Source organism: Scyliorhinus canicula, chromosome 13 (genome assembly GCF_902713615.1).
Source record: "Scyliorhinus canicula chromosome 13, sScyCan1.1, whole genome shotgun sequence".
Lineage (NCBI taxonomy): Eukaryota > Metazoa > Chordata > Chondrichthyes > Carcharhiniformes > Scyliorhinidae > Scyliorhinus > Scyliorhinus canicula.
In genome coordinates, this window is record NC_052158.1 from 94,019,155 (window position 1) to 94,307,512 (window position 288,358).

Genomic DNA, 288,358 nt, shown 5'->3' on the forward strand with positions numbered 1-288,358 from the left:
TTATGAAATGACGGAAAGGAAAATATCTTCTTACCTTACTTTGTAGTGGCTTTGCTGTGTTCTGTTGCTGCTACACATTATACCAAGTGTACATAAATTTGACTAAACAGACTTCGCTTATGTGCATCGATCTGTTCTTTGAAAGTGATCCGAAAATGTGGTGAGAATTTCATGTTGTTCCCAGTGAGAAATTTTTCACAATTTATAAAATAGGGCTCAGTAAACCAACTGTGGAACAAATAAGAACACGGAATTTGGTTCACGTGGAATTCTGTCTGTTGATAGAAACTCCTATCTAGCAGTGAATAAAACAGAAAGCATTATGCGAAAGAGTGCACTTGTCTATACGTAGTGATTTTGACACCCTCGTACATTCCAAGGGGCTGCAGAGTGAAAGATTTTGGAACTGTTGGTTATGTATGCAAAAAAGGAGAAACTGTTGCACAGGAATTCAAATTGTGGCAACGGAATGGTGGAAATGAAAGCTACAAGAAAGTGATCTAGTATTTTTTATGTGAGGTCAGACACTTTCAGAAATGGCACATTGATCATTTAACTTATTCATTGTGACAGCATCTTCCATGAATAATACAGAGCTATTCTGAAAAATCTCACCTGCATACTATCAATGGAAGCTTTATTCAACACAATTGTAAAATATTAACCCCCACCATTCATTCATTTTCCACTTTAGTTCATAAAACATATGAAGTACAGGAGCAAAATTGGCACATTTGGCCCATTAAGTCTGCTCCGCCATTCGATCATGGCTGATCTCATCCTGGCCTTAACTGCACTGTCCTGCCCGTTCTCCATAACCCTTCAACCCATTACCAATTAAAACTCTGCTAAACTCCTTAAATTTAAAGTTTAAAAGGTTTTCCTTTTTTTCTATTATCCTGTGCTATTTCATCAATCGTAATTTCAATCTTGCAGGACAAGTGGGCAAGGAGTAATTTATCTTATGTCCATCATCCTCCAGGTCTGGGGCGGCACACAGGTCTTGGTCTTAGCTCGCAACAAATTATCTTCTTCAATAGATTAAAGAAGGCAACAACTAAGCAATGCAATCCAGGCCATTATATGAATCTGTTTCATTTGTAGTTTTAAGCTAAAAGGAAATATAGTAATAAATATAATTAGTGTTTTGCTAATATAATTTGTGGTCTAACCAATATTTAAACATGCTGATGTGGTGCATGAATAAGATACAGGGCGGGATTCTTCGGAACCCAGCGGGGCGGGCAACTCATGCGTAAAGGAGTGGCGTGAACCACACCGCACCTTCAGAGGCTAGGCTGGCACCGGAGTGATTTGTGCCACGCCGGCCGGCGCGGATTGGGGTTTAGCGCCACGCCAACCGGCGCCGAAGGGCCTTCGCCGGCCGGCGCGAGTTGACGCATGCGCGGGAGCGCTAGTGTGTGCTGGCATCATCCCAGCGCATGCGCAGGCGGGGGTTCATCTCTGCGCTGGCCATCACATACCGGTACACCAGCCGGCATGGAGGAATAGAGTTCCCCCACGGCACAGGCCTGCCCGCATCGGGCTCCGGTCACGGTCCAGGCCACCATGGGGGCAACCCCCCCCCCCCCCCCCCCCCCGGGGCCAGATCCCCCCCTGCACCCCCCCCCCCCACCCCCACCCCGAGGACCCTGGAGGCCGCCCGCGGAGCCACGTCCTGCCGGTAAGTACCCGTCGTAACATACGCCGGCCGGTCCTGCCGAAAACGGGCATCCACTCGGCCCATCGTGGGCTGGAGAATCGCTGGGAGGGGCCGCTGTCAGCGGCCGCCAACCAGCGCGGCGCGATTCCCGCCCCCACCAAATCCCCAGCGCCGGTGGGGGGTCGGAGAATCACGCCCATAATATCCATCACTAACCATTTCCTGAAGCCATAATGGAGTAAAACATCCCAAGGTGCTTCACAGCAGCAAGAAAATTAACACTGAATCACAAAAGCAAATAGTGGCCCATAATTTCTGATCGTTCAGGGAGGAGCAGGATACTGTACCTGGGAGGCACCCAGGAGTAACGCTGGGGAACCACCCACCCTGGAAATACCCACACAAAGACTGCATAGGAGCTGCCCAGGAAGCCCAAACCTCCGGCGGGTAATCCCTCTGCTCAGCTGGCAACGTTTGATTTAAATCAGGAATCTTGGCTAGTTCCAACTCTCTTAGTGCAATAGCTGCCCTGGAAAAATTTGAAGAATTAAGTCCTTCAAACGGATTGGCACTTCTAATTCCTGAGTGACTATAGTACCGACCCACCCGGAATCCCCAGAGGGCCATCTGAATACATCCCACCTCGTCAAAATCCTCCCAACTCCCAATTATGAGATCACCTCCCGACAACCCTCTCAACCCCCAAATACCCCAACTACCCCTCACGCCGGCTAACCTCCTGGTCCCATGGCTGTCTTACTGATCCTTGACTACCCTCTTAACTCCCTCAACTACCCTCGACTCCCCCCCACCCTAACTACCTTCCTGCCCCCCCCCCCCTCCACATTAATCCCCCGACTATCCCCAAACACCAACTGCCCTCCCAACCCTTTGTCTACCTCCAAGCCCCTAATTATCTCACACCCCTCTGGCTACCACCTGAGCCCCAACTGATCATCTGACTCCCACCAATTGATCAAGCCCCATCGACCTTACACACTGCCTTCTCCCTGACTTCTCAAAGTGGCTGGGACTCTGCTTTCTGGCAGCTGGGGCCCTATAAAGAGGTTGTGGTTTCCTTTCCTCCTATTCAGCTTGCTTGTACTGAAGGCCTCGGGAACCCGCTGCACTGCAATTTTCTCAGCTGGCCCGAGTGTGAATGTTGGGCAAGGAAGGTGCATCTCCCGACAAAGGCAGAAAAAAGGAGCAGAGGTGGAATCTGACTGTGATTGTCAAAAACTTAGTCAAAAGTGGTAGATTTTAAGGAGGGTCTTCCAAGGAGGAAAGATAGGGAGGCAGAGAGGTTTAGAGAGGGAATCTAAGAGCTACGAGCCTCAGCAACTGAAATGAAATGCGCTTATTGTCACGAGTAGGCTTCAAATGAAGTTACTGTGAAAAGCCCCTAGTCGCCACATTCCGGCACCTATTCGGGGAGGCTGTTACGGGAATCGAACCGTGCTGCTGGCCTGCTTGGTCTGCTTTCAAAGCTAGCGAATTAGCCCTGTGCTAAACAGCCCCTGAAGGTACAGTTAAAGCCAAGATCCACAGGAGCCTAGATTTTGAGAAGCACATCCATTTGTGAAGAGTCATTTTTGCGGGTTACAGGAGGTAAGATGGTGTTCGACCATAGATGCACATGAAAACAAGAGACAGTACATGGGGATGCAGGTTGCTCGAGATTGGGGGGGTGTTCCATAGGTACAACGTTTTTGGTTTGAAGGGATGATTACCTCGTTCATATGGGGAGGCAAGGTGGCCAGAATTAAAAAGGTGCTACTACAGAGAGGAAGGCAGACAGGTGTTTTGGGTCTTCCGAACCTGATGTATTATTACTGGGCAGCGAATGTGGAGAAGGTGCGGAGCTGGGTCAGAGGGATTGACTCCCATTGGGTCAGAATGGAGGAGAGTTTGGGTAGGGAGTCAGGATTGAAGGCGCTAGTGACAGCGCCGCTCCCGACGGTCCTGGGGAGATACTCAGGGAGTCCGGTAATAATAGCTTTGTTGAGGCAGTTTCGACAGCACTTTGGTTTGGGGGCAGGGTCCAGGGAAATACCGATTTGGGGGAACCATAGATTTGAGCCAGGGAAGTGGGATAGAAATTTTCGGAGGTGGGAGGAGAAAGGAATTAGGACACGAAAAGATTTATTTTTTGGGGGTCGGTTTGCAGGACTGAAGGAGCTGGGAGCTAAGTATGGGCTGGAGCAGGGGTAAATGTTTAGATACATGCAGGTTCGAGACTTTGCCAGAAAGGAGATACAGAGCTTCCCAGTAGAGCCGGCTTCCACATTGCTGGAGGAGGTGCTGACGACAGGGGGACTGGAAAAAGGGATAGTGTCGGCGGTTTACGAGGCTATTTTGGAGGAGGAGAAGGCGCCGCTGGAAGGGATCAAGGCGAAGTGGGGGGAAGAGTTAGGAGAGGGTATGGAGGAGGGGTTCTGGTGTGAGGTGCTCCGGAGAGTGAATGCCTTCACCTCGTGTGCGAGGTTGGGGCTGATACAGCTGAAGGTGGTGTATAGAGCGCACCTTACAAGGGCGAGGATGAGCCGGCTCTTTGAGGGGATAGAAGATGTGTGTGAACGTTACGGGGAGGGCCCCGCAAAACACATTCATATGTTTTGGTCCTGTCCAAAGCTGGAGCATTACTGGAAGGAGGTGTTTAAGGTAATCTCTAAAGTGGTGCACATGAAACTGGACCCGGGCCCTCGGGAGGCCATATTCAGGGTTTCGGACCAGCCGGAGTTGGAAACGGGCGAGGAGGCAGATGTTGTAGCCTTCACCTTGTTGATCGCTTGAAGACGGATCCTGTTAGGGTGGAGAGCAACCTCTCCACCCTGTGCCCTGGCGTGGCGGGGGGACCTGCTGGAATTCTTAACGCTTGAAAAGGTCAAATTTGAACTGAGGGGAAGGATGGAGGGGTTCTACAATTCATGGGCATTATTCATTATGCACTTTCAAAAATTGGATCACATTGAACATTAGGGGGTTTGAGGGCTGGGAGCGTTGGGGGGGGGAGGGGGCGGTGTGTGTTGATGGTGACTATGGGTGATCCCTGATTCCTCTTTGTCATTTGTTTATGTAAACATGCAGGCTAATGTCTGGGGTTTGGTGGGCGGATGGGATCGTTGTTATTGACATGGGGATTGACATTGCATTCGTTACTGATTATTGTTTATTATTGGGTGTAAATTTGGGAGAAAATGTGAAAAAGGAGGAGAATAAAAAACATTTAAAAAAAAGAAAACAAGAGAGAGAACTTTAAAATCTGACGTCAGTGAGGATAGGCGTAATGGCTGAATGGGCTTGTTGGTTTTGAATTAACTCATGTTTATGGAGAGTGTAAGCTGGGAGGTCATGCAGGAGCCAAGGCATGACAAAGGCATGAATGATGGTTTCAGCAGCAAATACGATGAGACAGGGCAGAGGCAGATTATGGCAGAGATATTAAATGGATATGGGGGTCATAAATTCAACTCAGGATCGTACAGAATGGCAAAGTTGCCAAATGTCTGGATCAGCTTCAGGCAGTTGTCAGGGAGAGGAAGGGGGTCAGTTGGTTAAGAATGGAGTTTGTAGTGGGAACCAAAGACAACGGGCATGATCTAATGGCCGCATTGTGCTCAGTGCACAACCGCACACGTCGGTTAGGTTGCGGGAGAGGCCAAATTTGGGATCGGCGGCGGGAGACAAACGGTTCGCGATCTAACTAGCCCACTCCCATTGGCAGGTTCTGGATCCTGCCTGGACATGGCAAGACACCAATTGTCGCCAATTAAGGGCAACCTTCATCTGATTAACGAGATGGACCCCCTATCTTACGCCCTCCTGGGATCTAACTGGATCCCCAGCAAAAGGCCACAGGGGCGCATTTAGGTCTCCTATTTAAAAATGGGAACCTAATGTAGGGATGCTAAGGGGATCAGAGAAGCTGAGTAGCCATCTTTGCTTTCGAGCATGCAGCCAAGAGCACTGCAGCTGCTGCCCCAGTGCTTTCGGGGTGGGGGAGATCCCAGAGACGGACAGAAGCTGGGTGCTAAAGGTTGGGGGTCAGGCCTGGGCTGGGGGGTGAGGGGCTCAGCGTCTGCGGGTCCTGCAGGACATCCCCCAAATTGCGTTTCCCCATAACACGGGCACCTACAGCTGCTGCCTGTCTGCCCACCAAATACTTCCAGGACAGAGCCCTGTTTGTGATTACATGGTGAGGTCACTTTAACTTCCACTGGGGCAGCACGGTGGCACAGTGGTTAGCATTGCTGCCTACGGCGCTGAGGACCCGGGTTCGAATCCCGGCCCTGGGTCACTGTCCGTGTGGAGTTTGCACATTCTCCCCGTGTTTGCGTGGGTTTCACCCCCACAACCCAAAAAGATGTGCAGGATAGGTGGATTGGCCATGCTAAATTGCCCCTTAATTGGAAAAAAAATTGGGCACTCTAAATTTAATTTAAAAAAAATAAAAAAAACTTTAACTTCCACTGACTGTGAGCAGCCTCTGCCTGCACAGCTGAAGACTATTACTAGTAAGGAATTGGCATTGTTTGTTAAATGAGTTCTTCACAGAGCTCATGTGGAAGGGTCTGCCACAAATCAAGCAGACCTGGCCCCCATCAGTCCAGGGAGAGACCCAGAGGGGGAGGCCAGCAATGGCCCAAGGTGTACCGGCATCTTTGGTCATTCGAGGACATGACAGACAGCACGTGCCACAGGATGCTCCATCTCAGCAAGGAGGTGGTGCGTTACATGTGCCATGTCCTTGCAGACTTGGCACCTTGTGGAGGAGGAGGTCACCAACTCCTGGTAGCTGTGAAGGTCACTTTAGCCCTGAGTTTTTATGCCATCGGTTCATTCCTAGGCTCGAGTAGGGACTTGTGCGGCTTATCACAAGCTACAGTCCACAAGTGCATCCGTGAAGTTACAGATGCCCTTTATGCCCGGGCATCTGAATATATAAACGTCAAGCTGGACCCTGCCCATTAAGATGCACACGCAGCAGGATTTTCATCACTGGGATGCTCCAGGACCAGGGGGTAATTTATGGCACGCATATCGCCTTATGCCCACCGGGCAACAGTGACTGCCCTTCATTAACAGGAAGCGGTTCCACGCCCTGAATGGTCAACTTGTGTGTGCCCACCATCACCAGATCATGCACGTGTGTGCATGCTTACCAGGAAGCGTGCATTGCAGCTACATCCTGGGACACTGAGATCCCCTGCATCTTCGAGGATGACCCCAAGATGACAGGTTGGCTCTTGGGGAACAAGGAGTACCCGCTGAGGTCCTGGCTGATGACGCCTATGTGGAGGCCAGAGACTGATGCGAAGACCCGATATAATGAGGCCTGTGCTGTCATTGAGCTGTGCATTGGACTGCTCAAAATGCGGTGCACTGCAGTACACCCCTCAGAGGGTCTCCCACTTTGCGGTGGTCTGCTGTGACCGTCACAACCTGGCTCAGCAGTGGGACATGCAGCCTCATCTGAGGAGGGTGAGGAGGGGCCGGATGAGGAGGGGCTGTAGGACGAACTCTGGGAGGATACGAGGTCGCAGCCTGAGGTAGGAGGCCAGGCAGTGGCGAGGTTCCGACATTCCCGGAGGGCCAGGGAGGCCCTCATCCTTGTTCACCTCATAGGGGTTTCATCCATCATCACACCCCTTCTCCCTCCCCAAACCCCTCCTTCACCCCAGTGTCCCTTCCCCCAGTCCTCCCTTCTCCCCAGTCCCTCCTTCTTTCAGTCTCTCCTTTCCCCTCCCCAACTCCCCCTGATCACCCTCTCCCCCACTGACCACCCCCACCACCCACCCTCCCACCTATTTCCCCCCCGTTCCACGGACCTCCCTTACAGCACCCCTCTCCGGCCACACTGTTCCACCCTCCTACGGTCTGTGCAACATCATTCCAGGATGATGGGCCTGTGTCGGCACTGCCATAGGGTCATTACACAAAGCAGTCGAATGATGATATACCCCTGTGAGGTAAGCTCTGGTGCTCCTCAGTCTATGCCATAGGGAGGAAGAGGGTGGTGCAAGCCATCAGCTGTGAGAAATGGCTCCATGTGTATCAGGTATAACATGTTTTAATTGAAACCCTAAATGTCACTAACTACTGCCCCTTGCGCCCCTCCCTACCAGCGCCCAATCCGTGATCCTCAATAAACTACCGCGACGTCTAAATGTGTCCCCGGGATGCACATCAGAGGTGAAGGCATGCTTTCTGTGCCTTGTGGATTATGATGCCCCTGACTCCCAGGTCTTCCGACACTCCAAACATCACCACTCTGGATTCGGCACCACCCTTGTTTTTAGTACCGTGGACATGATATCCGCAAATCTCTGCCAGAATCCCCTGAGCTTCGGACATGCCTAAAACATGTGGACATGATTTGCGGGCCCTCCTGCACACCTCACACGCCTGCCCTCCACCCCAAAAAGCCTGATTATCCGGGCCATCGTCATGTGTGCCGGGTGGACCACCTTGAATTGTATCAGGCTGAGCTTGGCACATGCTCGGAGCATCCTCCCACTGACCCGCCTCTAACCCCTTACCCAGCTCACCTTAATTTAAGTAGAAGGGATACCTTCCACTCCATGAGTTCTTTATAAATTTACAATACCTTCCCCTCCCCCACTCCCGTTCCAGAAACTACCTTGTCCTGTGTCCCCTGCGGCGGTAGAAGCGGAAAGGTCAAAACCTGCCTTTGCACAAAATCCCTTTAAAGCGGAGAATCTTAATGGAAGTTTAGGTTGGTGTAAGGAGCAAAGGGACCTGGGAGTATATGTACACAAATTGTTGAAGGTGATGGGAAAGTTGAGAAAACACTTAATAAAGCAATTTGGGTCCTGGGCTTTTTAAAAAAGACACACTGTACAAAAGCAGGAGAGTTATGGTGAACTTTTATGTAAAATTGCAGATCGGCCTCAGCTGGAGGGTTGTGTTCAATTCTAGACATCAAACCAAAGCAGGACTGTGAAGGACTGGAGAAGGTGCAGAAGAAATTCACAAAATTGATTCCAGGGATGAGAGACTTCAGTTATGTCCATAGACTGAAGAGGTTGGGGCTCGTCCTGTTAGAGAAAAAAGGTTGAGAGGAAATCACAAGGGATCTGGACGTAATAGTTAGGGAGAAGCTGTTCGCATTGGTGGAAGGCTCTGGAACTAGAGTTCACTGATTTAAAGTGATTGGCAAAAGAACCCCCACAAAAAAGGCAAGCGTAATCACTGGGCGGAATTCTCCATCGGCTGACGCTGGAATCAGGAAACGCAATCGGTTCTGACACACTCTGAAACCAAAATCAGGGCAGGTGCTGATTTGACGCCAAATCGCAATTCTCCATTGCTTCAACAGCGGCGTCAATATGTTCCAGAATGTAAATATAGTGATGCACTATCAATTACGAGAAGACGAGAGTAAACGTAACCAAACCTTTATTACACTGAGATGTGCGGCCTCCTGCAGCAACTGACGAAATGGCTGCTGTACGGGGAGCACACATATTTATACTCCGCCTACTGGGTGGAGCCAGCAGGCAGGGATCTACCCCCGTACCTGTAGTACAGGGGCCTTACCGTAAAACACATATATATACAATATGTATATCAGTGGTGACTACCACATATAGTAAACACCGTTGGTGTATCATTAGTCGGCCCAAACCCAGTATTCTCTGGGGCCTCCACGATTTTCCGCCTCCAGTGAGCCAAATTCCTGACATCAAGGTTCACTTATGCTTTTACAAATCGTGAAACCGGTGTCCTGGATGGTGAGGGAGAGAGAGGAGAGGTGAGACTGTGGGGTCCCAGGCTGGACATGGGCCGAGCTGGCTGGGGTGAAGATTGGGGGGTTGCGGGGGTAAGGTGCCATGTGGCCAGTGTGCCCCCCCCCCATGGGGCTGGGGCAGTGTCCAGCCATCTTGCTGCGTACCCTACTGACCACCCACCTTGGCTTGGTTCTGCACCCATACGTGCCATATGTGCACACACCCCAACCTTCACCCTCCACCATACCACCCACCCCCTCCCCCCCTCAGGCCACCACCAGCCGGTGGTGCATCACCCGGCCCACCCAAGGTCAACACCCACAGTAGCCCCTACTAGTGCTGGACAGGGGCTACGGAGCCGACCGCTGGCATGGGCAGTGCCATCCTACTGTACCCCGGGCAACAGGGACAGCTGCTAGGGCCAGTGGGCCCTCGTTTCTGGCCGCCGTTGGGGTTTGGGGTTGGGGTTTGGGGTTGAGAGAAGGAGGGATATGTGGGGCAGAGCCCATAGTGCCAACCGGGGGCACCATGTATTCTGTTGGACTTGACTGGGCGCGGTGTAAACACCATGCCTTTCACCTCCTGCAGACAATGAATATTGGAATTCAACCAGCAATGGTGGCCTTCCTCCTAGTCGCCGCATCGCTTGGGGATGCCCTGAGGCTGTACGAACTGGAGTTCCCCGAGGAGGAGAAAGCCACAGCAGTGGAGCCTACCACAGAGGAACAGGAAAAAGCCACCCAGGATAGAGAGCTGGCTGCCCAACAGGCTGAGGATGGGGAGGTGCTTGAGGCCTTGTTTGTACCGGCAGCGCCTGTCGTTCAAGAATCTACCGGATCGGGCATGTCGTCGAAGACTCCAGCTGAGCAGGGAGACAGTGTGACATATCAGCCAGATCATGGCACCACGGGGGGAATGGGGGATGACACCTGCTCCTTGTAGCCGCCAAGGTGATGATCGTCCTGAACCTTTACACCACGGAGTCCTTCCAGCCACCCAGTGGGGTCTTGTCAGGGATCTCACAGAGCTCGGTGCACAGGTAGATCTGCGCCATCATGGCGGCCCTATATTCCCAGGCGGCACAATACATCCATTTCAATGCAGGCCGAGCCCACCAGGATGCCCGGGCAGTGGGGTTCGTTGCATCACCAACGTGCCCTGGGTCCAGGGGGTGATTGATGGGATGTATATCCCTCCAAGGACACCTGCAGATGACAGGCCGCTTCACACAAACCAAAAGGGTTTCACTCGATGAACGTGCAGCTCATATATGAGCATAAAATGCGCACCATGCACGTCTGCACCCGATACCTGGGCAGTGTACACATTCCTGCCACATTCAACGATTCCTGACATGTTCGAATCGCCTCCCCGGCTGGGGGGTTGGCTCTTGGGTGGCAGGGTTATCCAATGTGGTTGTGGCTGATCAGGCCACAGATTGACGCTGAGACTCGCTACAACGACGCTCATACAGGGACCAGAGGTTTGATGGATTGGTGCTTCGGCCTCCTGACGATGCGGTTCAGGTGCCTCGACCACTCTGAAGGGTCACTCCAGTATGACGCTGAGAGGGTCTCCCGCATCATGGCGGCCTGCTGCATCCACCACAACATCGCAGAGCAGAGGGGTGATGTGAAGGAGGAAGAGGATGATGAAGGCCAGGCCTCGTTCAATGAGAAGGATACGATGGAGGGTGAGGATGGACAGGACATGGGGCCCAGACAGGCATGGGAAGCCACCATCCACCAAGATGATCCCTGCAAGCGAGCTGGCTATTCCAACGCATAGTCCCATGGATCTACTGGTGTGACAGAAGTGGGGACGGTCAAGGGGGAACCCAGCCCACCCACAACGTCCGCACATCACCCTCCACCCACACCCCCTCTCTGAGGCAAGTTGTAGCAGTGTCATTCTGCAGAACCAACGGCCAAGGTAGGTGGTCAGTGGGCTGCGCAGCAAGATGGCTGCCTTATAGGCCGCAGCAATGACGGACCGTACCTCGACACCGCCCCAATCCCGCGGGGGTGTCAACCCCCCTCCCCCCCAGCCCTGGCATTCCCCCCCCCCCAATCCCGGCTAGTGGTCCAGCAGCCCATAATAGTGGCTCTCTGCGCCTACCTCTCCCTCGTCAGCCACGATGTTGGTTTCAAGATTTTTAAAAGCACAAATGAACCACGCCATTGGAAACTCGGCCCATCAGAGGCGGAGAATCGCGGAGACCCCGGAGAATACCGGGTCAGGCCCACTAATGATATGCAAACGGTGTTTACTGTAGGAGTGTCAAATCAGTGCCCGCCGCCATTTTAGCTCGGAACCTTTCTCCGCCCAATCGTGTTTCCCAATTTCGGTGTCAGCAAACAGAGAATCCCGCACATGACATTTTTAAATTCCAAACCCTGCTTAGTAATTATGTATTGCTCAAGACAAAAAACATTAATAGACACTGCAGTTTGTCTCAATACTGAAACAGGTAGTAATCACTGTGCAGTTTCAGTATCTAATTTTGAGATTTTGTTTTATTAAGCTACACTATAGGAAGGATGTGGTTTCACGAGAAAGGGTGAGGAGAAGATTCACCACGATGTTGCCTGATGTGTTGGGCAGGCTGGGTCGATGTGGACTGCACTTGATGCAGTGTAGCGAGAGACAGACTTCCAACACTCGATAAGATGCAACACGATTTTATTTAACGTTTAAACTATTTTACATGTTCAACTGTGGGTTGACACTATGCTGACTTGACTGGAGACCTGAGGCTAGCCTGACCAGACTAACTGACTACCACATGGTGTTTGCACTGGCTATGCTCACGAACTCTGACTGTCTCAGAGGCTGGGTCCCGAGGGAGCAGGAAAACCGGTGCCCTCTGGCTTTATAGTTGTCGTGTCCTGCCTGGTGATTGGCTGCTCTGTTCTGTGTGCTTACTGGTCAAACACTGCCTGTCTGCACTCCATTATATACATAGATGTATATTGTGACATCTCCCCCCTTTTTTTTGTTTGTGTTTAGATAATAAATATTAAGGTGCATGTGCGTATGGATGTGTATATGTGCGTGACTATATACAGAATGTGCTAAAATGTACTTATATACATAGGAAGGTGTCACTAGTGCAGATATAGGGCAGATGAAACAGTAAATACAATATTTACAGAGGTCAAAACGATGAGGTAACAAAATTGTGCAAAAGTTCAGTCTATAAATGTAGTCTTTGTGGCGGGCGACGAAATCTGGTTGACCACATCAAGGGTGGATCAGGGGCCGCCTGCACTTGGATGGGCAGGACTGCCGCCAATGTGACGGTCGCAGAGGTCGGCAGGATTGCTGGTAGATCGGTGGCCTCATTGTCGGGCAAGTCCGGAGGAAGCATTGGGTGAGGCGGGACATCGTGGTTAGGTGGCGGGCGTGGAACTCTGCGCAGCGCCCGTCTGTTGCGTCGTAGGAAAGAGCCATCAGCCATGCGGACGAGGAACGATCTCAGGGCCACTTGCTTGACCACCACAGCTGTGGCGGACCAGCCGCCGTCAGGCAGCTGTACACAAACTCGATCAGTTGGGACCAGCTCGGGGAGATCCGTGGGGTGAGCGTCGTACACTGATTTCTGTTGGGCCCGAGACTGCTGCATCTTTTATATGACCCGTGAGGTGGTCAAGGTCTGGAACATGGATGGCTGGAACCGTGGTCCTCAGAGTGCAATTCATGAGCATCTGCGCTGGAGACAACCCAGTGGACAGCGGGGTTGCCCTGTATGCCAGCAGCGCCAAGTTGAAGTCGGAGCCTGAGTCTGCAGCCTTCCATAGTAATCTCTTGACGATATGGACCCCTTTTTCGGCCTTTCCATTTGACTGCGGGTAGTGGGGGCTGGAGGTTACGTGACAGAAGTTGTATAGCCGGGCAAAATCAGGCCATTCCTGGCTGTAAAAACAGGGATCGATGTCACTCATCACCGTGAGCGGTATCCCATGTCTGGCAAATGTTTCTTTGCATGCTTTAATCACCGCCTTCGATGTGAGGTCGGACAGTTTCACCACTCCTGGGTAATGAAGAGGTAGTCGATCAGGAGGACATAGTCTCGTCCCTTGGCGTGGAAAAGGTCGACACTGACTTTGGACCATGGGGAGGTCACTATCTCATGTTGCTGCAGAGTTTCTTTAGGTTGAGCTGGCTGAAATTTCTGACATGTGGGGCAGCTGAGGACCGTGTTGGCAACGCCCTGGCTGATGCCCGGCCAGAAGACTGCCTCCCGGGCACTGTGTCGACATTTCCCGACCCCCAGGTGGCCCCCGTGGAGTTGGCCAAGCACTATAGCTGGCATGCTCTGCGGGATCACGATTCTGTCAAGCTTCAGGAGGATGCCGTCCACCACCGTCAGGTCGTCCTTGACATCGTAAAACTGGGGGCACTGTGCCTTCTGCCAGCCATTTGTAAGGTGCTGCATCACTCGCTGTAGCAGAGGTCCTTGGCCGTTTCCTCGCGAATTTGGATGATCCTCTCATCAGAGGCCGGAAGGTTGGAGGCACACAATTGCACCCGCGCGTCGATTTGGCAGACAAAGTCAGTTTGTTCACACAGTGCGGTGATAGACCTGGAAAGGGCGTCTGCAACAATGAGTTATTTGCCTGGCGTGTAGACAAGTTCAAAATCGTAGCGGCGTAGCTTGAGAAGGATTCGTTGTAACCAAGGCATCATGCCATTTAAATCCTTCTGGATTATGTGGACAAATGGCCTGTGGTCTGTCTCAACCGTGAATTTTGGGAGGCCATACACATAGTCGTGAAACTTGTCGATTCCCATTAGGAGGCCAAGGCATTCCTTCTCAATCTGAGCGTACCGTTGCTCAGTGGGCGTCATGGCTCTGGAGGCATACGCAACTGGGGCCTAGGAGGAGGAGTCATCCCGTTGGAGGAGCACTGCCCCAATGCCTACCTGGCTCGCGTCAGTGGATACTTTGGTCTCCTTGGTAGGGTCAAAGAAAGCCAGAACCGGGGCTGTGGTGGGTTTTGCCCTCAGCTTCACGCCATTCTTTCTCATGAGCGGGCAGCCACTGGAATTCCGTCAACTTTTTGGCGAGATGGCGGAGGGCTGTGGTGTGGGACGCCATGTTGGGAATGAACTTCTTGAGGAAGTTGACCATCCCTAGAAAGGGGGAGGACCGCCTTCTTGTCCTCTGGGGTCTTCATGGCATTGATCGCCCAAACCTTGTCAGGATCTGGCCGCACGCCTTGCTGCAAGATGTGGTCACCAAGGAATCTGATTTCTGATTGACCGAACGAGCACTTGGGCCTGTTGAGTTGGAGACCATGCTCATGGATTCTGTGGAATACCTGCTTGAGGCGATCGATGTGTTCTTGAGGAGTTGTAGACCAGATTATGACATCGTCGACGTACACTCGCACCCCCTCGATGCCCTCCATCATCTGTTACTTGATGCGGTGAAATACCTCTGAGGCAGGGATGATGCCAAAAGGCATCCGGTTGTAGCAGTAGCGACCGAACGGGGTATTGAATGTGCACAGCTTGCAACTGGATGCGTCCAGCTGTATTTGCCAGAACCCCTTGGAGGCGTCCAGCTTCATAAAGAATTTGGCATGAGCCATCTCGTACCTGTGTCAAATCAGTGCCCGCCGCCATTTTAGCTCGGAACCTATTCTCCGCCCAATCGCGTTTCCCAATTTCGGTGCCAGCAAACAGAGAATCTCGCACATGACATTTTAAAATTCCAAACCCTGCTTAGTAATTATGTATTGCTCAAGACAAAAAACATTAATTGACACTGCAGTTTGTCTCAATACTGAAACAGGTAGTAATCACTGTGCAGTTTCAGTATCTAATTTTGAGATTTTGTTTTATTAAGCTACACTATAGGAAGGATGTGGTTTCACGAGAAAGGGTGAGGAGAAGATTCACCACGATGTTGCCTGAGGGGTTGGGCAGGCTGGGTCAATGTGGACTGCACTTGATGCAGTGTAGCGAGAGACAGACTTCAAACACTCGACAAGATGCAACACGATTTTATTTAACGTCTAAACTATTATACATGTTCAACTGTGGGTTGACACTATGCTGACTTGACTGGAGACCTGAGGCTAACCTGACCAGACTAACTGACTACCACATGGTGTTTGTACTAGCTGCTGCTCACGAACTCTGACTGTCTCAGAGGCTGGGTCCCGAGAGAGCAGGAAAACTGGTGCCTCTCTGGCTTTATAGTAGTAGTGTCCTGTCTGGCGATTGGCTGCTCTGTTCTGTGTGCTTACTGGTCATCCTGTGTGTCAATCACTGCCTGTGTGCACTCCATTATATACATAGTTGTATATTATGACATTGCCTGAGTTGGAATGTTTCAACTACGAAGAAAGTCTGGTTAGGCAGGGTTTTTTTTCTTGGTGCACAGAGAGGGTTGAGGAGGGACCTGATTGAGGTGTACTAAATTATAAGGGACATAGATGGGTAGATAGGAAGAAATCATTCCCCTTAGAGGGGTCAGTAACCAGGGGGCTCAGATTTAAGCTAAGGATCAGGAAATCAGAGAGGATTTGAGGAAAAATATTTAAACACAGAGGTTGTTGGCAATCTGGAGCTCACTGCTGAAAAGGATGGTAGAGGAAGGAACCCTCACAACATTTAAGAAGCATTTAGATAAGTACTTGGAATGCCATAGCATACAAAGCTATGGACAAAGTGCTGGAAAATGGAATTAGGATAGATAAGCATTTGATGGCCGGTGCAGACATGATGAGCCTGTCATAATATACACCAGTATTTCATGGTGTAGACAGGATCGGTGTCAGGTGGCCAATGCCATACACCTGTGCGCCGTGGAGATCTTGTGGTGATGGGTAGCGGTCGTCCTGGTGACGCCCTCCGAGCTGGCGGCTCTACCACTGCCTCCCAGGCAGCCCTTGCTGACCTGTGGCTGACCCTCCGACCCCCTTGGGGGAACAGGATATTCCTCCTGGACTCAACCACGTCCATGAGCCTGGCCAGGTTGACATCACTAATTGCGGCGCTGGTCTCCGCTCTGCGGGATCGGTTTAAGTGCTGCTCCACCTCGTTTGCCGGGAGCTGCCAGGCCCGGTCCCAGTGAATAAGCTGTCAGGTCAGTCATTTGCGGCATTAACCGGTGGGGCATCATTAAGTGGCTTAGTTAACATTAGAAGCGGTGACCGCCTTGCCGGCTCGGCCATCAGGAAACACCCGGCGATCCCCGCTTGCTACCACACTTAAAACAAATTTGGTTACATCGCGCCCCCTATTTTATATTGGTGTGGAAAGCTAGCAAATTATGTCCCAATATTAGCTAAATGAAATACAAAAGCGATGGAGTGATCCATAGAAAGTGCCAGTGAAGTAAAAATGAGAATACAAGTACAAATTGTCCTGTGATAAGTCTGATTTTGTATGGTTATAATCCTGAGCATCATTCCAAGCCACATTCCATGGTTACTATTCAGTATAACATTTTACTTAATGCAGTTATACTCCACCTAGGAGAGAAAAGCATAGCTGTTGATTACAGAGATGTCGAAGGCCTGCTCTATCCACCCGTAGGTCTCACACATGCAAGTAGTGGGCTTGGGAAAAAGCAGCAAAAAACATGATAAAAGTATGTTTTACATTAAAGGGTATGCGTATAATGGATGGTTATAATCCTGAGCATCTTCAAAGAACTGGACAGGTTTCTGGGGCACATTCTGATAAGTACCTCACATTTGCTGATGCAGGTGGAGGCAGGAACATCCAGGGGAGACAGCAGTCGCAGGTATGCTGCATCCCAGGGCACAACTGGGTCTCAGTCAGATGCTGAGCCTCTGGACCAGCCTTTCCTGGAGCTCATGCATGTGATATGGCGCATCCGCGAGATTCAGAAGGGGATGTCAGTAACACTCTGGCAGGCCCATAGCTGATTGGAGGAGTTCCAGAGGCTAAGAGCGCAGGAGACGGCACCGACAATGCGTGGCACAGAGGCCAACACTGCCAGGGTGGTGACTTAAGTGGAGAGCTGAGAACACAGTGTCAGCACCCTGAGTGGTGATGTCCAAGATGTTGCCCAGTCAGTGACAGCCAGGGCCGAGGCCCATGACAGCATGTCCCAGATGCTGGGGAATGTGTCCTTGACACAGGTGGGCCTTTCCGAGGTGCCAATCTCAGGTGGTCATTGCGAGGTGTTGTGGAGCATGTCCCAGTCTCGGTGGGCATTGCTGAGGCGGTCCAGAGCATGTCTCAATACAGCTGCCCCTCCATCCCAAGGTGACCCCAGGGCCCTACAGGCATTAATCTGGAGGATGGAGCACTGGAGGCTGACCCGGAGCCTCCACAGAGGGTGACAGTGGTGGTCACCAGCTTTCCTGCATGCGCCCCCCCCCCCAACACCCCCGCCCCCCCTGCCGCCGCCGCCGCCACCACCACCCCAACAACGGCCGGTCTCGGGGTCAGAGGGCGAACAGGGTAGCAAGGCCAGGCATATGCCACTGCCAAGTTGGCAGGGACTCTCCAGCCCCAGGCCCTCCAGGGAAGCGCCGCCAGGGGGCATCAAAGGTCAAGGGAGGCTGTCCCCTCTGATGTGTATCCTGAGGACACACCTGGACGTGGTGGTAGAGCACAGCGGGCTAAGCACTTTGAAGATCACAATCCCCTTAAACCTCTACGCCCTTTCTTTTCCTTTCAATTAAACATGCTTTGGATTGGGTTGGATTTTTTTATTGTCACATGTACCGAGGTACAGTGAAAAGTATTTTTCTGTGAGCAGCTCAACAGATCATTAAGTACATGGGAAGAAAAGGGAATAAACAAAAACACATAATAGGGCTGTGGTGATATGCATCACTGTAAATACACAAGGGGTTAATGTAAATACACTACAACTAAGTAAACACTAGAGGGAGCACTGGAGATGTCATGACATGCAGACGTACAGCTAATGAACACATAGAATAGGACACGACCAATTGGCAGACAAGACACCCAGAGGTGACACAACCACAAGGGGGCATTATACAACCCTTATAAAAGGACAGGGCACACATGCTCTGTCTCTTTCCACAGGCGACACTTAGAGAGTAGGACAGGGACAGATCAGAAGCATCACACCCACCACGTGGCTCAAGAGTAGACTGGTTAGTTAGACTGAGTTACTATAGCAATATTAGCAGGAGGGTCGAACTCATAGAGAACTGTGCTAATGGTTCAATAAATCACATTGAACTTACTTTAAAGTCTGGAGTATTTTTTGGTCAAAGCTGTATCGAGTTGCAGCCAGTGTTATCCCAGAGTACATAACACAACAAGGGCAACACAAGGTATAAAATGTAACTACATAAGCACCGTGTTAATGAGGTCAGTCCAGAAGAGGGTCATTTAGGAGTCTGGTAACAGCGGGGAAGAAGATGTTTTTGAGTCTGTTCGTGCGTGTTCTCAGACTTCTGTATCTCCTGTCCGATGGAAGAAGTTGGAAGAGTAAGTAAGCCGGGTGGGAGGGGTCTTTGATTATGCTGCCCAATTTCCAGGCAGCGGGAGGTGTAGATGGAGTCAATGGATGGGAGGCAGGTTCATGTGATAGACTGGACGGTGTTCACGACTCTCTGAAGTTTCTTGAGGTCCTGGGCCAAGCAGTTGCCATACCAGGCTGTGATGCAGCCAGATAGGATACTTTCTATGGTGCATCTGTAAAGTTGGTAAGGGTTAATGTGGACATGCCGATTTTCCTTAGTTCCCTGAGGAAGTATAGGCGCTGTTGTGCTTTCTTGGTGGTAGCGTTGACGTGAGTGGACCAGGACAGATTTTTGGAGGTGTGTACCCCTAGGAATTTGAAACTGCTAACCATCTCGACCTTGGCCCCGTTGATGCTGACAGGGGTGTGTACAGTACTTTGCTTCCTGAAGTCGATGACCAGCTCTTTAGTTTTGCTGGCATTGAGGGAGAGATTGTTGTCGCTGCACCACTCCACTAGGTTCTCAATCTCCCTCCTGTATTCTGACTCGTCGTTATTCGAGATGCGGCCCACTATGGTCGTATCGTCAGCAAACTTGCAGATGGAGTTGAAACCAAATTTTGCCACACTGTCGTGTGTGTACAGGGAGTAGAGTAGGGGGCTAAGTACGCAGCCTTGCGGGGCACCGGTATTGAGGACTATTGTGGAGGAGGTGTTGTTGTTCAGTCTTACTGATTGTGGTCTGTTGGTTAGACAATCGAGGATCCAGTTACAGAGTGGGGAGCCAAGTCCTAGGTTTTGGAGCTTTGCTATGAGCTTGGCTGGGATTATGGTGTTGAAGGCAGATCTGTAGTCAATAAATAGGAGTCTGATGTAGGAGTCTGATTGTTGTCGAGATGCTCTCAGGATGAGTGTAGGGCCAGGGAAATGGCGTCTGCTGTGGACTGATTGCGACGGTATGCGCATTGCAGAGGATCTAGACGTTCTGGGAGTATGGAGGTGATGCACTTCATGTTCAATCTCTCAAAGCACTTCATTACGACTGAAGTCAGGGCCACCGGACGATACTCATTGAGGCACGTTGCTTGGTTCTTCTTTGGCACCGGTATGATGGTGGTCTTCTTGAAGCAGGTGGGGACCTCGGAGTGGAGTAGGGACAGGTTAAAGATGTCCACGAACACCTCTGCCAGCTGGTCCGCGCAGGCTCTGAGTGCATGACCAGGGATCCCGTCTGGGCCCGTCGCCTTCCGAGGGTTCACTTTCAGGAAGGCCGATCTGACTTCGGAAGCTGTGATGGTGGGTATGGGTGAGTTATGGGCTGCTGGGTCACACAACAGCGGATTGTTGGTTACCTGCACGAACCAAGCATAGAAGGCATTGAGTTCATCGGGGAGGAGTGCGCTGCTGCCAGAGATACTCGGCTTCGCTTTGTAGCCCGTTATGTTGTTTAGTCTTTGCCACAATCTGTCTGTGACTCTAGCTTGGTTTGATATTCTCACTTGGCATCTCGGATGGCTTTGCGGCGGTCGTACCTGGATTTCTTGTATAGGTCAGGGTCGTCTGACTTGAACGCCTCAGATCTGTTCTTCAGTAGGCAGTCAATCTCGTGACTGAGCTATGGTTTCCGGTTGGGGAGCGTACGTACTGCTTTCTTTGGCATGCAGTTGTCCACACATCTGCTGATGAAGTCTGACGGTGGTGGCATACTCATTTAAGTTGGTCGCTGAATTCTTAAATATGGACCAGTCCACTGTCACCAAGCAGTCAAGTAGGAGCTCTTCTGTTTCCTCGGACCAGCACTGCACGACCTTCTTAGCTGGATTCTCCCGCTTGAGTTTCTGCTTGTATGTCAGGAGAAGGAGCACAGTCTTATGGTCTGATTTCCTAAAGTGCGGTCGGGGGATGGAACGGTCGGTGCCTTTCATTTTTGAGTAGCAGTGGTCAAGAGTGTTGTCGCCCCGGGTGGTACAGGAGATGTGCTGCTGGAATTTTGGCAGTACACTCTTGAGGTTGGCCTTGTTGAAGTTCCCGGCCACATTGAACTAGGCCTCCGGGTGTCTGTTTCGTAGTTGTTTATAACTGTGTACAGTTCATCCAGCGCCTTCCTCACTTCTGCCTGGGGTGGGATGTAGACCGCTGTGTTAATGGCTGAAGTGAACACATGTAGAAATCAGTATGGACGGCACTTCACAGTCAGGTATTCCAGGTCCAGGGAGCAGGAGGTTTTCAGGGTCACCACATCCAAGCACCAGGAGGAGTTGATGAGGAGGCAAACCCCTCCACCCTTCGCTTTGCCTGATGACGCGGTGCAGTCTGCCCGATGAATTGAGAAGCCTTCAGGTTGTATGGCACAGTCCGGTGAGGCGGGGGTGGCCATGTCTCTGTGAAATAGAGCACACAGCAGTCTCTTTCTTCCCTCTGAGACGTAAATCTAGCGTTAAGTTCATCCAGCTAGTTTTCGATTACTTGGACATTTGCCAGGATTATGCTGGGGAGAGGAGTCTTGAAACTGAGTTGCTAGTCTCATCTGCAGACCGCCACGTTTCCCTCGCTACCTCGGTCGGCGGCTGCAGCTGGATGGTTCCCAGGATCGATGGGAGATATCTGACCTTGTGGAAGGCAGGTGGTTGCGTCTGGAGGGGGTCAGGGCGCTGGCAGGGACCAGCGCGCTGGTTAAGTTTCTGGGGTCACGTCTGGCAGAGTCCCGGGCGCTAGTTGAGGTAATGGGGTTGCTGGGGGAGTCATGTTTGCGATCTGGACGGGTCCTGGCGTTCTGCGGGCACGTGAATACCTGGCAATGCGTTCAAGCCCTCGTGCGGGCTTTCAGTCATTTCGGGGGTCCTGGGTCGTGGCCAGGGGCTTCCTGAAGCAGGTTAGGCGGGGTCCTGTGGTCTGTTTCTTCCCTGGGCGCTCCTGGGGTCAGGTCTTGAAGTAGGCCTGGTCGGGTCTCCACGTGGATTTTTCTTTCTTCCATCTCCAGGTAGGTTGGGTTACTGGGCGGGCCTCTCCGGGTCAGGTCGCTGGGCGGGTGTGGTAGTCACCACTGTTGTATATATATCGCATGAGGTATATTACGGTAGGCTCCTATACTACAGATACGGGGTAGATCCTCGCCTGCTGACTCCGCCCAGTAGGCGGAGTATAAATGTGTGGGCTCTCCGAGCTGCAGCCATTTCGGCAGCAGCTGTGGGAGGCTACACATCTCTGCATAATAAAGCCTCGATTAGTCTCTATTCTCATCTCGTCGTAATTGATAGTGCATCAGTGGGTCTCTCGGTGTCGAGATGGGCTGGGTCTCGTCGTTGGGGGTCGGGTCGGGAGTTCCGGGGACTGGGCTGGGCGATCCAGGGACTGGTGGCAGTTGTTAGGCCAGATTGGGAGCTCCGAGGTCTGGGTCGGCACCAAATCGAGGTCTGGGCTTCACTTTTGGTTTGGGCCTGATCCATTTCCAGGTCGTGGAGGTCAGGTCGGGTTGGGTCAAAAGGTCTCCACGGGCCTCAGAGGATGTTCAAGCCTGCACGATAAAGATAAGATAAGATAAAGATAATGCTTAAAACCTTCTCTCCAGCAAAGTTATCCCTGACTTCTCCAAGGTCCCCCCAGTGGCTTAACATTCATTCTAAAGACAAGAGTGATGTTTTTGTTCTCTTTCCCAGTCAATTATTTTTCTTCCCATATTTTCTCTTTCTCTCCTGGCCACTTTCTTTCTTTTCCATTCTTCATTTTTCCTACCTTTTGAATTTTCCCTCCCTTTCTCTCCTTTTTTTCCTATTCACTCTTCCTTTTTCATTTCCTGCCTATCAACAGAATCCATTGAATTCCTACAATGCAGAAAGAGACCATTCGGCCCATTGCGTCTGGACCAACCCTCTGAAAGATCCCCCACCGTATCCTCATAACCCCTCATAAGCTGCACATTTTTGGGCAGTAAGGGGCAATTTAGCATGGCTAATCCACCTAACCTGGACCATGGGAGGAAACCGGAGCACTCGGAGGAAACCTACGCAGACACAGGGAGAACGTGCAAACTCGTCACAGTCTCCCAAGGCTGGTATTGAACCCGGGTCCCCAGCGCTGTGAGGCAGCAGTGCTAACCACTGCACCACCGCACCACCCTGTTTTCTCATCTTTCTTTCTCTCTGCCCCTTCTCTCTTTCCTTCCCCATCTCTTTCCTCTCTCTCCCCATTACATTTTGTTCTCCCTTCTATTCCCTTTCCATTCTCTCTCCCCCTTTTTTTTTTACCTCCGCCATCCTCTCCATCTCTTATTTCTATTGTCATTTTCGTTCTTCTCCTTCCCATTCACCTTGTCCGACCCTTCCTCCTTTGTTTTCACTGTCTGACTCTTTTGCGTTTCATTTTCCCTTCTCTGTGTCATGTCATTTCTCTTTACCTTCTCACTCTCGCGTACAGAAAATAAAATTGCTATCATTAAATTTATTTCCTGTCATCACTAATTATCTCTCTGACATCATGCCACTCAGATGGAATCTCTTCCCCTGGACGCTACACTGATATTGGCTGCGCACAATTATTCTCAGCATTTACTGGGAGCTGAGTTGCGTGTGGAATTCTAGTTCAAACCAGAGATTGTCATTAGTGAGAGAATAATGGTGTCAATAAAAGAATGACACCTCATTTCCGATGCCTCCAGATTTAGATTTCCCTTATCAAGAGAGGGTGGAGGAATTAACTTCAACAAGCAACATGTAAACGCTGGCTGAGATTTTTCAAAACCTGTTCAGTCCAGGATTAGGTAGATTGGAATGTAGGAACAGAAGTCAACTATTCTTCCTCATGTCTGCTCTGCTATTTAATGAGCTCATGATTGGTCAGTTTTTTTAATTTCATCTACTCACCATTATTTTATAATCCTTAAACACTTACTAAACAAAAGTTCAACGGAAATTTCCTGTTAACCCCCAGCTTTAACAGTTGTTTGTGGGAGACAGTTCAATATTTCTACCATCCCACTGGAATGAGAGAGGGTTGGGAACCTAAGCAGAGTGACAAGGCTAAGAGAAAAAAGGAGAGTAATAAAAGAAAGAACAGTAAAATTCAAAAAAGGGTAGACAGGGTTATCAAGGGCGAGAGGTAAATAAGTCCACATGACCAAGAAAAGTTAGGATGATTAAAAATGGCAAAAAGGCAAGCCTAAAGGCTTTGTATCTTGATACATGAAGCATTTGGAATAAAGTGAGTCCCAAAGGTTGGCAAAAGTGACTTCCGGGAAAAATAGTTTGCAAAGCACAGGGCAGGATTTTCCATCGGCCAACGCCGAAATCCGGAAAGGTGATTGGGTGGAGAATCGGTTTTGACACCAAAATCGTGATGGGTGCCAGGTTCACAACAAATCGCAATTCTCCGGTGCCTCGGCAACAGCGCCAATGCGTTGCACTCCGCATGTACAGTAAACGCCGTTGACATATCATCAGCAGACCTGACCCAGTATTCTCTGCGGCCTCCGTGATTCTCTGGCTCTACTGGGGGGAATTCCTGATGGCGAGGTCTACTTGTGCTTTCAAATATCGTGAAACAGGTGCCGTGGCTGCTGAGGGAGAGAGAGGGGATACGGAAAGTATCCAACATTGACATAGTGTGCTGACAGTTGTGGCGCTGGCTGGGAGTGGGGGGGGGGGGGGGGGGGGGGGGGGCTTCTGCCAGTGCCCGGAGGAGTAGCGGGGAGTGGGCAGGAGGTGGGCACGGAACACCATTGCCACAGCCTGCAAGATAACCTTGCAGCTGCACACGTCGCTGGCTGCCTATTGTAAATCTAGTACCACAGGTCGTATGGGTCCCACCACAGGCCCCCCCTAGGTGTCCTCTGGCCACAGCTGACCCATCAACGGGATGGGTGTGCTCCAGCTCAACCAGTGCCATTTTGGTGGCTGGAATGAGTGTGTGTGGGGAGTGAACTGAGTGTATGCAGCAGCTGCCTGTCAGTCTCCTAAGTGTCAATCACAGACCCAGCGAATCAGTCATTGTTTTTAATTGGAATCGATTGTGTTACACGTGACGCTGGTGCTAGCCCCTCAACGGTTGCTGAATCGGTCCAGGTGTGTCGCCAGTTTTGCTGTCGGAGAAGTCCACGAATCTTGCCCCGGCGTCAACACTCAGTCTCAGGAATGGAGAATCCCACCCACTGCCTAAATATTAAGACGACTATACTGTCTGTGCGGAGTCTGCACGTTCTTCCTGTGTCTGTGTGGGTTTCCTCCGGTGCTCCAGTTTCCTCCCATATGTCCCAAAATAAGTGCTTGTTAGGTGAATTGGACATTCTGAATTCTCCCTCAGTGTACCCGAACAGGCGCCGGAGTGTAGCGACCAGGGGCTTTTCACAGTAACTTCATTACAGTATTAATGTAAGCCTACTTGTGACAATAATAAAGATTATTAGATTATGAGATCATTATTACACACAATTTTTCATGAAACTATCCCTATGTTTACCTGAACTCTGAGACACCCCTTTTCCCAAACAACGTCCAATTTTAAGTAACTTTATGAGCTAAATCCAGCAACCAACTGCCACAACCAGGTTAATGCGGCCACGCTTGGGTTCAGCGAAGGCAGAAAATGGCTGCTATTCTATGGAGACTAAATCTGCAGCTTGCTGCAGTTCTGGGGCAAAATTCTCCGACCCCCCGCAGGGTCGGAGAATCGCCCGGGGCCGGCGTAAATCCTGTCCCCGCCGTGGGCGTAATTCTCCGCCACCCGGGAATTGGCGGGGCCGGAATCGCGCCGCGTCGATTGGCGTGCCCCCTGCGGCGATTCTCCGGCCCGCGATGGGCCGAATTCCTGCGGCTGAGAGGCCAATTCCGCCGACATTGTTTCAACCACCTCTGGTGGCGGCGGGATTGGCGGCGCGAGCGGGTACCCGAGGTCCTGGGGGGGGGGCGCGGGGCGATTGGACCCACCGTGACCTGGTGCGCGATCGGGGCCCACCGATCGGCGGGCGGTGCATATGCACCCTGTGCACCACCTTAAACTTTATCGGGCTCATCCTTGCACAAGGCGAGGTCCCGTTTACCCTTTGCAGTGCCTCACTTCATACTCCCCAATTGATCTCCATTCCCAACTCCGCTTCCCATTTCCCATTTCTCCTTGATCTTCACCACCCGCTCCACCTGTGGGCAGAACCGCGCAACGGCTCACAGATGGAGCCCACAGGGACACAGTAATGTACAGTGTGAATTTATAGTGGTTACACATTCACCACACTCACTACCCCTCGGCAGCTCTACCCTCTCCCTGAGCTCCTCCAGACTGGTGAACCCTTCCTCCATATACAAATCCCTCACCTTGACGAGACCCACTTCCCTCCACCTCCTGTATACACTATCCATCCCCTCGGCTCAAACCCATGATTCCCGCACAGCGGCGTTAGCACCAACATCCCTTTCATCCTAAAATGTCTCCTCAGCTGATTCCATATCTTCACCATGGACTGTAACACTGGGCTCCCTGAATACTACTTGGAGCCATTGGCAATGCTGCTGTCACCATAGACCTCAAACTAGATCCCTTACAAGATTCCTCCTCCATCCTAACCCACTCTACCCCTTCTCCTTCCCACCACCGCAGCACCTTGTCCACATTCGCCGCCAATAATAATGAAGCAAGTTCAGAAACGCCAACCCCCCCCCCCCCCCCCCCCGGCTAGGGTGGCTGCTGTTGAATCACATTTGTAAACGGTTGAACCTGCCATTGCTGTTTAACACCAAATCCTAGATCCAGATCCCAGCAATACACCAGAGTGGACTCCCAGCATTTCCAGGCAAGCACTTTAAAATCTATTAGTTGCAATGTCATAGGACCTGCTGTTATTAAGACAGTTTTCACGTATCAGGAGGTTCCAAAATACCTCAAGATAAATTAAATACTTCCTAAGCATAGTCACTGCTGTTCTGTATGGAAAACATGACAGCCTATTTAGATTCACCATGCTCCTACAAACAGCATACATGAATAATGAATCATTCTATTCATAGTGGCATTGGTTCAGGTATGGATGTTAGCCAGGAATTTGGAATAATGCCAGCTCTTTTTTGAGGAAGTATCTCGGATCTGTTTACATCTACCCATGCAGTCAGATGGAGCCTCAGTTTAACATGTCATCTTTCCAACAATGCTGTTCCCCTTCGGTGCTGTATTGAAGTATCAACCCTAGATTATTAGAAGTGTCCCAGAATAATGCTTAAATGCACATAGTTCTGACTCAGGCACATATACTACCAACTAAATTAAATGGATGCGGAAGGCAATCGCCGGGATTCTGCATTCCTGAGACTAACTGGTGTTGACGCTGGGGCAGGATTCTTGGACTTCCACGACAGTAAAACTGGCGCCACACCTGGACTGATTCAGCAACCATGGAGGGGCCAGTACAGGTACCACATGGAACACAATGAGAAAAGGTACGGGATTCGCCGGGTCCGTGGTTGACACTCTGGAGGTTGAGAAGCTGCAGCCAAACATACACACTTCACTCCCCACACGCACTCATCCCAGCAAACAAAATGGCACTGGTTGTGCAGATGTGCACCCATCCTGCTGATGGGCTGGCTGGGGCCAGACAGCACAGCATCTAAGGGTGTCCCCTGGGGGGGGGGGGGGGGGGGGGGGGGGGGGGACCCATATGACCGAGGTGCTAAGTTCACAGTGGGCAGTAAAGGTATGGGCAGCTGCATGGCTGCCTTGCAGGCGGCGGCAATGGTGTTCTATGCCCATCCACCCTGACCCCACAGTCCACTTCCTGGCCACCCCCCACTACTCACCACGGCCCTAGTAGAAGCCCTCCGAGCAGTGGCACAACTGTCAGCAAACCATGGCGATGTTAGACGTATTCTGGACCCTCTCTCTCCCCCTCAGCAGCCACGGCGCCTGTTTCACGATTTTTGAAAGCACAAGTGAACCTCACCTTCAGGAATTCGCCCCAGTGGAGGCGGAGAATTGTGGAGATCCAGGAGAATACTGGGTCAGGTCTGCTATTGATGTGCCAACAACATTTACTGTACATACGCTGTGGATCACATTGACGCTGCTGTCGGCGCACCGGAGAATTGCGATTTGGCGTGAAACCGGCACCCACCAAAATTTCGGAGTCCAAACCGATTCTCCGCCCAATCGCGTTTCCCGATTCTGGCGTCAGCGACGGAGAGGCCTGCCCATTAACTTTAAGAAAATCCCACGGTGTTAAAAACAAGGGTGGCACTGAGTTCAGAGGTGGCAATTTTCGGGGTGTCGGAAGACCCGGGAATCCAGGAGGAGAAAGAGGCAGACATTCTAGCCTTTGCATCCCTGGTATCCCGGAGACGGATACTATTAGCTTGGAGGGACTCAAAGTCCCCGAAGTCGGAGACCTGGCTATCGGACATGGCTAGCTTTCTCTGTTTGGAGAAAATCAAATTCATCTTGAGAGAGTCACTGTTACGGTTCGCCCGGAGGTGGCAACCGTTCATTGACTTCTTCATGGAAAATTAACTGTCAGCAGAAGGGGCGGGGGGGGGGGCTTAGTTTAGCTGAGAGTAGGGGGTTAATAAAGGTGGGACTTGTAAGGAAGGGAGACGGCTTTTGCTCTATGTTTATAGTTTCATGTACATTGTTTATTTTGTTGTTACAATACCAAAAGTACCTCAATAAAATGTAAATGACAGCAATTTTAGGAACACAAACTGAGTTATTAAGGGACAATTTTAAAATTGTTAAAAGTGAACAGGAACTAGACAAAACAACAACAACTTGTGTTTGTATAGTGTTATTAACACAATAAAGCATTCCAAAGTTCCTCACTTGGGCATTATTAAACAAAACACCAAGCTACATCAGGACATATTAGAGCAGGTCATCAACAGGAGGTAAATTTTAAGGAGTATGTTATAGGAGATGTGAAGCAAAGTTATTCAAGAAGGGAATTCCAGAGATCAGTCTAGTCGCCTGAAGTCACAGCCCCCAACATTGGAGCAATTAATATCAAGATGCTCAAGGGGTCAGTATTATAGCAGTGAAAATATTTTAACGGGGTTATGAGGTAGCAAAGCTTTGAATGACCTCATGTGTGCGCAGGACAGAAAGTGGGGGGCCAGCTGGGAGTGCATTAGAATGTTAATGTATACAGACGTTTTAGCCTTTGTCTCGTTGATTGCTCTCAGGCAGGTCTTGTTGGGGTGGAGGTCAGCTTCTCAACCCAGTGCCTTGGTGTGGCTGGGGGACCTGTTGGAGTTTCTGTCCTTAGAAAAGGTGAAATTTTCTCTGAGATGGGGTGGATGAGGGGTTATTCGTTCATTTTACATTTTGGAGGCCTGTTGAAGGGTAGGGCGGGGTGCAATAGGGAGTGGGCTGGTGATGGGGGAGGGCGTTGGGTACTGTTGGTGTAGGAATGTTAAAATGTTGAATAAAAAAATATTTTAAAAGAGCATTGTCAAGTTTAGATTAACAAAGCACTGATGAGGGTCTCATCAGTAGCTGGGCAGAGGCTGGGACGAAGCTGGATAATGTTATTGATATGGAAATAGTCTTATAGTCTTAGCGATGACTTGGCCATGTGGTTGGAATCGCACTTCGGGGGTCAAATATGAATATAGTTGCGACTGTCTGGTTCGACCTTAGTCAGTTTCCAGGAACAGGAATGGAGTCAGAGGCTGGCTTAGTTTAGGACAGTGTTCTTCAAACTTTTTTCCAGGGACCCATTTTTACCAACCGGCCAACCGTCAGGACCCAACCCAGCCGATCTTCGCGACTCACGCCGGCCGACCTGCTCGACCCACCATTTTCTCTTACCTTGTTTGCTGCTGACAAAAATAGAGGAAATGGTTTTGGGTCCCTTTGGCCCTCGTACACGCTCCTCCAATGCAACCTGTTGGATGAAGGTGAAGCTTTCCGGTGTTGGAAAGTATGGAGTCTCCATCTGTCCAAAGTTCTGCATTTTTTCCTGTAAAATTTTAACAAATAACCCCCCCCCGAACTTGTAAAACAAAATAAAATGAATAAAATAAATGAGAAAAATGAATAAATGCCCCCCCGAACTTGTAAAAAAAATAAAATGAATAAAATAAATGAACGAAAAAAAAATTAAATGAATAAAATAAATGAATAAAAACCACTACAGAACTTGTAAAACAAAAAGCTGCAACCGTTTAAAAATTTTTTTTTTAACATGTTCGTGGAATGCGCCTGCACGCACGATGATCAGCGCGCATGCGCATTCCGCAAACATGTTAAAACAAATTTGGCTGCATGCGCGCACGATGATTGGCGCACGATGATTGGCGCGCGTGCACAATGCGGCCAAATTTTTTTTTGACATGTTCGTGGCCACTTGCAGCCAGCGTGTGAAAAGCCGGCTGCTGCGCGGGGATTTGCGCGTTCGGGAGTGCCGCGGGCAATGGCTCCGCCACCCTCCCGGCACCCGCCCACGACCCACCTGCGGGTCGTGCCCCCGGCTTTGAAGAACACTGGTTTAGGATACCGATTGGTAACGGTAGCAGGACAGGTCAACAAGATGGTTAAGATAGTATATGGCATGTTTTCCTTCATTAGTCAAGGCTAGAATATAAGAACAGTAAGGTTATTCTAGAACTATATACAGCACTAGCTAGAGCAGGCATTGTCAAACTCGGGGGCGAGACCTGTGGGTGGGTCACGGGCGGGTGTTGGGAGAGTCACGAAGCCATCCGTCGCGGCGCACCAAATCGCGCAAATCCGCATGCAACACCCGCAGCAGCCAGCTTTAATAATTCCTGAAGCGAACGGCCTTCAAAATGGCCAGGAACAGATTTTTTTTTAAATTGGCCGCACGGTTCATGCGTGCCCGAAGATCGGGCACACATGCGCAGTATGGCCACATTTTTAAAATAAGGTTGCAGCCTTTTTATTTCCAATTTCAGGGGGCCAGTGAGACCAAAGGGACCCAAAACTATTTCCTCCATTTTTTGTCAGCAACAAACAAGGTAAGAGAAAATGGTGGGTCGCGCAGGTTGGCCAGTGTGGGTCGCGAAGGTTGGCCGGGTTGGGTCCCGAAGGTTGGCCGGTTGGTAAAAATGGATCCCCGGAAAAAAAGTTTGAAAAACACTGAGCAAGAGCACAACTTGAATACGATGCACAGTTCTGCTCACCATATTAGAGGAATAATGCGATTGCACTGGAGTGTTTGCAGGGGAGATTGACTAGGATGTTGCAGGACTGGAAATTTTTAGCTATGAGAAACAATTAAATTGAAAGTGGTTGTTTTCCTTGGCACAGAGGAGGCTAAGTGGTGGCACAATTGACCCACATAAAATTATGAAGGGACTAGATAGAATAAATAGGGATGAGCTATTCACCTTAGCAGAGGGATCAAAAACCAGGGCACATTGATTTAAGGTAGTTGGTAGAACAATTAAAGGGAAGATGATTAATTCAGTCAGAGAGTGGCAGGGAACTGGAAGCATAAAAGAGGCAGAAATTCTCACCAGGTTTAAAAATACTTAGATGGCTACTTGAAAATCGATAACCTGCGAGGCTACAAACCTAATGTGTGAGGGATTATATGGGGGATTATGCTGAGTAAATCTTGGATGGCCTGTGGGGTGAATGTATTCACCATAATGCATGCATGATACCGTAACCTGAGCCCTATGACCTGGAAGTGGTGATATGAACTGCTTCCAGATACCGCACTGTAACCCCGGTATGGCTCCACCTCTGGCTCCGCCCTCACCGGGGCCATATATAGGCCGGCCGCCTGTGGGCAGCATTCATCTGTACTGCTGACTCTGGCTAGGCAAGTTCATGACTAATAAAGCCTACTATTCACTCGCTCTCTCTGCCTCACTGTGAATTGAAGGTATATCAGCCTGCATGAACGTGATGAACTGAATGGCCTCCTCCATAAATGTTCTATGATTTCTATCAAGTGGAGTTTGTGGTAGAGACCAATGACCATGGCTTTAGTCTGCCCAATATTTAATTGGTGGAGATTTCTGCTCATCCAGGAATGTCTAAGGCAATTTAATTCATTCAATATCAAATTAGAAACATTCAGCAGAAATTGCTGAAAGGAAAATAGAAAATGTGAATCAGGCAGAATCTACCAATGGTATAAGTTGGTGCTTTTGGTTTTGAACTTTTCCTCAGAGGAAATGTCCCACAGCCAAAATGTCAACTTGTCTTCTCTCAACCAAAGCTGCCTGATTACTTAGTACTTGTCAAAATGATTGCTTTGGTGTCAGGTTTCAAGCATCGTAAGGACAATATTATGTCAGGAATGTGGGAAATTAACGAGATTGATAGTAAACTGGAGATGAAAATAAAACAACAGAAAAGTAACAATATTAGCAAAAGTCTAGAGACATTTGAGGTACGAATGGCCATATCAGAAACATTGTTCACCAGAGATCAGTGGGGCTAACTTCCAAAGGCAAGGATTTTGAGTGAGGTAGACAGCAGAATCCACAAGGGGAACATCAAAGAGATTGAATAATATAAGTGCTAGCATCCCCATTGGGAAAGGAGGCTAGATCGCCATCCAACAGCCAGATAGGCTAGTTCCAACTATGATCCAAGCCAAAGTGGCCTGTCCCAGGTTACATTTTCAGCCATGGCAGATTGCCCATATTCTCTTCTAAAGATGCAGTTTTGCGCCTTTGCTGAACCAGGAAGAGATGTTTTCCCAGACTTGGTCACTTAGGTGGTATTGTATGGTAACTACTAACTGGATTTGACATATAGCATTACTAAAATTGGTTGTTGTTTGGGTGTCTCAAGTGGGTTCGGGCAACATGGGTATATTTTGGCAACAAGGTAACTTCAGATAACACAGTGTTTAGTTATTCATATACTTAAGTGTCATAGTGTATATTAGTCTTTTGTCATGTGTTTTTCTTATCTTTAAGTTTAATAAATCTTATTTATTAATTGTCTACACAACAACTGGACTGGTTGCTCACTGGGTTGTAAGGGTTCCTCACATTATTCCAAACAAAAATACACCGTTAAGAACCAATGTCTCAGATTATCCTTTGGGTGTTTGACATACTCTTCCAGGTAACATCAGTGGGGTTCTTAACAACTGTTCTGTTTGTTTGTGGATAAAAATGACTAGCGATTATTAACAGCCGACCAATACCTAACAGATTATTATGACATTCCTCCGTCATGAGACAGTAGAAGTTCTGTGGCAGCGAAGAACTAGTGCTATTTTATACCATATTTTTCTGGCAAAAGTTGATGCATTCTCCAGTCTACAGCTGGTAAATGATGGCTTGAGGTACAATGGACATAAAGGGTTGTAAAAGTCTCTGCCAAAGTAGTAGATAACCTGCTAAGTAACTTCTAGGTTGGTTTACAAATGCAAACGTTCACATCAGGGGAAAAAACACACCGCGTTTTACGGAAAACTGGGTCTTAAGAAAGAAAATGTATCTCATTCAGTCCATGTAATTTAAAAGGAATGGAGAAGATTTGTTTTATTAGAATCCTGCACACATTCTTGTAAAGAGTCGGGTTTCTTTACACTATCTGCCCGATGAGCATTGGAAATCTGGTTTTGTTTTATGTTTCTTTGAAAATCCACAAAGGGAACTCAAAGACCGTTAAACGAAAAGTGCCGTTTCCCCATTGGCGAGCAGTTTAAACTTTACTGGGAAACCTGCTTTTGGGGAGATTCGTTCGCGCCTCTCAATGAAACCTTACTGACTGATGTCGACGAAAACTTAGAAATAGACAATTTGTAAACATCTTTTCCAAGAGAAAAAGAAGTCGCGTTGTGTCTTCTGCTGTGTATGTGGGGGTGGGGGCTGTGAAATCCCACTTGGTGGTTTTACCACAGGGGCAAGATTGTCTCCCTTGTCCCCCCCCCCCCCCCCCCCCCCCCTCCTTCTCCCCATCGAAACTCGGCGGGTCTGGGGGTGGATTGCCTTCCCTCTGCGGGATGGTACAAGGAAAATACAAGGAAGACATGGACGGGGCAAAAATAAGTAAATAAATAAACATAAATCGGGCGAAAAAAAGTGAAGACGGAGGAGAGAAAGTTGAAGAAACAATAAACTGCCACTAACATAAAATAAACTAAGACTTGGAAGTTCATGACAGAGGAAATGAACGAAAGCGAAAAACAAACACAGAAATCAACCAAGTGAAACGTAACAAAAGCACAATAAGGCGTGGTTTCGCTCTCTAACACACACACACACACAGGATTGTTTTGGGTGCATGCCCCAGATTCTTGCACGTCTGGAAAGTGACTGGGAGTGGGTGGTGGTGGTGGGGGAATCCCCTCGATGCACCACCTCGCTCTCCAGTGGGCCGAGTAAGCACTGTATATATTCACATGCAGCACCACATCTATTCGCAGATACACAGCATACGGTGCAGCTGAAGAAGCTAACTTGCAGTTGGGCACTTTTAATTGGACAAGATGATGCTCTCACTCGAAGCTGTTGGTAAGTTTGGAATGATCTGCTTTATTTAAGTTTTCAAAACAAAATCAAACTCGATGTCAACTCCACTTATGTCAAAGTGGGAAGGGGCAGCTCCTTAGGGCGTTCATGTGCCTGCCACCTAACAGACCTTTTAGAAGTTTACTTTATGCCATCTGCAGCTTGGACGCCAAGACTGTGGAATGTTGTCGTCTTCTTAGCGATTTCCCTTCACCTCTCCTCTGGGACCCCGACTGAGAAGCATCAGAAAGTCGATGTAAGATACTGCCTGGATATTTCAAAGCACCTGCTCAACGAGGTGAAGGAGCGTTTGAGACATGTGAGTACCCCGGCGTGTTGTCCACCGTGCAAGCGGGCAATCCGGACGAAAATAATCAAATTCTTTCTAAATTGAAGAATGCCGGCAGGGCTGGGTGACTAACTGGTCGTTTATTGCTGTTCTTTGTTGATTTCCTTACCCTGCAGTATAGTGTTTATTGTTTAATGTTTATCTGTAATTCGTTAACTTCAACTGGGGACATAATGTAAGATGTTTTATACACATTGGCTGGCGATCTGCATTCTATTTTGTTCCATGATGCTATTGTTATTATTGGCTGTTCTTTTCTTAGCCCGATGTGACTGGAGGGTTTAACTGCACCGACAATGTGATTGTTTTGGAGGACTTCACCCAGAATCACACCAGCACAGTCTGGACCTGTTCCCCAGTCCAGGTGAGCAGAAACCTCTGGCGCACTGGAGAACAATTCTGTCATAATGCATTTCCAACTGATTGCTGATGGAAATCTCTGTGAATCTGTAGGAATCCGGCAGATGCGAGAAAAATGGGGATTCCCATGGATGCCGTTTTTCACCCGAACAGGTTTGTGACTGCAAAATGTTTCACCCAGTACTCAGTTCACCGGGGCCGTCAAATTGAATCCAACATTTTCAATGTTCTTGTACCCATAGTGCTATCAAAACATTACTGCCGATCTACAGATCTACCAAGCCAGGCTGCAGAATTTCATTCGTATCACCGGAAAGGTGTGCAAGCACATCCAAGACCTCCTCAAGGTAAACGGAACCGCTCGTCAAAGCTAATGTTTATTTCGTTTTCAATACGGATAAGGTTCAAGGCGAGTCAATGGTATGCCAAAGAGAATTCCTGCCCTTGTGTTCTGTCAGGAATTGGGCAGCTTGCACTTCACACCAGAATGTGTGAAATGAAAACATGAATGTATGAACTTCCAGTCAGAGATAGGCTGTCTGAGTCAACATTGCAAGGTGTAATAAACCCTCCCCAGTGCTTTCTGCCCCATTTACAACATGCACGCCCCCCCCCCCCCCCTCCTTATTCCATCTGTCAGATCTACCTCCTGCTTCATCGATCCCGTTCCCCTCAAACCGATCACTTAACTTTCCTTCCTGGCTCACTTTACCGAATGTTGCAAAGAGTTCCCTTTATTTAGCCACTTTCCAAATTGCCACAATCACATTACCCCCCTTTCAAATAAACCGTGCTCAACTCTCAACCTATCTCCAACTTCACTTTCCTTTGGAAGGTTGTGGAATGTATTCTCACCTTCAAAATCTGTGCTGGCCCTCCCACAACTTACTGCCGCTCTGGTAGCTTTGAAATGACCAAAGTCATGCATAGCATTCTCCTTTGTTCTGTAACTCAAATATCTCACTGTTGTCCTTCATTTATTTCCACTCTTATCTATTTCATCATGGTTGGGCATTCTTATGTCATTAATATCAACCTCGTTCACATGTCGCCCTTTCATTCAAAGACATGGATCAGCTTCCACAGGTTTGCTGATGACATTGGCTGACCTTAGGTAGTTCACCTCTTCATTTCTCCATCTCTACTGACTGTTATCAAACAGGTAATCTGTCGTACAAACCTGAAATAACTGTAACTTCCTCCAACTAAATGTTAGGAAGACCAAAATAAGACCTCACCCTACCTCTTAACAACCACCAACCTTATAACCCCCCCCCCCCCCCCCCCCCCCCCCCTTCTAATATCCACTGTTCACTTAGAATCATAGAATCATAGAATTTATAGTGCAGAAGGTGGCCATTCGGCCCATTGAGTCTGCACCGGCCATTGGAAAGAGCACCCTACCTAAGCCGATACCTCCACCCTATCCCCATACCTCTACCCTATGCCCGTAACCCCACCTAACCTTTTTTGGACATTAAGCAATTTAGCATGGCCAATCCACCTAACCTGCACATCTTTGGACTGTGGGAGGAAAGCGGAGCATCCGGAGGAAACCCACACACACATGGGGAGAACGTGCAGACTCTGCACAGACAGTGACCCAAGCCAGGAATCGAACCTCGGACCCTGGAGCTGTGAAGCAACTGTGCTAACCACTGTGCTACCGTGCTGCCGACTTCGACTCTTGTGCATTCCACTTCCTCCCTTCACCCCAACATTTCTGGACCTGCCTCCAACCATCTAGATTCCACCACCTGGAGTTCTTCCCTAAACTATCACCTCTGCATTCCCCTCCTTCAACATACCTTTTTTGACCATGTTTTTGCCCACTGCTGTCAATCACTCCTTTGGTTTGATGTTCATTTTCTTTCCATCTCAGTGAAACACCTCAGAACATCTTTCATGTTAAAGGGATTGTATAAATATAATCAGTTGTTGGTTGCTGCAGTTCAAGTTTCAGCCAGGCAATATCCTGTTTACAATGTCTGACTGAGAGTTCAATTTCTGCTGCCCACTGCTCCTCTTCCAGCTGTTAGAAGATGTAAATCCTTAGCCATCATGGGTTCCAATGTAGACATTGGTGGCTGCATTGTGCAAACAAATTGCAATAAATTCCAGTTACATTTAAACATTTCCTGCAACTCCAAGAACTCCCAGAAAAGTCCTGTACCCAGTTGTCATTGCATAATAATATTACTGTCAGTGATGCAAAGTCCAGCCTCCAGATGTGCACCACAACTTTAATGCTACAGTGTTCTGAACTTCAGATCAGCTTTCAATACCCTCTTAGGTGTCAGTGACACTGGTCACTCCCTATGTTTTACATTCAGGAGTTCTCCCTTACTGTGCACTAATCCGGTAGTATGGCAAGAGATTATTTTCACAAAATAATAAATTTGCAAAAGTGCATTACATAACAGTTCAATCTGACATTTCTCAAAGTGCAATGCAGTTCAATTTCTTTCACTATAATATGTGGCACTTTAAGTGCAGTGAAACACCTCAATTACAACTTATATTGGTTTTATATTCCTTGCGATCTTTCACACGTGCCCTCATTCAACCTTTCACTTAGAAGACTAAAAACTCTTCAGAGAGATGACATTAGATATAAATCGTTAAACTGCTTTATTTTACAAGCAGCAATTGAATATACAAACGAACAGTTTATAAACAAAGTTCCCCTCAGAGATAAGCAAAACAAAGAGGCAGCTTTCTCCTGGTTAATACCCTGGCCTTTCTGCCAGTCTTAAGTAGTCAGATAGAGACAGGCTTATTTGACAAAAGTCCTGAAATAAATTGCCAGGGCTATTCTTGCCTTTCTCTCTGTTGGTCATGCTCGCGTGTGGGTGTTAATGTCAGCATGAAAGGAGAAAAAGGACAACTATTGTAAATACACATTTTTCAATTGTTGGTTATTTAAAAACAATTTTAGTAGTATCAATTATTTTTCTCCAATTAAGGGGCAATTTAGCGTGGCTAATCCACCTAACCTGCACATCTTTGAATTGTGGGGGTGAAACCCACGCAGGACATGGGGAGAATGTGCAAACCCCACATGGACAGTGACCCAGGGCCGGGATTCGAACCCGGGTCCTCAGCGACGTTAATCCCAGTGCTAACCATTGTGCCACATGCCCACCCTACAATTGTTGTTTATTAATGGTTGCTCTTAGTCTCAGCAATTTCAGCCTACACTGAAAAAGATCATTGCAAACCCTGTATATAAATCACCCCCAAATCCCATTATGAGAAATTATCAAAAACTCCCAAAATGTGGCACCTCGATGAATTAGAATTAGATTCACCAGCGTGCTGAAATGATATGACGTAATCTTCAGGGATTCTCCCAAATGGCCTCTGAAAGATAGCCAGAGATCGTCACAACCCCAGATAGAACCATGTAGATGGGGATTTCCATCAACCTCCGCCAAAGTTTATGTCAGCCGATCCAGAAAACTCCCAAGGAGTTCCCAGTTCTAATGTAAAGCATGCACTGGAGAGAAATGCAATCAAGTCCTGGTGGTGATTTTTCAGACCTCTAGCAGGGCTGTCATGTCATGACTCCATGAATTACATCAGCAATGTTCTTCCATCTTTCCCTAAAGAGTTCAGTATTTTACAGCACAACATTACTTTGATCAACTCCACTTGTTTCACATTTCTGAAACTTACTTTGTCACTTCACTTTAATATATTTGCGCCCCAAGAATGCACCTTTCACCTGCAACAACCTTCACCCTCGCAGCATGAAACAGTGTAACTCTGGTACGTTTGCCTGTGCAGGGTTCAAACAAAATTGATGACTCAGATGTCAGTCTTCATCAGGACTCAGGAGACTGTCACCTTTCACACATTCAGTTTCTGTTTTAATTTTGCGTGTTGCATTTATTACCACCCCACCCAATCCAATTTACTGGAGTTTTACTTCATTCATGGGATGTGAGCATCCTGGCAAAGTCAGCACTTTCCCGTACTTAATTACCTTTGAGAAAGTGGTGCTTAGCCACCGTCTTGAACCTCATGTAGGTTCATCCACACTGCTGTTTGGGAGAGAGTTTCAGCATTTGGATCCAGCAAGAGCACTGGAGTAGCAATTATTTCCACATCAGGCTGCCATATATCTTGCAGTGGGTGTTATTCCTATGCATCTGTTGCCCTTTCTTGTACATCCTGGCTTTGGGGGCCTGGGACTAGAGAATGCACTGCCATGCACTGTTGGCTGTGCACCGTTTATCTCAGTTTGTAATTTTTCCTAATTGTTCTGCAATTGCTCTTTCACTTCTTTTTCATTCTTGATATTTCCATTTCACTTTTCTGTGCCTATTTTCTTTGAAATTCTTTCTATTTTTTTTAACTTTTGTTATAGCCAATCTTGGATAAGTTTGTACCCATTATATAACTAGTTAGTTCAGTTTAATTAAAGCCAAAAAAATGAATTTGTTATCCTGCATAACCTTATTCTGGATTGTAAGAAGTCTTACAACACCAGGTTAAAGTCCAACAGGTTTGTTTCAAACACGAGCTTTCGGAGCACGGCTCCTTCTTCAGGTGAATCTTATTCTGGATTGGGGAGGCAGTGGCTTTGTGGTATGCCACTAGACTAGTAAACCAGAGACCCAGGGCGATGCTCTGGGATCCCAGGTTTGAATCCCACTATAGCAGATGGTGACAATTTGAATTCAATAAAAATCTGGAAAACTCATCTGGTTCATAACGCCTTTAGGGAAGGAAATCTGTCGTCCTTACCCCGGTTCTGGCCTTATGTGACTCCTGACCCACACAGCAATGCAGTCGACTCTTAATTGCACCCCCACCCCCCCACCCCTCCCCCCACCCCTCCCCCCCCACCCCACCCCCCACCCCCCGAAATGGCCTAGAAAGTCAGTTCAAGAGAAATTAGGGATGGGCGACAAATGCTGGCACAGCAAGTGACGGCCACATGCCACATTTTATACATGAATATAAAAAACTGAATTTAGCTGGCCACATATTTGAATTACTAACAACAAAACCTTCTAAATTGTTATTCCGTTTTGATTTAATTTCAGTTAAAATGATTAATATCTAAAGCTTATAATGGAAAATCTCAATTATAGTTCTTTGTGCTTTCATTCATAGGCTCTTAATTCTGAGTCAACCTATGAAGAAGCATACTTTGATGATGGCTCAACAACAGAAGATGAGGAAATACACACCATTGAATTCCCCCAAAGGATGGTTTTGTGCAAGATATTGCAGGCTTTCAAGCTGCGCACCATCACAATCAACAGAGTAATGAACTATCTGAATGAAGCCCAACTGTAACTGTGTGAAATCGAAATATTCTCCACACAGCTGAGATGTTTGTGATGCCTCAGCGTTGCATTTTTTTTGGAATATTTATATGAAATATGCTAACACAACACTTCTCTCAGAACAACTTATTTATTTAAATATTTATTTATTATTTATCTCTCTTTATCTGGGGCAACGTTTTGTAACTTATCAGGAAGCTGTGATTAAAAAGTTCAATCGCATATTAGGAAGAGTCCATTTTATATTTTTGGAACTGAATCTGTAGCTATTTTGTGAATAAATTATATTTTTTCGGATTATTTTCCTTTAAAACTTTCACACTGATCCGTGCTGAATCTGTAAAGGAAATATTTATTAAAATATACTAAGCGTAAATAAATTCCCGATGGTTGGCATAGCCGTGGTCAATTGATAGATGTAATTTTCTTTTATATACATCATGGAGATAAAAGAAATTTACTCTATAAAGCAGCTATGTTATCAGAGTTGACATTGCAAAATTGAATGGGAAGTATTAACATAGAATGCTATGAACAAATTGTGCAAGGTTGGTGCGTAGGACGATGTACCCAATGCAAGATGTTTAATAACACATAGCTCTGTTCATATATGAAAAATAATTCTGGCATTTTTATCCATTCTATCTTGTACATAAATACCATAATTATTTTTATGTAAAGAAAATGTTGGTTGCAATATTATTTTAGAGATAAATGGAAATGCAGCAATTAAAACCACTATCAATTTAAAATAGCCAAAGGCATATAATCGTTTTGGGTCTTTTACGCACGTATTCAGAAATACTATATTATTTTGTACCGTGTGATTATCCGAATAAAAACAACACATAAAACCTAGTCAGCATGAGTTAATGCATTAAATCAAGCAACCTTTCATATTATTTCAAACAATGCATCTCTAATCAAGCAGTTGGAGCAAGTCGTGTGTTGGCAATACAGTCAAGTGCTTTTCAGATAATGCTGTAAATAACATAATCCTTCAGGAATTTCAGGAAATCTCAAAGAACTCCTTACACATATGATCACTTTGATTTTGGATTGCAACATTGAATAGTTAATGAAACCATTAAAATAGGGAGCCGATTAGCTAATTTGTTTAGATGATTAGCCTGTGCTTTAGCATAATACTAACAGCAAGGATTCAATTCCTGCTCCAGGTGTTGTAGACTTGGAACCTGCCTCCTTGTCCTGCCCCTCAGACTGGAAGCATTTGCAAACCACCATAGGTGAAAATTACCAAGAAAACAGCTCAGGATGAGGCATCAGCAGATACTTTTTCTAAGGACCTGCCTTCGACAGAGCACGCATAGCGTACCATTAAAACTGTGCTGCCAAGGTGGCTGCTTATTCCAAAAGAACTGAGATGGTGCATTAGAAAAGATGTAATAATCAAATCAGTGGGCCAGAAAGCAGGATGAAAAAATCACTGGAAAGTGGCTGCTAATACAAAAATACCTGATTTGTTGTATAGTCAATTTTATAATTTTTTTAAAAAATGATGCATTTTTGTGCTCAAGAGATGTTAGAATTAGATTGGAACATATTTTAACCATCTTGATAGCTCAGCATCAACAGAAGACTTTCCATGTAGTTCTAACATGTTTGTCCTAAAACACGTGCTTCATCCCTAACTTTGAAATATTGTCCCACTGCACTAGTCTGTATTTTCCACTTGTGACATTTGAAAAAAATTGGCAGTTGTAAGAGTCCCTTTGAAGTCCCAACGTACGTTTAGTGTTGTCTTTGGACATAACAACATTTTTGCCAAGTAATGTGATAAAACTACAACTTTATTGAATATTGAATAATGACTATTGAAATAATTAGGGCTACAACAATTATGTTTGATAATATAAAAGAAAGAAGTAAAAAAAAAACAATTGAAAGGAGAATTACTTTATATTATAAAAGAAGGAAGACAGACAATTCTACCTACATACTATACATATTATAAAATAGGTATATAGTACATTGCAAATGTTAACCCTCAAATTGGTCTGTTCAAGACAGCTGCCCAAAATGGTTAACCCCAAATTAATCTGTTCCATGGCACAAACTTAATTATACGTTTTGAAGAATAAAGGATTAAGGGTTATGGAGTTTGGGCCGGAAAGTGAGCTGAGTCCACAAAAGATCAGCCATGATTTCATTGATGGCGGAGCAGGCTCGAAGGGTGTCAGATGGCCTACTCCTGCTCCTTATTTCTTATAATAATTGCCCTTGGTTTCATACATCAGCAAGTCTCCAAATAACCTTTACAATGGGTGGGTGCTACGGTCAGTGTCATACGTGACCAGAGCTACCATCAGATTCCCCTGGCCTCACCTGAGTAGATATCTCCCGATGAGGGGGTGGGGCTACATCCTTAGCCAGTGATATCTTGGGACATAATGCCCCAGCCCGAGTGTGGGCCGGGGTATTTATTCCCAGGATATCACTGGTTAGGATGTAGCCCCACCCTCTCATACTCCGTTCGGGGAGTAGAGAGTGTATTGAGTAAGTTTATAAATACTTTTGTTCTTGTCCGCCATTGCTTCCTTCTGGTCACTTACCTGGATCTTACAGTCATTCACTCCATTCTTGTCCCTTCCTCCTATAGTCTTGATTGGTTGGCCATTTCACACCGACGGCACGTCCTGGAAGCAGCATCCCTTTGAGCAAAATTTCTGGCTCCATTCCAACCTTTCAGGGCCGGGTACAAACATTCTCAAAACAATTCTCAGTCCTTATCAATTCTCCTCAAAGGCACTGCAAGGCTCTGCAGACTTTGCAATATCCAAATTGTCCTTGCATTTTTTGATGGTGTTGTCTCATCAACCATCGATCAGGTATTATGTCCATCAATCAAACTCCATTTCCTGATGACCACACTAGTTGACCACGTCAAGTAGGGTCACTCATCACCCTGACTTGAAAGTCCCAGGGCCATTGGGGTCAATATGGGAAGAACAATTTCTCTTTTAAAACAATGGGAAAAATAACTTTCTTCCAGTAGCGGCACTTCTACAATGTTCAGATAAAATAGCAAAACAACGTGTTGTTTATCTTGTTTTACTCCTGTTGATACCTGATAGTTAAAATTGTTAAAATTATAAATGCCGTAATAAAATATTTTGAAAAAAGACCAGCAAAACAACAACTGTGAATATGATGGGCCAAGAAAGTTCCTTGGGCAAAAGTCCAAATCTATAGTTAATGATAACATTGATTATATAACTGATCAATAATCAGAGCACAATCACACCTAGGATTAAATCAATGTCTACAAAGTAAGAACCAATGAAAAATAACTTTAAATATTCAATATAAGACTTAAAAGCTAGAGCAAGGCAAAAATAAAATGCAAAATACAAAACTGCAAAAATTAGTGGCTGCAGACCCTCGGCCTAACAATATAAAGACAATATTATAGGTAACAGTTAGAATAACTTTTCATTACAACAATCGGCATCTTTCAAGTTGAAGTGAAAGAGACAATCAGGAACCACAGGAGTTTTACTCTCCTATGTATCAAGATTGTTTGACTCCTTAGTGTTATTTAAGAACTTATTGTAGAATTAAATGAAACTTTATTGTACTTTGATACTTCATTACAGGTCTCAATACAAACAAGAAATTGGTTATAGGTAGTATCCGACTTGCAACACAATTGGTTCCTGGAAACCTCTGATGCACGATCAATTGCGCGAAAGACTCAGATTGGTACAACTGTGGCTTTATTACAGTCGATGCGTGCCTCCTACTGCAGCTGGTGAAATGGCTGATCAGAAGGAGGACACGCATATTTATACGGCTCCTTATGGGCGAAGCTAGCCGGCAGGGGCTACCGGCGAACCTTTAGTGCAGGTCCTACCTTACATCTGCCTGCCTGATTTAGAGTGGCGGCAAGGGCGACATCTGAAGCGTCGCTTTCTAATTGAAAGGGCAGTGTCTCGTCTACTGCGTGCATCCCGGCCTTGGCTATGTCTGATCTAATACGGGCGAATGCATGTTGTGCCTCAGCCGCAAGGGGGAATTGAGTGGACTGTATGAGTGGGCGGGCCTTGTCCGCATAGTTTGGGACCCACTGGGCGTAGTAGGAGAAAAACCCCAGGCAGTGTTTGAGGGCCTTGGGGCAGTGGGGGAGGGAAAGCTCCATGAGGGGGTGCATGCGGTCGGGATCGGGTCCCAGAAGTCCGTTTTGGACTACATAGCCGAGGATGGCTAGGCGGGTCGTGCGGAACACACACTTCTCCTTGTTGTACATAACGTTGAGGAGAGTGGCGGTGCAGAGGAATTTAGCGAGGTTTGCGTCGTGGTCCTGCTGGTCATGGCCGCAGATGGTGACATTGTCTAGGTATGGGAACGTGGCCCGCAAACTGCACCGTTCGACCATTTGGTCCATCTCCCTTTGGGAGACCGAGACCCTGTTAGTGACGCCAAAGGGAACCCTAAGGAATTGATAGAGCCGACCGTCCACCTCAAAGGCAGTGTATGGACGGTCCAATTTACGAATGGGGAGCTGGTGGTAGGCGGATTTCAGGTCAATTGTTGAGAAGACCCGGTACTGTGCAATCTGGTTGACCATCTCAGATATGCGTGGGAGGGGGTACGCATCGAGCTGCGTGTACCGATTGATGGTCTGGCTGTAGTCCACGACCATTCTGTGTTTCTCCCCCATTTTTACTATTACCACTTGAGCTCTCCAGGGGCTATTGCTGGTCTCGATGATACCCTCCCGAAGCAGCCGCTGGACTTCGGACCTGATGAAGGTCTTGTCCTGGGTGCTGTACCGTCTGCTCCTGGTGGCGACAGGCTTGCAATCCGCAGTTAGATTGGCAAAGAGGGAGGAGGGGTCAACCTTGAAGGTCACGAGGCTGCAAATGGTGAGTGGAGGTAGGGGCCCGCCGAATTTGAGGGTGAGGCTCTGGAGATTGCACTGGAAATCCAGGCCCAGCAATAGTGCAGCGCAGAGGTTGGGTAGGACGTAGAGGCAGAAACCACTGAATTCTATGCCCTGGACAGTGAGTGTGACCATGCAGAACCCTCGGATCGGGACAGAGTGGGATCCGAAGGCCAGGGAGATCCGTTGGTTGGCGGGGTGGACCGCGAGTGAGTAGCGCCTTCCCGTGTCTGGGTGTATGAAGCTTTCGGTGCTCCCGGAGTCCAGCAGGCAAGAGGTCACATGGCCGTTGATTTTCACCGTTGTCGAAGCGGTGGTCAGGTTGTGAGGATGAGACTGGTCCAGTGTCTTCGCGGCGAGCTGTGGGTGGTCGCCCGAGGTTTCTGATGTAGAGCATCGGCGACCCAAATCTGGCGTTCCAGCCCCGTGGGGGAGACAAGATGGCGACGTCCGGGGGTCCTGTAGGGAACAAAATGGCGGCGCCCATGGAGCGCACGTGGACCAAGGGGGGGGATGGCGGCGCCTACTGGCCGCACCTAGCCCTGGGAGGAGAAGATGGCGGCGCCCACTGGCCGCACATGACCTTGGGAGGAGATGATGGCGACGCCCACTGGCCGCACGTGGACCTGGGGGGAGAAGATGGCGACGCCCACTGGCCGCACGTGGACCTGGGGGGAGAAGATGGCGGTGCCCACTGATCGCACGTGGCCCTGGGAGGAGAAGGTGGTGGCGCCCATTGTGCGTTCGGCAAAGGGAAGGGGGCGATTGCGGGCATGATAGCGGCGACTGCGCGGGCCTGGCACACAGCTGCAAAGTGGCCCTTTTTACCGCAGGACTTGCAAGTGGCGGCGTGGGGCGGGCAGTGTTGGCGGGGTGCTTCTGATGACCACAGAAGTAGCAGCGGGTACCCCGGGGTGCGCGGATTGGTGGGCGCTGCAGGCGTATTGAGTAGGCAGGGCCCCAGCCGGGGGGTTCATTTGCGGGGTCCAGGAGGGATAGGACGGGTGGGCCGCGCGGCGAGCGGGGTAGGCCTGGATGTTACAAGATGCGACCGTCATGGAGAGCGCTAAAGTGTTTGTCTCCGTTAGGTCAAGTGTGGCCCCTTCCAGCAATTATTGTCAGATGGGGTCCGACGCAATCCCCGTTACGAAAGCGTCGCGCATGAGGAGATTGGAATGTTCAGTGGCCATAACAGCCTGACAGTCACAGTCCCGTACGAGTGGGATTAGAGCCTGCCAGAAGTCTTCGATAAACTCACCAGGGAGTTGAATGCGAGTGGCGAGTACGTGCCTGCCGAAGAGCGTGTTTACTTTCTGTGTGTAGTTCTCTTTTAGGAATGCCATCGCTTGCGTGTAACTCAGTTGTCCTGGATCAACGGGAACAAGATGGAGCTCAACCTGGCGTATAAGACCTGAATCTTCTGAGCTTCTGTCGGCGTGGGGTCCGCAGCGTTGATGTAAGCCACAAAACAAGCTAGCCAGTGATTAAAGTCCTTTCTGGTGTCAGGCGAGTGCAGATCCAGCTGCAGGCGAGCTGGTTCGATTCTGATATCAATTTCCTAGTAAATCTGACTGTAATAAATTGATGCACGATCAATTGCACGAAAGACTCCGATTGGTACAACTGTGGCTTTATTGAAGTCAGATGCGTGGCCTCCTGCTGCAGCTGGAGAAATGGCTGATCAGAAAGAGGACGCGCATATTTATACAGCTCCTTATGGGCGGAGCTAGCCAGCAGGGGCTACCGGCGAACCTGTAGTGCAGGTCCTACTTTACATCCCCTAGTACAGGTGCACACAGTGGTTCACCACAACCTTATCGTAAGTCAAAATGTAATGTTGGAACCAATTTCCCCATGGGAATAATGTTAAAAATGAAGGATTGGTTCTTTTAGCGGGCAAGGTATCATTTATACCAGCAAACTGCGACCTCATTTCCCATGGGTTATAGACATTTGTCCTGATGCATTCAAACCTCTGCCGGAAGCCTCCTCGAGGTACCACCTTTAAAGATAGCGCCCCCATCTGATTGAAGTTGGTTTCCAGCTTTAAGAATCCCGCCTCGCCAGAGTGACAGTGTTAACTATGCTCGCTCACTTTTTTTCTAAGAGGCTCAAGTGAGAAACCCCCCTTTCACTCTGTGTTTCTCACCAGGACTAACACGGCCATTTTTTGGTAAGATTCTGCCCACTGTGTGTAAATTGACTCCATAATTGCCCATAATAACACGAACTATACTTCAAAGTAATCCATTGGTTGAAAAGCTCTCTTGAGAAGAAAGCTGCTGCATAAATGAGCTCAAGCTGAGAAAAGGGAATATGGGGTGGCACAGTGGGTTAGCCCTGTCGCCGAGGTCCCAGGTTTGATCCCGGCTCTGGGTCAAAGTCCGTATGGAGTTTCCACATTCTTCCCATGTTTGCGTGGGTTTCACCCCCACAACCCAAAAGATGTGCAGGCTAGGTAGATTGGCCACGCTAAATTGCCCCTTAATTGGAAAGAATGAATTGGGTACTCTAAATTTTAAAAAAAGAAAAGGGAAGATGGACAATTCAAATTTAGAGGTAGTCATGAACATGAGGACGAGATTACTCAATGAATCAGTGGAATCATTCAGCTAGAAAAAACAATGAGCAATAATCAGATGGATATTTGAAGGGGTGGATGATTGAGATGTTGACACTTGCCAAATGGTCTGCAAAGTCTTATTGTGGTCCTTTTCAGCAATCATGCAAACATACCCAATTGAGAGTCAATGGGTGGGATTTTCTGTCCCGTTGGACCCATTTTCCACACAGCGTGCCCCCGCTGGCAGCTGGATCCTCCGTTCCCACAGCCAACCAATGGGGCTTCCTATTCTGGCCACCCCATGCCATCAGGAAACCCACGGGCATGGGTGCACTGCCGGTGAAGTGGATGATCCCGCTGACAGAGAATCCCGCAGATTGTCTCTATGAAGGGAGGGAAGAATTGGGACTGAGAAATGAGCATACCTTCATTCCATTGCAACCACAGATAAAACGTTTTTCTTGATTTTTCTGCATCAACAAAAATCTAAGAGAAACAAACTCCAGGAACAAAATAAACTTTGGTACTAATGTACCTTTGCTCTTGGGTATCAAGCATGCCTCTCTTCATGAAGTCCTTAATGCAAGCTCTTTGCTTTGTGTGATAATGCAAAATGGATGATAATAAATAGACAGCTTGATCTACATTTTACCCAATTCCATTGACTTCAAGTAAATAATAGGTCCAACTGATCCTATCAGTTTCCTGTTGGACAGGTTAGGCTAAAATTACCCATTGAGTCAGAGTGGAAGACTGCAATGAGGGTTCTGAGAGGAGGAGGAGCAGATGGGTGCCACAGTTGCAGTTGAAAAAGACGAAGAAAGAATCACTGGGGCATAAAGAATGACAGACAGTAAAGGAAAACCTGGGAATAGTTTTCCCAGGTAAAGATGAGAATTCTTAGATTATGTAGCAAGCTTTTTATTTGTCTCGTGTTAATTAGCAGAAGAATAAGTCTGAATGACCCTGAGTTAACTTTGGATGCCCAAAGAAACAATAAATAGAATATTTCTGGGGAGGTGATGGCGCAGTGGTACCATCACTGGACAAGTAATCCAGAGGCCCACAGTGAAGTTCTGGGGACCCGGGTTCAAATCCCACCAAGGCGGATGGTTAAGTTTGAATTCAATAATAATCTGGAATGAAAAGTCTAATGACACCATTGTTGATTGTAATTAAAAAATAAGTGAACCATCTGGTTCACTAATATCCTTTAGGGAAGGAATCCTGCCATCCTTACTTGTTCTGGTAGCAATGTGGTTGACTCTTAATTGCCCTTTGAATTGGCCTAGCCAGCCACTCAGTTTAAGGGCAATTAGGAATGGGCAATAAATGCTGTCCCAGCCACCAACACCCACATGCTATGAACAATTTTTTTAAAAACAATTGAAAGCACAATTCAAAAAATATGTAACAGGGCAAAGAAAATAACCAGTGCAATGATGATACAAGAACCATGATCATGGAAAAGGCCAGGGGTGGGATTCTCCATCATACCACACCTGTTATCTGGTGCGATGCACCCCCCATCCCACCAACAGCGGGATCCTCCATCCTGGCAGCCAGCCAATTTCCCATTGTGGCCATCCTACGCCGCTGGGAAATCAGCGGGCATAAGTGTGCTGCTGGTGAAGCGGAGGATCCTGCTGACGGAGAATCCAGCCCCAGAACTTTCAAAATGGCATGTAGTAAGATCCAATGGCAGCTTCCATACCTTTATAGCACAAATGTAAGGGGAATCAGAGATGATATGAGTCTACACAGTGATAAAATTAACATGAGCAAAAATGCAAGGAGATGAAATATGGAGAGGAAGTCAGAAAGAGAAAGGAGATAACATGGACAGGATATAATGCAGAGGCACATATCTTGGCGATTAAGGATTCCAAAAAGGATCAGCCATGAGCTTCTCCTTCCCAGAGCACTGAATATCTTACAGACATTTTCATAGACTTTACAGTGCAGAAGGAGGCCACTCGGCCCATCTAGTCCACACCGGCTCCCGGAAAGAGCACCCCACCCAAGGTCAATACCTCCACCCCATCCCCACAACCCAGCAACCCCACCCAACACTAAGGGCAATTTTGGACACTAAGGGCAATTTATCATGGCCAATCCACCTAACCTGCACATCTTTGGACTGTGGGAGGAAACCAGAGCACCCGGAGGAAACCCACGCACACACGGGGAGGATGTGCAGACTCCGCACAGACAGTGACCCAAGCCGGAATCGAACCTGGGACCCTGGAGCTGTGAAGCGATTGTGCTAGCCACAATGCTACCGTGCTGCCCCTTCGGTTGACAATAAAACAAAATGAAACATTGGAGGAAAGTTTTTTCTTAAGACCATTAAAATTAGAGAATATGGTCCCCGGAAGGGTAGGGGGATTTAGTTCAGACGGGCAGCATGGTCGGCGCAGGCTTGGAGGGCCGAAGGGATTGTTCCTGTGCTGTAATTTTCTTTGTTCCGGAGGAAAAAGTGACGCAAAAGATCGCTTTTTTCTTTGGTAGAATTCATCAAGATAGAATGGGGTGGGGAAAGTGAATTCATAGAAGTTGTAAGAGACAACTTTAGGCAAGTAACATGGCAATCTTGTTCGGAGGGCTGGTAACAGGAGCTAAAGCTTCTTTTCGATTAAGTTAAGTTAAGCAGTTTTTTCAGTAGACTTACAGATTTGCAAGCAGAGAAAAGGTTAACTCAGAATGTTTCAGAAAGACCAAGATGCCATGGACCTTTCCAAGTGATGGCTGAATAATGGGAGTGACAGAATATAGTTGTAGATCTGTTAAATGGACAGAATTCAGGGACAGCAGCCTCTTGTCCAGCTTGTATGATATCACTTATTTCACTGGTGCAAAAGGTTCGGAAGAATAAAGCTGCATCTAGAGTAGGGAAATGCAGCAAATAATTATTGGAAACACTCCATACTTGCTCATTTCTAATGACAAAGACAAATTTAATTTGTGGGAACTAATTTGCAGCAAGTTATTCTACAAAGATGTGACATAATTTCAGCAGCCTTCTCATAAGTCTACTCATAAGTCATGTATTTTTAAACTTGAAACTGCAGATCGGATAATTCCTTTAAAATAACCTATTACCAACTTGTTAAAGAGAATCATTCCAAAATTAAGGGAAATCCCACTGAAAATTAACTAGACTGATGATCGTTATGTATAATTTTCTAAAAAATTCCAGGGCAGTACATCTCTCTACAACTGTAACTGGTTTTGCTTTACTGCCCCCACCCCCTTTTGCAGATCATAGATTGGCAGTTACTGGGTATGCCAGTGGGTATGCCATGCATAGCTACTGTTAATCGTGTGCTTTGCAATGTTTGGTTAAATATTTCTCCAGAACCAATGGCTGATCCTAATTAGTCCCAGTTTGTGGCAATAATAAATTAAAATCCTAGACAATATTGTTCTAGACATTAACTAGTTTACCATATTTACCCATTACAATGTACCATTGGAAATTTAAAGAACTGTGGTCAGAAGTATACTCCTGGTGTAGGTAAATGCAGTGCAGGGAGTGCAAATTGGGCAGGATCTAGAAATAATAGGTCAGACCAGTAACCTTTGAAGGGCAGGCAGGCACACGTTCTGTCCGGCAGTGTCAAAAATATGTAGTTAATAATGTTGAAAAGCAAATTACTGCGGATGCTGGAATCTGAAACAAAAGGGAAAATGCTGGAAAACCTCAGCAAGTCTGGCAGCATCTGTAGGGAGAGAAAAGAGCTAATATTTCGAGTCCGATGACTCTTTGTCAAATTAGTTAATAATGTTATTGATTTTCAGGTCAACTGTTCTAAAGGTACATTTTTGATTTCCAACTTTGAAAGAGAGTTTAAAAGCCCTTTTCAAAATGAAGGTATTGGCAGACATCTTGGTACCTTTTTGTTTTTGTTAAAACCTTTTCAAACTCTCCGTGAACTAACACTCTCTCCAGAGGAACTGGCTATAAAGAGGCATTGAGGTGCACAGATTCCTCCGGGGATCCACAGAATCCATAAATTCACTATGGTACAGAAAGAGGCCTTTCAGCCTATTGAGGCACCACCGATCCTCTAAAGGAGCACCTTATCTAAGCCCACAACCCTGCCCTATCCTCGTAACCTCACCTAACCTGCACATCCCTGAACACTAAGGGACAGTTTAGAGTGGCCAATCCACCTAGCCTGAACATCTTTGGACTGTGGGAGAAAACTGGAGCACTTGGAGTAAACCCACGCAGATACAGGAAGAACATGCAAACTCCAAACAGTCGGTCAAGGCCGGAATCGAACCCAGGTCCCTGGCGCCGTGAGACAGCAGCGATAACCACTGTGCCACCATACCTATTAATGTCCATTGATTAATGTCCATTAATGGATATCTATTGAATCTTCTAAAATGTGTAAAAATCCATTGGCTTTGGAGAAAATAGGAGACAGGAAGGGATTTGAAAGAGCCTCCCTGTAATCCACTTCTGTGTCCGGTGGTACAAAGATTAATCTAAATTAACAAAGCAGCCATTTTGTGTAGGTGTGACAAAGAGAGGTGGCAGAAGCCAGGTGTGCAGAACTCCAAGGAAGGACTCTGAGAAACATCATCAGAGAAGGTTTTCGATCAAGGCAGAACAAAGGGGAAGGTCTCCAGAAATCAACTGTCGCGCTGCTGAAATGAATCTCTATGATCTCCGAGTGTCATAACTGCAGGACTAGTGAGCAACGAGAAACCTTCTCTCTCTCTCCCAAATATTGCTTGGTCTGCTGAAAAGGCAAACACTAACTAACTGACTACAGAAGCCATTGCAGCTGCTGGACATAACTCTTCAACTTCAACCCTTCACTCCAGACAGACAACACTTCAACTGCAAGCTATAAGCCTGCAACAATATCTTAAAGGAAGGAACTGAATAAGTATCTTGATAAGTAGGTTTTATCCTTATCAGCGTTCAACATTTGTATGTATTCAGTTAGGTGGTTTGTATAGTAATTTTGTAACAAATATACCTCTAACTTGTTTAAAGCTTAAGCTTTGCCGTTGGTTTTTTCAATTGAATCACTTAAAAGGGGGTCACATAAACACATACGGATTCTTCGCTCACAGACCACTTTGAGGAAATACCCTTTTAATATGGTTGTGACAATCAGAAAAAAGATGGCCAATGGTGCCAGGGAAGATGAGGCCATCTTGAATACTGTCCCAACTGGTAACCTGAGCCAGCATTTCCATCCCACTCCACCTGATGATGGTGAGCTGAGCATAGCTAATGCGTAGGTCAGTTCAGGAGTACAAGTATGTCACAGCTGGGGCCACGGGTTAAGATTCAGATCTGGAGCAGCTCCAGGCACACAATCATGCACAGCTGACTCATAAAAGGGTGATTGATGAGCGAAGGTGGACATGTCGGATAACCAGTAAGAGGGGGGGGGGGGGGGGGGGGGGTTAGGAGTGTTGATGGCAGGAGAGCACGTGATGAAACCTCCAAGAATATGTCCAGAATTGGCAACCCTACTGAAAAAGACACGCTCATGAGCTGACCCTGCCACCACCCACGTATCCCCTGTAGGATCCAACCAGACCTCTGCAGTTCCCAGTCCCACACCTTTAGATATTGGCAGAGAAGAAGATGTTGTGGCCCTCTATATGCGTTTTCCTTTTGTAAGCTGGGAAACCCATTTGTAAGAAGCTGATGTGCCAACGTGCATTATTCACTACACATTAACCTCTTAAAACCGAACACCCTCCTTAATTATAAAATATACACGATGCGCCGCTGTGCTTAGTTGCTTTATAACATTTGCTGCGGGACCAATTAAAAAAAATGCTGAGCAGACTAGTCTTCAAAGCTGATTGCTCGTGCAGCGTGTCCCCTTGCTGCACAGCTCGCATTGACAATATGTTACCAAATGTAGCCTCCCCGCCAAAGTGGAGAGTTACACTTTGCAGAGTGCAGAGCTGGGGGATTCCCAGGGCGCTCTCGGCAATGGAATGGCGAACAATAATGAGGCCGGTGCGCCCGCAGCGCCTCCAGCTCCCTGAGGGCGCGCGCTGGGAGGAATCCGGGCCCAGTTCCCTCCAAGTGGTCCTGGTGGCCGAGTTCCGCTCGCTTCTGTGACGGCGATCGACTTTCCGTAAAAGCGGAGGGCGAAAAATCACCCGCCTCTTCAATGTCAGCTTTCAAATTCGTAACGGCACTTTCAGTCTGAGCGGCTGGAAAATCACACAGTCGAGTGGAACTTGCGAGGAAACGAGGGCCATTCATGGAAAGCAGAATAGAGAGCAGCCACTGAGGGGGAAGTTCACTCATCCCCTGTCAGTATGTGTGTGTGTGAGTGAGTGTACCTTCTTCACCCCACACATCTCCAGCCGTGCCTTGCACTTGTAATAAGGCATTAAAACCCCAACACCGTTCTATCTCACTTTCTCCAGTACCTGCCCTGGAGCATTGCTTTATTTAATTATCTCTCTGGAAGGGTTGTGGTTGGAACGTGGTGACAATTTCTTCACATTCCCTGCGTATTCTGCCTTGTTATTTTTTTTAAGTTTCACTCCATGTTTCGTATTGGGTGGCAGTGCCTGGTGGGGTTTCAGCCTGGAAAATTGCTCATCCGACAACCCACCCAGAGGCTGCCCTCAAAACCCCAGCGCGAAGCTCAAGTGGGCCGAGAGCGGAGGCTGTTTGTTCCCATCTCATTTCGGAGAGTTGTAACTCCGAAATGGAGCCAGTACCGTGCTAGTGGCTAACTCAGCGGTAGAGCTCCCAAACATTCCCCCAGTTCAAAGATGAAATATTAGAGGACGCAGTCTCTCGCAAACGTCTAGAAAATCTTCCTTTTCTGCACGCAAAGCGGTCTCCATCGCCCTGTCTTCATACAATCATGTGGGACAGAAGGAGGCCATTTGGCCCATGGAGTCTGCACCGACCCTACCTGGGCCCAATCCCCCGCCCTTTTCTGTAACCCCACCTAACCTGCACATCTTTGGACTGTGGGAAGAAACTGAAGAACCCGGAGGAAACGCAGGCAGTCACGGGGAGAATGTGCAAACTCCATACAGTCAACAGGATTGAACACGGGTTGCTGGACTATGAGAGCAGTACTAACCACTATGCCACCGTGCAGCCTGATACAAGATCCGATTTTATGAATGTGTGCTTCTGGCTTGAACCTTTGTGGATTGACAACTATGGTTTTCTGAAATGTATGGCTACTAGGTGAGAGCCAGACCCTCCAGAATTGGCCTGGTGTCTCCAGAAATTGAAAATCAATCTCCAGGACACAGCGGTGGTGCAGCCCTGGAGAAAAATCATCTGCGCATTAAAAAAGATAGCTCTTATTTTTTCAGGAATAAGAGTAGGCCTTTCGGCCCGTCAAGCCATTTAATTTGATCATGGATGATTGGACACTTCAGTTCCTTTTACACCCAGTATCCCCATAACCCATTACATTATTGTTCATCAGAAATCTATCAATCTCTACCTTAAACCTACACAATGACTGAGCTTACACAGTCCTCTGGGGTGAGAATTCCAAAGACTCATAACCCTCTGTGTAAAGAAATATCTCCTCATCTCAGGAATGGAGAAGGCTTGAGACAGCAACAGAGACAGGGTGACAGCAAGACTGTCAGGCTGGGGTATCAGCCGAGTTGTAATAATGACTTTTGGGCTCTCTAGCCATCAACTCGCACCCACCCCCTTCCACACCCCATATCCTCTTCTTACCCTTTCCATTACTTCACTGCCCCTTCCATGCCCTCATTCATCCACCATACTCACTTCCACTGTGCACAGAACCATTGAACCACTGGCAAGTCTTGAAAATTTTTCAAATGCTGAAATTTACAACATATGCAAACATGCATCGAAAATCTCCTTTGGCAAGAACTGTTCATTTCACACGTCTTAATTTTTTTGCATATAAACACAGTCATTGAAAAGTTCTCTTCAAAGAAAGATCAGGGACGGGATTCTCCATTTCTGAGACTAAGGGCACGATTCTCCAGACTCACGAAAAATCGGGAAATTGGCAGGAAAAACGGGCGCGTTTGACGACGGTCGGGAAGGGTCCATTTCCCGACGTATTCACTTCCGGGAAATGGGCTAGTAACGCGGCCGAGTCAATTACGTGCGCCATTATGACGGAACGCGGCGACGGCACGAACACGCCAACGTGACGCCGCCCAACGCCGTAAAAAGGCGCGGGCGAGCACAGAATCTGTCGGCCATGATGTCGGAGCCCAGGAGAGCTGCCCCTCGGTTTGTTGAGGCTGATGTGGAGGCGCTGCTCGATGCCGTCGAGCAGAGAAGGGTCATCATCTGCCCGCGTAGAGGGCATCGCCAACCTTCCGGAGTGGTACGCCAGGCCTGGCGTGAGGAGGTTGCTGCCATTAGTGCAGAGCAATGCAGGAAAAAGCTGCACGACCTCACCAGGGCTGCCAGGGTAAGTGCCAAGAGGGTGCCCCCTGGTCACAACCATCCCTCCCCCCCTTAACTTAATCACCCACCTGCCCCCCTGGCACAGGGGGTGGAGGGGGATTGGGGCAGAGTTATTTGAGGGTGGTTCACAAAGTTGTCACAGACCCAGTGCTCTGGCCTCCGTGGAGAGATGCAATGGTCTTATGACAACTTCACCCCCAAACTGTGCCAGTATCTGAACGGACTGCTGATACCTGCCGTATTGTAATGATCTACCTATATCCCCTCCCCCAACAGGTCAAGTCCGCTCACAACACCCGTGAGCGGCACAAGACTGGAGGGGGTTCGCCCAACCTGCACCCCCTGACCACATTTGAGCTGAGGGCACTAGACCTTGTTGAGGGGCCTGGCACCCGGGAAGTCGCGCTATGTGAGGTTGGCGGATCTGCAGCAAGTGAGACAACCCTCCTTGACAAACACCCACCCCTCCCCCATCCTCTGTCCTTTTACACACCCTGCCCACTTGGACACCTTCCCCATCCTCTGTCCCTTCACACACCCTGCCCACTGGGACCGTCCAGCGGCTGGCCGAGCGAATCTAAATAGCCCGTTTCATTCTCTTCCCTAGGACGTGATGCCGAACGACCAGGGCTGTCTGGCTGCAGACGGACACAGGCATCTTCCGCCACCTCACCTGGGGCCGAACGACAGAGTGTGCTTAATCAGCGGGGAGTCCCATCCTCCCCAACCCAATCTGCGGAGCAGGACGCCCAGAGGGTGGCGATACCAGAAGCCACAGAAATGGCCAGCGAATACCCTGCGGACTCTCAGCGGCCCCATACCATAGAGGAGGCGTTAAATACAGACGACCTCGGGCTTGCGGCACTGCTATCTCCCACACCATCCATCATCCCAGAGACACTCACCCCGGTTGGCCTATTTAGTGATGAGGCTCCTGGGTCACAGTCTGGTTCGCACATCACAGCTGAGCAGGTACAGCAGGTGGAGGTCGGAGCAACCGAGGGCCCGGACTCGCGGAGGCCAGACCAGGCCCAGCATGCAGCTGGCTCCCAGACGTTTTCTGAGTTCCTGGGGTTTCTCAACCCACCCGCACAGCCGATGCATCTCGAAACCCAGGGACACAATGACGGGATGAGGGCTGTTTTCCTGGCTCTGCATACGCTGTTAGAGGAGTCGAACCGCGTCCACGAGCAGGGAGTGGTGCCGCTCATGGCAGAGACCCAGGCTGACACCGCACGGGTGGCATCCGCGGTGGAGGCGATGAGTCAGGTTATGCAAGACATTGGGGTTAATGTGCACGCGTCATCCTCGGCCCTGGACAGGGTTGCCCTCTCACAGGCAGCAATGCGCCAGAGCCAAAACGACATTGCCGGTGTGCTGCGGGCCTTGGCCCAGTCTCACCAGGTCATGGCCCAGTCGCAGCAGTCAGTCGCCGAGAGCATCAACCGCCTGACACACGTGCTGGATGGCGTCGTGCACTCACAGGTTGAGGTCGCACAGTCCCTGGCGGGAATGTCTAACTCCCTGGACTCCACGTCTGAAAACCTTCGGATCCTGGTCGATACCGTTGCAGGCCTCCAGGACTGGCAGCACCAGGTGTCGGTGGCACGGCGGGGCACCTCCCCGCTTGCACCTCTCTCCCAAAGTGAGGCCCGGGGGCCACCGGGCTCCCCGAGGGAGGAGGAGGTTTCGGGGCCGTCCCATTAACTCCATCACGGGACGTCCCGGAATACTCGGCCTCCCCCCGTCCCATCCCTGGTGCATCGGGTGGGCAGCAGGCAGAGCAGGGTGGCACAACGTCACCCGAGATGCCCGCAGAGCAACCTGGCCCATCAAGGCCGGGTCGCCCCAGGAAACGCTTGCCAAAGGAGAAACAAGTCGAAGGGGGCGATTCGCAGCAGTCCTCCTCCACTCCTGCTGTATCATCTGGAGAATCACTTAGATGTAGTGGTAGGGACCGTAAGGCAACAAAGAGAGACACTGAGTAAGTTAGCATGGGTGAAGGGCACAGTTTAGTTCTGGGGCTAGGGCACCTGTAAATGTTTGTTCACATTAAACGCACTGTTCCACCTTACTTGTAATACCGTGTGATTGTTCCACAGCCACAGGAATCGTGATGGTGACCAAGTGTCGCTGGGGTTGACGAACGGTCAAACTTCAGTGCCGGGTGTGCAGTCCCTGCCGCTCCCCCCACCCCCTCCCACAGGTAGCCCACGCGGGCACGTGATGGAGTGTCCATGACGAACTCAGTGGCCACCAAGGCGGATGGTTCAGCTATTGCCATGGGTCAGACTCTCTCTAACGATTCTGAGCTCACCGCTCTTCGCAAAGCGGGCTGTCATCATTCCACATGGCACTGATCACACCCGCTGACACAGCCATCAATGTTGTGCCATACCGTCTGGACCCAGTGGTAAGGGTGATATCGAAGTGGAGCACTGTACACTGAGAGGGAGTGGTGGGGGGGGGGGGGGGGGGGGGGGGGGCTGTGGTGGTGGCAGTTATGTGTTGACCCTCTGCACGACTAGCGATGCAGGCGGTGGTTTGGTGTTCAGCGGGGACGTCACATGCGACGCGTGAACCGTGCTGCCACCAAGGCGTCGCGTGCCCGCCGTCCTCGCCGGGTCTGTTGTGCCGCCTCCTGGGCATCACCAGCACCTGGGTCGTGTCTGCGTGCTGCGCCCGCCACTCCGCCAGCCTCCTCCTCCTCCTCCTCCTCTGTGCTGGCACCACTGCCACTGGTTTCTCCCTACGCCTCCTGCAGCAGGTCATCTCCCCTCTGCATCGCGATGTTGTGCAGCGCACAGCAGACCACAACAATGCGAGCGAACCCTTTCAGCCTGGTACTGCAGGGCCCCTCCGGAGCGGTCCAGGCACCTGAATCTCATCTTCAGGAGGCCAAGGCAGCGCTCCACCACACCCCTGGTTGCTGCATGGGCATCGTTGTATCGTGTTTCCGCATTGGTCTGAGGCCTCCGTATAGGCGTCATCAGCCAAGACCTCAGCGGATAACCCCTGTCGCCTAGCAACCAGCCCCTCAGCCGGGGGGGGACGTCCCTCAAACATCGCAGGGATGAACAACTGCGCCAGTATGTAGGAGTCATGCACACTACCTGGGAACCTTGCACAGACATTCATGATCCTCATGTGGGGGTCGCATACCACCTGGATATTCATGGAGTATGTCCCCCTTCTGTTTGTGAACACGTCCCTGTCCCCTGCAGGCGGGCGCATGGGGACGTGAACACAATCGATTGCCCCCTGCACCCTCGGTATCCCGGCCACTCTGGCAAATCCATGAGCTCGTGAGTCTTGACTTGCTTGGTCCTCGGGAAAGGTGATGTAGATGTTAGCAATGGCATAGAGGGCGTGGGTCACATCCCGGATGCACCTGTGCACCGATGACTGGGAGATCCCGGAGACGTCCCCGCTCGGAGACTGGAAGGAGCCGGTAGCATAGAAGTTAAGAGCGACCGTCACCTTGATGGCAATCGGGATCGCGTGTCCTCCCCCCGTTCCACGTGGGGCGAGGTGCGCAACGAGGTGACAGATATGTATCACCGTCTGCCTACTCAGCCGGAGTCTCCTCCTGCAGGTAATGTCCGTCATTGTTAGGAAAGAGACCCGGACACGGTACACCCTCGGCCTTGGTCGTCGCCACTGGCGCCGTGGCTTCACCCTCACTCTCTCCTCTTCCTCCTCCTCCTCCTCCCCATGCGGCTCGACGACTGGCAACTCCTCAGCCCGTCCCTCTGCTGCTGCAGCTGGCCCTGCATCCACTGCGGGTTGTGGCTGTGGATGCTGCTGCATCGCCAAATGCAGTGCAGCGGCCCCAACCACTGCGCAGAATATAGCCGTTCTATTCACAGACATTTTGCTAACCTACAGAAGGGTGGTGGGGGCAGAGAAACGGGACATGTTAGACGGAGGTTAGTCTACACCTCGGCAGCCGCCTGCCACGGGCTACCTGTGTGTCCCAGTGGCCTGGACGTGCTGCTGACACGCGGGCAGCCTAACCCCTGGTCACTTTCTGCATCCAACGGGCAGTAAACTATGTCCTCCTCACGGGTGCGTCAGTGGCCTGTGGCCGTAAGCCACAGGGCAAACAGCGGCCTTGTCCTTGTGACCGGCACGCCATGGCATGGTGGCAGACATTTTGTTACGGGGTTGGACGGCTCACTCGCTCACTCTCTACCTACCCCCCCCCCACTCCCACTCCCCCTCCCCCTCCGTCTCCCCCACTCCCCCCTCCGTCTCCCCCACTCCCCCCTCCGTCTCCCCCACTCCCCCCTCCATCCCCCCCACTCCCACTCCCCCTCCGTCTCCCCCACTGCCCCCCTCCATCTCCCCCACTCCATCTCCCCCACTGCCCCCCTCCATCTCCCCCACTGCCCCCCTCCATCTCCCCCACTCCCCCCCCATCTCCCCCACTGCCCCCCTCCATCTCCCCCACTCCATCTCCCCCACTGCCCCCTCCATCTCCCCCACTCCATCTCCCCCACTGCCCCCCTCCATCTCCCCCACTGCCCCCCCTCCATCTCCCCCACTCCCCCCCCATCTCCCCCACTGCCCCCCTCCATCTCCCCACTCCCCCCTCCGTCTCTCCCACTGCCCCCCTCCATCTCCCCCACTGCCCCCTTCCATCTCCCCCCCTCCATCTCCCCCACTCCCCCCTCCATCTCCCCCACTCCCCCCTCCGTCTCCCCCACTGCCCCCCTCCATCTCCCCCACTCCGTCTCTCCCACTCCCCCCTGCTCTGGACCCCCCTCCCATTCTCAGGGATGCCTTCCCCGTTGTGGCCAGACTCGAGCGGTGCGCTGAGCGGTGCGCTCACCTCCTGGAAGCAGTCGTCAGCCAGCTCAACTGGTTGATGAACTTAAAAAGCAGGTGTGTTTCACGCCATGTAAACAGTGCGCGATTAAGTCGGGACTTCGGCCCATCCGGGCCGGAGAATAGCGGGGGGCCCAAAAACTAGCGATTCTGGTCGTGTCGGGGGCGCGTTAGAGGCGTTTGGCGGGAATGGCGACTTGGAGTCTATGCGGGGTTCGGAGAATAGCGGGAGGGCGTCGGACCAGCATCGCCGTAAAAATTTGCGACGCCCGCTATTCTCCGATTTTTCGTAAGTCGGGAGAATCGCACCCTAAGTGTTTATCCCAACACAAAATTTGTGGACTTTCACGACAGCAAAACTAGCGCCGAATCTTGATCGATTCAGCGACCATGCAGGGGCTAGCACCGGCGCCACATGGAACACAATTGATTCCAATGAAAAACGGTGTGGGATTCACGGGGTCAGTGATTGACACTCAGTAGGCTGACAAACTGCAGCGGCATATACACATTATAATCCCCACTCACACTCATCCAGTGTGACAACAAGATGGCACTGGTTGCGCTGCAGTGCGCCCGTCCAGCTGATGGGTTCGCCTGGGGCCAGAGAGCACCTGCGGGAAGACCTGTACGTTCATGGTCCTAAAGTTCACGGTGGGCTGTTAGCGGCGTGTGCAGCTGCATGGCTGCCTTTCCAGCTGCGGCAACGGTGTTCCATGCCCATCCACCCTGAGCCCACAACCCAGCTCTTAGTGACCCCTGACTACTCCCCCCTGGCCCTGGCAGAATCCCCTGGCCAGAGGCACAACTGTCAGCACACTATGGCGATGTTGGACACTTTCTCTCTCCATCAGTAGCCACAACGCCAGTTTCATGATTTCTAAATGCACAAGTGATCCTCGCCGTCGGGAATTCAGCTCGTCAGAGGCAGAGAATCGCGGAGGCTCAGGAGAATACTGGGTCAGGCCGGCTAATGATATGCAAACGATGTTTACTGTACATGCAATATGGAACGTATTGAGGCCGTTGTTGAGGCAACAGAAAATTGCAATTTGGCGTCAAATCTGAGCCTACTGTGATTTTAGCATTAGAATCTATTCTCTGCCCAATCGTGTTCATTACATGAGCAAAAATGTCAATCAAACACTCCTCTACAAACTGTCTCAACCTTACCTATAGGGCTGAGTGCATCAGCCATTCTTGGAGCTCAGCCAAGCATTTATAATGAGACCATGATGTAAAACAGGACATCAGTTTAAACTGTTTCTGGAGATACAGTTGGTGGATGATAAATTACTGTTAGTTTTTTTTTCCTGTCTTGAAACATGGGTTCTCCATGCTTCATGACTCTTCTGATGTGCTGTGAGCCACGTCTTCCGACAAAACAGACCTGACTCCATCAAAATTGTGGAGAGCAGGTTAAAATGCCCATCCCCACAAAGGAGCTGGCAAGGGTGGGAGTGCTGCATGTGATCTCATTTCCCACATTCTTGCGCTGGCAAAATTGGGAATTGAGATTGGAATTCTGGAATTGGGCCCCACCCACCATTTTTATAGACTCCCTGACTTGGCCCAATTCCATGAAAGTCTGCACCTTAGTTCCTCTTCAGCGAACATGAGGATACCTCAAAACACAATTTTTCATGACTGCGGTTAAGTTTTAAATAACTTTCCAGGAGCTGAACATTCATGCTGTCTTGCCAGGGCCACTAAATATAAAATTGGATAAACAGGAATTGCAAGTGTGATCATCCTTTGCTATCTCCCTTTGTGTGAATAAAAATTCCGATATCTAAGTTTATTTGTGTCTGTACCAGTACACAAATTTGCCTAGAGAGGTCTACAGTTTCAATGAGAAGTAACCAGTCTCTGTGACTCATGCTATTGTCTGTGTTTAGGAAATGATTTGGTCAAAATAGACAAATAAGAACCGACTTTTCCAAATGCCTGCTACAGATGGGGGATCCTATTCTCTGAGAATGTATATTGGAAAATCACTACCATTTCCTTTCCTTGGGGTCCATCCTTTAAATTTCCCAATGTGTACTCCCAATGCCTGTTATGTGGCAGCAAGTCAATCCTACTTTCCCTCAGTGGTTGGCACATTTCTGGATACGCTTGAGGGAAGGATATTAATAACCTACAGTGCAATCACAAGCAGTTCCTTGTGACATTCAGGCCTGCAATTGCTCATCCAGCAAGTTGAGAAGAGCATACAATGGCCAAATGTTCACAAACCAGGAAGTGGGCGGAACAGAGATGAAATAATATTCATCCTGTATCACCACTTCCTTGAACAACTTCTATAAATGATAAAAGCGAAGCAGATTAGATACACGGATCAAAGGTGTCCATAATTTGACATCAATTGACATACGTTCAGAGAGTTTGAAAGAATGGTCAATGGAAAATTGAAAGTGTACACTGGTACACTCTTATAGTTAAGGCATGTTGTTGGGACAGAAGACTGTCTCTTTCCCACATGTAGCCACACTATATATGATCTGGAAGTAGTTGAGGTTGACACTGGGGTCCAAAGTGGAAAAGTATTCAATTTCTAACACTTTCTTTTTCATTAACACAAAAATGTACAGGAAGCACAACGTTTTCAAAAAATAATAGAAGTATCTCAATTCTTGAACAGCTGCACAGTTCAACATATGGGCGGACCTTCGAGGAGACAGAAAGAAGATCAGCTTGAAAGTTTCCCAATTTCATCTGCACTTGGTGAAGAGAAACTGTTAATTAGGGAATTATGAGACTTCCGGTGACGGTGATGTGCTGAGTGGATGCACATCAGATGGCTCTCTTCCAGACCAGAACCAAATAGATACTTTTAGGCGAATTTTGCCCAAAGGTTTGAAGGCATATTAACCTCAACGGAGACAAGAAAACAACCACAAAAAATGTCAGCAAACGGGAGCTTGAGGGGTCGAAGAGATGGTAGAAGTTGCGGAAAGGGCCAGGGGCAACAGGGGGATGAGCCAGCGGACCCACGAGGTGAGGGGCCACGACCACCCAGGAGAGAGGGAGACCATCGATCCGAACATCAGCCTCCCCTCCACCATCCGGAGACGGATGGAAGACTTTCCTCATGAAGCAGCTGACCGCCATGAAAGAAGTGATCAGGTTTGAATACCAAGTGGCGGTCAAGGTGGTGGTGACGGAGGCGATGGTCACCTGCAAAAGACAATCGTCGGGTTGGAGAAGAAAGTGGAGGCGCAGGAGAGGATAATTCACGACCTCGAGAGAGCCTCGATGGACCACAGCGACAGGATTGTCGCCCTGGAAGCAGAAGTGAAAAGGTTTGTGGAGACCCAAGAGAGTTTATAGGGGAAAGTTGAGGACCAGGAGAACAGGTCCCGACGACAGAATATTCGGATTGTGGGCCTGCCAGAAGACATCGAGGGTAAACACCTGATGGGCTATGTCACCCAAACGTTGGGACTTTTACATAGGGGACCTTGGGCGAATTGATGGAAGACCTACCTGGAACTTCTAACGGGACAGGAACTCAGACACCTCCAAATGAAACACTTTCTCCGCCAGGAGACGGCAAGAGCCTCATGCAATTTAAAGTGGTGCACAGAGCGCACCTTAGCAGAAACCAAATGAACAGGTTCTTCTTGGAGATGGAGGCTAAATGCGAACAGTGCCAGGGAGGCCCAGTCAACCATGCCCACATGTTCTGGGCTTTCCCCAGACTTGTCCAGTTCTGGACAGCCTTCTTCGAGGCAATGTCCAAGGTTGTGGGGGTGAAGGTGGAGCCGTGCCCGAGAGTGGCAGTCGTCAGGGTTTCAGACCAGCCAGAACTACATATGGGGAAGAGAGCCGACGCCCTGGCTTTTGCTTCCTTAATCACAAGCCGGAGAATCCTGCCCGGCTGGCGATCAGCAGCATCACCCACAGCTGCAGATTGGCTGGCGGACCTGGCGGAATTTCTCCACCTGGAGAAGATCAAGTACACCATCTGAGTGCTGAACCAGTTTCCACAAAGCTTGGGGGCTATTTGTCAGCCTGTTCCAAGACCTGTTCGAAGCCAACAGCGACTTGGGAAAGACGGGGAGATGGGGGCGAGCAGACAAGAACGCACGCAACGAGGAGGAGCAAAGGGGGAAGGGGGGGAGTAGGTGAGGAGGGAAGCCAAGGGAGTCACAGAGAGAAAAATGGGGCAAAAGGGAGGAGGGGAGGGGGCAGAAAGTTCTCCTCCCCACCAAACCCACTGAGACAACAACAAAAACTGCAGAAAAGAAGAGCGGAACTCAGTAGTATGATACCAGGGGGGATGAGGGGGCTACCAATGGGGGGGGGGGGGGGGCGGGGGGGGGGAAAGGGTAGGTGGGAAGAATATAGGTTATAAAGTGTGTAAAAGGGGCAGCACGGTGGTACAGTGAGTTAGCACTGCGGCCTCACGGCGCCGAGGTCCCAGGTTCAATCCCGGTTCTGGGTCACTGTCCGTGTGGAGTTTGCACATTCTCCCCGTGTTTGCGTGGGTTTCGCCCCCACGACCCAAGAATGTGCAGGGTAGCTGGATTGGCCACGCTAAATTGCCCCTTAATTGGAAAAAATTAATTGGGTACTCTAAAAAAAATTTTAAAGTGTGTAAAGAAGAAATTATACATGTAAATATCAGGTGCACTATTTGTTAAATTCTTACTCTGTAAAAAATTAAGAAATTACAATAAAAATATTTTTTTTTAAAATAGGGAATTATGTTATGGAACGCCACCATGTGCTCCCTTACATTGTTTCAGTGCCTGAAAATCTTTATTGAAAAGAACCCTTAGCAACAAAGAGGAATTACTGTTAAAGGCCCAGTTACAGGGCAGTACAGGGGATAGAGCTACTACAGAAACATCTCAGAATAGTCTAAAATACTTATAGCAGCATTTGCCTGATGTCATCAGAAGTGACAGATTTGGTGCGCAGTAATATCAAATATGGAAGTGGAAAATACAAATCTAATAGGGTATTCCTGCCAGACATAAGTCTTGCCGAAACATCTTATTGAAACAAACCAAATAATTAGTAATGACTAACATATCTTGTGCCATGATGACATGAATTGTAGATCTCTTTGTTTGGAAATAACTGTTGCAATCCTGATACCCTAAATTATTCATGTAAAAGTCTGATGAGCTGACAGTGAGCAAAATTAATGAAATGAAATTGCTTTTTGATGCACCAGGATGTGAAGTCTGTCAATGAAGGAATGCACAACAGCAGAAGAGTGGCACACTAATCATTTATTATGCAAGTCATCCTCTGTCATGCATCTGACCCATTTGGCACAAGTCCTATCCCGCTATCTGATTTTATTCATTTATAACCTTTATTGTCACAAGTAGGCTTAAATTAACACTGCAATGAAGTTACTGTTAAAAGCCCCTAGTCGCCACATTCCGGCACCTGTTCGGGTACACGGAGGAAGAATTCAGAATGTCCAGTTCACCTAACAGCACGGGCGCGATTCTCCCAGAGGGGGAGAAATCGTAAGGCTGGCGTCAAATCCGGGCGGGTTTGACGCCAGCCCCCCCCTCCCCGACCGGGAACCGATTCTGGTCCCCGGTCGGGGCTAGCATGCCGCCGCCGTAAACTCCGGCATCGCGGGCTTACGAATTTCGTTAAGCCCGCTTGCCAGAGTTTGCGCCGGCTGACACGTCATATGACGTCAGCCGCGCATGCGCGGATTGGAAGACTCCAACCCGCGCATGCGCGGATGACGTCATCGCGCATTTGCGCGAAACCCGCGCATGCGCGGGCCGGGATGCCCCTCAGCCGCCCCGCGAAGTGATACAGCGGGGCGGCGGAGGGACAAAGAGTGCACGGGCATCGGACCCGCTGCCCGCGATCGGTGGGCACCGATCGCGGGCCCATGGCACCCTTGGCACGGCCGTGGTACTGCCGTGCCAATCGGTGCCATGGTTTTAAAAATCGGCACTTTACGGCCGTTTTTACGAACGGCCAGACCAGGTGTGTTTGCCATTCGTAAAAACAGCCGTAAAGGGCTTGGAACTCGGCCCATCGGACAGCTGAGAATCGCTGCTGGCCGTAAAAAAACGGCGGCAGCGATTCGTATCGGTAGTCGGGCGTGGGGGGGGGGGGGGGGGAGAATAGCGGGAGGGCGTCGGACTAGCGTGGCCGTAAAATTTTACGAGCCACGCTATTCTCCGCACCGTCGTGAGTGCGGAGAATTGCGCCCCACATCTTTCGGGACTTGTGGGAGGAAACCGGAGCACCCGGAGGAAACCCACGCAAACACAGGGAGAATGTGCAGACTCCGCACAGATAGTGACCCAAGCCGGGAATCGAACATGGAACCCTGGAGCTGTGAAGCAACAGTGCTACCCACTGTTCTCCCATGCCAGCCTGGTGTGCTACCATTAGATTATTGTGCAATCATACACACAATTGCCACTCATGCTGTCAGCTATTCACACAATCACTCAAAACCACCTCTGCTGGGTGAGACATGTCATTTGTGTGCCTGACGCCAGATTCCCTAAGCACCTGTTCCATCCAGCTCTCGGTTGCAGCATGAGACTCCCTGGTGGACGATGGAAATGCTTTATGGACATGCTCGAAGTATCCCTGAAAAAAATCAAACATTCCTACCAACTCATCCCTGGCTGGTGACTTACCAAAATGGAAAAAGTTTCTTTGGGAAGGCATCAAACACATTGGGAGACATAATCGTGAGCACGCCAATCATCACGCCTGCTCATCCCTTCAAGCACGAACTGTGCTGCATGTGACAGTCTGCAGATTGCACATCACACTTATATCAGACATTTAAGAACCCATCAAACTAGAGTGAAAGCAAGTCATTCTGAGGAAATATCTAAGAAGCATTCCCATACCATTGTTTTTATTAATTACTTTCTGCATACAGAGTTTCTCTTTGATGTGCCAGTGGGAATGTTAGAAGTGGGGATGCAAAATCTGAGACCAAGTTGGAACACAGAATATGTATCAGGTTCAGTACCTGTTTCTTCAAATGATTGATGGATTCACATATTATTTGGCAAGTTCCTCTGAATCACAACATTGTTGGATGCCTGACAAAAAAAGTACAGCTTCAAACTGACTTCCCATCTTCAGAACACAGATTCTTAAAACTGTGTATCACTGGTTTTCCAAGTGACAACGAAGATTTAATTTGATTAGCCACTTTTTTTAAAAAGCTATGTTTATGAAGGTTTTATCTTTTAGAGAACAGCACAACAAAATTACAAAAGAATACATTGCCATGGTCAAGGGAAAAAAAGGATTCAGCATACATGAGTACAGAGAGAGACAGGAGAACAACATCACACCGAGCCCGATACAATCATTAGACATAACTAGATACTTATACAGCCCCACCAGAGACTGGGGGTGAAACAGGATGAGGGCATGAAAAACATGGTAAAAAATGGTGCACATCTCCCATGTCATGCAAGTCTGCAACCACCATGAGAAATCAGGAGAACTTTTTGTGCCATGTTCAAGTGCGCACCAAAGACCCTCTCCTTGAATCTAGAAGCAGCAAAGGCACCAACTCCCCACCGCAGCCTTCTCTTCTCGGACACCAGGCCCATCTGCACCCATGTAGGAGCCAAGGTCAGATTCATCATACCAACCCTTACAAAAAACAAAAGAAACTGCGCAAAAAAAAAAGTTCTAAGGGGAGTTACATATTTCCATACAACGCAACTGAATCCCAATCCAAGGTGCAGAGTAGAACCAACATCATTCCATACAATTGTGCAGAGAGGATTATGATCAGACCTTCGGAGCCTCCCAAGAAGGGAAAAGAAGGAAGGGCTAGAACTGCCAGAATTAACCCACAGGATAATAAGGAATCGGTACCCAACACAGGCCCGCCAATCACACACCAATGAAGAGGAGAACAAACCTCACAACTGAACAAAAAGGCATCCCACCCCCAATCGGAACAACAGAATATATACCAAAGCACACGACCCAGCTCATCCCCAGGCCCCTGTGCACCTGAGAAACAAAACCCAATCTCTCAGGATGTCCCTAATATTGCTTTCAAGAAGGGCCATCCCAAGCTCCCAGGGGCAGCAAGATACCAGCCACAGCATTGAACTGGCTTCACCCAACACATCCCGACACACAGGAAACTATACCCAAGGACCTCCAACACATCCCAAAACCTGCACCCGCAGCTGAACCTAAACCTCTCCCACCCCATCAGGGGTAATGCACCATCCCCACTTGCACTGAGTGGATAATTGCTCCAGCTCCAGACAGGAGGGCGACATCCCGAGATACCCAAAAACTGGGCACCCTGGCAGGGAGGGCTGATTCTCTCCTCCCCAGTACAAAGGGGGTCCTCTCCCAAACCACCTGGCCAGACCAGGGCTAGAAACACCACCCTGCTCACCCAGATGAAGAGAAAAAGAGAAGGAACCCTCGAAGGGAGGGACGCCTAAACTAACTCAGAGTGACTGCTGTCACAGAGAATCCCTCTCCACAACAGTCCAACCACACATTAACCATTTCCACCTCAACACACACCATTACTGAATCTTTTCAGTCTAAAACCTCAAAAGAGGAATAAAGAGAGAGGCCCAAGCGGGGGAAAAAACTCAACCTCAAGAGTTAAAAGGAACCCAGTCCTCCCAAAATCTGAATCGCAGGATTCAGGTGCAGATTACGACACTCAAGTAATAGAGAAAAAATATCCCTTACACGGATTAGCTCTAACTGGAGGATTATCCTCAATCTCAATGAGGACTGAATTCATCCTACTAACCCCAACCTTCCACCCTTCACCCTGCTCCGGCTCCACTCACCTTCCTTATAACAAGTTAGGGGGTAATAAAAATAAACACTCCCTTCCCCTAACAACAAGAATTCTAAGTCATAATAATGCACAAGGCACCATCAGTTCCACCATGCTATCTCTCCGATGCCCAGGCAGTCCACAGTATAGACCCCGGCTGGGGGAATGAACCGACCCATCGGCTACCTCCAACCCCTCAAGTAAAGCATTGAAAATAGGAAGATATAGGACCAGTGATTGGCTGGTCCAGCTGGCCGATCCCTGGCCTCGAAGACTGGATATACTGTGGTATATCGAAGCTGGTGCACCCAGCCTCCAAAGCATGGAAGCCAATCTTCAAACTCACTTGGGAAAGTTCTCGCCTTCCATCTCGCACCAAGCATCAGGTTCACGGACACACCTTGCCCGACCCCCCATCTCCCGAGTCCGTCAGGATAAACAATATACAATGTATCAGGATCCTGGCGACACAAAGGTGGGCCTTTACCAAGGAAAGTGCTCTTTCAAGTGCAAGAGCTCTCTCACGTGCCTCCACCATTCTCCTAAAAGGCACCCTCAATTCTTCAAAATTAACTCTAACGACCTGCAGCACAGAGCTGAGATTCTCATAAAATTCAGCACTTACAATGGCAGCCATCATCCGGATGCACACAGCACTGCCAAAGTGGAATCCCACTCAGCAGGAACCACATCATTGCAAGTTTGACCCCAGTCCAATCCAACTGCCATGAACAAATGAAGATTTTTCCGATTTATCTCAACCCTTTGCAAAATACCAATTAGGATCTTCCAAGGGCACAATACAAGCCATGTAACCCAAGAAAAGGCAAATATGAAATGTGCGCCAGGATAAAATAAAAGATTAAAAGATAAGGCGAGCCAGATGTTTCGAAAACACAACTGCTCCTACACTCACATCATGTGAACCTTTGTTTAGCCATTTTGAATTGTTTCCACTGCCTTTTTTCTGGCTTGTTTTTCTGTGTATGGATATTCTACAGTTCACTGCTGACCTTTTCTTTGTCTCTGTCATCATCTCAGAACACTAAATGGAAAGCAGCCTTGCTGCATAGGCTGGGCATCCCTCTGGCAATTCCGCTTATTCACAGGAAGTTAGAGGATAAAGAGGAGTTCTACAGACATGAGTAGAAGCATGTTCCTTCAACAGTGCTGGAGCTGGGCAGTCCCTCAACATGTCTTGAAACTTAACTGGGACATACCACAAGCTGCAATGAGCTCATTGAAGCCCCACATCAGGGTGCTGTCCAGAAAATTCCCCATGATGCTGGATCAATTGGTAATGGAACCCTGGATCCCTATGGTATTAACTAGCCATTCCTGAGAGAACCAACAGCTGAATGTAAGGCCTCTGTTCAGGGAGATTGTAACAATAACCATTGCAGATTATGCTGGAGGTCCTTTTTGTGGCAGAGAAAGCTACATTTCTGCAATTACACAGATGTGAGTAATTTCACCCTTGGTTTATTGGCCACATTCACCTCTGAGTAAGAGGATTGTGAATTTAAGCCATGAGTACAAAATCTAGGTTGACATTCAGTGCATTGGTGAGAGAATGCTACCACTATTTCAGCTGTAACATTACACTAAGGCTCCATCTGCCCTTTAAGATGGATGAAAAAGACCCATCGGAGTATTGGAAGAGGAAACAAATTGGGCTGGCCAACATTTAGCCTTTGATTAATATCACCCAAAGCAAATTGACATGGCTATTTGTGGGACATTGCTGTGTGAAAATTGACTGTTGTTTAACATTATGACTGGGTGTATGCTTGCTGTCTATTTATATATGGATTGCACATGAGCCATGTGGTCAGTGGATAGCAATTCTCATCCAGTAGATATCCTTAGATTTGTTGTGTCTCAGACCCAGATGACAAAGGCATCATAACTACTGCAAAGACACCAAGTATTTGCCTGCCTGACTTGCTGTGTATGGTCACACACTAATTGGACATTGAGGGAGTAGAATCCATTCTTGTTGCGATACATTTCAGAGTTAACATGTGTCCACAAAGTGATGCATGCATTCAAAGGCACACTGCAGCGTGGAGAGACCTACAATCTCCACCTGCTTCTCCATGGCAGAGAGAATCAAATGCATTCAAGACATCTTGCAGAAAGGTGGATGGTGAACTTGGAGATGGTGAAATTTACCCAATCAAAAGAGTAGTTACTGAGAGGGTGGCAAAAAAGCAAGGGGTTGCACGCTAATTGGCAGGGTATTGAAAAATGTAGAGGAAAAGAAGGGCCTTGGAATGCAGATTCTAAAGATAACAGGCTGGTAGATAAGATGGTTAAGAAGGTGGATTAGATGATTAGCTGTGAGACAGAACATAAAAGCAGGAGGTTATCATAGAATTTACAGTGCAGAAGGAGGCCCATCGAGTCTGCATCGGCTCTTAGAAAGGGCGCCCTACCCAAGGACAACACCTCCACCCAAACCCCATAACCCAGTAACCCCACCCAACACTAAGGGCAATTTTGGTCACTAAGGGCAATTTAGAATTAGAATTAGAATTAGAATTAGAACAGTACAGCACAGAACAGGCCCTTCGGCCCTCAATGTTGTGCCGGGCAATGATCACCCTACTCAAGCCCACGCATCCACCTTTAACCAGTAACCCAACAACCCCCATTAACATTATTTTTTTTAGGACACTAAGGGCAATTTAGCCTGGCCAATCCACCTAACCCGCACATCTTTGGACTGTGGGAGGAAACCGGAGCACCCGGAAGAAACTCACGCACACACGGGGAGGATGTGCAGACTCCGCACAGACAGTGACCCAAGCCGGAATCGAACCTGGGACCCTGGAGCTGTGAAACAATTGCGCTATCCACAATGCTACCATGCTGCCCCAGTTATGCTAGAACTGTATAAAACATTATAGTCACAGCTACAACACTAGTCATCACATTACAGGAGGGATGTAATTGCACCTGGGAGGGTCCTCCTCCTTCTTCAGATGCCAAGCCCTAAGAGGACATTGGCTACCGTGGTTTATGCTTTGCAAAGTTTTTCCGTGGATTGCCATTGCCTTTTGCAGTATAGCTGGCCACATTTACTATTGGAAGGATTTGGCCATGTTACAAACACACCTTCCACAGCCATCAAGTCCTGAAGTGGGTCTTGAACACAGAGTCTCTCTCTCAGAATTAGGGACACTACCACTGTGCCACAAGACCTTCCACTACAGAGGAAGTTTACAAGGATGTTGCCTAACTAGAGAATTTCAGCTATGAGGAAAGATTGAATAGCCTGAGGTTGTTTTACTTGGATCAGAAAAGGTTGAGGGGAGATATAATTGAGTTGTATAAAATTCTGAAGGGCCTAGTTTGAGTGGATTGGAAGGATCTATTGCTCTTAGCATGAGGTCAGTAACCGGGGGCATACATTTAATGTAATTGGCAGAAGGATTAGAGGGGAGATGAGATAAATGGCGCAAATCAGCGGCCTCGTTATGCCCAACTTGGTGTCAAGACGATGCCTCTCGCAAGATTTGAACCACTCAAAATGCATCGTGAGATTCAATGGAAACTGGCGAGACGTCAGGATCCGGTCATCACACTTATTAGCATGATCCAGATCTGCATATTTAAATGAGTCATTAAGTTAATTTAAATATGTGTTTGCAGGATTCTCCCAGTGCCCGGGAACTAACAGCTGCACCTGGGAGGCCATGCCAATGTGGCGTTTAGTACTGGTTTCATGTGGATCAGTTGTAATGTCACCAGGTGGAGGAGGGTGAGTGGGTGTTCCTGGCGGCCATACCTGGTGGGAGATGAGGCTGAAAGGGGGTGGAGACAGATCAGGGTGTAGGCAGCCAGGCAAAGTGGTGCACGATCAGCCTTTCCTGCTGGGCTCACCAGCAGGATTTGACTCAAGTACGGCCTTGACAGAGAGAAACCCCCAGACGCCAAAAAAATGGCAAAGTGCCGTTGAATAGCGGGGTGTTACTTGGTGCTGCAGCCGAGAAACATCCTGTTAAACATGCCCAAAACTGGACATGTATTTTTTTCCCGTTTAACCGTGCCCAAAATCTTTTTACCTAGCGAGTGGCAGTACGGTAGTACTGTGGTACGGAGTGGCAGTACGGTAGCATGGTGGTTAGCATAAATGCTTCACAGCTCCAGGGTCCCAGGTTCGATTCCCGGCTGGGTCACTGTCTGTGCGGAGTCTGCACGTCCTCCCCGTGTGTGCGTGGGTTTCCTCCGGGTGCTCCGGTTTCCTCCCACAGTCCAAAGATGTGCGGGTTAGGTGGATTGGCCATGCTAAATTGCCCGTAGTGTCCTAAAAAGTAAGGTTAAGGGGGGGTTGTTGGGTTACGGGTATAGGGTGGATACGTGGGTTTGAGTAGGGTGATCATGGCTCGGCACAACATCAAGGGCCGAAGGGCCTGTTCTGTGCTGTACTGTTCTAATGAGTGGTGGGGGTCTGGAACTCATTGCTTGAAAGGGTAGTAGAGGCAGGAAGAGTGGTCACATTTAAAAAATACCAGGACATGTACTTGAAGTGTTGGAACCTATTGGACTACAGACCAGGTGTTGGAAAGTGGTATGAGGCCGGACAATTCTTCTGGATGCCACAGGCATTTCAAACCCCTCTACACCAGTTAGAAGGACAATGGCAGCTAGTGCATAGGAACACCACTGTCTACAAATGCCCTTCCAAGTCACACACCATCCTGACATGGAAATATATCACTGTTCCTTCACTGCCACTGGGTGAATTTAAGCAATGACACCTTTAACTAATGTCTCCTTATAAACGTAACCTTAAAACCCCCTCCTGATATGTGGTTCACGCTCATTACCTTGAGATAAATATACAGAGTAAAATTTGACAAATATATCACTGTTGTGAACATATTTATGTTGATGTAGTTATATGGTGTTTACTAGAAAGTCAAAACTAATTTGCATAAAGCAAATGATCAGATTTGATGAATATTCCAATGACCTTGCTCCCAGATTGCTTCTACTGTCTGGTTTCTCCTCAGGGAATTTTCTACGTGGGTATGCTTATTCCCCTTTTAATCCTTGCTATCCCTTTGTTTCAAATGGGCGGCACAGTGGTTAGCACTGCTGCCTCACAGCTCCAGGGGCCTGGGTTTGATTCCAGCCCTGGGTGACTTTTTGTGAGGGGGTTGCACTTTCTCCCTGTGTCTGCGTGCTCTGGTTTCCTCCCACAGTTCAAAGATGTACAGGTTAGGTGGATTGGCCATGCTAACTAGCCCCTTGGTGTCCAAGGATGTGTAGGTTAGGTGGGGTTATGGGAATAGGGTGGGGATGGGCCTAGGTAGGGTGCTTTTCCAGAGGGTTGGTGCAGAAGTGATGGGGCAAATAGCCTCCTTCTGCACTCTAGCGATTCTATAGAAACTGTACAGATGAGTAAGGAGGCACAAGATGAAGAGACTATGCATGAGTGAGACCTAAACATAGTATATAGTTGGGAATTTGATGCATATAGAAATTTTAAAAACTATATATTTTTATTAGAGGTTTATAATTGTTTACACGTAGCACAAACAAAAAGAAAATTCAGAGCACAACTTGTACAATACAGAACAAGTATTACTAAAAATGTAGGGCGCGATTCTCTGCAAATGCGGAGAGTCGTGAAGGCTGACGTGAAACCGGCCGTGTCTCACGGCAGCCTCCGCGCCCCCTCCCGGGACCCGATTCTGCTCCCCGGTCGGGGCTAGCAGCGGGGCCCCGTGAACTTCGGCATCGCGGGCTTAGCGAATTTCGCTAAGCCCGCGCGCCAAAGTTAGCGACGGCTGACGCATATGATGATGTCAGCCGCGCATGCGCGGATTGGACGGCTCCAACCCGCGCATGCGCGGATGACGTCATCGCGCATATGCGTGAACCCCGCGCATGCGCGGGCCGGTATGCCCCTCAGCCGCCCCGCGGACTGATCCAGTGGGGTGGCGGAGGAACAAAGAGTGCGCGGGGTTCGTACCCGCTGCCCGCGATCGGTGCCCACCGATCGCGGGCCCATGGCACCCTTGGCGCGGCCGTGCCAATCGGTGGCATGGTTCTCCAGAACGGCACTTTGCGACCGTTTTCACGAACTGTGAGAGCAGGTGTGTTACAGTTCGTGAAAACGGCCGTAAAGGCCTGGGAAATCGTCCCATCGGCCCACCGTAAAAAAACGGCGAGCAGCGATTCGTGTCGGGGGGCGGGCAAGGGGGGGGGGGGAGGGAGAATAGCGGGAGGTCGGGAAAAATGTCAGGAAGGCCCTCCCGCTATTCTCCGACCCGTCGTGTGGGGCAGAGAATCTCGCCCGTAAGATCAAGCGGAGCAGGAAAAATTCAAAACATTGGACTGCAAGAACTAGTTGCCTCCAGTTTTACCACTGGATCAATCAGAAAATGGGGAGGAGAAAGAGAATAATGGCAAATAAATAAGATAGGTTAATATCTCAGGTTGCACACCTTTATATAGAGCAAGATCAAGACTTACAATATGGCTCATGGGACTGCCATTGCATAGACCCGGGTTTTTCAAACTATGGGTCGCGACCCGGAGCGGTCAGACGCAGTGTTCCCGGTCGTGGGAGAAGCACCCAATGGCTGTGACAAGTTTTTTAATTGAGAATGCCGACCGCAACCGGCATTTAAATCGAGAATGCCGGCCGCAACCGACTTGTAAATGGAAGGATGCAGTCTTCCAGCTAGAGGTGGCAGCAGAGAGCAGGTCACGTGCCCAGCACGTACACTGGTGTCTGTGGTTTGGTGCAAAATCACAGAGGAGGCATTCCTCCATTTTCTAGCTACCAGCAAGCAGGGCAACATGACTGTGAAGAACTGAAGATGGATCATTTTGTTATCAGGAAGAGAGGGCCAGAGACACAAAGAAGCCGGGATCTCACAACTGAATCTGCTGCAGAGAGCTGCCCAGGAGCATCCACAGCAGGACCAAGCACTGTTAGTGTGAGCTGCATCCAGAGCTCCAGGGTCTCTGGTGAGCAGCCAACTGAGAAAAAACTGAAATCGGGAAAAAAAAGCATAAAAGTGATTTATTGAGGTAGGGCTTGGTTAATTGTGCCAATGCAAATCAGAATGCAAAGCCCATGTGTGTTATATGCAGGGAAGTACTGGCAAATGAGAGTTTAAAACCCTCAAAACTTCAAAGGCATTTGAAGACTCAGCATGGCGAGTTTGAGGACAAACCTCTTGAATTTTTTCAAAGGATGCAGTAAGAACTTAAATAATCAGCTGAAATCTTTAGCAAAAATATAACATTGAATGACAAAGCACAATTAGTCTCTTGCATGGTAGCTCACCATGTAGCTAAAGAGAAAATGCCTCATACCGTAGTGGAAAGATTAATTCTCCCTGCAGCATTAGATACGACTGATACAGTTCTTGATAAGAGATCAGCTGAAAAAATTAAATGCATCCCACTTAGTAATAAGACAGTGACTTGCCAAATTTATGAGCTGGTTTAGCACAGTTGACTTATAATGCAGAACAAGGCCAGCAGCGCGGGTTCATCACACTAACCTGCCTCCCATCCATTGACTCCATCTACACCTCCCGCTGCCGGGGGAAAGCGGGCAGCATAATCAAGGATCTCTCCCACCCGGCTTACTCACTCTTCCAACGTCTTCCATCGGGCAGGAGATACAGAAGTCTGAGAACACGCACAAACAGACTCAAAAACAGCTTCTTCCCCACTGTCACCAGACTCCTAAATGACCCTCTTATGGACTGACCTCATTAACACTACACCTTGTATGCTTCAACCGATGCCAGTGCTTATGTAGTTACACTGTATATCTTGTGTTGCCCTATTATGTATTTTCTTTTATTCCCTTTTCTTCCCATGCACTTAATGATCTGTTGAGGTGCTCGCAAAAAAATACTTTTCACTGTACCTCGGTGCACGTGACAATAAACAAATCAAATCAAATCAATTCCCGTACCAGCCTCCCCAAACAGGCGCAGGAATGTGGCGACTAGGGGCTTTTCACAGTATCTTCATTGATGCTTACTTGTGACAATAAGTGGTTCTTCTTCTTATTCTATTCTATTGCTGTGAAGTTAGAAGCCTAGCTTATTTCTCACTTCAAGTCAGCACCAGAATTCTCAGTATAACTGGATGAAAGTACAGGGCTGGGATTCTCCGAGCCCGCGGCGAGTCGGAGAATTTCCAGGGGAAGCGAGTATCCTGCCACAACGCTCCGACGATTCTCCGGTCACCGGAGAATCGGCGTCAATCGCCACGGCGCAGGTCGGGGGCCGCTAAAATAGAACAAGCATTTTGTTGCTATTGCCCTTCACAATGACTCACAGGTGCAAGGTTGGATTTTCTGTCCTGACAAAGATGAAGACAGCACAAAGTAACTGGCTGAAGTCTGCACCTGATATGCGCATTGCCCTCTCCTCCTGTGAACCTGATTGGAGTGGGATCATGAGGGCCAAGCAGGCTCACCTATCGCATTAAAAGTAAGCAAAAATGGTGTGTTGTGAAGATCGGCTGATGTGGCTTGCGAACGTTAGGCACCGTGAGACCCTGGGGCGCCCAGTTGGTAAAATTAGGTCCTGGGAAAATAAGTTTGAAAAATACTGGCATAGACCACCAGAAAAAAAGTTGGGTAAGATTTTCGTGCCACGTTTGGACATATGCCACAACCCCTCTCCCCATCTCAAGTCACACCAGAGGCACGAGAATATCCCAAAAAAGTTCTTCTCTTGGATAAAAGACCTGACTGTATAAATGCAGGATATTGTCAACAGCATAGAAACCCCATAGACAAGAAAATACAAGAGAATCACAACCGCATTAGTTCCAAGGGGACATTCCTCAACAAAGGTCAGGACCCAAAAGGCCATACTGTGATTACTGTCAGGAGACATCTCTTCAACAAAGAGAAGAGAAAGCCAACTAGGGAATGGGAACTAAATGCCCTTCCCAATTTTTGAACCCACCCATGAAGACCTAAATCTTCCACCCATCTCCTGGCAATGGTGCCACTCGGTATAACTGGATTAATCTGCTACGATTAAAAGGAGGATACCAAACAGCCATTACAATCATCAAGACACAGATAATAAGAATGGAGTTAACTAAGTCTTCGGATATCACTTTCAGGGTTGCAGGATAATGCAGGGCATAATTAATTCCAGCTGCCTTAAGCTGGCTTCGAACTTCATTGAAGCCTCAATGTTTCAATTGTGTCGCCGCCATAAAGTTCTGGAAAAAGGAGATTTTCACCACTTCATGGAGCCAGGTTGCCCCAAGCCTCACCAACTCCAGGACTATCTGATAATCTTTAAAATTGGGTGAGTAAATGATTATAGGTCTGGGATGTTGATTGTCCCTTGGCCTCAAAGACATCGTACAATGCGCCCTTTCTAATTTGAAATGCCCAGCCTTCACATCCAGCTTAAGAAAGCATGGCGGCCAGTTCTCGAAGGACTTAACAGGATCCATACTCTCCAATCCTTCTGGCAGACCAACAACCCGGACACCCTTTTCTCTGGCCTCAGTTTTATAAATCAGTCAGGATTTCTGACATGCCACGTATTTGGCTTCCAGCTTCAGCTGAGGAAGCAACGTTTTCAACATTCAGGATTCTTCCCACCCTTTCATCAAGCCTCGATTAGTATTCTGCAGCTTGGCCTCATGAGCACTCAAATTTTGCGTCAGCAAACGGAGTCTTATTGTCTATTGGATAATGTTCGCAGTCATTATTTTCAGCACCTCAGAGAGCACTGGGTGGAGAGATCGCTCGAGAATCAAGTCGCCATATTGAAAAGGTGGTCTCCCCACTGTCGCATCCGACTGCACAGGATTTTATCACAGGATTTTTCTTCCAATACTTAACCAAAAGTCTTGCAGGAACACACTATTAAGTATTAACTCTTGGATTAGGCAAGCTTTGCCACGCAAACAAGATGAAAGAAGGATTGGTGCCAGATCCTAAGGAAACGCTGCTTTTCCCGCTCTTGAATCACGTGGTTCCACCATATGTGGGAATTTGGTGCAGACGGAAAAGAAGTTCTATTTTTTTTCAGCCTCCAGTAGTTAGTGAAGATTCTTCTTTTGTCTCCAAACCAGGTGAGTGGAATTTTCTATTAATTTATCTGTATAAATCATTGACCAAATAATATTGGGTGAAAGTGGCAAGGCTGGTGGCATGACCCGAAGGCACGTGGGAATCTGTGAGATGCACTGCAATCCCGGACAGCCATATCTGCAGTTAGAATCTGCAGTTTAGGCAACCTGGAGTTGTTGACCTAGAGTTTGTGTTATGGAAATTGCGGGGCTTCAGGGAGTGGGACAGTTATCTCGGGACATTTTCTTTCATGTGTGATGTCTTCCCACCAGAAGTGGTGGCAAAAAGCAGGCCACACGCCCCGTACGCTGACATCATATGCTCTGGGCACGAAATTATGGAGGAGAGATTCCTCCATTTTGTAGCTGCCAGCAAGTAAGCAACTATGTGAAGAACTGGAGATGGATAATTTTGTAATAAAGGACGAGAGGGCCAGAGACACCAACAGGCCAGGATCTTGCATTTGAATAAGCTGGAGAGAGCTTCTCAGGAGAATCCAAGACAGAACAAAACAGTGCTGGTGTGAGCATCATCCAGAGCTCCAGGGCCTCCAGTGAACATCCTATTCAGAAAAAAATGAAATCGGGAACAAATCAGAATAAAGATGATTTCTTGAGGTATGGCATTGTTAATTTTGCCAATGCAAATCTGGATGCAGAGCCCATGTGCGTTATATGCAGGGAAGTATAAGCAAATGAGAGTTCAAAACCCTCAGAACTTAGAACATAGAACGATACAGCGCAGTACAGGCCCTTCGGCCCTCGATGTTGCACCGACATGGAAAAAATCTAAAGGCCATCTAACCTACACTATGCCATTATCATCCATATGCTTATCCAATAAATTTTTTAATGCCCTCAATGTTGGCGTGTTCACTACTGTTGCAGGTAGGGCATTCCACGGCCTCACCACTCTTTGCGTAAAAAACCCACCTCTGACCTCTGTCCTATATCTATTACCCCTCAATTTAAGGCTATGTCCCCTCGTGCTAGCCACCTCCATCCGCGGGAGAAGGCTCTCGCTGTCCACCCTATCTAACCCTCTGATCATTTTGTATGCCTCTATTAAGTCACCTCTGACCTTCTTCTCTCTAACGAAAACAACCTCAAGTCCATCAGCCTTTCCTCATAAGATTTTCCCTCCATACCAGGCAACATCCTGGTAAATCTCCTCTGCACCCGTTCCAAAGCTTCCACGTCCTTCCTATAATGAGGCGACCAGACTGTACGCAATACTCCAAATGCGGCCGTACTAGAGTTTTGTACAACTGCAACATGACCTCATGGCTCCGGAACTCAATCCCTCTACCAATAAAGGCCAACACACCATAGGCCTTCTTCACAACCCTATCAACCTGGGTGGCACTTTCAGGGATCTATGTACATGGACACCGAGATCCCTCTGCTCATCCACACTACCAAGAATTTTACCATTAGCCAAATATTCCGCATTTCTGTTATTCTTTCCAAAAGTGAATCACCTCACACTTCTCCACATTAAACTCCATTTGCCACCTCTCAGCCCAGCTCTGCAGCTTATCTATGTCCCTCTGTAACCTGCAACATCCTTCCGCACTGTCTACAATTCCACCGACTTTAGTGTCGTCTGCAAATTTACTCACCCATCCTTCTGCGCCCTCCTCTAGGTCATTTATAAAAATGACAAACAGCAACGGCCCCAGAACAGATCCTTGTGGTACGCCACTCGTAACTGAACTCCATTCTGAACATTTCCCATCAACTACCACTCTCTGTCTTCTTTCAACTAGCCAATTTCTGATCCACATCTCTAAATCACCCTCAATCCCCAGCCTCCGTATTTTCTGCAATAGCCGACCGTGGGGAACCTTATCAAACGCTTTACTCAAAACCATATACACCACATCAACTGCTCTACCCTCGTCTACCTGTTCAGTCACCTTCTCAAAGAACTCGATAAGGTTTGTGAGGCATGACCTACCCTTCACAAAACCATGCTGACTGTCCCTAATCATATTATTCCTATCTAGATGATTATAAATCGTATCTTTTATAATCCTCTCCAAGACTTTACCCACCACAGACGTTAGGCTCACCGGCCTATAGTTACCGGGGTTATCTCTACTCCCCTTCTTGAACAAAGGGACCACATTTGCTATCCTCCAGTCCTCTGGCACTATTCCTGTAGCCAATGATGACCTAAAAATCAAAGCCAAAGGCTCAGCAATCTCTTCCCTGGCTTCCCAGAGAATCCTAGGATAAATCCCATCCGGCCCCGAGGACTTATCTATTTTCACCTTGTCCAGAATTGCCAACACTTCTTCCCTACGCACCTCAATGCCATCTATTCTAATAGCCTGAGTCTCAGCATTCTCCTCCACAATATTATCTTTTTCTTGAGTGAATACTGACGAAAGTATTCATTTAGTATCTCGCTTATCTCCTCAGCCTCCACACACAACTTCCCACCACTGTCCTTGACTGGCCCTACTCTTACCCTAGTCATTCTTTTATTCCTGACATACCTATAGAAAGCTTTTGGGTTTTCCTTGATCCTACCTGCCAAAGACTTCTCATGTCCCCTCCTTGCTCGTCTCAGCTCTCTCTTTAGATCCTTCCTCGCTTCCTTGTAACTATCAAGCGCCCCAACTGAAACTTCACGCCTCATCTTCACATAGGCCTCCTTCTTCCTCTTAACAAGAGATTCCACTTCTTTGGTAAACCACGGTTCCCTCGCTCGACCCCTTCCTCCTGCCTGACTGGTACGTACTTATCAAGAACATGCAATAGCTGTTCCTTGAACAAGCTCCACATATCCAGTGTGCCCAACCCTTGCAGCCTACTTCTCCAACCAACACATCCTAAGTCATGTCTAATGGCATCATAATTGCCCTTCCCCCAGCTATAACTCTTGCCCTGCGGGGTATACTTATCCCTTTCCATCACTAACGTAAAGGTCACCGAATTGTGGTCACTGTTTCCAAAGTGCTCACCTACCTCCAGATCTGACACCTGGCCTGGTTCATTACCCAAACCAAATCCAATGTGGCCTCGCCTCTTGTTGGCCTGTCAACATATTGTGTCAGGAAACCCTCCTGCACACATTGTACAAAGAACGACCCATCTAATGTACTCGAACTATATCTTTTCCAGTCAATATTTGGAAAGTTAAAGTCTCCCATAACAACTACCCTGTTACTTTCGCTCTTTTCCAGAATCATCTTCGCCATCCTTTCCTCTACAACCCCTAGAACTATTAGGTGGCCTATAGAAAACTCCCACAGGGTGACCTCTCCTTTCCTGTTTCTAACCTCAGCCCATACTACCTCAGAAGAAGAGTCCCCATCTAGCATCCTTTCCGCCACCGTAATACTGTCCTTGACGAGCAGCACCACACCTCCCCCTCTTTTGCCCCCTTCTCTGAGCTTACTAAAACACCTAAACCCCGGAACCTGCAACAACCATTCCAGTCCCTGCTATATCCATGTCTCTGAAATGGCCACAACATCGAAGTCCCAGGTACCAACCCATGCTGCCAGTTTCCCCTACCTTATTTCGTATACTCCTGGCATTGAAGTAGACACACTTCAAACCACCTACCTGAACACTGGCACCCTCCTGCGAAGTCAAATCTGTGCTCCTGACCTCTATACTCTCAATCTCCCGTACCCCAAAACTACAATCCAGGTTCCCATGCCCCTGCTGAATTAGTTTAAACCCCCCCAAAGAGCACTAACAAATCTCCCCCCCAGGATATTGGTGCCCCTCAGGTTCAGATGTAGACCATCCTGTCTATAGAGGTCCCACCTTCCCCAGAAACTTCAAAGGCATTGGCGAGTTTGAGTTTGAGTTGGGGGGGGGAGTGAAGTGGAAGGTTATAGTGATGGGAGACGGTATGGCCAGGAGCATAGATGCTGTTATCTGAAGCTGTAACAGAGAGCTCTGAAGATTGTGTTGCCTGTCTGGTACCAGAGTTGAGGACACCTCCTCTTTGCTGGAGAGAATTTGGAATGGGGGGAAATCCAGTTATCATGGTCCAAATAGGAACTAATGACACAGGTAGAATAAGGAATGATGATTTGCTGAGAGAATTTGAGGGGTTAGGGTCTAGTGTTGATGGGCTTTAGAGTGGTTTCACAGGTCGGCGCAACATCGAGGGCCGAAGGGCCTGTACTGCGCTGTAATGTTCTATGTTCTATAAGAAAATTAAAACATGGAACTTCAAACGTAGCCATCTCTGGATTGTTACTGAGCTATGTGCCAATTGGCATAAAGTCAGGCAGATTAGAGAATTAAACACGTGGCTCAAAGAATGGTGTGGAAATAATGGGGTTTGATTCATGGGATGGGCTTCACTTGAACCAAGTTTTGACCAGTATCCTAGCCAATTGTATAACCTTGGTTGCGGACACGGGCTAAATTAATTGGGGGGAGGGCAGAATGGTTTGGGTGAAATGAGATTTAGAAATCCAACAAGAAAGATTGGGGCATCAGAACAACATAGTAATGTGGGTATAGACAGGCAGAATGGGACAGGAAGGGGCAGAGGGTTTAACAACAAAAATTGTACATCAGTGAATAAGGTAATTGCAGGGAATATAACTGAAAAAATGAAATTAAAGGTTCTTTATCTGACTGCAAGAAGGATAAACAATATGATAGATGAACTAGTTAAATGATTTGGATCCAATCGTCATTACAGAGACATAGTCGTTTGGTAATCAAAGTTGGGAAATAAATATGACATAATAAATATTACAGGTCACATAACATTTCGGAAAGAGACAGAATGGTAAAGGAGGAGGGGTAGCCCTGATAGTAAAGGAGGACATAAGAATGTTAATGGGAAAGGATCTGGCCTCAGAAGATCATGAAGTAGAATCAGTATTGGTGGATATTAGGAATAAAAAGTCAAAAAACACTGGTGGGAATTGTTTATCGGCCCTCTAACAAAGGTTTCAAGGTTGAGCAGAGCATTAAACAAGAAAATATTGGAGCTTGTGACAAAGGGAATATGATGATTGCTAGGGACTTAAATCTTCATATCGGCTAGGACAATGACCAGGGATAAAACCTTCTTAGATCTAGTATTGTATAATGAAGAAGAGTTAATTAGTAGTATCATCGTAAAAGATACACTGGGAAATAGTGACCATAGTACCATTGAATTCCATGTTAAGTTTGAAAATTGCATACTCCATCCCAAACAAGATTCTTAAAAGTAAACAAACTAAAATGTGTAAGCATGAGGGGGATAAGTGACTAAGATTATTAGGGTAATAGAGGTAAATGAACAGTGGGAAATATTTAACAAAACGATTCCAAATTTTCACCAAAAATAAGTTCCACTGAAAAACAAGAACTCAGCAAGACCCATCCATTGCTCACTCAGGAAGTTAAGGATAATCTTTGATTGAAAGAATGTTGCAAAAAGCAGCAGTAAGTCTGAGGATTGAGACTTTTTTAGAAACCAACAGAGGGCCACCAAAGAGTTGCTGCACTATTCTCATATCCTGTGTTAACTTTAATATCCAGACATTTAACAATCCCTGTCTGAATATACTTAATGCCCGAGCCCCCATAGAGGCGGACTTACAATGTTAACATACCCTGCTTAAGCACAGGGACCGACCAAGGCAGGAGAGGGGGGTGGCATGCTGAGAAATGTCTGTGGAAAATTCTTGGCCACCAATTAGAGCCTGATAGCTCTGAATTTGCTTAGAGCCTATCAGCAAATGCAGAACGACGTCAGACTCTGATTAGTCGCATTCCCTAAAAGTGGGAAAACACGGATCTGAAGATGTTGAGGTGACTAGGGAGATGGGGGGAGGGAGAGGAAGCAATAAAGTTGAAGTCTCCTGTGTTTTTCTGAAACCCAGGGCTGAGGAGGGCAGACAATACCCAGGCAGCCACAGTGGGGAAAGGTCATTGAGCAATGTGAGGTGCTGGTCGTCGGGGGGAGCAGGGGTGGCTCAACCCCCAGGCTATGACTGAGAAGGGATGAACAGGCGAGGCCACAGCCAGGCCACCTTCTCCAGCAGTGAGGCGAGGTCATCGACGAGGGAAGGGGCACCTCGATTCCCAGGCCAGGGCTGAAGAGTGCAGGGCAGGCCTTAACCCGGCAGCTAGCAGCAAGGTGAGGTCATCAAGCTGAGGTGTGAGGTGAGATCATTGAGGGGAACAGGTGGGCAACCCAACCCACAGGCCGTGCCTGAGGAAGGCTGGGCAGGTCATACCCAGGCAGCCAGTGGTGAACTGAGGTGGTCAAGTTAGGTTATGTGTGAGGTGAGGCCGTCGAGCGGAATGGGGGGGGGGGGGCGCAGGGTGTGACTCGAGCCCCGCACGCCAGGGCTGAAGTGGGCTGGGCTGGAGAGATCTTAACCGGGTACCCTGAGCCCTAGGCAACCTGAGCCAGCAACGAGGCGAGGTTAGCGTGTGGAGCAGAGGCAACTTGACTCCTAATCCAGAGCTGAGGAGGGCTGAGCAGGCCATAGCCAGACAGTCAGCAGCGAGGCCAGGTCATCGAGGTTCGGTGAGAGGCGGGGCAAAATTGGAATGGGGGGCAGAACTGGAAGGGGGGGCAAGTCTGGGAGAAGGGACAAAGCTGGATGTGGAAAACTCGCAATGGGAATAAAATTGGTAGGGGGAAAAGCTGGGATGACAGAACAAAACTGGGAGCGAGGGGGGAAAAGAAGGGATTGGGCTAAAGCTGAGAGAAGAGACAAAACTGGGATTTGGTGAAAAAATTGGGACAAGGGACAAAATTGGGAGGGGGCAAAGCTGGAGAGGGGAGAAAAACTGGGGAGGGGGGCAAAGCTGGAGGGGGGCAAAGTTGGATGGGGTGCAAAGCTGGAGAAGGGGCAAAACTAAAAGAAAGCAAAATTGGAGAGCATCTTTTTACAAGTTAAAAAGCATTAAAATAGTAGAGCAGTAATTTATGTACATTTGTCGGTTGTGTCTTTGCGTTCTGTAGGATGAGGGCGGTGGAGTCGGGTAGGGCATAACGGCATTAGGGAAAGGGCGTGATGTCATTGAAGGGGGTGGGGTGTGATGTAAATTTGGGGGGGGCCAAGAAATAAAGGCGAGCACGGGCCCCGCCAAGTATACATTCACCACTGCTCCACAGCCCTCTGGGTAGACAATACCAAACTTCTGAATAAAGAAATTCCTTCTCACCCCAGTCCTGAAGTCCTACCACTTGAAAGTAGTGTAAAAAAAAATTGAGTTGGACAACTGTACTTTCACTACTTTCAAATTAATGATTTCACCTGTATGCTTTCTCTTCCTTTCCTCTAGTTCCCCCTCCACTGGAGAGGATTCTATCCTTTGCTCATCTGGGCAGGTGGTCTATCTCAGACGTATATGGCCACATTTTCTCATCCCATTCCTCCCCAGTAAAAAGGGTGGGGTGTAATTGGAGAGTCAACTGGGTCCTATATTCACAAGTGAGGTTTGGAGAGAGGCCCTACACAGGGTCAACTCCACATCCTCATGGGCCCAGGTGAGATTAATTCAATTCAAAGTGCTACATAGGACACACCTGACCAAGGCAAGGACGAGAGTTTTTTTCCAAATGTTGAAAATCGATACAATCACTGTTCGCTTGCCCCTGCAGATCACACACATATGTTTGTGTCCTGCCCCAGACTCGCCAGCTTCTGGGCTTCCTTTTTTAATACTATGTCTAATATTCTCTGATTAGATTTACAGTTATGCCCGCGGGTGCCCATATTTAGGTTTCGGACTCTCCGACAGTTCCCTCGGATGTTATTGCCTTTGCCTCATTGATAGCCCGGAGGGGGATACTGCTGGGTTGGAGGTCTCCTGCTCCTGCTCCGCCCAGTGCCTTGGACTCGTTCAGGAACTTAATGTCCTTTTTGCATTTGGAGAAAAAATTAAATTTATCATCAGTGGTTCTGCTCAGAGATTTTACCCGAGATGGCAACTTCAACTCCTCTTTAAAAGATCTAGAGACCGTCAGCTTTAGGGATTTTGGGTGTAGAGTCTAAGTTATTTGCACTTTCCTATATTTGCAATAAGTTTTGTTCTGTTCTGCACCTGTTTTGCATTGTTTTTTGCTACATTACATACAATAACAAAACCAAATGTATCCACTTTTGCCATCTTCTAGGCTTAATGTGAACATTGTAGTTGGTCATCCCTCTTTACAATGGCATCAAAGTCAAATGCCACTCTTTTTCTCTCACCACAGATTCTGCCTGACCTGCTGACTCCTAGTATTTTCTGCGTTTTTATTTCAGATTTCCAGTATTTTGCTTTTGACTTTCCAATATTAATGCTGCTTTACTATGATCTACAATATGAATATAAAATAAATACCAAGGGAGAAAAGATAAAGAGAATGAAGATGTGGTGAGGCTGAAAGTATACCGAAGGCAGCCATCACATCTTGTGGGGTGTACCCTGATATGTACCCTCCCTCTACCTCGCATTCCTAGAACTGAGATTAAATAACCTCATGGCACATTTTAAATGAGGTGCTACAAAGTGTATCGGTAATTCATTTCAAATCCGTTAGGAAATGTTCCCAATTTTCAATATTCTCAAACCTCAAGCTCTAATCTAAAACCAGATAATCTACACTTTCTATTACATTCATCATCCTTCGTCTAAAAATCCACACCTTAGCTGTACCTCTGGCAGGAAAAGGAGATGCTTTTTCAACTCCAATTTTCAGAAGTACATAAGCAAACTAATGAATGAGTTGTCCATCACAAAATGTTAAATCAAGATTGCTTGTAAAGACCTTCCGTTTTACATATCTTGAGAATCGCTGCATGTGGCAGCATTTGTGCTTTGATAGCTCAATCCCTTGCCCACCAGTAGATTTATAGATCACATTTTTGCTGTGTCCACAAATCTGTTACATTCTCGTTAATTTATCTTAAATCTAGCTACCAATCATTCTGCCACCAGAAACTGCTTCTCCATATTTACCTAATGAATAGTCTTCATTATTTTGAAAATCTCTATTCCACCTATCCTTAACTTTCGCTGCTCTTAAGAGAACAAACCATCTTTCCTCATCTCCCCATTTCATTGATGTCACAGACAGAATGTGTTTGCTCCCTTATTGCCTGTAATTAGTTTTGTGTGGAAAGAAGTGTGAGTCTTCTTCCCCTGAAAAGTATTCAGCCACAAGCTTTCATGAGTTTAAAATAGGATTATTCAAACTCACACCTATCCCAAATTAACACAACATCATCCACTTGGTCAGACACACGTAAGTACACACATGTGTTGATACAGATAAAGATAGTGCACTTTTACAGATTACAGTTTGTTCAGTCTCTGATATATGTTTTCCACTCTCTCATATGGTAGACCTATGTTTCCTTGACTGGATTTGATTATCGAAAGTTGAAATGAGGATATTGTAAAGCTAAGGTTTAACAGTAGGTTGTGAGGTTTCTGTAGCGGAATATCTAGGAGGTAGGTTGTCCGATAAATTTTGAAACAGGAACCAGTTAAATACTTAGGCAGCTTGACTGTTTGTAGGGCCAGTGTTTCTGAAAAGACAAAGATGGCACCACCTTACTCTATAGTTGTTATCTTGTCAACATTCTTCTGTAGTCTGCCCTGGTTTCTCGTGGGTATAGGGATAAGGATAGATTTCAGTATCAGAAGCCACTTTCAGTCATCTGGTCAAAGACTATTGTCCACTCAAATTGGCTTAACGATAAAAAAAACATTGATATACAATAGGAGATAGATGATGGGCTTTTATACTTAACTTGTGGATCACTGGTCTCATTAACATTCCTTTGTTGAATTGCAAACCCTGAGACGTAGGCTGAAATTCCCCATGCGTTCATTCTGGCAAGATTCTCCGCTACAACCATACATTCTTGCAGTAACCTAATAAACCATCTTAAATGCACAATTACTGTGTGCTGCTCTCACTGCTCCTCCACATCTACTTTAACAAGTAGCCCACCCCTGACCGTTGACCTTGTATTTCCCTTGAAGCTCTCGATAGGAGTTTTATTTTCAGTTTGCTACACTTGACGGCAATCCAGTAAGAGCCTGGTGGAGTTGTGCATGCAAAATTGATAGTGAGGTAAGCTCCGCAGGTCCCTAAATTCAGAAGCCTTTGCAACATGTCAGGCATCATTGTGTATGCAGTCGACACTAGGATGTATAGGCACAGCATCACCATGTTTGGCAATTCCGTGCCATTGGAGTGAGGAGGAATGCCGGTGGAATAAGTATGATAAAAAAGGCTGACTATAGTGTCCCTGTCACATCGAGGCTTCTATAGACCAGGAAAGGAAGACAGGCCCCTGCCAGGTTTAAAATTCTGGATGTGAAGCCAGCTCACGCCAGGAAGTAGCTAGACTAGATAATAACCAGTGTCAGGTACAAAGTCAGATACTGGCCACCCTAGCGCTCGACACACACAGACAGTTACTCACACTCATTGGTGTCACTCACTCACCTTCACTTTACAAGATCAACATTTCAACTTTAAATCATCAAATCCATTCAAGTAACCACGGGCTTGCCATGTGGGAGACTGCAAATCATAAATCAGAGACTGAATTAACTGTAATCTGTACAAGTGTGCTATTTTTACCTTGATGGAACCATCAATTCACCAGACACGTGTTTCCAATGTGAAACTAGGCTTTAATCGACTTACTTCAGAGCCAGCCTGTTACCTGTCGATGAACTCGTAGTGACCCAGGCTGACTCTGGACATGGGTATTTATACAGCTGCACTAGGGGGAGGAGTCGTGGGCGGAGCCAAGGGTGGAGCCCAGTACAAGTTCCTGAGTGCTCCAGCGCTACTCCCCCTAGTGGTAGGATAGCGCTACTGCGCTTACAAAGACAGTGTGAATTAACATATACAACTATATTACATTCACCACATACCTGTATTCAATCTTCTTATGCGTGTGTATGTATCGCCTATATGATACTGACTGAGTGGATGACGTGTTAATTTGGGGTAAGTGCTTTCCTTGGGGCAGCTGTGGACCAGGTTAGAAGCTTCCTTCGGCTGAATGTAGCCTGTGAGCCATGGTTGGTCCATGTTTGCATTAGAAAGAAAGATCCCATATGCTTCATATGAAACTTGATTTTATTTTCATTTCTCAATGAAAAAGAGGTGCTTGTGACTAAAATTCTAAACATCTATTTAAAAGTATGCCTTCCAGGCACTCAAAATAGGTCTCTGTACAATTGCAATGACATTTTACATCTTTTAGTTTAAAAAAAACTTTACAATATATACAAATGAACAATGGTCTACATTTTTAAAGGAAGGAATATATACATGCACCAATTTATTTAGTTCTTCTGTAAAAGTAACTTAATTGCAGAGATTCTTTGTTCAAATAATAATATACAAAAATTGAAGTCTTATTTGAATTTTGTGGGAGTTATTTTACTAAATTGACAATGTAGAAAAATGTAATCTGCAAATAAGCAAACTCCAAATGATTGTGGCAATGGTTACATAATGGACCTTAAAGACTTCTCCTCACATAGTCCACTCATCGTGTTCCTCATTTATCCTTGCTGATTACAGAAACCTGGGAAAGACAACATAAAAAGCAAAATGGTTGTAAAATGAACTAAGAAAGAGAACAAAAAAAAGCCATGGACAAACAGGAGAATCCCACTTTATTTATACTCAAACAATGGCTTGAACCGGTGGTACAGAGCTTACAAAGTTTCCGGATGAAGAGTATTCAAATTATAGCCACTGTCCTTTCCAATTATGTTTCCAAAAATATAATGAAAACTCAAAAGGGGGGGATCTTACCAGAATTTGGCAAAGTGTCAGGCTCACATTGTAAACTCTTCAGTTGCACAGACCAGTTTTCTTGCCAAATCTTGAGCCTCTGATACAGAATGAAAATCAGTGGGCGAGGTTTACGCCGTCAGTCTGGCATGCCAGAGCCTCATAGAGGCGGCCACCGGTTCCAAAGAGATCAGGGTGCCATTTGTAAAGGGCATCCTGATCAGCCCTGCAGCCTAATGGCCCCTAGCCCCCATCACAGTTATCTCCCCCCCCCCCCCCCCCCTCTCTCTCTCCCAACAATCCTCGGAGTTCCGCTCTCCCACCATCACTACACTAGCCAATACCCACTGCCGGCATTGAACCCCCCCCCCCCCCCCCCCCCCCCCCCCCCCCACATCCACCATAGAAAAATAGTTGCCCTCGCACGGCATCACAATTCAATGCCCCCCCACCCCCATTGGACGGCCCTGCCCTGGCACTGCCAGTGACACAAGGTGGCACTTCCAGGTTGGCACTGTGCCAGCCCCGCAGTATCAGAGCACTGCCAGGAATGACCCTCTACCCCATCGGGACTATACATACCTCTGTGCCACGGGAGGAATCGCCTTAATTGCCTCACGTTTGGCCAAAACATTTGTAAACCTTATGAATATTTATTTCTCTTTTTTTTTTATAAATTTAGATTACCCAATTATTTTTTCCAATTAAGGGGCAATTTAGTGTGGCCAATCCACCTACCCTGCACATTTTTTTGGGTTGTGGGGGCTAAACCCACGCAGACACGGGGAGAATGTGCAAACTTCACACGGACAGTGACCCAGAGCCGGGATCGAACCTGGGACCTCAGCGCCGTGAGGCGGTTGTGCTAACCACTAGGCCACCGTGCTGCCCTTTATGAATATTTATTGAGGGGAATCATGTGATGGACGGATGGCTAAAAACATTGGAATCAATGCAAATTTTTGAAATGAGATTCATGCCCTTTGTGGGTGTGAATCTTGTGACGTTGCCGCCGAGTGAGAATCATAGAATTTACAGTGCAAAAAGAGGCCATTCGAGTCTGCACCGGCCCTTGGAAAGAGCACCCTACCCAAGCCCACGCATCCACCATTTCCCCGTAACCCCACCTACCCTTTTTGGACACTAAGGACAATTTATCATGGCCAATCCAACTAACCTGCACAGCTTTGGACTGTGGGAGGAAACCCACGCACACATGGGGAGAACGTGCAGACTCCAAACAGACAGTGACCCAAGCCGGGAATCGAATCTGGGACCCTGGAGCTGTGAAGCTACCGTGCTAACCACTGTGCTACCGTGCTGAGGAAAATTGGAAAATGTGATCTTTCCGGCAAGAATCACATTTCCCGATTCTCGCAAGGTTTTCAGATTGCACTGCCAATCCCGCAGACAGTGAGTGTGGGCTAAAAATCGCATGCAATGGGTGTGATACTAATTCATTCAAAACCTATCCATCTGCACAGAGTTAAGGTTCAGTCTATAATGGCTCTGAATTTGTTTGGGAGTTCACCTGATCTCCTGCCGTAACGTTAACAGGAGATAAAGTTTTGGAGAAATGCCGTAAGAGAATCGAAGCAGCCGTTATCTAAGGACCTCACTGTTCTACTACTAAAGTTATGCAGGAAATTGGGACAATCCCTGTGGACATTGAGGGCAAATGCTCCTGTTCAAGAATCATTCAACTTCACTACAGAAAACTGCAATGTTTTGATAAATATTAGTAATTTAATCACTATGAAATCAGTAAACATAATTGTTTCATATTCAAATTATGTTAGTTTACTGCAACTTAATGTAAGTGTAATAAATATTTCCACTAAGCTCGAATATAAATGTTTTGAGAAGAACGTGTCATTTATGTGACAAATTTATCATGGGTATAGAATTTCCACTCTGGGAGCAATTAGCGATCTGGCCCAAATTACGTTCAAAGTTCAACAAGTTTTGAGAAGCATTTTCTTTTGCAACTTCTGCTCAAATTCAATTGTGTCTAACTGATTGTGATACCTGCTATGTACCATCACAATCAGGCAGTGTTTTAAAACATAATTTTAAAAAAGCTACATTAAACAATACTTCTTGATATAGTGAAGAGCAGTAATTTGATGCAGTGTGATGTAGCTGAAAATGGGTTGGTCACAAAAAAAAAGCATTTTAATCTGTGTCATCCATCATCTGTCATTAACGCAACTTCAAAGAACCGAAAGTGATTTTTAAAATTATAAAGAAGCATTTATTTGTTGTATTGGGGCATGGCAGTCATTTTCTTTTAGCAAAGAAGACAAAATTGCATTCAAAAGGTTTTCAAATGTATCAGTAAGTGTTCTTGCACCCCAAAGATCCAATTTATTTTTGTAAAGTCTCCCCGAAGGCCTACAAACGAGCGCAATGAGCAGGAACGTCCAACATGGATCCATTTGTTCTTGAGCTGTGGCTGATTTTGTGGGAAGGGGCAGATTTTAGCACAAAGTTATCTAAACTTGTACAAAAGATTGCTCTGTAACCTCCAGTTGCGATCCACATTATTTGCGCTTAAAATTCCTCAGGTTTTTGTACTCAACTTCAGATTTAAGGCAAAACACAAACAAATGGAAACGCCAGGCTCATACTTTTAAATCCAATACACTTTCCTCTTATTCTGTCCTCCTGAACATGATTTTTCTGATTTCAGTGGCCATTCTATACAATAATATGGAAGGGAGTATGTTGACAAAATGAGCACCACCCTCACTTGCGTGTGGTGAGTTTAATATAGTGATTGAGAGGATAGGTTATGAATCCTGCAATCTCCAACACACTACCTCTCTGCTTTGATGCTCAGTGTTACTGTCTCTTTGGGAGATGTGTTTCATTGCTGAAATGAAAGGTTTCAATATCCCCACTCAATTTTTATTTCAAAGGCTGTGAATAGAAATTCTACTTCTTCTGAGTTTCCACTGACAAGTTAGCGCGACATGTATTTGTTAGCTTCAGCAGCAAAATCCTGGCCTGTCAGGACCTGTCTGCAATATTGTTGATTTCATGCCGCATTCACTTAAGTGGTGAGGTAGTGATCAAGGACAGTAAAAGAGCTCTGTACAGTGGGGAAACTAGAAAATTTAGCTGAGCAGCAAATTTGATTAATTGACGAGGCCGTTTTGGGGATTTCGAAAGACTGTTGTTTTATTACCCATCAAATCAGAGGCAAACTATCTGCGTTTATTTATGTAATCAACCTCTGAGATCTGAAATCAGCAACAGCATCAAGGTTTAAAAACTGCCTACGTTATCATAGAATTTACAGTGCAGAAGGAGGCCATTTGGCCCATCGAGTCTGCACCGGCTCTTGGAAAGAGCACCCGACCCAAGGTCAACACCTCCACCCTATCCCATAACCCAGTAACCCCACCCAACACTAAGTGCAATTTTGTACACTAAGGGCAATTTATCATTGCCAATTCACCTAACCTTATCTACTTGTGTAGATTATATTATAAGTTCGGCTTGTATATAAATTTCTTGGCTACTTCTGTCTTCTTCTTGTATTTGTAATGATCAATATAAAACATTGCGATCCTTGATTAGTGCACTCGGGATTTTTCAATGGTTTAATTCGCTCACCAGTCAGCATAGCTCAGTTATTAAATGTATCTGCACACAGCATAATCTAAATGCCCATGGTAGTTAACTGGCATGGGACTGGGCCCACAGTGGGACCCTCCCCAGCAGCCAGCCTTCTCCCACTAAACCTAGTATTGAGTGCATAAATTCATGGAATCTCTACAGTGCAGAAGGAGGCCATTCAGTCCATCCAGTCTGCAGCGACCCTCTGAAAGAGCACTCCACAGAAGCCCATTTTCCCCCTATCCCAAAAACCCCTTAAGCTAACCTGTGCATCTTTGGACAATTAAGGGGCAATGTGGCATAGATTAGGTGAATTGGACATGCTAAATTGCCCCTTAATGTCCGAAACGTTAGGTGGGGTTACTGGGATGGGGTGGAGGCATGGGTTTAAGTGGGGTGCTCTTTCCAAGGGCCGATGCAGACTCAATGGGCCAAATGGCCTCCTTATGCACTGTAAATTCTATGAATCCACCTAACCTGCACATCTTTGGACTGTGGGAGGAAACTGGAGCACCCGGAGGAAACGCACGCAGAAATGGGGAAAACTTGCAAACTCCACACAACCACCCAAGGCCGGATTTGAACCAGCACTGTTAGCAGCAATGCTAACCACTGTGTCACCCAGTTATTAGATGTAGCATTAGATGTGGGAGTTATGACATCAAGAAAGTTTAATTGTTCTAATTATGAATTAACTCCAACTGAGAGACTGATAACTGCTAAATAATAACCATTACGGGATTGCAGGGGAGATTTAAAACAAGACAGTGGCACAGTGGCTAGCACTGTCTCACAGCTGGATTCAATTCCGGCCTCGGGTGACGGTCTGTGTGGAGTTTACACTTTCTCCCCATGTCTGCGTGAGTTTCCTCCGGGTGCTCTGGTTTCCTCCCACAGTCCAAAGATGTGCAGATTAAGTGGATTGGCCATGCTAAATTGCCCCTTAGTGTCCAAAAGGTTAGGTTGGGTTACTAGGATAGGGTGGAGGGGTAGGCTTAAGCTTAAGTAGGGTTCTCTTTCAAAGAGCCGGTGCAGACTTGATGGGCCGAATTGTCTCCTTCTGCACTGTAAAATAATTCCACAAAGAAAATTGTCGCATCTTGTCTCAAATTGCATTGAGAAAGGTGTGGCAAGCCACTGTAAATTTGTAAAAGGAACTTGGTACTTTCCCGTACCAGGCTCCCCGAACAGGCGCCGGAATGTGGCGACTCGGGGCTTTTCACAGTAAATTCATTTGAAGCCTACTTGTGACAATAAGCGATTTTCATTTCATTTCATTTCAATCGTTCTGAAACATCTCAATGAATTACAACAAAAACATTTTTCTGTACCTTCTAGGAGAATCCTGGCTTCAGGTTCAATGCTAGCATCTGTGAGTTTTCTCTGAAGATTGGAAGGAGTTGCATTGTCCATTTCCTTATTTTTCCATGTTTGCAACATTTTAAATATTTGGACTGTAGGCGGTTCTTTTTCTTCCTTAATTTTCTCAATATCTTGGGATTGCAGATCGAGACAACTAATGGCAAAGATTTGCCAATTACTCCCCACTTTTTCAGCAAACTTCATTAACTGCTGCTCTGTGATAATATTCTTATTGCATGTTTGTCCAGCTGGTGCAAAGTAAATACATTAAAATGAATTAGCAACAATAGAATCATTTGTAAAGCTTCAATAAATTGTTAAAAACAAACTTCATAACTACATTACAAATCAGGTGTAAACTGCTGGCGTCTTGACTTCAGGATTGATGCACTGTGGGTTTGTGTTCATTACTAAGCTAAATCAAAGCACTTGAATTGCGTATTGTGGAAAAATTGTAAAGTGTGTCAATCTCACCGGATCACGGTGATTAAATATTGAGTGCTCGTTCTAACTTTCTTTTTAATTATTGACAAGCAAAACAAATATTTTACTTCAAATCTGTTCCTACTTTACAAAGGTTTGGTGCATGTTTCAGGTCAGTGTTCACAAGGCATTCATTTAACTGGAGTTAAGCAGTCAGCACCAGGCCACAGTCAAAGGAGGGAGAGATTGGAAAGGTTGGCAAGGGGATAGATTGGTGGTCAAAGGGAAAGGGGTGGTGGGGGGCGGGGAGAGGTGAGCGATTGGAGGCCAAAAAGCACAAAAGAGTCAGAGATTGCTCATAGAGATGTGAGATCAGAAGCCTTGTGGATGGGAGTGGAAGTCTTGGGGCAGATTACATAGAACGTACAGTGCAGAAGGAGGCCATTCGGCCCATCGAGTCTACATCGACCCATTTACGCTCTCACTTCCACCCTATCCCCGTAACCCAATAACCCCTCCTAACCTTTTTGGACAGTAAGGGCATTTTAGCATGGCCAATCCACCTAACCTGCACGTCTTTGGACTGTGGGAGGAAACCGGAGCACCCGGAGGAAACCCACGCAGACACGGGGAGGATGTGCAGACTCAGCACAGACAGTGACCAAGCATGGAATCGAACCTGGGACTCTGGCGCTGTGAAGCCACATTGCTAACCACGTGTGCTACCACCGTACTGCCCATTAGGATGATCTCGGGTGGGTGAGATCAGAAGAATTGGTGGGGGTAATGGATTATTTGTGGTGGGAATCACAAGGGTGGTTGGTGAAGGAGATCTGAAGGGCCTCGGGGTGGGGGTGGAATGCCTGAACATGGTGGGTGGGTGCAGAGGATGAATTGGATTCAGCAGGTAAGTTCCATTTGCGCCACACAAGGACCAAAAAATGACCATCTCCTACAAGAGAGGATCTAACCCCACCCCTTGACATTCAATGGCATTACCATCGCTGATTCCCACACAATCAACGTCCTGGGGGTTACCATTGATCAGAAACTGAACTGGACTAGACACATTAATACTGTGGCTACCAGGGAGGTCAAAGACTAGGAGTCCTACGGCGAGTAACGCACCTCCTGACCCCCCCAAAGTCTGTCCACAAGGCACAAGTCAGGAGTGTAATGGAATACTCTCCACTTGCCTGGCTGGGTGCAGCTGCAATGACGCTCAAGAAGCTTGACACCATCTAGGACAAAGCAGCCCGCTTGATTGCTCGCCGTTCCACAAACATTCAGACCCTCCACCACCGACGAACAGTGGCAGCCATGTGTTCTATCTACAAGATGCACTTCAGTAACTGACCAAGGCCCGTTAGACAACACCTTCCAACCCCATGACCACTCACATCTAGAAGGACAAGAGCAGCAGATACCTGGGAACCCCACCACCTGGAGGCTCCCCTCCAAGTCACTCAGCACCCTGACTTGGAAATATATCGCAGTTCCTTCACCGTCACTGGGCTACATGCAGGAACTCTCTCCCTAACAGCATTGTTGGTGTACCTACACCTCAAGCACTGCAGCGGTTCAAGAAGGGAACTCAGCACCACCTTCTGAAGGGCAACTAGGGATGGGCAATAAATGCTGACATAACCAACATCCTGTAAAATGATTTTTTTTTAAAGTGGCAAGACATAGTGATAACCCTCTTGAGGACCCCAGGAAATCACTGATTGATCCCCCAATGGGCTTCGTAAAATACGAGTTCCCGTGGTGAGCAGGTAGAGGCCCACCCAGCTGGGCTCATTAGCAAGATCTTTAAATGCAGCTCCCAACCCAGGCCGGCAGTTCCTGATTGTCCTGGGCTGGGACATTTGATTTGTGTACTGCAGTAGAGACTTTATTTTCAGTTTAAAATAAACCACTATAGCCTTTGACTCCACACTTTTGGAATTATTACATTGGTGATGAGGATCAAGCGCGGGATTCTAAGCAGCCTTTTCCAAACTCCGGTAAGAAACAAAGCAAAAAGAAAACCCGGGAAATGCCCTGTTTGAGCAGCTCAAGCCTTATGATGCAGACATGGGGGACTGTGCCCAGTATGCCGAATGCATACGATACTTCTTCCACGCCAAGGGAATAGAAAGGACTGACAGTTGTTCAGCGCTAGCAGCGAGAGCAGTAACCAGGGGTCTGTCGGGAAGGTAAGTTTCCCGCTTTAAAAACTTACCTTACAGGAGAAGCGGCCTTTGTTTTTTAACTAACTTTTTTTTCTTGGAGTTGCTTTTTTTTTGTTTCAGAGTAGCAGGAAACCGGAAGTCGGCAGTGGGGATTTCTGGGAAGGTGTGTAGTACCTGTTTATAAGTTGGGCGGTTGCTAAACCCAAGACACTACACTTGTAGTGTCCCCCACCTTTCTACCTCCTCTAACCAAAGGGGCTGAGTGAATATCAGGTAAGCTCTTCCTTTCCTTTTTCTTGTTTTATCTAGAGGGGATGGCAGGGAAGGCAGTGCAATGTTCCTCCTGCAGAATGTTTGAGGTGAGGGATGCTGTCAGTGTACCTGCTGATTTCACCTGTGGGAAGTGCACCCATCTCCAGCTCCTCAGAAACCGTGTTAGGGAACTGGAGCTGGAGTTGGATGAACTTCGGATAATTCGGGAGGCAGAGGTGGTCATAGATAGTAGCTTCAGGGATGTAGTTACTCCGAAGAATGAAGATAGATGGGTGACGGTGAGAGGGACTTGGAGGAAGCAGTCAGTACAGGGATCCGCTGTGGTCGTTCCCCTTAGTAACAAGTATACCGCTTTGGATACTGGTGTGGAGGGCAACCTACCAAGGGTAAGCCATGGGGTACAGGTCTCTGGCACAGAGTCTGTCCCTGTTGCTCAGAAGGGAAGGGGGAGAGGAGTAGAGCATTAGTCATTGGAGACTAATGTCGTTGGAACAACTCCATAGTTAGGGGGATAGATAGGAGATTCTGTGGGAACGAGAGAGACTCGCGGTGTGTGTGTTGCCTCCCAGGTGCCAGGGTCCGTGATGTCTCGGATCGTGTTTTCGGGATCCTTAAGGGGGAGCGGGAGCAGCCCCAAGTTGTGGTCCAAATAGGCACCAACGACATAGGTAGGAAAAGGGATAGTGATGTAAGGCAAGAATTCAGGGAGCTAGGATGGAAACTTAGAGCTAGAACAAACAGAGTTATTATCTCTGAGTTGTTACCCGTGCCACGTGCTAGCGAGACGAGGAATAGGGAGAGAGAGAGCAGTTGAACATGTGGCTACAGGGATGGTGCAGGAGGGAGGATTTCAGATACCTGGATAATTGGGGCTCATTCTGGGGTAGGTGGGACCTCTACAAACGGGATGGTCTTCACCTGGACCAGAGGGGTACCAATATCCTGGGGGGAAATTTACGAATGCTCTTCGGGAGGGTTTAAACTAGTTCAGCAGGGGGTTGGGAACCTGAATTGTAGCTCCAGTATATAGGACGTTGAGAGTAGTGAGGTCATGAGTAAGGTTTCAAGGTTGCAGGAGTGTACCGGCAGGCAGGAAGGTGGTTTAAAGTGTATCTACTTCAATGCCAGGAGCATCCGGAATAAGGTGGGTGAACTTGCGGCATGGGTTGGTACCTGGGACTTCGATGTTGTGGCCATTTCGGAGACATGGATAGAGCAGGGTCAGGAATGGTTGCAGGTGCCGGGGTTTAGATATTTCAGTAAGCTCAGGAAAGGTGGTAAAAGAGGGGGAGGGGTGGCATTGTTAGTCAAGGACAGTATTACGGTGGCAGAAAGGACGTTTGATGAGGACTCGTCTACTGAGGTAGTATGAGCCGAGGTTAGAAACAGGAAAGGAGAGGTCACCCTGTTCGCGGTTTTCTATAGGCCTCCGAAAAGTTCCAGAGATGTAGAGGAAAGGATTGCAAAGATGATTCTGTATAGGAGCGAAAGTAACAGGTAGTTGTTATGGGGGACTTTAACTTTCCAAATATTGACCGGAAACGCTATAGTTCGAGTACTTTAGATGGGTCCGTTTTTGTCCAATGTGTGCAGGAGGGTTTCCTGACACAGTATGTAGATAGGCCAACGAGAGGTGAGGCCATATTGGATTTGGTACTGGGTAATGAACCAGGACAGGTGTTAAGATTTGGAGGTAGGTGAGCACTTTGGTGATAGTAACCACAATTTGATTACGTTTACTTTAGTGATGGAAAGGGATAGGTATATACCGCAGGGGAAAGGCAATTATGATGCGATGAGGTAAGACTTAGGATGCATCGGATGGGGAGGGAAACTGCAGGGGATGGGCACAATTGAAATGTGGAGCATGTTCAAGGAACTGCTACTGCGTGTCCTTGATAAGTATGTACCTGTCAGGCAGGGAGGAAGTGGTCGAGCGAGGGAACCGTGGTTTACTAAACTAGTTGAAACACTTGTCAAGAGGAAGAAGGAGGCTTATGTAAAGATGAGACGTGAAGGTTCAGTTAGGGCGCTCGAGAGTTACAAGCTAGCTAGGAAGGACCTAAAGAGAGAGCTAGGAAGAGCCAGGAGGGGACATGAAAAGTCTTTGGCAGGTTGGATCAAGGATAACCCTAAAGCTTTCTATAGATATGTCAGGAATAAAAGAATGACTAGGGTAAGAGTAGGGCCAGGGAAGGTGACAGTAGTGGGAAGTTGTGCGTGGAGTCCGAGGAGATAGGAGAGGTGCTAAATATTTTTTGTCAGCATTCACACAGAAAAAAGATAATGTTGCCGAGGAGAATACTGAGATACAGGCTACTAGACTAGAAGGGCTTGAGGTTCATAAGGAGGAGGTGTTAGCAATTCTGGAAAGTGTGAAAATAGATAAGTCCCCTGGGCCAGATGGGATTTATCCTAGGATTCTCTGGGAAGCTAGGGAGGACATTGCTGAGCCTTTGGCTTTGATCTTTATGTCGTCATTGTCTGCAGGAATAGTGCCAGAAGACTGGAGGATAGTAAATGTTGTCCCCTTGTTCAAGAAGGGGAGTAGAGACAACCCCGGTAACTATAGACCAGTGAGCCTTACTTCTGTTGTGGGCAAAGTCTTCGAAAGGTTTATAAGAAATAGGATTTATAATCATCTAGAAAGGAATAATTTGATTAGGGATAGTCAACACGGTTTTGTGAAGGGTAGGTCATGCCTCACAAACCTTATTGAGTTCTTTAAGAAGGTGACCAAACAGGTGGACGAGGGTAAAGCAGTTGATGTGGTGTATATGGATTTCAGTAAAGCGTTTGATAAGGTTCCCAACGTAGGCTATTGCAGAAAATATGGAGGCATGGGATTCAAGGTGATTTAGCAGTTTGGATCAGAAATTGGCTAGCTGGAAGAAGACAGAGGGTGGTGGTTGATGGGAAATGTTCAGCCTGGAGTTCAGTTACTAGTGGTGTACCACAAGGATCTGTTTTGGGGCCACTACTGTTTGTCATTTTTAGAAATGTCTTGGAGGAGGACATTGAAGGATGGGTGAGTAAATTTGCAAATGACACTAAAGTCGGTGGAGTTGTGGACAGTGCGGAAGGATGCTGCAGGTTACAGAGGGACATCGATAAGCTGCAGAGCTGGGCTGAGAGGTGGCAAATGGAGTTTAATGCAGAAAAGTGTGAGGTGATTCATTTTGGAAGGAGAAACAGGAAGACAGCGTACTGTTCAATGTTCAGCATTATTCAAAGTTTAGCTTATTCTGCTGCCCCTGAGACTAAAAAATTGCATAAGTGTGTGGATCTAGTAAAGAACCATTATGATCCAAATCCTCCAGTGCTACTGATTCAACATGGCCGGGAGGACCCCTGGGAAAGTTGTGACAGAATTCCTGGCTAGATTATGAAAGCTGGCCAAACACTGCGAGTTTGGACCATCCCTGATCGAGGTGCTATACGATCAGCTAGTGTGTGGGATCAATAATGTCATGATACAAAAAGAACTGTCGGCAAAACCCACCCTAGACCTCAAAAGGGCGACAGTATTAGCACTATCTTTGGAGAACACTGAGAAAGGGGCCCAAGAATTTCAAGAGATGATGGGACAGTCTGTTCTCAGGCTGGCTGGGGTGTGGGGGCTCAAACAGATAAAACAGCATTCCCAGCGAAGCCTCCCAAATGCCTCACCCACCACCAACTCAACATTCAGCTGGGACAATCTAGCATCTCAAAATACAGCCAGTTAACTCTAGAAGTACCAGGGACGCTTCCCTGGAGGACTACAAGTGTCATGCACACAAGGCTGCTGTAAGTGTGGAAAAAGGACACGGTCCAGGCAAGGCTGCCAGAGTCAGCAGCACACATGCTGCCCAGGACAGAAGCTAAATCTGCCCAATGCCTGGGCCTTATAAGTCTGTCAGCCTGTAGAGGATGAAACGATGCAACTAAACTGCGTCAGCACCCCTACGGTTGCCCTAATAAAGATCCAGCTCCACCTACCGCCGACTCGTGGCCTTGTGCCCAATGACAAAACAGGCCTTATTGCCGCGGAAGCAAGGGGGATGATTCAGACATGAGGAGGGGGAATGTGATAACCCTCACAAGGGGGAATCGCGGATTGATATCCCCATGGTCTTCATAGAATATGAGTTCCCGTGGTGAGTGGGCCATGGCCACCCAGCTGAGGTTCGTTAGTAGGACCTTTAAATCTAGCTCCCAGACCCGGCAGTTCCCGATAGCCTTGGGCTAGGACGTTCGCTTTGTGAGCCATGTTAGCGGCTTTATTTTCTGTTTAAAATAAACAAGATTGGTCTTTCATTCAACACCTCCTGGAATTATTACAGATACGTGGGGCTGGTTTAGCAAACTGGGCTAAATAGCTGGCTTTTAAAGCAGACCAAGGCGGACCAGCAGCACGGTTCAATTCCCGTACCAGCCTCCCCGAACAGGCGTCGGAATGTGGCGACTAGGGGCTTTTCACAGTAACTTCATTTGAAGCCTACTTGTGACAATAACCGATTTTCATTTCATTTAATTTCATGTAGCTTCTTGTTTCACGAGTTCTTGCCTCCTCTTAGCCAACTATTTCCCCGAGGCCTGGGAAACCCGACTAGCTGGTGTTAAATTTAATATGCTGCTCAAATATCAGATGCACAGCCTCCTTATAATATTTAAATTGTCAACTTGGCTTCTGGGAGTAGGCTGGTTGCCTGCAGTCCTTCCAAACCCCATCCCACCTCCATTAAAACAGGAAGTGGGCTGGTTGGAGATGGGTTGGGTTTGCACCTGTTATAGGGGGTCAAAATTCCATCCTAAGACTTTTTAGTTGTGCTGCCTTCTTTCTCTTTTTATTAAAAATAAATTTAGAGTACCCAATTCATCCTTTTCAATTAAGGGGCAATTTAGTGTGGCCAATCCAGCTACCCTGCACATCTTTGGGTTGTGGGGGCGAAACCCACGCAAACACGGGGAGAATGTGCAAACTCCACACGGACAATGACCCAGGGCCGGGATCTACCTGGGAACTCAGCGCCGTGAGGCAGCAGTGCTAACCACTGTGCCATCGTGCTGCCCATTCTTTCTCTTTTTTAATAATGCACATTTGCTCATCAATTAAAGTGATAAAGAGACTTGCAGAGTTTTTGTTCTCCAATTTTCTCTTCTTTCCTAAACATGTTGGTTCAGGTTAAGGAGTGGTTCCGCAGACACCAGTCACTCTCCAGCATCTGCCCTAAGTACCCAGTCCTCATGCACAAACTCAAGCTGTAAACGTCAGACAGCTATTGATCTCATCTAGGCTCTCTGCTGTCTTCTGCTAACATTCACACACACTCTCCAGCAGAGGTCACTTCATAATTATCAATTGTGTGGAAGCTGATTGATATTCAACTCTCCTTAGTTCAACGATACATGAAGCCCACCTACCACTCCCTGGCAGAGATCAAATAATTCAGCATAGAGAAGGGCAGCAATCCTGGGGTCTTCCTCATCTGCTCGCCTCAAGTTTATCTTTGACGTTATCCCTTCTGAGGAACTGCTCTTCGTCTATTGTGAATTTAAACTGGTAGCTGCGATAAATGAAGAAGGGCATTCACAGCAAGGCATCAACTTTCAGCATTCTACACATAAGTTTCTGCTGCCACTTCAAATGTGTTTTCTGCAGATTAAAGGCCTGTGCCATTCTTGATACAGGCTTACAGACAAATCAAATCCAATTGATTATAATCTTGGGAAATTGTATGTCTCCTGAACAATAAAGTAGAATAATTAGTTTTATATGTTTGGCAGTCGGTCAGAAGTTCCAGATATGAAAGATTGCTGCTTAATTATGTTATTCCACACAGAATTCATTTGCTTCCTGAGTTTCTTTCCTGTCCTTATCCTTATTTCTTCACTTCCAGGTTCTCTCTACCCATAATCTCCCTACTGCCCACATTTCATGCACACTCAAGGGCTGCCTTGAGGAGGCTAAGAGGAGACTTGTAGAGCTATTTAAAATTCTGAAGGGTTTAAATAGAGTAAATACAGAGAAAATAGGTGGAATCTTGTGGAAGCAACAAGGATCTTACCTGCTTGCTGGGGAACTAGTGACAGATCTACTGTGCATTTTTGGGGGAAAGGCCTGCTGAATCATGAGCCAATCAGGCAGTTGAGCAGCCAGGGATGGTCCAGAATTTGGTGGGAAATTCGCAGAGAGTGAAGACCCCAGCAACTTGAGGCAAGAAGGAAATGTGCCATGAATTGTTTATGATTTCTGTCACTCCCTTGGTAATCCTCACAAAAATGGGAGCTCAGCCTCAGCTCCTGAGTTTTAGGAAATTTCTAGATTTCTGTATTAGATGTGAATTAAATGCACAAAGAAGGTTAGGGGAGATACTTAAGCACGTAGGAGCAGAATTTTAACTGGTGCACCATTCCCAATGGAGGAACAGGAGGTGGGAGCCACTTCCACTCTGGTCCTTTTTGCTGGTTCCCAAGCGATTGCAATTAAAATTGAAAGTGCCGGTGGCGTACATGGTAAACACTTGCGATCACGCGGGGAAGTTTATCACCAGTGTAACCCACCATCAATCCACAGTACAGCACGTATGGGTTGGCTGTATAAGAGTGATTGCAGAGGGAACCAGGTAAACAGGTAAGTAATGTGGGGCTATTGTGGTTTCACCAGATGAGGGTCACGAGGAGAGAGGTGCAGGGAGTCGGCTGCAAGGGTAGTGTGGCATGGCTCTCATATCAGAGCATCAGGCACCCCAAATTCCTCCAGTCCCTCGACCAGGCACCAAGTGCCTTTGATCAAGGGATTCCACTGTCCGAGGAGGTGACAAGCTGGCCACATGGTTTTAGTTGGCATTGTGGCCATCTAAGATAGCCACCTGCAAAGGACCATGGGAATTATGGCCAACCCAGGACTCAGACAGATACAAAGCCTATGTGTATTTGAAACACAGGTAAGCAGACCTGATCGAAATACCCCGCTCGTTTGCATTTTAATCGCCAATTTTCCCAGGACAATAGAACTCCAATCAAGAAACCGGTACAGCCACAGACTGATCGGCGCCACTCCCTTTACTCAGAGAGCCCAACTGCCAAGGTTAATGACCTCTAAGGACCGTCCAGCCACCAAGGCACCCGTCCCTTTATTGGTCAAAATCGAAGACAGTGGTCAGAGCCCTGTCGAACTATTGGGTCCAAGATTAAGGACCGGCCCAAAGAGTGCAAAATCCCAGAGGGATAAAGAAGAGCACAGCTATGTGTTCTGTCTCTTTTGGATCCGGCCTGTGCCAAACCAATTATAGCAGGAACAGCCAACCAAGTTCAAGACCAACGATCGCTACCTGACGGATGAGCTCAGCAGAGACAGAGCTGCTTTCTTCGAACCAGCCAAGTGAAATCCAGATAAAGGACTTATCCATTTGCACAGTGCCGGTCACCCTGAAGTTAAGTACAGGTTATTGTAGCTGATAGGTGTAGTTTAACTCGTAGTAGATATTGTGTTTGCATGACAAGGTAATTCTTGTGTATGTAAATAAACCATCTTTTGAACTAACTAACTGGTTGTGTGGTCATTTGATCGATATAAGGCAAGGCTTGTTCACCAACATTATCATTAATATTAGCAACAGTATTTGCAATGCTGTTGGGATCGAAAACGAGCAACAGCATACATGCTGCGCAGTGACAGGCTGAGCTAATACCATTGGCAGCAAGGTAAGGCCCTTAAGTGGTCATGAATTGGTGGAGAGGTCAACCATATACTTTCCTACCCAGAATGTAATTTTGGCAGACAGGAAGGAGGCGAGGTTCAGGTACGCCACCATTGTTCCTAATTATATTTCCACTTTGCGCCTCCAGGCTCTATAGAATTCCTACAGTGCAGAATGAGGCCATTCGGCCCATTTAGTCTGCACCAGTCCTCTGAAAGAGCACCCTAACTAGGCACACTCCCGTGACCTATCCCTCTAACCCCACCTAATCTGCACATCCCTGGACACTAGGGGCAATTTAGCATGGCCAATCCACCTAATTTGCATATTTATAGGCTTGGAAGGAAACTGGAGCACCCGGAGGAAAGCCACGCAGACACGGGGAGAAAGTGCAAATTCCAGTCACACAAGGCCGAAATTAAACTTGGGTCCCTTGTGCTGTGAGACATCAGTGCTAACAACTGTGCCACCCGAGAGCAGAAGATTCCACCCAATGTTGTATCTTTGCGTTCACTTTTTATTGATAGCCCATGTTAGTGCACAGTGTTCACTTTGCGTTCACTTTTTATTGATAGCCCATGTTAGTGCACAGTGTTGTGTTCACCACTTGGTGGGTCATTGCTGAACTTTGAAGCTCAACTTCTTTGCCCTCCTATGCATTGCAAAGGACATTTTCTGAGAATGATTTCAGCTTGGGATAGTTGAAATGTGATCAGTGAATTCAGAGCACTGTTAGCACTCCACTGTTAGCTGCCAGCCTACATCCTGAGATGGACCCACATGTGGACAGTACCAGCACTATTCTTTAAACCCCTAATTTTCTTACCTTGACTGATTGTTCCCACCAAGGCCTTACCACTTCGGTCCATCATTCCCACAACCTCATCATCTCTACTCCCTTGGTTCCCTCCCCATGTCTCAAACCCCACTCCACATCTCCCCCTCACCCTTATCAGTCCAAGCAAGCTGCCAGTCTCCTGCCCCCTCCCTTGTGCCTTGGAGTTCAACAAGGAAGACAGCTGACTTCACAGACAACTGCGCAAAACCAACCGTGCCACCTTTCAACTAAAATAACCGCATGGCAAGAGATTTTTGTGGACCGCTGGCTTTATCATGAAGGCAGATGGATTACAAAATATTTTAATTTGTCATGTGGAATGCCTGATATTACAAGTAGGAAGCCACCATGGGATATGAAACCCAGTCTGCCACAAGCACTCCACTGAGTTTTTTTTTAATAAATTTAGAGTACCCAATTATTTTTTCCAATTAAGGGGCAATTTAGTGTGGCCAATCCACCTATCCTGCACATCTTTTTGGGTTGTGGGGGTGAAACCCACGCAGACACGGGGAGAACATGCAAACTCCACACGGACAGTGACCCAGGGCCGGGATTCGAACCCGGGTCCTCAGTGCCGTAGGCAGCAATGCTAACCACTGTGCCACCGTGCTGCCCCTGCACTCCACTGAGTTCACCTCAAAACTCAAACCTGCCAGCGGAAAAGCGAAATCTCAGCTCTCGCCTAATTATATTACCCCACCCACCACATTTCCTGTTATTGCGGGCCCGATTAAATCCCACCTCCCTCTCAAAGCTTCATTTAGTGATAATATTTATCTTCCTGCAATGCCACTCTAAGACATCTGAGCAAATCACTGAAAGTAGGTGTAATAGGTGCATGAAGTACATTCCAGACTTAATGTAATCTCAGGGGTTCTGACACATTGGTAAGTAAAGTCCTTGTAGTTTAGAATGTCATGTCAATGGCTAATATCATGGTGACTGTAATTCATAAATTAGCTCCGACACTACATTCCATCTTTTTGCACACATTCTGTTTAACTATTTAATTGTATTGAATATTTTGAAGTACCGTACTTGTTTCACCGCATCGTGGTCGTTTGGAACTGATCTCTTCCATTGCGTAGTCATTGTTTGATTTCCTTCTCCGGTTTGCTGAAGGACAAAGAATTATTCACTAACGCTTGATTGAAAAATTAATTTTTCACAAAAACACAACAATAGCAGGAATTTTTATAGGGCCTATAATGTAGCAAAACATCCGAAGGCATTTCACAGGTGTTCCTAAATTTGACACAAGTTAAATATAAATGAGGCTCATGTGGTATAAGGAGTTAATTCTAACTGTGTAATATGAAGTGACACAATATTACTTGGTTTGATTTATTTCTTGTAATCTCATGTAAGTTGGAGCCAGCACAATAAGACGTTTCCTAATAAAGCTCCTGGTTTCCATATCTCAGCTGACTCAGTAAATATCCTGCATTTTAAAAAAAAATTTCAGAGTACCCAATTCTTTTTTTTCCAATTAAGGGGCAATTTAGCATGGCCAATTCATCTACCCGGCACATCTTTGGGTTGTGGGGACGAAACCCACGCAAACAGGGGAAGAATGTGCAATCTCCACGTGGACAGTGACCCGGGTTCGAACCCGGGTCCTCAGCGCCGTGAGGCAGCAGTGCTAACCACTGCTCCACCGTGGTTGAGGCAGAGTCTTTGAATATCTTAAAGGCAGAAGTAGGTGGATTCTTGCTAAGAAAAGGGGTGAAAGAGTATCGAGGTTAGGCAGTAATATGACGTTGGGGTTAAAATTAGAAGAGCCATGATATGACTGAATGGCAGAGCAGGCTCGAGGGCCTGAGTGGCCTACTCTATTCCTCTTCGTAATTTGCATATTCGATTGCACCACAGATATTTGGACATCACGAAATATTGAGCCGGAGAAAAATATTCTGCTTGGTGGCCAGGTCTCGCAAAGTCTCTGGAGGAGATGATATCAAGATATGTCACTTGTGCTATTCATCGTCAGGAGACAACAGAATCACTGATGTCATCTTCCTTCCCACCAGACTAAGGGAACTTCTTGGGGTGGACCTTTTTGTACACAGAGGTATGATGTTCTATATCATTGTAAACTACTACTTTAGATGGATAGAATTCAAGTAGCTGCTGGATCAAAATTCTGAAAGAATAATTGGACCGCTAAAGGAGATATTTGCAACAAATAGAATCCCAGACCGCATAATCTCAGACAACGAACCTCAGTTTGCCAATTAATATTGTGAAGAGTTCACAGCATTGTATGGGTTTGCCCATACTACCAGCTGCCTCCAAGATACCCTCAAGTTAACGGTGAAGCTGAAAAAGGAGTGACTACCATGAAAGCATTGCTGGAGAAGAATGATGACATCAAATTTGCACTTCTGAGCTATTTTGTTCAACATCTGTCCAAAATGGTTTAGCATCAGGTCATGAGAAGAAGACTGAGACTTAATTCACTACTCTCCCACACACAAACATGCCACAAGCATTAGCTGAAGTATGGACAAAGTGAGAGAGAAAGAGGAAAAATATCATTTCAGCCAGATTCGGAACTATGGCAAACACCACAAGACACGCAGCCTGCCAGACCTCCACCCTGGAGAGATAGTTTGGGTCCATGACAAAACTCACTATGGGCAAGTGGTTGAACAGAAACTTACCTGATCCATGGTCCTACCTTGTCCAATCAAAGCAAGGTAGGTGAAATGGCACTGGTCAAAAGCCAATCAAAAGCAGCCTCCTACCCCAGAGAAGCAGTTATCTGCAATCAGACCAGCCATAGATGCTGCATTCAACACCCAAAGCTGAATGATGAACCTGAGTCATCTGCCAATTAATTCCCCTCTTGCCCAGCAGAATCTGAGACCATCTAAGGATTAATACCTCAATCCCCTTCAAAGAAGAAGAGGACCCATATGGTAAACTAATGAAATCGCCACAGTGGTTGGCCCCATAAAAAAGATATGGAGGACAGAAGAGGACCTAGGAAAATGAAAAACGATTAAGGACTGTAACACATTAGAGTTAAAACTGCGGCTTATTTGATCATCAAAATTAGATTTGCTAATTCTGGTTGAACGTATTCCTGGAGGTTTTATCACACGACCTTCTGCCTTCAAATACCCCATGCCCGCACATCCGCAACTGATCGGCCAACCCACACAATCCTGATGAGCCCGGCCGTTGCACACCAATTAGACTGTTTTCCAATTCGATGACACTTGAGTGTGAGTCAAAAAGCCGTTCTTCCCATAGCCAATAATTTTATAACTAATGTAATTTAAAAATTGAAAGAAAAACACATTCCTTTTCAATTTCCGCAATGGTTTTTCTACAGGGTTTGCTCGCAGCAGTGTCCCAGAGATTCAGCTTCAATTCCTGGAGACTCCTGCTGCTCACAACATAAAAATGGAAATCAGAGACTGGGGGGAGAGATGTAGATGTAGTATAAGGGCTAATTTGAACAGTGTAATAAGCTAATCAGATACTGTGCACATCATCACAGGAAGCGATGATATATCACATGATTTGCTCTCTCTCTTATCTTCCAAGATGTAGCCAGCATAATAAGACGTTTCTCAATAATGCTCCTGTTTTTCAAACCTCAGCAGACTCTGTAAATATTCTGTGTTAATCAAATAATACCAAGAATATTATAGTTCAAACTAGGCTATTCATCTCGTGAGACCCTGCAGTTTGCTCTCAAAGCATTCAACTCTATTCAAATAATTGCAAGGTAATTGCCTCTGACACATTACCCATAAGTCAAATCTATGCATCAATTATTCTTGAAGTGCTCTTTAGCAGTTTGCACCAAAGGACAAAGAACAGTACAGCACAGGAACAGGCCCTTCGGCCCTCCGATCATGATGCCTATCAAAACTAAAACCTTCTGCACTTCTGGGGTCTGTATTTCTCTATTCCTATCCTATTCATGTGTTCGTCAAGATGCCTCTTAAACGTCGCTATCGCATCTACTTCCACCACCGGCAGTCCATTTCAGGCACTCACCACCATCTGTGTAAAAAAAGTGCCTCACCCATCTCCTCTAAACTTTTCCCCACGCAGCTTAAACCTATGTCCCCTAGTAATTAACTTTTCATCCTGGGAAAAAACATCTGACTATCCACTCTGTCCACGCCAGTTATAATTTTGTAAACCTCCATTGTTCCAGTGAAAACAATCCAAGCTCATCCAACCTCTCCTCATAGCTAATATCTTCCAGACCAGGCAACGTTCTGGTAAACCTCTTCTGTACCCTCTCTAAAGCATCCACATCCTTCTGGTAGAGTAGCGACCAGAATTTAACGCAGTGTTCCAAGTGTGGCCTAACTAAGCTGCAGCATGACTTTCCAATTTCTATACTCAATGCCCCGACCGATGAAGGCAAGCATGCCTTATGCCTTATTGACTACCTTATCCACCTGTATTGCCACTTTCAGTGATCTGTCGAACTGTATTCTCAGGTCTCTCTGCCTGTCAATACTCCCAAGGGTTCTGCCATTTACTGTATAAACCCCACTTGTGGGCAGCATGGTAATGCAGTGGTTAGCACTGCTGCCTCATGGCGCCGAGGTCCCAGATTTATTCCTGGCTCTGGGTCACTGTCCATGTGGAGTTTGTACATTTTCCCCATGTTTGTGTGGGATTTGCCCCCACAACCCAAAGATGTGCAGGCCAGGTGGATTGGCCATGCTAAATTGCCCCTCAATTGGAAAAAAATAACTGGGTATTCTAAATTTAAAATAAATAAATTAGTCCCATTTGTATTAGACTTTCCAAAATGCATTACCTCACATTTGTCCAGATTAAACTCTATCTACCATTTCTCTGCCCAAATCACCAAATGATCTAAATCCTGAGATTCAATGTCATCCTCCCATAGTTCAGTTTAAAGTTGTATTGCAAATCTACCTTTCCTGCTCCCTGTGCTCTACACCTCTAAGATTGCTTAGTTACCCCAAGACATAGGCGAGATCGTGTGGCTGGCGGGATCTTCTGGTCCAGATGATGACACACCACCGCTTTGGATTTCTAGGGGGCAGGAAGTGTTTTCAATGGGAAATCCTATTGACAGCGGAGGGACCAGAGGATTCTACCATTGGCCAACGGAGGGCCGTCTCCTGCCGTTGAGAAACACGTCACGGGCTGGGAGGGCTCAAAATCTCACCGATTGTCTGACCACAATTTGAGAATGACAACTTTTGACTGGTGCCCTATTGTTTTGGCCATAGAGTTCAGTAGCTATTTACAAAGTAAATTTATGCTCCATTAATTGAAGAAAATAGATTTCTTTCAACTTCATCCTTAACTATTGTAACCCTGTTAATAAAGTACTTAAGTCAGCCTTTTTCTTCCAGTGTGCAATCATTTACAGTTCTGTCTACTACTGCTGTGCCCATTTGCACATTTTGTCCAAGACATTTTTTAATATCCTCTCCTAGTTTGATATCCTCTGCGAAACTCACCAGTTTGAATTGAGTTTCTGAATTCAGGTCATTCACTTAGAAATAGTTGGAGCACGGGAGTGGTTACTTTTTTGTGAGCTCCGGCTCTGCCCATCTTTGAATCCAACATTTTGCATTTGTCTTTCCTTTGGTGGCATGTCCTGTGCTATGTCACGGGAAGTGTTTGGTCAGTGTCTTTGCAAGAAAGAACCAAGATAAATGCTAAAATGTTTGTCTGTTTGTGGCAGCTGGAATTTGTTGGGGTGGGGCCCTGCTTGCAGTGGGGAAGTTGCTTTGGGACAGACCCTCATCTTGGAGATGTTGTATGCATCAGGTGATAGCTGCCAACGGAGATGTTGTCTTGGCTAAAAATCCCGGCTCTGCAGTGCAGGTCAGGCCTGACAAACATAATTGGATCTTTTGAAGAGGCGACTTAAGGTAGTAGATAGGGGAATGTCTATGGATGTTGTTTATATGGACTTTCAGGAGGCATTTGATAAAGTGCTAGGCCAGACTTGGTGCTGTGGCTGGTATCCTGTTGTCTTCGATATTTGGAGGTGCCACCTTCTGGGGGGGTTTGTTGGGGGTGGGGTATCCCGAGAGGCTGGGTTGGCTCCTCGGGTGCAGGGGGGCTTGGGAATGGGCTGAGCGCTGTATTGAGTTTCTTCTCTGAGGTTGGTGTGATGCTGACTGGGTCTGGCTCTCCTTGACGGTGTGTGTTGGACGGCTACCGGGAGCTTGAGGATTTGGGTTGGATATTGATTCTCTGATATCAGAGTGAATGGTTCTGATGGTTCTTGCTCTTTCTTCCTTCTTTTTCTTTTCTGGGAGGCCCTGAAGTCTGAGTCCTCCTGGGTCTCTCACTTTGCTTTTTCCCTGAGCTACTTGAACACCAAGGTTAGTCTTGCTAAGGTGAGCGTATGCTAAGGTTGGTTTGATTCTGGTGTTCTGGCTGTTAAGGAGTGGGTCCACTTTCAGTGTTTCGTTTGTGACAGTTGTCGCCTTGTGTTGATCTGGGCATTCACTCCCGAGATTTATTTCTCTCTCTCTCTGTTCGGTTAAGTATGGTGCTGGTTTTTCACCTGGGTAGGCCCAGTAGGTTGAGAGTCTGTCCTCCCTCCCAGGGAGCCCTATTGAGGGGCATCTTGACGATTCATCTCTTCCCAGTTCCCTCTTCAATTGGGACCAGAACGATTATTCTTACACGAGTTCCGAGCTTTGAAGGCCATTTGTCGTTCTCCTTGGGGGTGAGTTGTCTTCTTGTTGGTTGAGTGAATTATTCCCTTTTTGTTGATGGATGCTTCACGAGCTCTATGGTGAGTCAGGACTTGGGTGGGTGCTGAGCCCTTGCTGTCCGGTGAGTTGGCTCTGGGGCGGGATTCTCCGTCCACCGCATCCATTTTCTGGTGCGGCACACTCCCGCTGGCAGTGGGATCCTCCGTGCCAGCAGTCGACCAATGGGGTTCCCCATTGTGGCCAGTCCTACGCCGTCAAGAAATCCACTGGTGTGAATGCGATGCCGGCGAAGCGGAGGTTCCTGCCGACGGAGAACCCGGCCCCTGGTTTTTCCTCTCTCCTTATTCTTCTACGGGAGACCCTGGGCCTGAGAATAACTTGGACTTGTTGCTGCCGGTCCTCTCATTATAATTTTGTAACTATACGATTGATATTGGTTCTGTTCTGGACCTGGTTGGGGGTTCGGTTGCGTTGTGGCGTATAGAACATAGAACAGTACAGCACAGAACAGGCCCTTCGGCCCTCAATGTTGTGCCGAGCCATGATCACCCCACTTAAACCCACGTAACCCCGTAACCCAACAATCCCCCCATTAACCTTACACTACGGGCAATTTAGCATGGCCAATCCACCTAACCCGCACATCTTTGGACTGTGGGAGGAAACCGGAGCACCCGGAGGAAACCCACGCACACAGGGGGAGGACGTGCAGACTCCACACAGACAGTGACCCAGCCGGGAATCGAACCTGGGACCCTGCAGCTGTGAAGCATTGATGCTAACCACATTGTATGTATACAATTTCTCCTTACAATTAAGGTTCTCTTGGATTTTCCTTTGGGTTTTTTTTGCAGAGCTGGGCATGATATTTCTTATGTATGGTATTGTCTTGTAACACTGTTATGTCAATTTCTAAAATGTAAATCCCTAGTGAATATACTTTTTTTTTAAACTTAAAAGTAGTCCAATCCAACAGGAGACCAAATTTCCCAGCCCGCCGCGACGATTCCCACGGTGGGTGAGATCAGAATATCCCAGTCTAAATATTTCCTCCACACTAACATTATTCTCCTAAGAGTTATCTCATATCAGCAATCTTTCACCCAATTTCTTATCCATTCTCAGGTTTGTAAGCTATAATAACATCTGGGGCGGGAATCTCCAACCTCCCGCCGGATCGGAAAATCGGCGGGGGGAGGGTGTGTGTGAATCCTGCCCTGCCGTTCCGACGCTGGCTGCCGAATTCTCCGGCGCCGGTTTTCGGGCGGGGACGGGGATCACACCGCGCCGGTTGGGGGCCGTTGGCAGCGCTTCCCCCAGCAATTCTCCGAGCCCCGATGGGCCGAACGGCCGCCCGTTTTCGACCAGTCCCGCTGCCGTGAAATGGACATGGTCCATCCCGGCGGGACCTGGTTGGAGGGCGGCTAGCGGAGTACTCGGGGGGGGCGGGGGAGATCCGGCCCCCGGGGGTGGTGGCCCACGATCGTGGCCCACCGATCTGCGGGCGTGCCTGTGCTGTGGGGGCACTCTTTCCCTCTGCATGCGCAGGAAACACGCCGGCGGTTCTGCGCATGTGCCAGAACGCGCCGGCCCATGGTGGCCCTTCGGCGCCGATTGGCAGTAAGATGTACAGGAGGATATTGCACTTAGAGTAGCTCCAGGAGAATTCACTGAATTCATTTAGTAGCCATCGTCTGTACTATAATTCCCCGGTTATCTTTTCCACATGTTTGTTGATTCCGCAACTTCCGGGCGACCCGACCCCGGAGTGGTTCGTGCTGCTCTTGGCGCCGGCGTCGAGCCGTCCCGCCAATTGAGGGAGAATCCTGGCCCTAGTTCCAACATCAGCAAAGCAGTAGGAAATAACATGCTCAGTACTAAATCATAAGCAGACCTCACTTAAATCTGTGCGACACCTCCAATTGTACTTCAAGAATAGTTATTAAATAGACGAGCAAGAAAATGTAAATTGGAAAACAGTTTATAGTTTAAATCTGCATCACATGAGTGTGATTGGCATATGGATGTGGCAGAAGCAATTATTCATTTGTATTTTTAATTTTTCTGTTGTGTTCAATGATATAATCGTTGTAGTGATGTAAACCGAACATATAGTTGTTAAATTATAAAGATAATTTATTAACAAACATGTGGAAAAGGTAACCAGGGAACTACAGTACAGACGATGGCTACTAAATGAATTCAGTGAATTCTCCTGGAGCTACTCTGAGTGCAACTATCCTCTTGTACATCTTACTACCAATTGGCGGGTGTCTTGAGTTACGTGATAGATCTCTATTGCTGGTTGGAGGTCGCATTGCTAACTAGATACAGAGCTGTGCACAGGCATATCACTACATTATCCAATTCCAAATTACTTCTTCTAGTTTCTTCTTTGCATATCTCACCAGGTGCTTGGTGAGGAAGGCTGATAAGCTTATACTATCTGTAAAATAAATTACATTGGACAATCTAGTTGGCTATTTTTTCTTCAATTTGTTAATTAATTCAGATGGGTTTACCATAAATCTTCTATTAGCTTTTTACTCAAATAAACATTTTTGATGATGCGTTAAAAACATCTTTCCCTTTGCATATTTCTCTGTTTCAAAAGTACTGCCTGTAACTGAGATTCAGTTCCATAGGTACCAACAGCCCTTAATTATTTACCCAAGTGGCCATACTTCCTGGGTCAGCATAGACAAGGAGTGTTGGCAAAATATCCAAGCCAAACCCCAACTTGATATGTACACATGCATTTTCCAGCAGAGGTTGGTGGAAATCCATCAAAAGTAGGTTGATGTTGGGCCTTTTGTCGCATCCCTCGTTAGGACAAATACATTATCATGTTACAAATTTTTCCCTTTGAATTTGCCATCTACAAAATGCACTGCAGGAACTCGCCAAGGTTCCTTAGGCATCACCTTCCAAACCCATGACCACTACCATCTAGAAGGAGAAGAACAGCAGATACCTGGGAACCCCACCACCTGGAGGTTTCCCTCCAAGTCACTCACCACCCTGACATTGAAATATATTGCCGTTCCTTCACTGTCGCTGGGTCAAATTTCTGGAACTCCTTCCCTAACAGCACTGTGGGTGTACCTACACCTTAGGTACTGCAGCGGTTCAAGAAGACAGCTCACCACCACTTTCTGAAGGGCAACTAGGGATGGGCAATAAATGTCTGCCTAACCAGTGGTGCCCACATCCTGTAAATGAATAAAAAAACATGCTTGCCTGAAGGCAAGTCAATGATATTCACATCTTCTCAAAACCTGATTCCTTTACAGCAATTTATCTTCAATCTCTTATATAGATGCACACTTTTTATTGCAGTTGAACTCCACTGTACTTTCAATTATGATTTTTTTAACAGGCCTTAAAGAGCCTCTCCCAAATCAATAGCTGTGCTATGTCCAGCATTCTTTACACCTTGCTAAAGAAAATGCAAGAGTAAAAACTTACAGTTAATGTCCCTTGATTTTCCTTGGTCATTTTGGTCATGGTTTGCCCAGTCACCTGTAATGTTATTTCAAAATATAATGATATTCTTCCGATTAAAGAGGTTAATCTCAAGTAAGATGATGCAATTAGCAAACAAAAACACTTTTAACGATGCAAAGTGTTAGATAAAAGCACAAAAAATAATTCATAATTTAATTTGTTATTTTTATAAAATTTAAAGATGCACCACTTATGGGACCTGTGGAATTCTCTCACACAGAAGGCTGTGGAGGCCAAGTCACTGAAAGTATTCAAGAAAGAGATAGATTTTTTAAAGATTTTAATGGTATCAAGGGAGAAAGTGGGAATATGGCATTGAGATGGAGGATTAACCATGATCATATTTAATGGCGGAGCAGGCTCGAAGGGCCGAGTGGCCTACTCCTGCTCCTAGTTTCTATGTTATGTGAAAATTGGTCCTGAATCCCAGTAAATCTGTTCCAGGAATTATACTATGAGGTCATGATACAGATTTAACTATCTGTAAAATCTCTACTTGCAAAGACTGTCTGTGGAATGTTCTTTTTTGATCAGAAATTTAGGAGAAATGCCCAGGTTGTTGGTGCAAAACTTCGCCAAAGTAGAGAAGGGTAAAATGGATGAGATAAATCAGACAATAGTGATTTAGTAGAATAATTCTTGGTTTAAACAACAAGAAGAATAAATGAGTTTTGCAGGATGTAAAGTATTGCATCATTTTAAGGGCATTGGAAAGAATGGGCTGGGTTATGAGTCAGTGTAATGAGTCTTGATCTCCACACAGAGAGGTGCAGAGGAGAAGATGAATATTTAGGAGGGAGAAAGAGAAGAGTTGAGAGGGGTAGGCATATAGCAGCATTGAGAAAATAAGTGGAGACAAAAAAGATTGCAAACAGAAAAATAAGGAAAGGTTTATATGTGTGGCCCCAAATCACAATACAGACATCAAAGTTTCAAGTTTGGTGAAGCAGAATTCTTAAGTGTTTCCTGGCTGAGTTGGTACGTGCAGCAAACTGCAGTAATCCACCATTCCATTTTACTCAAAGAGAAAACCGGCAGTGCCCATTATGTCCAATCAAAATAAAAACCCTCCAGATGATCATGGAAATCAGTACTTGGGCAGCAGACATAAAGAGCACCGTTAATATCTTGTTTCTGTTACAAGGGGTGAATGGATTTTTCCCCCTGATATCTCAATCAGAGGCAATGATAATTCAAAATATTTGGGGAACTAGAATGCCAGATCTCATTTGCAGTGGTAAAAATGCAACATACAAACCTGCAACATTCAGGTAGTAAAAAGTGAATAGCTGTGAAAGACTCTCGACACATCATGTGACATTAGCATCGAGAATTAAATCAGCCCATCAAATAGTTGCAAACTAAACTCAGCAAACAAGCTCAGTTTAAAGTTATCTAAGAGTGAGTATGTATTCTGGAAATACTTACACTCCCGCACTTTTGATGTCCACATTGTTTCACCCGAATCTATATTCATTAGCGTTAGTTGAAGATCTTCTGGTTGTTCCAAATATACTTCAAAGTAGCTTTTACATTTAAGAGGTGTCATGTCCAGGAATTCAATTTCCTAATAAAATAAAAAAAAGAACTTTACCGATCCCTCTATCGAAAAATAGCAGTGCAGCATATAATTGTTAAACAGTACAGTCAGTACTCATGAACACACACAAGTTCTATTGTACAAAGTCCTCATTTCCATCGTAGGGGAGAAATATTCCTCACAAAATTGTAAACATGTTCTTGTAAGCAAATGTGTGAGGTAATTGAAGAGGGCACAAAAGGAACCTTGTCTCAAGATCAGAGATGATAAAATTTAATTGGAATTTCCAAGTCTTGAAGACTTCACCTATATGGAAATAAAAGGGATTATGATTCCCCATGGACAGGTTATTAAGATATGTCAGACAAGCTCTAGGCATTAAAAAGGTTTCTAATTGCAAGTTTCACTGTTGGAGGCTGCTGCAGGATGTAGGGGGTTGAAGTTGTTTAAAGAAATGTCTTTGAGATTAGCTGCTGGTGCAGAAATATATTGTATCTTTGATGTAGCTGGAGAAGTGTTGCCAAATGAAGTGAGTCAGATGAGTGAAAGGTTCATTAGATCAGAGAGGTGCACCTGAGAGATCTTAGTGACAGTGGAAAGAGATGGCAAAGCAACATACCATGCATTACCGTCGGGTCAGAGTTTAAATGGCCCTACTAGGACAAGTAAGGAAAGATGAACACTTTTCTCATAATGCAATATACTAATGATGTTTGCCACTTACAAAAATCACTTTCTTCCAAGCTCTTATAATTAATATTTAAAAGTTTCACAATGTCCTCCAGCCACTCAGCCTTCGTTGTCAATGTCCCATCACTCACTTCCTTATACTCTTCAGTATAAAATAGAAGGTTCTATCCCTTTGCACTAACTACTAATCTTGCAGTTGGGAAGTCACCAGGGCCTCCATCAATCCTGTTTGTCTCTCCCTGGTTGTGTACAGGTGCCGTATTTTTTTGAAAAACAAGCAAAACATAAAACACTTCCCAGTCCCATGGAATTAGGGGGAAAAGTTGCAATGAGGGGATTTGGGTGGTGTGCTGATCCGTTCCTTCCTCTGGCTGATGTTGCAGGAGATGGGGTGGGCCTGACAATGGCGTACCAGGCAGTCGGCTCTTCCCGATTGAGGTCGAGCTCCCTGCTGATTTCAAAGCCCAGCAGCTGCTTGGAGGTAACTGGCTTCTCTTAGTTCCCTCCCCCACCAGAGACAATGGGATCAGTAGGCCACAGTAGCAGCTGCAGGCCAGCCTGCAGGGGGTGGCTTGGCAGATGTGGCCTCCGTTTAGTTTATAAAATTAGAAACTCCTTCTGGGGGTGCCTCAAGATGGAGCAGGAAATGGTCTTGTAGTTAGTAAAACAATTAGTTTTAAAGATGTTGAGATTCCATCCATAGTTTTCAGTGTTTGGAAGAATCACAGAGGTGCATCAAAGACCCGGCCAACATTCAACCTTGTGGGAATGTATGATTAAATAAAGTGCAGTAGATTCAGATGTCCTTCTCACTTGGTGTCATAACGTGCAAGTTATTTGTAAGTTTAGAAGCAATTGTAAGTGCCTGTTACAAAATTTATGTTAAAGCATTATAGAAATGGAAGGCTAGGTGTGTGACTGTCTTCACTTCCTGCCACTACCTTTATATAGATTCATAGCAAGCAGCAAGTTAAACTTCAAGTGAAGCAGCAAACCTTGAACGAAAATAGAAAATGCTGGACACTCTCAACAGGTCTAACAGCATCTGTGGAGAGAGAAAAGAGTTAACGTTTTGAGTCTGGATGACCCTTAGAATGGGAAATAGGATGAGAGTTACACTATTGTGGAGGGTGGGGGGGGGGGGGGGGGGGGAAGAGAGCAGTAGGGGCTGGATAGAGAGCCATGAACAGGTGAGATTGACAAAGATGCCATGGACAAAAAGGACAAAGGGAATGTGTGGTGGTGATCATTACTTAGAAGGTTGCTGATAGTGGCATATTTAGAGATCAGAATTTGTTAATGCCAACAAAGATAAGTAGCGTGTCAAAGGACAGGTTGGAACAGGGAACAGATGGCCGAGTGATGTGGGGGGAGGGGAGACAATGGCGAGTGAAAAATGGATCGATGGAAGAAATGAAAATAAATTGATAGGAATGAAATTGGGGTAAAGGTTGGAGAGAAACCACAGTCTGTTGAACTCAGTGTTAAGTCCGGAAGACTGTTATGATCAAAAGATGAAGTGCTGTTTCTTCAGTTTTTATTGGGCTTCACTGGAACATTGCAGCAGGCCAAGGATGGACATGTGGATATGAGATGGTGAGTTGAAACAGCAAGGAGCAGGAAGTTCTAAGTCCTGCATGCGCAGAAATTGAAGGTTTTATGCAAAGCAATCGCCCAATCTGTGCTTATTCTCTCCAATATAGAGGGGACTGCATTGGGAGCAGCAAATGCAATAGATCAGATTGAAGGAGGCGCTGCTTCGCCTGCAAATAGTGTTTAGGCCCTTGGATTGTGAGCGGGGAGAGTGTAAAAGGGAAAGTCTTGCACCTTCAGGGGAAGGTTGCGTGGGAAGAGGGTGAGGTGTTGGGGGTGATGGAGGAGTGGACCAGCTATCCTGGAGAGAATGGCCCCTGCTAATGCTGGCAGGGGAGTGAGGGGAAGATGGTGGCATTATAGAATCATGAGTATACAGTGCAGAAGGAGGCTATTCGGCCCATCGAGTTTGCACCGGTCCTTGGAAGGAGCACCCTACCCAAGTCCAAACTCCACCCTATCCCCGTAACCCAACCCCACCTTTTTGGTCACTAAGGGCAATTTAGCATGGCCAATTCATCAAACCTGCACATACTGGCCTCAACCTTTAAAGCTCCTTGGGCAGCATGGTAGCATAATGGTTAGCACTGTGGCTTCACAGCGCCAGGGTCCCAGGTTCGATTCCCTGCTGGGTCACTGTCTGTGCGGAGTCAGCACGTTCTCCCCGTGTCTGCATGGGTTTCCTCCGGGTTCTCCGGTTTCCTCCCACAGTTTCCTCCCAAAGATGTGCAGGTTAGGTGGACTGGGCATGCTAAATTGCCCTTAGATGGGTTATTGGGTTAGGGTGGAAGTGAGGGCTTAAGTGGGTCGGTACAGACTCGATGGGCCGAATGGCCTCCTTCTGCTCATGTTCTATGTTCTGCTTCTCTCATGATTTTTCAGCCCTCCCATTTATGCACTACCCATACTTGTGGAAAATGAGCCTTGTCAAATTCTGATAATGATCTGACCGTGCTGAATTGAGTTCACCAGACTTGCACAAAAGAATACAGGAGCACAATCCTCTCAGCTCCATTTTCCTTAGGATTATTCTCTTGTTACAACTGAACATAGGCTCTTAGATTTATCTCAGATCAGTTTGTCATAAAAGATATTTGGGCATTTTGAAATCCAATCACAGTGATTTTTTACATTTTTTTTTCTCATTAATTTTTCTTTGACAGTGTTCCCCTCCCTTCCTTGTAAAGGCACTGACTGATTTTTTGATTTGCTTCTACACCAAGGTGACTATTACACATTTTGATAATAAAAGACGATTCCGTGTTCCCGGATAATACTGCGTCCAAGAACATATCAGCAGACGTAGGTAATTCGGCTCAGAGAGCCTGCTCACCATTCAGTAAGGTCATGGCTGATCTGTTTGCCTTTTGAGTTCCACATTTCTATCTCCCCTGATAACATAGAAAATAGCAGAGGCCCTTCGAGCCTTCTCTGCCATTCATTATGATCATAGCTGATCATCAAGTTCAATACCCTGATCTCGCCTTCCCCCTATACCCCTTCATTCCTTTAGCCCCAAGAGCATTCCTAATTCCTTCTTCAAATTACACAACATTTTGACCTCAACTACTTTCTGTGGTAGCGAATTCCACAGATTCACCACTCTCTGGATGAAAAGATTTCTCCTCACCTCAGTCCTAAAAGGTTTACCCCGTATCCTCAAACTATGACCCATAGTTCTGGACTCCCCCAATATCAACAAAGAGATCGGGAACATTCTTTCCGAATCTAGCCTGTCTAATCCTGATAGAATTTTGTAAATTTCTATGAGATCCCCTCTCGCTCTTCTAAACTCCAATTAATATCATCTTAACTGATTTAGTCTCTCCTCAAATGACCGCCCTGCCATCCCAGGAATCAGCCTGGTGAATTGCGTTACTCCCTCCATAGCAGAAACATCCTTCCTCAGATAATGACACTGAAACTGCACACAATACTCCAGGTGTGGCCTCACCAATGCCCTACACAACTGCAGTAAAACATCTCGATTCCTATACTCAAATCTGCTCGCTATGAAGGCCAACATGCCACTTGATCTCTTTACTTCCTGCTGTACCTGCATGCTTACCTTCAGTGACTGATGCATGAGGACACTAAGGTTTCGCTGAGTATCCACCTCTCTCAATTTATACCCATTCAAATAATAATCTGCCTTTTTATTTTTACTACCAAAGTCGATAACTTCACATTTATCCACATTATACTGCATCTGCTATGCATGGGACCACTCACTCAGCCTGTCCAAATCCCACTGAAGCATCTCTACATCCTCCTCACAGTTCACCCTCCCACCCAACCTTTGTATCATCTGAACGTTCGGAGATACGTGCCTGTGTGGGTTTCCTCCAGGTGCTCCGGTTTCCTACCACAATCCAAAGATGTGCAGGTTAGGTGGATTGTCCGTGCTAAATTACCCTTAGTGTCCAAAAAGGTTAGGTGGGGTTACTGGGATAGGGGGGAGGTGTGGGCTTAAGTAGGGCCGGTGCAGACACGATGGGCCAAATGGCCTCCTTCTGCACCGTAAATTCTATAATTTCTATGATCCCGCTTCTACTGCCGTCTGAGGCAGATGGTTTCAATGTCTTACAACCCTCTATGAGAGAAATATTCCCCTCATCTCTGCCCTAAAAGGGCAACCAGTAATTTTAAAACAATGCAGGGGCTGTTTAGCACAGGAATGGCTTTGAAAGCAGACCAAGCAGGCCAGCAGCACGGTTCGATTCCAGTAACAGCCTCCCCGAACAGGTGCCGGAATGTGGCAACTAGGGGCTTTTCACAGAAACTTCATTTGAAGCCTACTCGTGACAATAAGCGATTTTCATTTCATTTTCATTTCATGTTACCCCCTAACATGGGCTCCTATTTTGTGCAATAACCTTTGATGTGGCACTTTGTTAAATGACTTCTTGAATTCCAGGTACAGTATGTCTACAAGATTCCTTTTATCCTAATGCATGTCACTCCTTCAAAGAACGTCAATAAATTGGTTAAATACGATTTCCCTTCCACAAAACCAAGCTGTCTCTTCCCGGTTACCTTGACTTTTTCTAAGTGTCCAGCTATATCCTCTTTACTGATCAATTCTTACACCTTCCCCATAACAGCTACCAAGGTAGCTGGACTAGTTTCCTTTTACTGCCTTCCTCTCTTCTTGAGTCCAGGAGTTATATTTGCTACTTTCCAGTCTGATGAAACATTTCCAGAATCCAGTAGATGATGTAAAATTAACACCAACACATCTACAATTTCATTAGCCTCCTCTTTTAAGACCGTGGGATGTAGTTCATCAGAAGCCAGCCCGCAGCTCCATCAAATTGCTTAACGCCACTTCTCTAGTGATTGTAATTTCACCAAATTCTTCTCTCCCCTCCACTTTCCAATAGGCAGCTATTACTGGAATTACTTTGGAACTTCCAGAGCAGGGTTTTTCAAAGTGCAGATCGCGACCCGTGAGTTGGTCACAGGTGGATATCGGGAGGGTCCCGTGGAGCGATCGGTCGCGGAGTTCCCGATCGTGAGAGAAGCGCCCAACGGCTGCTAATGGCATTTACATTGAGAATGGCTGCTGCTACGGGTTTTTAAAAGAGACCCTGTGCAGTCTTACGATCATAAGCAGCAGCAGTAAGCAGGTACTGCACCCTGCATGTACACGTGATGTCAAGTACATCATTTTGGCACGGAATTGCTGAGGAGAGATTCTCCAATTTTCTAGCTGCCAGCAAGGCAAGAGGACTGTAAAGATGGAGCATTTTGTTACAAGGAAGAGACAGCCAGTGGCGCACATATGCAGTGTAGCTACTGGCCAGGACCTCACAACTGAATCTGCTGGAGAGAGTTGCTCAGAAGAATCCACGGCAGGACTGAGCAGTACTGGTGTTAGCTCTGTACAAAGTTCCAGGGCCTCTGGCGAACAGCCTACAAGAAGAAACTTAATTTGGGAACAAAGCAGCATAAACATGATTTCTTGAGTTATGGTTTTGTCAATGGTGCCAATGCAAATAAGGATGCAAATGCCCATGTGTGTTATATCCAGAGAAGTACGGGCAAATTATTTATTTTTTTATTTTATTTATTTACGGGATGTGGGCATCGCTGGTTAGGGCAGCATTTATTGCCAATCCCCAGCTGCCCTTGAGAAGCTGGTGGCGATTGCCTTTTTTTTATAACTACAGTGCAGAAGGTGGCCATTTGGCCCATCGAGTCTACACTGACCTTCTGAAAGAGCACTCTACCTAGGCCCATGCACCACCTTATCCCCGTAAACCAGTAACCCCACCAAACCTTTTTTGCAAACTAAGGAGCAATTTAGCGTGAACAATCCACCTAACCTGAACATCGTTTATGCCTTCCAGATCTTTATTGCAATAACTAATCTAAACTTTTAATTAAAAATGGTATTGATCATCTCCATTGTTCCGTTTCAGGTGGTGGCAGCCCTTTCTGGACTTCCTGGCGGAACGGTAGGGAAACAGGCCGACAGCAGCAGCAACCCGGGGGGGGGGGGGGGGGGGGGTAAGGATTGGGGGGAGGGAGAACTGTGCACAAGGGTTTGTGGAGGGTGCTATCTCTCTCCTTTGTTTGTTTTTTTTTCTTTTCTCTTTTTCTTTGTTTTTGTTTCTTCCTTTTGCTTGAAGTTGCTCTTGAAGCTGGGGGGCATTGTTTATGGGGTGTTACCGCGGTTGTACGTTAATAGAGTTAAGATGTTTATATTTTGTATTTTGTAAAAATTTCAATAAAAATTATTTATAAAAAAAAAAGATAATTAATATGATTCTATCCCAAGGGTCTTAATCTAAAAAAAGATGATAGCAACAATTTTTTGGACAAATACAAAGCAAACAAGTTAGGGTCTCTCCACCATCTACCCAGGAATAAGGTAGCATCAGAAATTGCATAATGTGGTTATGGCTCTGGTTCTCATGTTCAGCTACAATGGAGGGAAAAATGATATGTGGCTCCAAAAATTCCATTACTGTACTATGCAGTGTTAGCCATCATAGCATGGTAATGACTCTGTTACAGCATAACCTCTACACGTTTTACCATTTTAATTGAATCCAAGACCCCAATATTAACTTTAACATTGCAGACACGATTGAATATGTAATTTTGTCTTACATTGTAGCTCCTGTTTCAACAGGAGTTGTATGATATGTTTACAAATGGATAAAACTAATTACAGGGCAATTATAAAAACAATCTCCACCCAACAACATAGAAACATAAAATATAGGTACAGATGGAGGCCATTCAGCCCTTTGAGCCTGCTCCACTATTATGATCACGACTCGGTAGCCCCCCCCCCCCCCATATCCTTTGATCACTTTTGCACCAGGAGCTATATTTAACTACTCCTTGAAAACATACAATGTTTTGGCCTTAACTTTCTGTGGTAGCGAATTCCACGGGCTTACCACTCTCTGGGTGAAGATATTTCTTCTCATCTCTGTCTTAAATGGTCTACCCCGTATCCTCAGACTGTGCCCCCTGATTCTGGACTCCCCCACCATCGGATACATCCTGCAATGGGCGGGAATTATATCACAACGTCTCGCAAGATCGCATTAGATCTCATGAGGCGTGCGAGCGAGGTAGATCCCGGAAGTCGAATCTCCCGGTATTCAGCGGCCATGCTGCGCTGCGGCGAGCTGCTTTTCAGACGCAGCGTGGCCGCTGGATCGCACCCTTTGTCTTAGCAGACAAGCAGATTCCAGTTGGCCAGCTTGGGCTATGAAATGAAAATGGCTTTTGCATTCCTCCCTTTGAATTTGGTCTAGGCATCCCACAGGAGGATTGTTAGTGTCTATTCAGGGATAACAAGGTGCAAATTTCTCAGATACTACAGGTGGGATTCTCCAATTCCTCAGCCGCGTGTTTCCCGGCTGTGCGTCATTCGCTGGTGGCGGGATTCTATTTTCCCGCCGCATGTCAATGAGGTTTCCCATTGTAACCACCTGATGCCACTGGGAACCTCGTGGGCATCGGTGCGGTGCCGGCTGGAAAAGTGAATCGCAATGACTGGAGAATTCCAGCCACAACGTAGCTCCTTTTGCTTTTGGTCATAGACAGCCATAGATTCCAGTTTGAAAGTTTGTGACATAGCAATGAGCATATCCCTATAAAAAAGTATACAAATATTATATGGGCGAGGTCTTCGTCCATCACACTTTGCTGAGAGAGGATACAACAAAGGTTCACTAGGTTGATTCCTGGGATGAAAGGGTTGTCTTATGCAGAAAGATTGGGCCTATACCCTCTGGAATTTTGGAGGACAATAGATAATCACATTGAATCATGTAAGACCGAGATAGGACTAGACACGGGAGAAGTTGAGAGATTGTTTCCCCTAGCTGGAGAGCTCGACATAGAAGGAACAGTTTCAGGATAAGGGAATGAACATTTCGCACCTTAATGAGGGGAACCTTTTTTTTTAAAATAATTTTTATTGGAATGTTTTACAGAAAATATAAAAATATAACAACAAGTATAGCAAAAAGCATTAATATGCAACTAACAGCCCCATAACACCCACAATTCCCCCCATACCGTAACATCACATGTATCACACTCCCCCCCCCCCCCAAACAAGAGAACTTAACCATAAATTAAAATTAAATAAATCAAATTTAAATAAAATAAGCAAACATAATCAACCCCCCCCCCCCCCCCCCAGGGGAACCTTTTTTACTCAGAGGATTGTGAACCACAGGCAGTTTATATCCAGAGGGTTCAGGATGCTCAAGTCGTACATTTAAGGCCAAGGTTGATAGAAGTTGAGATGGGGCTGTTTAGCACACTGGGCTAAATCGCTAGCTTTTAAAGCAGGCCAAGCAGGCAAGCAGCACGGTTCAATTCCCATAACAGCCTCCCCGAACAGGCGCCAGAATGTGGCGACTAGGGGCTTTTCACAGTAACTTCATTGAAGTCTAGAACATAGAACAGTACAGCACAGAACAGGCCCTTCGGCCCTCGATGTTGTGCCGAGCAATGATCACCCTACTTAAACCCACGTAACCCGTATACCCGTAACCCAACAATCCCCCCATTAACCTTACACTACGGGCAATTTAGCATGGCCAATCCACCTAACCCGCACATCTTTGGACTGTGGGAGGAAACCGGAGCACCCGGAGGAAACCCACGCACACACGGGGAGGACGTGCAGACTCCACACAGACAGTGACCCAGCCGGGAATCGAACCTGGGACCCTGGAGCTGTGAAGCATTGATGCTAACCACCATTCTACCGTGAGGCCCCTACTCGTGACAATAAGCGATTTTCATTTCAAGTTCACTTGCTACGCAATTGTGCAACAGCTTCGACAGGGCAAAGTCAGAATAAAACTAATCCGGTTAAACCACTCAGAACTCAGAACAGGGCTTTGCCGCATAAGAACTGTGACCTCTGCCAGAGATATCTGAAAAAGCACATCCTGATCCAGTGCACCGCAAGGGGTGAAAAGCAAAGATCCCTTAGGAAAAAGCAGACATTTCTTTAGAAACATAAAGACTGAAGTAGCAAACAACTGAGTATGTTGTGTCGGCTGAAATACTTCATACTTGAGGCAATTCAATATGACAGAACTGGGTATATCAAATAGATGACGTTTGAAACAAGTATGAAGGGATATTTTGATATGAAGCTACACAGAGCTCACAGATAAGCATTTGCGTATACAAAGAAAATCAAGGCAAAATAATGAAGCAAGAGGATCCGCGGAGTGCTTGAGTACATTTCAAACGGTGTATCTGTGAAGAGATACAAAACCCTGCAAGATTCCAGGGTAAAGAATAAAAAGAAACAACTTGGCCGGAACTCTCTGTCTGCTCACGCTGGCGTATTCTCTTGTCCCGCTGGCAGCATTAGCGTGGTGATCCCAGATCCCAGATTCCCAGCCCTTGACTTTTGGGCTTCTCAGCAAATAATCAGGGTTACTCTTAAAATGAGCACATCACATCGCCCTAAAAGGTAAAGCGACAGAGTGGGCACTTCAATATAAAGTGCAATACCTGTTATCAGGGATGGAGTGGGATATTTCCACCTATTCTCTTCCTGTACCTAACGGTGCATAAAAACAGACTTTTGTCTGTTTCCATAGCAAGTAATCCCTGCAACAGGTCACTAGTCTGTCGTCAGGACGCCCCCGTACATCAAGCATGACTGACCAGGAGACCGTCCCCCTCTTACCGCCAGCCATTTGGCTTGTTTGGAAGGATTTACAGGTTGACACCCTCAACCGGTTTGACTGTACCTTCCTTGGTCATCAGGTCCTGGAGTGGGACCCAAACTCAGAGCATCTGGCTCAGGGTCAAGGAAGCTACCCAATGCACCACCAAACCTGTGAAATTCGCTTCCTCATTATCAACAGGCTGGATTTGATGCTCAGGTTAGAAATTAATACTGGGAATGTTAGCAGACAGATTTCTGCACTGTTCTGAGACATGCTTCTTTTTCTGAGGGCATTACAAGAAAATGAACAAATGAATGGGGGTGCAGTTGGATGGAGGAAGAAGTGCAGAGCGGGCTGAATCACTGGTGTCTTGCGTTACACAGCACGTTGGTGCGTTACCACCTGTTTTGCCACTTCACCCAAGTTCACCCTCATGTTTCGATGAAGAACACAGGCAGAGGAATCTCATACAAAGAAGTTGAGAGTTTGGCCTGTAAGATCAGTGGTTGTAATTCCAGTCTTCAGTGGCTGGTGAACTTAAAGTAACGATGGGCAAGGCCTTAACTCATTCAAAACTGACCTAAGATCAGTGTGCCGAGAAGGAGCGATTCGTAACTCTTTCCCCTCTCTCGTCGGCAGCAGTGGTGGAGAGGATTTAAGGGATGCAAGAAAGCTTTCTCTTTGGCTTTTTATATTTTCCAGCTCAAGGAATGAAAAAGATGCATTTATATAATGACTGGGGGGGGGGGGGGGGGGGGGGGAAATAAATGGAATTTCTAACGTGCAGACACCAGAAAAAGGAAGGTTGGAATGGGAATAGGTAAATGAATTAGGTTGGCAAAATGATAAACCATCAAGGAAAATGAAAGACAAATGCTCAAGGGCATTTTAAATACAAGGTCTGAAGAAAGCAATGCAGGTTAGCACTTGCAACACGTTGCAAATCGCCACGACTCATTCTTAAAATGTTGGCCCATTTATGAGCTTCACATAATATCTAATTATAGAGGAAAGTGATGGTTTTTATAACCTTCAAAAATATTGATCTTTGCTTGTACATTACCAAATATAAACTGTCTAATGTCCATAATGCTGATGGATTATCTGCAATCAACTGTGCTCAGTGGTAGCACTCTCATTTCCAAACCAAATGGTTATGGATCCAGGACCTAAGCATATTCTCCAGGCTGACAGTCCAGTTCAACACACAGGGACTGTGGCACTTGCAGAGGCACTGATGCTCTATCTGCCCCACCTATGGCCATTGAAGATCTCACATCACTCTTCAGAGAAGAGCAGGGCACTCTTGGTGTCCTGGTAAATATTATTCCTTACCCAAAGACACTAGAAAAGTTTATTTGGTCATTTATCTCACTGTTGTTTGCAGGACCTCGCTGATTTCAAAATAGCTGCCACGCTTCCCTAACGTACAATCACCACACTTCACAAGTAATACTTTTTCTATGAAAAGCTTTGCGATATCCTGAGGTAACAAAAATTATGTTCTTTTAATTCTTTCTACCTCATTTGCCAAAGCAAGATAGTACTTTTCCAAAACTGCAGCACTTTAAAAATTAGTATTGTTACAACCACTGCAAACATTGGACTGTATGGTTCATTTAGATAGGTAAGTCCCACTTGGGTCCCACCATATTTAGTAGATTCCAAGAGTCAGCTGCAGCTTATCAGGTCCAAGAGGATTTTTAGGATGATATAAAATTACAAGGATTGTGGCTTTTTTTTAAGCTTCTAATTCTGGAAAGTATCATCACCTTGCAGTGTTTTTTCAGCTTATTTGTAAAATATAGATAGAAATAGAAAGCTTTACATGCACGGCAGCAGAAATAAATCAACAATTGTTTATTCCAACATACCCCTGGAATTATCTCAGCTTGTGGGTCACTCAGAAGTCGATATGTTTTTCCAATAATCAGCTTTTTGTGGCACGGGGTAGGTTTAACAATTTTTACAGATTTCTGTTTTTCAGCCTTTGTAATGTCCTGAAAATGAACAAGCGCATACATTCATGTGGAAATCTGACTTTTTTCTAAATTAACATTTCTTTTGCACCAACAATCAGCTGAACAATCTATTCAAACACAAAGAAAATAATAATCGGAGCGTATCATCAGGTGCAACTATGACAAGAAAATAAACCATCACTGTAATCTTAATGAGTACAGATAGAATAGTTTGTACCTTAATAACAGAGTCATTGTTTGTTGCCATATATACATGAAATAATAAGGACTGGTGGTTGTTAATGACTTTGTAAATCAGCACAACGCCGTGATGTTGAACGTCTTCAGAGGTGGTCTGAAAGATTGGCCCAACAGGTGACAAGGAACTCACGCTCCATTGAACATGTGTTGTTGAATGGTCAGCGCTTGGCTCTATTTCAGATTCCTTGTTCTTTATGTGTAAAATTCCAAATTGTAAATTAGGCGAATGATCTGTAGGATGGGACACAAATTTGTAAAGATAACACATTTGCTTATTTTGTGAATATAGTTAAAAGTTGCCATAGTAACCATAAGCCGCTTTCCCCTTTGTGGGGTGAGCTGACTGATTTAACACAAGGATCACCACTCCCACAGCGAGGGGCAAGGTGTCCTTAATGAATAACTTCAGCCAGTACGGAAATTGAACCCACGCGGTTAGCCTCCCTGTGGGCTGTAAATCAGGTGTCCAGCCAACTGAGCTAAATCAGCCCACTTGCGAATGTAGTGCTGACATCGGCTCTAATAAAGTGACTCCATGTGACAATTAGATGTAATACCAAGTTGAGATCCTTCCGAGCTTCAGGGGCGGGGTTCTCCGCACCCTTGTGCCGAAATCGCGACCGGCGCAGAGGCGGAGAATCCATGTTCCTGCAAGAAATCAGGACTGGCGCCGGTTCACCGATTCTGCGGGCCCTGATCTCGGGGAGTACGCCGCGCCGCCTGGGACCTACCTGGGGCCATTGCCAGAGGCTTGCTCAGCCATTCTCCGCCCCCGACCGGCCGAAGCCCCAATGGCGTGGAGCTAATGTGCTGGTCGGGATACTCACGTGGCGTTTGCGGACTCAGTCGGGGGCTGCCCTGGTCAAGGACGGGCGATCGGCGGCAAGGGGTGCATTATAGGTGGCCAGGGAATGCTTGTGCAGGAGTTGAGGGTCGGGCGCGCAGCTGATCGGGAGCTCTCTTTTTTTGGGTCTAGCCCCCGCGGTCCGTCGTGCAGCACGGCGTGGCTGCTGGAAGCTGCCACCGTGCGCATGGGCAGACTCCGACCGGGAGTGCCGGGGCCCGTCTTCGCAGCAAAAGTTGCGAGATCTACTCGGAGTCCCTGCTGGTCCCTGCAGGGCTGGGAATTCATGCCCCTTTGATCCAAGGTTTTCTGGATTAAAACTCTACCGTTTTGACGCTAGCGTGAGGACACAGTCCCAATAATGGAGAATCCAGCCCCTGTGCTTTAAGAGATCTTAAGAACAGGCCACAGGTTTGATCTCCTTATCAAAGAACTGTACAGGGAACTTAAAGGAGAGAAAAATACAAAATTATCTTTCTTTATGGAGTGAGGAAAGAAAAATAAAATAAAGTTGTTTTAAAATAAGTCCAACTGACAATAACAAAAGAAACTAATGAGGACAATGAGCGCGCACACGCACACGAATTGTGATCTGCTGTTGTCTGAGTATCGAATATATATGGAATGTAACTGAGTTTATTGTGCCACCTAGTGGAGGATGGTGTGAAGACCAACAATAAAAGGAGCATGTTCAAAAGGCAATAAAATTACAAGGGTACAATTATGTGCAAAAGAAAAGACCTCACCTGCCAAGCAGAGGGAATGAGGGAAGTTAATTCTCTTTAGTAAGGCTGGATCACTCTTCACATCAAAAAGTGGGCCGCAAAGTTTCCATTTTTTCTTCAGAAATGCGGCATATTTATACCAAGACAGAACTGAGTAAATTATGTCAACTTTGTCTGTCACTTCAAAGACTAGACCAGTAGCAACACACTGATAGCTTCCTTCATGATCCAACTTCAAACTGTGTATTAAAAAGATTTTAAAAATTAATTATAATTGCCTTGAGACAGACCTGTATACGAATTAGGTTTACAAAGCAAATGAAAAATACCGACCAAAAACGTTCCTTTGAGATCTTTCTCGGTGTTACTTGTTCAAAATTGTGATTCTGCTATTTAAAAGAGAAGTTTTATTGGAATTGACTGCAATATTTCAGATGTCTGCCTGTCCTTATTACATTTATACCCCAATTTACTTTGTACCTCATTATTTCTAGCCTGCTAAATCACCTAAAATATATTTATATTAGAAATGATTAAAAATAAAGTTTCTCACCGTCTGACAGTTACAACGAGGACATGATGGCTTGACGTATAAATCTGTGAGAGAAAGATTTATTGTTAAAACAAAATTCAAAGTGACAGGTTCTAAAGATTTGTGATACAGTTTTAATTAAATGAAAGGTTAAACTATTACTTTTCTTACGTTACCATGGTAATGTCTCAGATATAAGAGTACTTGCCCATCTAATTTCCCTTTACAAACTTCACACCAGGTTGTTTATTGCGATTCCAGTACTAACAACCCTGTTCCCTGATAGGAATTAATCTAATGCTTTATTAAGACCTGCCATGCTCCTCTGTTCTGACTTGTGATCTGCTCTACAATTCTACCACTCTCTTACTAAAGAGATGTCTACATTTCTTGTTTTCCTTTGAAAAACATAACTTTAAACTGCCTCACCCAGCCTCTAAATCCTGTGTCCACGAGAGAAATGTTCTGAGATCCAAGCCCTCTATGCCCATGAAGGCTTCTATCAAGAACCCCATTCATCATGGTGTGAGTGCTTGGAATGAGACTGCGGGTAATCAGCATGGTTACTGCATACTGGCAGCTTTACAATTCAACAGCCGCCGTGAGGCTTATAATGTAAACCGCCAGGTGCCCCTGTGCACAAATGAGTTAATCCTGCGAGTTAAGGTGTAATCTGACTATTTACATAATTTACCAGCACTTCATGCACATCTGCCACAGGCACGACAGCCTCATTGTAAAGAGGCAGCAGCCAGTGAAGACACTTTAAGTGCTAGGTATTGCATTGGTTGGGGTGGGGTGGGTAGGAGCACTAGGCAGAGGAACAAAGTGCAGAAAACATGGGCGGAATTCTCCGCAAGGCCCGACGCCACCATGAAACCTGGAGAGGTTCACGACGGCGTCGGAAGCCTCTCCCGGCCCCCTATTCTCCCCTCCCCGGGGGGATAGGAGGGCCATTCCGGGAAACTCGGCGGCCGGGCTTTGTCCCTGGCTTCAAGGCCCGGCACGCCAATAATGACACAGCGGCGGCGCCTAATGACGTCAGCCGCGCATGCGCGGGTTGGACAGCTCAAACCCGCGCATGCGCAGTTGCCGTCTTTCCCCTCAGCCGCCCCGCAAGACGTGGCGGCTTGATCTTGCGGGGCGGCGGAGGGGAAAGAGTGCGTCCCATTGAGATGCCGGCCCGACGATCGGTGGGCACCGATCGCGGGCCTGTCCCCTCCCGAGCACAGTTGTGGTGCTCGATCCCCGATCCGCCCCCCTAGGCCCCACACTTACCTGGCGCGCAATGTTCACGACGGCAGCGACCAGGTGTGGTTGCCGCCGTCATGAACAGGTCGGGAAAGGCAGGCCGCTCGGCCCATCCGGGTCGGAGAATCGCGGGCCGCCGTTTCTCCGAGCGGCGTGTCGGAAAACCAGACAAGCCATTTGGGGGGGGGGGGGGGGGGGGGGGGGGGGGGGGGGGGGGGGGGGGGGTGGGAGAATAGCGGGAGGTCCGCTCCCACACCTCTCGCTATTCTCCCACCCATCGTGGTTGCGGAGAATCGCGGCCATATCTTTCCTCTTGAGCATTCTTTATTGCAGAATGTACAAGGACAGAAGTTTTAAAACCAGTGATGTCATGAGAGCTTCTGTGAAAAAGCAAATCAAGTTAAAAGCAAGTTAACAAGAATATGTAACACCTGTCAGAAAATGCTGGAATAACTTCCCAACGAACTCAGTTTAGGCAGGAAGGGTATATCCGTAGTAATGTTTTGAATTCCTCCACCTCTTTAAAACTTGAACTCTTCGATACATTTCTGACACAGCACCATCGCTGTCTTAAGTGTAGCAGGGTATTATTCACTTTGTCACTTAAATCACTGCAAGGTTATTATTCTTATCTTTGGAATGCACACGGAAATCCGCAAACCAGTGAAAGCTGTTATCAAACAACACAAAAAGGTGCCAGACAAACACAAACTGCCTGCACATGCTTATAAAATATGCAACAGCAATTTCCAAATAGGACCAGGACCTACAGTTGAGCAGCTTCTCACAATATAATCACAATATTGTATGTACAAATACCAGAGGAAAGAAACAATCAAATGTAGACAGCTGATTGCCATTCATCTATGCCCGATATTTAATTTTATATCAATGCTTAAATTGATGTATTATACCGCCAATTGCCGGTGTCAGCTTAACTGTGAATGCTACCACAGTCAAACAGGTTGGTGACACTCAATATCCCGAGCTTGACCACGAAAACTGACCATTTCAGATAAAGTAGGAGAAGGATGTGTTAAACTGTACCCAATCACATTACACAATACTCAGAAAGAAATACAACTACCTAGCATCTTGGGAAGAATCTATCGCATTGTTCTTCTTCAAACTAGAAAACCAGGAAACTGGATGGGGAAGTAATTAAATGTGCCAATTCCAAACACTGATTAGAATGTCAGAGGGAAATGGATAAAATTTTAAGACATGCGCTTCCATTGTTGAAGATTACAAAGTGGAGCTTGAAAAACAACAACATGTTTAGAACCATTTAATGAGATTATTTACCTGCAGTTACTCTCATTCATCCAATATTCTTGTTGAAAGAAACCATAGGTCAAAATATTCAAATGAAAGCACATTAATTCTGTGGATAATGATATCAGAGGTTGGCAGCTCTTGCCCTCAGCAGTGCCATCGGGGAGGCTGCTGTCCCACACCCCCACCCGACATGACAAGCGGCCCGCAGAGGTCACCTGTTACCCGCCCCGCACAGTAAAAGGCCCACCACTGGGTTAATCCCAACAGCGGTGGGATGAGGTCCTTCAGTGTTTTTTAAAATAAATTTAGATTACCCAATTATTTTTTTCCAATTAAGGGGCAATTTAGCATGGCCAATCCACCTATCCTGCACATCTCTGGGTTGTGGGGGTGAAACCCACGCAGACACGGGGAGAATGTGCAAACTCCACACGGACAGTGACCCAGGGCCGGGATTCCAACCCGGGTCCTCAGCGCCTCAGGCAGTGTGGTGGTATGATTTGCATTGCTGTCTGCCATTGGTGCAGAACACTGGCTTACCATGTGCCCTGGTCGGTCATGTGCCTCTTGACCGATTGGTTGAAACTAGTCATGTGACGGCTCTCCGATTGGTCGAGAGGCTGAGTTAACCACGCCTCCAGAGCGAGGTATAAATACCCAGAACGCCCGGCAGACGTCCATTTACTGTAGTCGACCGCAGGGCTAACTTCGAGCTTATTAAAGCCTGACTTTTGAACAGCAACTCATCTCGCGTTCGATTGATGGTTCATCAGGCAGCAATGCTAACCACTGTGCCACCGTGCTGCCCTGTCCTTCAGTGGTTAATAATTGGTTACTTGAGGGCCTCAATTGGCGGTGGGGCGGTGAGGTCGACCATAGGCCTCACTGCCAGGAAATTAATTCTGATGGGGACGGAAAGGCAGCAGGGTTCAGTTACGTCGCCATCCCATCCGCTTAAGTCAACGCACTTCCCACCTTCAGCTCACCAGTACTTCAAACTATTGTCTGCATGCAGCAAAAAAACCTACTAGAATGCTAACCATTTAGAATAGAAACATATCAATATCACAGTAGTCTAGATGTTAAAGATACAAAGTGAAATATTTTAAAATGTAGGTAGTATAGTTGGTCAATATGTTCTCTGTTGTACTATATTAAATTATGTGAAAATAATCGTATTAGTTGTAAATATGAGAATGCATCTAAAAGATTACCGTACAATGTGATAATTCTGATCACCATTTAAAACAAGTTTTCCGAAGAGAATTTAAAAAAGATTCTAGACATTATTAATTGTTAATCAATTTTAAAATAAATTGACCTGCATCTGGTGGATTTATTGTTGTCTCTTCAGTGCTGCAGGCTCCTGGAAAATAGATTGTAGCCTTTAATAATATTTTCTTCCCTATATAATATGTAACAGCATAACATTTCCACTTTGTCCATCTTGACACCAACGATTATTCCCAAGCTCAATATATTGCAAAGCTCAATTTTCCCCATTGTATTTTAACATGTGAACATGCCAGAGGGCACTTCCCAACTACACCGGTAATACCTTGCTACTCCTGCAAGAGATATTCAGCTAAATCCTTGTTGGTCTTTTAAAATAACCCTTTGGGTTGTATGGTCCTCAGAAAGTGGTCATATACAGTTCTTCAAGTAACATCTGTGCCTTTTTACTGTGATGCTACTTTCTTATATACAATCCAAAAAAAAGCACTAGACAGTTCAAGAGTATCATGGTCAATTATTAATCTACTTCGTCTCCATGTGAGTGATGTTATTGTTCTTTTTCGCCCCCTACTGTTCTTTGTCTTAGTGCTGAAGCACTGTGTGTGATTTTTAAACTCTTAACCTGGGGAAGAAGTAAGTGCGCTTGGCTTTTACAGTGTTTCAGCAGGAGTCATCTGGGATTCTCGTTGTCCTGACAACGTCCTCTTGTGTATTGGAAGTTTTTATAGCAACAGTCTGAACATTCCAATTGGGCTTAGAACCCTCTGCTGATACTGCTGGAGGTACAACATGCTCCTTGATCAGGTGTTGTAAATCATAGAGTGCTATAGCACAGGAGGAGACCATTACGCCAGTACTGGTTCTTTGGTAGAACTACTTAATTAATCCCACTTGCCTGCACTTTCTCCATAGTCCGGCATTTTTTCCCCAAAAGCATTTATTAAATTCTCTTGCGAATGCTGTTGGTGAATCTGCTTCAACCACTTTCAAAGGCAATACATTCCAGATCACAATGACTCGTTGTGTAAAAGACGTTTCTCCGTGTCGCCATTGGTTCTTTTGTCAATCACCTGAAATTTGTGTTACTATTCATGACTTTGAACATCCTCTTCAATCCACTATATCAATAAACTGGATCAAGTTAGCCAAATGCAAATGCAAATTGCCTTTAACAATCCCATACTTTGAGGCATACTAATTAATTTTGTCCCAGATTATTGTCTAAGGCAGGGGTGGGCAAACTACGGCCCCTTTATGCAGCCCACCAAGTCATAAAAAAAAATAAATAATTTTTTTTTAAAGGTTAATGGGGGGGGGGGGGGGGGGCTGTTGGGTTACTTACTGGTATAGGGTGGATACGTTGACTTGAGTAGGGTGATCATTGCTCGGCACAACGTCAAGGGCCGAAGGGCCTGTTCTGTGCTGTACTGTTCTATGTTCTATATGAGGCGCCCAGAATCATAACCGGGTGAAGTAATTATTTTACTTAATATACCATGCGGCCCTTTAAAATTGTGAATTTCTGAATGTGGCCCTTGCACGGAAATGTTTGCCCACCCCTGGTCTAAGGTTTCCCCACCACTGTGTTTTGCTGACTAGTTTGTAGTTGCCAAGTTTATCTCTCTCTGTGATTTTAAACAGGGTAATTGACATTTTCAATCCTCCAGGCCTCTGGCACCACTTTTATTTTAAGGAGCAGTTGAATGATTATGGCCAGGGCCTGTGCAATTTCCACCCTTATTTATCTGAGTAACCTAGAATGCCACTCCACTGGGTGACTTTTCTATTTTGAGGACAAACAACCTTTTAAGTACTATTTTGATCCTATTCAATATTATTACTACTTTCTCCTGTGGTGCTGAATTGAGAGTACCCTCTTTAATGAAGAATGATCTAAAGCAGGGGTGGGCAAACTTTTCCGTGCAAGGGCCACATTCAGAAATTCACAATTCACAAAGGGCCGCATAGTATATTAAGTAAAATAATTACTTCACCCGGTTATGATTCTGGGCGCCTCATATAGAACATAGAACAGCACAGAACAGGCCCTTCGGCCCTCGACGTTGTGCCGAGCAATGATCACCCTACTCAAGTCAACGTATCCACCCTATACCAGTAAGTAACCCAACAGCCGCATTAACCTTAAAAAAAAAAAAAAAAAAAAATTTAAAAAAGAATTTTTTTTTTTTTTTTTTTAATGACTTGGTGGGCCGCAGAAATACCTTTGGCGGGCCGCATGCGACCCGCGGGCCGTAGTTTGCCCACCCCTGATCTAAAGTGTTCAGTTATACCTCAGCCATGTCTTTGACTCCAAGGGCGCGATTCAATGTGCTTGAATTACGCGAGGGCCCAAAATCGGGCTGCCACCAGGCCAATCGCAAGTCACGCGACTCACTCCACCGGTGTGATCTGGACCTTTCACTCTGGGCGAGGTCCAGATTTGAATATTTAAATGAGGCAAATACCCAGATGCCGGATATACCCGGTGCCCGGTATCCAACGGCTGCGCTGGGAGACCTCGCCAGGGCCCTGTTTAATATTAGTCCACACAAATGTGGACCATTCGTAATGGCACCTGGGTGGGGTCTCTCAGGCCATTAGAGACCCCCCCGGGCGGTCGGGGTCAGGACAGGGTGGTATCCTGGCGCACCCCCTGGCACCTGGGAACCTTGGCATTGCCAGGCTGGCACCACCTAATTTAGAATTATGCTTTGTATTCAAGAGTGTCACCAGCAGAAAAGCAAGTCGGGAATTTAAGTTGCCGAACAAATAGAAAGTGAGTTGAGCAACTTATGATTTCCCACCCTCTTTGTGCACAATACCATACATCAAATGTACCTGGCCTCACCATGGTCGTGTCACCCTCAAATAAGAGAAGGAAAGAGCTAAACTGGGTGTGGATATGCTCATTTAGCTTCTACGTAATTTACCATTCACCAAACTATTTGGCTGTCCGATGCTTCAGTTATAAAATGTCAAGGTTGTGGGTGAATCCAGAAAGAAGTTCACAAGCAGCCACTTATTTATTAAAAGTTGTAATTTTGTGCGCTTTATCATTTAATTTTACTTGATTTTAATGTCAGTGGGTTTTTGCAGTTATGCACATTTTGCATATTGAACTTGTAGGCTTCAATGCAGCTGAGTGAAATTTTCAATTACCTGGTGCTGGACTTTGCAAGTAGGGGTCGTCAGCAGCTTGGTCTGTAGCTGAAACGTTATTAGAAAAGCTGATTTCAGTCACACATTCATTAAATCGAACAGCATAAATGGCTACAACTCCAGTGTCCGTTTAACATTGCCTCATATTCAAAATTAGCATACAATTTGTTTAATTCAAGCAAAAATTGCTCTCTCTCTCCAGAAAGAGAGAGAGAAAGAGGCAAAGTTGATGCTTCAAATGGTCCATTTCTTTATCACAGTTCTTTAGATTTTGTGTTTATTAATATATAATTTATTTGTGTTCTTCAATTCATTCATGGGATGAGATATTGCTGGCGAGGCCAGCATTTATCACCCACTTCTAATTATCCTTGAGAATGTGGTTGCATACGGCTTCCTTGAATCCAATTGGGTGGCTTGCTAGACCATTTCGGAATGCAGTCAACCACATTACTGTGGAGTCACATATAGGCCAGACCTGGTCAAGACAGCAGATTTCTGACCCTGATGGACAATGGTGAGCCAGATATGTTTTACAAAATTCCAACGGTTCATAGTTCCATTAAGGATGCTCGGTTTTTATTCCAAATTTATTTAATTAAAATTGCATTCAATAGGAGGAGAATAATCAGATTAAGTTTTTTTTTAAGTGAATGCAACAGCAACAGCAACGTTGGAGATGAATTTCTGCAGCAGTCCTTCCCTCTGTCTGCTATAGCTTCAGTGGAAGGTCCATGGAGGACCCAAAGAAAATGCAAGCGCAGTTTTTACACCATTTTATTTTAGAGGATGATTGAGAGAAACCTTCTGAAGATTTAACCCTGTTGAATTTTGCCTTTTGCTAAATACTGAGATCACACTATAGAGAGGTCAAGGGGTTTAAGTAACTTACCAATAACATTTAATCAGCCAATACAACACACCTAACAAGATGATTAAAAAGAAAGGCGTGCATTTGTGTAGTGTTTTGCCACCTCTCTCAGAAATGTCTGACAATGGCTTATTGTCACGAGTAGGCTTCAATGAAGTTACTGTAAAAAGCCCCTAGTCGCCACATTCCGGCGCCTGTCCGAGGAGGCTGGTACGGGAATCCAACCGTGCTGCTGGCCTACTTGGTCTGCTTTAAAAGCCAGCGATTTAGCCGAGTGAGCTAAACCAGCCCCAATGTTTTATAGAAAATGAACAACAATGAAGGGCTGTATGTGGCAGCCCTTTCCTGCACAACAAAAAAGCAATGGCATAAATATCCAATTAATCTGCATTTGATGGTGTGATTAGGGAGGGCAGAGCCAAAGCTGCAAATAAAACATTGGCAAGTGGGAAATATCAGGGGCAGTTGCGCTGGAGGCAAGGCAAAACTATGCAAACTTTGGAGCGTGGATGGCTGCACATCACACATCCCTTCACTCTCCCAGTAGCTGTCCGTGCAAAAAGAAAAACCCCATTCACTCGTCTTCACCCAAACTATGGGATGTTTAAAGCCCATGTGACCTGACAGTTGTAGCCAAGGAAGCCATTGGGTAAATGTTTGCCACTATAATACTGCTGTCAAAGTTGCCAATGTTCATTTAATGTGTGTGCGATAATCATTTGGCGATTGTGGTGTTCTTTGTGATTCTTGTTCTCAGGATGAATGTTGTGGTGTTCACGAAGACCACAGAAGCTAAGTTCATAAACAAAGCTAACATTTATTTATACTACTTAAATTAAGCTTGAGCACTTACTCCTAAAGTAAACAATAATCTAATCTACAATTTATCTAATCTACAATCTATATTCAACTACGCTAGTTTCAACACTCTATCTAATACTCTACGGAACTCTCTATCATTGTTCTGTCTAGCTCTCCTCTCCAGCTCTTTCCCAGCGATCTGAGTCACTGCTTTAGGGCTGGTTTAGCAGAGTGGGCTAAATAGCTGACTTGTAATGCAGAACAATGCCAGCAGCGCAGGTTCAATTCCCGTACTGGCCTCCCGAACAGCGCTAGAATGTGGTGACTAGGGACTTTACACAGTAACTTCATTGAAGCCTACTTGTGACAATAAGGGATTATTATTATATAGGCCTGCATCTAGCTCCATCTAGTGGTTAACTATGATATGACATTAACCCTTTGACATCTGTACATTTCCCATAATGTCACAGCGATCATGGCTCAGCTATTTTGTTGGAAATGATACAATTCTTGCCTCACACAAATACTGCAGTAAATATATTTGTATAGTTAATACCTGGTTTATCATTTGGCTGCCCATCAGTAGCAGTTTTTTCATCAGTGTCTAAACAACAAAGGTATCTCATGTTAATGCTTTACTTTTCTGATCATTAATAAACACTCACAGGATCGAACAAGGAAGGATTAATTTACAGAGTAATATTCCCATACACAATTAAATATTCACAATGCTTATGGCAATTGTTGCAGTTTTACACGTTGAAAAAAAAATGTGCAAAATTACAGCGCAATGTAAAGCAGGCATACATTATCTAATTCTGCCTCAGATAAGTCGGAACCTTCATGTTCTTATTAAGTGGCATTTAGAATGTTACGTAAAAATTAAATGACAATTAACATTTATATCATGGATCACTATACATTTAACCACAAAATACATGCTTACATAAAAAAATGTAATATTTCACGTACTATTTAAAACTCTACTAATTAGTACTCTAACGTACTAATACGAGTGAGCCAGTCAAGAAATTTCAGACATTTTTTGGGGAACAGTTGGTTGTTTTGCATGAAATTGTGTATGTTTTATTCATAGGACAGAATTTTACAACCACATCCACCAGCGGGAACTTCCCGGCTTGCCAAAGTCAATGGGCGCGATTCTCCGCACCCGCGGAAAACCGCGAAGTCGGCCGACTTTTGCGACGGCCCGACACGGCCCATTTCCCGAGGTATTCACGTCCGGGAAATGGGCTAGGAACGGGGCCGCGTCAATCACGTGCGCGATGACGCCGGAACGCGGCGACGATACAAACACGCCCACGTGACGCCGCCCGACGCCGTAAAAAGGCGCGGGCGAGCACAGAAACTAGGCCAGGATGTCGGAGCTCAGGAGAGCAGCCCCGCGATTCGTTGAGGCTGACGTGGAGACGCTGCTCGAATCAATCGAGCAGAGGAGGGGCATCATCTGCCCGTGTAGAGGGCATCGCCACCCTGCCAGCGCGGTGCGCCAGGCCTGGCGTGAGGTGGCTGCTGCCATCAGTGCTGTGGGGCAGACCCCTCGCTCTGCAGACCAATGTCGGAAGAAGATGCATGACCTCACCAGGGCTGCCAGGGTAAGTGCCAAGAGGGTGCCCCCGGGTCACAACCAGCCCTCCCCCCTTTACTTAATCACCTACCTCCCCGCCCCCTGGCACGGGGGGTGGAGGGGGATTGGGGCAGAGTGAGTTGAGGGTGGTTCACAAAGTAGTCACAGACCCAGCGCTCTGGCCCCCGTGGAGAGATGCAATGGTCTTATTACAACTTGACCCCCAAACTGTGCCAGTATCTGAACGGACTGCTGATACCTGCCGTATTGTAATGATCTACCTATGCCCCCTCCCCCAACAGGACAAGACCGCTCACAACACCCGTGAGCGGAACAAGACTGGAGGGGGTTCGCCCATCCTGCACCCCCACACCACATTTGAACAGAGGGCACTGGACCTTGTTGGGGGATCTGCCACCCGGGAGATCGCGCAATGCGAGGTTGGCGGAGCTGCAACAAGTGAGACAACCCTGCATGACAAACACCCCCCCTCCCCCATCCTCTGTCCCTTCACACTGTCCACTGGAACACCTCCCCCATCCTCTGTCCCTTCACACACCCTGCCCATTTGGACACCTCCCCCATCCTCTGTCCCTTCACACACCCTGCCCACTTGGACACCTCCCCCATCCTCTGTACCTTCACACACCCTGCCCATTTGGACACCTCCCCTATCCTCTGGCCCTTCACACACCCTGCCCACTTGGACACCTCCCCCATCCTCTGTCCCTTCACACCCCGCCCACTGGGACCGTCCAGCGCCCGGCCGAGCGAATCTAAATAACTCGTTTCATTCTCTTCCCTAGGACGTGATGCCGAACGACCAGGGCCGTCTGCCTCCAGGCGGACACAGGCATCTGCCCCCACCTCACCCAGGACCGCACAATAGAGGGTGCCCTCCCCAACCGAATCTGTGGAGCAGGACGCCCAGAGGGCGGCGACAGAGCAGGAGAGAGAAATGGCCCGCGAACGCCCTGCGGCCTCTCAGCGGGCCGATGACATAGAGGAGGCGTCAACCCAAGACAACCTCGAGCTTGCGGCACAGCTATCTCCCACACCATCCACCATCCCAGAGACACTCACCCCGGTTGGCCTATTTAGTGATGAGGCTCCTGGGTCACAGTCTGGGTCGCACATCACAGCTGAGCAGGTACTGCAGGTGGAGGTCGGAGCAGCCGCGGGCCCGGACTGGCGGAGGCCAGGCCAGGCCCAGCATGCAGCTGGCTCCCAGACGTTTTCCGAGTTTCTGGACTTTCTCAACCCACCCGCACAGCCGATGCATCAAGAAACCCAGGGACACAATGACGGGATGAGGGCTGTCTTCTAGATTCTGCAGACGCTGTTAGAGGAGTCGAACCGCGTCCACGAGCAGGGAGTGGTGCCGCTCATGGCAGCAACCCAGGCCGACGCCGCACGGGTGGCATCCGCGATGGAGGCAATGGGTCAGGTTATGCAAGGCGTTGGGCTTAATGTGCACGCGTCATCCTCGGCCCTGGACAGGGTTGCCCTCTCACAGGCAGCAATGCGCCAGAGCCAACACGACATTGCCGGTGTGCTGCGGGCCTTGGCCGAGTCTCAGCAGGTCATGCCCGAGTCACCGCACGCCATGGCACAGTCACAGCAGTCAATGGTACAGTCCCAGAAGTCGATGGCACAGTCCCAGCAGTCAGTCGCGGAGAGCATCAATCGCCTGACACATGTGCTGGATGGTGTCGTGCACTCACAGGTTGAGATTGCACAGTCCCTGGCGGGAATGTCTAACTCCCTGGATTCCGTCTCTGCAAACCTTCGGATCCTGGTGGATACCGTTGCAGGCCTCCAGGACTGGCAGCGCCAGGTCCGGTGGTGCGACGGGGCACCTCCCCGCTCGCACCTCTGTCCCAAAGTGAGGCCCGGGGGCCACCGGCTCCCCGAGGGAGGAGGAGGTTTCGGGGCCGTCCCATTAACTCCATCACGGGACGTCCCGGAATTCTCGGCCTCCCCCGTCCCATCCCTGGTGCATCGGGTGGGCAGCAGGCAGAGCAGGGTGGCACAACGTCACTCGAGACGCCCGCAGAGCAGCCTGGCCCATCAAGGCCGGGTCGCCCCAGGAAACGCTTGCCGAAGGAGAAACAAGTCGAAGGGGGCGATCCTCCACTCCTGCTGTATCATCTGGGGACTCACGTAGACGTAGTGGTAGGGCACGTAAGGCAACAAAGAGAGACACTGAGTAAGTTGGCATGGGTGAAGGGCACAGTTTAGTTGTAGGGGCTAGGGCACCTGTAAATGTTTGTTCACATTAAACGCACTGTTCCACCTTACGTAATACCGTGTGATTGTTCCACAGCCACAGGAATCGCGATGGTGACCAAGTGTCGCTGGGGTTGACGAGCGGTGAAACTTCGGTGCCGGGTGTGCAGTCCCTTCCCCCCCACCCCCTCCCACAGCTAGCCCACGCGGGCACGTGATGGAGTTTTCGTGACGATCTCAGCGGCCACCAAGGTGGATGGTTCAGCTATTGCCATGGGTCAGACTCTCTCTAACGATTCTGAGCTCACAGCTCTTCGCAGAGCGGGCTGTCATCATTCCACATGGCACTGATCACACCCGCTGACACAGCCATCGATGTTGTGCCATACCGTCTGGACCCAGTGGTAAGGGTGATGTCGAAGTGGAGCAGTGTACACTGAGCGGGGGTTGTGGTGGTGGAAGTTGTGTGTTGACCCTCTGCACGACTAGCGATGCAGGTGGTGGTTTGGTGTTCAGCGGGGACGTCGCATACGACGCGTGAACCGTGCTGCCACCAAGGAGTCGTGTGCCCGCCGTCCTCGCCGGGTCCGTCGTGCCGCCTCCTGGACATCACCAGCACCTGGGTCGTGTCTGCGTGTTGCGCCTGCCACTCCGCCAGCCTCCTCCTCCTCGTCCTCCTCCCTCTCCTCCTCCTCCTCCTCTGTGCTGGCACCACTGCCACTGGCTTCTCCCTCCGCCTCCTGCAGCAGGTCATCGCCCCTCTGCATCGCGATGTTGTGCAGCGCACAGCAGACCACAACAATGCGAGCGATCCTGTCGGGCTGGTACTGCAGGGCCTCTCCAGAGCGGTCCAGGCACCTGAATCTCATCTTCAGGAGGCCAAGGCAGCGCTCCACCACACCCCTGGTTGCTGCATGGGCCTCGTTGTATCGGGTTTCCGTATTGGTCTGAGGCCTCCGTATAGGCGTCATCAGCCAAGACCTCAGTGGATAACCCCTGTCGCCTAGCAACCAGCCCCTCAGCCGGGGGAGACGTCCCTCAAACATCGCAGGGATGTACGACTGCGCCAGTATGTAGGAGTCATGCACACTCCCTGGGAACCTTGCACAGACATTCATGAACGTCATGTGGGGTCGCATACCACCTGGATATTCATGGAGTATGTCCCCCTCCTGTTTGTGAACACCTCCCTGTCCCCCGCAGGCGGGCGCATGGGGACGTGAACACAATCGATTGCCCCCTGCACCATCGATATCCTGGCCACGCTGGCAAATCCACGAGCTTGTGAGTCTTGACTTGCTCGGTCCTCGGGAAAGGTGATGTAGCGATCGGCGATGGCATAGAGGGCGTTGGTCACATCCCGGATACACCTGTGGACCGATGACTGGGAGATCCCGGAGACGTCCCCGCTCGGAGACTGGAAGGAGCCGGTAGCATAGAAGTTAAGAGCGACCGTCACCTTGATGGCAACCGGGATCACGTGTCCTCCCCCGTTCCACGTGGGGCGAGGTGCGCCACGAGGTGACAGATATGTATCACCGTCCGCCTACTCAGCCGGAGTCTCCTCCTGCAGGTGATGTCCGTCATTGTTAGGAAAGAGATTCGGGCACGGTACACCCTCGGCCTTGGTCGTCGCCTCTGGCGCCGTGGCTGCACCCTCACTCTCTCCTCCTCCCCCCCCCCCCCCCCCCTCCTCCTCCTCCCCATGCTGCTCGACGACTGGCAACTCCTCGACCCTTCCCTCTGCTGCTGCAGCTGGCCCTGCATCCACTGCAGGTTGTGGCTGTGGATGCTGCTGCATCTCCAAATCCAGTAGAGCTGCCCCAACCACTGTGCAGAACATAGCCGTTCTGTTCGCAGACATTGTGCTAACCTACAGAAGGGTGGTGGGGGCAGAGAAACGGGACATGTTAGACGGAGGTTAGTCGACACCTCGGCAGCCGCCTGCCACGGGATACCTGTGTGTCCCGGTGGCCTGGTCGTGCTGCTGACACGCGGGCAGCCTTACCCCTGGTCACTTTCTGCATCCAACGGGCAGTTAACTACGTCCTCTTCACCGGTGCGTCAGTGGCCTGTGGCCGTAAGCCACAGGGCAACCAGCGGCTGTGTCCTCGTGACCGGCACGTCATGGCATGGTGGCAGACATTTTGTAACCGGGGTTGGACGAGTCACTTGCTCACTCTCTCCCTACCCCCCTCACTCCCACTCCCCCCTCTCCGTCTCCCCCAGTCCCCCCTCAGTCTCCCACACTCCCCCTCAGTCTCCCCCACTCCCCCCTCCGTCTCCCCCACTCCCCCCGTCTCCCCCCACTGCCCCCTCCGTCCTCCCCCACTCCCCCCTCCGTCTCCCCCACTCCCCCCGTCTCCCCCACTCCCCCCTCCGTCTCCCCCACTCCCCCTCCATCTCCCCCACTCCCCCCTCCGTCTCCCCCACTCCCCTCTCCATCTCCCCCACTCCCCCCTCAGTCTCCCCCACTCCCCCCTCAGTCTCCCCCACTCCCCCCCGCTCTGGACCCCCCTCCCGTTCTCGGGGATGCCTTCCCCGTTGTGGCCAGACTCCAGCAGTGCGCTGAGCGGTGCGCTGAGCGGTGCGCTCACCTACTTGAAGCTCTCGTCAGCCAGCACGACTGGTTGACGAACTTGAAAAGCAGGTGTGTTGGCCGGCGTGAAAACATTGCGTGATGACGTTGGGGCTTCGGCCCATCCGGGCCGGAGAATAGCGGGGGGCCAATAAGTAGCGTTTCTGGTCGTGTCGGGGGGGCTTTCGAGGCCTTTGCCGGGAATGCCGACGTGTAGTTTGTGCGGGGTTCGGAGAATAGCGGGAGGGCGTCGGACCTGGGTCGCCGTGAAAATATGCGCGGCCCGCTATTCTCTGAACCGGCGTGAGTGCGGAGAATCGCGCCCAATGGACTTTTGAATGGCTTCCCACCCTTTCCTAAAATTTCACCCATAAAACAGGAGTTATAGTGCTAATTAGTAGCCATTCTATCTCAACATTACCTGATCAGATTTGTATGCTGAAATAAATGTATTTATTTTCTACACAGTACCACGAAGTTCACAAAACTGAATATTGAAAAATATTGTTAAGTGTATGAGCACATGAAAGAAAGGAAGAGTCTCTACGCTTACCAGAACCACTCTTTTCTGAAACTGAAGAACCTTCATCATCAGAACCTTGCACGTTAAAAAAGGGGAAAAGAGAAAACATCCATGAAACTCCTTTACAGGTCAAAAGTTCAAAATTCTAATTGAGTTGCTTTGTGGATACAAGGACAGTGGGGTGGGCCCCAAGTCCGCGAATGTCCAAAGTCCTTCTCAAATTGTCAGACAGCTTTATATCCATAGTCAAAACAGGTAGCCATAAGGCTTATCGAGTCTGCTCCGCTATGCATGTAAGGGGATAGCAGTGGAAAAGCAATGGTGCCATGATCAGTTCGGCGGATTGGCACAAAAGTGGGAAAGTCAACTACTTAAAGGTTACACCTAAGATCCGGTTTTGGGATCAATGACCTTATTGATCAATTGGCTTTCTCTTGTGGTCGCAGCTGAACTTATACCCAAAAGCCTACCCTGACCTGCTCACTTTACGTAAAGGTGTGGGTGCATGTTTAGTCTTCCTCCACACTCCCCAGAGTTTGGTCATTGTTCTGGTCTTGGGGGTACATGTCTGTCCTTGTCAGGCATTACATCTAATTTCCACCCAGGGTTGTATTAGTGTTTTGGGCCCCAACGTTTGGAGGCTGATAAATATGTGTGGAAAAGCTTGAGGAATTTGTGATGCGCATTACAGGATGAGCAACTTGAATATTTAGGATAGTAAAATATAAAATAAACAATAAAAATAGAGAGAACATTTAAATCACAACCCCTTCCCAATGCTAGGTCCCTCAATTGGGCAGAGTTGTCTGTGAATGACGGCCTGCCCCTGTACCTCCCCCACCCCCCCCCCCCCCCCCCCCCCCACCCCCCTTCCCAGTACAACAAAGAACAAAGAAAATTACAGCACAGGAACAGGCCCTTCGGCCTTCCCAGCCAGCGCCGATCCAGATCCTTTATCTAAACCTGTCTCCTATTTTCCAAGGTCTACTTCCCTCTGTTTCCGCCCGTTCATATACCTGTCTAGAGGCCTCTTAAATGATGCTATCATGCCCGCCTCTACCACCTCTGCTGGTAAAGCGTTCCAGGCACCCACCACCCTCTGCGTAAAAAACTTTCCACGCACATCTCCCTTAAACTTTCCCCCTCTCACCTTGAAATCGTGACCCCTTGTAGCTGACACCCCCACTCTTGGGAAAAGCTTGTTGCGATCTACCCTGTCCATACCTCTCATAATTTTATAGACCTCAATCAGGTCCCCCCTCAACCTCTGTCTTTCCAACGAAAACAATCCTAATCTACTCAACCTTTCTTCATAGCTAGCACCCTCCATACCAGGCAACATCCTGGTGAACCTCCTCTGCAACCTCTCCAAAGCATCCACATCCTTCTGGTAATGTGGCGACCAGAACTGCACGCAGTATTCCAAATGTGGCCTAACCAAAGTCCTATACAACTGTAACATGATCTGCCGACTCTTGTACTCAATACCCCGTCCGATGAAGGCAAGCATGCTGTATGCCTTCATAACCACTCTATCAACCTCCGTTGCCACCTTCAGGGTACACTGGACCTGAACTCCAGATCTCTCTGTGCATCAATTTTCCCCAAGACCCTTCCATTGACCATATAGTCCGCTGTTGAATTTGATCTTCCAAAATGCATCACCTCGCATTTGCCTGGATTGAACTCCATCTGCCATTTCTCTGCCCAACTCTCCAGTCTATCTATATTTTGTTGTATTCTCTGACAGTCCTCCTCGCTATCTGCAAATCCACCAATCTTAGTATCATCTGCAAACTTGCTAATCAGACCACCTATAGCTTCCTCCAGGTCATTTATGTAGATCACAAACAACAGTGGTCCGAGCACGGATCCCTGTGGAACCCTAGTCACCCTTCTCCATTTTGAGACACTCCCTTCCACCACTACTCTCTGTCTCCTGTTGCTGGTGGTTTGCTGAGTGGTCTCCCTGCATCATGAACCCCCTGCCGCCACTGATTGAATACCAGCAGAAGTGGGATATGGTCCTTAAGTATCCACTTACGAGCCTCAATTGGCCTTGGGGAGGGTAGGACACCAGCAAACCTTTCTACCCTGGACTTATTTGGAGGTACATGGGAAGGCAGCCGGATTTCCGCCCCCACACCCTCCTGTCCAATCATACAGCCAACCCTTCTGCCGCCAAACCCATGCAGAGGGGTCAGGGATTACATTCCACCCATTAAGTCCATTTCTGCACGGTATGAATGGAAAATTAAGATTTCAACTGATGGCAGTAAAGAACGTGAGAAATGGAACATCACTGACCTGACTCTGAATTTTCGGAATTATCTGCATTTGCCTCTGCAATGGAAAGAAAAGAACAACAGTAATGGGAGACACAGCAACAACAATTAAGGGGAGACAATATGCTAGTCTCTCATATGTAAGATCCCCAGAACCATAACAATAAAAGATTTTGTTAATCAACACAAGTGGTAGATTGCTCATTCTCCTTGCTAAGCCAAGATAATAGTCTGGTAAATGTGTGCAGGCAAGTCTGTGTAACTGCTGCACAAATCTCCTGGATACCTCTGAAATGAAGTTATATCCTTGCATAATGCTGCTTTCCAATAACACAATTCTAAACCATTCAATCATCCTTATTTGGCATCTTTCCTGCTCATTGCGCCTGCTGGAGGCTAACCTCACCAACCATCTTCCAAACCCATTCACACCACCCACCAATGATGCTGTGGACTCTGCCAATCAATCCTTCAATTTTCTACTGTCAGAATGTCTGTTCGCTCATGAAGAAGGTCTTTGCCAGCTCTGAACTTGTCATGGATGATCCGGCCTTTGGCTGAAACATGGCTGATGGGTGGTAACACCTTGCGTTTCATCTTGAAGTCTTCCCACCAGGTCACATTTTCCACCTGACCTATTCAAACTGTTGAGATAAGGGGCACGATTCTCCGGCTTTGTTGGGCTCTCACTCAAGCAAAACTAGGCCGGTGAATAGCGGGAGAGGCAGAAAACGAGAACTGCGCCAGGCACCAAACGGTTTGCGATGCAGCCGGCCCGCTCCCATTGGCGAAATCGGGACCTTGCTGCAGCGTGGCGAGAAAACAATTATCACCACTTAAGTATTATTCCATAAAATTAACGGGAGCCGCCCCATATCCAACGGCCTCCTGTCATTCATCGGCCTCCCCAGCAAGTGGTCACACTGGCACCGATTAGTACTCCTTTTGAAAAACCTGAGCCCTGCCGAAGGGGAGTCGAAGAGGTGAGTAGCCATCTTTGCTCACAGGCAAAAAGCCCGGGGGTGCTGGGCTTGCCACCCCAGTGCTCGGCGGGGGTGAGGGACCCACCGCAAGGGTGGGTCGCAATGGGAAGGGGGGTGGCGCTGGGAGGAGGCAACCGCTCACATCACCAACATGCCAACCCTAGATCGTGTTTACCCATTCCGGGAACAACCCTTGCCCTTACCCGTCTGCCCCACCGACCACCCATAACCCCCACTGACTGCCGAGGCCTCTAGCCATGCGGCTGAAGGCTATTGCTAATAGGGAATTGGCAATTGTGGTTAAGTGAGGATTCCCATGAGTGGGCGGGCCATATAGCATCTGGTCATCATTGCCTAGCATCCCAATTAGACCATGATGCCTGAACACTGGGGGAAGAAACACCACACATGCAGCAGCCGAACACCAATGGGTAGGATACAGCTTCAGGGATATGCCCACGACTGGAGGGTGGGTGAGTGCCATTGGGAGGGGACCAGTACAAGGACCAGGTGATGCCGTGAGTGGGTGTCTGGGGTCTGGGATCTGGTGAGGGGGGCCTGCTGTGGATGGGAGTGTGTGGGAAGGGCATTCTGGGTGGGTGTGTGGAGGGGGTGGAGGGGTCAATGGGAGATTGGAGGGTCCTGGGTTGGGAGCTACCGCTGCTTGTGAGTCTAATACATCTCCCAATTCCTTACATATGTTGAACGCTATGGCAGGGGTATTGGATACAGAACTTGACCTAATGGTGCTATTGGTAGTCTGGGCGGCCAGACGCTGGTGACAGTGACAGCAGCGTTTGCAGATGCTCGAGGTGGTGACCCATGTGCCGGACCCCACCCCACACCGAGAGGACCCAGGCGTCCATCAGGCCAGAGGGGGACCCAGAGGGAGACCCAGAGGGAGAGTCCCACAATGGCCCAGGGTGTACAGGCGTCACTGGTCCTTTGAACAGATGACAGTCAGCACGTGCCGCAGGAGGCTCCGCCTCAAGAAGGGGATGGTGCGGACCTGACACCACATGGAGGAGGAGGATATCCGGTCCCGGTGGTCATCAAGGTCACCATGGCCTTGACCTTTTATGCCTCCGGATCATTCCAGAGCTCAAGAGGGACCTATGTGGTATCTCGCAGGCCACAGCCTGCAGGTGCATCTAACAGGTAACGGATGCCCTGTATGCCCAGGCAGAAAACTACATCATCTTTGATGTGGACCAAGCCCAGCAAGACGCCCGGCAATAGGTTTCTCTGCCATTGCCAGGGTGCCCCAGGTCCAAGGGGTAATAGATGCCACGCATGTCGGCCTGCGCTCACCGAGCCATCTGGGTGTGCCCTATTTAACTGAAAGGGGTTCCACTCCCTCAACATACAACTCATGTGCGACCACTAGATGAAGATAATGCAAGTCTGTGCTCGCTTCCCAGGGAGTGCGCGCGACAGCTACATCCTACTGCAGTCAGTCATCCCCGGTCTCTTTGAAGAGCACTCTGAGATCTTTCCGCCCCCACGGGAACATCCACCCCCCCCCCCATCTCTCCATGCAACGTCCAACTGTCCCTCCATAACCCCTCCGCCTTCATTCGCCCTAATCCTTCCTCGACTCCCTCTCCCTTCAATCACCCCCCCCCCCCCCCCGCCCCCCCACCCACCCTTCACATCTCCCTCCCACCACTGTGAACCACGCATGTGGCGAATGGTGCCCTCTGTGTCTCCTCAGGAAAAACTCTCCCACAATCTCCCGGAGAGGGCCCAATCTGGCGGAGAGGTGGCAGATATCAGAATCCTCACCACCATTGAGGAGCGTGCCATGGAGGTGACCGGTCTGGTCGAAGACAGGGTGGTCACCAACGCAGAGGCTGGCAGACACCGCAGAGGTGAGGAACCACCAGGCTCCACCCGTAGGACTTGTCCAATGTGAGTTGTTATTGCCTTACTGACTGACCCATCCCTCCCACTGACCACATGTCCATTCTCCCGCAGGTCCTCCAGCCAACGGCGCCGGCCCACCCCGTGTGGCACCCTTTCCAGACTCCCATGAGACCACACTTAGAACTCTTTCTGAAGAATCACGCCCAAGGTGCTGTTCTCTTTTTTAGAAACTATTTCGTTGAGGCATTTATAATTTTAACAATTTCAACATCAAGTTTCAACAAAAACAAAACACAACAATATAACCAACAAACCCCCCGAGCACAAACCCAGCCAACATGGCCTCCATAAACAGTGCCACCTTCCCCAGCCACTCCTCCGTTGGTTCTCCTGTCCTTACTTGTCTCTCCCTCCCCTTTCCCCCCTCCCCCTGCTGACAGCTTAATTTTTCTCAAAGAAGTTGATGAATGGCTGCCACCTTCGAGCAATCCCCTGAAACGAACCCCTCAAGGCAAATTTAATTTTCCCAAGTCCCCGCACATGTCGCTAACCTATACCCCCAACTTCAGGGGTTCGGAGTCCCTCCATCCTAGTAAGATCCGTCTCTGGGTATCAGGCAGGCAAAGACCAGAACGTCGGTCTCTCTCACCCCCTGGGCTCAAGGTGTTGTTCTTATCAAGTTTTCACACTTCCATGGCTGGTACAGTAGCATAGTGGTTAGCACTTTTGCTTCACAGCGTTAGGGATCCGGGTTTGATTCCCGGCTTGGGTCACTGTACGGAGTCTGCACATTCTCCCTGTGTCTGTATGGGTTTCCTCGGGATGCTCCTGTTTCCTCCCACAAGTCCTGAAAGTCGTGCTTGTTAGGTGAATTGGACATTCTGGAATCCTCCCTCCGTGTACCCGAACAGGCGCCAGAGTGTGGCGACTACGGGCTTTTCACAGTAACTTGATTGCAGTGTTAATGTAAGCCTACTTGAGACTTGAATAAAGATTATTATCTCTCCCCTCAATCCTCTGATATATCTTCGGGAATTCGGCTCACCTCTCAAAATTCTCTTTGTCTACCACCACCCCAGTTTCACACCGAGGTATCCTTCCTGCTGCCTGCTCTAGACTTCTCCCTCCATATAATCAGGAAATGCTGGCCTAGTGCTCCGAAAGCGAGTGATTTGAAACAAACCTGTTGGAATTTAACCTGGCGTTGTAAGACTTCTTACTGTGCTCACCCCAGTCCAACGCTGGCATCTCCACATCAGGCCTAGCCAGTGACAACCACATCCCTTGAATTGATTTTTTTTAAAGTTATGTTTTCCTTTGCTACAGGCATTACATAAATGTTGCTGAAGGGCTTACTGCTGCAAGAGTCTGATATTCAGTTCAAAACAAAAAGCTAATCCTCTGTCTAACTAAAATCAATGTGCACTCATACAACTCCTTTCATTCAGAATAATATTGGCAGGTGCCCCCTCATTGAATACAGCCCAAGGTCTGTCAAAACCATGTCTCAGAGGAAATACTTCAGCAGTGGTAAAGGGACAAACCAAGCTCCATCTCCATAGCTCAATATCAAACATGCTTCAGAATCTGGATGACTTTGGGTTTTGGGCACTGCACAAATCCGCAGATTAATGCTCCCATTAATTGCATGACTATCATTCCGGGATACCTGCATGACACTCCCAAAATCTATGCCACCACAAAATCTTGCGAAGAAGATCCAAAGGGATAGAGGGCGGGATTCTCCATTGCCCGACGTCGAAATCGTGTTCGGCGATTGGGTGGAGAATGGGCTGTGACGCAGAAATCGGGGCCTGGGCTGGCACCGGTTTGACGTCGGTCAGCCCCTCCAAAATGGCATCATCGTGACGCACGCCGTGCACAGTCGCAATGCCATTGGCGCCTCATCGGCCAGCCCACTCGCGATGCTCCGTCTCCGATGGGCCAAGTTCCCGACGGCACGGACCACGCGTGGTCATACAAATCATGAACTCGGTATGGTAGCTGCGGACATATTGTTGGGAGTTCCAATCGGCGCCGGTGCTAGCCTCTAATCGGTACTGGGATCGGTGAGGGATTTGCGCCGATTTTTTTGACGTAAACCTCCCGCGGATTCCCCATTCGAGCCGGCACTTAGTCGCAGAAACGTAGAATCCAGCTCGGACTCTTTGTGTTCAAAAATACTCTCCAAGTTCTATTGTCTTAACTGGGAGAAAGTATTGTGATCTCCTTTTAAGAGAACAACAGAGTGTTAATTTGCACAGAAAACACTATCTAGTTTCAATATATCAATATTGACATATTTTGAAGGCTTTAATAATTTGCATTTCAGCCAGGCCGCACGCAAAACAAATAGTATAGATAAAAAGGACAGAAATGTCAATAAAGCCATCAAGTTACCTTTTAAGTCCTTCAGGGGAGTTTTCTCTTCACTGTAAGAAAATTAAAGAACAGTTACAGGTCAGTTGTGACTCATTTGGCTGAAGTTTCGTGTCAGTATTTGAGATATTCCCATTACCTTTAAAACAGCTCAGCTTTCATAACTGAAGTAATACTAAAAACAAATTTCAACCGCTGCAAATACAACACTGTACATAACATTTATGCTTTGCACTATCACAGAACAAAAAAATGCCAACTTCCAATCATCCAGTCGCACAGAAAAAATGCTAATGTGAAAATGAAAACTTACTGTAATGCCCTGATTTTTAAAGCCCCTACAACCCACCACCTTCCCCATTAAAACCGGGGTCTCTGTAATATTAACAACCAACTGGCAGACAGTTATTAAATTGCTACTGCGTGACGTACATTTTTAAACTAATCATATATATATATAACTAGAAATTTGACTAAATCTGTGATTCCGAATAGCTAAGACCCAGAATAAAGAAAGGAATAGACCACAACGAATTTTATTATTGCTGAAAAAGGCCCATGTGGCCGATGCCTTACAACTTGCACCCATCAGGAAAAATGCAAGAATGCCAAATTTCAAACAATCACAACAATTTACAGTACAGGAAGAAAGGTGGATGATTTATCTGACTGGCCGTGGCATTGCCATGGAGGAAACAATGGGGAACTATAGGCTCCCCAAGCACCTGGGCGACTCAAAAAAGGCACAAGGTTTTAACATATTCCTTTTGTTTGCAAATAATGGACCCCTGTAAATTAACATATTTCACTTCTAGCAAGCGTAAATGAGCCAGATTATGAACTTGCTTATTAGTGCACTCAGGATTGTTCAGAAAGTGCTGCCCAGTTGCTGAATCACATCCAACAGCAGAAGTTAGGTTTTGTAAGTATATGCTGGAAGAGTCCAGTCTGTACTCTACCTATTTATTAGGAGCAACCGGAAAAACATACTGATAAAAGCTAATTATTGCGGATGCTGGAATCTGAAACAAAAACAGAAAGTACTGGGCAATCTCAGCAGGTCTGACAGCATCTGTGGAGAGAGAAGGGAGCTAACGTTTTGAGTCTGTATGACCCATTGTCAAAGCATTGAAGAAACATAGTGGGCAGAATTCTCCAACCCCCCGCCGGGTCGCGAATCGCACCACGCCACAATTCTCTGCAATGCGGAGAATTGGCGCCACGGCACCGGCGTGGTCGGCACGGCACCGGTCGGGGTATGTGCCGACTCTCTGGCCCGGGCCGGCTCGCTGATTCTCCAGGCCGGATGGGCCGAGCGGCCGTCAACAAAAGCAGAGTCCCGCTGGCGCCGTCCTACCCTGCTGTGGGACGGCGGGACCTCGGCATTGAAGGGTCCGGGTGCGGCCTGTGGGGGAAGGGGGGGTCCGACCCCGGGGGGGGCCTCCGTAGTGGCATGGCCTGCGATCGGGGCCCACCAATTGGTGGGCCGGCCTCTCTGCCCCCCGGCCTCCTTTCCTCCGCACTGGCTCCTGTAGCCCTGCGCCATTTGGCGTCGGGGCCGGCGCGGGGAAGAAGGCCACTGCACATGCGCTAGTTGTCGCCGGCCCAACTGTGCATGCGCGGACCCCGCGGCACTGGGTTCTGGCCAGGATCGGCAGCTAGGACGGCGGAGGCCGTTCCAGCGGCGGAGGCCGCTCCAGCGGCGGAGACCGCTCCAGCGCCGTCCTAGCCCATCGCACCAGCACTGAAATGCATACACGACATTGCTCTACTATTGGGTGATTGGCAGAAGATTGTTTTTGAGCTGACAGCAGTTACCTGTTAGCGCAAACTATCACTTGTATTGAAGCAGTGTGAGACAGCTTGCTTAATTATTTCAAATTTTAGAGATGTTTGCCTTTCCAGGGTAATTGGTACTATTGTAACATGTACACTTGCTAAAAGCAAAATACATTCTTAGGCGCGGACCTGTTCTCTGTAAACAAAAGGTACTTGTTCAAGTCTTGTACCGGTTTTGAATTGCCAGTAGCTTGGGGAGTCTATAGTTTCCAGTTGCTTTCTCCATGGCAATGCCTTGGCCAATCAGAGTTGATGTGCCAACCAATCAGCACCCTTTTCTCCTTAGTACAAATTATTTTGATTGTTTGAAATTTGGCATTCTTATGTTTGTCCTGATGATTGCAAGATGAAAAGTTTCAGCACCATATCTCTCTTTTCAACAATATTCAAGTTCTGTACGACCAAATTAACGTAATTTACAACAGCATGAAACACCAAAGTGACACACAGGGAAAATAACAGTTACATCTTGAGGAGACACTGGAGTCTGAAAAGATGGAGCAGCAATTTTTCTATGAAGACAAAGAAAAAGCAGGGAGCCAATAATTATACTGACATCAAGCAAAAGAACGAGAAAGAAAAATTTGAATTTATTTCATTAAATGACTCAAGTCAGTTCGTTACATGGCCAAAAAGAAGGATTATTCCTTGCCACAAGAAGGGAATTATGATTTTGTTCATATCAGGAAAAGAATCACAAACTGGACAAGATACACTGCTTGAAATGTGCATTAGTTAGTTAATAAATATATATTTAATGTGAGTAATTTGATAATAACTAAGCAGTGACTTAGTGCTTTGCTAAGCAAGGCCTAGACATTTGGTTGTGCAGCACACATTTTTCATAACTGGTTTTCTGAGCTCCCAATATGGTTTGCAGGAAGCATATGTAGATATGAAGTATACCACCTGCTACCTTGGATACATTGGATCCACTTGTTGCAGGAGCTCATGTCGGGATCATTTAGAGAATAGTATCATTCATTCAAATTGTATGTCTTACACGACCCATGTTTGATTGCCACAGCATGCACTCATCGGGTATTGAACTGACGACACAATGTGACTCTCACAAGCACAAATGTTCCAATGCTCATCTACAGCCTTCCCAGTTACTGCTCCTACCACCAGCCCCGCTCCAAATCACCACTCCAACAGCTTCGATCTTCGCTACCATCCAGCCCAACTGTCCAACCTTCCTGGCCTGCTCACTGACCTTTCTTCACTTACCTGAGACATTACAATAGCTCAACCTTCAAGGTTTTGCTGGCTCCAAGGAAATGAAGCTGAACACTCAATTTTGGGGGACTTTGGGCATGATCATTTAGTTGCAGGCATTTCATCCTGATCTCCTGCTTCCAAAAATGGCAATGTACAAATTTCCAGGCCAAGCTTTGTAGATTTAAGTGTAGACCCACTGACAAATCAAGCATTACACAATACATTGTCGTTACTACTCTGAAAATTTGATTTCAGGTATCCCTGGACAATGCATCTTATACTTAGTCTGATATAAGTGTATGAAATATAAGTACCCAAACGTTATAGCTAATTTTCCCAAATACAAAATGCGGTGTAGTGTGCAAATGTGTTAGTAGCAGAATGGGCGGAGGTTAATAGGGAGTGATGTTCTCTGCTTCTCAACACTCTGCTGAAGCACAAAAACCTCCTTTGTTCCAGTTGTTTATATGTGCTGGTCTATACAGCAGTTAAAGGTAGCTTTCTAGGTCCAAACGTCTTCAGCTGCTTCATCAATGACCTTCCTTCCATCACAAGATCAGTAGTGGGGATTGTTTTGTATTTGCATGAATTATTATTAGCTCTAGTGAAGCTCTGTTGTATTAATATATTCACCAGAAGTGATGTCGCAAGCGTTCCTAGCATTGGAAACAGAGAGAAGAACGTCCATGTGAGAGATAACACACAAAATAAAGCTCAGTTGTTTTAAACCTCCATAGGAACTAGGAGCAGGAGTAGGCCATCTGGCCCTTTGAGCCTGCTCCGTCATTTCATCACAGCAACCTCTGGCCACTTGGTGTAAGCATCAATGAGATCATGGCTGATCTTTTGTGGACTCAGCTACACTTTCCCACCTGAACACCATAACCATGCTCCGAGTATTGCACCTCCAAAACACAACATAAAAACTCCCCCCTTAAATTGAATGTCCCCAACAAGTTCAAAACAAATTTAATATGAACAATGGACAAAAGTCAGATGGTCTGGAGGTCGTCGCTCTCAGAATATTTGACAGCGAACTTCTGAGGCCATCTTCTTCATGGTTATAATCTCTGGCATTTCATCTATGCATTAACCTCATAAGTATTTGGTTTAATCGGCGTTTTCACAAGAACTAGGAGTTGGCTCCGTGAAGATGAAGCGTTGCGTTCTTCCAGGCAGCAAATGGTCCGCATATCTCCTCCAGATAACATCATCTCTGATCTAGTCAGCATAAGAGACAGGTCCAGTCTGTGCACGGATTGTGACAGGAACCTATTCCTTCCCCATGGAGTAATTCCTAATAAAAATTCCTAACCAGGGGCCCCAGGGTAGCATGGTGGTTAGCATAAATGCTTCACAGCTCCAGGGTCCCAGGTTCGATTCCCGGCTGGGTCACTGTCTGTGCGGAGTCTGCACGTCCTCCCCCTGTGTGCGTGGGTTTCCTCCGGGTGCTCCGGTTTCCTCCCACAGTCCAAAGATGTGCGGGTTAGGTGGATTGGCCATGCTAAATTGCCCGTAGTGTCCGAATAAAAGTAAGGTTAAGGGGGGGTTGTTGGGTTACGGGTATAGGGTGGATACGTGGGTTTGAGTAGGGTGATCATGGCTCGGCACAACATCGAGGGCCGAAGGGCCTGTTTTGTGCTGTACTGTTCTATGTTCTATGTTCTAAAACTCCTTGCCCTTGGTAGAAAATTCTATGCCATGCCTTGCTTTCCAACCATTCCATTTGTACTTCCTGTTGCTGTTGTATGATCTATTTAGTTTTGGATGTATTAACAGATCAAACATGGAATGTAGTTGTGTTTTAGTAATGCCGGGGAGGTCTTGGTCATGAAATGTGCGGTATTCCTGTACATCAGTAGGAACTTGTTAAGACGCTTGATCAGCGAACCTTGTTGCCTGGTTGCTCTGAAAGTATGATTCATAGTTTGGACAGGGTGGCAGCAGGGCGGTATGGCGGACGGAATATGTTGAATATCATTCTCTTGTAAGAAACTTTCAAATTCCTCTGAGGCAATTTGAGGTCCGGTCGTGCTTTCCAGTTGTTCAGGGGATCAAAACTGACTGAACATTTCTCCTAGCTTCTCAATAGTCTTCTCGAATGAAGTATATTTCATCACAGCAACCTCTGGCCACTTGTAAGCATCAACCATCATGAAGAATAAATGTCCTTCAAAAGATCATGCAAAATACACAAGCACACATTGCCAAGCCACTTCAGGCAGTTCCGTGGAAACAGCAGTGCTAAAGGTGGCCTGTGTCTTTTCTTCCCACAGAAAGAACATTTTCTAGTTTTCTCTTCAATTTCTGCGCCCAGGCCACCAAAATTAACTTCTTGTTATTTCCTTCATGCGTGCAACTCAGCGATGGCCCTCCAGAAACTTCTCTACACCTGTTTCCTCAATGTGGAGAATAACCACTCTGACTGTACTGGCAGCTTCAACCTGCTGGAGTGGTACGGTTTCAAGTTATAGGTGCTAGTTCTGAAGTCTTCCCTCGTAACACCATGTCCATCACTTTTGAGAGTATCAGATCACTCCAAGTGTGCTTCCTCACTTGTTTAGAAGTGATTGGTGTGTTGTCTACTTGCTCAAAGTAGAAGATAATCCTCTTTGAACAGTCTGACAGACTACCTGGCAATGATAACCTTGGGCAGCACTGTGGCAGAGTTACCACTGCTGAAACACAGCACCAGAGGCTCGGGTTCAATTCTGGCCTCAGGTGACTGTGTGGAGTTTGCATTTTCTACCCATGACTGCGTATATTTCCTCCGGGTGCTCCGGTTTCCTCCCGCAGTCCAAAGATGTGCAGGTTAGGTGCAGTGGTCATGCTCAATTACCCCTTAATGTTCAAAAGGGTTAGGTAGGTACGGTGCTCTTTCAGAGGATCGGTGCAGACTCGATGGACTGAATGGCCTCCTTCAACCCTGTAGGGATTCTATGAAAACCCATCTGCATAACCATGTAGACTTGACTGTTGGTACTTAATGGTAGAAGTATGTGCAGACAAAAGCAATGTCCACCTCAATATACCAACTGTGGCAAGTGATCGAATTACTGTATGCAATCAAATACGGTTGTTAATGGATGATGGTCCGTCAACAATGTTAACTTTCTCCAATACAGGAATTGAGGGAATTTCTTTACTCCAAAAATGACCCCTAATGCAAAGTTACTTACAGCTTTGTTCAAGGTTTGAGAAGCAAAAGCAATGGGTCTTTCTTCACCCGATGGCATGGGGCCTCATCGCGCCTGACTTGGTGTCAGGACGAGGCCGTTAAATCTCATGAGAGGTCTCTCGCAAGATTGTGATGCTCAAAATGCCTCACAGGATTCAACGGAATCTTGTGAGACATCATGATCTGGATCTCACCCTCACTGGACGTGACCCAGATCAGCATATTTAAATGAGCCGTACGGCCAATTTAAATATACGTTTGCTGATTCTCTCGGGCCTGGAACTCAACGGCCATGCCTGGGAGACCTTGGCAGAGCGCCATTTACTGGTCCATACAAAGGTGGCCAGGCATAGCAGCACCTGGGGGGGGGGGGGGGGGCATCACATTGGACACATCCAAGTGGTCAGGGACAAGGCAGATGGCACCCTGGCACTCCCCCGGCCACCTGGACACCGCCAGGCTGGCAGGGAACTGCCAAGATGTCAGTGCCAGAGTGCCCAGGTGCCAGCTTAGAACTACCAGGAATCGGACCAGCTAGAGGGGGTGTTCCCAGAGAGGCTTCCCTAAGGTTGGGGAGGCGTGTGGTCAAAAACCGGGGGTGAGGGGAGGGGGGGAGAAGAGATCGAGCCAGCCTTCCAAAATGGCTCCCCGAACTGTGGACTCGGCAGACAAAATTTCCCGAGGCCGGAAAGAATGACAAAGTGCTGTTGAATAGTGAAAAGATTCTCAATGCTGCAGCCACTGAGAAACACTCTGCCAAACGTGATCAAAACCAGACATAGAAATTTTGCAGGTGAACTGCAAACCATGATGTGAGAGGACCCCGTTCATGCACCATAGAAGGAGATGTATTGAAAGCTAACTATAAGGGTATGTAGCATCAAAGTGCATGAAAACCTTGTTCAGATCTTAAGTAATGCTTCTTTGGCTTGTTCAAAAACAGTGTTGCATTGATCTGACCATTTTCACTTCTTGTTCTGGCACAAAAGGTTATGCAATGGTTTCAGACGTGTGCCAAGTTTAGTAGTAGTTCAACATAGTAGTTCAACAATCCCAGGAATGTACATAACTGATTAATATATTGAGGTGCAGGTGCCTCTGTCAAGACCTCAACCTTTGAAGGAGATTTGTGAAGGCTAGTGGCATCAATCACATGTCCCACATACTCAACTCACACTTATCCTCTCAGAACATAATCTCCCAATCACTGGAGAGTGGCATCCAGATTTCTAAGGTGTTTCTCCTGATCTCTTCCAGGGACTAGGATGTCATCCAGATAGCACTGGATCCCACTAAGTCCACTCATTCTTTGAGACAATGCTGGAGGCTGATGTGATGTCAAACAGCGATCTTCTCTACCAGACCAAGTCTTTAAGTGTCACAATTATCAGAGGTTCCTGTGGCTTCTTATCCACATTCATCTGTAAGTAAGCTTGACTCAGATCTTGCCAATCCCGCAAGCAAATCATCAATTTGGGTATTAGGTACTGTTCAATACTTAACACTGGATTTATGGTGACCTTGAAATCCCCGCAAATCCTGACTAATCCTTGATGACTGAAATTATTGGTGTGGCCCATTCACAACAGGTTCCAAGACTCCGGACTTAACAAGTCAGCCTTCATCTGTAACCTAAAAGCATATGGTGCAGACTTAAGGAACATAGGAATTAGGAACTGAGGTAGGCAATTCAGCCCTATTGGCCAGGTCCTCCATTCATACTGATCATGGCTGATCTCTTCCTGGTCTCAAATCCATGCCACTGGCCAGGGGGGCTTCCGCGAGGGTTGGGGGGGATCGTTGGGGTGTGGGCTGTGGGGTCGCAGATGGCGGGTCAGGTCCATGCACGGCTGCCGCTATGTTGTACCGCCCGACCATTGCAGGTCGTCAGCCGTCAGCAGCTAGAGACCAGGCCATTCTTGGCCGTTCCCAGCACGGGAGCTGGGGGTTTCACCTGGTGCCGCTGCTAGCCCCTTACCAGTCCCAGAATCAGTGAGGGTTTTATGCAAATTGTTTGGTCGGAAAAGACCAGAATTGCTCCGCTGGCGCCAGCACTTAGCCGCTGAAACGGAGAATCCAGCCCAATGTTTTTCCACCAATATTCAGCAGCAGAATGCCTTGGCTTTGCACATCGGTAACTTGCACAAACCTTGAGATTCCTGGGTGCTGATTCAACAACTATGTTTTGTATTCAAGTGCACAAACACAACGGCGGATCTTCCTTTGCAGCCTGCTCCATAGAAACAGCGATTTCCATATCCTTCTGTGGAGTAAAATTACTCTCAGTTAGAAAACATTTCTGTATCGCTTCGCTGGGTAGACCACAAGCAAATCTGTCCCGAATAGTGTCATACACCATGGCCGGGAGTCTCTGACCCTGCATCGGGTCGGAGAATCCACGGGGGGAGGCGCGAATCCCGGTCCACCGCTGGCTGGTCTATTCTCCGGTGCCGTTTTTCGGGGGCTGGTGGGATTCCCGCCACGCCGCTCGGAAGTCGTTGACCGATTCACCAGGCCCCGATGGGTCAGAGTGGCCAGAAAGTTTTGCCCAGTCCCGCCGGCGTGAATTACTCACCTCATGCACGGCGGGACCTGGCAGGTAAGTGTGCGGGGGCAGTCGTGGGGGGGGGGGGGGGGCCGGGGGATGGGATCCGAACCTGGAGGGGCCCCCACGGTGGCCTGGTCCACAATCGGGCGGGCACCTACCAATCTGCAGGCGGGCTGGTTTTGTTCGGGTGGGCCTTCTTTCCTCTGCGCCTGACCCCTGTTGGGCTCCACCATATTGCCCGGGTGCCGTCCCCGCATGCGCGGAAATAGGCCGGCCGGTCCGTGCATGCGCGAGATCACGTCTTCCGTTCCGCGCATGTGTGAACTCACGCCGGCCCTTTGGCGCCGGCTTGAGTTTAGGGAACCACTCCGGAATCAACGAGAAATTGGAGAATTCCTCACTTTCGGGGGCTGTTGATGCCGGAGTGACTGGCGTGGTTTTCCTGCTGGCTTGGGGACATAGGCCCATCTTTAGAGAATCCCGCCCCATATCTCCAAACTCATAATATTCTGCAAGTATTTTCAGCACAGCCACAAATTGCTCAATCGACCCCCCCCCCCCCCCCCCCCCCCCCCCCCGCCCAACTTTTTGGTTTTGTTTATGGAATCTAAAGCGCTCTGTAATCACCAAGGATTTCAGCTGAAAAAATGCTCGCAAAATAGCTACAATCTTACAATGTACAATGCTTGTACATCTTAATGATTGGCTGCTCAGGTTGCTACAGAGGAGATTAAACTATTTTCCCCCATCATGCTCAAGAAAGTGGGCACCATAATATCATCAGTTATTTTGTTTGCCTGCGCAAAATAGTCAAAACATTCAGTACAGGATTTCTATCGCTCTACTGTTTCATTAAAGGGTCCCACAAGGCCGAAAACCCCCGACATTTTTCCACTAATTGGAGGTTCCCCTATGCACAATTCACAATCGAGTTTTCAGCAGCTACTTTGATTCCTTCACACATGGCAACAACCCAAGATTCAGTCTCTTACTTATTAGATAGCTGTATAATGTGTTCTGCAGGCAGATTAGCATTACTCAATCCACCTAGCCCATTAGTTCTCTGCAGCACCTGTCATGCCGGGTTAAAAGTTTTCCTTTCTAACTTTTATTTTTTCCAACCTTTCTCCGTAAATTCCCAGATGGCTAACCATCGCATGTTCATGGTCCTCGTTGCCCCTTTTTATGTTGTGTGTTGCAGGTGCCATATTAGTGACCACAGAGATTTATAACAGCAGAGCTTTAAGTGCATTGTGTTTCCCACACTAGGGCCGATGACATCATTGCCGGTGAATATATTAATACAACAGAGCATCACTGGACCTAATAAGATTTAATGCAAATACTTAACGGGGATCTTCATTGATGATGTTCACACAATGTTCAGCACCTTCTGTGACTCCTCAGATACTGAAGCAGTTCGTGTTGATATGCAGGAAGACCTGGACAATATTTAGGCTTGGGATGATAAATTTCAAGTGATATTCACACCACACAAGTGTCAGGCAATGACCGTCTCCAGCAAGAGAGAATCTAACTGTCTCTCCACTTGGCATTCAGTGGCATTACCAGCCCTCGCTATCAATGCCCTGGAAGTTATCAGTGACCAGAAACTCGACTAGACGAGCAACTGTGGCTATAAGAGCAGAGGCTAGAAACTCTATGAAGAGTACCTCACTTCCTGATTACCGTAAGCTTGTCGACCATGTACATGGCACAAGTCAGATGTGTGATGGAATAATCTCCACTTCCTTGGATAAGTGCAGCTCCAACACCATTCAAGAAGCTTGACTCCATCCAGGACAAAGCAGTACTCTTGATTGGCAACCCATCCAGTACCTTCAACATTCACTCCCTCCACCTCTGGTGAACAGTGGCAGAAGTATGTACCATCTACAAGTGTTTTTCAAACTTTTATTCCCGGGTCCCACTTTTACCAACCGCCCAACCTTCGGGACCCACGCCAGCCGACCTTCGGAACACAACATTTTGCTCACCTTTAATACAACGAGTGTATGAAATGAAATGAAATGAAAATCACTTATTGTCACGAGTAGGCTTCAATGAAGTTACTGTGAAAAGACACTAGTCGCCACATTCCGGCGCCTTTCCGGGGAGGCTGGTACGGGCTGCTTGGTCCTCATGCTCTCACCCCAATCAGGTTCACAGGAGGAGAGGGCAATGTGCATATCAAGCACAGAGTTCAGCTGGTTCCTTTATGCTGTCTTCATCTGTGTCAGGACAGAAAATCCAAGCTCGCACATGTAAGTCGTTGTGAAGGGCAAAAGGAACAAAATGCTTGTTTTACTCAGCACTGGATACTCCTCGGAGACCCTATTCCAGAAAGCTGACAGCCTCGTGGACTTGTGGCGCGTTTTCAATGCGCTGTCACTGGTGAAGCGCAGATGTGCAGTCTCTGTATTTGGAGTCAGCTGTAAGGTAATATTGTAATTGTCTCTGGGGTCTCAAACCCAAAAGTATTTTTCACCCATCTCTCTTTTAAAATCGGAAACTTCTACTCTGGAAAGTAGTGACAAAACTGTTGATCAGCGCAGCCAGATGTGACTGAATAAGGCTTGCCAGTCTTTTGACAGTTCCCTTATTAACATTGATTTCTTCAATGTGTCATAGCAGTGGGGGGAACATGTAATAGTTTTGCCTTTGCCCTCACACTTGCCAAACTTTCAATTACTTTTGGAAAGCATCTATTTATTCACCGTGCCAAAGGCAATCATCTCCCTTCCCTTTCTCTCTGCCACCACATCTGGTGGCAAGACTGTATGGTGTAAAAACCAGTCATGACCGGCATTCTCAACTTAAAAACTGGTCACAGCAGGCATTCTTAGAAGCCTGTCACGGCCGTGGGATGCCTCTCCCGTGATTAGGCATGCCGCGACCGATTGCACTGTGACCCTCCTAACACACGCCCACGACCCCCCTGTGGGTCACAACCTGCAGTTTGAAAAGCCCTCATCTACGAGATGTACTGCAGCAACTTACCGAGCCTAATTCGACAGCATCTTTCAAATCTTTGACCTCTACCACCCAGAAGGACAAGGGCAGCAAATGCATGGGAATACCACCACCTGCAAAGTCAACTTCAAGCCACACACCATCCTGACTTGGAACTATATGGCTGTCTTTTCACTGTCGCTGGTTCAAACTCCTGGAACTCCCTTCCTTTTTTTCTCATTTATGGGAAGTGGCTATCGCTGGTTAGGCCAGCATTCATTGCCCATCCCTAGTTGCCCTTTAGAACATGATGATGAGTTGCCTTCTTGAACCGCTGCAGTCCCTGAGGAGTAGGTACACCCACAGTGCTGTTAGGGAGGGAGTTCCAGGATTTTGACCCAGTGACAGTGAAGGAACGGATATATATTTCCAAGTCGAGGTGGTGAGTGACTTGGAGGGGAACTTCCAGGTAGCGGGGTTCCCAGGTATCTGCTGCTCTTGTCCTTCTAGATGGTAGTGGTCATGGGTTTGGAAGTTGCTGCCTAAGGAACCTTGGTGAGTTCCTGCAGTGCATCTTGCAGGTGGTACACACAGCTGCCACTGTTCATCGGTGGTGGAAGGATTAAACGTTTTGTGGAAGGGGTAGCAATGAAGTGGACTGCTTTGAGCTGGTGGTGTTGAGTTTCTTGAGTGCTGCTGGAGCTGCACTCATCCAGGCATTCCATTACACTGTAGTCTATAAATAATAATAATCTTTTTTGTCACAAGTAGGTTTACATTAACACTGCAATGAAGTACTGTGAAAAGCCCCTAGATGCCACATTCTGGCACCTGTTCGGGTACACAGAGGGAGAACACAGAATGTCCAATTACTTAATAACACGTCTTTCAGGACTTGTGGGAGGAAACGCGAACAGGGAGAACATGCTGATTCCGCACAGTGACCCAAGCCGGGAATCTTACCTGGGACCCTGGCGCTGTGAAGCAACAGTGCTAACCACTATGCTACCATGCTAACTGACACTCCTGACTTGTAGATGGGGCCAGGCCTTGGTGGGCGGGTGGGGGGGGGGGGGGGGGGGGGGGGGTCAGGAGGCAAGTTATTCACTGTAGAATTCCTAGCCTTTGAGTTTTAATATGGCTAGTCCAGTTCAGTTTCTGATCAATGGTAACCCCCAGGATGTTGATTGTGGGGGATTCAGTGATGGTAATGCCATTGAATGTCAAGAGGCGATCGTTAGATCCTCTCTTGTAGGAGATGATCATTGCCTGGCACTTGTGTGACGCAAATGTAACTTCCCACTTGTCAGCCCAAGCCTGGATATTGTCCAGGTCTTGTTGCATTTGGACATGGACTGCTTCATTATCTGAGGAGTTGCAAATGGTGCTGAACATTGTGCAGTCATCAGCAAACATCCCCACTTCTAACCTTATCATAGAAGGAAAGTCATTGATGAAGCAGTTGAAGAAGGTTAGGCCTAGAACATTAACCTGGGGTCTCCTGCAGTGATATCCTGAAGCTGAGATCACCAACCTCCAACCACCACAATCACCTTCCTTTGTGCTAGGTATGACTCAAACCAATGGAGAATTTCCCTCATTCCCAGGCTCAAGTTTTGCCAGGGCTCTTCAATGCCATGCTCGGTCAAATGCTGCCGTGATGTCAAGGGAAGTCATTCTCACCTTACCTCTGGCATTCAGCTCTTTTGTCCATGTTTGAACAAAGGCTGTAATGAGGTCAGAAGCTAAGTCAGCCTGGCGGACCCCAAACTGAGCGTGAGCAAGTTATTGCTGATTAAGTAGCACTTGATAGCACTGTTGGTGACTCCTTCCATCACTTTGCTGATGATGGAGAATAGATAATAGAGTTAGGGCAGTAATTGGCTGGGTTGGATTTGTCCTTTTTCTTGTGTACAGGACACACCTGGGCAATTTTCCACATTTCTGGGTAGATGCCAGTGTGATAGCTGTACTGAAACAGCTTGGCTAGGGGTGCAGCAAGTTCTGGAGCACAAGTCTTCAGTACTATTGTCAGAATATTGTCAGGGCCCATAGCCACTGCAGTGTCCAGTGCCTTCAGTCTTTTCTTGATATCATGTTTGGCTGAAGACTGACACCTGTAATGTTGGGGACCTCCAGAGGAAACCAAGATGGATCATCCACTCGGCACTTCTGACTGAAGATTGCTGTGAACACTTTAACCTTGGGCGGAATTCCCCCCCCCCCTCCCCCATGCCAGCTGGGAGAATCGCTGGGGCGCCATGCGAGTCCTGCCACGCTGCCCAGGCGCCCGCATGCGATTCTCCCCCCCACCCCCCCCCAAACCAGCGCGGCGAGAATCACGGCTGGCCGCTCGGAGAATCGGCGCCTGCAAAAGGCGAGTGCCGATTCTCCAGCCCGGATGGGCCGAACAGCTGCCCCAACACGACAGGTGCCCACCGGCGCCGTCCACACCTGGTCGCTGCCGGCGGGAACGCTGATGGGGCAGCCTGTGGGGGGGGGTTCCTGCACCGGGGGGGCCGCCGATGGGTTCTGGCCCACGATCGGGGCCCACCAATCGGCAGGCCGACCTCTCTAAAGGAGGACCTCCTTTCCTCCGCCGCCCCGCAAGATCCATTCCGCCATCTTCTTGCGGGGTGGCCTCAGGGAGGACGGCAACCGTGCATGCGCGGGTGACTTCATTTATGCGACGCTGGCCGTGTCATTTACGCGCCGCCACTTTTTACGCGCGCCAAAGCCCAGCGCGCGTAAAATACATGACACCGCTCCTAGCCCCCCAGGGGCAGGAGAATAGGGGACTGGGAGCGGGCTCCGACGTCAGAGTGAAACACTCCGGTTTTCACTCCGGCGTCGGGACCTTGTCTCCATTTTGGAGAATTGAGCACCTTATCTGTGGAACAGATGTGCTGGGCTCCTCCTTCATCATTAAGGATGGGGATATTTGTGGAGCCTCCTCCTCCAGTGAGTTGTTTAATTGTCCACCACCATTCATGGCTGGATGAGGCAAGTCTGCAAAGCTTAAATCTGATGTGTTTGTTGTGGAATCACTTAGATCTGTCTATTACTTGCTGCTTATGTTGATTGACACACAAGTTATGTTGTAGCTTCACCAGGTTGACATCTCATTTTTAGGTGTTGCGTGCCTAGCATGCCCTCCTTCACTCTTCATTGAACCAGGGTTGGCTTGATGGTAATAGTTGAGTGGGGGAATATGTCGGGCCATGAAGTTACAGATTGTGGTCAAGTTGAATTCTGCTGCTGCTGATGGCCGACAGTGCCTCATGGATGGTCAATCTTGAGTTGCTAGATCTGTTCCAAGTCGATCCTCACAGTACTGGCTTCTTTTGGGTTAATCAAATACCTAACAGCAATGTGAGTGTTCCTACAACACATGGACTGCAGTCATGTAAGAAGGCACCACACCACCATCTCTCAGGGGCAATTACAGATGGGCAATAATTGTGCCCTAGCCAGTGACCTATTTAGCAATCTTTCACCTGAACCAAGCAGTAAAGGTGCTGGATTGAGGTCATAGTGATATTATTTTGTGGGTAGCTGGCATGATACATCACAAATTTAATTCCAGCTGACTTCAAATGAAGTTAATCAATTAGCTTCCACTGACTCTCATTCCTTGATAATGCCAATTTGAAGGTTAGTCTTGAACTCTGATCTCACTTCAACCTCACATAGTTAGCACTGCTGCACTCCCACATCTCACAGTTTGCACACACAGTCAATTATTTGACAATGAGAGTCATATCACCCAAACACATTGCACCACTGACACGCATCTCTCCCTCTTGCAGGACAAGACGGTCAGAAATTGGAGGCAGTGCACTGATTCAGCAGAAGTTGGGAATGGTTGTATGCCCTCACTCGAATAGAAGAGATGTTACTGGCAATAATTACAGTGGGCATGATTGATGCCATGGCCAACAATGGAGCAGGAAACATAAAGGAAAATGGTATGTTCCGACCTAACCTACTATCGCCCACCCCACATCCCACTTTCCCATAATTTATCCTAAATTACAAGCTGTACCTCTTACCTTCCCCTCTATCTTTCACCCCAACCTTACCCTTGTGCATTTATCTTTTCAGATATCCAAGAGCTGCCAGTGATATGAAATTCGAGAGGAGAGGGGAACTGGCGAAGAAGAAACACTGTGACTCGATCTCACAATCACCACCAGCTCAGACACTGACACTGCGTACAGAATAGAGGCATAATCTGCACATAACAAGTTACTGGGCAACAGTGGCTTGCAAGACAGGGCAAGAGGAAAGGAAAGCGCAGCTGCCAGCTCAAGAAGGCGAGGCTCCAACTGAGCTTAGCTACAGAGTGCTCAGGGCTTCAATGCTGCAGCCATTGAAAAAGGCTGATGGGAATATACACAGCTTTGCAGACCAGAAAATATGGTCAAGGGCATGGTGGAGTCCAACTCCAATTTGGTGCAGGTGTTTGTGTAAAGCTTAGAACCTATCCTTCCTAGTTTGGAAATCCTGCCCAGCTCCCTGAGAACATTTGTAGCTCCAACCATCAGCATCTGATGGTCCATGTCTCAGCTTCCACTGTAACACAAGAAGCCACCCGATATCCCAGTGCTGCTATGAAAGCTCAAACTGAAATCATGATAACTCAGTTTAATAAGGGCATGGGTGTCCACACCAAGTAAAATAAGTAAACATAGTTTTATTTACACACAATATTTACACAGCCTGGTAGATCCCGACCGAGCTCCTGTTCTGGCCAGTGGCTTACTGGCCGACCTTTTATAGAGAGGTTAATAGAGGCCCCCGGCCCTAGCGGGGGTGCTTGTACTCCGCAAGAACCATGGGGAAGATGATTATTCCCACCACATAGGCTCTATGCAAACTATTCCACTCAGCTTGTTGCCAGGCAAGCTCACTGCTGCCATTATGACTGTGGATATCAGCTCTCAGGGAGGCAGGCAGCTTCTCAGAGCAGTCCAGCAGAATATTAGGGTTACTGAGCCATCCCAGGGAATTAGCTGTGGCTGCATGGGAGCACAACCTGCTGGCCTCTCTCTGCACGTATCACCCCAGCATTGTCATACTGCAGCCCAAGGGGGCTGGTTACTATTGAAATGAAAAATGAAAATCGCTTATTGTCACGAGTAGGCTTCAATGAAGTTACTGTGAAAAGCCCCTAGTCGCCACATTCCGGCGCCTGTCCGGGGAGGCTGGTACGGGACCCATGACTGGGGACACATGGTTTGTCCAGAATTATTGCATTTCATTTACAGAACCACTTCCTTTTAACTTTGCTAACTTGCAAACAACTATGCACTTTGGCAAACTCAAACAGAGCTAGTAGAAATTAATCAGCAATTTAGCTGGAAGTGGTTGATCTCTTTAAATAGCGCTGGCTGGTTGGGGGGGAGATTCTTCTTGCTGCTAAATGTGCAATGAAGAAGAACAGTAACTGGCGAGGAGATGTTGAAAATGGTGGTGCTGGCATCAAGTCAGTTTATACACTGGTTGAGGTAAGGATCAGTCTATTCTGCATACTTCCAGGATGTTCTCCTAATAAATGCGCCGACTTTCCTGAAATGGGATTCACGTGTCCCATGCTGGATGTGTGTGCTCGCATGGCACAAATGCTATTTTCACCTAAAGATGGCAGTTACACCACCAAAAACAAATCTGCAATCACCTTATCTAATTTGCAATCAAACGTTTTCCATTGGCGGAGAATCCACTCAAGGGGATATAGCTGTCAAATCTCAGCCAGGCCATTCAGGAGAAACACTTCTTCTTACAGTTTTGGTAGAGGTGTGGAACTGCCGCCCACCAAAAACAGTAGAGGGTAGCTCAATTAACAAATTTAAATAGTTGATTGATAGATTTTTGTTAGTCCAGGATATTAAGGATTCAGCTCTTTAGCACACTGCAATTAACAAGGTTTACATTATCAAATTGTACTGTACACAGTTAGTAGTGCATAGCTGCACATAGCACGTCTTAATTTGCACACATTAGTGGGATAATTCATAAATTTTGGGTTATTTTGTCCAGAAAGTCTGAAAGTTTGCATACTTTAAGTGTCAAATACAGTGGCATAGCTTTAAGAAAGAACCTGCAGAGTGAACTGAAGTTATTAGGTGACATTTGCACATTTGGGCTCCAGCAAGTTTACTTTACAGTAAGCATAAAATAAAGCTGCAAAGCTGTTTGGACAGAAGAATGTTCTGAGGACCAGGAACTCTGATTCATGGCTAAAAATTTACGTTAGAATTTTTGAGGGGAATTTAGGCGCACTCTTCCCATTGGTCAAGAGTTGCAAATATTAGGTCAGAGGTTGTTAGTTGTGTTGATTCAGATGCACTTACTCGGGATACATGTTGTAAAGCTACATGCAGAAAATGTATAAAAATAGGGGTGCAATACTGAGCTCTTAGCATTTGGATAGCATCTGTCACAGGATGCTGTTGTGGCGGGGGGGGGGGGGGGGCATTTGTGAATAGCTAGAGCTGTTACGAGTAAGATGCTTGCTTGGAAGTTAGAATTTACATACGACACAGCCAGTCCATGGGTATCTCTCACAGGGCTGAGAGGTTACCGTAAGAATCCAGTATTAGGTTTAGTTTGTGACTAAAGTAATTGCCACAGGTTGAGAGATTGCTGTAAGAATCCAGTATTAGGAATCAGTGCATCTAGCATTGCCTGGATTTTGCTTTAAGAGAGAATGGGAGAGAGAACATTCAGTAGGCAGCAACAAAGTGTGTAGCTTTAGCAGTTAAGGTAGACTAGGAAGTTGTGAGTTGGTAAAGGATCCACTAGCGGTGAAGTCTAAAAGCTGCAAGGAGATATATGCATGTTAGAGTTAAATTGACTAAGCTAAAATCTCAAAGGATATCATGAATCAAGAGACCAGGCTCAGGGAACCAAGGAAAGAAGGTCAAGTGGGCAGCACGGTAGCATTGTGGATAGCACAATTGCTTCACAGCTCCAGGGTCCCAGGTTCGATTCCGGCTTGGGTCACTTGTGTGTGCGTGGGTTTCCTCCGGGTGCTCCGGTTTCCTCCCACGGTCCAAAGATGCGCAGGTTAGATGGATTGACCATGCTGAATTGCCCTTGGTGTCCAAATTGCCCTTAGTGTTGGGTGGGGTTACTGGGTTATGGGGATAGGGTGGAGGTGTGGACCTTGGGTGGGGTGCTCTTTCCAAGAGCCGGTGCAGACTCGATGGGCCGAATGGCCTCCTTCTGCACTGTAAATTCTATGAACTATGAAGACCCCTGGAATCTCAGGATCCATGGCAAAGACAGATTGGCATGCATTAAACTTACTTATCGTCCCATGCCTCAACTGATAAAATGGTAAGTATCAATTTTTATTGTACAACAAACATTATTAATTTGCATTCTAAGCTAATGATTGTCCCTTTTGCCAATAAGGTTATTCTTCGACAAGTATTTTCTTACTCTGGGGTTGAGTATAGGATCCAAATGCCTACAAAGGAATATGGAGTCAAGATGGAAAATTGGAGTTTGGATACAAGTCAGCGATTAGCTCATTGAAAGGCAGAACAAGCTTGAGAGACTGAAAGACCTACTACTGTTCCTATGTAGCTGCTCAAAATATACGCACTTTAAATTTATTGGAAGAATTAAATTAACAAGACACCAGAAGTAATCTTACTTTAAAAAGTCACATCAGTCTACAAGATGTTGAAAGTATTTTCCCCAGAGTTGTTTTCTTTTCACACAGGATTTGTTTTGTATGCACCCAGAAATAGCTTGTGGTTTCTGCTAAGGCCGTTAATATTTAATCTTTGATTAAGGAAGTCTTCTGATGCTTTCAATTCCACTGGGACTTGGTGCTTTAGAAATATTTGGCAACAAGTCAGAAGAACCATCCCACAGCTGCAGCCTGTTATACTCAAAAACAATTCATTGCCTCACAGCCAACCAGGAGTTACATATCTGAAACTGCTGAAATGCACAATCAGCGGACAGACTTTTAAAGAACTGGAAATATAGGAAATTTTAAAAAACACAGAAAATGTTCAAAATACACAGCAAGAGCATCTGGGGCTGATTTTGGGCGCCTTTGGACAGAGACGGAGAGGGGGGTCTCAGAAGCGAAGTAAACACTGTCGACAGTCAGCATCAACTGCTCTTGCCTTTATTTCAGATGTGAACATTTTACACCTGAGTAACTCTTGACTTGTTCCCCACGTTCCCGTCCCCTCCTCCATCGTTCCCATAATCAAGTCAGCCATCCAAAAACTGAGAGAGGTGCCATTCGACAGTGGCTTGCTGTTACAGCTCAGTGAAGTGGGAGAAATGAAGACACTGGAAGGTGGGAGTGGAGTGGACTGCTCCCTGTAAATACGGCAATTCTGCAGAGAGCAGGCAGTGAACTGTAACGATAGTGTGGTGTTTTTGGTGGTGTTAGAAAGCTAAAGGGGAACTAGCTTTTCTGTCGTTCAAAGTACTAGTTCCCTATTTTCTGTCATTTGTTTGGTACAGTAAAACTCTTAAAACCTGAAATTGTGTCGTGCAATTCATTTAAGTTGGTCACTGGGAACTCAAGTAACCTTTTAAAAGTGAATCAGTCTACGGCAATCACAACAGTAGATAGAAAGACCAGCAAATTGCTTAATGTCACATCTGTGGGCATTAAAAAAAAAACCTGGGATAAACTAAGTGAAAATCCTTGGCAGAAGGTAAGGGAAGATGCGAGAAGAAGAGAAAAATTGGAAAGGAGAAGTGAAAAATATTCAGATACAGCAGACCCGAAAGTAGAAATGTTGGAAGCACACAATTGATCAAAGAGCCTGAAAACATAAACAGTGCAATTCCTGCTTTCTGTTCAAATGCATTTTTTGCAGCAAAGCAGAAACACAAAAGTAAGAGTTAATAAAGAAAGGAAGGATTTCTTTCTTCTTCAGTTTGGACTGCCCAAACAGCTCTAGTTCCATTTTCCTCATTATTTGTGTTCGGTGCTCGAGGAGGAAAATAGAACTCATATTTGTGTATAACACATTTAGATGATCTTTGTATAGCAAATCTCTCCCCTGTGTGTTGAGATGGCGTATCACCTTTACAGAGTCATAGAGCTACAGTATAGAAAAGGCCCTTCGGCCCATTGCATCTGTGCCACCTAACTATTCTAATCCCATTTCCCAGCATTTGGTCCATAGCCTTGTATGCCTTAGCATCGCAAGTGCACATCAGTGTACATAAATGACCTGGAGGAAGGTATAGGTGGTCTGATTAGCAAGTTTGCAGATGATACTAAGATTGGTGGAGTTGCAGATAGCGAGGAGGACTGTCAGAGAATACAACAAAATATAGATAGATTGGAGAGGTGGACAGAGAAATGGCAGATGGAGTTCAATCCAGGCAAATACGAGGTGATGCATTTTGGAAGATCAAATTCAAGAGCGGACTATATGGTCAATGGAAGGGTCCTGGGGATATTGATGTACAGAGAGATCTGGGAGTTCAGGTCCATTGTACCCTGAAAGTGGCAACGCAGGTTGATAGAGTGGTCAAGAAGGCATACAGCATGCTTGCCTTCATCGGACGGGGTATTGAGTACAAGAGTAGGCAGGTCATGTTACAGTGTATAGGACTTTGGTTAGGCCACATTTGGAATACTGCGTGCAGTTCTGGTCGCCACATTACCAGAAGGATGTGGATGCCTTGGAGAGGGTGCAGAGGAGGTTCACCAGGATGTTGCCTGATATGGAGGGTGCTAGCTATGTAGACAGGTTGAGTAGATTAGGATTGTTTTCGTTGGAAAGACGGAGGTTGAGGGGGGACCTGATTGAGGTATACAGAATTATGAGAGGTATGGACAGGGTGGATAGCAACAAGCTTTTTCCAAGAGTGGGGGTGTCAGTTACAAGGGGTCACGATTTCAAGGTGAGAGGGGGAAAGTTTAAGGGAGATGTGCATGGAAAGTTTTTTACGCAAAGGGTGGTGAGTGCCTGGAACGCTTTACCAGCGGAGGTGGTAGAGGCGGGCACGATAGCATCATTTAAGAGGCATCTAGACAGGTATATGAACGGGCGGGAACAGAGGGAAGTAGACCTTGGAAAATAGGAGACAGGTTTAGATAAAGGATCTGGATCGGCGCAGGCTGGGAGGGCCGAAGGGCCTGTTCCTGTGCTGTAATTTTCTTTGTTCTTTGTTCTAAATACTTCTTAAATGTTCAGGCAGTGAGTTCCTGACTCCCACCACCCTTTGGGTGAAAATGATTTTCCTCCCATCCCCTCTAAACCTTCTGCTCCTTTCCTTAAATTTATGCCCATTGATCATTGAGCCCTCCAACAACGAGAAAGGTTTCTTCCTATCTACACAACCTATGCCCTTCATAATTTTGTACATCTTAATCATGTCCCCCCCCTCAGTCCCTGCTCCAAGGAAAAGGGTAGTATCCCACACAAAAGTTACGGGGTTGGAATGATTATCTTCTCTGTGGTTCTGATGGAGGACGAGCTACCCTGTCAGTTTGCAGAAAGGATACGTTACTTCTTCCGGGCCAACAACATAACAGAGAACCAATGTCAGATGGTCAAACTGTTAATGGCCACATGTTCGGAGAGATCAGGGGGGGGCGATTCTCCAATATGGAGCCCAAGTGTTCGCGCCGTCGTGAACGCTGTCGCATTACACGACGGCGCCAACTGGGCTCGGGTCCGACCGGCGTTGGAGCGGTTCACGCCGCTCCAGCCTCCTTTCGCGGTGCTAAATGGGCGCCGCGCCAACCCGTGCATGCACAGTTAGGCCGCGCCAACCTGCTCATGTGCCAAATGGGCGCCGTGCCAACCTGTGCATGCGCGGGGGACTTCTTTAGCGCCGGCCCCGACCCAACATGGCGTCGGTGTTCAGGGGCCGGCCGTGCCAGAAGTAGGCCGGGGGGGAGGGAGAGAGGCCAGCCCGCTGATCGTTGGGCCCCGATCTCGGGCCACACCTCATCGGAGGACCCCCTCCCCGGTGAAGGAGCCCCACCCTTCCCCCCCTGACCATTTACGCAGAATTCCCGCCGGCAGTGACCAGGAGTGAATGGCGCCGGCAGGACTCTGTCGTAACAGCGCAGCCGCTTGGCCCATCTGGGCCGTTGAATCGGCAAGGCCACCGATTCCAGCGGCCTGTGCCGCGCCAAACGCGCCGGCGCAAATAGCTGCAATTCTCTGCACCTCGGAGAGTTGCGCGCCGGCGTCGTGGCGCGGTTGCGGCGATTCTCCGGCCCGGTGCGGGGCTCGGAGAATCGCCCCCCCCCAGGTGCCTGACATACCCCGCGGCACCGACCAATTTGTGCTGCAATATTTTAACCCAACCACGTCAGTGATCGTTCAAAGGTATCATTTTAACAGAGTGAATAGGTCGTCTAGTGAGTCTGTCACCGAGTTCATATCATGGCTACTGAAGATAGCCAAGTTTTGTGAGCATGAAACTGCTTTATCTGATATGTTTCACGATCTATAAATAATATATAGCCAGAAAAAGATTTTGGGCGAATCCTCTCTGACATTTTGCCAGGCGCTACAGATCTCTTTGTCCTGAGAGAGGACGGAACAGGTGTCCAAGAAATAGAAGGGCTGGAGGTGAATGTTTGGGGCGCTGCTCTTCACATGGTATCCCCACGTCCCAGATCGACTGCCGCAGCGTCTCCGGCCTCTGGATAAAGGGCCGGCCGTCAAAATGTTGGACATCATTGGGCTAGACTGAAGGAGATTCTGATCCGTGTGCGACGTGTGGGTGCCAGTCGAGGTGTAGGGTCAGCGCTCCAGGCACACCGGTCAAGTATGCATCAGTCCTGGGGCTTGGCCTTGCATCTGGATGACCTAGAAGAGGCAGAAGAGGAGGCTGAGATGCAGCTGAACTGTTTGGCAGCGCTCCGTGTGGCACCTATTCGAGTTTCGATAAAGGTAAATGGCTCCAATCTCCAGATGGATTGGATACGTGAGCTGCCGTTTCTGTGGTGACGCACAGCACCTTTTATCTTATTAGACGGGGTGTGTACACTTTGATTTTGCCTAACACTGCGCTTGTTTGGTCACTTATATAGGAGAGCAATTGAATATTGTGGGGACGATGCTTACTCCGGTAGTTTATGGCCACCAATCGTTTTGTCTTCCCCTCATTGTCTTGCAAGGAAGTGGCCCCACCCTTTTGGCCCACGATTTCTTACACCAGCTGCAGTTGGATTGGCAGCATATCCTCCAATTTGGATCTGGCGGTCTGTGTGAGGTTCTGAGCAAGTTCCTGAGGTTGTCCAGCCAGGTTTGGGTACAATTAAAGAGGCTGTAGCCAAGATCCAGGTGGACCATATTCATGCCCACCTGATTCCCTACGCCTTAGTGGAGAACATCAGGAACGAAGTTTGTCGCTTGGAGATTTTGGGCATCATTAGAGCTGTGCCCTTCGTCGATTAGGCGCTGTCGGTGGTCCGCATCGTAAGATATTCCACTTGCAGGGACTATAAATTGACGCACAATACGGCTTTGAGGTTAGACTATTATCCTTTACCCCGCATAAAGGATCTTTATGCTAGATTGGACGGTGGCTGCACATTTACAAAATTAGACATGAGCAACGCTTATCTACAGCTGGAACTCAAAACGCCCTCGCGGAGGTCATTCACAATCAATATGCACAAGGGTCTCCACGAGTACACCCAGTTGCCATTTGGAGTATCCTCGGCGTGCGCAGCCTTTCAGCGTGTAATGGAAAACATCCAGCTTGGATTGCCGCGCGTTGCGGTCTGCTTAGACAATGTGCTAGTCATGGGGACCATGGACCAGGAGCATTACAGAACTCCGAAGCGGCGTTGCCATGCTTTTCTGAATATGGAGTCTGCCTGCGCAAAATGAATTGCGTGCTTCATGCAAAATAAGTTGTCCACTTGGGATATCGGGTAAAACATGATGACCCACACCTGGTCGTCGAGAAAGTGCAAGCCATCCAATTGGCCCCCTACCCACGAGACATCATAGAGCTTCACTCTTTTCTTGCATTGGTCGATTATTGCAGCAGATCCATTCTGAATTTGGTGACCATCCTGACCCCCTTTCATTTGTTCCTCAAGAGCACCAGCCTCGGGTGTGGAGCAGGTCCACGATAAGGCATTTAATAAAAGTGAATCAGTGACTGCCCTCTTCAGGGGTGTTGATACATTTCGATCCTCCGCAACCATTATTCATCACAGGTGATGCATCACTGTATGGGATTGGGGCAATCCTGTCTCATCAGATGAGCAATGGCTGTGAACGTCCAATTTGCCTCCCGGACGCTGGCTATGCTCAGATAGAAAAAGATGGTCTGGTAGTCGTATTTGGGGTGAAGAAATTTCATCAGTACCTCTATGGCCGCTATTTCTTTGTTGTCACATATCACAAGCCATTGCTGGGCCCCTTCGGTGAATACAAGGCGATCCCACCAATTGCTTCTGTAAGGATTCAGCACTGGGCCTTGTTATTGGCTGCTTATGAGTACTTTTTAAAGCACAGCCCCCAGGTTGCATATGCCGATGTGTTGAGCCGTCTTCCTCTGCACTCGAGTGTGCAAACCCCCCTATATTGGACAAGGCGATCGCTGTCCTGAATTTTATGGATTCCTTGCCCGTCACTGCATCATGTATTCGTGACTGGATGCAAACAGATCCCGTCCTTGCCAAGGTGTGGCATCTGGTGTTATACGATGGTCAGCATCAACAGCTACCAGGTGAGTTGAAGGCTTTCTCCTCAGGGTTCTCAAAGCTGACTGTAGAAGACGGCATGAGGGTTGTTCTTCGGTGAAGGGCCAGGATATCATGTTAAAGGACCTTCACAACAGGAATCCAGGAGTGTCCAAAATGAAGATGTTGGCGAGAAGTTATGTCTGGCGACCGGGTTTGGGCACGGATAGACATGCTGACTCAGCAGTTCTCCATCTATCAAGAGCGGCAGTCGTTCCCCGCCGGCGGCAGCCCTACGCCCTTGGGAGCTGCCACGGCACCCTTGAGCCCGCGTACACAAATTTGTCGCTCCATTCCTCGGTATGATGTTTCTCGTTCTGGTGGACGCCATTCCAAGTGGCTGGAGATCCGCAAGGTGGCAACAATCACCTCCTGGACGAACCATAAGGCGACTGCGCATTTATTTTTCGGCACATGGAATCCCGAAGGTCCTCATAAGGGATAAAGGGGCCTCTTTCACGAGTGCAGAACTTTCAGTTTTCATAAAGGGCAACAAGACTTGCAATGTCCGCATTGCCCCATGATACCATCTGGCATCAAATGCCGAGGCAGAGTGGGCCTTTCAGATGTGTACGCGGAAGGGAAAGAAGACTCGATGGACACCAGGCGGGCACGTTTAATGTTGTCGTACAGGACCATGCCGCATGCAGTAACTGTGGTGGCTCCAGCTGAGATGCTTATGGGTCATCGGCGTCGTATCCGGCTTAGTTTGCTTCTCCCAGATATTGGCACGAAGGTGCGCCATAACCAGGAGTTGCAAGGGTGTTGCCCAGTGCGACCATAAGACATAGGAGCAGAATTAGGCCACTCATCCACTGCACCATTAAATCATGGCTGATATTTTTTCATCCCCATTCTCCTGCCTTCTCCCATAACCCCTGATCTCCTTATTAATCAAGAACCTATCTATCTCTGTCTTAAAGACACTCAGTGATTTGGACTCCACAGCCTTCTGTGGCAAAGAGTTCCACAGATTCACCATCTCTGGCTGAAGAAATTCTTCTTCATCTCTGTTTTAAAGGATCGTCCCTTTAACCTGAGATGGTGTCGATTCTGATATGTCCAACGTATCTTTGGATTCTGACATGGAGATGCAGGTGTCTGAGGTCAGGCAGTATCGACCTCTCCGAAGTTTCGCAACTTACGTGCAATGTTCGTTCGTAACTTCACCGACGGTGCTCACTGGGATTGCCGACCGTCAAACAGGATCAGTCTCTGACCAAGCTCCTGACCTGGGGCAACTGACGCAATGCCATATTTGCTCGTGGAGGTTGGTCCTTCCTGAGGTTCTTCGGAAGAATTCTCTCCTGGTTCCTCCAACTCTATTGCTGTACCAGCCTGCTGTGACGCCTCCAGTCTGTGTCGACGTTGACATTCCGACGTATCTTTGGATTCAGACATGGAAATGCAGGTTACACATTTAATTATGGAGATGCAGGTCTCTGAGGTCTCGGGTGCAGATTCATCGATTCATCCGATTGTCCACCATGGCGTTCCTGCCGCAAACGACGTTTCCCCTCAAAGTATACGTCGCCTCTTCCATCGCTTCAGGGACTTGACATTTCACCAAAGCCGAAGAGTTTTGACATCCTCCACCTGCTCCCTCTTCTCCTCCTCATCGGCCATCGAAGATGTCCTCGGACTTTGGAGGGGAGGGGCCCGTCTATATCCTCCTGCAATCTAAGGCTATCCTCATCACTATTTACCACCCCCATCAATTTTTGTATCATCCACAAACTTACTGATCAACCCTCCTACATTCATGTCTAAATCATTTATATATACCATATAATCCCTGCCTCTCCAAATGCAGATTAATTCTGCCTCTCAGAATTGCTTCCAATAGTTTCCCCACCAATGAGGTTAGACTGACTGGCCTGTAGTTTCCTGGTTCATCCCCTCCTCCCTTCTTGAATAATGGCACCACATTGTCTGTCCTGCAGTTCCTCTCCTGTGGCCAAAGAGGAATTGAAAATTATTGCAACGCCCCTGCTATTCCCTCCCTTGCCTCACACAGCAGCCTGAGATACATTTCATCTGGCCCTGGAGGTTTGTCTACTTTTCAACCTGCCAGACTACTCAGTATCTCTTCTCTGTGTTAATTTCTTTAATTTTTGTCACAGTCCTTCTCCCTGATTTTTATATCCACTCTGTCCTTCTCACTTGTGGAGCATTAGTTTAGAATCCGACCTACGTCCTCCGGTTCCACACACACATTAATGGGCCCTCCTGTTTCCCTAGTTAACCTTTTACCCTTAATGTACTTGTAAAACAACTTAGGATTTTCCTTTACTTTACATGCCTGCTTTTTGCTCTCCTATTTTTCCTTTCAAGTTCCCTTTTTGCACATTCTGTGGGCGCGATTCTCCACCCCCCACGCCGGGTGGGAGAATAGCGGGAGGGCCTCCCGACATTTCTCATGCCCTCCCGCTATTCTCCCCCCCCCCCCTCGCCCAACCCACACCACGAATCGCCGCTCGCCGTCTCGGCGATTCTCCGAGGCCGATGGGCCGGGCCTTCACGCCCGTTTTAACATGGCAGCAAACACACCTGCTTGCTGCCGTCGTGAAACGGGCTCCAGAAGCCCGTTTGGGGCATCTGGAGGCCTGATTGGCACGGCCGTACCACGGCCGTGCCAAGGGGGGCATAGGCCCGCGATCGGTGCCCACCGATCATGGGTCGTGCGTCCGTAATGGACGCATTCTTTTCCCTCCGCCGCCCCACAAGATCAAGCCGCCACGTCTTGCGGGGCGGCTGAGGGAAAAGACGGCAACTGCGCATGCGCGGGGTGGCGTTGTCCAATCTGCGCATGCGCGGCTGACGTCATCGGCCGCGTCAGCCAGCGTGACGCTTGACGTGCGGCCTTGGCGACTGTCGTCAAGGCCGCGCCGCCGTGACGCAGGGGGCCGCATTCTAGCCCCGCCCGGGGGGAGAATCGGCCCCGGAAGTGGGCGTGAAGGCTACCGTGGGTCACGGCCTGTCCCACGGCAGCATTTACGATTCTCCGCATTTGCGGAGAATCTCGCCCTACATGCCTCTTGGGTTTCTGCTGTTTTCAGCCCTCGGTATCTGCCTCCCTTTTTCTGTTTATCCAACACTGTATATCCCTCAATATCCAGGGTTCAGTGGATTTGTTGGTCACACCCTTTATCTTGATTGACACGTTTTGGCACTGTACTCTCCCTATATCCTTCTTGAATGCGTCCCACTGTTCGTCATAGATTTACCAAAAAGTGCCTGCTCCCAGTCCTCTCTGGCCTAGTCATATCTGGGACGCGATTCTCCAATGTCACGCCGGTTGGGAGAATAGCGGGCCGCGCCAATTTTTCACGCGACGCCGGTCCGACGCGCTCCCGCTATTCTCCCAAATGGCCAAATGTGTTCCCTCGTGCTTCACGCGCAAACACACGGAGAATCGCCCAATGCACCCAAAACGGTGATTCTCCAGCACCCCCGCTATTCTCCGGCCCGGATGGGCCTAAGTCCCGACGTCGTGACGCCAGGTCACACTGTCGCCGTCCACACCGGCTTTTTAAAGTCGTCAGCCAGCACGGAGGTGAGCGGACCGTCCCGGAGTCTCCGCAAACTGGGGAAGGCATCCCCGAGAACGCAGCGGCCAATGGGAGGGACGGGGGAAGAGGGAGAAGTGGGGGGGGGGGGGGGGAGGGAGAAGTGGGAGAGGGAGAAGTGCGGGGGGAGAGTGAGTGAGTGGAGGTGGGAGGGGAGAGAGGGAGAGAGTGAGTGAGTGGAGGTGGGAGGGGAGAGAGGGAGGGAGTGGAGGTGGGAGGGGGAGAGGGAGGAAGTGGAGGTGGTAGGAGGAGAGGGAGAACTGGGGGGGAGAGTGAGTGAGTGGAGGTGGGAGGGGAGAAAGGGAGGGAGTTGAGGTGGGAGGGAGAGAGGAAGGGAGTGGAGGTGGGAGGGCGAGAGGGAGGGAGTGGAGGTGTGAGGGGGAGAGGGAGGGAGTGGAGGTGGGAGGGGGGAGTGAGGGAGTGGAGGAGGGAGGGGGAGAGGGAGGGAGTGGAGGTGGGAGGGGGGAGAGGGAGAACTGGGGGGAGAGGGAGGGAGTGGAGGTGGGAGGGGAGAAAGGGAGGGAGTGGAGGTGGGAGGGCGAGAGGGAGGGAGTGGAGGTGGGAGGGCGAGAGGGAGGGAGTGGAGGTGGGAGGGGAGAGGGAGGGAGTGGAGGTGTGAGGGGGAGAGTGAGGGAGTGGAGGAGGGAGGGCGAGAGGGAGGGTGGAGGTGGGAGGGGGAGAGGGAGGGAGTGGAGGAGGGAGGGCGAGAGGGAGGGAGTGGAGGTGGGAGGGGGGAGAGGGAGTGAGTGGAGGTGGGAGGGGGGAGAGGGAGGGAGTGGAGGAGGGAGGGGAGAGGGAGGGAGTGGAGGTGGGAGGGGGAGAGGGAGTGAGTGGAGGTGGGAGGGGGAGAGGGAGGGAGTGGAGGTGGGAGGGGGGAGAGGGAGGGAGTGGAGGAGGGAGGGGAGAGGGAGGGAGTGGAGGTGGGAGGGGGGAGAGGGAGTGAGTGGAGGTGGGAGGGGGGAGAGGGAGGGAGTGGAGGTGGGAGGGGGGAGAGTGAGGGAGTGGAGGAGGGAGGGGGAGAGGGGAGGGGAGTGGAGGTGGGAGAGGAGAGGGAGGGAGTGGTGTGAGGGGGAGAGGGAGGGAGTGGAGGAGGGAGGGGGAGAGGGAGGGAGTGGAGGTGGGAGGGGGAGAGGGAGGGAGTGGAGGAGGGAGGGGGAGAGAGGGAGGGAGTGGAGGTGGGAGGGGGAGAGGGAGTGAGTGGAGGTGGGAGAGCGAGAGGGAGGGAGTGGAGGAGGGAGGGGGAGAGGGAGGGAGTGGAGGAGGGAGAGCGGAGAGGGAGGGTGGAGGTGGGAGGGGAGAGGGAGGGAGTGGAGGAGGGAGGGGGAGAGGGAGGGAGTGGAGGTGGGAGGGGGAGAGGGAGGGAGTGGAGGAGGGAGGGGGAGAGGGAGGGAGTGGAGGAGGGAGAGCGAGAGGGAGGGTGGAGGTGGGAGGGGGAGAGGGAGGGAGTGGAGGAGGGAGGGGGGAGAGGGAGGGAGTGGAGGAGGGAGGGGGAGAGGGAGTGAGTGGAGTGGGTCGTCCACCCCCGGCTGCAACATCTCAGCCACCCTGCCATGGCAGGATGGTGACGAGGACATGGCCGCTGGTTGCCCTGTGGCTTACGGACACAGGCCACTGATGCACCGGTGAGGAGGACATAGTTAACTGCCCGTTGGACGCAGAAAGTGACCAGGGGTTAGGCTGGCCGCGTGTCAGCAGCGCGACCAGGCCACTGGGACACACTGGTATCCCGTGGCAGGCGGCTGCCGAGGTGTTGAATAACCTCCGTCTAACATGTCGTTTCTCTGCCCCCCCACCACCCTTCTGTAGGCGACGATAATGTATTCGAACCGAACGGCTATGTTCAGCGCAGTGGTTGGGGCCACTGCACTGCAGTTGGACATCCAGCAACGTCCACAGCCATGTCCCACAGCGGATGCAGGGCCAGCTGCAGCAGCAGAGGGAATGGCTGCGAAGTGGTCGTCGCGCAGCATGGGTGGGAGGAGGAGGAGGAGGAGGAGGCATTGATGGTGGAGCCAGGGCGCCAGAGGCGGCGATCGAGGCCTAGGGTGTACCGTGCCCGGATCGCTTTCGAGACACTGCCGGACATCACCTGCAGGAGGAGACTCCGGTTGAGCAGAGAGACGGTGGCACATATCTGCCATGAGGGACGGCCCCCCCGGCTGAGGGGCTGATTGCTGGGCGACAGGGGTTATCCACTGAGGTCTTGGCTGATGACGACTATACGGTGGCCTCAGACCAATGCGGAGACCCTTTACAATGAGGCCCATGCAGCAACCAGGGGTGCGGTGGAGCGCTGCCTTGGTCTTCTGAAAATGCGGTTCAGGTTCCTGGACCGCTCCGGAGGGGCCCTGCAGTACCAGCCCGAGAGGGTCGCTCGCATTGTTGTGGTCTGCTGTGCGCTGCACAACATTGCAATGCAGAGGGGAGATGCCCTGGTGGAGGAGGCGGAGGGAGAAGCCACTGGCAGTGGTGCCAACACGGAGGAGGAGAAGGAGGAGGTGGAGGAGGTTGGTGGTGCGCCGGGCGCAGCACACAGACACGACCCCGGGTGCTGGTGATGTCCAGGAGGCTGCACGATGGCACCGGCGAGGACAGCGGGCACGCGACGCGTTGGTGGCTGCAAGATTCACGCGTTGCGCGTGACGGCATCGCTGAACACTACCATTTACACCTGCATCGCCAGTCGTGCAGACGGACAGCACACAACTCCCACCACCACCCCCCACGCACCCCCGCTCCGTGTATACTGCTCCACTTCGAGATCACCCTTACCACTGCGGCAAAATGGTACGGCACGACATTGATGGCTGTGTCAGCGGGTGTGATCAGTGCCATGGTGAATGATGACAGCCCGCTCTGCGATGAGCTGTGAGCTCAGAATCGTTAGAGAGAGTCTGACTCATGGCAATAGCTGAACCATCCATCTCGGTGGTCACTGAGTTCGTCATGGACACTCCATCACGTGCCCCCGTGGGGTAGCTGTGGGAGGGGGGGGAGGGGGGGGGATGGCTGTGACCCGGGGGCACCCTCGTGGCACTTCCCCTGGCAGCCCTGGTGAGGTGGTGGAGCTTCTTGCGGCACTGCTCCCCAGACCTAGGGGCCTGCCCCACAGCATTGACTGCCGTGTCCACCTCGCGCGAGGCCCATCGCGCGGTGCTGGAAGGGTGGCGATGCCCTCGTCTTGGGCAGATGATGCCCCTGCGCTGCTCCACCTCATAGAGGAAGGTCTTGGGGTCAGTATCACGGAACCTCGGGGCGGCCCTCCGTGGCTCCGACATTTTCACCCCCTCCCTTGTTGTCGTCGCTCGCGCCCTTTTACAACACGGAGCGGTGTTATTCAGGCGTCATTCGGGCGTCGCGGGCTTCAGATGTCACCCCCCCCCCCTCCCACCACCACCGTGTTTCCCGCGGCCCCGCTCCTAGCCCATTTCCAGGGTCAGAATCGATCGTGAACGGGGCCGTTTCGCGCCGTCGTTGAACTCGGCTGAGTTCACGGCGGCTTTCCCAATGCCACGCGGCATTGGAGAATCGCGCCCCTGATCTTTTAAAATTGGCCTTGTCCCAGTTTAGAACTTTGATTTCAGGCCCATCCTTGTCCTTTCTAAATAGCAGGGTTGCATTCGGCTGCAAAAATAAATTAAATGTTCTTGAGCAAGGGCTAGGATAGAATTTTCTTCTTTTACCATCACTGCTCTCATTTTAAGTAATAGGCATGCAAAAAGCTGAGTTAGGGATTGTTGATCGCTTGAAAAAACGTTACTGTCAAGCACTTTTCTTTGTAGAATAATGTAAAGACCATTAGTAAATCTTTTCAAACTGGATTTCTTGGAACCTGCAAACACTAAAGAGGGAGACAGCAAACACACAGATGGCCTGACATCTTCCACCCACACCGATTTGGAGTTAGAGTCAGAAACTTCTCACAGTTCTGACTTCCTTCCCAAGAGAGTGACCCATTAAATTCAAATCTAGTCTAACACCTGGGTAACTACACAACTGATCCCCTAATCACTCATATTGAATCCCCTATCGACTCCCCCAATCCTGCAACTAACCCCCAATCCTACCTGACTGGCCCTCACCCCTCCCAGCCGCACCCTCGACCCTCTGTGGCTCGTAACTTGACTCCTAACTTGTGACCCTCCCCCGACCCTACATAACTGCCACACAATTACCCCCGACCCACACAACTACATCCCTGACCCCACCCCTCCTCCCCAAACTGATCTGATGAGTCCCCACCACCCGACTGCCCTCTCAACGTTCCAATTCCCCATGACCCAGCCGGACCTCACCACCCCACCCAGCTACTATTATATCTCCTTGTCCTACACATCTATCTACCCTCCCTGTAACCCACCCACCCCCTTACTCATCATACCCCCTTGCCCACCCATCCATTGGCCCACCCTACCCCCTTACCCATTATACCCCTTACCCACCCAACCCACATACCCATTGTACACACTTACCCACCCTGCCTACTTCCATCCTACCCACTTACCTACTCTACCCTTTGCACACCCTACTCCCTTACCCATTGTACCCCTTTGCTGTCGGCCTAGTGCGGAGGATTCCACACCTTCCGGGCAGCCCGACGCCAGAGTGGTTCACACCACTCTTTGGTGCAGGTACGGCGGGCGCTGCTGATTGCAGGAGAATCCCGCCCTCTGTTATAACCAGAAGCAATGCTTGCTGCAGCTAGAATACACCACTCCTTTCAGAGGTCCTTTAATGGCTACTTTAAGTGGTGCAAGCCTCTCCAGAGCATGGGATCCCTGTTGAGCCATGAAGCCACTCAGTAGTACACTTAATGGGGCTGGTTTAGCTCACAAGGCTAAATCACTGGCTTTGAAAACAGACCAAGCAGGCCAGCAGCACGGTTCGATTCCCGTACCAGCCTCCCCGGACAGGTGCTGGAATGTGGCAACTAGGGGCTTTTCACAGTAACTTCATTGAAGCCTACTCGTGACAATAAGCGATTTTCATTTTCATTTCATTAATGTTGGGCTGTGTACTACTGTACTAGCATTTACATTAGCTGATACTGTAGCAGGAAGTTGGCACATTGCCTGCATCACTACAAATAAAGACAGGTCATGCATTGTGGTTCCCACCCCCTTTTTGCAATCCAGTCCAATCTTTCGCTTTCACTGGTAGGAGTGGAGCAAAATATCCAAAGGGAAAGATTGGACTGGATTGAAAAAGGGTGTGGGAACCACAATGCATGACCTGTCTTTATTTGTAGTGATGCAGCCAGTGTGCAAACTTCCTACTAGTCCAGTCCAATCTTTCCCTTTGAATATTTTGCTCCACTCCTACCAGTGAATTCTAATGCTAGTTCACACGTAAAGTATTTCGGAAGTATTTTAACTCTTCGGTATGATGGTCCTACCTGAGTTTCAAATTAACTTGCCCTATATTATCCTCTGGCTTAGAACAAACTGCCACCCTCAGCAAGAAAGAAAATGAAAATGAAAATGAAATGAATGAAATGACATCCTAATCTTAGCTCATTATGATTTGTGTCACGGTATCAGCAGGATCACAATGCATTTCATTGTGGTGTGCAGGTACCATAATAACCAGTCACCTATTGATTCACCAGATTAGTCCTTTTGAATATAAGACCATAAGGCACAGGAGCAGAATTAAGCCATTCGGCCCATCGAGTCTGCTCCGCCAATCAATCATGGCTGATATGTTTCTCATCCCCATTTCCGTGCCTTCTCCCCATAATCCCTGATCCTCTTATTAATCAAGGGCCTATCTATCTCTGTCTTAAAGACACTCAGTTATTTGGTCTCCGCTGCCTTCTATGGCAAAGAGTTCCACAGATAAGGAGAAATTCATCCTCATCGCAGTTTTAAAGGATCGTCCCTTCAGTCTGAGGCTGTGCCCTCGGGTTCTAGATTCTTCTAGTGGAAACATCCTCTCCACGTCCAATCTATCTAGGCCTCTCAGTATCGTGTAAGGTTCAATAAGATCCCTCCTCATCCTTTTAAACTCCAACGAAGGGGCTGGTTTAGCACGAATTGCTGGCTTTGAAAGCAGGCCAAGGGAGGCCAGCAGCACGGTTCAATTCCCGTACCAGCCTCCCCAAACAGGCGCTGGAATGTGGCGACTAGGGACTTTTCACAGTAACTTCATTTGAAGCCTACTTGTGACAATAAGCAATTTTCATTTCATTTCATTTTCAAGACTGACCCAGAGTTCTCAACCGTTCCTCATATGACAAGCTCTTCATTTCAGAGATCATTCTTGTGAACCTCCTCAGGACCCTTTCCAAGGCCAGCACACCCTTCCTTAGATATCGGGCCCAAAAATGTTCACAATACTTCAAATGGGGTCTGACCAGAGCCTTATACAGTCTTAGAAGTACATCCCTGCTCTTGTATTCTAGCCCTCAAGACATGAATGCTAACATTGCATTTGCCTTCCTAACTGCCGATTGAACCTGAAAGTTAGCCTTAAAACAATCTTTAACTGGGATTCCTAAGTCCCTTCGTCTTATTTCCGAAGCCTTTTCCCATTTAGAAAATAGTCTATGCCTCCATTCTTCCAACCAAATTGCATAACCTCACATTTTTCCACATTGTATTCCATCTGCCACTTCATTGCCCACTCTCCTAGCCTGTCCAAATTCTTCTGCCCCCCCCCCCCCCCCCCCCCACCCGTTTCCTCAATACAATCTGTCGTTCTACAGATCTTCGTATCATCTGCAAAAGTGCCCTCAGTTCCTTCTTCCACATCATTAATGTATATTGTGAAAAGTTGTGGTCCCAACACCGGCCCTGAGGCACACCACTAGTCACCGGCCATCCTGAAAAAGACCGCTTTATCCCCACTCGCAGCCTTCTGCCAAACAGCCAATCTTCTACCCATGCCAGTATTTTACCCTTAACACCACGGACCTTAACTTTCTTAACAGTCTCCTATATGGCACCTTGTCAAAGGCCTTCTGGAAATCTAAATTGATCACTTCAACTGGTTCTCCTTTGTCTAATTTCCTTGTTACCTTCTCAAAGAATTCTAACAGATTTGTCAGACATGACCTCCCCTTGACGAAGCCGTACTGAATCAGTCCTATTTTAATGTGCACTTCCAAGTACTCCACAATCTCATCTTTAATAATGGACTCCAAAATCTTATCAATATGGTCATTACACACATATGGTCATTAGCTTTGACAAAGAGTCATTAGACTGAAACGTTAGCCCTTTTCTCTCCCTACAGATGCTGCCAGTCTTGCTGAGATTTTCCAGCATTTTCCCTTTCGTGGTCATTACACACATTGCCCAGGTGAATGGGTGACCTTAGACACAGCGCCAATAATTTGCATTCATATCACACCTTTGAGATAGAAAAACGTCCTTAGGCACTTCACAATGAGGCACAAGGAAAATGGACAATGAACCAAGGGAGAAGTGAGTGGAAATCACCTCCACGAGGTTCACATGAGGCAATCAAGCAAAAATCAAGAAGCAAGCAGTAGACGGGGTGACTAAAAGCTTGGTCAAAGCAATAGGAGCATCTTCAGGAAGGAGAGTTAGTGACAAGTGGTTTAGGGAGGGAATGCCAGGGCTCACAGCTGAACAGCTTCCACCATGGGAAGAGAAGTGAGTGGAAGCTGTATGAAAGTGCAGAGTTAGAGAAATGCAAAGTTCTTGACAGGTTGTAGGACTGGAGGAGGCTATAGGGATAAAAAGGAATGAGATAATGGAGGGATTTAAATATAAGAATTAAACTCTTAAAATTGAGTCATTGATTTTGCGAGCACATGGGTGATTAGTGAGCGAGACTTGGGGAGGGAGAGTTACATCATGGGCAGCCGAGTTTTGGATAAGCTTACCTTTTCAGAGCCAAATAGTAAAATGCAGGTCAGAATAGTCCAAGCTTGAACTGTACACTGCTCTATCAGACTATACATTGATTTCTGCATCTATTTCTGTTCACCATGACACATAAAAGCCAGAGAAGTCACAAAGGCAAATGAAGAGCTATCAGGCTTATTCAGAGTACTGGAGGGGTAGAGTTGTGAGAGAGGCTGGAGAAACATGGACATTTCAGCCTTAAACGGACACAGCTGATTTGAGAGCACCTCGAGATATGCAGGAGGTATTATGGCACAGTGGGTAGCATGAAGCAGAAGCTCAGGGTTCATTCCCTCTCATGGATTTGATGGCTAAAGAAGGTGTGTTCAAAATCTGACCACAGGGTTGAAATCCTTCCAACACATGCCAATTGCAGGTGGTAAGAGTGACATTAAAGAAATTCCTGGCGAAGGAGGCCATTCAGCCCATCGGGTCTGCATCAGCCGTCTGAAAGCACCCTACCGAGGCTCACTTTCCCACCCTATTCTCCCTAACCCCATCTTAACCTGAACACCTTTGGGCGCTAAGGGGCAATTTTAGCATGGCCAATCTTCATGACCTATACATCTTTGCACCTTGGGAGGAAAGCAGAACACCCAAAGGAAACCCACACAGACACGGGGGAATGTACAAATTCCACACAATCATCCAAGGCAGTAATGGAACCCAGGACCGTGGCACTGTGAGGCAGCAGAGCTAACCACGTGCTACCATACGACACAGTGAGAGAGATTCCTGGTCAGCCATGTGATAAGAAAAAATTGGAGCCTCTCCCATCACCGAACATAGCATCACACCCATCATAGTACAATATGACTGTAAAAATGTATGTTGCCACAGTAACTTGGGACTCTGCCAGATGGCCGGTATAGATCAGATTAATGTCATCAGCATGGAGTTTTACGCTTGTTCTGGCTAAGGTGGATTCGGGACCTGCCTCTATGGCCGACCCATGCTGGTCATTACACACATATGGTCAGCCTTTGTTCAGGGAACTGAAGAAGAAGAGTTATGGCAGATAAATGGTGCAGAATGAGTTAATCTATGAATGCTCCAAATTAAACTGTAGCAGTTGTACAAGTGGGCACAAGTTCAAACCAGGAGAAGGCAAAGTCAAAGCTGATAACAGGAATTTCCTCTTCACAAATGCAGTAATTAACTCTGAGAGTAGGTAGAGTGGTGGAGGCAAAAAATTCAGTCATTAAGAAAAATTGAGTTTGAGAATGTTCCTGAATGCGCGCTCCAGGAGGGGGTCACCCTGCAGCTACAGAGAGTTACAGGATAGGAAGTGGGTGACCATCTGGTAGGGCGGGAAGAGGAAAGGATTACAGGAATCCTTCCGCTGGATTCTCAAACTGGTTTTCAGTACAGTGCTGAATACTAATAAGGGTGACAACACCGAGGCAAGGGGAGGGCAGTATACAGCACAGCTCTGTACAGAGCAGAAATGCTGTGATCTGAAGGCATTCTTTAGGCAGAGGAAGAGGCACGCCTGTCCGCAACCACCACAGGTACAGATCTTTTGGGAAGGGGAACAGCCAGAAGTTGGAACCAATCACACATGTAGGAAAAAGGCTGAGGTCCAAAATCAGAATTTAAGGAATTTGGGAAAGGTGGGAGAGCGCTGGGGCCAGTTCTAGCGCAAGACAGATCTGTACAAGGTGGGTTGGTTACAGCTTAATCAGGCTGAAAATATCCTCCCTGAAAGGAAATTAACTAATGCTTTGGAGAAAAGATATAAACCAATTTGGCAATTGGGTGGGAAACCAGGACATTGCATTAAAAAAGAGATAAAAGGGGTACAGAGGACTGGGAGAGAAAAACATTATTAGATTGAAGAGTAGTTCAGAAATTGGTGGGATTAGACAAGAGAGAAATGTGGGGCAGATTGAGATGGGTTTGCAGTGCGTGTACGTAAATGCCTGGAGTGTAGTAAATAAGATCAGTAAGCTGCAGGAAGTAGTCACATGAGGTTGTGATGTAATGGCAATAATAGAGACTTGGCTCAGAAAGAGGCGATTGGAAACTTAATATTCCTTGCTACAATGTATTCAGGAAAGATAAGGATAGAAACAAAAGGAGGGTGTAGCAGTATGGATCACAGACACTGTTACAGCAAATTGATGATGCACTAGAGAGTCCAAAGACAGAATTTAATAGGGCAGCACGGTGGCGCAGTGGTAGCACTGCAGTCTCATGGTGCCCAGGTTCGATCCCGGCTCTGGGTCACTGTCCGTGTGGAGTTTGCACAGTCTCCCCGTGTTTGCGTGGGTTTCACCCCCACAACCCAAAGATGTTTTGGGGCCTCACGGTAGCATGGTGGTTAGCATCAATGCTTCACAGCTCCAGGGTCCCAGGTTCGGTTCCCGGCTGGGTCACTGTCTGTGTGGAGTCTGCACGTCCTCCCCGTGTGTGCGTGGGTTTTCTCCGGGTGCTCCGGTTTCCTCCCACAGTCCAAAGATGTGCGGGTTAGGTGGATTGGCCATGCTAAATTGCCCGTAGTGTAAGGTTAATGGGGGGATTGTTGGGTTACAGGTTACGTGGGTTTAAGTAGGGTGATCATTGCTCGGCACAACATCGAGGGCCGAAGGGCCTGTTCTGTGCTGTACTGTTCTATGTTCTATGTGCAAGGTAGGTGATTTGAACATGCTAAATTGCCCCTTAATTGGAAAAAATGAATTGGGTACTCTAAATTTATTTTTAAAAAAGACAAAATTTAATTGGCTAGAATTACCAAACAACTGATCAGCTGCCAGGTATTTAGTATAGGACCAAATAATGGAATGCAGATAAAGACACAAATGTGCAGGGCAATTTCAGACAGAGACAAGAACTTGGGGATAACGGGGAGTTTTAATGATCTGAATTGAGACTGGGAAATGAACAGTGCAAAGGTCAAAGAAGGGGAGGAATTCCTGAAATATATACAAGAGACCGGCATGTTCCAGCCCAATGAGGAAGGAAGCTGTGTTGGATCCAGTACTGGGGAATTAAATGGAACATGTTTCAGTGGAAGAGCATTTGAGATATAGTAATCACAATATCATTAGGTTCACAGTTGCAATGGAAAAGGACGAGGAAAAATGAAAAGTGAAAATATTCAGTCGGAAGAGGGATAATTTCAGGGAGTTCAAAGCGGATAAATTTGAATCAAACATTGGCAGATAAATCAGTAAATGAGTCATGATGGGTTTTCAAAGACGAGATAGTTTGGTATTGTCTGGACACATTCACATGAGGTGGAAAGGAACTACAACTTCTAGGATGACTATAGAGATCAAAATGAAAAGAAAAAAAGGTGATTTCAGATACTTTTGTGCTTCGAAAACTGAAAAACTCACAGAGACAACTGAAAAAAGAAATAAAAGATGCAAAGCAAGTAGATGATAATAAACTAGTAGATAACATAAAAGGGAACCCAGAAGTTTTTTTTAATAAAAAACATGAACAGTAAAAAGGTAATCAAAGAAAGGGTGGAGCTGGTTAGGAATTAAATGAGACCTTCATTTTGAGGCAGAGGTACTAACTAAGTACCTTCACTAAAGAGGAGAATGCAGTCAAAGTTGCAGTAAAGAAACAGTTAGTAGAGAAATCATCTAGGATAAAAATAGACAAAGGGAAGTAACTTAAACAGTTTGCAGTGCTCAAAGTAGAAAATCATCAATTCCAGATGGGTACACCCTCGTTTGCACCTTTAAAAAAGTAAAGGCGGAACTTGCAAAGCTCTGGCTACAATCTTCCAATCCTCATTATATATGAGAGAATTGGAGGACTATAAATGGAGGACTATAAATGTTACACACTTTTTTTTTTAAAATAATTTTTATTGAAAGAGTTTTTCCATACAGACATTTACCCCTACTAATTTTTAAATTATTTACAACACAATCCCTCTAGGCAAATGTCCCTCCCTCGCCCGCCCTCTCGCGCGCACCAGTCCTCCCCCCCCCAGGCAACCTTAACAACCAAGGCAGCCTACAGTTTCAGACATGAGCAGCGAGCAGGCTTGCCCGCGTTACAGTCGTGCGTGTCCCCCCACGACCCTTGCTGCCCACCCCCCCTCCCCCTCCCCCCCCCCCCCCCTCCCTCCCCCCCCTCCCCCCCCCCCTCCCTCCCCCCCCCCCCTCCCCTCCCCCCCCCCTCCCTCCCCCCCCCCCTCCCCCCCCCCCCCCCCCCCCCGGGTTGCTGCTGCCACGACCCCGAACGTCTATCTCTGATCTAAAAAGTCAAGGAAAGGTTGCCACCGCCTGGCGAATCCCTGTACCGACCCTCTCAGGGCAAATTTGATCCTTTCTAGCTGAATATAGCTAGCCATATCGTTAATCCAAGTTTCAACGCTTGGAGGCCTCGCGTCCTTCCATTGAATTAATATCCTTCGTCGAGCCACTAGGGACGCAAAGGCCAGTATTCCGGCCTCCCTAGCCTCCTGTACCCCCGGTTCTACCCCGACCCCAAAGATCGCAAGCCCCCATCCTGGTTTGACCCTGGACCCCACCACCTTCGACACCGTCCTTGCCACCCCCTTCCAGAACCCTTCCAGCACCGGACATGCCCAGAACATATGCACATGGTTCGCTGGGCTTCCCAGACATCTGACACACCTGTCCTCACCCCCAAAGAACCGGCTCATCCTTGTCCCCGTCATGTGAGCTCTATGCAGCACCTTAAATTGAATGAGGCTCAGTCTCGCACACGAGGAGGAAGAATTGACCTTCTCCAGTGCATCCGCCCACGTCCCGTCTTCTATCTGCTCTCCCAGCTCCCCTTCCCACTTGGCTTTCAGCTCCTCCCCTGATGCTTCTTCCGCCTCCTGCATTATCTTGTAGATGTCTGATATCTTCCCCCCTCCGACCCAGACCCCCGAGAGCACCCTATCACTCGCCCCCTTACTGGGGAGCAGGGGGAACCCCTCCACCTGCCGTCTAGCAAATGCCTTCACTTGTAAATATCTGAACATGTTTCCCGGGGGGAGCTCAAACTTCTCCTCCAGCCCTCCCAGGCTCGCAAACCTCCCCTCTATAAACAGGTCCTTCAGCTGCCGTATGCCCACCCTGTACCAGCTCTGAAATCCCCCGTCGATGTTCCCCGGGATGAATCTATGGTTCCCTCTTATTGGCGCCGCCAACAGACCTCCCATTTCCCCCCTGTGTCGCCTCCACTGCCCCCATATCTTGAGGGTGGCCGCCACCACCGGGCTCGTGGTGTACCTCGTGGGGGGGAGCGGCCATGGTGCCGTTACTAGGGCCCCCAGGCTTGTGTTGCCACAGGACGCCCTCTCCATTCGTTTCCAAGCTGCCCCCTCCCCTTCCATCATCCACTTGCGCACCATTGACACATTTGCCGCCCAGTAGTACCCCGAGAGATTGGGCAGTGCCAGCCCTCCACTGTCCCTACTCCGCTCCAAAAAGACCCTCCTCACCCTTGGGGTGCCATGCGCCCACACGTAGCTCATGATGCTACTCGTCACCTTTTTGAAGAAGGCCCTAGGGAGGAAGATGGGCAAGCACTGAAATAAAAACAAGAACCTTGGGAGGACCGTCATTTTGATTGACTGCACCCTCCCCGCCAGCGACAACGGTACCATGTCCCACCTCTTAAACTCCTCCTCCATCTGTTCCACCAGCCTGGAAAAGTTCAACTTGTGGAGGGTCCCCCAGTTCCTTGCCACCTGCACCCCTAAGTACCTAAAGCTCTTTCCTGCTCGCTTGAAGGGGAGTCTCCCAATACCCTCTCCCTGGTCCCCCGGGTGTATCACAAAAACCTCGCTTTTGCCCAAATTTAATTTGTACCCCGAAAAGTCCCCAAACTCTGCTAATAGTTCCATTATCTCCGGCATTCCCCCTTCTGGGTCTGCCACGTACAGCAGTAGATCATCCGCATACAGCGATACTCGATGTTCCTCCCCTCCCCTAGTCAGTCCTCTCCACCCCCCTGAACCCCTCAGTGCCATCGCCAACGGTTCAATCGCCAGTGCGAAAAGTAGGGGGGATAGGGGACATCCCTGCCTGGTCCCTCGGTGGAGCCCGAAATACTCCGACCTCCTCCCGTTTGTCACTACACTCGCCGTCGGGGCCGAGTAGAGCAACTTCACCCACTTAATAAACCCTTCCCCAAACCCAAACCGTTTCAACGTCTCCCACAGGTACTCCCACTCCACCCTATCGAATGCCTTCTCCGCGTCCAGCGCTACCACTATCTCAGCCTCCCCCTCCACTGCCGGCATCATAATTACATTCAGCAATCTCCGCACGTTCGTGTTGAGCTGCCGCCCCTTCACGAACCCCGTCTGGTCCTCATGGATTACCCCTGGCACACAATCCTCTATTGTAGCTGCCAGGATCTTTGCCAGCAACTTGGCATCCACGTTCAGAAGCGAGATAGGCCTGTAGGACCCGCACTGCACGGGGTCTTTATCCCGCTTCAATATCAGGGAGATCAGAGCCTGCGACATTGTCGGGGGCAGAACCCCCCCCTCTCGCGCCTCATTAAAGGCTCGTACCAGTACCGGTCCCACCAAGTCCACATTTTTCTTATAGAATTCCACCGGGAACCCATCTGGCCCCGGCGCCTTCCCCGCTTGCATCTGACCTATTCCCTTGACTAGCTCCTCTAGCCCTATTGGCGCCCCCAGCCCTTCTACCAGCCCCTCCTGGACCCTTGGGAACCTCAATTTGTTTAGGAAGTCCTCCATTCCCCCTCTCCTCGTCGGCGGCTCAGACCGATACAACTCCTTGTAAAAATCCCTGAAGACCCCGTTCACTTCTTGCCCCTTCTGCACTACCTTCCCGCCCCTCTCCTTCACTCCCCCAATCTCCCTAGCCGCATCTCGTTTGCGAAGCTGGTGTGCCAGCATCCTGCTCGCCTTTTCCCCATACTCATAGACCGCGCCCTGTGCCCTTCTCCACTGCGTCTCTGCCTTCCTGGTGGTCAGCAGGTCGAACTTGACCTGCAGGCTGCGCCGTTCTTCCAGCAGCCCCTCCTCTGGTGCCTCCGCATATCTCCTATCCACTTCCAGTAGCTCCCCCACCAGCCTCTCCCTCTCCTGCCTCTCCTTTCTTTCTCTATGCGCCCTTATGGAGATCAGCTCTCCCCTGATCACTGCCTTCAGGGCCTCCCAGACCATCCCCACCTGCACCTCACCCGTGTCATTCAAGTCCAGATAGCTCTCAATGCTCTTCCGGACCCTTTTACACACCTCGTCGTCCGCTAACAGCCCCACATCCAGCCGCCACAGCGGGCGCTGGTCCCGCGCCTCCCCCATTTCCACATCCACCCAATGCGGTGCATGATCAGAGATCGCAATGGCCGAGTACTCAGCTTCCCGTACCCTCGGGATCAGCCCCCTGCTCAACACGAAGAAATCGATTCTGGAGTACACTCTATGGATGTGGGAGAAAAGGAATACTCCCTCGCCCTCGGCCTACCAAACCTCCATGGGTCTACTCCTCCCATCTGCTCCATGTACCCCCTCAGCACTTCTGCCGCTGCCGGCCTCCTATTGGTCCTTGCGCTCGATCTGTCTAGCCCGGGGTCCAGCACTGTGTTAAAGTCCCCCCCCATGATCAAGCCCCCTGCCTCCAGTCCCGGAATGAGGCCCAATAGGCGCCTCATAAAACCCGCGTCATCCCAGTTCGGGGCATATACGTTGACCATCACCACTTTCTCCCCCTGCAGCTTACCCTTCACCATCACATACCTACCCTCCTTATCCGCCACCACCTCCTCCGCCACGAACGACACCCTCTTTCCCACCAGAATCGCCACCCCCCGGTTCTTTGCGTCCAATCCAGAGTGGAACACCTGTCCCACCCACCCCCTTCTCAGGCGAACCTGGTCCACTACCTTCAAATGGGTCTCCTGTAACATTGCTACATCAGCCTTCAGTCCCTTCAGGTGTGAGAATACCCTTGATCTCTTGACCGGCCCATTCAACCCCCTCACGTTCCAAGTGATCAGCCGGGTCGCGGGACGACCCGCCCCCTTCCCCTGCCGATTAGCCATGTCCTGTTCCCTGCTCGCCCCGGGTCGACCCTCCCCTTCTGACCCGCTCCCCATGGCGATGTCCCCCTCCCCCCACCTCTCCAGTCCTCCACTTCCCGTTTCTGGTCTTTTCAGCAGCAACCCGGTGTCCCTCCCTAACCCCCCTCCCCCCCCCCCCCAGGCTAGGACCCCTCCTAGCCGCGATGTACCCTCCATCGTACTCCCGTAAGTCAGCTGGTTCACGCTGACCCGGCGGCTCCTGCCCCACTCCGACCCCCCCGGCTCGGGGGGGGGCCTCCCCCCCCCTTGCCACTCCTCCCTGGCCCCGCTCCAGCGCGGGAAAGGTCGCCATTGCTAGCCACGCCCCGCACTCCTCCCCTCCCCCCTCCTCTGCCCCGCGCGCGGGAAAACAGAGGAAAGCCCGCGCTTTCGCCCTGCCACACCCCACCCCGCCATCTTCAGTTCCACCCCCGTCCCCGTCCATGCCTGTAAAAGAACCCCCCCTAGGAGCCCATATCCCCGATCTGCTCTCCCCCCCGTCCCACCTCCCCAACTTAACATTATAAATAACAGATAAATAACAAATAACAATGTACTTAACAGTCGCCCTCTACCAAACAGCATAAATAACCATAAATAACCATGAATAACCACAATAACAATAACTAAGGGAAGTTGGCAAAGGGGGAAAAGACATCAGAAGAAAAACCACAGCAAGAGTTCAAAATCCAAACAAAGAATTCAGCTGAAAGTACCCGAGCGGCTACGGCCGCCAAGTATCCCCTGGGTCTAATTCGAGTCCAGTTTCTCTTCCTGTACAAAGGCCCACGCCTCCTCTGGGGACTCAAAATAGTGGTGTTGGTTCCTGTAGGTGACCCACAAGCGCGCTGGCTGCAGCATTCCGAACCTGATCCGTTTTGCATGTAGCACCGCCTTCGTCCGGTTGTACCGGGCCCGCCGCTTTGCCACCTCCGCACTCCAGTCCTGGTAGACCCTCACCGTCGAATTCTCCCACTTGCTGCTCCTTTCCCTCTTGGCCCACTCCAGCACTCTCTCACGGTCGCTGAGTCGCTGGAACCGCACCAGCACCGCCCTCGGGGGCTCATTTGCTCTTGGCCTCCTAGCCATGACCCTGTAGGCCTCTTCCAGCTCCAGGGGCGAAGGGACGGCCCCTGCCCCAATCAGGGAGCTCAGCATTTCTGCTACATATCCCGGGAGGTCTGACCCCTCCAGGCCTTCTGCCAGGCCCAAGATCCTCAGGTTCTTCCGCCTCATTCGGGTATCCAGCTCCTCAAAACGGCTCTGCCATTTCAGGTGGAGTGCCTCGTGCACCTCTACCTTTCCCACGAGGACCGTGGCCTCCTCCTCCCTCACAGTCATCTCCTGTTGCAGCTCCCGAATCGACGCCTCTTGGGTCGCCTGGGCTCCCATCAGCCTGGTGGTCGTCGCATTCATTGACTCCAAGAGCTCCATTTTCAGCTCCGTAAAGAAGCGCAGGAGAGCGGCCTGCTGCTCCTCCGCCCATTTCCTCCATTCCTCGGGTGCTCCACCGGCCGCCATTTTGGTCTTCTTCCCCCGCTTTTTTTTGGGAGCTGCTGTTGCTTTCTTTACCACCCCACTCCGGGTACCGACCATAAAGTTGGTCTGGTTCTCTTCAGGGAGCCTTCCCCCACCGGGATTTGTCCTTACAGCGCCGTTGGGGCCCTCCAATCGGCCCGAAAACACCTTTGTAGCAGGAGCAGCCAAACGTGCGACTTAGCTGGTCATAGCCGCAACCGGAAGTCCCAAATGTTACACACTTAATTAAAAAACAGAAGAATGATAAACCCCACCACCGTGGCCAGTCAGGGCAACTTCCAGAGACATCAAATCAAAAGAAAATTGTTTGCCACTTGGAAAATATCAGTTAATAAATTAAAACCAGCATGAATTTATTAGACTAGTTTAACTGACTTGATTGAGTTTTTTGATGGAGTGAGGGTGAATTCAGGATGGTGTGGTTGATGTCGTATGCATAAGCAAAACCCATTTGATAAATTACCCCATAATAAAATAGTCAGAAAAATTGAAGCCCATGGCAATAAAAGGGCAGCACTGACTATGTAGATATGAAATTAGATAAGGGGCAGAAGGCAAAGGTGAAGAGTTGTTTTTCCGACTGGAGGAAAGCTTGCAGTTGTGTTCTCCAGGGATCAAAGTTGGGACCAGTGTGCTTTTGATATACACAAATGGTCTGGACTTGGGTTAACAAAAAATAATTTCAATGTTTGTGGATGACAGAAGTCAATAATGTAAACAGCGAGCAAATTAACAATAGACTTCAGGGAGATATAGTCAAGTAAAATAGGCAGATGCAATGTAACACAGGGAAGTATGAAATTATTCATTTTAATAGGAATAATGGTGAGAAGTTAAAGGAAGTCACAATCAGAGACCTGGGGGTATGCATACACAAGGCAGGGCTATTAAGAAATCCATGAATATTCTTTGGCTTTACAAAGTAAATGCAAAAGCAAGGAAGTTACCCTAAGCCTTCATAAACACTGATTAGGCTCCAGCTGGGCATGCAGTCAACTTGACATACTTTAGGAAGAATGTCAAGGCTTTGGAGAGGGTGCAAAGGAGATTTACTGGAGTGGCAACAGTGATGAAAAACTTCAGTTACATGGAAAGACCAAATAAATGGGGTTATTCAGTGCAGAAGGAGGCCATTTGGCCCATCAAGACTGCACTGACCCTCTGAAAAGACCACCCGACCAATTCCCCATCCTATTCCTGCAACCACACTCTAATAGGAAATTTAGCATGACCAATCCACCTAACCTGTACATCTTTGGTCTGTGGGACGAAATCCACAGACACAGGGAGAAAGTGTAAACTCCACACAGTCACCCGAGGTCGGAATCGAATCCGGGTCCCTGATGCTGTGGGGCAGCAGTGCTAACCACTGTGCCGCCCCTTGAAGGGATTTGATAAGGATGAATAAGGAGAAAATGTTTCCAGTGGCAGAAGTGTCAGTGACCAAAGGTCAGAAACTTACAGTTATTGACAGAAGAACGAGAGATGACATGAGGAAACAAAGTTGCTTGACAGGGTAGTGTAAAAAGATTCAATGGTAACTTTCAACAGGGAACTGGATAAATATGTGAAACGGAAACATATACTGGGCTATGGGGTAAGAGCAGGAGACTGGGACTGATTGATAATGCTTATAAAGACTTCCGGTTGCGGCTATGACCAGCTAAGTCGCACATTTGGCAGCTCCTGCGACAAAGGTGTTTAAGGGCCGATTGGAGGGCCCCGACGGTACTGTAAAGACGAATCCCGGTGGGGGAAGGCTCCCTGAGGAGAGTGAGACCAACTTTATGGTCGGTACTCGGAGTGGGGCGAAAAAAAAAGCGGCAGCAGCTCCCCGAAAAAAGCGGGGGAAGAGGACCAAAATGGCGGCCGGTGGCGCACTAGAAGATTGGAGAAAATGGGCGGAGGAGCAGCAGGCCGCTCTCCTCCGGTGTTTTACGGAGCTGAAAGTGGAACTCTTAGAGTCCATGAACGCGACGACCACAAGGCTGATGGGGGCCCAGGCGACCCAAGAGGCGTCGATAAGAGAGCTGCAGCAGGAGATGGCGGTGAGGGAGGAAGAAGCCACGGTCCTCGTGGGAAAGGTGGAGGTGCACGAGGCACTCCACCTGAAATGGCAGAGCCGCTTTGAGGAGCTGGACACGCGAATGAGGCGGAAGAACTTGAGGATCCTGGGCCTAGCAGAAGGCCTGGAGGGGCCTGATCTCCCGAAATATGTAGCGGAGATGCTGAGCTCCCTGATGGGAGAGGGGGCCGGTCCATCGCCCCTGGAGCTGGAAGAAGCATATCGGGTCATGGCTAGGCGGCCTAGGGCAAACGAGCCCCCGAGGGCGGTGCTGGTGCGGTTCCAGCGTTTCTGCGATCGGGAGAAAGTGCTGAGGTGGGCCAAGAGGGAGAAAAGCAGCAAATGGGAGAATTCGACGGTGCGGATATATCAGGACTGGAGTGCGGAGGTGGCAAAGCGGCGGGCCCGGTTTAACCGGACGAAGGCGGTGCTACACGCAAAAAGGATCAAGTTTGGAATGCTGCAGCCAGCGCGCTTGTGGGTCACCTACAAGGACCAGCACCATTACTTTGAGACCCCAGAGGAGGCATGGACTTTTGTTCGGGAGGAAAAGCTGGACCTGAACTAGAACTTGGGAACGCCGGCGGTCGAGGCCGCCCGAGTACCCTTGACTGATCAAGTGGCCCATGTCTTTCTTAGGCCAGGTCGGAACTTGGTTAAAGTTGATGGATCGTTTGGTTTCTTTGAAACTTGTGTTATGGGGGGTTTCTTTGTTCCTTTTTGTGTGTCTCTTCCCGTTGCCAACTTCCCTTATTTATTGTTGTTGTTGTAGGGGGGGCTTTTTTACTGTTTTTTGATCTGTTCTTTAAGGGTTATGGTTACTGTTCTGTTCGATGGAGGGTGATGGTTAAGTACGTTACTATTGGGTAGTTATTGAGTTATTTAGTTATGCAGGCATAGTTATGTATTTATGTATTTATTTGCGAGTTGTTATTTATATTGTTATATTGTTAAGTTGGGGAGGCGGGACGGGGGGAGCAAGTTGGTTATGCGTGTTTTCTTTTTCTCTTTTTTCTTCCTCTCGTTTTAAGGGGGCTTTTTTTGATCGGCGTGGATGGGGACGGGGGTGGAATTGAAGATGGCGGGGTAGGGGGTGGCCGGGCGAAAGCGCGGGCTTTCCCCTGTTTCCCGCGCGCGGGACGGGGGAAGGGGGAGGAGAGAAGAGTGGGGTGTGGCCAGCAATGGCGGCTTTTCCCGCGCTGAAGCGGGGTCAGAGAGGGATGGCAAAGGGGGGGGGGGGTAGGCCCCTCCCCCCCCACATCAGGAGGAGTCGGAGTGTGGCAGGGGCAGCCGGGTCAGCGAAAACCAGCTGACTCTCGGGAGTACGATGGTGGATACACTGCGGCTAGGAGGGGTCCTAGCCAGGGGGGGGGGGGGGGGGGGGGAAAGGGGGTTAGGGGGGGATACCGGGTTGCTGCTGGAAAGGCCGAGGACGGGAAGGGAAGAACGGGAGGAGAGAGGGGGGGGGCCATCGCCATGGGGAACGGGTCAGAAGGGGAGGGTCGACCCGGGGCGAACAGGGGACAGGACATGGCTAATAGACAGGGGAAAGGGACGGGTCGCTCCGCGACCCGGTTGATTACTTGGAATGTGAGGGGGCTGAACGGACCGGTCAAGAGATCAAGGGTTTTTTCACACCTAAAGGGACTGCAGGCGGATGTGGCAATGTTGCAGGAGACTCACTTGAGAGTGGTAGACCAGGTGCGCCTGAGAAGGGGGTGGGTGGGACAGGTGTTCCACTCAGGCTTGGACGCAAAGAACCGGGGGGTGGCGATTTTGGTGGGAAAGAGGGTGTCGTTCGTGGCGGCGCAGGTGGTAGCAGATAAGGAGGGTAGGTACGTGATGGTGAAGGGTAGGCTGCAGGGAGAGAATGTGGTGCTGGTAAATGTATATGCCCCGAATTGGGATGACGCGGGTTTTATGAGGCGCCTGTTGGGCCTCATTCCGGGTCTGGAGGCAGGAGGCCTGATCATGGGGGGGGACTTCAACACAGTGCTCGACCCTGGGCTGGACAGATCGAGTTCCAGGACGAATAGGAGGCCGGCAGCGGCAAAGGTGCTAAGGGGGTTCATGGAGCAGATGGGGGGGGTAGACCCTTGGAGATTTGGCAGGCCAAGGGCGAGGGAGTATTCTTTTTTCTCCCACGTTCACAGGGTGTACTCCAGAATAGACTTTTTTGTACTGAGCAGGGGGCTGATTTCGAGAGTGCAGGACACGGAGTACTCGGCCATTGTGATTTCGGACCATGCACCACACTGGGTAGAGGTAGAACTGGGGGAAGCACGGGACCAGCGCCCGTTGTGGCGCCTGGATGTGGGGCTGCTGGCGGACGATGAGGTGTGCGGAAGGGTCCGGAAGGGCATTGAGAGATATCTGGGCACGAACGACACGGGCGAGGTGAAGGTGGGGGTAGTCTGGGAGGCCCTGAAAGCAGTGATCAGAGGAGAGCTGATCTCCATAAGGGCACACAGAGAAAGGAAGGAGAGGCAGGAGAGGGAGAGACTGGTGGGGGAACTTATAGAAGTGGACAGGAGATATGCGGAGACACCAGAGGAGGGGCTGTTGAGGGAGCGGCACAGTTTACAGGCCCAGTTTGACCTACTGACCACTAGGAAGGCGGAGACGCAATGGAGAAGGGCACAGGGTGCGGTCTATGAGTACGGGGAAAAGGCGAGCAGGATGCTAGCGCACCAGCTGCGCAAGCGAGATGCAGCCAGAGAGATTGGGGGAGTGAGAGAGAAGGGAGGGAACGTAGTGCAGAAGGGGCAAGAGGTGAACGGGGTCTTCAGGGATTTCTACAGGGAATTGTACCGGTCTGAGCCGCCCAGGAGGAGGGGGGGAATGGAGAACTTCCTCGATAGATTGAGGTTCCCAAAGGTCCAGGAGGAACGGGTGGAGGGGCTGGGGGCGCCGATAGAGCTGCAGGAACTAGTTAAAGGGATAGGCCAGATGCAGGCGGGGAAGGCGCCGGGGCCGGATGGGTTCCCGGTGGAATTTTATAAGAAGTATGTGGACTTGGTGGGTCCAGTGCTGGTGCGAGCCTTCAATGAGGCGCGAGAGGGGGGGGCTCTGCCCCCGACAATGTCACAGGCCCTGATCTCCTTGATCCTGAAGCGGGACAAAGACCCTGTATAGTGCGGGTCCTACAGGCCTATCTCCCTCTTGAATGTAGATGCCAAACTGTTGGCAAAGGTCCTGGCAACCAGAATAGAGGATTGTGTGCCAGGGGTAATCCATGAGGACCAGACGGGTTTCGTAAAGGGACGACAACTTAACACAAATGTCCGGAGACTGTTGAATGTAATTATGATGCCAGCAGTGGAGGGGGAGGCTGAGATAGTGGTGGCACTGGATGCGGAGAAGGCATTCGATAGGGTGGAGTGGGAATACCTGTGGGAGACGCTGGAACGGTTTGGGTTTGGGGAGGGATTTATCAAGTGGGTGAAGCTGCTGTATTCGGCCCCGATGGCGAGTGTGGTTACAAACGGGAGGAGGTCGGAATATTTTGGGCTCCATCGAGGTACCAGGCAGGGATGCCCCCTATCCCCCTTACTATTTGCATTAGCGATCGAACCGTTGGCGATGGCACTGAGGGGTTCAGGGGGGTGGAGAGGACTGACAAGGGGAGGGGAGGAGCATAGGGTATCACTCTATGCGGATGATTTGTTGTTATATGTGGCGGACCCGGAAGGGGGAATGCCGGAGGTAATGGAAATACTAGCGGAGTTTGGGGACTTTTCGGGATATAAATTAAATGTGGGTAAAAGTGAGGTCTTTGTGATACACCCGGGAGATCAGGGGGAGGGAATTGGGCGGCTCCCCTTTAAGAGAGCGGTAAAGAGCTTCAGGTACTTGGGGGTGCAGGTGGCAAGGAACTGGGGGACCCTCCACAAGCTGAACTTTTCAAGGCTGGTGGAGCAGATGGAGGAGGGGTTCAAGAGGTGGGACATGGTACCGCTGTCGCTAGCAGGGAGGGTGCAGTCAGTCAAAATGACGGTCCTCCCGAGGTTCTTGTTTCTGTTCCAGTGCTTGCCCATCTTCCTCCCCAGGGCCTTCTTCAAGAAGGTAACTAGCAGCATTATGGGCTATGTGTGGGCACATGGCACCCCTAGAGTGAGAAGGATTTTCTTGGAACGGAGTAGGGACAGTGGAGGATTAGCGCTACCCAATCTTTCCGGATACTACTGGGCGGCGAACGCATCGATGGTGCGCAAGTGGGTGATGGAGGGGGAGGGGGCAGCTTGGAAACGTATGGAGAGGGCGTCCTGCGGCAATATAAGCCTGGGGGCGCTAGTAACGGCACCATGGCCGCTCCCCCCCACAAGGTATACCACGAGTCCGGTAGTGGCGGCCACCCTTAAAATCTGGGGGCAGTGGAGGCGACACAGGGGGGAAGTGGGGGGTCTGATGGCGGCGCCACTGAGGGGAAACCACAGATTTGTCCCGGGGAACACTGGCGGGGGATTCCAGAGCTGGCACAGTGCGGGCATCAGGCAACTGGGGGACATGTTCATAGAGGGGAGGTTTGCGAGCCTGGGAGAGCTGGAGGAGAAATTTGAGCTCCCCCCGGGGAACACGTTTAGATACCTGCAGGTGAAGGCATTTGCCAGACGGCAGGTGGAAGGATTTCCCTTGCTTCCCGATAGAGGGGCGAGTGATAGGGTGCTGTCAGGGGTCTGGGTCGGAGAAGGGAAGGTCTCGGACATCTACAAAATAATGCAGGAGGTGGAGGAGGCACCGATAGAGGAGCTGAAAGACAAGTGGGAAGCGGAGCTGGGAGAGCAGATAGAAGATGGGACATGGGCGGATGCCCTAGAGAGGGTCAATTCGTCGTCGTCGTGCGCAAGGTTGGGCCTCATCCAATTTAAGGTGCTGCACAGAGCCCATATGACGGGGACTAGGATGAGTCGGTTCTTCGGGGGTGAGGACAGGTGTGTTAGGTGTTCGGGAAGCCCTGCGAACCATGTACATATGTTCTGGATGTGTCCGGCACTGGAAGAGTTCTGGGAGGGGGTGGCGGGGACGGTATCGAGAGTGGTGGGAACCAGGGTCAAACCAGGGTGGGGGCTAGCGATTTTTGGGGTTGGGGTGGAGCCAGGAGTACAGGAGGCAAGGGAGGCCGGAATATTGGCCTTTGCGTCCTTGGTAGCTCGGAGAAGGATCTTGATTCAGTGGAGAGACACAAGGCCACCAAGTGTTAACACCTGGTTAAACGACATGGCAAGCTTCATCCAATTGGAAAGAATCAAATTCGCCCTGAGAGGGTCGGTACAGGGGTTCTTCCGGCGGTGGCAGCCCTTCCTTGACTTTCTGGATCAGAGATAGGAACCGGAGGCCGAAACAGCAGCAACCCGGGGAGAGAGGGGGGGGGGGGGGGGGGGGGGGGAGGGAGGGTGGGGGGGTGCGCGCGGGGGAGGGCGTGGGGAGGATTTTCCAGGGGGGATTTGTTGTGTTATAATTTAAAATGTAGTAGGGGTAAATGTTTGTATCGAAAAATTTCAATAAAAATTATTTTTTAAAAAAAGATAATGCTTATAAAGAACCAGTGTTGGGCCACATGACTTCCTTCTGAAATGAAAATGGTTTATTGTCATGAGTAGGCTTCAATAAAGTTACTGTGAAAAGCCCTTAGTCACCACATTCCGGCGCCTGTTCAGGGAATTCAACCGTGCTGCTGGCCTGCCTTGGTCTGCTTTAAAAAGCCAGCGATTTAGCCCTGTGCTAAACCAGCCCCTCTGGTGGTGCATCGTTCCATGAATCTATGATCTTTGCCTGTCTCGTGATCTTGTGGTTAAAAATTGTTTTGTTGCTAAACAATGAGAAAATGAGAAATACCTGGAACCTTTCACATTCAGAGGAAACATATTGGGTAGGATTTTCCCCGAACCAGCGGAGCGGACCGTACCGGTGCCGAGGAGGGGCGTGAACCACTCCGGCGTCAGGCCGCCCGGAAGGTGCAGAATCCTCCGGTGCGAGTTGGCACAGGCGCAGGAGCGCCAGCGTGTGCTGACGCCATCCCAGCGCATGCGCAGGTGGGTTATTCTCCGCGCCAGCCATGGCGGACCGTTACACCGGCCGGCGCGGAGGGAAACAGTGCCCCCATGTTGCAGGCCTGCCCGCGGATCAGTGGGCCCCGATCGCGGGTCAGGCCACCGTGGGGGCCCCCCCGGGGCCAGACCCCCCCCCCAGGACTCTGCAGGCCGCCCGCAGAGTCGGTACGGACATGGTGTTATATATGCCGGCAGGACCCGCCAAAAGAAAAGAGCGGCCACTCGTCCCATCGCGGGCCGGAGAGTCGCCGGGGGAGCCGCTGCCAACGGCCCCCGAACGGCACGATTTCCGCCGAAAAACCCCCCGTCGGACAATCCGGCAGCCGGCGTCAGGGCGGGATTCAGGCCCCTTGTATATGCAATTATATTAACAGGTAATTCGATGCTCTCCCAGTGGAGAGCCACAATCAATGGGAAAGTAAGCCGGAGAAAAGTGCTGCTGCATTGCTGACGGGTCACTCCTCAATCATTGAATCGCTGCAGCACAGGAGGCTGCTTGACCCACTGTGTTCAGCCAGCTCCCTATAGATCAATCCAGTCACTCACATTCTCTCACTTTCAGCACGATTCTCTGGAAAAATTTCCAAGCGTGGTAGCGAGCGGGAATTGCCGCGAGCATCCCAGTGCTCGGCCCAGCGAAACCGGCAACACAATTCAACGTTAATTGGTCCACTTAACCGGGCCTCACAGGCTTCTCGCCACAAAAAAACGCCTCGCTAGCTGATTCGCCAGGACGGCGCTCGTCAGCCCCCCCCCCCGCTAACAAGGCCGAGCAGCACCTCAGATGCACTTGCTCCGCCAACTCTAGCCAGCTTGCAATAATGGCACCGAGGAGATCGGCCCCACGATTCGGGGACACTGACCTGTGGAGGCTCCTGAACGCGGTGGAGGCCAGGAGACATGTCCTGCGCCCCTGGGGGTTCTGGAGGGTGAGTCACAAGGTAGTCAGTACTGTCTGGGACAAGGTGGCGGCAGCAGTCAGCTCCAACAGTACGTCCAAGATGACTGCCTAGCAGTGCAGGAAGAAGGTCAATGACCCCCACTGGGCAGCACGAGTGAGTAGACACCAATGCCCTTAGCCCCTCCCCCCTCCCCCAAGGGAGCATCCACGCCCCCAACTCTCCAAGTGACCCTCAGCCCTCCATTCCCCTTCCCCCCCCAACCCTGCCTTCACACCCTCCTCTCCCACCACTGAACCACGCGTGTGGCTCAAGCCGTTTTTCTGTATCTCCTTAGGAAAAGCTCTCCCACAATCGGCGGGAGAGGGCCCAAACTGGCGGTGGGGTGCCAGACACAAGAATCCTCACCTCCTTCGAGGAGCAGGCCCTGGAGGTGACTGGTGTGGCTGAGGACATATCAGTCACCCACGCGGAGGCTGACGGACACCACAGAGGACAGGAACAACCGGGCTCCACCCGGGGGACCTGTCAAGCATGAGTAATGATTGTCTTACTGACTGACCCATCCCTCCCTCTGACCACATGTCCATTCTCATGAAGATCCTCCAGCCGACGGAGATGACCCATCCCGGGTGGCCCCCTCTCCAGACTCAGAGGACAGCACCTCAGAGGAGAGCTCCGAGGATGTCCTGGCTCAGCTGTCATCCCCACCCTTCACCAGCGCAGATACACACACCTCTGTGGGACATGTTAGTGGTCAGGCTTCTGAGGCACAATCTGGTGAGCATCACATTGCTGCTGATGTACATCTGGTGGAGGCAGGAACCCCCAAGCGAGACAGCAGTCAGCTGGGTCCCAGCCTGATGCTGAGCCTCTGGAAGTGGGTTACCCGGAGCTGATGGAGACCATAGGGAGCAGCTGAGACGTTCAGAGGGAGATGTCAGCGTCACTCCAGCAGGTCCATCGCCGCTTGGAGGAGTCCCAGTGGGTACGGGCGCAGGAATTGGCACCGGCAATGAGTGGCACCGAGGCCAACACTGTTAGGGTGGCGACCGCAGTGGAGAGCCTAGTGCACAACGTCAGCACCGTGAGTGAAGGCGTCCAAGGCATCATGCAGTCAGTGACGGCCATGGCTGAGGGTCTCAACAGCATGTCCGGCTCGCTGGGGGATGTCATAGAGCACCAGGCCAACCTTGATGAGGTTCTGCGGGAAATATCCCGCTCTCAGATGGGCATGTCCAAGGCACTGCGGAGCTTGTTCCAGTCTCAGGTGGGCATTGCCAAGACGCTGCAGAGCATGTCCCAGTCACTGAGGAGCATCTCTGACGGCGTCGAAACATGGTGCGGATCATGGGGAACCGCCAGGACTGGCAGAGTCAGATGATGCAGGGAAAGCCGGGGCTCGAACCAGCTGCCCCTCTGTCCCAAGGTAAACCCCAGGGCCCTATGGGCACCAATTGGGAAGAGGTGCCGCCGACAAGTGAGCCGGGGCCCTCCGGTCCCAGAGCACCCAGAGGACGCCCACCGGGGCATCGAAGGCAATGGGACAAGTTTAACAGCTGACTTACTCCACCTCTGATGTGCATCCTGGAGAAACACCAAGACGTAGTGGTAGAGCAAGGAGGGCCAGGCAGGTTTGAGGATCACTGAGAACACTGGAGTAAGGGAAGGGGTGGGGAGGTAGGTAGGGGTTGGGGCGTAATCGTGAGTGTGGTATTGTACAGCATATTAAGCAATATATTGCACAACCAGTATGATGCCTCTGTCACTTTCTTCCACTATGCGGGCTGATCCCTGGACCTTTGCCCATCTCTTCAGGTATCCCCCCCCCCCACCGGTGTGGCACTCACCCACCCTCCAGCCATGGATATGTCCCCGGAGCTGTGTCCATCCCCTGGGTTGATTGGTGTAATTGGGATGTTAGGCAATGACTACCTCATGTTACATGGCCCACTCATCCACAGGAATCCAATTGTCATGTGTCAAATGCTCACTTAACCACGATTGCCAATTCCCTATTTGTGATAGCCTTCAGCCGCATGGCCAGAGGCCTCAGCGGTTGCTGGGGCTTATGGGTGATCGAGGGGCAGGGACAAGGGTTTCCCATGGACTGGGGTGGGATCCAGGGGTTGGCATGGTGGTGCCGCGAGCGATTTCCTCCTGATTGCCTCGCCCACACCCCCTATGGCAACCCACCCCCGCGGAGGGTCCCCCAACCCCTGCCAAGCACTGGGGTGGCAATTCCAGCACCCCAGGCTCTTTGCCTGTGAACAAAGATGGCCACTCACCTTCTCGGCTCCACACAGAAGACCTTCTTCCAGCTTTGTATTTTTTTTTAAACAAACAATTTTATTGAGGTCGTTTTTGGCTTTGTAAACAGTTACAGACATCAACAGAAAGAAAGCAAAAAAGGCAAAAATGTGCAAACATCCACGTACATTCAATACTTCAATCGTAACATACTGCACAAGCCCGCTCCTCTCCTACCGGTACTACCCGCCATTTTATCCCTCCTACTCTACTCTACCCCGCCCCGCTCACTCTCCCGCAAAGAAGTCAATAAATGGTTGCCACCTCCAGGCGAACCCCTGTACAGATCCCCTCATGGCAAACTTAATTTTTTCCATACCCAGGAAACTCGACATGTCCGCAAGCCACAACTCAGTCTTCGGGGGCTTTGAGTCCCTCCACGCCAATAGTATTCGTCGCCGGGCTATCAGGGAAGCAAAGGCCAAAACATCAGCCTCTTTCTCCCCCTGGACTCCCGGGTCTTCCAAAACCCTACAAATTGCCACCCCTGGACCCATCGCCACCCTTGTTTTTAGCACCCGGGACATGACACCCGCAAATCCCTCCCAGTACCCCCTAAGCTTAGGGCATGCCCAAAACATGTGAACGTGGTTCGCTGGTCCTCCCGCGCACCTAGCGCATTTGTCCTCTATCCCAAAGAATTTGCTCATCCGAGCCACCGTCATGTGGGCCCGGTGAACGACCTTAAATTGAATCAGTCCGAGCCTGGCACATGTCGCAGTCGAATCTACCCTACTCAGGGCCTCTGCCCACAGCCTGTCCTCCATATCCCCGCCTAGCTCCTCCTCCCATTTAAGTTTCAGTTCCTCCGTCTGGGACCCTTCCTCCCTCATGAGCACCTTATAAATATCAGAGACTCTACCCTCCCCTTCTTCACCCCCTAGAGACTATTCTGTCTAGGATCCCCATTGGCGGGAGGCATGGGAAAGATGGGACCTGTCTACGAACAAAGTCCCGCAACTGTAGGTACCTAAAATCATTTCCCCTTACCAGCCCAAATTTCTCCTCCAAGCTCCTCAAACTCGCAAAGCTCCCTTCCAGGAACATATCGCCCACCCTCCCCACCCCCGCCCGCCGCCATGCTCGAAACACCCCACCCATACTCCCGGGGGCAAACCGATGGTTGTCGCAGATTGGCGCCCAAACCGACGCCCCGGTCTCCCCTACATGCCTCCTCCACTGGCCCCATATCCGCAGGGCCGCCACCACTACCGGGCTTGTGGAGTACCTGGCCGGCGGCGGCGGTAGAGGAGCCGTGACCAGGGCTGCCATGCTGGAGCCCCTGCACGAAGCCGCCTCCACCCGCTCCCAGATAGACCCCGTACCCACCATCCACTTCCTTATCATAGCGACGTTGGCCGCCCAGTAATAATTAATCAGACTCGGCAAAGCCAGCCCTCCCTCACTGCGGTTCCTCTCCAGCATCGCCTTCTTCACCCGCGGGGATTTTCCCGCCCAGACAAAGCTCATGATCATCCTGTTAACTCTTTTGAAGAAGGACTGTGGGACAAAGATCGGGAGGCACTGAAAAACAAGCAGAAATCTAGGGAGGATTGTCATCTTTACAGTCTGCACCCTCCCTGCCAGCGACAGCGGGAGTGAATCCCATCTCCGAAACTCTCCCTTCATTTGCTCCACCACCCTGGCCAAATTTAACTTATGCAGCCTACCCCAGTCTCGTGCCACCTGGATTCCCAAATACTGGAAATTTTCCCCAACTAGCCTAAACGGTAGCCCTCTCAATCTGTTCTCCTGGCCCCTTGCCTGTACTACAAACATTTCACTCTTGGCCATATTTAATTTGTATCCTGAAAACTGGCCGAACTTCCTCAACATTCCCAGTATACTTCCCATCCCGGCCCCTGGGTCTGACACATACAGGAGCAGGTCGTCTGCATAAAGAGAGACCCTATGTTCTACCCCGCCCCTCACCATCCCCTTCCAACCCTCTGCGGCTCTCAGCGCAATTGCCAGCGGCTCTATGGCCAGTGCAAACAGCAGCGGGGAGAGCGGGCAGCCCTGTCTGGTCCCTCGGTATAGCCTAAAGTACTCCAACACTTCTCTGTTAGTCCTGACGCTGGCCTTCAGGGCCTGATATAATAATTTGATCCAATCCACCAGTCCCTCCCCGAACGCAAACCGTCCGAGCACCTCCCATAGATAGTCCCACTCCACACGGTCAAAGGCCTTCTCGGCGTCCATCTCCACCGCTACCTCCACTTTCCTGCCCGCCGGGGGCATCATTATCACATTAAGTAATCTTCTTAGGTTGGCCACCAGCTGCCTACCTTTCACGAACCCAGTTTGGTCCTCCCCAATCACCTCCGGCAGTCCTCCATTCTAACCGCCAGTACCTTTGCCAGGAGCTTGGCATCAACATTAATCAGGGAGATTGGCGTGTAGGACCCGCACGCCTCCGGGTCTTTACCCCGCTTCAATATCAGTGATATAGTGGCTTGCGACATTGTCGGTGGCAGGGTCCCTCTGTCCCTTGCCTCATTGAAAACCCTCGCCAAGACCGGGCCCACCAGCTCAGAAAACTTCCTATAGAACTCTACTGGGTATCCATCCGGCCCCGGGGCTTTCCCCGACTGCATGGCCTTTAGGCCCCCCCAATACACTCTAATCGGGGCCCCCAGCTCATCCACTCACCCCCCACCTACTGTTGGGAATGTTAACCCGTCCAGAAACCTTTTCATCTCCTCCGGTTCTTCCGGCGGCTCTGAAGTATACAGCTTGCGATAGAAGTCGCGGAATACCTTATTCAATCCTGCCGGGTCCTCCACTTTGCGCCCCTCCCCATCCATCACTCTACTTATTTCCCTGGCCGCCTCCCTCCTCCTGAGTTGCTGCGCTAACAGTCTGCTAGCCTTTTCCCCATGCTCGTACACCACTCCTCTCGCCTTCCTAAGCTGTTCCACGGCCCTGCTCGTGGATAACGCCCCCAGTTCCGCCTGTAGTCTCTGCCTTTCCCTGAGTAAAACCTCCCCTGGGGACTCCGCGTGCTCTTCATCTATCCGACCCATTTCCCTGACCAATCTATCCATCTCTGCCCTGCCTGTCTTAGCTCTGTGGGCCCCAATTGAAATCAGCTCCCCCCGCACTACTGCCTTTAGCGCCTCCCACAGGGTCGCCGCTGAAACCTCCCCCGTATCATTCACCTGCAGGTATAAGACCATAAGACCATACGACATAGGAGTGGAAGTAAGGCCATTCAGCCCATCGAGTCCACTCCACCATTCAATCATGGTTGATTTCAACTCCATTTACCCGCTCTCTCCCCATAGCCCTTAATTCCTCGAGAAATCAAGATAAGAAAAAGGTAATTTTGCATACACCTCTGAAGCCTCTCACAGATCCCCTCCTCCGACAGCAGTCCCACGTCTAGCCTCCATTATGGGCGCTGGTAGTTCTCCCCCCCCCCCCCCCCGATCTGCAGGTCTAACCAGTGCGGGGCATAGTCTGAGATAGTAATTGCCGAATATTCCGTGTTCTTTACCTCCCCTGTACAATCCCTGCTTAGTACGAAGAAATCTATCCTAGAATATACTTTATGGATGTGCGAGTAAAACGAGTAGCCCCTTCCTGTCGGCTGTCTGGCTCTCCAGGGGTCCACTGCCCCCATTTGCTCCATAAACCCTTTCAGCTCCCTTGCCATTGCTGGGAGTCTACCCGTTCTGGGACACGACCGATCCAAAGCCAGGTCAAGGACCATGTTAAAGTGTCCCTCCCATTATTAGCCTGCGAGAGTCCAGGTCCGGGATCTTCCCCAGCACTCTTTTAATGAAGTCCACGTCATCCCAGTTCGGGGCATATATATTCACCAGCACCACTCTTCTCCCCTCCAGTCTGCCCCATACCATCAGGTATCTGCCCCCCCCCCTGTCTGCGGCTATGCCCTCCGCCTCAAATTGCACCCGCTTGTTGATCATGATTGCCACCCCCCTGGACTTCGAGTCCAAGTCCGAGTGGAAGACCTGGCTAATCCAGCACTTCCTTAGCCTGGTCTGGTCTGACACTTTCAGATGTGTCTCCTGCAACATAATTACGTCCGCCCTCAGGGCCCGCAAGTGCGCGAACACCCGCGCCCTCTTAGCACGCCCATTCAGTCCCCTGACATTCCAGGTGATCAGCCTGGTCGGGGGGCACAACCGCCCCACCCCCAACGCTGGTCAGCCATAGCCTTTCTTGGACCGGCCCCCGGCCCGTGCGTCGCGTCATTCCTGGCCCGCCTGTTGGCTGCCTCCGCCCTCAACCTCCTTTCCAGTGCCTATTTCAAGTCCCTCCCACGTCAGCAGAACAACCCCCCCCCCCCGGTCTAACAACATCCCCCGATACCCCCACCCCTGCCATCCACTGGCTGTGATCTCCCCCCCACCTGACTCCCTTGACTAGCCAATCTGCTAGTCCGGCGACTCAACACTCCCGTGCCTTCCTGTCTCATTCCCATTGTTTCCCCGTCCTCCTCCCCACTCCCCGGCTCCCCATCCAAAGATGTGCAGGTTAGGTGGATTGGCCATGATAAATTGCCCTTAGTGTCCAAAATTGGCGTCAGTGTTGGGTGGGGTTACTGGATTATGGGAATAGAGTGGAGGTGTTGACCTCGGGTAGGGTGCTCTTTCCAAGAGCCGGTGCAGACTCGATGGGCCGAGTGGCCTCCTTCTGCACTGTAAATTCTATGTAAATTCTATGAATCCCCCTCTCCAACCCACTGGAGCAAACTCACTGGCACAGGAAGGCATGGACATCAACAAAACAAAAAAAAACCCCAACCCACGTCCTTGGCCCCCCTTGCTGACCGGCCCCCCTTTGTTACCATGCCGGCTCCAGTGTCCTCCGCGAGCTGCACAAAAAGTACAAATCCGCCCAAAAAGGAAAAAACAGAAAAAAGAGGAAAAAACAAAAACATAAGAGAAAAAAAAACCCAAACCAATGTCAATGAACAAAGGAAAGATTCTCAAATGTTCCGCTTGGCACCTTTGACCCAGCAAACCGTTGCAGCTTTGTGTTTTTAATAGGAGTACTAATCGGCGTTAGCATGAACACTTGCTGGGGAATCTGCTGAATGACAGGAGGCCATTGGATATGGGGTAGCTGTCGTTGATTGCATGGAAATTGGGCTTGTGATGATAATTGGTTTCTCGTCACACCACAGCGAGATCCCGGCGGGCCAGTTGTATCACAAACTATGTGGCACCCGGCGTGGATCTCGTTTTTGGCCTCTCCCGCTATTCACCGGCCTTGTTTCGCTTGTGCAAGAGCGCAATGAGGCTGGATAATTGCGCCCTTTATCTCATAGCCCGGCAATGAGTGTAGTTGCCCCACTGGAAGAGAGAGATCAAAGCATCACTCCAATTGTTCGTACATCTGAAGATAATCTCCTTCCTCATTTGTGCCTAACTTGTGAAAGAGATTGATTTGTTGCTATTTGCTCAGTGGGAAAGGCTATTGATTCCACCTGAGGTTTAACCACTGTCAAAATGATGCTGCCCCCACTTCAAAGTCAAGTTACTGCTGCACCTTCTGCTCAAAATTGCTCACATGACCAAGATCCTTAGTTGTTCCAGTAACACAGAGTCGATTCAACTCATGAAAACAGCCACAAAAGGATAAGCTCATAAGCCAATTCCTGTCAAATTCCTGAAATGCAAACTTACAAAGGCATCTCTAAGCATTGAAAACCAATGCTGTGGCACTCCATTTCCGGCACTTTCACCATTCATGAAGCAAATATGTAGAAGATCCTCAATAGCAAAAGCATTCATATGAAATGTATTCGAAAAACACAATTCTGCATGAAATAGGTTCAGTCATTTTCCAATCCAGGCCATGGTCACATAAAACATGAATCACCCAAGTGCAAAATGTAACTTTGAAGTCAACATTTGTCTTTTATTGAACTGAGAAGAGGCTTTTCACAATAACGACAATCTTCAATCAACCATTGTTCAAGACACAAGGGCTAATTGTTGAAATTCTAGCTTTTGGTGGCAGCCATTTTTCATTAACCTGAACTGTACTTTAAAGAGTTGAGGGACATATTTTGTTGGGAGCACTGCATACACACAAACAGAAATCCTTCAATTTAGTGCTTTTATGCAGCAGAAAATTTTCAATAAGTGCTCAGCTACAACTTTATTCCTACAAGCCAATGGGTACATTATTGGAAGAGTCTCAACTTCTTGTCTGATCATATATTCTTTTCCACTGGAGACAGTTTGCATCCCTTCCTCTAAATGATAAACTGTGAGAAAGCTGGGTATAGAGCCATGTAAATCAGGAAACTGAAGCAGTCAACTTAGATTACAGTAGTGATGGTGGAAAATACTTCCAATTTTCCTCAGCAGCTAATGTTTATAGAACATTTACAGCATGATGAGGGGACTATTTGGTCCACCATTCACGTGCCAACTCTTTGTCAGAGCAATCCAAAATTCACCTCACCCAAACTTCTGAAACTGGCAGGAAATGGCAGCTTGGTGAAAGGGATATAGAACATAGAACATAGAACAGTACAGCACAGAACAGGCCCTTCGACCCTCGATGTTGTGCCGAGCAATGATCACCCTACTTAAACCCACGTAACCCGTATACCCGTAACCCAACAACCCCCCCATTAACCTTACACTACGGGCAATTTAGCATGGCCAATCCACCTAACCCGCACATCTTTGGACTGTGGGAGGAAACCAGAGCACCCGGAGGAAACCCACGCACACACGGGGAGGACGTGCAGACTCCACACAGACAGTGACCCAGCCGGGAATCAAACCTGGGACCCTGGAGCTGTGAAGCATTGATGCTAACCACCATGCTACCGTGAGGCCCCTTATGTCAGGCACCGGAGATCTTCAGGCTCCAAAGGAAAAATCCTCTGCAATTAAGTAAGTGGTTGAAAGGCAGCACGGTGGCCTAGTGGTTAGCACAGCTGCCTCACACCGCTGAGGTCCCAGGTTCGGTCCCGGCTCTGGGTCACTGTCCGTGTGGAGTTTGCACATTCTCCCCGTGTCTGCGTGGGTTTCGCCCCCACAACCCAAAAATGTGCAGAGTAGGTGGATTGGCCATGCTAAATTGCCCCTTAATTGGAAAATAATAATTGGGTTATCTAAATTTATATTTTTAAAAAGTAAGTGTTTGGACAGGAATTCAAGTAAACTGCTTGTAGGGAGAAGTCCAAGGCAGCATCATCTGCAGGTCTCTATTTAAAATTGGTCAGACCACAATGACATCTTGAGAGTCCAATCAGCATATTTCAAGGTTTCTGGTGAATTGTCCTTCTCGTCTGCTCCGAAGAACAGGTTAAAGTTGCAACCCATGGAAATACAACAGGATCACAGTGGGTGGGTTCCACAGGCAATTTTAACTGCCTCTCGCCCCCCCCCCCCCCTCCCCCCGCAGCCTACCCACCACCATGCTTGACATGTGAACAGAGTACAAATTAGTCCTTTAATCTCATTACATCAATTCTTGATGCTGATGAAGTGTCCTTTTTACAGGACTCAGTAAAGCAGAAAATAGTTTTCAGCAACAAAGTAATTTCAGATGGAAAATAATGAAGTGAATTATGATCATAGTTAGTGCTACCATGAGCAAAAATCTGCTGGTGATTGAGAATTCTAAAAATCTCTTAAATTTGATGTTATTACTCTTCCTGCAATCCACAGAAACAAAAAAGGGATGGCCGACAGATCCCTGTTGAGAAGTGGCTGTATCTTTTGACTAAAGTATCTGGGATGTGGAGGACACTAGCATGGGTCCATTTATTGCCCACCCCTTGGTGCAGTGGGTTTACAAGGGCTAGAGGGAGAACATCTCTCTCAGCTTTGCTGGAAGAAAAGCCATACCATAGAGTGATGATGAAGAGAATAAGTGAAGAGAAGTTTCCAAGATGTCTAAGATTAAAGGTACCACAACAAGGAACTGTTCGGTAAAGTCAAGGAGAGTAGAAAAGGCATTTTATCATGAGAGGTCAGAAAGTGATTTTCAGGTTTGAAATGAAAATTGCTTATTGTCACGAGTAGGCTTCAATGAAGTTACTGTGAAAAGCCCCTAGTCGCCACATTCCGGCACCTGTCCGGGGAGGCTGTTACGGGAATCGAGCTGTGCTGCTGGCCTGCCTTCGTCTGCTTTCAAAGACGGAAATTTAGCCCAGTGTGCAGGTTTGTGAGTTGAAATAACTATGCAAATTGGTGGCTGGATCTGTAGTTTGTGTAAAAGCAGTTAAAACAAAGGAAACCTAAAAGGGTGTGAATTTGTTGTCAAAAATGGAGCAGGAGCGTTGTTTAAAAATGTAATTTGTAAAATCTGCACTGGATTTTTGAATGCAAACTGCTAAGGCAAAGCATTATTATGAGAGACAATTTTAAAGTCTGTCTTTGGGAGTGGAGTTTGGACACTCTCATGTGATCATCAACTGGAGGAAATTCAGAGGAGAAATCCACAGACACCAACTTGGGTTCAGAACGGAGTGTGAGTATTTGACCAGTCATCTTGCGTGCTTCAAAATGACTTTATGTGTGAATGAGACCATTGTAGTTTAAGATGTACTTTGTAATCCATGGGTATGTATTTGTGAGTATTTGTTAAATTAAATAAAGAGGTACCGTATAATAATCCAAATTTTCATGTTTAATAAATGCGTTTTTTTTGTTAAATCTAATTAATGGTCCTGTGACTCTGTTCCTCCATGTTTTATAAACAGAAAGGTAAAAGTTTTACAGCGGAATTCTCCGTCGGCAGGATTCTCCTGTCCGCTGGCAGCGCACCCATGCCCGCGGGTTTCCCGACAGTGTGAGGTGGTCACAATGGGAAACCCCATTGGTCAGCTGAGGGAGCAGAGAATCCCGCAGCCAGCGGGTGCGGCCGCACCGGAAAGCACGGAGGCTGGCAGACCGGAGCATCCAGCCCACGGTCCTTTGAGCCAGCGTTCAATTCTGGGTTCTTCCCAGCCAGTTATAGCATTTACTAGGATCACACTGTGATCATTATCTACTTGCCGATAATTGTTATGGTTCATCAATTTGCAGGTACATGTGGGAACCTTTGATTTTCCCTCTGCCAATCTAGTGACCGATGCTGGTAAAATGCAGTTCTACTGCTACTGGTAACCCACACTACCTTAAGGATGCTGTTTTCAGCTGTTGTCTGTGACCGTAGTCTGGCCAACACAGCAGAGTGTTAGTGCCACACTGCATGATGCCAGATATCTCATTGTGAAAGCAAGACTCTTTCTTTACACTGGGCAGTCTTTGCATATACCAATATTATCATGGGCAGCCTTCTGTGACAGGCAGTTAGGTCAGAAGATCAAGGAATTACTTCCCCATTTTGGTTCCCATATCACCTGGCACAGGCACAGTCTTGTAGCCATGTAGTCTCAATCAACGTGTTCATGGTGGTGTTGCCAAATCATTGTGGGGCACACCTAAATGCAGTGGAAGTAATATTCCTTCCATCAGACAAAGGATCAGTGATCCAGCTAATGGAAGCTGGAATTATTTATTTATGTTATGAAACAGCACTATAAGAAATGTTGGTATGTAAAATGCTGTGATGTCATTTGCAGCAGATGTTCTGCACGACATTAATATCAAGTTTCATTGTGTGAGGAGCTGAAAGCAGAATCCTTTGCCAACTTATTCTGGCATGGTGAATTCTTCCCATGAGCAGAGAGAGCAACTTCATCTGATACAGCCAAGAGTCCAGAAAGGGACCAACAGCCATGAACCGCTTTCAGAAAATAAGTTATTTCATGCAACTGTCATGGACATGAGCTGTGAGTCCACTGTCATCATCAACAACTTGCATATAGAGCACCTTTAGCGTAGAAAGACATTCCAAGGTGCTTTACAGGAGCATAATTAGCCCAAAATTGAAACCAAACAAAAGGTGGTATTAGACAGGTGACTAAATAATTGGTCAAAGGGGTAGGTTTTAAGGAGCGTTTTAAAGGTGAAGTAGCAAGGTATAGGGAGGGAACCCCACAGCTCAGGACCTGCACAGCTGAAAGCATGATCACCAACTGTGGGACCAGGGAAGTGGCGGAATCACAGTTACCCTATCCTTGATTCTAGACTCCAACAATTTCCCCACCACAGATGTTAGGCTAACTGGTCAGTAATTCCTGGTTAAAAAGTGGAGTCACACGAGCAATTTTCCAATTCAGAGGGATGACTCCTGAATCTAGGAAAGTCGGAAAGATTACAGTTAGGGCATCTGCAATGTGCTCCACTACTTCCTTAACAACCTCAGATGGAAACCATCAGATCCTGGGGATTTGTCACTCTTTAGTTCCATTAACTTACTCATTATTGAAGTTTTACTTACATTCATTTTATTAAGTCCCTGTCCCCAATTCACGATTATTCTTCTTGGGACTTGGGGCGAGCTATCCTCCTTTTCATAGAATTTACAATGGAGAAAGAAGCCATTTGGCCCATCAAACCTACACCGGCCCTTGGAAAGAGCACCCTACTTAAGCCCACGCCTCCACCCCACCCCCGTAGCCCAGTAACCCCACCTAACCTTTTGGACACAAAGGGGCAATTTAGCATGGCCAATCCACCTAACCTGCACATGTTTGGACTGTAGGAGGAAACCAGAGGACCCCGAGGAAACCCACAGGGAGAAAGTGCAAACTCCACACAGTCACCTAAGGCCGGAATTGAACCTGGGTCCCTGGAGCTGTACTGACGGGGCCGCGTGGCCTGTTTGCGGGGATTCTCCGGCCCTGCGCAGGGCTGGGCGAATCCCGCCCAGCATGTCTGCAATGCGGGGATTGCCTTGAGAAGAGGTCTGTGAAATAAACCTGTGGTGGATAATGTTGGCAAACAACCATCTGCATCTAATTGCAAGTACGCCAGCTGCCAGGTTTGAACCTGCACGCTATATTTGATCAGTTCTATGGTGATCCATTGGCACCGAGCCATCCTTTCAAATAAGCATCACCGTCACAGCTCAAACATATCGCGAAGGGGATCGTTTAGAAACTGCACTTCAATACTTGTGCACGACAAATGTGTTTTCCCAGGTTAAGAGGGAATGCTGGTGGCTGCAGTTGCGGCAAGTTCTAAAATGTTGGTAGGATTCCAGGCGATCGAATTACATTTCCCTATTCTAGCTGGCCCCAGTTAGCTCCCCACCGGTACAGGTGAGACGCTGCAGTCAGTCACCCTCCGCTCTGCAGCGCGCGCGCCAGCTTCTCCTGTTTTTGCTGCAAACAGAAGCGCATCACCTGCCTCCCTCAGGTGAGCTTCCCAGCCATGCGCCCAACAAAGGTTTCCCGCGTGTTTTCTCCAAAAGGAGAAGAAGAAAAAAAGAGGAATGCCATCTGCTCTCGTTGCGACGCGGGCAAGAGTAGCTTTCAAAAGTGTGGAGTTTGCCTGTCCCGTCCAGACCACCACAGACAGCGTTAATAACAAGTCTTTGTTCCCCAAACATGGCGCCAAACACAGTGTTCAGCACACCACGCTGAATCTCCAAAACAATAACAATGGGATAGCTTCCACCACCAGCAGCAGCAGCTTACCCAGACAAACAGGAAAACAAACCTCCGCGGTTTCCCAAAGTATCCACATTACATGAAAATGTAGGAATATTTCACTGCTGGTGTAATTATAAACAACTGCATTTTATGATAATAAATTGCGCGCACACACACACGTAAAACAAGTACATGCAATTTCTCCAGTTTTTTGTAAAGCTAATTTCTCACCGACCTGGCTTGCATTTCTTCAAATGAGCAGTTTGCAACCATCTCTATCCATTTAACGCGTGTGCATATAGGGGCTTTTATGTTTAAAAGCGTCTGGCGGGAAGCAAGTCGAACTCCTCTTCCAGTTTGGGTAATTGGAACGGCAGTGAGGGAGCGAGAGAGAGAAAAGTGTGTGTGTGTGTGTGTGTGTGGGGGGGGGGGGGGGGGGGGGGTGGACAGAGGAAACGTAGCTATTCAATAGGCAGGAAGCAGGATCATGAAAGCAGAGTATAAACACAGCCAGTGCCTTATTGTGAATATAAGGGAATGGAGAAGGAATACTGTTCTATGAGAATGAAAATTGTGAGCGCGATGTGTCTCTGGTACAGAAATGTGTCATTCTTGCGTGTAAGTCGTATTCTGTGCAGTCACCATGATCCAGCTGGTGGAAACATACATAAACTGCCTTCATAAACTGCCTTAAGACAGATAATGTTGTCAATAGTTAGCAGGGCAGGCAGCATCTGTCCAGACGGAGTTTGGTAACGAATACCTTTCATCGGAACTTTTTTTTTAAACGGAGGGATGAGGAACAGTGTACTCTGCCGAAAGAAACGTCTGGGAATTTTGAAACTGGATCAGTCTTTTTCCACAGAGTTTTCCACAAAGAATGGGCGGGATTCTCCCATGCCGCGCCATTTGGGAGAATCGGCGTTTGCGCCAGATTTTCACGCGACACCAGTCCAACGCCATTCCGCCATTTTCCCCAACCGGCGAGAATGGCATCATCGAGGTCGGCGCTGCGCCTCCCGGAGAATCGCCCGAGGTGCTAAGCCTTGCGATTCTCCCGGCCTCCCGCTATTCAGCGGCCCGGATGGGCTGAAGTCCCGATGGCATGACCCCAGGTCACGCCGTCACGGTTCACCCTTGCAAAATAAATTTGTCAGCCAGTCGTGCTGGCTGATGATGCGGAGTGAGGAGGTGAGCGGCTGACGTTATCAGAGGCAGCACATTGTGGCGCCCATGGCCGGTGCTGGCGGGGGTGGGGGGGAAGGGCTTTGGGGAAGGGTGCTGCCATGCTCGGGGAGGGGGGGATAGGAGGGGGGAGAAGGAGGATGGGGAGAAGGAGCGGGGAGGAGGAGGAGGGAGGGGAGTAGGAAGGGAGAAGGAGGAGCAGGGGAGGAGATGGGGAGAGAGGGGGAGGGGAGGAGGTAGAGGGGAGGGGGAGGAGAGGGGGGGAGGGTGCAGTCATGTTCCGGGGAGGGGTTGGGGGAGGTTTTCCGTGGGAGTGACATGCCTGCCATGGCAGGACGGTGGCAAAGCCATACCTGCAAATTGAGGTCATGCTGATGGGCAGAGGCCCTGGCACCACCATCCCGTGCGGTCACACACCTTGATCTTGGGTGCACCCCCCCCCCCCCCACACACACACACAGGGGTGCTGCAACACCCAGCTGACGAAGACCGTCTCTGGGAAGGGTCAAGGCGACACGCATGCCAGCCCCCATGAGGGCATGGCCAGCTCACAGTGGTGCAATGAGGAGGGACGGGCAAAATTGGGTGGTGGACGGATACTGCGGGCAGAGGTTAGGTTGCCTGCATGTGTGTAGCAACACCAGCCAACCATTGGTATCCCATGGCACCTGGCTGTCGATGTGTCAGTACACCATTATTAAACATGTTGTATCCCAACCCCCCCCCAACAGATCAGAATGTTTGGGCACCAGCCAGCGATATTTGCTGCCGTGGCAGGAGCCGCTGCCCTGCAGTGTCGACGCAGGCGGCTCAGAGCACCTCCGGCAGTGGCGGCTGCAGCAGAGGGACTGGCTGCAGAGGGACCTGTGCCACCCGCTCAGGCTGCAGGCCCGCCCGTCCGACAGGTGCAGGAGGAGGCAGAGAGGTTTGATGATCGTTGGGGATGCACAGGACGACGATACCGACTTTGATGGGGTGCAGGGGGAGGAAGAGGAGCAGGTGGTGGTGCCAAGACAGCGGAGGCACCCCATGAGGTCTTGACTGTACCGTCACTGCATGTCCTTCGACAGGGCATGCAGGAGGAGACTCCGAATGAGTAGGGAGACCGTCGCACATATATACCACCTCATGGCACACCTGGCACCACGTGGAACAGGGGAGGACACCCTATGCCTGTGGCCGTCAAGGTGACGGTTGCCCTCAAATTCTACGCAACGGGGTCATTCCATGCGCCGAGCGGGGACCTGTCCGGTATCTCCCAGGCATCGGTGCATCCGAGCAGTCACCGACACCCTATATGCCATCGCCGACCGGTACATCCGGTTTCCAGAGGACCGCACACACCAGGATGCCCGGGCAGCAGGATTCACCTCTGTGGCCAGGATACCAATGGTCCAGGCGGTGATTGATGGGGTGCACATCGCCATGCATCCACCATTGGATAACAGGGATGTGTTCATGAACAGAAAGGGGACCTACTCCATGAACATTCAGGTGGTCTGCGACCACCGCATGAAGATCATGCACATGTGCGCCCAGTACCCCGGCAGTGTGCATGATACCTTTATACTGGCGCAATCCTTCATCCCCGCCATGTTCGAGGGACACCCCCCAACCCTCCCACCCGGCTGAGGGGCTGGTTGCTGGGCGACAGGGTTTACCCGTTGCGCTCGTGGCTGATGACGCCTATATGGAGGCCACAGACCAACGCGGAGACCCGCTACAATGAGGCCCATGCAGCAACCAGGGGTGTTGTCGAGAGGTGCTTTAGCCTCTTGCCTGGAGCACTCTGGAGGGGCCCTCCAGTACCATTCAGAGAGTCTCGGCTGCATAGTTATTGTCTGCTGTGTCCTGCACAACATTGCCCAGCAGAGGGGTGATGTCTTGGAGGAGGAGGCACAGGGGGAGCCCGATGAGGGCGACGCATCTGTACATGAGGAGGATGGGGATGGGGAGGGGGGGGGGGGGGGGCACAGATGCGACATGGGGGCTGGATATGGCCAGAGGCTGCATGACGCCACCGGCATGGTGAGCGAGCACGCGAGGCGTTGATCACCGCATGTTTCACCAGCTAATCGGAGGGCATCGCTGAGCAAGGCACTTGCACCACCATTCCACACAAACGCACCACAGTTGGGGCCTGTGCGCGGATTGCGCACATAAAATTACGCTGCGCCGCATCATCTGGGCATCGTGCAATGACGGCGCCACTCTGGCACCACGCCCACCACGTTTCTCGCGGCCCCGCTGCTGGCCTCTTTTCGGGGCCTGAATCTATGCTTCCGGCGGCCCGTTAGTTCCGTCGTGAAATGCGACAGTGTTCACAACGGCGCAAACACTCCGACTCGCGATCGGAGAATCCCGCCCAATATATTTAAATGTGATACTTAAAAGCACAATTATGTTTATGATCTACCTACATTTTTGTTAAACGGGAGCAGTCAAAATGGCTATTTGCTTTGAAAGGAGGGGGTTATCGTAAACGCCCGTCACACAAAATGAGGATGGGGTGCCCTGAATAGAGAGAGGCTTCTATCGTTGCTTCGCAGAGCACAGGTCATCGTCTCCGGTGGCCGCCCCAAACACTGCAATACACAGGTGACCTACTAAAATACAAAGTGGGACCGAACAGTAAGTCCCAAACATCTTGGAAGAATCCTAGACTGTAACCGGTTCTTTGAAAACCAGCTTCCTGGTTTTAGTGCCAAATGTTTTATTGTTAGAAAATATCCAAAACACTGCATCAACTTGTCATCTCACCATCCCAAATTCTTGAACCTATAAATTCTAAAACAAGGGTGTAACTTGAAAACGACGAGGAACTAACTGATGCTCAGAAACTGGAAATAAAGCCAACATTGTCCAATTCGGGAATAAAACGATTTTTCCTGGTGTTTTGCAGCCTCAGGTTTGCACTGTAACAGAGGGCTGGTAACATCTCAGACTGAAGAGGGAAAGTCATGGCCAATATTTCAGTGGCTCCTCTAAATTCTCACTCGAACAATAGTTTTTGATATATATTTTTTAGCTTTCCACATTTTGCACAAAGAAAGATGATTGTGGTTGGTGGAAATCAATCATCTCACTCTCAGGACATGATTGCAGGAGTTTCTCAGAGGAGTCCTATGTCCAGCTGTTATATATGTGGTAGTTGTGCGCAATGTCTCTTTAAGAATGGAGTCATGTTACATACGTGAAGTCATCTGCTACTTGGTGGGCTTTTGCCTCGTCTGGTGCCAAACCTTGTACAGTGAAGACCTGTTCAATAAACCTCTGTTGATCTTGCATTAAACCCATGAGCTGTGACAATCTGTTTTGCACTATTAGTCTAAAGTTACAGTTTACAAAAGGAAAACTGGCGATGAGGAATGGATGAAGAACAAGAACAGCCAATGTAAAAATTATGGCAAAACTGGCCACACAAGAGCTTGCTGGAGTAAAATAACATCTGCAGAGAAGAATGCTCAAAGGAAGACGCAGAACTCATTCCGTGAACAATAAAATCCCCACAGTGCAGAAGAAGACCATTTTGGCCCATCGAGTCTGCACCGACCCTCCAAAAGAGCACCCTATCTCGCCCAATCTCCCGCCCTACTCCCGTAACCCCACCTAACGTTTTTGGACACTAAGGGGCAATTTAGTATGGCCAATCCACCTAACTTGCATATCTTTCGACATCATTCAAAGGAAGAAACAAAATGAATTCAACTGGGAAAATTCACAATGAGGAGGAAAAGAAGAAGAACAACAATTAAACTAATGCAATTCATTCTGATGAAAAATTGAAGTTGAACGTGATCTCAGTCCAGGGTGAGTTACACAAATTTCTGGCTAGTGCCAAAACTGAATGAACAACCCATTAAAATAGAGGTCGATGCGGGAGCTGCTGTCTCCCTATTTCCCGAGACCGTCTATGAATAGAAACTTAATCACCTGCCCTTGAAGCCAGCAGATCTGTGTTGAGGACCTATATGGAAGAGATCGTGCCACTGAGAGGTCACATCACAGTCAAAATTGGCCGGTGGATAAGTCGCAGAGCTACCACTCCATGTGGTGCAATGAAGATTTCCAGTTCTCTTTGGCTGCTCTTGGCTGGAAAGGATTAAACTGAACTGGAGCGCTGTCAACAGCTTAGTTAATTCAAAGTTGAGTTTACAGAAAGGAATTTAAAAATACAGCAGTGTTTTTGAAGACACACTGGGGTCCATGAAAGGAGAACAGATGTCCTTGAAGATTAATGAAAATAGCCAGCCGAAATGCTCAAGGCTAGAGCAGTATCCTATCCAATATGTCCAAAGGTAGAATCTGAACGACTGAAACGTGTACAAACAGAAGTCTTAGAACTAGTGACTGGGCAACCCCAGTTATAGCAGTCATGAAGCAGGATGGTACATACCATATCTGTGGAGATTTCAAGACAGAGATTTTCAATCTAGTTCTGTGCGTGGATCAATATCCGCTACCACTGATGGAAGATCTGTTTGCAGGCCTAGCAGGAGGATGGTTTAGCTCACTCGGCTAAATCGCTGGCTTTTAAAGCAGGCCAGCAGCACGGTTCGATTCCCGTACCAGCCTCCCCGGACAGGCGCCGGAATGTGGCGACTAGGGGCTTTTCACAGTAACTTCATTGAAGCCTACTCGTGACAATAAGCAATTTTCATTTCATTTTTCAGGATAGACGTTCAGCAAGATTGGCCTATCGCAGACCTACCTGCAAATGAATGTGGCAGCTGAATCTCAACACCGGCCTACCATCATCACTCACAAAGGCCTATTCCGCTGCAAGAGATTTCCTATTGGAATAACGTCAGCACTAACTTAATTTCAACGCTCAATGGACCAGATCCTTCGTAGCATACAGGGAGTACAGTGTTACCTAGATGATATATTGATAACCAGCACAACACTTAGAAATTACACTGAAATGCATGTGCTTTGTGTCAGGAAAGATAAATATGATTTCATCCAGACATCTATACAATATTATAGAATAGTGCAGCACAGAACAGGCCCTTCGGCCCTCAATGTTGTGCCGAGCAATGATCACCCTACTCAAACCCACGTATCCACCCTATACCCGTAACCCAACAACCCCCCCCTTAACCTTACTTTTTTTTAGGACACTACGGGCAATTAAACATGGCCAATCCACCTAACCCGCACATCTTTGGACTGTGGGAGGAAACCGGAGCACCCGGAGGAAACCCACGCACACACGGGGAGGACGTGCAGACTCCACATAGACAGTGACCCAGCCGGGAATCGAACCTGGGACCCTGGAGCTGTGAAGTATTTATGCTAACCACCATGCTACCATGCTGCCCGTTCAATATCTTGAACATGTAATTGATAGTAAAGGTTTGCATAAAGCACCTAAAGAATGGAAGCTATTATTGATGACCAATGTACGGTCACTCAACTAAGGTCACTCTGAGGGTTACTCAATTACCATGGAAAATTTGTTCAGAATCTGGCAAACCTATTGAAACCTTTACATACTTTGTGCACAAAACAGGCAAGGCAATGGACATCTGAATATGAAAAGCATATCAATCAGCAAAAGAAGCACTGAAGAAGTCAGAAGTATTGGTACATTTCAACCCAAAGTTACCGTTACAACTTGCCTGTGATTTTTTGCTGTACGGTGTTGGAGCAGTGGTGTTACATCTACTACCTCCGTGTGAAGAAAGACCAATAGTTTTTGCATCTCATACAGTAACAAGTGCAGAATCTAACTATGCTCAGTTGGAGAAGGAGGCACTGAATATTGTATTTGGTGTACGGAAATTTCACCAATACCTGTATGGTCATCACTTCACGTTGCTGACGGACCACAGGCCCTTAACAGCTATATTTGGGCCACACAAAGGTATCCCTTCATTGGCAACAAGTAGACGCCAAGGATGGTCATTAATACTATATGCACATTCCTACCAATCCAAAAAGCAATCCAATGTGTGAGATACCCTCAATTACGACACAGGAGAGCTGATTGGTATCGAAGGCTTTAATTACCAGAGAATCAGACAGCTGCCGAGAAGTGTGCTTACAGCACGCTGCCCAGTAAGTATCACCTTATATACAGTTTCCTGGGGGCGGAGCCAGAGGCGGAGTCCCCCAGGGTTCTGTGGTGAATTATAAACTTCAGTAATTCACACTATTGTACCACATGTATTGAGCCTGTACTCTGTACCGGATTGTGTGTAATCACGTGGCCCTGCCCATAGGGGGAGATGAGGAGTTTGTACTGGGCTCCACCCTTGGCTCCGCCCATGGCTCTGCCCTTGGCTCCTCCCCCAGCCAGAAGTATAAAGATCAGTGCTGTGAGCCTGCTGCCAGTTCATCTCGAGTTCATCCCGTCACAGGCAGGCTCTGTTGTAAGACGATTAAAACCACTGTTCACTTCCAACCACTTGTCAAGTGAATTGATGGTCTCATCAGGTTCCAAGCCCGGTCTTAAAGGGGCCATCGTATTAAAGGCAAGGTACAGTTACAGCAGTTATACCGATACCATTCATCACAATGTGGATGCATTATCATGTTTAACTTTACCAGCTCGTCAAATAACACCTAGTCATGATAATATTTTTTACTGTTCACAGATTGAGAATGTTCCAGTGACTGACTGCAGATCAAGTCCGAAGACAAACCAGAAATGATCCTGTGATGGGGAAGGTACTGGAAATGCTATTAAAGGGCAGGATAACAGGAAAACATACTGAATTAAAACCATACATTTCCAGGAGACTCGAATTAACAGCACAGGGCGGATGTTTAGGGGCTGGTTTAGCTCACTCGGCTAAATCGCTGGCTTTTAAAGCAGACCAAGCAGGCCAGCAGCACGGTTCGATTCCCGTACCAGCCTCCCCGGACAGGCGCCGGAATGTGGCGACTAGGGGCTTTTCACAGTAACTTCATTGAAGCCTGCTCGTGACAATAAGCGATTTTCATTTTCATTTTCATTCATGTCTGTTCTGGGGTTGAGAATAATTATTCCTCAAAATTTGAAACAAAGAGTATTGGGCCCAATTACATGAAGGACATCCAGGTATAATTTGAATGAAACAACTTCTTTTGGTGGCCAGGAATTGATACCCAAATAGGAGAAAAGCAGGACTGTGCCAGTCATGTGCATGGGTAAGGAATGCACCACCGTTGTCCTCATTGCATCCATGAGAGTGGCTAAAAGGCCACATTGACTTTGCTGGTCCATTTGAAGGGCACATATTCATGGTTGTTGTAGATGCACACTCAAAGTGACCTGGGGTGATCCTAATGAAGTCAAACACTGTGGAACAAACCATTGAGAAACTCAAGGTCTTCACAAGATTCGGAAAACCAGAACAGATCGTGAGTGACAATGGGCCACAGTTTATAGCCCAAGAGTTTGAAGACTGCGTAAAGATGCGTAGAGTTCAACATATTATATCAGCACTTTACCACCCACCCATGAATGATTTTGCCAAAAGTTTTGTCCAGTCCTTGAAGCATGCACTGAAAGCTTCGAAGGACCAAGGTTCACTCCATTGCCGTGTGAACAAGTTTTTAGCAACATACCGAAATACGATACATATGACTTACACATATGATTACCAGCTTTGCTATTGATGAAAAGGAAACTGAGGACTACCTCTGATTTACTCTTGCCAGAGGAGACAGCTGACATAATAGAGCAAAGCCAACAGTCACAGATTTTGAGACGAGTAAGCAAGTCGAGGAGACACTTGTTTCAGCAAGGAGAACAAGTGTTAGTGCACAGCTACACCACTAATGAGAGGTTGGCCCCTGCAACAATATTGGCTCAGGCTGGTTCAATCTCCTACATGGTCCAAACGACAGACAAACTCATGTGAAGACGCCATGCGGATCAATTATTGTCAACACGGGTTTCTGCACCAGTGCAGAACTACCTCAAGAGGTAATGTTCTGCGTTCCATCTGCCTGTAACTTCTCGTTCGTGTACAGAAGCAGAGATTACATCAGAAGTACCTGTTACTATTAGTCTTCTCTCAGAAAAAAAGACCATAACGCCTGCTAGGGTGGAGACATCTACTGGAGAACCTGAAAATACACCCAAGGTCGAAAATTGCAAAGTTTCAGAAGTGTGCAGACAATCAGCGAGAAGTAGATGCCCACCTGATCATCGATTTATTGACTGTGTTTTTACAATATAATAATTTGACTTGTGTGTGCATATGTAAAGACTATGTTAAAATAATAGTTGATTGTTTGTTGTGTTAGCCTTAGAAGGGAGAGAGATGTGGGTGATTGTAGTTGTGTGCAATGTCTCTTTAAGAACAGAGCTACATGGGCAGCACGTTGGCACAGTGAGTTAGCACTGCGGCCTCACGGCGCCGAGGTCCCAGGTTCGATCCCGGCTCTGGGCCACTGTCCGTGTGGAGTTTGCACATTCTCCCTGTGTCTGCGTGGGTTTCACCCCCACGTCCCAAAGATGAGCAGGCTAGGTGGCTTGGCCACGCTAAATTGCCCCTTAATTGGAGAAAATGAATTGGGTACTGTAAAAAAAATTTTTTAAAGAACAGAGCTACATGACATATATGACATCATCAGTTACTTGGTAGGATTTTGCCTAGACTAGTACCAAACCTCGTACTGTGAAGACCTGTTGAATACATCTCTGTTGATCTTACATTCAACCCAAGCGCTTCAGCAATCTATTTCTTTTGTACTGTTAGTCTAAAGGTACAACACAAACCATCTTCAGCTGTTTCACTAATGACCTTGCCACCATTATAAGGTAAGAAGTAGGGATGTTCTTTCTTGACTGCACAATGTTCAGCACCATTTGTGACTCCTCAGACACTGAAGCAGCCCAGGTCCATATGCAGCAAGACCTTGTATAATATTCAGACTTGGGTTGATAAGTGGCAGATAACATTGGAGCCACACAAGTGCCTGGCCCTGCCCATCTCCAACAAGAGAGAATCCAATGACCTTCCATTGATAATCAATGGAATTACCAACAACAGATTTCCCACTATCAACATCCTGGGGGTTACCATTGACCAGAAACTAACTGGACCAGCCGTACAAATACCATGGCTACAAGAGCAGATCAGTGGCTTGAAATTCTGAAGAGAGCAACCCACCTCCGGACTCCCCAAAGCCTGTCTGCCATCTAAAAGGCACAAGTCAGGAGTGCAACAAAATACTCTCCACTATCCACAGTTCAGCTCCAACAACACTCAAGAAGTTCAACACCATCCAGGACAAAGCAGCTATCCACCACCGATAACGTTCACACCCTGCATCACCGATGCACAATGACAGCAGTGTGGGTGCATTGCAGCAACTCACCAGGGCGCCTTTGACTTTGTTTTTGGTGTTGGAGCCTGCTGTGAATTTGCAGTAGTCACTGATCATGATGGTGGATGTCTGTCCACAGGAAATGTCACTACTTCCCTTTGTAGTTGGCTAGTGTCTGATGTATGTGAAAATCAATGTTAAGTGCCTTCATGCCACGCTTACAAGCAACCTTGAAGTGGAGTTTTGTGAATTCTCCTGGTCTTCTGGCTCCATCTACCTTGCCATACAGAATGTCCTTGGGAAGTGTCTGCCTTTCAGGTGTGTTCTGCTGCTGAGGCTCGCTGGAGCACACTTTTGACTTCAGGTAGACTTGCAAACTCATTGTGGTCTGCCAAACCTGGGCATTCAAGTGATCGATATTTAATCCAATCTCATGCTGGATCCTCCCTGCATTTGTTGCTGATAGGCGCACTAACCAGCCTGTGATTGGACGAGCAGCAAAAAGTTTGAAAGTAAACATTGAAGGTACGTTTTAGGTCGCAGAGCACGAGGGAGCCAGAGCAGCGGTGTGGGGTCCAGTTGAGGTGGCTGGCACAGAGGTGCGGGGCCCAGGTGAGGTCACTGGCACAGCAGTGCGGGGCCCAGGCGATGCAGCTGGAGCAACAGTGTGAGGCCCAGGTGTGGTGGCTGGAGCAGCAGTGTGGGGCCCAGGTGAGGTGGCTGGAGCAGCAGTCTGGGGCCCAGGTGTGGTGGCTGGTGCAGCAGTGTGGGGCCCAGGTGAGGTGGCTGGAGTAGCAGTGTGAGGCCCAGGTGTGGTGGCTGGTGCAGCAGTGTGGGGCCCAGGTGAGGTGGCTGGAGTAGCAGTGTGAGGCCCAGGTGTGGTGGCTGGTGCAGCAGTGTGGGGCCCAGGTGAGGTGGCTGGAGCAGCAGTGTGGGGCCCAGGTGAGGTGGCTGGAGCAACAGTGTGGGGCCCAGGTGAGGTCACTGGCACAGCAGTGCGGGGCCCAGGCGATGCAGCTGGTGCAGCAGTGTGGGGCCCAGGTGAGGTGGCTGGAGCAGCAGTCTGGGGCCCAGGTGTGGTGGCTGGTGCAGCAGTGTGGGGCCCAGGTGAGGTGGCTGGAGCAGCAGTCTGGGGCCCAGGTGTGGTGGCTGGTGCAGCAGTGTGGGGCCCAGGTGAGGTGGCTGGAGCAGCAGTCTGGGGCCCAGGTGAGGTGACTGGAGGAGTAGTCTGGGGCCCAGGTGAAGCAGCCAGAGCAGCATTTCAGGGCCCAGGTGAAGCAGCCAGAGCAGCAGTGCAGGGCCCAGGTGAAGCAGCCAGAGCAGCAGTGCAGGGCCCAGGTGAAGCAGCCAGAGCAGCAGTGTGGGGCTCAGGTGAAGCAGCCAGAGCAGCAGTGCAAGGCCCAGGTGAAGCAGCCAGAGCAGCAGTGTGGGGCCCAGGTGTGGTGGCTGGAGCAGCAGTGTGGGGCCCAGGTGAAGCAGCCAGAGCAGCAGTACAGGGCCCAGGTGAAGCAGCCAGAGCAGCAGTGCAGGGCCCAGGTGAAGCAGCCAGAGCAGCAGTGCAGGGCCCAGGTGTGGTGGCTGGAGCAGCAGTGTGGGGCCCAGGTGAAGCAGCCAGAGCAGCAGTGCGGGGCCCAGGTGAAGCAGCCAGAGCAGCAGTGCAGGGCCCAGGTGAAGCAGCCAGAGCAGCAGTGCAGGGCCCAGGTGAAGCAGCCAGAGCAGCAGTGTGGGGCTCAGGTGAGGTGGCTGGAGCAATGGTGCATGGCCCTGGTGATGCAACCAGAATGGCAGTGTGTGATCCGGGCGCGGCAGCTGGAGCAGCGGTGTGGGGCCCAGGTGTGGTGGCTGGAGAGGCAGTGTGGGGCCCAGGTGAGGTGGCTGGAGCAGGCTTAGTTGTAAGTCTATTAAAGCCACAGTTTACTTCATATCGTGTCTCGAGTGAATTGATGGTCACATCAATTCTGCCCACTCAAAAATAGTGTAATCGCTGAGTATGCCGCATACTGTTGGGATGGCCTCAGGACATCACCCAAGGCCCTCCCACGATGCTCCGCCGCCAATGGGCCGACTTCCCGATGGCGCCACCCGCGTGTCCTCTCAGTTTTCGGGGGCCTCGCGTTGCGGCTGCGGACTGTGTCCAGCGCCGCCGCAGTCGGGGGGGGTGGGGGGAGAGCCTTTCCGCTGGCAGGGTGGGATTCGGCGGAGCTGGGGGATGGTGGGGGGTGGTCCAGGGGTGGCGAGGGGGGGGTTACAGGGGGGCACTCTCTGGCAGGCCAGGTCCATGCGTGGCCGGCACCATGTTGTACGGTGCGCCCGCTGCATGTCGCCGCTGTGCCACGCACCCGGCCATTCTCCATCCGTATCTACAGGAGGGACTTTACGTGGCGCAGCTGCTAGCCCCCCCCCCACTGGGTGGAGCATCGGTGCGGGGATGATCCCGGCGTTTTGGTCTTAACACCTGACGCTTCCTCTGGACATAGCAGCAGAATCGGAGAATCCAGCCCATTGTCTTTGTTTCAGTTCTCTACCACAACAATTCAGTTAGTCCTAACTCCTCAACTTTTTCCCTGTATCCCAGCAAAAATAATTCTCTTCAGATAATTATCCAGGTCCCTTTTTACAGCTGCATTTCATCTGTCTCCACCATATGCTCAGGTCATGCATTCCAGATCCAGAACACTTGTTGCCGAAAGAGGTTTTCTATTTATGTCGCCTCTGGTTCTCCTTGTTAATCACCTTCGAGTTCTGGACCTTCTGCCGATGGGGACAGTTTTTCCCCATTTATGCTCATGATTTTGAAGATGTCGAACAAATCTCCTCTCAACCTTCTCTCCTCCAAGGAACACAGTTCCTGCTTCGTCAATCTATTCACATAACTGAAGTCTCTCAACCTCGGAAACATTCTTGTGAATATTTTCTGCAACCTTTCTAAAACCTTCATACCCTTCGTGTTGAGACTGAACCAGTGTCTTCTGAAGATTTGTAACTTATTCACTTTTGTAGTCTGTGCCCCTAGGTATAAAATGCAGCATAATTTATTAATTTCTTTCTCAACCTGTTCTGCCCCCTTCAATGATTTATGCACATATGAACCCAGGTGCCTCTGCACCTGCATTTGCTGGAGAATTGTGCCCTTTATTTAATGTCACCTTTCCTTGTTCTTCTGACCAAAATGTATCACTTCTCACTTCTCTGCATTAAATGTCACCTGTCACGTGTCTGCCATTCCACCAGCCTGCTGATATCCTCTTGAAGTATATTACTATCCTCCTCACATTTCACAATACTTCCAACCTTGCACCATTCCCAAATTTTGAAATTGTGCCCTGCATACCCACGTCTCGGTCATAAATATAAATCAAGAAAAGCAGTGATCCCTCCATAAGCCATCGTCCATTCGGAAGTCAGTAGAGTTTTCTATAATTGTGGGGCGGGGTTCTCTGTCCCGCCGCACTGTGGCGTGCCCCCGGGATTCTCCGTCTCTCCAGCCAGCCAATGGGGTCTCCCATTGTGGGCAGCCCCACGATGTTGGGAAATCTCCGGGCTGCCGGCCCAACGGGAATCCTGACAGCGGAGAATCCAGCCCTATGTTTTTTAACGGAATTGAATTAAATAATTAAACCGTTACATAATGAATTTCGAGCTATGCTAAACACTAATAATTCAAAATAGCACCCGTTTCAAAATGAAATGCCTACTGGCACTAACATTTTTCACTTAAAAAGCATAGTTTTCGGCAGCACGGTGGCACAGTGGTTAGCATTGCTGCCTACGGTGCTGAGGTCCCAGGTTCGAATCCCGGCCCTGGGTCACTGTCCGTGTGGAGTTTGCACATTCTCCCCGTATCTGGGTGGGTTTCGCCCCCACAACCCAAAGATGTGCAGGTTAGGTGAATTGGCCACGCTAAATTGCCCCTTAATTGGAAAAGATAATTGGGTACACTAAAGTTTTTAAAAAAGCACAGTTTTACTTACGTTTGGGGACTAAAATTATTAATACATCAGAGAACAACATAGTAGTAGAATTAGAAATTATATGGCCAACACATTTTCTTAGAGTTCCTGCACCTTAAAATTCCCCACTACAAAATGCTGCCTTCCATCCTACGACCACATCCATGACAGCAAATCCAGTTTTGCTCGATCAGTCTTAGCACTCGGGAGATTTGCCTTTGAGATGATTGTTGCATTTGTGATTTGGGCCTTCCATAAGATCATGAGGAAGCATAACGCAAATTGAAAATAACAATTGTTCAATTTGGGAACATCAGAAATCGGGGCACAAGTGGGCCATTTTGTCCCTCGAGCCACTCTGCCATTCAATAACATCATGGCTGGTCTGGCTGTTGCCTTAACACCACTTTCCTGCTTTTTTCCCATTATCCTTGATTCCTTTGTACATCAAAAATTTGTCGAACTTATCTTCAGTATATTCAATGACCCAGCCCCGATTGTGCACGAGGGTGGTGATGCAACCATCAATTCACTCTGAGACACGAGTTGGAGTAAACTGTGGATTTAATCGGCTTGCAACTGAGCCTGCCTGCGACTGTACGATACTGAGGGTGGTCTCGCAGGACCGCAGCACTTATACACCCTAAAGGGGGCGGAGCCTAGGGCGGAGCCCTGTACATGCTCCTCATCTCCCCCCTGTGGGCAGAGCCGCACAGTGGCTCACAGATGGGGCCCACAGGGACAACAGTAAGGTACAGTGTGAATTACCAGTTACACAGGTGGTGAATTCCAGAGACGTAATCCACTGAGAGAATAGCTTCCTCCTCATCTCTGTCTTAAATGTCTTTGAAACTGTGCCCAGGAGTCCTCTCAGCTTCCACCCTGCCAAATTCATGGGCTGTGACATCGCGGGGAAAGGATGGAGATTCAGCTCCGACGCCAAAATTGGTTTTGATGCCGGTTTTTTTTTTTAAATTTAGAATATCCAATTCATTTTTTCCAATTAAGGGGCAATTTAACGTGGTCAATCCACCTACCCTGCACATCTTTGGGTTGTGGGGGTGAAACCCACGCAGACACGGGAAGAATGTGCAAACTCCACACGGACAGTGACCCAGGGCCGGGATTCGAACCCGGGTCCCCAGTGCCGTAGGCAGCAATGCTAACCACTGTGCCACCGTGCCGCCCCTTGATGCCGGTTTTGAGCTGATTTTGAATTCTCCAACTCGACGAAATCGTGGTGCCCGCCGCGCAGCCTAGAAGTACAGTATGCATCTCATTATCTGCCTTGACGACCGATTCTCCGGGCCCTCAGCAATTCTGCGGCCTGGATGGGCCTATTTCCTGACGGCGTGGTTCTAACCACCTTTCAAAAATCGTGGAGCTGGCGTGTTGGTTGAGGCGGCTGCGAGAGGAGGTAGGGGTTGGCGTGCTGGGTCTGCGGGATCCCGTAACGGACAATGGCCGTGCTGGGCAATATCGTGGCGGATGCAGCGACCCTCCTGGCCTCGCACTGGAGGGCCACTGCAGAGCGGTCCAGGCACCTGAAGCGCATCTTCAGGACCCCAAATCACCTCTAGACAACACCCCTGGTCGCTGAATGGGCATCATTGTACGGGTTCTCTGCATCGGTCTGTGGCCTCCGCATAGGTGTCATCAGCCATTACCGCATCGGGTACCCCTTGTCACCCAGCAACCAGTCCCGCAACTGAGGGAGGGGGGGTGGTGTTGCCCCTCAAAATGTTGGGGATCACAGATTCATGGCCCTACCACTACATCTTTGTGGTTCCCCAGATGGTACAGCAGAAGCGGAGGCGGACTGCTGAGACTCCTGCCCTGCGACTAGGGTTCCCGTTGGCGCTCGTCTCCTGGGGCACTCCGGCCTGGGTGAGCCCGGCTGCTCCTCAGGCATCCCGGCTGGCGTGGTAACACCCTGTTCTGCCCGCTATCCACCAGATGCACCAGGGACAGGAGTCCGGGGGTGGGGGGGGGGGAGTCCGAGTGCTGTAGTGCTCTGGGAACTCCCCTGCAGGAGTCTCCGGCACGGGCCCCAGCACTTCCTCCTCCCTCGGTCTGCCCAATGGCCACAGGCTTCTCCATGGGACGGGGGTGCGAACGGAGCGAACCCCCGAGGCCCCCCGACACCTGGTGCTGCCAATCCTGGATGCCCGTTCTGATATCGGCAAGGGTCGGAAAGTTAGCAGCTATGGAGCGCAGGGAGTGGGCCACCTCCCTCTGGGACTGGCCATTTCCTTGGGCAATGCCACCGATGCTCTCAGCAATGGGATGCTGTGACTGGGCCACATTGAGGAGCATCGCTGCAATGTCCAGGTGGCTCCGGCACATGGTCGCCTGTGAGTGGGCAGGCCTATCCTGGGCCATGGCCCCTGCTTGCACAGAATGCCCCAGGCCTAGCACAACCTGACCCATGTCTGACACCATCCCCCCCATTGCCATTGTGCATGTCACCCATGCGGTTTTGGCACCACCCCCAGATCCTGCACGTGGTTGGAATCCTCCACCTGCTCCTGCAGGTGCTGGAACCCAGCCGTCATCCCCTTCCTCTGGCCCCTGGCTCTCTACCGACACTGTGGGTGGGACTGAATATTGCAGGAGCCCGGGACCCGACTGGGCGGCAGCTGGTTGCTGGGGCCGGGCTGCCCTCCGACCGTCCGGCCTCTTGGCTGCTCCTTCCTCCACCAGCTGTATCGGAATGGCCGCGTGGTGCACACCAGTGAGTGTCGCAGGACCTCCTCAATAATTTGCCCAAACGAGGTGATAGTCTCTGAGATGATAATGGTGTTGGAGACAACTGTGACGGAAAGTCAGTGTCCTCATCCGACCAGAAGTCCGGGGTCCTGTGTCCTGTGTGTCTCTCTCCTGTGAGTCTCTCTCCTGTGAGTCTCTCTCCTGTGTGTCTCTCTCCTGTGAGTCTCTCTCCTGTGTGTCTCTCTCCTGTGTGTCTCTCTCCTGTGAGTCTCTCTCCTGTGTGTCTCTCTCCTGTGTGTCTCTCTCCTGCGTGTCTCTCTCCTGTGAGTCTCTCTCCTGTGTGTCTCTCTCCTGTGTGTCTCTCTCCTGTGTGTTGGTCCCCTGTGAGTCTCTCTCCTGTGTGTCTTTCTCCTGTGTGTCTCTCTCCTGTGTGTCTCTCTCCTGTGAGTCTCTCTCCTGTGTGTCTCTCTCCTGTGAGTCTCTCTCCTGTGTGTCTCTCTCCTGTGTGTCTCTCTCCTGTGAGTCTCTCTCCTGTGTGTCTCTCTCCTGTGAGTCTCTCTCCTGTGTGTCTCTCTCCTGTGTGTCTCTCTCCTGTGTGTCTCTCTCCTGTGTGTTGGTCCCCTGTGTGTCTCTCTCCTGTGTCTCTCTCTCCTGTGAGTCTCTCTCCTGTGTGTCTCTCTCCTGTGTGTTGGTCCCCTGTGTGTCTCTCTCCTGTGTCTCTCTCTCCTGTGTGTCTCTCTCCTGTGTGTCTCTCTCCTGTGTGTCTCTCTCCTGTGTGTTGGTCCCCTGTGTGTCTCTCTCCTGTGTCTCTCTCTCCTGTGAGTCTCTCTCCTGTGAGTCTCTCTCCTGTGAGTCTCTCTCCTGTGTGTCTCTCTCCTGTGTGTCTTTCTCCTGTGTGTCTCTCTCCTGTGAGTCTCTCTCCTGTGAGTCTCTCTCCTGTGTGTCTCTCTCCTGTGTGTCGGTCTCCTGTGTGTTGGTCCCCTGTGTGTCTCTCTCCTGTGTGTCTCTCTCCTGTGTGTCTCTCTCCTGTGTGTCGGTCTCCTGTGTGTTTGTCTCCTGGCTTGTCTCGGCCAGAGGGCTGGTGTTCCGGCCTCTCTCCCCTCGGTGCTTGGATTTCTGGGGGGTGGGGGGTGGGGGGGAGGTGGGGGGGGGGGGGGGGGCACTGGCCCTTGCACTCGCTGGGGGAGGGGGGCCCCGGATGGGCCAGGCCCATCGTCGGCTGGTCCTGTAAGACACAAGACAGCATGTAGGGTTAGACAGCCGGACAGGGGTGAGGCGAGGGGATGTGTGGGAGTGGGCACACATTGGTCATGAGGACCCGCAACTAGGCAGGGGTTCTCACTTTGTGGCGCACCACCGACCTCTGCATCGGCGACCTCCCTGTCCTTCGGCCCGCCGACAATGTCTAGTGCCCTCTGCTCAGGCACGGTGAGGGGACACAGGTCTTGTGGTCCCACTCCGATCTTCTCCCGCTCCCGGCAGTTATGCACAAACTTGGCCTGGAGGGGGATGGGGGGGGAGGGGGGGGGGGGGGGGGGGGGGGGGGGCGGTAAACACAAACTGCAACAGTGTTAGACGGTCCGATGCATGCAGCCCAGGGGTTGGGTCTCTGATGGCATTGGTACACAGGGCACACAGCCATTGCGGCTGGCATGGGTGGGCGCAGCCATATGGGTCAGGGTGGGGGTCCAACATAGGGGGGAAGGGGCGGGTCACGTGTGTGGGGGGTAGGGTGGTTGGTGCCAGGGGCGCAGCGCTGGGTGCTCACCCTGGCCGCCCTGAGGAGGTTGTGCAGTTTTTTCCTGCACTGGTCTGCAGTCCGGGCCACCTCCTTAATGCAGCTGACGGTGCCTGGCACCTCTGTCCAGGCATAGCAAACGATGGTACCTGCTGACCTCCACCCCAGCCCGGGGTACAACACCAGCCTGCTCTCCTTCACAATGTCCAGGAGGGTCTCCAGTTCGTCATCCCGGAATCGTGGTGCCGCTCTCCTTGCGGCCATCTTGCCTGCGAACCTGTGTATGTGAGGGGGGAGAATGATTAAGTGCAGCCGCGGAATCGCGTCAATCACGAAACCGGCGAATCAGCTGCCGGTCCGTTGGGCATTTCACGATCAGCCCATGCTAGCCCCTTTTGAGCGGTTGAATCGCTCCACCTGTGGACCCGATGACGCCATCGTGAAACTTCCGCGTTTTCACGACAGCGTCAACACTGTAGTCTCATTTTCGGAGAATCCAGCTCCACGTTTCAATAAGGTCACCTCTCATTCTCCCAGGTACCACTATAGCCATTCCTGGGTATGTCCTGTCTCACCGACAAGATAGACCCAGCAGAGCTAGCGACACAATGGTATACAGTCAGGAGGGGGTTGCCCTGGGAGTCCTCCATATCGACTCTGGACCCCTTGAAGTCTCAGGCCAAACAAGGGCAAGGAAACCTCCTGCTGATTACCACGTAGCTCCACCATCAGCTGATGAATCAGTACCCCTCCCTGTTGAACACCACTTGGAGGAAGCACTGAGGGTGAGACTATACTCTGGTTGTGGGGACTTCACCAAGAGTGGCTTGGTAGTACCACCATGGACCAAGCTGGCGAGGTAACCAATAATAGCTCAGTGGGCTAGACAGCTGGTTTGAGATGCGGAACAAGGCCAGCAGCACGGGTTCAATTCCCATACCAGCTTACCCGGACAGGCACCGGAATGTGGCGACTAGGGGCTTTTCACAGTAACTTCATACGTGTGACAATAAAAGGTGATTATTATTATACCTTTCAGTGCTGAAAATGCTTTCTGTTTATCAACACCCAGTTAATTCATTCCTTCATCAAATGTAATCCTTTTAAATGTATCTTTTGGTTGTGAATAAATTAATTTATAGTCAATATAATTTCAACTGTAAAGTGCAATGAAGCTATATTTGCAAAATATTGACTGAAATGCGTAATTTAAATGACCGTTTCCAATTCATTTTGAAGAATCTTTTTCATTTTCATGGACTGATTCTTCAATAGAAGCCACCTGGTGTACATGTAGGCAAGATATTTACTTGCCCAATTTTGATTTCATTTTCTTCTTGGACTTTAGGGCCATTTTGCTAATAAGCTCAAAAAGCAAATGCAAGTTAGAAGTCATGTAATTTGGCAGGAAGAGCTCATGTATTATTTATCAGCGTCTGAAGATTGATAATCATTCAGAAATGCTACAATTCCATGAGGCTATGGTGAGGCCACACTGTGAGCAGTTTCCTTCTACCATTTAAAAAGGATAGACAGTAAATACATTGGAGATAATTTTTAAAATAACTAAATTTAGAGTACACAATTCATTTTTTCCAATTAAGGGGCAATTTAGCGTGGCCAGTCTACTTAACCTGCACATCTTTGGGTCGTGGGGGCGAAACCCACGCAGACACGGAGAGAATGTGCAAACTCCACACAGACAGTGACCCAGAGCCAGGATCGAATGTGGGACCTCAGCGTCGTGAGGCAGCAGTGCTAACCACTACGCCACCGTGCTTCCACATTTGAGATAATACGGTGCATGTTTGCTGTGCATTGTTTCTTGGGATGAGAGTGCTGTCTTGGAAAAAGAAACCGAGTAGATTATATCAAGGTAAAAGTAAATTACTGCGGATGCGACATCTCCAACTGCACCTGCAGGCGCTGGATGGTTGCTGACAGCCTCTCGTGTATTCCCTAACTCTGCGTCTGCACCTCCACTATCGATGGGACTGCCCTTTCCAGAATCCCGAAACCCATCTGTACGGCTGTTGGTCCCTGGGGCTGGGTCGCCCTCCGAGCATCCGCCCCCTCGGGGGGGTTCCTACCTCCACCTGATGTACCGCAGCACGTGTGTGGTGTGCACCAGATAGTGCCCCAGAAGCCTCTTCACTAAATGACCAACTGAGGTATGTGTCTCTGGGGTGGTGAAGGTTGTTGGAGACAGGTGAGTCGGTAAGTCAGTGTCGGGACGTCAGTGTCGTCCCCGGATTGGTGCTCCGGTATCTCAGGCTACGGTTCGAGGGCTCATGTCACTGTCCATTGCCTCTTCTGCATTGGTATTGTTTGGGGTTGGGGGTCAGTGGATACCGGAGGAGCCCACCTTGTCACCAGGTGATCCTGCAAGGTATGATGCGTTGGGGTGGTGGGCGGGGAGGGGGAGTGCCGCTGCCGGGGATGGTGGTGTCAGAGGATGGTGTGGGTGGGGGGAGTCGGGCCACATATGCCTTCGTGAACCACAACTCAGGGGGATCTCACTTGCCCGCCCGATGCCGACCTCTGATTTGGCGACTGCCGTCTCTCCGGGCCCAATCAAGGTGCCCGCAGATCCGGCGGCCCCCCCTCTGGTCTTCCCCCTCTCCCTGTGGTTGTGCGCCACCTTCTCCGGGGGGGGGGGGGGGAGACAGAAAGCGCTCAGTGGTAGGTAGTCTGATCCATGCAGCACAGGGGGTGGGCAGCTGATGGCCTTTGTGGCAGGGTGTTGGCATGTGGTGCAGGGTGCGGTGTGCGCACACTGTTGGTGGGTGGGGTGCTGGTGTCTTCCGGGGATGGGGGGGGTGATGTGGGTTACGGGTGTGTAGGACGGGAGTTAGTGTCAGGGGCACAGTGCTGTCTACTCACCGTAGCCACCCTGTGGAGGTTGTGCAGCGTTTTGCGGCATGGCTGCTGGTCCTGGCGATGGGGTCCACGCCGCTCAAGGCTTTTGCCATCTGCGCCCAGGCTTGGTGTACGACAGTGGGTGAGAACCACCTGCCCACCCTGGGGTACAGGCCTTTCGTCCACGGCATCCAGCAGCATCACAAGCTCTATGTCTGCGAAACGGGATGCCACTCTTTGTGCTGCCACCTTGTTGGCTGAAATGAGTGCATGTGTGTGTGTGTGTGTGGTGGTGGGGGGGGGGGGGGGGGGGGGGGGGGTTAGTACAATGTTTATATGCATCTGCAGCTTGTCAGTCTCTCGAGTGGCAATCCCGACGAATTGGATACCGTTTTTCACTGGAACCGCTATATGTAGCGAAAATGGGTAAGTGGTGCTGACGTAGAAGATTAGCCATGTTCACAATGAATGGCAGAACACATTTGATCAAATGGTCTACTCCCATTTCTTATGTCACCATGGAGCAAGTACTTTCAAGGTGGGAAATCAAGTTGACCGATGTTGATAATGAGGCAACAATAGAATTTTTAAAATTATGTTGATGGAAGTAGCTAATGAGACTGAGATCTTGAAATACTCTTGGTGATTGATGGTAATTAGAGGAACTGTGTTTAAAAGTACTGAACTAAACCTTTTGAATTTAGAAGCCACCTCAGATCATGAAAGAGCACCTCTGAAGCTCTTCTGCCAGAGTGACTAATAGGTTAAAATAAATGATTGTTGCAAAACCCTTTCCATGGGCATTGACTGCTGAAAGGCCTTCCCCTTCCTTTCCTAAATGGGTTATTTCTGATTAAATTTGGAGTTATTGAGAGTTAATTCCTAAAAGTTTGAAAAAATGGTGTGGATGCTGTAGTATTAATAGTAACAGTATCAATAATGGTGGACTACATAGAAGATTTTTGCAGATGACCACAGAATTGATTGATTCGAGAAAGAGGCTAAAGGATTAGGATTGTGGAAATTGGAGGGTTGCATGGAATTTCTGCTGCATTTATTATTAAGCATATACTTTATGGTTTGCACGATGTGTTCCATTCAAACTGACTGTAGACAAAGGGCTAAAAGAACTCTGGAGAGAATTTTAACTCCTGATGGCATCCTCCTTTATCTCGTGACCTTGTGTGATGCTGCTGTGGAATGTTGATAGGCAAACTTCTTACTCACTTCTTGCCAATGTTCATTCATCCAGTTTTGAGTGAGAGATCGATTTTCACACCAGTGGTCTCGTCAGCATTTGATTTCCTGATTTATTTATCTTAATGCCAATTCATACGTGGCTTTAGTAGTGGTAGATGCCATCAATCAAGATCTGACTTTATGTTTTAGTTTCCAGTTCCAGATACAGGTCGAGTGTCCTTTACCTGTTAAACCTGTCATAATATACACACAAGTATATGATGGTCCACAGACAGACACTGATTGACACACCGGATGACCAATGAACACACAGGGCACAGCAGCCAATCACCAGACAGGACACGACCACTATAAAGCCAGAGGGCACTAGTTTTCCCTCTCTCTTGGGATGCAGCCTCTGAGACAGCCAGAGCCCGTGAGCAGCAACACGGACATCCACCATGTGGTAGCAGGATAGTCTGGTCAGGTTAGCCTCAGGTCTCCAGTCAACTCAGCATAGTGTCAACCCACAGTTAAAGTATGTTTAACAGTTGATTGTTCAATAAAATAGAGTTGCATTTCTACAAGTGTTGGAAGCCTGTCTCTCTCACTGCTATGGTAAACGCAGTCCTCGCAGACCCAGCATATCCAACACATCAATACCGAAACCAAACACGTCTGAAAACCCGTATGCTTTTGAACCTCAGCGAACCTTTCTGTGACCCAAGCCGACACTACCTGAGCCAACACGAACCTTGCCGACCACACCCCGTGTTTATTGTTTAGTGGTACACCTTACTTTTCTTGCCATTTTATTTACTTTAGATTAAAGCGAGATTAGGTTTCCGCCATTGCAATGTTAGTAGGCCGAGGCAGTATCTGGAAGCTGAAATTATCTGAAGTCCAAAATGAAAACAGCCCCGAGGGTTCTGGATAACACATACCCGACCTGGACTACATCAGTGATCACACAGATTGATCAGGAAAAGACTGCAGCATAAATAGAAAAATTTGTGAATTTAGTGAGTTTGACAATTTGGTGTGGGGGTTTGGAGGGGGTGGGGGGGGGGGGGGGGGGGGTACAGGGGGAGAGGTGATGCTTTTTTGTGTCCAATATTTGTAGGCTTTAAACAATAAGTGTTTAATTTTTTTGTTCATTGTTCAATTAATTGTGCAGGCTATTGCGTATAAATTTTTGTTTTGATTTGCAAGTTACAAGAAGGTATTAAACAATCTAGCCTCGGGGACTTCCGGTGGCGGCCATGGAGATCGCACACAGGGCAGCTCCGACATGAAGGCGTTGGTTTGGGCACTTTATACCCGTTACTGGGGTAGCTGCAGCAGGAAAGTGGTGCGAAAGGTGTAAGAGATTTGAGATCGTGGGTAGCTTTAGGTTCGGTCCGAAGTTTGCGGCGTGGGTGCATTTGTTATATGCATGGCAAGTGTATGGACAAATGGGATGAGTTCACAGAGCTTTAGACTGCACATGGGAACGAGGCAGTGGTGTCCGTTGTCCCCGGTGTCGTTCACACTGGCGAAAGAGCCTTTGGCGATGGCCCTTAGGAGGTCTGTGCAGTGGCAGGGAATTGTGGGGAAGGAGCAGGGAGCGCCTGGTGTCGTTGTATGCGGACGACTTGCTGTTGTTTGTGTTGGATCCATTGGGTGGGATCTTGGGAATATTGGAGAGGTTTGGGGGCTCCTCTGTGGTTAAATGTCGGGAAGAGTGAGGTGTTTCGGTGAATGCGGCGGGGCAGCAGGCCAACTTGGGGGTGTTGCCATTCAAGGTGGCTGGTGCGAGGTTCAGGCATTTAGGGATTCCGGTAACGAGGAATTGGGCTATGATGCACAGGTGGAATTTGACAACGTTGGTGGAGGAGATTAGGGGGGTTTTAAGAGATGGGATACGTTACATCTGATACTGGCAGGGAGGGTGCGTGGTAAAGGTAAATGTGCTGCCAATGTTCTTGTGGTGATATGATCTGCATACTCGTCTGCCATTGGGCCAGAACGTCGGCTTACCATTGGCCCTGGTCGGTCATGTGCCTCTCGACCGATTGACTGAGAGGCTGAGTTAACCACGCCTCTATTAACGAGTTATAAATGGTCAGACGCCTGACGATCATCCTTTCCATTGTAGACGATCGCAGAGCTGTGTTCTAGTCAATTAAAGCCAGACTTGGGCATCACGGTGGCACTGTGGTTAGCATTGCTGCCTACGGCGCTGAGGACCCGGGTTCGAATCCCGGCCCTGGGTCACTGTCCGTGTGGAGTTTGCACATTCTCCCCGTGTCTGCGTGGGTTTCACCCCCACAACCCAAAGACACAACCCAACTCGCACCTACAACCCAACTTAGGGGCCTCACGGTAGCATGGTGGTTAGCATCAATGCTTCACAGCTCCAGGGTCCCAGGTTCGATTCCCGGCTGGGTCACTGTCTGTGTGGAGTCTGCACGTCCTCCCCGTGTGTGCGTGGGTTTCCTCCGGGTGCTCCGGTTTCCTCCCACAGTCCAAAGATGTGCGGGTTAGGTGGATTGGCCATGCTAAATTGCCCGTAGTGTAAGGTTAATGGGGGGATTGTTGGGTTACGGGTATGCGGGTTACGTGGGTTTAAGTGGGGTGATCATGGCTCGGCACAACATTGAGGGCCGAAGGGCCTGTTCTGTGCTGTACTGTTCTATGTTCTATGTTCTATGTGCAGGATAGGTAGATTGAACACTCTAAATTGCCCCTTAATTGGAAAAAATAATTGGGTACTCTAAATTAAAAAAAAAATTAAAGCCAGACTTTGGTAAATCACTCGCCTCGCGTACAATTGATGGTACATCAATTTAATTGACTACGACTTTGAAGATGGAGTTCCGCATCAAGACCGAATGCCTCCGCATCAGCCCGCAAACTCCGAACTCAGCAGAACTTTTCCAACTCTGGTTGACTTGCCTCGAAGGGTTCCTAGCATCTACAACTACCCCCCCCCCCCCCCCCCCCCACCGGGGCACAGAAGCTGCACGTCCTCCACTCCAGTGTGGGTATCGACGCTTACGCAATAATCAAAGAGGAAACGGATTATGATGACACTATACAAAAGATAAAAGGACAATTCATAAAACCGGTCAACAGGGTATTCGCTCGACATCTGCTGGCCACCAGAAAGCAGGTCCCCGGTGAGTTTCTAAGCCAATACGCCCGGGCCCTCTATGCCCTGGGGAGGAGTTGCTCCTGCGTAGCGGTCTCGGCTACAGAGCACATGGAGCTACTCATCAGAGACGCTTACGTGGCTGGGATGCTGTCTCCTGTGATCCGCCAGCGGATGCTGGAAAGAGACAAACTCAGTTTAACGGAGACGCTGACTCTCTCCGCCTCTCTGGAGGTCGCAGATCAAAGCGCTCGCACCTACGACCCTGGCCAGGCCTCCTGGCACGCTTCCCACCCGCCACCCGCCGCTCCCGACCTCCCTCAGGCTTGTGCCGCGGGACGCCCCGATAAATCCGCGGGGCCCCGCTGCTACTTTTGCGGGTACGCAAAACACCCTCGTTCGCGCTGCCCAGCCCGCTCCGCCCTCTGTAAGAGCTGCGGGAAGAAGGGCCACTACTCCACGGTCTGCCAGGCCAAAACGCTGTCTGCAGCTCTGGAAGCTGCACAGCACTCTCCCCCCCTCCCCCAGGCCTCTGTGAACAGCCTGTGTGCCTCTCTCTCTCCCCCAGGGCCGCCCCAGCTGCTCCCGACTCGCGCCCCGCCGGCCGACAAGCGCACCTCCCCGGCCCCTCCAGGTCTCTGCCGGCCCACCGCGCACGTTTCTCCCCCCCCCGCCCCCGGGCCCCGGCGTCCGACCGGCTCGCCTCTCCGGGCCCTCCCGGTCCCTACATACCCGCCGCGCATACCACTCCCCCCCGCCCCCGGGCCCCGGCGCCCGACCGGCTCGCCTCTCCGGGCCCTCCCGGTCTCTGCCTGCCCGCCACGCATACCTCTCCCCCCCGCCCCCGGGCCCCGGCGCCCGACCGGCTCGCCTCTCCGGGCCCCCCCCCCGGTCCCTACCTACCCGCCGCGCGTACCTCTCCCCCCCCGCCCCCGGGCCCCGGCGCCCGACCGGCTCGCCTCCCGGTCCCTACCTGCCCGCCGCGAGAATCTGCTCCCCCCGCCCTCGGCCTCCTGCACCCGGCCTGCGCGCCTCACTTCCTCCCGCAGCTGCTCCACCCGGCTCGCCGGCAACGCTAGCTCCGCCCCCAGCGGCCACGAGGGCTTCCTGGGCGCCGCCATCTTGGGACGCCGACCCCACGTGCGGGTCCTGGGCGCCGCCATCTTGGGGCGCCGACCCCACGTGCGGATCCTGGGCGCCGCCATCTTGGGACGCCGACCCCACGTGCGGGTCCTGGGCGCCGCCATCTTGGGACGCCGACCCCACGTGCGGGTCCTGGGCGTCGCCATCGTGGGGCGCAGACTTCACATATGGATCCTGGCCACCGACTTCCGGGACTGCCACCGGGAAATTGGAGGGTTGCATGGAATTTCTGCTGCATTTATTATTAAGCATATACTTTATGGTTTGCACGATGTGTTCCATTCAAACTGACTGTAGACAAAGGGCTAAAAGAATTCTGGAGAGAATTTTAACTCCTGATGGCATCCTCCTTTATCTCGTGACCTTGTGTGATGCTGCTGTGGAATGTTGATAGGGAAACTTCTTACTCACTTCTTGCCAATGTTCATTCATCCAGTTTTGAATGCGCCCAGTGAGAGATTGATTTTCACACCAGTGGTCACGTCAGCATTTGATTTCCTGATTTATTTATCTTAATGCCAATTCATACGTGGCTTTGGTAGTGGTAGATGCCATCAATCAAGAACTGACTTTATGTTTTAGTTTCCAGTTCCAGATACAGGTCAAGTGTCCTTTACCTGTTAAACCTGTCATAATATACGCACAAGTATATGATGGTCCACAGACAGACACTGATTGACACACAGGATGACCAATGAACACACAGAACACAGCAGCAAATCACCAGACAGGACACGACCACTATAAAGCCAGAGGGCACTAGTTTTCCCGCTCTCTTGGGATGCAGCCTCTGAGACAGCCAGAGCCCGTGAGCAGCAACTAGAACATCCACCATGTGGTAGCAGGATAGTCTGGTCAGGTTAGCCTCAGGTCTCCAGTCAACTCAGCATAGTGTCAACCCACAGTTCAAGTATGTTTAACAGTTGATTGTTCAATAAAATAGAGTTGCATTTCTACAAGTGTTGGAAGCCTGTCTCTCTCACTGCTATGGTAAACGCAGTCCTCGCAGACCCAGCATATCCAACACATCAATACCGAAACCGAACACGTCTGAAAACCCGTATGCTTTTGAACCTCAGCGACCTTTCTGTGACCCAAGCCGACACTACCTGAGCCAACACGAACCTTGCCGACCACACCCCGTGTTTATTGTTCAGTGGTACACCTTACTTTTCTTGCTATTTTATTTACTTTAGATTAAAGCGAGATTAGGTTTCCGCCATTGTAATGTTAGTAGGCCGAGGCAGTATCTGGAATCTGAAATTATCTGAAGTCCAAAATGAAAACAGCCCCGAGGGTTCCGGATAACACATACCCGACCTTGACTACATCAGTGATCACACAGATTGATCAGGAAAAGACTGCAGCATAAATAGAAAAATTTGTGAATTTAGTGAATTTGACAATTTGATGTGGGGGTTTGGAGGGGAGGGGGGGGGGGTACAGGGGGAGAGGTGATGCTTTTTTGTGTCCAATATTTGTAGGCTTTAAACAATAAGTGTTTAATTTTTTTGTTCATTGTTCAATTAATTGTGCAGGCTATTGCGTATATATTTTTGTTTTGATTTGCAAGTTACAAGAAGGTATTAAACAATCTAGCCTCGGGGACTTCCGGTGGCGGCCATGGAGATCGCACACAGGGCAGCTCCGACATGAAGGCGTTGGTTTGGGCACTTTATACCCGTTACTGGGGTAGCTGCAGCAGGAAAGTGGTGCGAAAGGTGTAAGAGATTTGAGATCGTGGGTAGCTTTAGGTTCGGTACGAAGTTTGTGGCGTGGGTGCATTTGTTATATGCATGGCAAATGCATGGACAAATGGGATGAGTTCACAGAGCTTTAGACTGCACATGGGAACGAGACAGTGGTGTCCGTTGTCCCCGGTGTCGTTCACACTGGCGTAAGAGCCTTTGGCGATGGCCCTTAGGAGGTCTGTGCAGTGGCAGGGAATTGTGGGGAAGGAGCAGGGAGCGCCTGGTGTCGTATGCGGACGACTTGCTGTTGTTTGTGTCGGATCCACTGGGTGGGATCTTGGGAATATTGGAGAGGTTTGGGGGCTCCTCTGTGGTTAAATGTCGGGAAGAGTGAGGTGTTTCGGTGAATGCGGCGGGGCAGCAGGCCAACTTGGGGGTGTTGCCATTCCAGGTGGCTGGTGCGAGGTTCAGGTATTTAGGGATTCCGGTAACGAGGAATTGGGCTATGATGCACAGGAAGAATTTGACAACGTTGGTGGAGGAGATTAGGGGGATTTTAAGAGATGGGATACGTTACATCTGATACTGGCAGGGAGGGTGCGTGGTAAAGGTAAATGTGCTGCCAATGTTTTTTTTGTTTTCCACACCCTCCCGATCTTTCTCCCTGAGGCCTTCTTCTGGAAATTAGAGACAGTGATTTTGGGTGGACGTTGGCCGCAGGCGAGGATGTGAGACCCCACTTAGTTGTGGTACCCTGTGACATGACTGTCACTCCCACCCCCACACCATCTTCACCCCCACATCACTACCCGCAGCCTCACACCACCCTCACTTCCCCCCTGCCTCCCCCTTAGGGTCTAATCATGTGTCTTGTCTTGTGTCTTGCAGGATCTTTTGGTGATGGGGTGGGCCCTTCCCCAGCGAGGGCCACAGCCTGAGCACCCCCCCCCCCCCCCAACCCCAACCCCCTCCCTTCCATGTGCCGACCAGCGATGAGGATAGCAGCACGGACCGGAGCCCTCGAGTCGAAACCCAGGACACCCCAGAACTCGTGCCTGGGTTAACACTGACTTCCCATCACAGCTGTCTCCAACACCCTCCACCACCCCAAAGATACTCACCTCAGTTAGGCACTTTAGTGAAGAGGCTCCTGGGACACCTTCTGATGCGCACCACACAGCCGCTCTGGTACATCAGGCAGAGGTAGGAACTCCCAAGGCGACGGACAGTTAGTGGGCAGGCCAACCCCAGGAACTAGCTACCGTCCAGACAGGCTTTGGGCATCTGGAATGGACAATCCCATCGATTGCAGTGATACAGTCGCAGGGCCAAGGACTACATGAGGGGTTGTCTGCAGATGCAGTTGGAGGAGTCTAACCGCATGCAGGAGCAGGAGGTGGTGCCGACCATGCGTGCCACCCAGGCATGGGTGGCGTCCGCGGTAGAACCATTGGGGGGGGGTTGAAGCCTTGGATCAGCATGTCCAAGGCCCGGGTCACTCCGTGAAGGCACTGGCCGAGGCCCAGGACAGGGCTGCCATCTCAAAGACAGCCATGTGCCAGAGCCACCTAGACTTTGCAGTAGCACTTCTGAGCGTGGCCCAGTCACAGCGAGCAATGACTGAGAGCATCGGTGGCATTGCCCAGGCGCGTGGCCGATGTGGCCCAGAGAGAGGTGGCCCAGTCCCAGAGGAAGATGGCGTATTCACTGGCTTATGTGGTACAGACCCAGAAGGTGATGGCATAGTCACAGCATGATGTGGCGCAGTCGCAGAAGGCAATGGCCCACTCCCTGTGCTCCATGACCAGAGCGGACCTCCAGAACTGGCAGTGCCAGTCATCATCATCCCCTTCCCTTCCCATGGAGAAGCCCGGGTTCATTGGGCCGAGGGAGGAGGAGATGATGGGACCCATTCCGGTGATTCCCTCAGGGGAACACCGCCACACCTCGGACACTCTCCCTCCTGTCCCTGGTGCATCTGGTGGGCAGTGGGCAGAACAGGGTGGCACCGCACCACCTGGAACACCCGAGCAGCAGTCGGGCCCATCCAGGCCTGGTCACCCCAGAAGATGGCTGCCAACAGTGACCCAGGTCACATGGCAGGAATCACAGCATGCCGCCTCCACCCCTGATGTACCATCTGGGGATCCACCAGACCTAGTGTTAGGCCCCATAAGGCTAGAAAGTTAGTTAAGTTGGCATAGGTGTGGGCACAGTTTAGTTATAGGGGCTAGAGCACGTATATGTATATATCTGTGCACATTAATCACCAGTTCAGAACCTGCCTCGCTGCTCTGTCAGATGGGTGTGAGGGGTGGGCTGGTCTGGGCCAGAGAGGAGGTGTGATTGGGAGGGATGGGCGAACCTTGTAGGTGGGCTGGGCTGGGCTCCCCACCCTCTCTGCAGACCGTCCCCACCACCGCCACCTCAGGTGCTCAGATGGGACCGTGTGATGGAATGGCCAGCTCACCTGCAGGGATCACCCAGGTGGATTGTGGAATGTGCTATCATGGGCAGGAGTCAGGAGTCAGACATTGTCAAATCAGGTGGAGCACCAGAGCTTATTGCAGAGCAGGTTGTCATCCATCCTCCATCCCATGGACCAGACCCACTGTTACTGCCAACCCAGGGCCCACACCCCACGTAGTGCGGCAGGTATGTATCATGGAGAGAATTGTCGGGGGTGGCCGAGGATGGGGTGGGTGTGGGGGTGTAATGCAGTGTCCGTGCCCCGGCCATTCCCCCCTTCCCCCAGTCAGTGAACTGGGAGGCAATCAGAGCGTCCCGTGTGCATTGGCCCTGGCGCACACTTCGTGCGGCCTCCCGTACCTGCCTGGGCCCCATGTCCTGTCTACCTTCGCCCTCCCCCGCATCCTCCTTGTCAGACGAGGTCTGGCGTTCATCCTCCTCCTTTAGCATGTCACTCCTCTGCTGTGCAATGTTGTGGAGGATGCAGCAGGCCACCACACTGTGATGGTGGAGAACCCCACTGCCCGGGCATCCAGTGAGGCTCGGTCCACATTGAAATGGATGGATTGTGCCTACCAGTCATATAGGGTCTCCATGACAGCGTGGGTGCACCTGTGAACCGAACTCTGTGAGATCCCGGACAGGTCCCCACTCGGTGCCCGGAAGGAGCTGATGGCGGAAAGGTTCAGGGCGACCGTCTCCTTGATGGCCACCGGGAGTGGGTGTCCTCCCGCATTCCCCCGTGGTGCCAGGTGCACCATGATCTGGTACATGTGTTACACTATCTCCCTGCTCAGCCGAAGTCTCCAACAGTATGCCCGGTCTGGCAGGTCTTCGAATCACAGGCGCTGTCAGTACTCGTGAGGCTTCATTCAGCACCTCCTTTGCACCTCCTCCTCCTTGGCCTGTTGGGCAGCCAGTTCTCTGTCCTGAGCGCCTACCTCATGTTCCTCTGGGATAGGATCCGCCGCTGAATGCTCCGCTGCTGCAGTTTCCTCCTCCTCGAGCAGTTTCAGCTCGTAAAGCCGCAGGGCTGCGGCGACTAGGAGGAAGGCCATCATTGCTGGTTGAATTCCAATATCCGTTGTCTGCAGGGAGTGAAAAGCCGACATGTTAGCATGGTGCGTACCCCTGTGCCCAACCAGGTCCACCGGGCTACAGGGTGGCCCCGGTTGGCACTGTGAACCCTGCCCCTGCATGTCACCCTTCATTCCCGCATCCTTGATCCCATTGGTGCCCAGCACCTTCTGGGCCTCTGGCCCTGGTGCCTGTCCCTGCTGCCAGGGGTGGTGCTGCCTTTCAGAACGGTGTGCTACTGTGAGCATTGTCCTTGGTTTGGCTGCATGATTCTCTGGCAGTGGGTGGCGGCCAGGGGAGAGGTGGTATGGTGGAGGATGGGTGGAGGATGGGGCACTTATATGGCGGGTGTCATTCTGCAGAAGCAGGGGCCAAGGTGAGTGGCCAGTGCACAGTATGATGGCTGCCTTGCAAGCCTTGGTTATGGTGGTTCCTGGACACCGCCCCAGTCCCTGTGGGGGGGGACGTTATGGCCACATGGTCTATTCCCCCGTCACCCCCTCTCCCCGGCCCTGGCATCCCCCCCCCCCCCCTCCCCCACCACCCAGAACCTCAGATAATGGGCAGGACGGTAGCACAAGTGATTAGCACTGTGGCATCACAGTGCCAGCGTCCCAGGTTCGATTCCCCGCTGGGTCACTGTCTGTGCGGAGTCTGCATGTTCTCCCCATGTCTGCGTGGGTTTCCTCCGGGTGCTCCGGTTTCCTCCCACAGTCCAAAGACGTGCAGGTTAGGTGGATTGGCCATGATAAATTTCCCTTAGTGACCAAAAAAGGTTAGGAGGGGTTATTGGGGGGCAGCAGGGTGGCACAGTGAGTAGCACTGCTGCCTCACGCCGCTGAGGTCCCAGGTTCACTCCCGGCTCTGGGTCACTGTCTGTGTGGAGTTTGCACATTCTCCCCGTGTTTGCATGGGTTTCACCCCCACAACCCAAAAGATGTGCAGGGTAGGTGGACTGGCCACAGTAAATTGCCCATTAATTGGAAAAATGAATTGGGTAATCTAAATTTATTTTTTAAAAACGAGGGGTTATTGGGTTACGGGGATAGGGTGGAAGTGAGGGCTTAAGTGGGTCGGTGCAGACTTGATGTGCCAAATGGCCTCCTTCTGCACTGTACGTTCTATGTACTATAGTCCGGCCAGTGGCAAGCCCAGCAGCCCGTAGTCACTGTGTCCTGTCTGTGTCCTACCCCCCACCTCTCTCTCTCCCCCTCTTCAGACACGACGTCGGATTCACGACTTTTGAAAGCACAAATGAACCTCGCCGTCGGGAATTTGGCTCATTGGAGGAGGAGAATCGCAGAGGCTCCAGAGACTACCGGGTCAGGCCCGCTAATGATATGTCAACGGTGTTTACTGTACATGCATTCTGGAAAGCATTGCCATTGCTGTAGAGGCAACAGAGAATTATGATGTGGCATGAAATTGCCGCCAGCTGCGATTTCGGCATTGGAACCAATTCTCTATCCAACCACTTTTCCCCGATTCCCGCGTCAGCCGACGGAGAATCCCACCAAGCATCTCGGAGTGTGCAGCACACCCTCAGTACTGCACTGGAGTGTCAAACTAGACTGTTGTGCTCAAGTCTTTGAATGGAACTTGAACAGACAATCTTCTGACTCAGAGGCATGAGTGCTACTACCGATGCCACTGCTGACACCGATCATTGTGTACAGGGCCCTGGTAGCAGTTGTGAAGTGGTAGATTGTATAAATGCAGATTAGACAAGCATGTAGTAAAGGCAGCATGGTCTTAATCGGATGTTTACCTTTAATATAGATTAGGATAAGAAGATTAGTACATCAGAAAGTCTGATATACTTTTCTGAAACAGTATGTCCTAGAATCAACAAAGAGGAACACTATATTAGATCTAATAATGAATAATGAGTCAAATTTAGTTAACAGGCTTACAGTTTGTTGTCATTTATCTCATAACGATTTGGTTGAGTTCAATGTAATATTTGAAAGTGAGAAGCAGGATTCTACATTTAGGTAAGGCTGACTTCAAAAGAAAACAGAGACTCCCCTCAGTAAACTGTTCATGGGTAAATGCAACAAGAGGATGAGTGGGAATTGTTCGAAAGAGAATCAATTTATATCTCCAAAGTGCAAAAGTTCTGCTTGCCAGAAAAAAACAGCTGTGGGCAAATGTCGAGATAGGTAACATAAACTAAAAGAAAAAGTACACAAAAATGAAAGCGCCAAGGCTGGCAACTGTAAAATATACCAAACATAACAAAGAATAAGTAAGGAAACTTTACAATTTAGCATTTTCACAAATATCCATGGTCAACTGCAATGGTTTGCTTTTCCTCTGCTCTCCAAGCCGACACGATGGAATTCCTGTAGCTTCAGGATAGGTAGAATCAGGCTCTAACCATTGAGTTGCTCAAGGGTGACCTCTGGGTTTTGAATCCTGTGAGGGCACCACCTGCCCCTGTGTGGAAGCAGACTTGACCACTGGGAGAGAAGGCAACATATTGGGCATTGACCGGTGTGAGTGAGAGAGGGGGGGGGGGGGGGGGGGGTGACGGGGGAGCTTGGAGTGGAGTTCCCAGATCCATTATCTCTTTTGCCATCATTTCTCTCCAAGGGAGCAGATTGGTGCAGATCAATGATGTGTTGTGAAGCCATCGCAAAGGTAATTACCATCTTGTTTTAGACGGTAGATGTTTTGGCATCCAAGTCTGTGATCATAGACGGCACGGTCTTATTGGATTGCTGCGATTGATGTTTTACGGAGGAGGTCAGTCTCTCCATGGAACAAGACAATCCACTAATGCTGGAGCTGGTATCCTCAATTCGCTCTGCTCTTGTACACAGCGCAGGACTGCCAGTCGCTCACACACCTCTGATTAGAAGGATGAGAGTGCTGTGCCCTCTGATGCAAACTCTCCAGAACTGTCCCTTCTCCCGGTCTCTGCTCGGGCCTCACGTGTAAACAGTGAGATGCAAGTGAAAATCTAACTAAATTTGGAACAGGATCCACAGGAAATGCAAGATCTGCACTGGTATCCCATAACCATTCGTCCTGTGATGGTGCAGCCCGAGAAGGACTCAGCTCCTTTGAGGAGCCCTTGCCTGTAAAATCTCCAAATGACCATGAAGGTCCTGGAGGAATAGGATAATGAGTGTCAACTAAAATCATCTCTGTTAACCCCCGCCTTCCAGTAGCATTGACTGACCAGTTTCTGGTCTGCTGAAGAGCACCTGGGAGCAGTAAATTAGCGGGAAACGCCCGTCGCTCAGAGACACGGAGGGGAGCGCCAATGATTGCGCTCCTGGGGAATTGGAACTGGCGATGTCCCCTGTCAGTCTCGCTCGCCCCATTGGTTCCCAGCGGCCTTGGGACACCTTTGAGAAATATTAGAGAATTTTAATTCTACTGAGGGAAAATATTTAAAGCTGCAGAGCACAGGTGCGGATGGACTGGTGTTTTTGAAGACGAGGGATTATATTGCGAGTCCATTCAGTTAAACTTCACACTGTCACTAATAACGCGCTGAATCATTTAGGCCTGGTTTGAACCAATCGTTTTGTCCAACCCGAGGCGATTCGACTGTTCGTCACCAAAGAAACTTATTCCCCTCTCCCCCACCAACTCTGATGAATCCGGGGAACGCCCACGGGCTCAGCACCGTTAACATCCAAACACGAGTGTTAACAAACACCATTTGGCAATGAACCACTCGAGGAGATATTAGTACAATAAACCTGATTAATGCAAGAGATAGTTTTGAGGAGAGTTGTGAGAGGGAGGTAAAGTGGTGGAGGGACAGAGCTGTTTAGGGAGGGGTTTTTTGCGAGTAGCTAGCTAAATGCATTGAAAATTCGGGATGGGCCAGAGGCCCCAGATGGCCGTGGGGCTTGGAGTTGGTTATAGACAAACAGAGATACAAAATCACTGAGCAAATCGAAAACACGCCCCAGCGACAAATTTCACATCAGGTAAAACAAAATCAATAATAAATAAAAACGTTCAATTGTACTTTTGAGCAGAAAAAAAACATACTTTTGTGTTTCGGGATTCCATGTGAATTTTGATGACATTGCAGAGTGATGCACTATCAATTATGCAAAGACGAGAGTAGGATGTAATCGAGGCTTTATTACACTGAGATGTGTGGCCTCCTAGCTGACAAAATGGTTGCTGTACGGGGAGCACACACATTTATACTCCGTCTACTGGACGGAGCCAGCAGGCAGGGATCTACCACCTTATCTGTACTACAGGGGCCTTACCGTAACACACCTATATCTATATCATATATATAGAATATATACATCAGTGGTGACTACCACACAGAGGATGTCAAAAGCAATATGAAAGATTGATAACCCTGCCACCCCCACCCCAAACAATAGGGGAGCGAGATAGCTGTGAAATTGTACTCACCTTACCTGACCTGGTTGATTCATTAAACTTCTTCCTGCACTGGGTTCGCTTGCAAAGCTGCTGCTAACCTCCTCAGTCATCTCCAGCCACACATTGCCGATGACCGCAGCAGGGGCGAGCGGTTTAGTTTGTGTTCCGAGCTACACCCAGCAGCACATCCAGTGAGGCATGTCATTATTTAAGCTGTTGTCGTCAAACTCCTCTAAATCCCCTCGCTGAATTGGTCCATGAAATACTCCAACCACGATCACATCATGCACGGGGGTGTGCATGGTGCCTGCTGACATGCGTTGGAGATGCAGAAGCAAGAAATAGAACGAAGCTCACCTATCAATGTTGGTGACACGCTGAAACCTCTTCTGAGTTTTGTTCTGCTATCCTCACCCGACATCCAGCCTCCGCTTTATTATCCGGCCTAGCGATCATAGCGGAGCCTCAAATTAAAGACAAGCAATGGTTTAAAGATGAAACCTTTCTACAGCAGAGCTACAGAAGAAAGTGTGCAGCATTGGAACTTTAACAAGGACAAAAACAATGTGGAAATTTACATAGTGCAGAATTAGGAATAGTGGAGGACCAAAGAAATGTAGCGGTCTGTGTACGCTGATCAGCAAAGTGAAGTATCACTACAAAATAAATCATAAAAGGTAAGGGGATGTTAGCTTTTGTATCTGGATGGGTAAAACACAAAAAAAGTTTTGCTTTTGCTGCACAAAGTGCTCGCTAGACAACTCTGGACTACTGCATACAGTGCTGGGCACTGGATGGTAGAAATGAAATATTGGGCAGGATTCTCCGTTTCTGAGACTCAGGCTGGATTCACCGATTGCCGACGCCAAAATCGCATTCGGCAATTGGCCGGAGAATCCATTTTGACGCCGTAATTGGGAGCGGCGCTGTGTTTAGGATGCTCCGCCCACTCAAAAACACCGTCATTGTTGAGTACGCCGCACACCGTTGGGACGGCCTCAGGACATGACCTGAAGGCCACCCCTGATGCTCCGCCCCCTGCGGTCTGACAGCGTGGGGCGATGGTGCTCACAGTTTTCGGGGACTTCGCCTGGCGGCTGTGGACCGTGTCCAGCGTTTCCGCAGTCGGGTGGGGGAGCCATTCCGTTGGTCGGGAGCTTTGACAGGGGCTGGGGGTGCTGGTGATGGGGCCTTACAAGAGGACACTATCTGCAGGCCAGATCGGCACGTGGCCGGTGCCATGTTGTACAGCGCAACCGCCGCAGGTCGCCGCTGTGCGCATGCACAGCCACGGACCCGACAATTCTCCATCTGGACCTGCAGGTAAAGCTGGGGGCACATGCTCCGGACATAGCCTTAAAATCGGAGAATCCAGCTCCAAGTGTTGCGCCAACGCAGAATCGTGGACTTTCATGACCGCAAAACTGGCTCTACACCTGGATCGATTCAGCAACTATGAAGGGGCTAGCATCGGCGCCATGTGGAACACGATCAATTCCAATGAAAAATGGTGCGGGATTCGCTGGGTCCATGATTGACACTCAGGAGGCTGACAAGCTGTAGCCGCGTACGCATTACAATCCCCACACAAACACTCATCCCAGCCAACAAGACGGTTGTGCTAGAGCATGCCCATACATCTGATGGGTCGGCTGGGGGGGGGGGGGTAGCCTGGGGGGACACCCATATGACCCTGAAGTTCACAGTGGGCTGTTAGCAGCGTGTGCACTGCATGGCTTCCTTGCCGGCTGCGGCAATGGTGTTCCGTGCCCGTTCACCCTAACTGCGTAGCCCACCTCCTGGACAGCCCCCACTACTCCCCCGGCCCTGGCAGATACTCCCTGGCCAGCGACACAACTGTCAGCAAACTATGGCGATATTGGACACTCCCTCAGCAGCCACAACGCCGGTTTTACAATTTTTAAAAGCACAAGTGAACCGTGCCATCGGGAACTCGGCCCATCAGAGATGGAGCATTGCGGACACCCAAGAGAATACCGGGTCGGAATCACTAATAACATGCAAATAGTATTAGGATGGACGTGCGTTCCGGACCACATTGGCACCTCTGCTGAGGTGACGGAGAATTGCGGTTTGCCGTCAAATTGGCACCCGCCATGATTTTAGTGTTAGAACCTATTCTCCGCCCAAACGCGCTTCGTGATTTCGGCGTCAGTCAACGGAGAATCCCGTCCATTGACTTTGAATGGAATATGTACAGCAGAAATTGACCAGAATATTACTCAGGCTCCAAAGTTCGATTCCCCGCTGGGTCACTGTCTGTGCGGAGTCTGCACATTCTCCCCATGTCTGCATGGGTTTCCTCCGGGTGCTCCGGTTTCCTCCCACAGTCCAAAGACGTGCAGGTTAGGTAGGTTGGCCATGATAAATTGCCCTTAGTGACTAGAAAGGTTAGGACGGGTTAAGGGGAGAGGGTGGAAGTGAGAGCTTAAGTGGGTCGGTGCAGACTCGATGAGCCGAATGGCCTCCTTCTGCACTGTTCTATGTTCTAAAGGTTAGATTATGAGAAGGCATTACATAATTCCTGGAATATATAAATTTGGCAGGAAGATGGGTAGAGTAGGACGGGCTGTGGGGAAGTGTGATTTGATTGATTTTTTTTCAGATTTGAAAGGAATTGACAGGGTAGAAATGGAGAAACATTTCCACTGATCAGAGAGACTAAGACAGTGGGATGTAACCTTAAAACCAGAGCCTGGGGCAGCACGGTGGCGCAGTGGGTTAGCCCTGTTGCCTCACGGCGCCGAGGTCCCAGGTTCGATCCCGGCTCCGGGTCACTGTCTGTGTGGAGTTTGCACATTCTCCCCGTGTTTGCATGGGTTTCACCCCCACAACCCAAAAGATGTGCAGAGTAGGTGAATTGGCCATGCCAAATTGCCCCTTAATTGGAAAAAATTAATTGGGTACTCTAAATGTATTTATTTTTAAAATCAGAGCCTGGCCAGAAAATGTAAAGGGAGGTCGACGTGCAGAATTATGTACCACAAAATGCAGTAGATGCAAACTCAGTTAATAATTTAAAATCTGAAGTCGATTGATTTTTGGTAACCAAACGTATTTATTTTATCCATTTAAAGAATGTGGTGCCGTTGGCTCGGCCAGCTTTTATTGCCCATCCCTAGTTGCCCTTGAGAAGGTGGTGCTGAGCTGCCTTCTTGAACCGCTGCAGTCCCTGAGATGTAGGTATACCCACAGTGCTAATAGGAGGGAGTTCCAGGGTTTTGGACCAGTGACAGTAAAAGAAAAGCTATATATTTCTATGGCAGATAGTGCAGTTCCCATGCGCCTACTACCCTTGCCTTCTTGGTGGTAGTTGTTGTGAGCTTGGAAGGTGCTGCCAAAGGAAACCTGGTGAGTTCCTACAGTGCATCTTGTAGATGGTAGACAAAGCTGCCACTGTGCATTGGTGATGGAGTGAATGTTTGTGGTTGGGGTAGCAATAAAGCGGGCTGCTTTGTCCTGGATGGTGTTGAGTTTCTTGACTGTTATTGGAGCTGCACTCATCCAGGAAAGTGGAGAGTATTCCATCACACTCCTGACTTGTGCCTTGTTGATGGTGGACAGGGTTTGGGGAGTCACGGGGTAAGTTACTGGCTACAGGATTCCTAGCCTCTGATCTTCTCTTGTAGCTACAGCATTTATATGGCTAGTCCAGTTCAGTTCCTGGTCAATGGTAACCCCCAGGAAGTTGATTGTGGAAGATGGAGCCAAGACGGGTGAATAGAGTTAGCCAGAAAATCAGCCATGATCACATTGAGTGGTAGAGCAGGTTAGAGAAGCAGAAAGGCCTACTCCCGAAGCACCAAGAAAAAACACTCTCCTAAATTGTGTAAGGTGATAAGTCCCTTTCTGCCAAGTATCTTGTCACAAAATATCAGTTGCACATTAGAAACCGCACAATAGTCCTTGCGTGTGTAGCTTTAATATCAACCATTCGTGCTTTAGAATTTATTGCAGTGCTTCTGGGAAGAAGCCAAAATGTATGTCCTTCTAATGACCTGATGTGCTCTCTGCAGTTTCTTTTCCTGATATTGTTTTCAAATATCCAGCGACTGCAGTATTTTGATATTTTTTTCCCAAGTCTTTAATATGGCAAAAAGTTGGTAAACTCACCCAGAAAGGCTACAATTAGAAAATGACACACATGATGTAAAAGCTGTTTGGGGAAATACCTATGTACACTGCAGCTTGCCATACTCATGTTATTTTAATTAATTCATGACACGTGGACATTGCGGGTTAGACCAGCATTGATTGCCCATCCCTAGTTGCCCTTGAGAAGGTGGTGCTGACCTGCCTTCCTGAACCACTGCAGTCCCTGTGGTGTAGATAAATCCACAGTGCTGTCAGTGAGGAAGTTCCAGGATTTTGATCCAGCGACAGTGAAGGAACGGCGATATATTTCCATGTCAGGATGATGAGTGACTTGGAGGGGAACTTCCAGCTGATGGTTGTGTTCACATGTGTCTGCTGCTCTTGTCCTCCGAGATGGTTGTGGTCGTGAGTCGGCAAGGTGCAATCTAAGGAGCCTTGGTGAGTTGCTGCAGTGCATCTTGTAGATGGTACATGCTGCTGCCACTGTGCACTGCTGGTGGAGGGAGTGACTGTGTGCCAATCAAATGGGCTGCTTTGTTCTGGATGGTGTCAAACCTCTTGAGTGTTTTTGGAGCTGCACTCATCTAGGCAAATGGAGGACATTCTATCACGCTCTTGACTTGTATCGTGTAGATGACGGACAGGCTTTGGGGAGTCATGAGGTGAGGTATTCACCACAGGATTCCTAGCCTTTTACCTGCTCTTGTAGCCACAATATTTATATGGCTTGTCCAGTTCAGTTTCTGGTCAATGGTAACTCCCAGTATGTTGATAGTGGGATATTCAGTGATGGTAATGCCATTGAATGTCAAGGTGTAATGGTTAGATTCTTTCCTGTTGGAGGTGGTCATAACCTGGCAATTGTGTGGCACAAATGTTCCTTGCCACTTGTCATTCCAAGAATGGATATTTTTCAAGTCTTGCTGCATTCGGACACACACTGCTTCAGTACCTGCAGAGTCGCAAATGGTGCTGAACATTGTGTAAATCATCAGCAAATATTCCCACTTCTGACCTTATGATGGAAGGAAGTTTATTGATGAAGCAGCTGAAGATGGTTGGATCTAGAACACAACCCTGAAGAACTCCTGCAGTGTTATCATGTTATCAAAATAAGGTTGTGGGCAATAGCTCTTTCACACACCACGTGGAATGTTGTGTCAAAAATGTACATTGGGATTTAATGAATTTTCATAGCTGTAAGAGAGCCAGCAACTGTGAAAAATGGCAGAGTCTAATTAAAACCTTAGCCTGCAACTTTCTACAGGACATCGACTGCTGGGTAAGCCATAATGGCTTTGACTATTCCAGTTCCTGCTCCTATGACGTTCAAAGGGAATTTGAGACTGAACTGGAAATTCTTTCCATTGACAGAATTAGGAGATGGCCACAGAGTTGAACAAGAAACCTGAACAAATAAGAATAGCAACTTTGTTATCAGTGCTGGGGAAAGGCGCTACTAGATGTATTGCATCACAGGAGGTGAAAAAAACAGGCGTATGGAGTTTTGGAGGTCCATGAAGACCCACTTAGAATCCTCCGCTCATGTTATTTATGACCACTACGTGAAGGTCAGGAAGAGAGGAAGAATACTGATCTCTATGTGACTGCACTGAGATGTCTAGTTGAATCTTGTGAGTTTGGGCAATTGAAGAATGTTCTAATCAGAGATTGGATTGTCTTAGAAGCAAGGGCTCCTTCTGTGAGCGCATGTCTGCTGAGAGAAGGGAACTTGATCTCAGGAGAGTTGTTAACATGTGCAAAAGCTTTGAGATAGACAATAGTGCTATGTGCAACATCACGTACTCTGCAGACCTGTGTAAAGTGGCTCACAATGGTGAGCCACAAATGAAGCTGTCAAAGGTAAATTTGAGGCTGTGGGATGGAACACTGTTCAACCGAAGAAGACAAACTAAGCTGAAAGCCCAATGCTGTGGAAAGAAAGAAGATCTCCAGCTCCAGGTGGTAGACACTAAGCAAAATCACCTAATCTCAGCTGAAACAAGTCAAAACCTTGGGCTGGTAACCTTCCATATACCTGGAGAGGTTTGCAGTGTTTCACATGGCACAAAGCATTGACTGTGGACAGATGCAATAGATTAGAAAGACACTTTCCCCCATCTTGGATGTCTTCCTGAAGTATATCCTCTTGAAGTCAATGGGCGTGTGAGACCAACTCAGTATCTTCAGAGGAGAGGTGCAAATGCCTTCAAATCCAGCCGGAATGACAAGAAATTAACAACTCCTATTGGCTGGATTAGTAGCATGGTAGCAGTGACAAAACCTGGAAAACTGAGAATGTGTATAGATCCAAAGGACCTCAATAAAGCTTTGAAGAAACCTCATCACCCTATGCCAACTATTGAAGCAACTTTAACACAGTCTGCCAAGGCCAAAAGGTCTTTACTAACCTAGATGTGAAGGATGGATACTATGAAGTGGTTTGATGAAAGCAACAGGTTTTTTTTTTCATTTAGAGTACCCAATTCATTTTTTCCAATTCAGGGGCAATTTAGCGTGGCCAATCCACCTAGCCTGCACATCTTTGGGTTGTGGGGGCGAAACCCACGCAAACACGGGGAGAATGTGCAAACTCCATATGGGCAGTGACACAGAGCCGGGATCGAACCTGGGACCTCGGCGCCGTGAGGCAGCAGGGCTAACCCACTGCGCCACCGTGCTGCCCTAAAGCAACAGATTTCTGACTATGTTCTGGAGACCATTTGGGATGTGCAGATGGTTGAGCCTGCTGCTTGACATTTATACTGCTCTGCAAGAGTATCAGAGCAGACAGCATGAGATAGCCAATGATCCTTCAGGAGTGGAAGTGATTGTGGATGACCTACTAGCGATGGCCCCGGTGAGGGCGGCGGTGTTGAAGACATTGGCCGAGGTGCGGGAGGAAGGAGAGAAGTTGAAGGTGATGGAGGAAGCCCTTTCACAACATACCGACCAGTTCACCTAGATGGGTACGGAGTTGTAGAGAATGATGGAAGCCGAGAAAGGACTCTGTTGAAGGCGGCGGTGTTGAAGACATTGGCCGAGGTACGGGAGCAAGGAGAGAAGTTGAAGGTGATGGAGGAAGCCCTTTCACAACATACCGACCAGTTCACCTAGATGGGTACGGAGTTGTAGAGAATGATGGAAGCCGAGAAAGGACTCTGTTGAAGGCGGCGGTGTTGAAGACATCGGCTGAGGTACGGGAGCAAGGAGAGGAGTTGAAGGGGATGGAGGAAGCCCTGTCACAAAATACCGACCAGTTCACCTCGATGGACGAGGAGCTGTAGAGAATGATGGAAGCCGACAAAGGACTCAGAGCCAAAGTGGAGGATCTGGAGAACAGGTTGAGGCGTCAGAATGTAAGCATTTTGGGCTTGCCCGCCAAGTGGAGGACCCAAGGCTGAGTGAGTACTTCGCGAGGATGCTGACGGAGTTCCTGGGGGAGGGGGGACGAACCCTCCCGGTATGAACTGGGCGGGGCTCATCAGTCATTCAGGCTCAAGCCGAAGTACAAACAAGCCGCCAAGGAAGGTCATAGATAGTTTCTACAAATTCCATGTCAAGGAGAAGGCCCTGAGCTGGGCAAAGCAAAGGTGTGAGGTCCAATGGGAAGGAGATGGCATTCATATATACCAGGACTTAACTGTGGATCTGGCGAGAAGGCGGTTGGCCTTTGGTCAGGTGAAGGCGGCACTCTACAGTAATTGTGTGAGGTTCGGCATAGTCTACCTGGCGAAACTGCGGGTGACCTATAATTAGAGGGACTTATACTTTGAGACGGTGGAAATGGTGCAGGCATTTGTGACTGGGGTTAAAATGAGAGATGGGACTGGGGTTTGGTTCTGGACTGAAGGAAGGGTGGTGAAATGCTGTATGCAGCCTCATTTCTTGTTTCTTGTTTCAGGATGTTTATTTGTTTTGTATGTGTGAGTGGAACAATTGGGGGTTTGGTTTTTGGGTTGGTTGATGGGAGAATATTGAGCTTTGGAGTTATGGCTGTTCTGTGGGGCGTAATTTTTTTGTACTGGTTTTGTTTGTTTGTCCTTGTTTTCAGGGACTTGGTCATGGGAGTGGGGATTGGGAAGAGGGGGGTCTGTGCAGGAGCCCCACACTAGCAAGCGAGGATTGGGTAGTGAATGGGAGTGTGGTGAGGGGAGGGCCGGTCATTGGAACCTGGTCGAACAGGTTTCGATGGGCCTGGGAGGTATGAAATATGGGGGATGTGATTGATGCGGAGAGAGGTGTTTTCAAGAGAATGTGGATGGGGGGATTCTGGGAGGGAGGAAGTGGGGTTCGATGACAACAAAGGGATGGGGAGGCTCCGGCCCAGCGGGCAAGACCCAGGATGATGATGATGGCGGATAGGAGGCCGGGGGAGGGGGGGGGGGGGGGGTGTGGGGGGGGGGGGGGGGGGGGGGGGGGGTGAGAAACCCTGGTCAGAATCGTAGCACGGCATATGAGGGGATTGGGATGACCGGTGAAGAGGTTGAGGGTATTTGCACATTTAAAGAGTCTGAAGGCCAACGTGGTGATGCTGCAGGTGACCTATCTGAGAGGGAAAGATCAGGGGAGACTCAGGAAGGGCTGGGTGAGTCAGGATTTCTATTCAGGGTTCGGTAGAAGGGCTCAGTTGGTAGCGGTAGCGGTGGGCAAGAGGGTGAGGTTTCGATGGGGAAGGCGGTGGTAGACCAAGGGGGTAAGTACGTGATTGTGACGGGGGAGTTAGAGGAGAGACTGCTGGGGCTGCCGAGCATATCTCGCTCCAACTGGGATGATGCAGAGTTTGCAAAGAGGGTGCTAAATTCCATCCCGGATTTGGACCCCCACGAGTTAATAGACTGGATATGGCTGACAGGCCTCAGCCGCGTTCGCTGGCCCAGTCAAGGAGCGTGAAGGTGCTAGCTGGGCTCATGAGAGAGATGGGAGGATTGGATCCATGGAGGTTCTTGCAGCTGAGGGAGTGGGAGTACTTGTTTCTCTCCATGGTACATAAAGCGTACTCAAGAATAGACTTTTTTATGGTGGGGTCAAAGGATCGAAGTATTCAGCGATATGGATTTCGGACCATGCGCTGCATTGGGTGGAAATGGTTCTGGAGAAGGGGGCGGCTCAGAGGCCAGGGTAGAGAATGATGTGGGGTTGTTAGGGGACCGGAGTTTTTGCAATAAGATCGGGAAAGATATCGAGGAATATGTGGGATTTCATTGCACAGAGGAAATTTCGCAGTCGGTGGTCTGGGAGCCTCTGAAGGCAGTAGTAAGGGGGGAGGTGATCTTGTTTAAGGCTGAGGTGAACAAGAGAGAGGAGTGCCAAAAATTGATAGAGGAGATGCTGGAGGTGGATAGGAGGCACGTGGGGGATCCGGGTCTGGTCCTTTTGGCCAGGAGGAAGGAGCGTCAGACAAAGTTTGACCGGTTGTCCACAGGGAAAGAGGTGCACCAGTTGAGAAGGGTGAGGGGCAGTCTATGAACATGGGGAGAAGGCGAGGCCTATATTGGCTGGCCAGCTCTGGAGGGAGGCTGGGGTGAGGGAGATAGTCCAGGTGCGGGATAAGATGGGGAAGCTGGTGGTTTTGTTATCTTTCGGTGTATGGCGAAAATGATGAAAATGTGGCAAATTAAAATATTTTTTAAAAAAGGTATTGACAACGAAATGACTTCATTCATCCTGATCAAGTGAAAGTCAAGCAGAGATGCAGCCCCCAACAGCTGAGGAGGCAGTTCAATTGTTTGTAACCTTTGTGAACAACTTAGCCAAGTTCTTCAATTTGCCATCAAGTTCAATGCAAAGGATGTTCACTGGTATTGGATACCAATCAGAAAGCAGCTTTCACTCACATCCAACAACTCGTGATGACAACGCCAGTATTGAGGTACTATGATTAATGATAATGTCACCCTGCAGTGTAATGCCAGTGGAACAGGACTTGGAGCAAACCTCATGCAGGTGCATTTGCATCCAGAGCACGAACACAAACTGAGCAACATTATGCACAAATTGAGTAGCTGCTTGGGAGAGACAAAGTGATGGTAGAGTCTGAGCACAAGTCATTTCAATGCATATTCTCAAACTTCCTAGCAACGCCAAAGCATCTGAAAAGGATGTTATTTTGTTTGAGATATCATTTGGAAGTGAAGTACAAGCAAGGGAAGTAGATCTACATTGATGGCATGCTGCAGAGATCCACACTCCCTTTGAAGGATGTTCATGATGCTAATACAGAATGTGAAATATTTCAGATTTAATGTGAAGCAACTGCACGACATGCTCTGCAAGTCATCTAGCCGGCAGAAACATTGAAGCTGACTGACAGTCTTCTTACTCAAATCAAGCAAGCTATACAGGATGAAACTCTTCAAGTGCCAGAGGAACTAGTGATGAAAGGGTGACTTGAAACCATCAAGGACACATCCGATTTTATAAGAGCATTGGGCATACAGAGATGTAGTACATGCTTGTTCAATATCACATATTTTATGAAGGAACTAGAGTCATCATCACAAAGGAGATGGGAAAAGAGATGCTGAAGCACAACCCATGCAAGCCATCAAGTTGCTGAGTCTGATCTGAAGAAGACAAATATTCTACTGGACAGGCACAGTGAGATCAAGGACCTCATCAGCCAGTGCAGTGCTTGAAATGAACATCACACTAAGCAAGCTAAAGAACTGCTAAAGGCATGACATTCGAAACAAACACCATTGGAACAGACTAGAATGAACAACCAGTTTTTTTTTGTTGATGCTTGATAATTTTCTTTAGAAACCAGGTATGCAGAAAGCTTGCAAATGACAGTCCATACAAATTTGGGTTAATTTAAATGAAAAAGGGGGATGTTCGGAGAAATATTTTTGTGTACGGTGGCTCGCCTTACTCATGTGACTCTGATGTCATCTTTTGTAAATAACAGTCTTAGGGTAATAGCCACTTTGTGCAGCACATGGAGCACAAACTGAGAGAGCAGAGAGATCTTGGGCTGGATTCTCCGCCCCGCCACATTTCTGCCCCGTCCCGCTGGCAGGATTCTCCGTTACGCCAGCCAGTCAATGGAGTTTCCCATTGTGGGGCAGCGCCACGCCGTAGGGAAACCCCCAAGCGTCAGAAAACGGAGAATCACATCAGCGGAGAATACTGCCCCTTTACTGTGCATCTGGCTATGCTTTACCTGACCTGGGAATATTTTACACTGGTAATAGGAAGAGTTCCATTTTCCAACGCAAACAACATCCTTCGCCTTCATGAGTACAAATAAAACATTTGCATCCTCACTGACTCAAGACAGGGATTTCCTTTAATGCACCTCTGTTTTCCCTTGCCTCTGACTTTAGTAGTCAACATCAAATGGATAAATATGGAAAACAGTTTTAATCCTATGGAATTAGGAAATCTATATATTAGGGCAGCACGGTAGCACAGGTGGATAGCACTGTGGCTTCTCAGTGCCTGCCTCCCAGGTTCGATTCCCCGCTGGGTCACTGTCTGCGCGGAGTCTGCACGTTCTCCCCGTGTCTGCATGGGTTTCCTCTGGGTGCCTCATCAAATGTTTCTCATTTGAGAAAGAGTTAAACATTGTTTTAAAATACTTGGCAAAGGTTGCCATTCGTCTAACGTCTGTGATGTTTCGCATATTATGATACAAAGACAATCTTAATTATTTTTGCTTAATAATTGAAGCATTATTGTAAGATATTAGAATTACTATGAGATCCCTGAGTTTAAATTTGACCCAGTTACACAATTGATTCTCTCGTGCAATTTCTCCCCTGAAAATGATACACAAAAACACAGGTTTGACCCTCACTACCACGCGAGAAGGAAATAAAACAGTCCAGACCAGTATTCCTATAGCCCCGTTTTTTGGTGCTCCATTTTAAAGTAGACAAGACCAGTTCAGACAAGTATTCTTATTTCCCCATTTTACTGTTTGTTCCTTCTGGGATACATGCACATCAAGGTATCTTCATTTGGGTATTTATGTTAAAAGATGCAATTAGGTAACTATTAGTGTTGAGCGCAGTTGCTTTCCAAGCAGTTAACCCGGGTTCAAAGGAGGAACCTTGGAAAGGTTTGGTTCCTCCTGTGGTCTAGTTCTCCAGGTCACTGAACTGGTAAAGCACAAACCTAGAACAATGTTCTGGGGTCCCGCGCTCGAATCCCACCATGGTGGATGGTTCAAAAAAATAAATAAATCATTCTGCATGCAGTTTGGGATTATGCTCCCAGGCCTGTGACAACTCTTGGAAACCAGTCATAATGTGTGCATCATTAGCTTGATGACTGGATCTTGTTTCTGAATGGCTAATGGCAAAGAACATTTGGCTCCGATAACTCTAATCACGATATGTGGAACTTCTGTAATTTTGCAGTATCTTTATGTCTTCAAGTTCTAATCATTCTTTTTAATTGAAAAAGTAATGCAAAAAAATACAATACTCTGCCAATACTGGTGTCACATGTCTGGTATCCAGGATGTAAAAGGATGCCAGGGATACTCTCCATGGAACCATTTGCTGAAATCAACTGAACATCTTGTTCCAAGATGCAGAGAACTGAAATGGAAGTCAGAAAATAACACAATATTTGAAATATTCCCCTCAAAGCTGGAGCTTTTGTAAACACTTATTTGACTTCCCAATATTAAAAGAGAACAATAACATTTGAACTGCTCTGTATTATTAGAATTTCACTCTTCTGCTTTGAATATATTTCTAAATTTACTCTGTCTTGTAACATTTGAGGAGATTAGTTGAAACTGTGACAATCAGCTGGCAGATGTGTTCGCAGACATCTTTAACTTGTCCCTACTCCGCTTCGAGGTCCACACCTGCTTGAAGTGGACCATCATCATACCGGTGTCAATGGAGAACCAGGCAACGTGCCTCAATGACTACCATCAGGTGGCCCTGACTTCAGTCGTAATGAAGTGCTTCGAGAGGTTGGTCATGAAGCGCATCACCAATATACTCTCAGAATGCCTTGATCCACTGCAATTCGTATACCGCCGCAACCGGTCCACAGCAGACGCCATCTCCCTGGCCCTACACTCATCCCTAGAGCATTTCAACAACAAGGACTCCAACATCAGATTACTATTTATTGACTACAGCTCCACCTTCAACACCATAATCCCAGCCAAACTCATATCAAAACTCCAAAATCTCGGACTTGGCTCCTCACTCTGCAACTGGATCCTCGGCTTTCTGACCCACAGACCACAATCAGCAAGAATAAACAACAACACCTCCACAATAGTCCTCAATACTGGGGCCCCGCAAGGCTGCGTACTTAGCCCCCTACTATACTACCTGTAAACACACGACTGCATGGCAAAATTTGGTTCCAACTCCATCTACAAGTTTGCTGATGATACGCCAATAGTGGGCCGGATCTCAAATAACGACGAGTCAGAATACAGGAGTGATAGAGAACCTAGTGGAGTGGTGCAGCAACACCAATCTATCCATCAATGCCAGCAAAACTAAAGAGCTGGTCATTGACTTCAGGAAGCAAAGTACTGTACACACCCCTGTCAGCATCAATGGGGCCAAGGTGGAGATGGTTAGCAGTTTCAAATTCCTAGGGGTACACATCTCCAAAAATCTGTCCTGGTCCACCCACGTCGACGCTACCACCAAGAAAGCACAACAGCGCCTATACTTCCTCAGGAAACTAAGGAAATTTGGCATGTCCATATTAACTCTTACCAACTTTTACAGATGCACCATAGAAAGCATCCTATCTGGCTACATCACAGACTGGTATGGTAACTGCTCGGCCCAAGTCCGCAAGAAACTTGAGAGAGTCGTGAACACAGCCCAGTCCATCACACAAACCTGCCTCCCATCCATTGACTTCATCTACACCTCCCGCTGCCTGGGGAAAGCGGGTAGCATAATCAAAGACCCCTCCCACCCGACTTACTCACTCTTCTTCCATCGGGCTGGAGATACAAAAGTCTGAGAACACACATGAAGAGACTCAAAAACAGCATCTTCCCCGCTGTTACCTGACTCCTAAACGACCCTCTTATGGACTGACCTCATTAACAGTACACCCCTGTATGCTTCAACCCAATGCCAGTATTATCTAGTTACATTGTATACCTTGTGTTGCCCTATTATGTATTTTCTTTTATTTCTTTTTCTTTTCATGTACTTAATGATCTGTTGAGCTGCTCGCAGAAAAATACTTTTCACTGTACCTTGGTTCACATGACAATAAACAAAATCCAATCCAGTTAGCTATAAAAATAATATGACCTTGTTTTTCGCTGCTCTTACTCAGATAATACTTGGCAAATCAGAAAGTAGAAGCAAAATCTATGTATATTTTCAGCTATGGATTCTTGTGTTCTTGCAGTGGTGTCACAAACCTGTTTCCATAAGGTTCTGAGCCATTGTTACATATATTTATTTTACGGGAAGTGGGCTTCTTTGGCAAGGCCAGTTTTTCTTGCCCTAATTGCCTTTGAGAAGATGGTGGTGAGCCACTTTATTGAACATTCTGTCCTTGTGGTGTATGTACATCCACAGTGCTGTTAGGCAGGAAGTTCCATGTTTTTGATCCGGTAACAGAGGGAACAGTGTTATAGTTCAAAGTCAAGAGGTGTGTAGCTTGGAGAGGAACTTGGCATTCACCTGCATCTGCTGTCCTTGTTCTTCTAGGTGCTGATGGTTGTGAGTTTGGAGGTCCAGTTGAAGGAGGTTTAGCAAATTGCTGCTTCGCATCTTGTAGATGGTACACACTGCAGCCACTGTGCACTGCTGATGGACTATGTGAATGTTCAAGGTGGTGGATGAGGTGCCAATCAAGTGAGCTGGTTGTCCTCGATGATGTCAAGCTTCTTGAATGCTTTGGAGTCACATTCATCCAGGCAAGTGGAGAGTTTTCCATTATACACCTACATGCCTTGTAGATGGTGTACAGGTTTTGGGCATCAGAAGGTGTGTTAGTCTCTACAGAATTCCCAGTACTTGACCTTTAAATGGCGGATCAAGTTAGGTTTCTGGTCAATAACAACCCCAGGATATTGAGCTTTGGTAATGCCATTGAATGTCAAGCAGAAATGGTAGATTCTCCCTTGTTGGAGATGTTCATTGCCATATTCTTTCACGGTGTGAATGTAACATGCTACTTATCAGCCCAAGACTGAATGCTGTGTAGATTTTGTTGCAAATGTACATGGACTGCTTCAGTATCTGAGGTGTCTCAAATTACACTGAAGACGGCATTCAGTTTTTAAAAAAATATACTTTATTTGTAACATATCCGAAAGAACATTACAAACATTTCAAAATGGCCATTACACAAAATGCAATAATATTCAGGTTCTGCACGTACATCATGGGCGGGATTCTCCGACCCCACGCAGGGTCGGAGAATCGGCGGGCAGCGGCATTATTTCCGCTCCCGCAGGGTTTTGAAATCTCCCACCGGCCAAAAACCGGCGCTGTGCAAATCCCGCCGGCAGCCTCTGAAAACAGCTGGCGCCGGCGGGATTTCAATTTTTTTTCACTTACCTCAAATCTCCGGCCCGAATGGGCCGAAGTCCCGCCGACGTGGCCACGGGTCACGTCGGCGCAAATCAAAGTTGCTTTAAAACGGCGTCAACCATTGATGATGGTTGACGCCGTTCAGTGTCGGGGGGTGGGGGGGGGGGGGTTGCGGCATGGTGGGGGGGTTGGGTTGCGGCATGGGGGGGGTTGGGTTGCGGCATCGGGGGGGGTGGGTTGCGGCATCGGGGGGGGTGGGTTGCGGCATCGGGGGGGTGGGTTGCGGCATCGGGGGGGCATCGGGGGGGGGTTGCGGCATCGGGGGGTGGGTTGCGGCATCGGGGGGGTTGCGGCATCGGGGGTTGCGGCATCGGGGGGGGTGGGTTGCGGCATCGGGGTGTGGGTTGCGGCATCGGGGGGTGGGTTGCGGCATCGGGGGGGTTGCGGCATCGGGGGTTGCGGCATCGGGGGGGTGGCTTGCGGCATCGGGGGGGTTGCGGCATCGGGGGGGTTGCGGCATCGGGGGGTGGGCTGCGGCATCGGGGGGTTGCGGCATCGGGGGGTGGGTTGCGGCATCGGGGGGGTTGCGGCATCGGGGGGGCATCGGGGGGTTGGTTTGCGGCATCGGGGGGGTTGCGGCATCGGGGGGGGTTGTGGCATCGGGGGGGGGCATCCGGGGGAGGGGGGTTTGGGGGCAGCGGCGGGCAGAGAGGGGGGGCTACGGATGCACTGGGCCAACGCACCGTCGCCCCCCCCCCTCTGTACACCGGTACCCACACCCCGTCCCCCTCCCTCTGAAGGCCGGTACCCACACCCCCCCCTCTCTCCTCCTCCCCCCCTTCCTTCCTCCTCCCCCCCTTCTTCCTCCTCCCCCCCTTCCATCCTCCGTTAGTGGGGGGGGGGTGCGGCGTTAGTGGGGGGTGGGGGGTGGGGGGTGGGGGGGTGCGGCGTTGGAGTGGGGTAGGGGTGGTGAAGGGGGTAGGGGTGGTGAGGGGAGGGGGTTGGGGTAGGGGCAGCTGCGTGCAGAGGGGGGGCGACGGTGCGTTGGCCCCGGGCATCAGTCGCCCCCCTCTCTGCACGCCGCTGCCCCTACCCCAACCCCCCCTCACCACCCCTACCCCCTTCACCACCCCTACCCCCCTCCAACGCCGCACCCCCCCCCCCCCACTAACGGAGGAAGGAAGGGGGGGAGAGGAAGGAAGGGGGGGGAGGAAGGAAGGGGGGGGGGGGAGGAAGGAAGGGGGGGGAGGAAGGAAGGGGGGGGAGGAAGGAAGGGGGGGAGGAAGGAAGGGGGGGGAGGAGGAGAGGGGGGGGAGGAAGGAAAGGGGGGAGGAAGGAGGGGGGGGAGGAAGGAAGGGGGGGAGGAAGGAAGGGGGGGAGGAAGGAAGGGGGGGAGGAGGAGAGGGGGGGGAGGAGGAGAGAGGGGGTGTGTGGGTACCGGCCTTCAGAGGGAGGGGGACGGGGTGTGGGTACCGGCGTTGAGGGGGGGGACCCGGCGTTGAGGGGGGGGGGACCCGGCGTTGAGGGGGGGGGGGACCTGGCGCTGAGGGGGGGGGGGTTGCGGCGTTGCGAGAGATGGGGGGCGGCGTTGGAGGGGGGTAGGTGTGGAGGGGAGGGAGGTAGGGGTGGTGGGGAGGGAGTAGGGGTGGTGGGGAGGGAGGTAGGGGTGGTGGGGAGGGAGGTAGGAGTGGTGGGGAGGGAGGTAGGGGTGGTGAAGGGGGGGTTGGGGTAGGGGCAGCGGCGTACAGAGGGGGGGGCGACGTGGTGCCTTGGCCTCCGGGCATCCGTCGCCCCCCCCCTCTCTGACCCGCCGCTGCCCCCAAACCCCCCCCCCAAAATGCCGGGGAACAACCCCCCCCCAAATGGCCGAGACACACACCCCCCCCCCCCCCCCCCCCCCCCACCCAAATGCCCGGAACCACCCCCCCCCTCCCAAATGCCGGAACCCCCCCCCCAATGCCAGACCACCCCACCCCAAATGCCGGAACCCCCCACACCAATGCCCGGAACCCCCCCCATTTCCCCCCCCCCCCCCAAATGCCGGGTCCCCCCCCAAATGCCGGAACCCCCCCCCCCCCCAAATGCCGGGTCTGTCTCTCTCCTCCTCCTCCTCCAAAAACGCGGGTCTCTCCACTCCGCAGCTGGTGAAACTGACGCGTATCGCGTCAGTCAGCTGCTGGCCCCTCCGGGAACGGAGATTGCCAGCTTAAAAGAAGGCCCCGACGCCGGAGTGATTAACACCGATTTTTCTCGCCGGAAACCCGCGTTACGACGGGCAACGGAGAATCCCGCCCCATGTTTCACTCTGAGGTGCTTCAATACAGTCAATGAAATATTACAGGCATTTCAAAATGGTGCAATGGTATTTAAGTTGTCCACACAGATCAAAGTTCACTCAGGTGCTTCAACACAATTGTGATACATGTAAAATTCACCGCATACATCCAATGTAAGTCATGCAGTCCAAGGGGGTTGTATACAGTTCCCAGCCGCTCAGTTCACTATGGCTGAAAGGTCTTAGACAATGAACGTCCCGTTGCACTTCTGTGGCGGCTGCCATAAGATTTAGTGCATCCCTCAGCACGCAGTCCTGGGTTTCGGAATGTGCCAATTTGTAACATTCGATTGGGGACAATTCTTCATACTTGAAGACCAACATGCTTTGGGCAGACCAAAGAGAGCTTTTCACCAAATTGATGATCCTCCAGCAACTGCTGATCTTTGTCTTGGCGTGCGTCCCTGGGAACAGCCTGTAGAGCACAGACTCCTGTGTCACAGTGGTTGAAGAATGTTGGGCCTGGGACACGACCCTGAGGAATACCTGCTACAATGTCCTGGGACTTAAATGATTGAGGTGCGTCTTTTGGAAGATCTACATGCTAATTATAAATGCTATTAGACATAAACATAAATTCTCCTGTTAACACTTTTCCTTCTTTCAGATCTCAATAAGGGTAAGACGTGATTTAAAAAAATAAATACAAGTTCTTGCAATGGAGCAGAATACTGCTGCATTTTAAATAATGACATTTAGGGGGCAGGAGTGTGTCATTCTTTCAGGATTTCTTTTGAAAGCTGATTTAACATCAAATACATTAGAGAGATTAAAGATCGAATTTTGCTTCCAGCTAGCCGAAACTTTCATAAGTACACAGTGCACTACAAATGATAAATGCACAAACATAAAAGACTTTATATTGGGAGCAAACCGTCATTGCAGTTGTCACCATTTGTGATGCCCAAGCTCATTTTGTAGATACTTGTGCCAAACTTTCCTCCAATGTTCCAGGATTAAGTTCACCTAACTTGTCTTTACTATCCACTTCCATTCCTTGGGTTATTATCTTTCATAACTTATTGTTAAATTTTAAATTAGATGTTTAATGCAGATTTACAGTATTCTGTGATGTAAAAATGAGTATTCTTTCCCTTAATATAATATTTTAAAATTAAAGTACTTACAAAAATTGCTGGAGCGGGTATATTTAACACTATCAGCTTTTTGGGGCCACACAATGTCATAAAAAAACTCTGTATCATTTATTTCAAGTTGAACAACTCAAAGCAACTCCAACCCATGCAGTTAAAATGCAAATGATGAATTACCTCACACAGCAGAAATGCAATTGACAAGTTCATCAAATAACTTGGGCAAATTAAAGCCACACTCTTCAAGTTTTTAAAAATAAATTTAGAGTACCCTATTATTTTTTTTCTAATTAAGGGGCAATTTAGCGTGGCCAATCCACCTAACCTGCTCATCTTTGGGTTGTGGGGGTGAGACCCACGCAGACACGGGGAGAATGTGCAAACTCCACACGAACAGTGACTCGGGGCCTTGATCGAACCTGGGTCCTTGGGGCCGTGAGGGAGCAGTGCTAGCCACTGCGCCACCGTGCTGCCCAGCTACATTCATCAAGTTACAATAAACAAAATAGCTTTAATGTAATTTTACTTGGGGTTGTCCTTGGTCTTCTTTATCTATAGTAACCGGCAAAAGCTTCATTAGGTTAGTTCCAGACCTTTAAATTAAATGATATTTCCAAGCAGAAATAGATAGATTGCTTCCTGTGTTTGTAATATTTAATTAGTCTATTTGTGCAATTTAATTTAATTGATTCTCGCGCATTACCAAAATTCCTTACACTGCACTTTGCAGGGCATCGACTTTTATTTTCAATGTAGTAAGTGATGCTGGTGTTTGGATGAATTAGAACCTCAAATTGGTTACAGCAAAGGAGGAGGCTATTTGGTCCCTTGTGCCTATGCCAGTTCTCTACAAGAGCAACTCAATTAGTTCCACTTTCCTGCCCTTTCTCTGTCGCCCTACAATTTTTTTCCTTTCCGAGCACTTATACCAATCCTCTTTTAGCACAATTACACTCTCAAGCAAATAAATTAATAATACTTTTAAAAAAGGGCAGCACGGTGGCCTAGTGGTTAGCACAGCTGCCTCACGGCGCTGAGGTCCCAGGTTCGATCCCGGCTCTGGGTCACGGCCCGTGTGGAGTTTGCACATTCTCCCCGTGTCTGCGTGGGTTTCACCCCCACAACCCAAAAATGTGCAGAGTAGATGGATTGGCCACGCTAAATTGCCCCTTAATTGGAAAAAATAATTGGGTAATCTAAATAAAAAAAATAAAAAATAATAATCCTTAAAATGATAGTGGAAAATTCAATCACATGTGGTTTTCTTAAGGTTCAAGCAATGCCTCAGAAAGCATATCTGCATGACACCATGTGCATCACATCAACTGCCTTACCCTCTTCAACATTCAATGTTACCTCATCAGAAAACTCAATCAAATTAGTTAACCACGATTATCCTTCAACAAATATGGGCTGACTTTCTATAATTAATCCCCCATTGTCCAAATGACGGTTAATCTTGTCCTGGATTATAATTTCTAAAAGCTTCCCCACTCCTGTGGGTAATCTAGCTAGATTTTAATTGTTTAGTTTATCCCTTTCTGGAACAAGAGTTTCTGGAACAATTCTCCAGTCATCTGCCACCATGCCAGTATCAAAGGAGGATTGGAAGATTACAGCCAGTACCTCTGCCATTTCCACCCTTACTTCCCTTAGCTTTCATAGATGTATTCAATCTTAAAGTGACTTGAACTCACAGCCCAAGATGGCTAACCCCAATTTGGATGATTATTGGTAATTTATCAACTTATTAAATACAGCAAGCTAATGCCTCTTTAGTAGTTTGTAGCCCATCCAGTATCTAAACTACCTCCTCTGTCACTATGGCTTTGGCAGCATCTTCTTTCTTGGTAAAAACAAATGCAAAATATTCATTTTATATCTCAGCCATGCTGTCTGCCTCCATGTTTGGACACCCTTCATTAATTCCTAATCAGCTCACCCCTCCTTCTACTACACTTTTATTACTCATATGCCTACAGGAGACTTTTGGACCCTCTTTTATGTTAGCTGCTAGTCTCTTTGCCTCTTTTATTTCCTTTTACATTTCCCCTCTGAACTTTCTATATTCAGTCTAGTTTCGCTTACATTATCAACGTGACATCGGATACATTCCCCCAATTTTTTGCTCCATCGTATTTTCTTTCATCCTCCACATAGCTTTGGCTTTTGTTGCCCTACTTTTTCCCCTTGTGTGAATATACCTCACCTGTACCCAAAACTGAACCATCTCCTCTTCAAAGGCAGCCCATTGTTCAGTTGCAGTTTTGCCAACCAATCTTTGATTCTAGTTTAACTGAGACAGATCCCTATTAAATGTGGTCCTCCTCCAAATAAGTATTTTTATTTTAGGTCGTTCCTTGTTCTTTTCCATGGCTAACCCAACTCTTAAAATACTATTTAAGTTTACAAAATGTTCCCTTACTGACATTTAACCCAATGGCTCACCTCATTCCTCAAAGCCAGATCGAGCATTGCCTGCTTCCAGGTTGGGCCAGAAACATACTGAAATTCTTCCGAACACACATCAGAAATTCTTCCCCTCTCTGCTGTTTACATCATTACAGATACATTTTATATTAGGATCATTTAATTGCCCCATTATCACGGCACTATAATTTTTGCACCTCTCTCTAAATTCCATGTAAATTTACTCCCATGTCTTTCCCACTGTTTGATAACCTATCGAATACACCCAGTATTGTTTCTGACAAAATAAATTCTGACTTTGACCCTCCCCCCCTACAAATTTCTCTCCCTCAAATGCTGTAGTAATATTCTCCTTAACTAACACTGCCAACCCTCCTCCCTCCCTTCCTGTCTTACCTACCCTTCATGAACAGGGCCGGAATTCTCCGACCCCCCGCAGGGTCGGGGGATCGCCTGGGGCGTTTGTAAATCCCGCCCCCGCCATGGCCAGAATTCTCCGCCACCCGGGAATCGGCTGGGGCGGAAATGGCGCCTTGCCGGTCGGCGGACCCCCCGTAGCGTTTCTCCGACCCACGATGGCGAAGTCCCACCGCTGTCAGGCCTCTCCCGCTGATGTGGTTTAAACCACCTCTGTGCTGGCGGGAGCAGGCGGTTCGAGTGGGCCCCTGGGTCCTGGGGAGGGCGCGGGGCGATCTGACCCTGGGGGTGCCCCCACGGTGGCCTGGCCCACGATCGGGGCCCACTGATCGGCGGGCGGGCCTGTGCCGTGGGGGCACTCTTTTTCTTCTGCCGCCGCCACGGCCTCCACCATGGCGGAGGCAGAAGAGACCACCTCCACCGCGCATGCGCCGGTGGTGACGTCAGTAGCCGCTGACGCTCCGGCGCATGCGTGGACTCACGCCGACTGGCGAAGGCCTTTCGGCCAGCCCCGACACTGGTCTGCGTGGCGCCAAAGGCCGTTGGCGCCAGTCGGCGGAGCGGGAGCCACTCCGGCACGGGCCTAGCCCCTAAAGGTGCGGAGAATTCCGCCGGAGTGGTTGGTGTCATTCTGCTACGCCAGGACCCCCCGCCCCGCCGGGTAGGGGAGAATATCACCCAAGCTTGTATCCAGGAATATTCAGAATCTATTCTTGCCTTTTTTGAAGCCAAGTCTCGATTATCGCCACAACTTCATTTCCCATGTGATTATTTGCACCCAAAGGTCACCAATTTATTTATCACGTTTTGTGGTATTTACATAATTGCATTTAAACTCTATTTTAGACATTATTTCATTTCCACTTGAACCCATCCCACCTTAATTTCTTCATGGGGTGTGAGCATTTGTCACTTATCCCTAAGTTCCCTTGAGAAGGTTCTCCCTTTCTACTTCAGGAAACATTAATCATTGTGTACCCGATAGCACAGCCTCTTCAATATCAGATCACCCAAATACTCCATAACATTTCTGTAAAAGAGTCCCCATCTAAGCGAGCAGCATAACTTCCACAACTATTTTTCAATTTTTAATCAGCGCGGTTGACAGAAACTGAGATGATGTATTAATTAGACTACCAGCCCCATATTAATCAAGCAAAATTACACTGGGAAAGGTTCATGAATGTTATATGAACTGTGGCCAAAGACATTCAATACATCTCTCTGGGAGCATACGAGAACAATTTGCTTATATTAAATACTTTTGTTCTTACATACTTCAATCTTCAAGAAGCTGTTATCCTTTTTTTGTTGCTATACTCTGAGTGTTCTACCTAGCACTCTTCCTCTATTCAATGACACGTGGCCTTCTCTTACTAACCTACATATTACCAGCAGGTGCCCTTGGCAGCAATAATAATAGGCAGGAGAAAGATGGTCTGGAATCTAGGTCCAGCCTTGGACTGACATTTACATATAATGGGTAAATTTAACAGAGCCTGCCAGAGCGGGCAAGATGGCAATGAGCTTGGAGAATCACACAGGAGTGCCTTTGTCCAATTCCTGGTGTCAGGAATGCTGTTGGTAATTTAGTGCATGGCGAGAAGGGCCTGACATGGGAATCCTGCCCGCTGCCAGCAGAAAGACAATTAGGTTAATTAACAAAGCACTTAAAGCCAATTATTACTGAGCCAACCAGGATTTAAAGGTGGCTGCGGGCTCTAAAAAGGACTTGCACGGGTCTCCTATGCCACCCAGAAAACTCTATTGCTTTTGAAAGTCCGCCAATGGGTCCTTCATCGATTCAGTACCCGACCCAGGGATCCAGCATCGGAAAGGGGAGGCCAGCGCTGCCCCTGTACCAAACCCCCTGCCTCCGCTAGCGGTTGAACCCACCCCCACTCTCCAAGATCCCACCTCACCCCATTAACCTATCTATGGGGATGCACGGATAATCCTTGGTGAAGGCACCAGAGCATTACTGGCAACAGCCACTCCATACCTTCTGCGCTGCCGGCACCAGAGAGCTTCTGGCCTCTTGATTGTTCAGAAAATCTTGGAGGTGAAATTTCCACCCTACTGAGGGCTGACTCTGACGTGAGGCCTGACGCTGGCCTAGTTAAGTGCCTGATTGCATTTGAATGGCATCGGGCCTCCCTGTCGCGGGAGGCCACCTCCGCATAAACTAAGCTCTTCCCAACAAGTCAGCAAGCAGGGTGATCAGTGAGGGCAGAAAGAGGAAAATTACGGTGGGAAAGCAACCTTATAGGCCTCACTGCTCAATTTACGCTGTTATTCCATCTGATTCGGGACAGGATAGTGGAGGAAAGTTCAGCCTACTGACTCATGTTGGGAGATGGTTCTATTCCACTGGTATTGATTGCCATCCAGTATGCTGGCAAAGTGGCAATTAATCATTGTGATTTGGGAGATTTGTGTTTTTGTGAAAAAAGGATCGCTGTGGTTAACGTGTAAAGTTTTTTTTAAAATAATTTTTATTGGAATTTTTTACAGAAAATATAAAACGTAACGACAAACAATGAAATGCAACAAAATAACCCATAATAACTGTAACACCCCCAGACTGTATCGACGCATGTATCCCATCCCCCACCCCCCCAACCCCAATGAACAACAGAAGAACTTAAAAATAAATTTAAATTAAATAAACAAACATAGTCATCGTCCGCCCCCCCCCCCCACACCTTTTCCCTCCCCCTTCCCCCCCCACCCCCCCGGGTTGCTGCTGCTACTGTCCCAGTACCCTATCGTTGAGCCAGAAAGTCGAGAAAAGGTTGCCACCGCCTAAAGAACCCTTGTACCGACCCTCTCAGGGCGAATTTGATCTTCTCTAGCTTAATGAAACCCGCCATGTCTTTGATCCAGGTCTCCACGCT

The 288,358-nt window shown here is 48.9% G+C and overlaps 2 protein-coding genes across 3 annotated transcripts; one reads left to right on the plus strand and one right to left on the minus strand.

The window, feature by feature from the left end:
• Positions 1-10,998: 10,998 nt before the first annotated feature.
• On the plus strand, positions 10,999-40,279 carry il12a (interleukin 12a). Its single transcript, XM_038815415.1, has 7 exons — positions 10,999-11,107; positions 32,053-32,145; positions 34,422-34,579; positions 34,872-34,973; positions 35,063-35,122; positions 35,212-35,316; positions 40,094-40,279. The coding sequence occupies exons 1-7, from the start codon at positions 10,999-11,001 to the stop codon at positions 40,277-40,279; spliced, it is 813 nt and encodes a 270-aa protein (XP_038671343.1).
• A 50,662-nt stretch (positions 40,280-90,941) lies between these two features.
• On the minus strand, positions 90,942-227,220 carry si:dkeyp-97b10.3 (caspase recruitment domain-containing protein 8). 2 transcript variants are annotated; one of them, XM_038816246.1, is made up of 17 exons: positions 227,045-227,220; positions 157,569-157,600; positions 152,342-152,377; positions 150,065-150,109; positions 143,673-143,720; positions 141,442-141,489; positions 138,368-138,412; positions 134,539-134,582; positions 134,319-134,371; positions 134,007-134,224; positions 132,394-132,647; positions 132,069-132,194; positions 119,629-119,767; positions 118,162-118,215; positions 109,046-109,123; positions 96,581-96,859; positions 90,942-91,413 (listed from the first exon to the last, which is right to left on the minus strand). In XM_038816246.1, the coding sequence occupies exons 1-17, from the start codon at positions 227,080-227,082 to the stop codon at positions 91,391-91,393; spliced, it is 1,560 nt and encodes a 519-aa protein (XP_038672174.1). In that variant the 5' UTR covers positions 227,083-227,220; the 3' UTR covers positions 90,942-91,390. The 2 variants fall into 2 exon arrangements, with proteins under 2 accessions (XP_038672174.1, XP_038672173.1); XM_038816245.1 differs by having other exon boundaries at positions 134,319-134,374.
• Between the last annotated feature and the right edge of the window lie 61,138 nt (positions 227,221-288,358).

Coding starts and splice junctions, on each gene's coding strand:
- il12a (XM_038815415.1), top strand. CDS start 10,999: ATGGCGGCCTGCTGCATCCACCACAACATCGCAGAGCAGAGGGGTGAT. Junction 11,108..32,052: donor TGAGAAGGATACGATGGAGG/GTGAGGATGGAC, acceptor CTTTGGTGTCAG/GTTTCAAGCATCGTAAGGAC. Junction 34,580..34,871: donor TGAAGGAGCGTTTGAGACAT/GTGAGTACCCCG, acceptor TTCTTTTCTTAG/CCCGATGTGACTGGAGGGTT.
- si:dkeyp-97b10.3 (XM_038816245.1), bottom strand. CDS start 227,082: ATGGTTGCAAACTGCTCATTTGAAGAAATGCAAGCCAG. Junction 118,216..119,628: donor GACATCAAAAGTGCGGGAGT/GTAAGTATTTCC, acceptor ATAACATTACAG/GTGACTGGGCAAACCATGAC. Junction 96,860..109,045: donor ACCACGATGCGGTGAAACAA/GTACGGTACTTC, acceptor ACTTTGCACCAG/CTGGACAAACATGCAATAAG.